This window comes from Lycorma delicatula, chromosome 1 (assembly GCF_047948215.1).
Source record: "Lycorma delicatula isolate Av1 chromosome 1, ASM4794821v1, whole genome shotgun sequence".
NCBI lineage: Eukaryota > Metazoa > Arthropoda > Insecta > Hemiptera > Fulgoridae > Lycorma > Lycorma delicatula.
Window position 1 is genome coordinate 146,345,454 of NC_134455.1, and position 251,802 is coordinate 146,597,255.

A 251,802-nucleotide genomic window follows, 5' to 3' on the forward strand; every position below is an offset into this window, starting at 1 on the left:
TTCCGCGGGATTTTGTTTTTCCATGACAGTGCCCGGCCACATACTGCAAATCAGTTGGAAAATCTTCACTTATTCACCCTTTGTTCCTAGTGATTGTCTTCTTTTTTTCACCTTAAACAGTGGCTTGCATCAGAAAGGTTTGATAATGAGGACGAATTTAAAAATGTCATTAATGGTTGATTTAAGTCGCTGGTGGTTCTTGAATAAAGAATGAAGAAGCTAGTGAAACAGTATGAAAAATGTGTTGTGGATGAAAGCAACTATGTAAAAAAGTATAAATAAATTTCGTTTTTATTCCTAAGTAATATAAGTTTTTCAGTTTTGTTTTTTTTTTCAAAACAGACCTTTTGAAACATGCCTCTTATTTGTAAAACAGAATTTTTAGATTTATTCTCATCAGCATTTACTATTACTCAATTTATATCTACAATAGCAAATTACAATTTTTAGAGAACCCTGTAAATATGAAAATGAAAAATGTATGCTATTTGCTGCCTATATTTTATAAACAGAAATGTTTATAAAATAAACATTGACGCTTCGTTATCAATGTTTGATTTGTAAACTTTTTTGGGCATGTAAGGCATTGCTTTAATTTTTTTTCTGTCTTTTGATTTAAAATTATATTGATATTTGAGTAATTAAAATATAAAATAATTTGTGGGTATTCATTGTTAGTTTCAGAATTGTTAATTTTACCACATAACTAATTTACCATATAGCCATCACTTTAGTTCTGTGCCAATAAATCTCAGTGAATGTCTAAACATCTAAATATAACACTAATAAACACAGTTTTTGGCATATGAAAAATTTATTGTGTTCCTTGTGTAACTTTTTATGATGAATTAAAAAATGTAATCAGGATTTTTTCAATCACCGACAGTTTTGTGTGGTAACATTTTTGAAATATTGCTTTTACAGAATTCTATGTATATTTTTAGGGATAACTTAAGTACATAAAATAAAATTTTATATTTTTTTTAACAGAGGAGAGAGTACAAACATAACTTTTTGAAGGCAATAGCTAGTTGTTTGTCTATGATGATTCATTTACTGTAGTTTCTGACATGACAGCACAGAGCACCCTTCTGAGCCTTACAATTGCATACCAATATTGCTTAAAAATTCACTCTGTATGCTCATACTGTGGTTTCATTCTGTTTTATGATTTACATTTAGTGTGTCAGGTATGTTGTTTTAGTGAATAAATATGCTAAGGAAGTGTACAAATCATCCAGATAACTTATGTTATGTGTATGGGGATTTGACATTATATTCTGAAGAAAATAGTTTGGTGTACTGTAACAGTATTTGCGTTGTGGAAACATTTCATCATGAACATAACTCAACAGAATGTAAACTGTTCATTGATTCTTTGAAAACTACTTTAAAGGCCTTCCTTTTGCACAATAATAGCAACAAATTTCCTTCATGAAAAAACATATGACGTATGAAAATCCCTTTAGAAAAATTTCAGTGCAGGTACTGTTGGACTATATATATATATTTTACAATTTAAAAGTTGTGTGAATGGGACATCAGGGACAATACAAATCATTATATCAGGGAGGAATGGCCAAAACATGAAGCACTTACACTACGGTAGAAAAATGTTCTACATCCCTAACTAGTTAACTCGGAAATGATTCTACTCTGCCTCAACTACATAATAAAATTAGAGCTTTATAAAGACTTTGTAAAGGCGATGGATAAAAATTTTGCTGGATTTCATTATTTGAAAGAAAACTTTCGTATGTTAGTCTCACTAAAATCAAGGAAGGAATTTCTGTGGGTCCCCAAATAACAACTTTGATTAGAGATGAAAAATTTGAAGAACTGTTAAGTAAAGTCAAAAAGTCAGTGTGGAGGTCATTTAAAAGTGTTGTAAAAAACATTTAGGAAATCATGAAGCTCCTGACTATTGTGACATTGTGGGTGAATTATTTATTAGTCATAAAAATATATATGTTATGACTTACAAATTTATTTATTGAAGTTAATGGAGCTTCTTTTTTCTTGAAAATTTGTAGCTTATATTACTAGTTTGTTTTGTAGCATGGAACAATTGCAGAATTATGTGACCATTTCTTCTTACATCAAATTGATATATATATATATATATATATAGTTCTAGGGAAGAAGTTAGTTTTATTTTATCTGGGCAACATATGTCAGTTTGATGAATAAAATGTTTGGAAAACTTAAAAACATGTTTCTTAGGTTAAATTTACTTCATTTTGAATTTTAAAAAAACTGTAAACCGAGAAAGTTAATTTCAAATTAGTATGTTTTACAAAAACTTAAAATTAGATCTGGGCTGATTATTTTATAACATATGGCAATTCTCTGCCATGTATATAAGTGAAGAAGTGAATTTTGTTACTGTTATGCTTATGTTGTAGAATCCTTCAGAATAAATATTTTACAGTGGTTTTTAACAAGTCTTGAAACAACGTAGATACATTTAGTAAACTGGGTTAGGGTGTTTATGGTCTTATTTTGTAGATGGTTAATTTACCAATTAAACTTTAAGCTTGTGCATAGCATATAGGATGGAAATATTGTAGCATATGTAAAATGTTATCCCTGACAGATTTGAACTATTAAGAAGTAAATATTTGTTAGCCAAAACTAATGAGGGAATCCTTACCTTATATTATCAATTGAGATCAGGATAAGATAATAAACTATATTATTTTCCTACTGCTTGGTGAATCCATATCATCTGGGACATCTTAGGTGGTAGTATCCTGCAAAATGAATAGTGAAAAGAAAGATACACACATATATATATATATATATATTTTATAGTATATTAATTCTGTACTGAGGAACATTAATGGGAGCCATGACACTAGTTCAATACAGTTGACATCTCAAAATGTAACTTTTCTTGTCTCCTCTGTCATTCTGTTTCTTTATTTATGTACTATATAAACATTTTCAAAAAAAAAAAATTGAAATACTGAAGGTTCATCAATATCTCCTCAGATTGCACTTAGTCTTTAGATCTTTATGGGATTTAGCCATACAGACTGGATCAATTAACTATATACCACTTTTGCCAACCTTTTCCCTTCATTTCAGTTTTCAAAGATTCTAAAATAATTCTTAGTTTTCTCAGCATCAGAACTATTAGAAGATGTTTTATCTTTTATCATACTTCCTTTCTGTTGTCTTTGGTTTCTTCTTAGTGGGTGGTTGCACTTCATTATCAAATTTTTTGTACAAGATATTTGCAGTACTCTTTTTAAGATAAATATTGAGGCAGAAATATGTAGAATCTAAATTGCTTTAGTTACTATCAAAAACAGATTTTCATCTTCAGGATCACGTAATGTACAATTTTGTAATCAATATCTTCAATACTTTTGAAGAAATTGGCTTAAAAATTTTTTTTTTTTTTTGTAATTTTGTTTGATGATGATTTTTTGAGTGGTATAATTTACATGAAAAGTATTTTTTAAAAATCATTATTTACACTAAATTGCAATGTTCTTGAAATTACAAACAACAAATTAATTTAATTTAATTACAATTACAAACAAGAACAATTATAATTAATTTAATTACAAACATTAAATTTATAAAAGAAATCTTTGTAAATTTAACATAGGTCAGAAATAAAATGCAAGTCACAATTAAAGTACTACAAAGCCGTGAAAAAAAAAACAGTTTATTGTCTGTACTGTGCATAGATAAGAACCATATTGCAAATATGCCAAGTAATATTATTTGAGCATTGAAGATGTAATATATGGTAATGATATACAAGATCTATCTAACACAGGTACTAATTGAACATTTACGAAGGAATGGACTTGTTATTGATCTTGTATGTAAATAGTTTTTAATTGAACCAGTCAAATGAAAGAACAATTTGAAGATGTAAAAATCAGAATAGTTGTTTGGTTATTAGATAATTCTAGTGAAAATATATTTTTGAAGTTTTATCAAAATATAATGAGAAAAATAAGTTTTACCACTTCTTAATAATGTATGATTATATATTGTAAAACATGAATATTGAGAAGCAAGTGTTTCTGTATAGACCTATTGTTTGTTTGAAGTATAAAATTGCACATCTTAATGGATTGTTAATTGATAACACATACTGTTTTTTATGCAAAGTTTGTAAAATAAAAAGTAATTAAGAGACTGACAAGTAAGGTATGTGAATATTTCTTCAGAACTATGTTAGAAGTGCAATGTTGCACAATGAATCGCATCACACATCAGGCAACATTGTACTAAGTAATGTTGACCATTAACTTTATTTTGTATAATGATAACCTTTTTTTGAAATGTTCAATAAATTAACAATTGAAAAGGATTTTTCTGTATTACTGTTTGTATGACAGTTGTTTTATTAGTATTATTTGTTAAACTAGTGAAATTTTTGTGATATTCCTGAGATCTTACTATTCTTACTTGTGTATCACTTGTTCACTGTAAAAAATTACATATTTCATAATGTTAATTTACATATGTTTTGTAAAATTTGAGTGACATAGTGAATTAATTATAACCATTAAATAATATTAAAACTGAAAATGTTTTATTAGAAGCAAAAAAAAAACAAATCAAGAAAACTGTTAAAAATAACTGAAAAAAATAATTGCTCTGTAAATCCGAATGTCAAAATGGCTTAGTGGTTTCAGAACATAATTTATACAACGTAAAATATAATCGTTTTTAGGATTTGCCTGTTATAAATTTATCCGAGGAAAAAATTTGCCCTTGTATCAAAATGTGAGTATTCCTTCGTTAATTAATATGAGATATAGAATGAATCAGATGTTTTAATAAAAACAATTTTAAATTAAAAAAAGGACTTTGAGAAATGATTTACATTGTTATTAAGAGATAGCGTTGGTGTTGATTAAAAGAACAAACACATTTTCCAATAGATAGCAGCTGTTGTACAAAAGCGGAAACATCCGGGATTATGGTAGGGGTAGGAGAATGAATCCACTGTAGTAGATATGGCGAGTTTACAATTGATGTAATGAATATTGTGCTAAAAAAAATATTTAAGAAATTGTGTGCTAAGTGTTTTATAATATAGTATAGTTTTTTTAATGTAATATAACTATTAATAAAATAAAAATGCAGAATAATGTTTCACAAGGATCTTCTGATAATCAAAAACTTGAAAAAGTGAATGCCCATGAAGTAGGGAAATCGTCGACTCCCCAATCTTCCAACTCGAGTCCGACGAAGTCTGAAACGGATACATTCTCTGAATTACAACCAAGATTTATGACAGATTCATCAGAAAGCGAGGATGATGTTTCTGAGGTAATTTAAAGTTTTATATCAAAGTATTTTTGTATTGTTAAGTCTGCATTCAATGAACTTCGTGGAGACATCTTGTGGCATAGGAACCTAGCAATGCCCGAGACAATGTAAGCCTACTAGCCCTAATTGTACGTCTAGAAAAGGAATGCGTTAGACCTGGGCTACTTAGTTTGAATAATATCCTTTTTTAAGAGTGTAATTTGCTTTTGTTTTTATTACGTTTCATCTTTGACCGTCACAAAACTGATTTTTAACCCACCCCAATACTTAACCTGACGTTAATTAGAGTTTGTTCGAATAATATTTCATGTGTCTAATGTAGCACGTCATTAAGGTTTACTTACGTTTGTATGAGTACAATGATTCGGATATATAAATTTGAGAAATATACGTATTACTTTAGGTTGACTTATTTGCATTTAATTGATTTTTTAATAGCCTAGTTTGAAAATCAACAATACTCATTTTTTTGTAATTTATGACCTTTTTGTTCTTTTGATGAAATATTAATATTATTTAGATGGTTATATATTTATTATTATTGTTTTTTTTTTTATTCTGTTCATTTTATTTTTACTCTACGTTTTAGCCAAATTGTAGATTCTTAGTTAATAGCCTACTGTAGTGTTAGTGTTGTATGAAATACATTGCCTGAATTCTTATTCTGATAAGATAAGTGGGCCTATTAAATTAATATTTTGATATTAGTTAAACTTTTACCTATTTTGTATAGGATTATACTTCTTATTGTTTAGTTATTTAATTAGATTTGATTAGTTATTTTTGTAGATAGTGTTCTGGAAACCATGATTACAATCATATTTTAAAAATGTTTAATTTTGGTTTTAAATCTAGCCAAGTTTCCTTTGTTATGAGTAAAAGGGTATTTATTTTAGTATATTCTTATTGATGGTTTAGTCCTGTTAAACAGTACTTTTTTATTCTGTTGGATTAACAATGCTTTTTATGGGATTGTTGCATATTTTATGCAATTTTTTTTTTAAGTTTTGGTTTGGCTGTTGGGTAATTTGAGAAACTTATCTGTTTTCTTCGTATCCAGGAATGATATGTTATTTAAAATAGTTTAAAAAGTAACATATTCTACAATTGTGATTTTCTTAAATTTAGGAAATTTTAAGTTGTGAACATTTTCTTTTAAGTTTGCTTTGTGAATGTTAAATGAAATATGCATTATGCTAGTGAACTTTATAAAAATGATACACTTCTGTTGTTTTGTTTTTGTACTGCATTTCACAATTTTGCCAAATAAATGTAGGCTTACATTAATAAATTACAAACAATTTGTGGCAAATATTGTTCTCAATCTCCATTTACTTCTGTTATACTCATCCTACTTTTCTTTGGCTTTTGTTTGCCTTTGCAGGTTGTTCAAATGATAAGTTTTGGTTAATGTCATGAAATGTAGATTGATTATGTACTTGTCATCCAGAAAGTGTCTGCAGAGATTGTTGAAATACATAATTCTTACCTAATCTGTTGAAATGTTATAATTTCATTAATTTCTTTTTTTAATTGTAAGTTAAAGTTCTGATAGTAGTTCTGTTAAAGTTTTTTTATTTCTAGTTAAATAACTTTAAAATAATTGCGTATGTTGTAAATTGTAAAAAAACAATGTTTGAGTATCATAAAAAATGTAAATATGCATTATTTGTTTTACTTAATTATGATAGTTGCTTTCACAAATTTGTTTGTTAAACATTACAAAGAACTCGGAATGACCATTCGTTTCATAGTACAGTATTTCAGTTTGTTAAATTTTTGTTTTAGTTTCTGCTGGTATTTTTCATTAAGCGATTTTTCCACCAAATATAGTTCAAAATGGCAAGAATGCTACTAATACTTTTTGCTGTGTTGTCAACTCTTCTCTACATAAAAAATGTTTTAGTCTTTTGTTTACAGTTACTAGACTTAAATGTACTGATATGAATAATTCTTGTTGGCATTAATATTTTTCATGTTAATTTTTATAAACAATTTAGCTACTGAAAATAGGCTATGCCATGTTTTCAATAATTAATTTTATTTTACATTATTTTAAAATGAAGCTGTCATCTGACAAGGTATATAATACAGTGCAGACACTTTGATCATTAAAATTGTTATATTAGACAGTTTTCAAATATTGGAAAAGAATCTTTCAAGTATCTTGGATAGAACATTATCTTGTATTTCGTCTAAATAGTTTGGATGTTTGTGTAACTGTGTTCAAAAGCAATACTTTACTTAAATAATGAAAAGCATTAAGAAATGGAAAGTGAGTAATCCTTTGAAACTCGGATACAAAAAAAAATTAATAAAGTAAATGGCATTGATTTTTCAATTGATTAACTAATTACAAAATTATTTATATTTTTCATACCTAACCAGCTACGATGTGTGGAATGTAAATAAAAACTTCCATTTACACAAGACTATTGTAATAAAGGTAGATGTTCCATGAAGTGTATTAAAATATAGATATTTATATTTTAAAATTAATCATAACAAATATTAAAGTAGAAATTGAAACATTATATGCCAAGGTAGAGGTTGGGTTTTATGCAGAATTTATACAGTATTTAGTCTGTGTAGATATTTTATTTAGTGTGTATATTGCAGTGCAATTGAGGAAATATATTTCTGAAAAATATTGGTTGAGTTTACTTTGGTGTGGGTACCGAAGTGAAAAATTAGATAAGAAACAATTTCACTTACTTGATTAATGGTATATATATATATATATATATATATATATATATATATATATAAGGGAAGTAGTTTTTTCTTGATCAAGTATTTCTGAGTTTCTGTACATAATTAATATCTGCAAGATATTTACTTGAACATACACTTCAATTATACACTTGAAAATTAATTAATCTTGTCTCACAAGCTCAGTTGTCATCAGTAAAAATTCACAGAGATAATAGGCCAATTTATTTCCTTTGTTATCCTGATTTGATACTTAAATGACAAAAACCCCACATTTATGGATTATGTATATATTTTGAAAATTATTCATTTATATTTCTCCATAAATGTGCTGCTGTGCATGGGATCAGATAATGCATGTTTGAATAAGCAAATCTGGTGGTGTGACCCAAATATAATGCACCTAACCATATCTGTATAGTATAGTTGTCACCAGTTTTGACTTAATATTTCAATATTACCACCCTATAGACAGTATAAATGTATTGTAAGTCACAGTAGTTTATAATATGCAGCTCCTTAGTGTAGTACAGTTCTATATTTAATATTTATTTCAGGCTACAAAAATGTATTTTAAACATTAGTGGTTTATAGTATGCAGCTACTTATAGTGTAGTACTGTTCTGTATTTAATGTTTATTTGTCTAATACTCTTCTAAATTGTATTAATTTCATTTTACTTTTTGAATTCAAATAATGTTTATTACTTATTTTTTTCTTTGAATTTGTTGACAAATCATGGGATCCAAAAAAAAAAGTAACTTCGGTTTAATATGGAATAAATTTCATACACAATTATTCTAAAACTATTTATTTCTCGGAGCAAAGTTTAATAACATTACACAAACTAGAATTTGGTTAACAATCAATCTGTTACTAAGAAAAAAAAAACCAGTAAGCTTCAAAAACATTTTAAAAAGATCATGGTGAAGGGTGATTTTGGAAATAGATTTTACTCTTGAACTTTTTTGTAGTATAATGTGTTTTATTACTTGTTAACCTTAATTATACTTTCTTTTAGTATAATTTGTTTTTTTTTCTTGAAGTAAAGGTAGATGGAAACTAATTTTTTGATTGTTTTTTTTTTTTTTACTATTAAAACTAAGAATTTTCTGAACAAATTGTTATAAATATCATTGTATGTTGATATTTTAGATGCCAATAATTTTTCAATAATGCACTATATGTAGACATTTTGTAGTTTCGTCTGTGGCATTTTGCATTATTTATATATAGCGCACAATACTTGTACTACTATATGATATTTTTGTTTTTTTATGTTTGCTGTATAACTGGTTAACTTCTTTTTCTAGTAAGAAATACAGCTGTTATAGTAGATAATGTTTCGAATTGAGTTATTTTTACCTTGTGGTTAGGTTTTAGTGAGTTATTACAGCGTGTTTTGGTATTGTTTTGACATAATAAAACCAAAATAAACGTTTAATTGTAGGCTGTAATCCTGAAAAGTTTTTAAAAAAAGAATTAATGTCGGAAAACTTAGAAGAGTAATTTTGGTTTCTGAACCATCTACTTCGGGAACTTCTAAAACCAGTAGCATGAAGCAAACTACTTTCGAAAAAATGAAAAAACTTTCTAACGTAGATTACATTACATTTGATTGTTAGTAGTAATGAAAATGTAATTATAAATTTAGAATTACTAAGTAATATTCTACCCAATTCATCTTTATGTAAAAAGTATAAGAAAAGTAGTCTTACTATCAAAAGTTGCGGATAGGCACTAGGCCTGGTGTCTCAGTTAAAACTTCTGTGCAATCGCTGTAAATTTACAGATAGGTTTTATACTTCAAAAAAATTCTGAACAATAATATAGAATTATTTGAAAGTATTGTAAAAATTGTGTACGGCCTACAACGCATAGGTCTACCCTTGAAAACTGAATAAATTCTTTGCAGTGTAATGAATCGTCTGCAGCCACCAACCAAATTTTCTCCATATGTAGCAGTTCTTGGAAAATCTGTAGAAGCCATTGCAGAAAAAACTATGATTATTGATGTGGAAGAAGCTGTACAAGCCAGTAATAGGTAAAATCATATCTTGTTTGAAGAGGGTAAAGAAAGTGCCACAGATATTATTAATCCTCATGATATTGTTGCACCGCTCAACAGATCATGGCTGTGGAGGGGCTTTTCTTCACTGAACAGTATAGTTTCTTGCATTAGTTTTGATACTGGGAAAGAGCTTGATGTTGAAATCTTGACAAAATATTGTAGTTGTGAAGATAAGGAAGCACACAGCCCACTTGTTACTTCAGTTACCAAGGTGCAAGTGGTGGTATGGAGGTTGCTGGTATAAAGGGGATTTTCCATGGGTCAGTGATGAAATATAATGTGAGGTATGCTGAATATTTAGAGGACGGTGACAGCAAGGGTTATTTATTTGTAGTTGAAGACAAACCGTATGGTGATGGATTGGTTATGACCAACCCATCTTTTATGAAATACTAATTCTTTCAGAGTATTGGGCATGTGTCTAGGTGTATGGGAGCACGGCTGAGGGAGCTACAGAAGAAAATGAAGGGTCAAATTCTGGAGGGTGGTAGAGCACTTGGAGGTAGTGGTAGACTTAACTGATGTTGTTATTAAAAATATGTCAAGCTTTTATGGAAAGGCTATTGGAGAACACTAATGACTTAGAAAAGATGAGATCAGCTATTTGGGCTTCATACTTTCATTGAAAATCAACAGATGAAGTTCATTTACATGGAATGTGCTTAGACATTTGGTGTCCATTTAGAAAGGCTCAGGCTTCTAGTATAATTTAAAAACATAAAAATGTGGTGCCTAAAACAGTCATGGATGATGTCAAACCAATATTCAAGGATTATTCTACCCATGACCTGCTTTCTAAATGCCTTCATGGTAAGACTCAAAATGTAAATGAGAGTTTTTCACAGTGTTGTTTGGTCCAGACTTCCCAAGAGAATTTTTGTGATGAAAGGTACATTAAATTTTGGGGTATATGATGCATTAACATCATTTATTCAAGGTTGTGTGTCTTAACTGCCAAGTACTAGACATAATACAATGCAATTAATTCAGGGTATCTTATAGTCGAGGCAATGAAACAAAGAGCGAATGCGAAGCTGTGGAAATAAAATATCAATGTATGAATCTGAGGCAAAAAGAGGGAAGAAATTAGGAAGAAAATTAGAAAAAGATTTAGATGTGGATGAAGAGAGGAAAATTGATGATGATGAAGAAGTCAGTTATGCAGCAGGAATATTCTAAAAAGGAAAGTGCATTTAGTTTTCAGGTGTTTTCTGAAAAACTAATTTTTTTGTTATATAATTTACTCTTATTATATGATAACTACTGTGGCTATTTGAATGAAACTTTGCAGACGTATTCATGTCAATAAGGTTACAATTTTAACTGAAAATTGCTTGTAGGAATTTTTATAAGTGCTAACGCTAAAAAAAAGAAAAAATGTAACATTGATAGTTTTTCTTCGTAACCAAGTAATATTTTACAAACCTGTTGTGTTAAAGTTTTGAAGTTTATGCAGAGTTTAACCGGTAGAAATTTGAGTAAAATCGGCCAAATAGTTCTTGAGCAAAGGTGCCCTATGTTAACATGGTCTGAGATAAAGTTTCTGTCTATCTTTAACCTTAATTACTGTAACTAAAAAATAATTGAGAAATTAAAGGAAACCTCAGCTTAATTTTGATTTGATGATCTTTGCAAATATGCTCATATTAAAAATGGATGATCGGTTTTCTCCTGTATACACATTTCTTGCATGTAGGTAGCAGTTTTGCACTTTGTCCATATATATATATATATATATATATATATATATATATATATATATATATATATATGGGATAAATAAGAACTTAAAAACCTTGTTTAATTACATTTATTTAAATCAAATTTAAGAACACAAAAATGCAATTTTCAGAATCTTATAACCATTACATCTTAAAAATTTTACCCTTCAAATGTCTATCTATTGCAGAATATTTATTCTTCAAGCCTCATGTTAAAGTTTTTCACAACTTTCTGCCATGTTTCAACTGCAGTGTTTACAATCTCTCATGGGTTCTCTGTTTAAATTTATTAATACTTTGAGGTTAAGTTTTGTAGACCCTCCTTAAAAAAATTCCCATAAAAAGTAGCCACCTAAATCAGGATATTGTGGTGATGGCTATGGAATGTCTCCATTTCTCAAGATGGCTTTTAATTCTCAAACAGTTTTTTTGAGAATAAACAATAAAACAATAGAGACACGGTCAGTGGTCTGCTATTGAAAAGCCTTGTTGAAACAAAGGTGACCCATCAAATTCTCTTCACTGATTAAATAAAAATATTTTGATCATATTAACATATTGAGTTGGAATAACAGGTTGTTGCTTGACTGTTTATTTTCAAAGAAATGTGTCCAATAATTTCTTGGGAGGAGACAACATAGCAAACAACCTTTTCTATATGAAGTGGTCACTTTCGAAGCGGCTTAGGATTTTGGAATGGAATGGAATGCAAAGTTGGCAGGAGTCTATTACTCCCTACTTTATCGCAGAACCTGGACAGAGTCCCTTGCTGCTGGATCATTCTAATCGGGCTTGTTTTTTTAAAAGGTTATTTTTAATCTCGGATCTAATTTTTCAATTTTTGTATATTATTATTATAGTGAATTTAAGACGGATTTAATTGCATTCCAATCCGTTGTTGAACCAGCGTTATCGAACCCATTTCATGGGCCAATCTTAGGATTTTCTAACACGGTATTGGAAATTTTGTTTATTTATAAAATAATTGAATTAAATACTTTCTTCATCTAACATTTATAATTAGAAAGAAAATTTTCTCTTTTTAATCTTAGGTAAAACTAGTTCACAAAAATTTTCATAATTTTTCAAGTCTTTAATTCTTCAACAAACTGCAATTTATTTGGATGAAAATTTAAGTTGTTTGACAACATTCTTTGTAAATGCATTATGTAAACTGATCTTGAGTGACTTGGGTTCAATGATGCTGGACAGATTAAAAATTTGAGCTGTGCAAACTAGCCATGTCTTATTAGTTTTTTTTTTTTGGTTGAGGATATCTCTTAAAAAATGTCTTAAACAAGGTATTTATCACATGAACAGATATGCCGTGATTATGTCAGCAAAGAAAGCAAAGCTCCCCAGGAGGCTTGAGTGCAGTCACTATTTTTATTTTTGATTTTACAGCAATTGGATGTGTATCACTACACAGCTTCATGTCAACTGCAGCTGTTGTGCAGTTGTGTATGTACAGTCATGCTACACAAAATGCATTCTTCGCAACATTGCAAAGAATATACCTATTTCTCCCCTGTCCTGTTTTTGTAGGTGAATATTCTCCTCAAAAACTCAAGAGAGCCTATGGGAAACATCTGCAACAAAAAGTGCTTGTCTGTACACTTAAAAATCATGCACTATACCATGGTAATCAATCCTGAAGCTCTGTACACCAGTGAAACCCTCACACTCCACAGAAAAGGTGACATATAAAACATCTTTAAAGAAGAATGCAAAATTATGAGAAAAATTCTTAGCCCGGAAAGAGCAGAAGATGTCTACAGATAGAAATCATGGAAAACAACTAAAATATTATCCAGTCTTGCAGCAGAAATGCGAAGAAGAAGAAGAAGATTATAATTTTAGGAGGACATCCACAGACCCACAACAAGGCTTACCTACAAAATTTTGACTTGCATAGAAAGACAGAAAACCATCCCCTGGATCCAACAAAAGTCAAAAAAGACCTACAAAATGCCCAGATAAATTCATCGGGAATTTTGGACAGAAAATTGTACAGACAAAAAGTTGGGAAATGGGAAGTATAGTCATAGGCTAAAGTCCTGAAGAGACCAGGAACCAGGTGATCAGAAGAAAGAAAGAGAATCCATGGAATAATGAGTGCTGCATAGAAATTCAGAAAATTGAATCATAATTGCTTTGTGTGATCTAACAGGGTCCAATTGCAAATAATGATAATATAATTGTGTAAATTAATTCGAACACAGATGTTATTTAATAAAAAGTAACTTTATTTAGGAAAAAAATCATACCTGTACAGTTTGTGAATGTTTCATAATTAATATGCCCATCTTTATTGTTAATCACTTCACATACATGATTTGTTTTCAGTTCAACAAGTGTATTACACATTTTTTGATTTCTTTATCATGAAACCATACCGATATTATTACTTTAATGAGGAGAATCTCTGTAGTACAATTCATTTTTACAAGCTCTGTTTTTTTGTCTATTGCCGAAAGATGTGTAATTTTTCAAAATTAATATTTTTATGGTGTCTTAAAACATAATTTAAATTATTCATTACTAAGGATTTAAATTTTTTTGGACTTGGTTGTGCTTTACTAATAAGCAGTTGATTGAATAATTCTAAATATCACGTTTTTCATTAACTTCTTTTTTTTAACTACTTCTAATGGAAAAAAGGAAAAAATAATTAATTTCTGTTTGAAAAACTGTTTAGTATTGTTAAAAATTTAATCTCATACATTAACTGAATAAAAATATATATCTTTTTAAAAGCCTGTTAGCATTTTTGGATCACTGTCTTTGTTAACAAAGTATATAAGTAAATGTAAATAAATTAATAATTTTTAGGGAATTAAAATGGTAAGTACTTTGCAAGGTAGTGTGCAGTCAGGTTGACAATCTTGTACTTAGCTAATTAACTGTGGGGGAAAAATTAATGCTGATTCTGTTAAGGTACTTTTAAAGTATTTTTAAAAACTAAACAAAAAAATTCTTATAAATTGTAACAAAATCTAAGTGCAGGAAAATAACATATTCCTTTATATTGAGTTTAAATGACTGTGATAAATTGTAATATTTAACATATCATTATGTGTTATATAAAAGTAGAACAAAAACCTCTCTCAGGAAAAAAGTTATTTTATAAAATAATGAAAATAATTATTGGAAAATTTGTCATAATTAGTTAACTAGGTTAAGTTTTATTATAATCTAAGCTGTATTAAATTGTAATTCAGAAGAATGATGATTATTAACAAATAATAGTTATTCAGTGTGTCAAGAAGTTAAAAAAAGTAGGTACTTCATTTCTCACCTCAATTAACAAACGTATGAAATATTATGAGAAGATTTAATTTTACCATGAGAAAATGAAAAAAAAATAAACTAATATTTATTTAAATTAACATACTAATTTTTCCAATATAATTCTTCAAACCTGAATTATGCTATACTTTCTGAACAGAAAGTTTTCTATTTTTATTTTTGTTGTTTCAACCTTGACCATGGTAGCTATTTTTATGAGGAAAATGAGTTCAATGAAATTATAAATGGGAAAAAGCAAGACCCTTTCCAGGTTTAAGTGGAATTTCAGCTGTGTTTTAGCCTCCATAGAACTAGCCATTATTTAATGAGGAAGTTTGTGTGGTGTATGATATAAAGTAAAAAAAAAAATTGATTTATTTTTTTTTGTAATACACGTGTAATTTTTTAAAGTTAAAAAACATAGTTCAGACATATTAAATGGCTGCTTTTTACAACAATAGGTTTATTGAGTTGCTGTAAAACTTTTCTTAATCAGAACTTAATGTAATAAACAATTTTTATTTTATTGAAAATGGTAAACTTGTTAATATTTTAATATATGAACTGAGATTAATGAATTAAGGGTTTATGAAGTAATTTCATTAATTAGAAACATTTCAATAGGAAATAGAATTGTTTCACAGCTCTGATCTGAACTAAAGTTATTTCAATCACAGCTACACAGTAAGAAATCAGGTTAAATTATGGTCTTTGGTATACTGCGTGAGGATACTGATTGTAATTGAGCCCAAAAGTATTGGTAGTACAAAGTTTATTGCGTGCTGTTTTTGATTTGTTTTATCCTTGTTTTTGTTATCTATATTTGTTTTCTGCAATCTTTGTTTAATTAATTTTTTACATGTCTTTTTTTACATTTCATTGGATGATGTCTTTATCATCCAGTAAATGTTTTATGTCTATTTTTTTTCCATTGCAATCCTGACTACTTTAGAATGTAAATTTGGCTTTAATTTTATTTTTCTGTCTAATTGTGAAACTGGTTGTGTTTTATATTGACACATAATTTTCTGAAATTCCTGTAAGTTTACTTTCTAGACTCCCTGTTTTCCATGTTACATTCAGTAGAGTATTTCCTTAATTGTTCTCTGAAGTGATACTACATGTCTAATATAAATAAATACCTTTCTAATTTTCAATGCTTTCCAAAAATAGTACATTCCTTTCTTGATGGAAGTTTTTACTTATGCTATTTAGTCTTTTTCCATTTTTTTTTTTTGTTTGCCTGCTGTAGTGAAACAAATCAGTAACATTTACAACATAGTTTTATTCTCTATTGTATTGTTGATTTTAAAAGTTACCCATATCAGTTAACATTTATTCTACTGAACTTATTTTTAAATAGAATTGTGTTTTTTAATTTTTTTTTCTTTTTTCCAAGAATAACTATGTTAGAAATTCTTACTCTCTAACTTACTAGGAAATTAGTTGTGCTTTTTTGTATGCATATTAAAGATCAGTTAATGTTATTGTTTTTATTCTGATATAACAAATGTTACTATTGGATTTCTCGTGTTACATGTCTTAAAAGTTGCCTAATTCTTCTTTTTTTACTGTTAAAATTAACTATTTTATATGTACAGATCTCTTTTCTAGAACCTAACCTGCCATTGGTTTTAGTGTACAGTAACTTATACTTTTCTTCTGCATTTCACAGTACAGTAAAACCTAAGTGATGCAGGAAAAATTATTATTTTAGCTGAAGTAAAAATTTAAATATCACATTTGCTTTTAACAAAAGTATGTGGTAATAACCTCTGCTAGTATTGCATAAATTGATGACCAAATGCTAGTATTCTTCTATTTGCAATAATGTGTCAAATTAGTTTGAACCCTGGAATGGTTAAAATGTGTGCTTCTAGGGGATCAAAAGTCAGAAGTAATACCTTGAATCAATGAGTTGATTCAGGGTAGGAGGATCACCACCTCCATTATAGAGTAAAAAAACAAAATATTGATTTAAGTTTTGATTCCGATAGTATTGTGAATGCACGTGCAGGAATTGGTAGTGTTAGTAATGAGATTTGTGAAATTAATATTGCTTGACATAATAATTATCATTGTATGTTATTGTCAGTTATTCCTGATAGTTGAATATTTATTTTTGTTGTAGTAAGGTAATTGCTGTTGATCTATTTATTACCTTTATTGATCTGATACCTATAAATTTTAATGTAAGGGAAATTTACATCCCTGCAGTGCATGAGCAATTTTTGCTGATTGTGATAGTTAAACAGTTCATTCTGTTTCTGATCCCTATTCTGCTATTGATCTTGAAGTTACTGATATTAGTGATAAGTGAAATTAGATATTACAATCTTATTTATGAAAACACTTTTTGGCACACTGATTATTAAGGGATCTGATCAATTTTTAACATTCTTAAGTTTTTGAATAGTATTACTGTAAAAGTAAATTTAATGAAAGTGTGTGATATAAAATTATTGTAAGAGAAATTTGATAATTTTTTATTCTGGTCATATAAGTCTTATACAGATGATTATTCTTTTTGTAATACTCATTTGAAAAAAAGTTACCTTTTTTGGTTTTAATTGAGTTAAAGTTTTATTGTTGCTGTAAAGTTTGGTTTTGAATTAAAGTGTGTATTAAAATTTCAGTAATTAACTTTTAGATCCTTTCAGTTATTAATTTCAATTTTCAGTGTTTGTTATTACAATTAAAATTAATTTTTGAGGATTGAATGGTCTGACAACTTCAAAATAGTATTTAGTTTCTAATTTTTTATAAGTTGTTAGATGAAATTTATACATTTATTATTATTATTTAGGTTTGGGTTTAACTAGGAGTATTGTATTTTTCTTGTTATTACCTTGATTATTATTCTATTATTAAAAATTAAATTATTGTGAGGTAATGTTAAATTAATTGAAATTGAATAATAGTAATTTAAATGATTGTTCATATTTTATATGAACTTGCTAGTTTTATTTTACTGTCATTAAATGTAATGAAATATTACATTTTATTTTATTTATTTTCTTATTTTTTGTTAGTCAAAATGCAGTTATTTTTATATTGTGTGTTACATTAATGATTGTCTTTGTTTGACTTATTTTGATTAAATTTTAAATTTTGATTTTTTATTAATTTTTTTGTTTGTTTAATTTTGCTCTTACTTACACATTATCTCATAAATTGTCACAAAGTAGATGTAACTAAAACAGGCTTTGGTTTTACCATTTCTACAATAAAACTATTTGGCTGTTTAAACCATATGTATCTGACAATGTAATTGAAAATATTTATCTGCAAATGACATATAGTTTTTTAAAATTTAGATTTGTTTTTGCACTTTTCATATATCTTAATGAGAAGATGAATGGATGAAATGGTAGATGGAAAAGTGCTGCTCCCATTATTGAAAATTAAACCAGAGATTAGCTGGTTTAGAAGTCTAGATAGGATTCTAAATCATTAATAAAGTTAAAGATCAGAAATCTACTATAAAGCAGCATACTAAGCACTTCAATAACTGGTTGAATGTTTTGTGATTTTTGCACGTATTATTTATTCTTCTAGAGATGGTGTGTTCTTTATGTATCTCTCATTTCTTGGTACCCACAGTATATGAGTCAGTTTTTCTAGATTCTTAAGTGTGTTGGAATGGTAGGCAGTAAACAAACCATTGAATCTCTAAAGAAGCATTGAAGACCAAATTGTTAGCTTCATATGAGTTATTGTTGGTTGTTGTTGATTACAAGTTGGCACAAATTAACAGTATACTTGAAGTATTATATGAGAAAGTAATGATATTGAGATAGTAGCAGGAGCATACCAGATTAAAGCACAAATTTTTTTATATTGTCTGGTGATGTTCCATCTCTGACTAGTGTAGTTGTGTGTCACATTTACTTTGCTTATGAATGTTAAGTAGCACTGCCAAGCAGATTCAGACTGATTTATTATGTTAGGTGATAGTGTATCTGAAATAAATTATTTAAATTTTTGAAATCTGCTAAACTGACATCTGAAATTTTTGTTACTTACGTAATTGATTTTATTATTCTCTACTGTGATGGAAGCCTGTTTATTTATTTTTTATTATTTATTTGATACAGTACTGGTTGTGAAAGTTTTGGAGGTTCATATATTTTTATTTCTTGTAATTTATTAATTCTTTTTTTTTTTAATCCAAATATTTTTTGTATAAAATTTCTTATGGGATGCCTTATCAAATAACAAGACTGATACAATAACTAACCTTTCATATGTTTTACAATTCTAGTACTTGTCACCTTCATTTTAGACACAATTTATTCTTCCTCAACAAAGCAGTCCACTGGTTGAAGTACTTTTCCCTGGTTGAATGGGTGGAGCAGATTGGTTTCACATTTCCTGTTTCTTTTTTAACACATCAATTGACTCAAAATGTGCTTCTTTAAAAATAGATTTCAGTCTAATGTAAAGAAAAAGTCACTTGATGACAAATATGGAGGATGTTCTAGTGAACATCCCCGCACCATAAAAAACCATCCGTTTCAAAAAGTGATTAACAAGAAACAAACGTTAAAAAATGTGTCTTAAAAAAAAAATGGATATATAAAAACAACTAGAACATTTGACCAGATTGAGGCTAGAAGTAATATGTGGTCACATTTTAGGCTTAAATACCCATATTTTATTTTGAAATAAACATGTAAAATATACTTCTTAAAATAAATAAAATAAAATTAAAAAAAAAACATGAGGTAAAAGTTAAGTTCACTACTTAATTCTCTAGATTTCAACTTTTAGAAGCCTGAGTGAGTTAAAGGTTAGTTAGTTACTGCTGATAAACCCACTGGGTTGGTCTAATGTTGAACTCTTCATCAGAAATCAGCTGATTTTGAAGTCAAGTGTTCTAAGGTTCAAACTCTAGTAAAGACAGTTACTTTTATACTAGATCATTGATACCAGTGTTCTTTGGTTGTTGGGTTTCAGTTAACCACACGAGATTACACTTCATTTTATATTCATTCATCTTCTGAAGTAATACATTATGGTGGTTTTGAAGGTTACACAGAAAAAGAGAGAGAGAGTGACTGCTGATAGGTGTTTGTTTTCTGTTTTGTGTTGTTTTCAAAAAAAGTTGTCTACTAAGTAAAAAGTTATGAATAATATTAAACTTAAGGTTTTTTTTAAATTTGTTTAGCTAATTTTAGCTTTAGATATTGTTGGATTATTAAAATGACAAATGACTAAAATTTTGAAATTGAAACAAAGTAAGGGAATTGGTTGATAGGATTTGATACAAAAAATATAAACTGAATCGGCAGATGGCTGAATGTGGTACACTGGCCTGATACATGTTAAAATATACTAAAGAGTTTGCCCTTGTGTGCCTGAACAGCGTTAAGCTTTCTGTCTTCAGCACTGTTGACTAATTAACACCGTAATTTTTTGAGTATTTATTTAATAAATTCAGTAATTATTGCAATTATTTATTATTTAAATAATCAAAACACTCCTGTTAATTAGACGAGCGAAGCGAACGTAGGTTAAGTTTGGTTAAATTATATTTATAAAATAAATAAATAAATAAATATAAATAACCATTTATTAAAATTAATAAAGAGACTGTTCATTTTCCACCAAAATTTGATTGACTACTTTGTTTTTAAATAAAGCTGTAGCTGCGGTGGCGTTAATATGTAAGCACCAAAAATTAGTATTTTATTTAAATAAAAAATGTAATTTTATTCTTTCCAATAGTGTTTTGTACTTGTTACATATTATTATTATTTTTATTGGCTTAAAAAATTTTTTTTCATATGCAGGAAGCAGTTCTTGCATAAAATTCATTATGCATGCTGTAGCACAAGAATAAGTTAGTTTATGTTGTACCAAGTTATGTTTAAATAGTGATTAGATTACAGAAATGAAATTATAAACAATAAATAGTCAAGTATATTGAATTGGTAAAAAAATTATTGTGTTATAAATAAAAATAAGTCAGAAAAATTTACTAGGTAATGAAAAGAATCCAAGATTTAAGATTGAACAGTTTGAGTTGTTATTGTTTTAATATTGTTATTTTTATTGTATTTTGGTTTCAATTTGTGTAATAAATTTTGATAAAACCATGTTAATCATAATGGAAATTGTGAGTCTTGTTAAATAAAAACAGAGATAAATTTTTGTGTTGTGTGGTGAACTTCAAAGAATATGTATGCTGGATTTAATATAACCTCTTTATGTTTATCTGTCTTTATTTTATTTTATACTTTTTTATTTTTAAGTTTTATGTGAAAATGTAGAGTTACTGTTTAGTTATAGCGCAGGAATTTATTGCAATAACAGTGGAAAGTAGGATTTAGCATATATGTCTATGCTACATGTTTCTTTTAGATTTGTTCATATCTGTTATGAATTAAGGGATTAATTAAACCAAAGAAAATTAATGTAACTACTACTGGAAAAATGTAACTACTACTGTGGAGGAAAGTGTTTTACTGTCTTTACACATTTATCATAGTTGTAAAAAATTGATTACTAGGATTGCATATATACCAGTGAACTGAAATCAGTCACCTATTTGTAAATTTATGTTTCAAAACATATTATCCCATTCATTGCTTGATTCTGTAACTTTCATTTCAAAATATTACACATTTATTTGAAGTTGAAGGTTCTGAGGTTCAGAGGTTCAAATCCTAGCAGAAGATTTATATGAATTTGAATACTAGACAGTAGATACTAGTGTACTTTGGGGGTTGGGGTTCAATTAACAACATGTCTCAGGAATGGTTGGCCGGAGTCTGTACAAGACTGCACCTCATTTACATGTCATACATATCATTCTTATCGCATTGGGCCATGGGAAGGGTTGCTTATTGTTCACTAGTTGAACAGATTGCAACATATACTTAAGAAAAAAAATTCTGTACTAAATTTTTAAAGATAGTAAACTTGAATTCAGATTGCTTTTATGCCCCTAATAACTCTGTGGAATTTGAGAGATTTTTTAATTAATTTGGTAGTTTGGTGAAAGAATGTTATATAAATTGCTGTAAGAAATTACAAGTTCCTTTTTTAATCAATTGGATATCAGTTTGCATTTTAATTTTTAATTTTTCTAAAACCATGTGATGTGTATATCCTTGAATATCTTTAAAAAAATAAATAAATAGTAATATTTTTATGTTTTATAAAAGTGTAAATTGATAAGTTTATTCACATAATTACATGTTTTTATGGTGGTATAACATATTCTGATGTATTAATTATGTATATCATATTCTTTTATTATGAATTTATTCAGCTGTGAATTGTACAATCAAGTGATGCAGGGAATTTCCAAATATGTTGGTCTAACAGCTGTTTTTCAGTTATGACAGGATAAGGATGGATAAAACAAAGAATGCAGGGTTGCAGTTGAGATTGGTAAAGATAACAAGTGTATGCATTAAATGCATCATTGTATTTAATGTTAGTTTTAAAACCTCAACTTCTCTTTGTTGTACAAGATTGTTAACAACTTTCTTAATTTTTGACAATTTTCTTAAAACAGGTTTTTATGAGTATAAATCAAATTTAAACTGTAATTTTGCTATTCTACGTAGCAAGCAGATCTGAGCTGGATGGCAGAATGGGGAGGTTAATGTTCAGTGTATTAGATAGGGAACCAGCTTGGATAGTTCCTTCGCTCTGTTCTGTCATCAGTACAGCCATGATTGAGCAAGAGGTTCCGTTATCTGTTGCAAACGTATAATTATAAAGTTTTTAACCAATGAAGGTGTTAAACCTGTAGAAATTTTAAGTTGTTTAAAGGTACAGTTTGGGGATACTACACTGTCCCAGAACTGATTGTATACATGGTCCTGACAATTTAGAGGTGGGCGAGAAAGAGTAGAAATGAAAGTCATGATCGACGTCCAAGGTCAAGACTCACATCTGACACCTCTGTGGTCTTTGAGAGCTTATTGAAGGTGATTGCCGGTTCACTATTGAAGAAATCCTGTCAGAAGTGTGTATCAACTATGAGAGTGCTCAATCCATTATCACTGATCATCTTGGCTTTAGAAAAAGTAGTGCTTGATGGGTTCTGAGGTTGTTGACTGAAAATCAAAAACAGGTCAGGTTGGAGATCTGTGAGAGATTTCTGAATGGATTTCGGCAAGAAGGAGACGATTTTTTGAGGCGCATTGTCACATGTGATGAGACATGGGTCCATCATTACACTCTGGAGTCAAAGATGGCAAGTAAGAGTGCGAAGGAAGGATGAGGGCTGCTCACTGAAGGCCGAAACCTGTCTGTCAGCTGGAAAAGTTCTTGCAATGATTTTTTCTGACTCAAGGGAAGTTTTTCTTGTTGATTTTCTTTGTAATCATTGAATGCTGAATGCGGCTTAGTATTACCAGCATCAACTGCTACAGTAACAAAAGCTGTCTACTGAAACAAAAGATGGTGTATGCCCATCAGAGATGTCATCCTTCTCCATGACACTACCAGGCCACATACCGTGATTTTGACAAAAGATAAATTGGGAAAAAATGCACTGGGAAATCCTCAACCAATCTCCCTACAGTCCAGATTTGCCCCCTGTGACTGTTCTGTGATGGTGCCCCTAAAAGAATTGCTTGGCGAGGATCAATTTGAAACCAGTGAAGACATCGAGAAGTGCATACACAATTGGTTGATAACTCATCCTCAAACTTTTTATGAACAAGTAATATATTCAAGCTTCCAAATCGTAGGCAAAGTGTGCAGATTGTGCAGGAGACTATATAGAGAAATTATGAAGGTATGAATTGTGTATATTATCAATCAATAAATTTATTTTTTAAAAATGATCGTTTACATTTGATTTACCCTTGCAGATTTTAGTGTTTTATCATATAGTTTATTGAAACTAATGTTTTTTGTTGTTATACTTGTGCTGGATTTTTTTATTAAAACTTAACTGCAATATTTAGTCATTTTATTTTTGCTGCTATAGATTAAAGTAGTTTCAGTGGAATTACTGCTTTTATGAGTGTAACATTTCGAATAAATGTTTAAAATTTTATTGTTTATTTCATGTTAAAATTTATTTCATTAGAATGGATTGATATGAAAATTTGTGGTAAAAAATGTAACTAACCATAAGGTACTCTGAATTTAAGTGGTCGGTTATTGAACTACAGTGTTTATGTCTGGAAGTAGTTTTAGCATACTGTTTCGGTTCATTCTGATACTTTTATCCCTCACTTGTTTCACATTTTAAGTACGGTTGTATTTAAAGTTTTTACAATTTTACTAGGTATTTCGCATGCATTTTTTTTACAACGCAAGAGCAATTTTAGATCATAGAAAATCTCCAATTGTTGAGGTTTTATTTTCTCTATATATCTCTAACAATTCTTTATAATTCTGTATAACTATTTGTAGAATTTGAATTGATCTATTGAAGTGCTGTTTTACTGATTATTTCCCAGAATTATATTGTTATTAAAGATCTTGAATTCTGCTGTATGCCATCTTAAGCCAAAGAGGTTTCAAAGATTCTTTGAAACATATCAGTTCTGAGGGTACATGATTTATCAGTTTCTAAACTGATGTGTTACTTTCTTTTCCTTTGATGTGAAACTGGCTGAGCTCTTTATTGATTAATAATTAGGTCATTTATTTATTTTATTATTGGTATTTTTTAATATGACCTTTACATCCTGCATTCATTGTTGTCTATTAAACAATTTTAATTTATGTAAAAATATGTGTGAAAGTATGAAAGCATATACTTATATTTAAAAGAGAACTTATATTTAAAAACAAGGTATGCATCAGTTGAACAGACAGGGTGCTGATATGCAACTCTTATTTTCCACTTATATTTCATTGTTACAGGATAATGGAATGGAGTTGATTTACTATCTACGGTTTTTTATTTACATATTAGAAGATAGGTATTAACAGATGCTTTCTGTTGAATCTGCAGTAAAATTATAATTTACACTATTTACTGTTCTTGAGACATTAAGCATTGAAGGCTAACATTACGGGTGTTCCAACCTATGCTTGCTACATATAATAATCCGTACAACACATAATTAATTTATCCTGTTACATTATTATATGTATTTTGTGTGACTAGTTGAGTCAAAGCAGTGAAATTCTTGAATGAAACTCTGTGAAATTTTTTTTTGTTATTATTTTACAAGAGTGATATATTTTAAGCCAATAATATGACAAGGTCACAATCATATGTTAATGATTTAACTTTTTTTTGGAATTAAAATTTAACTGCTGGTTAGACTTGGTTTAACTGGTGGTTAGATTGTTCAATGCAGATGCAGAACAGTCATTTTAAAATTATTTTAAATTATAAGCAGAAGGTAAGTGAAATAATGGTGGGCTTCAGAAAAAATGAATGGCTCAATTATTAAAAAGACTGCAATAACCAGAAAGGCGTAAATCTAGAAAAAGAAGGAAATGATAAAGGACAGGAAAGAGTATTAAATTAATTTTATTGTTTTTGTCAGAAATTATGTATATTTCATTATAATGTGTTTCCTATTTGAATTCTTAGTCACACTGGTTAGATGAGAACTGATCTGAAATGCAAGTACTATTATTCTTATAAAGACCTCTTTTCCAGTAATTAATGCTGATTGAAGTAAATTTTGTGTCGATTCCCAAGATGTTTGTAGACTGGTGATATGTTTAAAAAATAAATATAATTCTTGTGGTATGAATTGTAGTGCTGTTAAACTTTGAATAATACTGAATTATTTGTTTTGTATTTGACTTAATTTTTTTATTTTAATCTTTTATTTTTTATTTTTTTTATTTATAGTGAAATTTTAAAACACTTTAGCATTGTTTTTACATTCTGATAATTGTGTTATATGATATATGATACTACTGTGTTAAAAAAGAAAGAGACTTATAAAAGAAAGTACTGATAGAAATTAAAGTCTCTGATAACATGATAGCGTATGCTGATAAAAGTAGGAATCCTAAAAGTAGGTTTCTTGGCAATTAATTGAAAATTCAGTAGGTGCTCTCTTGTGAATTAAGCTAAAGATAAGTGTCATCTTAAAAATATATGTCCCAACTTTTGAAATGCCAGAAAGATTAATAAAAACATAAAGTTTTTAGTTAGTATAAAAAGTGAAATATTGTTTAATAGATGGATCCTATAGATGGCTAATCTTAGGTATTCTGGGTATAGTTTTTGTTTGATCCTTTCTGCACACCTTCAGCATACTTTATTTTTCTGTAGCCAGGAATTGGTTTGTGAGATTTTTGTTAGGTTTTTTTAAATATGTACCTTTGATGAAGCACCTTGTCCAATAAATGCAATCTTATTGCTAAGAAAATCTACAATTATTTAAAATTTAGTTATATTGGAACTCACTGATTTACCTCACTGACATTATGAATGGGAAGACAACCTGTTCTCAGAATAGATTAAATAAATGTGAAGCAATTTGGAAATAAGTTTAACACCTATGTGTCAGTAGTCAGCAGTCAGAAACATTTTGAGTATCAAGTGATCTTCAAATTACTGAGGAAGTAAAAAATGAGGTTGAAGAGGATACTGAACAAGTAGTTGATTCTGACATCATTTGTCCATTGTTACAGAAAGCAGTGAGAGCTGTTTTCTGTAACAATTTACAGTTTTACCACTTGAGTGATGATTATGAGTAAATACAATATAGTATCCTTACAACTTGAGAGAAGTAATTTATTTTACATAAGAGCAAGTTTGAAGGATTTATGACAGAATTCTTCCTAGAAGCATTGTAAATAACATTAAAAAAAAAAATCTCCATTTGTAAATAAATGCTATTAGTAATTTGCAAAGTAAATATCACAAATAATGTACGTTTTTCATGCTGTAAATGCCAAAAATAATATCTTCACATTGCCAAAAATTACTAAATTGCCTTAAGCTACTGTAGACTAATTTAATGATATCATATAAAATATATTGAATTTCTGATTAAATTGTTAACTAAGAATATAATTTTTTTTTCTTTCTTTATGAATATTTATTGATTTTCATCGGTAAGATATAAATTATCTGGCTACTATAAAGACCATCAAATAGAAATAGAAAACTTTCAACATTTCTTAGTCATGGTGATGAAGAAAAGTAAGAGTATATGAAAAGGGGAAATGGATTGAGGAATGAAAAGATCTTAAGGTTATTCAGAACAAATGTGGTAAACAGCTACGCCTGTCAGACAGTTTTAAAAAAGAAAATAAATTGTGTGTTTATCTAGATGTGCAAAAAAACTGCTTATTAAGTTGTATTCGTATGTAATGATATTACTATTCTTACATAGCCTAAAAACCTCCTCTTTAGACTTCACTTCTTCCTTGATGAAAAAACATTTTTTTTGCAATTAACTCTTATTCAAGTATAATAATCTCAAATCAAAATAATTCTATAAATTAGGCATATACAGTTTGCTATTAATAACCATTTTTTTCAATTTTGAGTTTTTAGCTTAGTCTCTTTGTAGGTGGGAAATCTTTATTTCCCTCTAGGGCATTGAAGAGTACCTTTATGGTGAACTTCACACATGTAATCTGATATTTCACAAGTAAATTCTTTTAATAGATCTGATTGTGTCATCCTTTTTTTTGTAACTATTATTGATTATTGTAAAGGTTTTATGAAAATAACTTGAAATTTGTGAATAATAAAATAATAATAAAAGTGCTTATCTTTTGATTTTAGAGGGTTGGTATGTACTATTTAAAAAAAATTAAATTGATGAATATTTTTCATTGTAGAAGTCTGGCCTATGAGAGACAACTCATTTAAGATTGATTTTCACTTTCCTTAGATTTTTATGTTGTTTTTTTTTAATGTTTTAAGGGCAGTTTCTGCTCTTGGAGAAATTATTAGGAAATCTTAAAACAGTACAGAAAAAGTTTCATATTTAGGAACACTGATATTGTAGGATAAAACTGAAGCATTTATCCTAGCATTTATGTTTTTTAGATTCATTAGAACATAAAATATTACAAGAGGGGCCAGCATCTTGTAAATTGCAATATGGAATAAGCAACACACATTTTATCACATGTGTCAATTCCTCCTTTTGTCATATTATAATATAATATGACTTTTGGTTTGTTCGTCTCTACATCAATGGCCTTAATGTATGGTCTCTTCATCTATGGTCTTAATGTTTTGAAGACACTAAAATGGCTGCTTTGTTTTTCTTAGGAATGTATGACACCATCATTTTGTCATCCTGAAATCACTCTGAAGTACCTATCTCCCTTGCTTTGTTTGCTTGAAATATTGAGGAATTTGTGCCTTATTCTTCAATGTGCCAATCATTGTTATTCCTTTTTTGAACATAGTATCAACAAGAGGTATGCTGGAGTAAAAGTTATTAGTTGTCAAATTTTTGTTAGATTTTTTGATTGGAACAAGTCTTTTTATGATCTCAGTTGGGGTATTGTCAACTTGATTTAGTCCTGGTGGCTGCTTTCCACAGTAGACCTCTTAATTACTACAAAAAAATGTTTGTGCCGCACAATGCAAACATTTTCAGGGCATATTTAGCTGGCTTGGCATATATTGCACAAAGCATCCCCGACCTCGAAAGGGATGCAACATTTCATTGATATTACTCAGCTCGGCAGTGTTGTAACTATCAATACAATTTCTTACAAATGGGTCCAAAATAGACCTAATTGCAGCAATTTTATCTACCTTACAATGTTCATTTCTTGTACCCAAATTATCAAATGTTGCAACAAAACAAAAACAAGAAACTTTGTAGCTTATTGTAGCTCTCGCCACCTGTACACGTGTTCCATCACTTGCCCAAATTTCTTCTACATTTGTGTGATTATCTTTTCTTAGACCAATCAAATAATCTTAGCAATGGTTGACCATTTTATCATATGAATGTTGATCGTATTTGATACGTTCATCACTTTTAGATCTCCCTCACTTTCAAGAAAGTCATAATTATCACAATATGCTGCATTGTCATCATTGCCTGAAAGCTCTTGAAGAACACTTGGGATTTTGCTTAAATTTAATATATCTCTAGCCATAGCAGTTAAATATTAACAAATAATAAAACTATAAAATATAGTAAAAAAAAAGTAATCATTAAATTTTTAAGCAAAAAATGTCACACGAATAGGCGCACATTATAAATGGTACAATAGTCACTAACACTCCTGAAAGTGGGTATCTGAGTACTGAGGAGTGGTGTTAAGGGCAGTTTGTCCGTACAGTGGTCGTGGGGGAAGAGAAGATAGAAATATGTGTTCTACTGGCTTTCTAAATTCATAGAATATGCCTGGCGACGCAATAAATCATCGCTGTTGTAAATTTTACAACAGCGCACCTGCTGGAAGGTTAACAAGGCCAAAGAAATATTTTTTAGGTTGAGATGAAATGAGCTTTATTAATGTGTTTATTTCACTTTTGTAAGTGTTGAATAAATATAATTTCATATCAGGTTATAAAAAGTAAATCAGGTTGCTTCATTTTGTGTAAAAGTGTGTTTCTTCTTAAAAAGCTAAAAAATTAATTTGGCAGCTGTAACTTTTGTTACTGGCATGACATAAAGGAAGATAATTTAGCAACTTCACTTATTGTTAAGTGTATGTTTTATTATTATTACTAAAATTGTTTACATATCTGTTTTTGTTTCAGAATGATTTAATTTTGAATGACATTCTCATTTTTGGTTTTTAGGTTGAGTCATTTGTGATAGATCAAGAAGACCTTGTTGAAGAGGCCAGAATACAAACATCAAAGTTCCTGTTGTCACCAGATGACACCGATCATTCTGTTGATCCTGAAACTCAAGCTCGATTGGAGGCATTATTGGAAGCAGCTGGTTAGGAAATTTTCATATTCTAATAGACTAGTTATCACTTATTAAACATTTTATCACTGTTCTTATTGCAATTTTTTTGTTATGTATTTGTTCTCTTGCAGTTGTGAAACAAAGTCATAGTAATTGTGAGATTCTGTGGTTGATCTTTTCTCTGTTATATTGGGTTAGAATAAACAGTTGCTCGAGTATTGCCTTCCTTATACAAACACATACACCATTTTTGGTAGTTTCTTCATTTATTTTTCATATTTGTGTAAATTTTTTTAAGCTATACTTATCTCTTCTCCCTACCCCCTCTCTATCATCAATATCTCTCTCACCATCTCTATCCCACTCTCTCTCTCTCTCTCTCTCCCCCTCTCCCCATACCTTTCTCTCTCCCCCACTCCTCCCTCGCCAACCCCCCCTCTCTCTCTCTATGTGTGTGTGTGTGTTTTTTAAAATTAGTAAAATAATTTTCTATTATTAGATAACTAAACATAGTTCTCCAATTGAGAGATGTTGTTTGGCCCTTATTTATCACTTAGTATTGATATCTAATTATAACTTACATTAAAAATATATTAAGTATTAAATAATATCTAATGCAAATAGAAAAAATTAATTTAATTATTTTTGCATTTGATTATATGCTGAAGGTTGTCAATTTTATGGTTTGAAGTCCTGAGCTCAGATGTCAAATTATTGACAAAACATTTTATACTGCTTTATTGGCTGTACATTATTCGCATATTTAATAATTTTCTTGTTCATTAAGTTTTTGTTGTTTTATTTTAAATACAATATTGAAGCTTCTTTCCTCTTTTTTTCACTGAAGTCTAAAACTGTAATTTTTTCTCTGTCTTAAAATCTGGTATTTTTCTCAGTTCTGCCACCTTAAATTACAACTGGTATGATTAATAAAAAAATCTATGATGTGTTTGCAAGGTGGGTCAGCACTGTTGTCACTAATTGAATTATCGATGTGAATATGGTGTGTACAACACAGCTCTTGTCTCACAATTGATCAAAACTGTGTACGAGAAAACATTTGATCTGGAGCTGTTTCAACATAATCAAAAGAAATTTTTGCATTGTTTCATAACATTTGATGAAACTCTGATACATCACTATCAACCTGAAACCAAGGAATAGAAAAGAATTTGAAACAAAATTTCAGAACATACATTTTTAAAATATGCTTGTTTCTTTATATTTTTATTGAGATCTAATTAAATCAAATTTATATCCGTACACTGTAAGAACAATGATCATTGTGAATTTTTATTTAACCCTTATGTTAAATTTTACAATGATCAAATTTATTTTTATTTTTTAGTAATAGAGCTAAATTACTGGATTCTATATTTAAATTAATCATACATAGTACAGAGTGTTTATAAAAGAACATGGTTCCAAACAATTATAATGAAATCAGTTAAATCAGTATTACAATAAGTTACAGTGAAATAGTTTACATGTTATGTTAAAGGTTTTCATGTTTATGTTCATTATATTATTAGGTTTTTTTATCCGCAAATAGTTGTCACGGTTGGCACCACTGTGTGACCTTCACTGCATATCCGGTCGGCAGTCTCGCGCTCAAATCATGACGATGCTGCGGCAGAAAACTCAGTGTATGATTTGATTTATTGAAACATCAGTTATCACAGTTAGTGTTATTATCGATGTGAATATGGCAGTGTCATTCCTATGAATAAAACAATACTCCAGTGGTTTAATCAGTTTAAGTAAACAGGCAATGTCTTAAAGGTGAAGACAGAAGACAGGCTGTCCATATCTGAACAGAATGTGTGTACCCTCTCAGAATAAATTCATGTAAGAATAAAGTCATGTAAGTGTAATTCTTTAAATATGATGCTGTTTAAATAATACTTGAAACTAAGGAGTTTTTTTTTTTATAAACACTGCATATTTTCATAGTGTTGGTAGCTTTTTGTGAAACATTTTATCAAGCTCTTTTATATCTGTCTGCTTAGTGTATAGTAATTATACATACATTTTTAATACACTCATGAACATGTTCTAAATCTCTTAACTCATTAGAGACTTAAATGATTGATTCAGAAATAAATATGTCTATCGTATTGTATTTTATTTCCGAAGAACTTTTGTGTAAGTAAGTTTTATCAAAGTTTTTATGTGATTTCCTTTTAATGATTGTTTAATTTTGCCGAAGATTGTTAAATTTTGTTATGTAAGAGATTATCTACTAACAGAAGTATTAAAATGGAGTATAGTTCCATTCCAGATCCAATCTGGATCTCAGTTTGCAGAAGTGGAGTTTGCTCCCTCCAAATCTACTCTTAAGATCTGATAGGGAAAACATTGAATTATATTACACTTTTTAAACATAAATAATCTCATATATCATTATATGATGGCATGAGCATGTGTTGCTATTAATATGCTTCTGACATATGCACATGGTTTAGATTTTGATAAAGAGTGCCTAGTGTATAATTTCTATGTTAATAGGAATTGGAAAATTGGCCACGGGAGATGGTAAGCACCTTGCTGATCCTGAAGTACTGCGTAGATTAACATCCAGTGTTTCATGTGCTCTAGATGAAGCTGCTGCAGCTCTAACACGAATGAGAAGTGAAAATCCTCGTCCTCAGCCTGAAACTAGGTCAGTCAGTTGTTTTAATATATATAGTCACTAATATTTTTATTTCTTATTACTTACAAAAATAAACAGGAAGACAACTTGTGAGGCCAATAAACTTGGCCTATTCATTGACCTGGGTAATACCTATTTAACAGTTCCAAAGAAAGAGTGCATTATAATTTTAAGGGAAGTTTGATTATAGTTTAGTGAAGATTTGATGACTCTTGAATTCTGTATGTGAAGTCCAAAATTATGTACTATGACTTCTCAGAAAAATTACAAATTAGTATAAAAAAGACGCTTAAAAAAGCTTACTTCAGATTTTGTGCAAAAAACCTTGAAACATATCAGTTAAATACTGAAATTAGTCATATAAAGTTTGCTGAAAATTTATTTAAAAGAAATCAGTCAAAAATAAACAAGGCAGATTAATACACTTATTATTATTATTATTTCACTTAAATCTACCACCGAAATAATTTTTTCACCAATCTGAAAAGAGGTGGGTAGTAACTGAAAGTTTTCACTTATCGGAGCCCTAATAAGCGAGATGTATGGATCCACATGATACGTTCTATTCAAGAAGCTTAGTAATAGTTATCTAAGGGCCTGGTCCCACTGGTTGTTCTGCATGGTCATTGAAAACAGTGCATTTTCATTAATGTACATATTTTTTTTGAAATGGTTGTCACTTCTTTAAAACATTTGAAAATGTTTTCATTCAAATGAGTGAAACTTTGATAACATTAATATAATTGAAATGGAAACATAGACAAAATATAATTATAAAAAGAAATACATAAATTAAAATAAAAGATGGAAAAGCTGAAATAATTATTGATTTGAGAAAGTAAATCTTGAAAGATATTGACTAAAGTTTATTAAATTTTTGTGATGATTCCAAAGTATGTTATAGTAGATAAATCAAACTAGAAATAATTAAATAAAACAAGAATATTAAAAAATACTTGCATTACAACAAGGGTGATATATGAGGTGTGGCTATTAAATAATGAGACTAATGTTGACATAAATATTTTATTTTAAATTTATACATATTTAGTTATTATCCCCTTCAGTATACACCCCTCCTCTATCCCTAAAATGCTCTATGTGAATTTTTCATTATTCCAAACAGCGCTGGAAGTCTTTTTCTGTGAGCTCTTTCATGATGTGTGCCATTTTTTCTTTCACAGCTTCAATGCCTAAAATCTTGTTCCTTTTAATGCGGATTTGACCTTGGATAACAGATAAAAGTCACATGATGTGAGGTCAGGCAATTAAGGAAGGTGGTCTAATACTGGGATGTTATATTTGGCTAGAAACATTTTGACAGACAGTGGAGTGTGAGCTGGTGCGTTGTCCTTATGAAGAACCCATGACTTAATCTTCCACAATCTCGGTCATTTTTTTCTTATTTTTTCATGAAGTTGAGCAAGGACCTCAAGTTAGTAATGGTGATTATTAGTTTGACCTTCAGGAATCTAGTGAAGGTACACAATCTTATGAATGTCGTAAAAAACAATCATCATCGCTTTGAATTTTGATTTGTTCATTTGAGCTTTTTTAGCTCTCCATAAAGTTTGAGTCTTCCAATGCATGGATTGACGCTTAGTTTCTGGATCATAAGTGAAAAACCAAGATTCATCACATGTTATTACTCCCTCCAAGAAGTTTTGATCATTTTCACTGGCATTCAAAGTGTCAGAACAAACATTTTCACAAGTTTCTTTTTGTTCGATTGTGAGAATTTTAGTACCATTTACGCGCACACGTTTTGCATGTTAAAAATATTATGTAAAATTTTTCTTACGCATTCTTTGTCAATTCCTACAGTTTCAGCAATCGCACAAATAGTTAACCGACGGTTAGATTAGATCAGATTACCAATTTTTTCAATATTTTTATTCATTTTTGATATGGAAGGGTGACCTGTGTGAACCTTATTTTCAACATCTTCTTGGCCATCTTGGAAACTCTTAAACCACTTAAAAACCTGCACATGTGAAATACTTACACAAAAATAATAATATTGCAGTACAACAATACAACAATATATAAAAAATACACATGCTAAATACTTTTTTTTTAATAAAATATAAGTTTCAGTTGCAGTTTTTCCAAGTTCCATATGAAATTTTACAACATTTCTTTGCTTTAATAAAACACTTATTTTTTCGGGAAACAAAAAAACAGATATTATCCAAATGAAGGTCACGACCAGACTAATATGACTACAGAAACTGGAGTGTCAACAATTGAAAGAGAAGGCTTCATGCTACACAGCTGTTGGTCATATGAATTTGGCGCTTGAGCAGTTTTTCTGTAGTAGCATTAGTCTCATTATTTAATAATAGCCACACATCGTTTATATGTAGGTATATAGATAAAGAGAGTGGGGGAATGAACAAATTTTTTATCAGTAAAAGAGAAACACAATATAAGAACATAAAAACATACTTTATAGCAGTCGTGTTTACCATACAAAAAACATAAATATTTAATTACTATAATCAGTATGTGGGTATCAAGATGTATTTTCTCCATTACAATATATATTGTTCTCACAAAAAAAATTAATGTAAAAATGTATTAAATGTTTTCTGAACTAGAAAATGTAGTTATAGGTGAGAATAAGGCACACAATTAAACATGTAATTTATCCTGAGGATTTAAAATATTTAAAAGTAAAATTTTAATCTTCTAAATCGTTTAGAATAATGTATGAGTAAAAGTATTTGTGGAATTATATTTATACAGTTTTTAATTAATTTTTTCTCTTGCATGCGCATGTGTGTGTATTATAGTATCATAAAGCTTCAGTATTTATTCAACAGGTCCCTAGTTGAAGCTTGTACTGATGGAGATGTGGGAACAGTGCGAAAATTGTTAACAGAAGGTCGTAGTGTACATGAAACCACTGAGGAAGGAGAAAGTCTACTTTCTTTAGCGTGTTCTGCTGGGTACTTTGAGTTAGCACAGGTATTCAAAGTTTGTTTGGTTTTGATATCATAAATGATCATTCTCAAAGTAAATATTAAAGCAATCATTAGGTATATATGGGGTTGTGAATGTGCACGCTCTTTCTTTTTGCCGATTTTAAGTTTATTTTAAGCATAGCTCTATCAAACAAAATGGGATAGTCTTTTAAGAAAATGTAATGTTTCTTTCTTTATGACTAACACTACAATTCATTATCTATATGATGTGATTCATCATCAAATATTGTCTCTGATTGAGAAATTGTGGCTTATGAAATAATATTTCATACATACACAATTCTCCTTTTAATTTTTTCATTGCTTGAATAATGAGAAATAAAAAAACCTTACAACTTGATTTTATTTCCATTTTTTCGTTATTTACTTAATTAGTTGGTGAAAGTTTAAATTCCACAGTAAAATGGTATGAAATAAAAGTAGTTTTAAAGTGTCTAAGATTCATCACGTTATTTTCATAAATTAGAGTTTAGGAATAATAAGAGACCCAGTTCTTTTCTGGATGGTTGCCCCAGCCAATCATTTGGGTTCTTTAAGCAACATCTGTGAATGGAAGACAAGCTCACTGAGAAAGGTCTCAAAGCAGGTAGTTTTTTCAGTAGTTGCTTGTTTAGCATAATCTTTGATCTGTAAAAAAAAAAAAATTATTGGGAAAGTAGTCCCAGGTCAATCACTTCAAGGCCTTTTCTCCTGCCTTTCAGAGTGGGCACCAATATTAGAATTACAATTTCCATGATATCTATTTTGCTTAGAAGGATTAGGAATGGTGCTGGTGATGGCAGAAATCAGCCTACAGACACATTAGAAAGACCTATTAGAAGATTCCTCTGGAAATTAGATATTTAATAATTCACCTCTGGATAGTTATTTCTATATGTTGAGTCATGGTTGCTCTTTGTTGTGTAAGCCAGTAATTTTTGGAGTCAGGGCTCAGATACTTCACGAGCAACGGGATTATGTGGTTCTTTTGCTGTCAACTTTTACTATGATTTCAGTAAATTAAGGTTGATGTTAGTAGAAAAAAATTGATTGTGACTTACCTGTTGAAATGTTAGATTTGTGTCTTAGGTAGAACGAAAATATATCAGTTATGTAAATATGGTAATGACCTAAGTACAAGGAAGAATTAAAGATTTTTGATTGATAAAGACAGCAAGAAATATAATTATTGGCAAAGTCGTTTTAGGGTTGATCTTTTTAACAACTTACATAGCATAAATTATAAAGTGCCATAATTTTAATACAGTCTTATACTTAAATATCCATAATCTGTTAAATATTTACATTAGTTGGTGTTTTTTATTCATACTAGAGATATTGATTTGTAGGGAATGGTTCCATATTTATCCCACAATTAAATTAAAAATTTTAATAGGTGATGTAAAAATTTCAAATCATAGTTATTGTCTTTATTGTAGTGCATTGTCTATGTGGCAATATGACCGTGTAAGTTTTGTGTGTTGGAAGTTTAGTATGATTTCAGGGATAATTAATCTATTTCTGATTAAAATAATCAACTGTGTAGGTTATTATTATTATTAAGTATCTTGAAAAGTTTGCTATTTTTGAGTTATTAAAAATAACTGTAATATTAATAGATTTATTAAAGTGCCAGGTAAGGTGTGTAGTATCCAATATTCATGGTTAATGAAAGCACAGCTCATTAAAAATAGTTGTAACCAATCAAATTGGAGTTGCAACAAGTAGCTAAGTATTAGCTACTTATCAAAGCAAATTATGTAATGCATGATGATAAAATATCTTGTGCTTGAAACTACTGATTGCATTAGTTAATAATGTATATATATATTTTTTCCCCAATATATTCCTCGTAGGTTTACATCACCCCACCAAATTTTGCCAAAATAGGTTAGGATTTGCATCTGGTTGAGCAGATGAAAAAATTTTATATGTACATCTGTATATAAAAATGAACAGGCGCAGTAGTGATTACAAAATTCTTTGGATAGCTGCTAAAAATACAGTTTTATAGGAGAATTAAAAAATCATTCAGTTAACAGTTCTTTTATTGATCCTTTATGAATTAAAATAATTTTCATTTCAAGTAAAGACAATTACATTTGGGCTTTTCTATGAGTTTGTGTAAACATGCTATTTAGGTCCTAACATAAACTTCTCTTCTCTTACTTTTTTGTTTATGCTATTCATTTTGTTTCCTGTACATTATTTTCCAATATAGAAATAAAAGAAAAGAATTATCTTGATTAAATATATTTTATTATATATGAAATTGCAAAATTGATTTAATAGCTTATTTTTGGTTTCAAAATTATATTTTAAAAGTTTAATTTCTTTTTAATAAATTAAAATTTAAACACTATAAAATTATAAGTTTTTCTTAACATTGGTTCATACATTTAATATTTAACATTTATAAAATCAAATTTATGTTAACTTAAAGAAGTCGTAATTGTACTAAAATAAAATAATAGTTTCTTTTGTTACAAACACATTAATAATTAATAATAAATTGTTATAACTAAGTTATTTTTCAAAAATTATGTTTCAATATAGTTTATAATATATAAGCTTGTTATTAAAATATTAGAGAAAAGTACAATAACAGCTAGAATAATGTCTTACTCGTCTTAGGATAGAAAGTTTTAATTAAAAAAAAAACATACAATCAGGTTTTTTCAATAAAATATCGAAACAACAGAATGAACTACTATCAACAGCAGAATCATATTCATGAAAAATTAAAAAAAAACAAATTATGTATTCAGAAAAATTTAATTCATAGATGCTCTAAAACATTTGATAACAATTTTATGCATTCTATTCTAAAGAAAAAAAATCATTAGTTTTAAAAAAAAATTACAAGCTGCTTTAATAAAGATGAAACAAAAACTGTTGATAATAAAATGCTTTAAACTTAAAAGAAAATGTACGTTAACAGATTTTTTGTGAATATAAAATAAAAGCAAATTGAAGAATTCAAAAAATTTTAATTTTAATAAAAATAATATCTGAAGTAATGTTAAGGCTTGTGAACCTACAATAAAACCATTTTTACTTTTTATTACCATTAGAAAAATCACTGTTTATCTTGATTACAACCATTGTTTTCATTATCTCACCTTCCTTCTTTTAAAACTTATAGTTTTTTGATTATTTGTATATTACCAATTGAATGATATCATTATTTATTTATTTTTTCAGTTGGTATAAGCAAGTTGTATATAAAATCAATTTGCTGCTAGTATAGTTGTACTGCTATCTCTTATCTCTTGCAACATAATTCTCTGTTCTTAATTGTATTTAAAATAAATGTGATTTTTATTGTCCTTTCAAAACTTAAAAATATTAATTTTCATCCAGTTAATATCTTCTTTTTATGGTTGGGTTTTTGAATTTTTATTAAGGAATTTATAATTTTTTTAAGTTAAGTGTCATAAATTTTGATAACCTCTTAATGGTTTCTTCTTTCACGTCATTTGGATTACTGTGAAAAATCCAAAAAGGCCAATTATAATAATGCATCGATTTCTCTTAATTGCATAGGTATTGTCAACTTTCATTTGTGATTAGGTTGATTCAGAAAGACTTGCAATCTGTAATAGGAATTTCAAGTTCTTATACACTGTTATAATAAAAGTAATCACAAGAAATAAATTGCAGTTTTTGACATCATAAGTGTCTTGTCTTCAGAACCATGTTTTTCCTGTTATTTACAGAAGGTGTAATACGCAGGAATCTGTTTCACTAGATCCTTCTTTGGCTGTCCATACTAGCAAAGCCGGTAGAATAAAAATTTAAATTGCCTAATTTAAAAATGCAAAATTTACATAGCTAATCACGTTTTATTGTAGAGAGCATTTGCATTCCTGACAGAAAGTAGCAGATAGCTTGTAAGTCAAGTCAAAGAAATGAATTGCTGAATATCTTTTGTTTACAATTTTTTTAGCTTTGTCTAAGCATCTGAAGTAACTCTATTATGCAGATGCATTTCATTTTTCTCTTTTTGATTTACCCTTTTTGCACCACTGCACCAAATATTTTCATGTAGTACAACAGTAATCACACTTACCTTTCTTTGGTGTCAGGAATGATAAATTATTTTATATAAAATAATTTTACATCTTAAAAATATACATTCTGTAGTCATTTTTCATACGGTGATTTCTTTACACCGGTTACATTATAGCTCATTAAAAAAAGTAAAATCAAAATAATAATTTGTGAGAATAATAGTTGATATTTTTTTAGTTAAATCCTCCAATTATGATTGGTATTACTGTAAAACAAATTATAATAAATGCTTGTGATGTAATGATTATATTATAAATTTGATTATTTTTAATTATTGATCTTGGTTGTATTAGTTCTATTCGAATAATTATTCTTATTGTTCCTAGTATTCTTGCTCATATTCTGAAGTATGAGGTATGAGGTATATTTATGATTTGTAGACAAAACTGACTTCTTTATTTATAATGGGATGCCTGATTTAGGTATTTTATTGTAAACTTATTTAAGATTAATATGTTTAACCATTCTCATCATAAAAAAATGTAGTCTTTGTGATCAGGCTGGTAGAGTGAGTGAATAAATGAATAAATAAATATGAATGATATTTCAGGTATTATTAGCTATGAATGCCAATGTTGAAGACCGTGGAATAAAAGGGGATTGCACGCCCTTAATGGAAGCTGCTTCTGCTGGTTTTGTGGACATTGTACGGCTTCTAATTGCTCATGGAGCTGATGTTAATGCTCAGTCGTCATCAGGTAATGCATCCACTTTATAATAATTATTAATAACAAGGTCTTTTACTTTTATCATAAACAGTAAACCCTTTAGTTGTATAAACATGTTTTATATACTAAAGTATGTTAGTTTTTTTTTTTTATACATTTATCACATGTATTTATTTGTTTGTGATCTGGAAGCACCAGTTGTCACCTTCTTAACTCTTTAATTCTTGAAATTGATCACTATAGCTGTGGATGTCTGTGACATGATAAATGAGATTTAGGTTGTTGGTTTTTTTTTTTAGAATATTAAAAGGATATTTTATTTGTAACCTTAAATGTTTATGTTTTGAATTGTACATTACATAGTAAATCAGTATCTCGATGGTCTTGTATAAGTAAAATTACATGATAAAATACTATGTAATTAATATTATGTTTTATTGTCTGGTGCTTTTTCTCATTGAAATGTATTTAAATTTTTGATATACTTCTGTTTCTGGTTGTTTGGTGCTTCTGTTTCATAACAAACACAAAAAATTATTTGTAGTTTTATAACATTATTCTCAGCTATCGGAAGATTTTAATTTGAATTTATAGGAAAAGTCAGTTACTAGTAACAATTCACTCTCATTTTAATCAGTATTTTGCAGACACTCTAACTTATGTTCATGTTCATCAAACCAATAAATAATAGTCCTTCATTAGTACTTAAACCTTTTAATCGTGTGTCACATCTAGGTTTTTGGTTATGATAGTGTAGGATTTATTTTTTTCTTATTAACTGTTTTATCTCATAATTCAGTGTTACATTTTTATTAAAAAATTTTTCCTTAGTGTAATTTTTGTAGAACTAGGCTAGTTGGTAATTAGGAAGAAAACACTGTAAGTATGATGAATATGTCAAAAATTATTTTCTGATGTCCTGCAGCTGAATAAATTAAACAGTTTTCATGTTTGATTGAATTAGTTATTTTATTTTTTGAAAACACCTGTTATTTATTATAAAAATTGTTTTGTGGTAACATCAGCTGTGGTTAGAGGATGCATTTGCCAAATATTATCATTTTCATTATTTTTTGAAGGGGGAAAATATATATATATTTTTTTAGAATTTTCTAAGAAATAATCATAGTAAAAATTTTAGAATATTTCTGTTTAATTAGTTTGTATTTTGTAGGAAATACACCATTAATGTATGCATGTGCTGGAGGGCATGAACAGGCTGTGCGTGTCTTATTGGAAGCTGGGGCTAATGTTGAGGATCATAATGAAAATGGTCACACTCCTCTTATGGAAGCAGCAAGTGCGGGGCATGTAGCTGTTGCAAAGGTTTGGGAAATATCTATTATGAAAATTCTCTTAAACACTATAATGTTAAACTTATATTTTAATATATCTAGTTTATAGCGGCTAAATTATAATTAGTATTGGTGATAACACTTTTTTTAGATTTTTCGATTTGTAATTTAATAAATTAACATTAATATAATTTCAAATATTTTTTTTTATCAAATTTTGCTTTTTGTTGTTAATATTGTAAATGTAATGACTGTCAAATATTTTACATTTATAAAAAAATTTGAATTTATAAAATGTTTATATATACATTATATGTTTTGGGGCTTACATATTGGTATGGTTGACTTCTTATGATTTTTGTGGTAGTGTAGTTAGAAAATTAATTATCATGTTACTTAGCTAATATATTTTGTTAGAAGCTATTTTAGTTCAATGTAACCCTTATTAGTAGTAATATTTGTACTAGTTACAGGGTGTTGAATCCTATTAAGTTGTATGTTGTGTTGTGTTGTGTTGTGTAACAAAATTACCTGTTTTAAGCCATTAGGATTTTGTTTTTCTTAACATGTCATTTTTGTTTAAGCACTGATAAAGGCACATTGAATTTTATCTAGTGTGTCTAATTTTAAGTAGATTTGATATTGTGGTGAAGTATGCTTTTAGTAAACTGTATTGGTTGTAATTTTAGCATTTGTTACCTTAGTATTCAGTGATGTTTTATAAGCTAATCTCATATCAGATAGAACATTATCAGTTCAAATATATTACCTTGCCAAATAATTTTAAATGCTTAATTCTGGTTTTTAATGAAATGGGAAATGAGAATATGTCCCATCATTAAGGTCAGTCCCCATTTTTGCTTGTTGAAGGTTGAATTCTTAAAACAATATTTAGCAGTGGGTTTTGAACTCAATTACTTCTGCAACATTTCAGTTTTCCAGAACATGTGATAGAGGAAATAATATAAGTCAGAAACTCTGTTTTTCAAATTAAAATGTAATCTGTTATATAAAAAAATATTGTCTCTTCAGAATAGAGGCTCTTTGTTTTTAATGTATGTATGCTATTTTCATATGCAAAATTTAATGTGAGGGAGTGATTATCATTGAAATCCTTAATTCACACCATGTTTGTCATGTAATTATTTTGGTCATGTGATTTTAGTATTTTTTTGTTGTAATTTGAATTAATAGCAATACTCTTCATTTATGTACATACTATTTCATAATAAATTTCAGGTAAAATTCATATTATCTGCTTTTTAGTATCATAAATATTACATGTATTTGCCACACATTGTTTATGGCACCATTCATTATATGTCTAAATAATTTATGTTTTTAAAACTTATTGTAGATTTAAGGTAGTAATTTTTATTTGGAATTTGATGTTGCAGATTTTGCTGGAGCATGGTGCAGGAATTAACACTCATTCAAATGAATTTAAGGAGTCAGCGTTAACATTAGCTTGTTATAAAGGTCATCTTGACATGGTTCGGTTTCTTCTTGAGGCTGGAGCAGATCAGGTATAAATTTTTTCTGTTATTTATATTATTATATTCTGTTGATTCTATTATTTATATTATTCTTCCTGATCATTGTTGGCACTAATCAACTATACAATTAAATTCACTATTACTGTTGTCAGAGTCCTATGCCATCATTTCATCATTATCGTCTTCATCTTCATACACTGCATTCAAAATAATATTTTGAAAATTCCTTTTTATTTTGTAAAATTCTTCTCTTCTATTTTATTTTTTATTAAATCTACCCGTGAATGCCATGAACCACCCATGCACACAGTAAGCATTATTATTAGAACAGTGTTCATTGTTGAAATATCCATTTATTGTTCTAAATTGGTTTGACCTAGTCCATCATGTAATACAGTTTGAGCTATCCCTTTTGGCTATACCTCCTACACCTGTACAGGAATTTCTGTGGTTAATAAAGGCCCTTAGGCATAGTTTTTCTTTAAAAGTTATTTAAAGCGTCAGTTTCTTCCAGGTGTTGTTGCAGTCACTACTTTAATCTCAAACAATGTCTTTTCAGCAGTTTTTTTTTGTCATTATAGTTTATTTTTTCTGATTTTATTATTTCTTGCTTATTGAAAGAGGATCTGATCTCATTAGTGTCTTTTTTGTCTTGCATTTAAGATTGAACATTGAAGTTTTACAATCTTTTCCATATTATCCTATGATAATTTTTGCCAGATTAGTTGTTGCAGATAAATTTTAAACTGTATGAACTTCACTACTTATGAACCACCTCATGTATATATAATGGAGTAATTATTTATTAATTCTCCCTAAAAAAAACCATATTCTAAAAACCCAAAACATATTTTAATTTGGAATATTATGTTATTGGAATTTGTGTTAATGAATTTATAAGAGCTCGTTTTCAGTTGTTTTTATAGATTGTTTCCCACACTTGGTTGCAGAGTTTATAACTCCAGAATCTACTTTTAGATTTTCTTAAATGTTTTCTTATAAAACCTATATGCAGTTTACTTATTATCTTGACATGGATGCTATTGCAGACTTACTTATTTGTTGTTATTCTTTTGACATGAACACTATTGCAGACTTACTTATTTATAATCGCCGTGTTTACAAATTTTTATACTAATAGTAAATGCTGTTATCAGTGTGCTTTACTGTATCATGCTCAAAATTCTGTTATGTGACAGTAAGTTAGTTGTGACACATTCTTATATAAAAAAAACCTCTAGTAGCAGTCAATCATATTATTGGCTATCGTGTTTACTTACATAACAATATTTTGCGTATGTGACAACAGCAGGTTCTGATTTCACAATTTACTACTTACAGAGTTATGGCAACTTCTTAGTGATTAGCCTCTCCTGTGTTTTTCATTGTTTGTGCCATATATAAAATGATCTCAGGCATCCTAGGTAGAACGTAATCTGCAGTTCATTGACAGTACTAATGAACATTGATGACTTATCAACACCTCAGAGTAGCATCCTGCAAATTTGGGTGATGATAGTAGCTGAAGCAACATTATAAATCGGTTCTTCCAAATTACTTAAGTTAACATGATTTCCATTTTCACTAAGGTACAGAATTTTTTGTTGACTAGTAACTATAGCAGTGCTGCTTATAGTAATCTATATGAAAAAAAAATTACCCAATCCACTTAATTTTAACAGCATGCATCATTAAACATACTTAAGATTTTACTTTGTTTCAGCTCATTGTTTTTACAGTGATGCATTTTTAATAGATTTGAATTATTATTTGTATGACTTGCATGTTTTTAAATGTGAAACTTACTTGAAATATATTAGTTTTAATTTTTGATGTTCTTTTAGACAGTCAAGGAACATGATTATTCCTCGACGTTGATGTTTCCTTGTGGAAACATGTTCTACTAGTGAAACTAAAGGCGAAAGTTCATGTAGGTTCAGAAATACTTCATTAGTGAATGTCAGCTTGTAAAAGATTTGTCCTGACATCTGCGCCTTTGGTAAATTAAGCCAGAACTGTAAAGTAGGCTCTAGAACTGTATTTTTAGTAGTTTTTGAGAAGAAGAAGGGTTAAAAGACACAAGATTGGGGTCAAAAACGCACTATTTTGTTAGGTGGATAATAAACACATAAAAGATTTAAACAAACCTATAGAGAGTTTGATTTTGAGTAAAGTGGTGTGAATAAAGTCCACAAAAACTAAATTCAAAACTAAGAATTTTGAAGTTCATTAAAAAAAAAACAACGTTAGTTCTAGGCCCTATTTTTTCCCCTAGGCCATTTTTCATATAAAACCATTAAATTTACTCCTTAATTTGGGTCCCAAGAATTACAGTTCTAGCTTAATTTTACTGAAGGTGTAGAAACCATGGCAAAATCTTTCACCAGCCGATGTTTGCTAATTATGCATTTGCGAACTTTATATGAACTTCTTCTTTACTTTCATAAGTAGAACATGTCTGGAAATTTTGTTACATTCTTTGTGAGTTGCTGTATGTACTCGCATATCATTTTTACTTTCGTAAAATTTTGTACGAAGTTTAATCATGAAAAAATTGGTTTTCAGGTTTCAATGGAAATATCCATTTTGACATCCCTCAATCCATTTTGATTAGTTTCAGCGTGATGTCTGTATGCACATATTTATCTTCCCTAACTCAAAAACCATTAGCTGTAGGATGGTGAAATTTTGGCTTTAGGACTTTTGTAATATCTAGTTTTGTACCTCCCCTTTTGATTGCAATTGACTTAACCAAAAGTACCCAAAAAAGCCCAAAATCCAGAAAAATTGGATTTTGGATTTTTTCTTAACTGCAGTAATTAAGCCTCATTAAGAGCTTTCCAATGATATTTCAAAAATGGTACTTATTTTCATTGGTTTCAGAGTTATAGCCAAATAAGATTTTAATTAATGATATATTTGGATCTTACAAGGGGAAGGCACATCTGTTCGAATCAGACTTCATCACCTTTTTTTTCGAACTTTTTTTTTTTAATTTAAATGTGTTGATTTATTAATAATTATTAACCTTCGATTGTAAAAAAAATTTACGATAAATAATTCAATAATAATAAAAAAAATATCAGAAGTTATTAATGAAATAAATTTGTTTGTACCTTTCATTTCAAAAAAATGTGTATATGTAATTTAATAGGCGTACAAGGAAGTCATTTGGTGTCCACATCAGATTTTTGTTTTTGTTAGAGCTTGATACTAGTTATACCTGTTTTACATTTTCTTCAGATATTTTTTTAAAAACTTGTCTCCAGAATTATTTTTTCATTTGTACTAATACTGTTACAGGAACATAAGACGGATGAAATGCACACTGCTTTAATGGAAGCATCTATGGATGGCCATGTTGAAGTGGCAAAGTTACTCTTAGATTCAGGAGCTCAGGTAAATTTCAGGTCTATTTATAAATTAATATCTGTAGAATAATAAAACTAAAATAAATTGAAAAAAGGTTTCTACAAATAAAGGGTAATTACATACTTGTATTACTTCCTGACACCCCACCCAAATTAGAACGCTTGTATCATGACACTAGCTTGTCTATTCGTATTTTCAAAGTACAGCGCAACCAAAGTACCCATCTATTCATTGACTCCAACCATGAGTCATTATTGCTTTTGAAGTGTTGATAGCAAGCCAGTTGTTTAATTTTGTGAACAGATGAAAATAAGGCTGTGTCCAATCAGGTCTTAGGGATATGGTAAAAAAAAAAACTGCCTGTAAAAACTTGTTTAGTGTACCCTTAGTTCTTACAGCAGTGTGAGGTTTTGCATTGCCATGCAAATAAACAATCCCTTCATTAGCATACCTTGTCATTTCTTCTGTTGCTCTCCTATACTTTTTCAACAATTCACAATAAATGTTTTAGTTTATTGCTACACCTAGCTACATAAATTCTGACAACAAAATACCTTTACAGTTCCAGAATGCAACAGCCATCATTTCTTGTTTGAATTTTTTGGGCTTGTTTATTGTGTGTTTGTGGATCCATTGTTCTTTTGTCTCATCATTAATGAACTGAATCCATGTTTGTTCTCAGAATAAGACTGTTATGAAATTCACTTCCTTTATTCTAGTATTGTTGAAGAAAATTCAATGCCACTTGCATACATTTCATTTTAGGGGTATGTTTAAGTTGTATTGGTACTCATTGTGCACAGTACCTTTGAAATCCATCTATCTATAACAATCATGTAAAATGGATCTTGACATTTGAGATAATTTCAGTAATTGTAAAGTTGCATTTATTATGCATGGTTGTTAATTTTTTCCACAAGTTTATCACTAAAAATGGAATGTCCTCTTTCCTCATTGTGTCTAGTAGAAATGAATGATGCAAGAAATTCCGTTGTGTGTAGTAAAAATGAATGATGCAAGAAATTCCGTTGTGTGTAGTAAAAATGAAGAAATTCCCGGAATTTCTTGCATCATTCTCATACAGAATCACCATTAAATTATTCTGCATTATTACCATAAATTATGCACCACTGACAGTAGGACTTGGCTGCAGATGTTCCATATGCTTGCAAAAAATAAATGATGCTACATACCATACAACTGGTGAGAGCCGCAACAATTGGCTTCATATTCATATTTCACCGTCTACTATCGAAGCTGTATAAAAAACAGCTGACTGTATGTCTGACAGTATGTAATCGTAGCTAATGTCTACTGTTGAAGCGCTAAGTTGCTATGGAAACTGATTTGTTTATAATGATTGACGGTTTTTTTTTTGTAAACTGTTATTTATTTTTTGCAAAATAACGAAAGATTTTCATTGTTCTTTAATACCTTAACTTTTGGGACTTACTTTCAGTTTCTTCCTGCAATTAAAAGTAGTATTTTTATTTAAATCTCAGATATTGCCTGTAAATCTCAAATGTCTGTAATTAATCATTTTATTGTTTTATTTGTATTTTATACATTTTCACTCATAAATTCTTCAGAGTTTATTATTTCTTTTATGGAAATTTACTGCAAGTTTTTAAAATTATAATATGAATAGCAAGTTGAGTTAGCAAGGTAAGGTATAAAGTCAGACGGTAGATTATTAATCCTGTTAGTGGAAAACAGAAACATAAAAAGTGTACTTATAGTCTGTCATAGAGAGTTAATTCATTCTCCAAATTTGTGCTTCAACTTGTTCAATACAGAGTATTTGTACGTATTTCTATGTAGAATCTATTACAGTTTTGTCTTCCACAGTTTGATAAACATCATTCTTTTCTTATTTCTAAGTATCAAATATTTTAATATTTAAAGATTTTAAGTATCAAACTATTTTAATGTTTGTGGATACCTGATTTTTTCACAATACATTACATAATACCATTTCAGTTGTTTGGTAATACCTGGAAAAACCATCTACAGTGAACTTGTTAATGTATCAGAGTAGATCGAGTGTTATCTTTTTAGCTGGTGGATTTAATAGTGCAGAGTTGCATGTAATTTAAATTGAGACAGTTAATCCTCCATATACCTATAATGAGCAGCTGTTTTTTTAAGATAATTGATTGTTTTAACCAGTTCCTCTCTAAACTTATAATTTACAATGTGTAATCTAAAATTATATAACATATTCTGTAATGATGTATGATGACTATGTATATCCGTGTTAACCTATTATTTCATCATGTGCAAGTTTCTCTCATACATACATAAACATTTCGAGGTATACAAACATTCAGTTCTAATAACTCTATTATAATGCCTAATTTTTATTTTTCTGGAAATTGGTTTTTTATTTCGTAAATGCTTTGTTAAGTGACATACAAGATCCATTTTACTAGCTCTAACTTTATTCACTTCTTTATCTGTTGCGATGGGTTTATTTATTTCAGCTAGATATTCGCTTTATTAATTTTTCCATATTTGGTAAAGAGCATTTTTAATATTTGTCATAAGTTCATTTTTTTTGAAAAGAAATTTGTAAATCTGTTTTTTCAGCTACTTTTTTTAAAAGATTATTTGGATTTCTGCAGTTTTAATATCCGGGGACAAAATTGCCAGATCATCTGCAAAGGTCAAACAATTGGTTTTGAGATTCTTGCCCTTACTTCCTAATTTCACACTTTCTAATTTTAAAATTTTCCTCTGTTTGTTCCATTCCCTAATTACATATTCCAAAACCATATTTACAGTAAGGGTGGTAGACCGTCTTCTTGCCTTACATCTGTTTTGATTTCAAAAGATTCAGAACTTAATACTTGAAATGTTAATTTTGAGAACGTATTTGTAAGGGTTTATTTTACTAAATTCAATGTTTTATTGTCTACTCCAAAGTCCTCTAATATGTTGAACAAATCCTTTCTTTATATATTGAACCATTTGCTTTTTTAAAATCTACAAAAGCTATTACAATTTTTGCAGTAATTTTGAATAATTGTTTTTAAACTAAAATTTGCTCTAAAGAAGAACATCCCTTTCTAAAACCTTCCTGGAATTCTCCAGGTGAGATTCTAATTGTTCTTTCATAATATTAAGTTTTTTGAAAAATTTGTTAAAGGTAACAATGAGATGCTTCTATAAATTATGTACATTTTTTTATCATCTCTTTTGTTTGGAGGGTGTATGAAAGCTCTTTTGCAATCATTAGGAATTTTTTCCTAATGACTCCTAACAACTCATATTTTTAAGCTTTCAATGGTTGTTTAATCTGCGTATTTCTATATTTCAGTAACAATTGAGCCTTCATCAGATGCTTTATTATTTTTTAAGATTTTAATTATCTTTTAATTCTTTTAAGTCTGTTGGATTTGAATAAGATTTTTTAATGTGCATAATTTCTGTAAATTTCTTTTAATTCTTCACAGTAAAGTAGATTTTTAAAATCATTGGCCAAGGTTTCACATTTTTCAGTGTTGTTCACTGTTAGAGATCCATTTGTTCTTTTGAAACTTAAACTTGGAGGCTGACAATTCTTTAGGTTAAAAAGTTCTATAAAAACTTCTTATAGATGTTTCTTTTCTTTAATTCTTAAAGGTATTAATTATAATTAATTTGTTTTTTTTTAAGAATTTAATTATAATTAATTTAATTTTGTAGTATTTAATTCCATTTTTGTAGAATACCACTTTTTCCATGCAATTAATTTTCTGTATAATGATTCATCACATTTCCCATTCCACCACCTATGTTTAGTATTTCTTTTTAGGCATGCTACTTCAGCAATATTTTAAATGTTTTATCTGAAAGCCTACCAATTTTCTAACTTTAAACTGAATAGTTTATTTTAAAACATTATTCTATTTAATTTTAATTTTTCCATAAATTTTAAGAATTTTGCTTCTAAACACCTTTTTATTTTGAGGAAGAAGTTTTACTTCAGTTTTGGATAGATAGTGATCCATTTCTATGAGGGCTATTTGGAAAATAACTCCTCATTCGTTATTAAAAAAACACTAATTGATAGAAAAACAAATTATTATGTACCTCTTATAGCTACTTTTCTTGTTTGGATTTGCTTGGCAAATCCAAGCAAATCTTAATTTGTTTGGATTGCCATCCAAACAAATTAGGCACCTGTCTTAACTGCAAACTATTATTTGAATATCCTTTTCTTAAAACTCTGCTGCCTGTGAATTAAGTCAGGTAGTAACACAGTTTTTCAACTCCTTGTCATTTCCAAAATGCTGCATTGCTAACCATTTCTTCATTTTTGGAAAAAGGTGATAATCACTGGGAGCCAAATGAGGGTTGTATGGACGATGGTTAAACCACTCCCATTTGAAACTTGATTTGGATTGAGTGCATACTGCAGTAGGTGGACAAGCGTTGTCATGCAGAAAAATGATGCCCGAACTCAGCATGCACAGTCATTTATTTTGTTTTATTTCATGCAGCACTATTTGCAGTGTGCAAGGAAAAAATTAGCATAATTCTGTTATTGTAAATCAATGATTTTCTCAAATTTTCACATCAATACTTGCAACAAGTTCATCTGTAACATTGAGGGTCGACCATTTCTTTCACTGTCATGAATATTTGTTCTCAACCTTGGCGAAACATATGGCACCATTATCTTACTGCACTGTCTTGATATTTCCTCTATATACTATACAAAGTTCATGATGAATTTCAGCAGCTGACTTTTTTTGGTTGAAGGAGACTGACGACTATGACTGCAGCATTTCGAACGCGAGTTTTACAGGAACAAACAAACAAGCGAGCAATTTCCAATAATACTATTAGAACCATACTGAACTGGGCTATTCGACTGTACAAAGATAGAATTGCTACTCCCGCTCCATCACGCAATACTGTGGACCAGAAGTTGATTTCCGAATAGCCGTCATATATTAGAACTTTTTCTAACCTTTATGTTTAAGATTTCTTTCACATTTGCTCCTAAAATTTCTATATATGTTCTATTTGATATTAAGAGTTTATTAAAAGGGAATACCACATCTTGTTTCCTGGAAAAGTTTTTTAAAGTTAGTAGACATTAGTTTTAAATGGAAAGCATTAAAATTAATTAATTGGTTTTTCCCATTTTATTTGTGTTATTATGAGCAGGATAATCTCCAGTTACCTTTTTAAAATTCTTTTCTTTACCTACTTGAGCATTAAATTCCCACAATAAGATTTTAACAATTTTGGATAGGATTTTTAATCCAATTGTTCCCAAAATTTTATACCTTTTCTGAGTATCATTTTTAATTTTAGCATGGCAGTTAATTAAGGTAATTTATTTACACATTTTAAAGTTAAAAAGGACAACTTTTCAAATTATGAGTGAAAATCAATTATTATGTTTAAAATATTCTTACTTAACGACAAATGCTGTTCCCAAAATATGGAAATTTTTTATAACTATGTTACCAACTTTTCCTTTAAAAATTAAATAGTTTTTGATTGGAAAATGTCTTCATTTGTAAATCTAGTTCTTGTAATGCTAAAATTTATTTATTCTCTTGATTTAAGGTAACTGCTAGTTGTTTTTATTTACAAACTTTCAAAAGTGTGTTTAGGTTATGGTTCCAAGGTAATTTACTTTTTTTGTTCTGATCTTAGAAGGGTTTACAAGAGACGCCAACTTCTCTCTGTTGGATGTGGGTTTAGGCTTGCTAGAATCCTTAGGCCCAATTGCACCACTTCTTGTAGTGAAGGATTCCTCTGCAGAGTTACTCTGTGGAGTAGTTCTATCCAAAGAAGTTTTCATCATGCTCAAGATATTAAATTAAAGTAATGGAAAAGAAATAAGTTCTTTTTAGAGATAAAACTAAGTTTGTTAGCCTTAGAGTATTAAAATATAGCAGCTCCTAACATGGGAGACAGACTCTGATCAACCGCTGCCTTGATCCGGATACAAACACTCTACAGGTTTTTAGGTTCTGTTTTGTTCCACAGGTGGTATTTTATTTCCCATCTACCCTGCATATATATGCAAAGCCTTCCCCTATCTGCCACCTGGATTGTACTGGTAAAGTTCAGTAAAATCCTCCCAGGATTAACCCAGTTTTATTAATTAAAATGTAAAAATTTTATTTGAGCATATTTATTAATTTGTCTGAAAATTTTGATTTTAACCAGATGTGGATGTGCTGAGTATTTGAAAATCTGAAGAGTATTTGCAAACCCAAATTGCGTGATATCTCATTTAGTATAATCAGAAATTTTCCTTATTTGCCATCATTGTTCAACTTTTTTTTTTTTAGTTTTCTTTATCCCTTTCAAATTTAAAAAAAATCTAGATTGGCTTTTAGATATTCACATGAAAATTATACACACCAAATATTAGTTGATACCTTCATTTCTTACTCAGAAGTTAAAAAAAATAGTAAATTTCATTGTTACTCCATTTAACCCTCGATTCAGAATTTCAAAAAAATCCTTTCTTAGTATGTTTACACAGATTTTCATCAATTTGTCTTGCAGTAATTTTTGCTGGGCATTGAGTATTGGCCAGTTTTATTTTTATCTAAATTAACTTATTTAAATTTCAGGTTAACATGCCAACAGATAGTTTTGAATCTCCTTTAACATTGGCAGCTTGTGGAGGCCATGTTGAATTGGCACTTTTGCTTATAGAGCGTGGAGCAAATATTGAAGAGGTTAATGATGAAGGTTACACTCCACTTATGGAAGCAGCGAGAGAAGGCCATGAGGAAATGGTATCTGTTCTTCTCAGTCGTGGTAAGTTTTAATAAGTCGTGTATTTGGTTAAGCTATTATTTTTTTATTTTATTTGAAATAAAATAAAAATCTTGACTTTTTTTTTTTTTAATTTTTTATTAACTTTGTAAAATTATGTAGTAAGTGGTAATAACATTAGGGTAACATTAATTTGAATCTTCTGTATATAAATTGCTGAGATGCAAAGATTACAGAAAGATAGAATTTATTAGATGAAAAAAATTTTAATTTATTTGTTTAAAATTTAAATTAGAGTAAGCTTATAAATCCATATTTTCTGCATTTAAGAAAAGATTGTGTTCAAATAGGAGTGCGTAAATTGTGTGAGAAATAAAAAAATTGTTAACATTACACCTTTGAACTTTATTTATACCCCCTATATTCAGGTGATTCAAAGAAACGGGAAATTTAAAAAATTAAATAACATTAATGAATAATTGTTTTTAGAAAATGAATTTTATTTCATGTAATTGTACAAATGTTGCCATTTTAGGATACATACATTTTAGTTATTTTGTAAAGATGACATCTTGCAGGTGACCTCCTCTTCTATGTAAACACCCACGAAGTCTCTTCGTTAAATTTTTCATGGTTTAACATAAAATCTCAACTAGAATTTCCGCAATTGCTTCTCGGATCTTTGCCTTCAGTTCTTCCGTTGTAGCAGGTCTACTGTGGAACACTTTGCTTTTAAGGTGACCCGACAAAAAATAATCGCAAGCTGAGAGATCAGGAGGCCATCTAATGTCACCATTTCGTGAAATGACACGTCCAAACAATCGGCGTACAGCTGCCATCGATATTCGTGCAGTATGTGACGTTGCTCCGTCTCGTTGAAACCAGGCTGTGTTAAGGAAATCTCTTTTGTTGTTCCACAACAAAGGTTTCAAGCATGGCTACGTAACGAGCCGATGTCACTGTAATCGCAAGATCGTTGTCATCCTCAAAAAAAATAAGGGCCTATAACACCGTAAGATGACATAGCACACCACACGGTCACTTTCTGACTGCGCAACGGACGCTGGTGTAGCTGCGTAGGATTTTCTTGTGCCCAGTATCTGAAATTTTGCTTGTTAACAAATCCACTGAGGTGTAAATGCGCTTCGTCTGACATCCACAGTTCGTGAACAAACTCTTCGTTATCATTTGTCTTCTGAAGCATTACATTACAGAATTGTGCTCGCACAACTGCATCGTTCGGTTTCAGTTCCTGGACGATCTGCAACTTGTGTGGATGGTATTGCAAGTCCTTCACTAACATTCTTCGAATACTTGAACTATGCAATTGTAAAGATGCTGAGAGACGACGGATTGACCGATGTGGACTTCGTGTGACAGCATCTTGTAAAGCTTGAACATTCTGTGGTGTACGGATGGTTTGCTCATGGCCTGGAGGTTTCTTTTTCATTGCCAAACCAGTTTCCTCAAAATTAGATATCCATGTTTTAATTGCATGTTCTGATGGAACACGGTCGTGCCGTCCCATATTAAAATGACGGTGAAATTCTCTATGAGCTCCCTCCACACTGTCATTGTTTTTGTAAAACGCTTTGATAGCAAATGCACGTTGCGCACCACTCCAAGGATCCATGACAACTAAATGGCAGGTTAAGTTAGAGAGACTGGCGTCACTTATCAAGTGGTACCAATCGCCCACGGCTACCAACACAACTTTCAAAATTTCCCGTTTCTTTGAATCACTCTGTATTAAAATTTATAAATAACACTCTAAAATTGTTATATTTAATGAAGGAATTAAGTATAATTGTGATGTTTGGTAGCCTGAAATGAAAGAGAAAACAAAAAAAACAACATTAACATTAATGTGTATCATAATTGTGCATTATTACGTTTGTTATGCTATTTCTGGATGAATGTTCATAACTAATTCAAAAATTGAGGATGATTTCTTACCTTAAAAATCACTGTGTTTGTTACTGGTATCAGCCTTGTCCTCAGGCTTTGTTGTTATCCTTGTCATCTGCGAGTTGGTCAGCAAAGCAGGTGTTATCCTCAGTACCAATGACGTGCATTTGATATCGCTGATTTCTTGAAACGTTTTTCAATTATGTCAGATGAAATTGACCTCCAGGGATTCAGGATCCAGTCGCACATCAGATTTAATATTGGCTGCTTAATTTTCCCACCTGGTGTGTACTCATGTTTGTTTTCAGACATCCATCTTAAATACAGTGTCACATGTGTCCCTTGAAAGGTTTGTTGACAGACATATTCATGAGCTGCAACATTGATATTAATCCATCAGGAATCATGGCCATGTCTGCCTTTGCTTCTTTAAAGATGAGGCTTTACTATCTAATTGAGATGGCGGAGGAAACTGTTCAACATTATTCAACATGAGAAGAGACTTTAGGCAAAGCAGTGCTTCTGGTTGTTGTTTTCAAACATTTTTGACCCAGTCTATCATCAGTTCGTTGGTCATTCACTCTACCTCCTTTGCCAGTATGCATACTAGCAGAAACTTTAATTCTTTAGGCATGATTTTCCTCTGGAAAATGACACATGGTGGCAATTTCCTTTCATCAGCAGTGATTGCTAGCATAATAGTGAAGTGCTGTTTTCCGAACCAGATGTTTTCATCAGCACAGTTAATGCTCACTTTTCTTTTATTGTGGTATTGGTTGGCTTGCCCAAGTACATCGGTGTCTGATCTGCATTGCCAATTTGTAACAACTGATATTTGTTCTTTTGACATTACTCTAATAACATGCTGATGGAAGGCAACCAACTTTATCCATGTAGTCTCAAGGCAGTTTTGGGATAAAGTTGTATGTCTTCTCAGAGACAAGTTCTTTCTTCTCATGAAGTGTCAAACCCACACTCTGCTGAGTTTGAACTCATTGTCTGAAATCTCTAATATTGCATAATATTGCAACATTTCGTGGTTGTGGCGGCATTGTCATTATTACATAATTCTTGCACATAACAGTTTGTTCTCTAGTTCTGAATATTTTCCTTCTTTTGGGCCCTGAAATGCACAGCAAGAATCTTTTGCTTTTGTTAATGACTTCTTATTTTCAACGAGATTCTGAAACGCCAAATTCCCTTTCAGTAGCTAGGTTTCTGTTCTTGATGAAATCAATCACATGAAGTTAGAAAGCTGTGGTGCAGCTGTTATGTTTCACTTTCAACATTGCTACTAAAACAAATATTCACGAACTCAAGGCTTGATTGCATGTACTGCTAACTATAAGTGAGAAAGGAAGGGATAGGATTTACATGACATGCTTGTAAAGCAGTGGTGAGGGTGAGTCTGGAAACAAGTTGACCTTGATGGCAAACAACTCCTTTTGTTGACGAGTTCAATGGACTGCAAAGAATTGGCTGCTTGACTGATTGTGTGTTAGCTAATGGTTTTTTTTAGAAATATTACTGTTACACAAAAATACCCTGCCAAAATATGAGATGGTTAAAAAAATAAAGGAAATGGCCTTGTAAAATGAATGGTCTGACTTTAAGTGAATTTGAAAGAGGTTTTATGGGAATGAGAATAAATTGAATACAAAGAGGAGGATTAATTATCAATAGTAGACTTAAAGTAGCTAGTCCAATAGACACAGTATTGTTATTAAATTACTAAAACAGTATAAAATAAAAATATTTGAGACCGAAGAAAGGCTTTCATGTGTTTTTTTTTACATATTCATATGATATAATTGACAGTTGGCCTTTTTATGCTCCAGTAAATTTCACACTTTTCAGAATATCTTGAATATTTTTTCTTATTAAAAAGTGGTTCAAAAGTCAAAAAGATTGAAATTTACCACAGTTTTTAATTTGTTTTTCACCCCTTTAAGATAATTTAAAAATTTTTAATTTTAAACAAAATAAATGCATAAAAAAATACTTTATTCTACTACTGTTTTACACAAAAATTGAATAAAAACAAGTGTTGTTGGTGTAAGATACAAGATTTGAGTGACACATGTAAACAAAAGTAACAAATGAGCTGGATTCGTAAACTGTTGATCGATAACTATACTGATCTATAGGTGATATAGTGGTATATAGTTGTATTTATGATGCAGAAGTAAAAAAGAATCCTCAAATTTAAGTTAATCTTTTAACTATGAAAGTAGGTATTAGAGCTATTAAAGTACTCCAATTTCAAGTACAAATCAGTAGCCATCTAATATAGATAGTATATCTAATACAGGAAATAGTCATTGAATTTTGTGTGTTCCAGTTTAGTGTATTAAAATATTTATTATTTGTTTATACTATAAAATAATGTTCCTAAATTTATGAAATATATATTATTTGTGACCGAAAATGATGCTATAATAAATAAAGAATGTACCGGTCAACTACCGGTAGAGGATTACATAAAATGTCACATCAGTTGATTACTGTAGAGTAATCACCCAAGTAGTTGGATCCATTTGCACATATAAAACCCTATTAAATATCAAAAAGTTGCGGAAATTTAACGTGCAGCTTTATATTCAGTTTGTAGAAGTGAGTATTTGATGACCTTATTTTATGGATTTTGCCACTACTTATTGTATATTAGGTATATCTCAACATTTTCATAGGATACCCTTTGTCATCAGAGATAATAGAAAAAGTAAAATTGAAATAGTAATTATAAAACATTACAGTTCTCAGTGCTGTTGAATACAATGTCAATTTGTCATTTTTGAATGATTCAGTTGTCATTTTTTGTTTTATTTTAATTTGATGATGAAAGGTATTCTTAGAAAAATAAGGGTGAATGTAAGATAATATAAAGTTAAATAGTAATTAGCAACAATAAAATACATGATTATAGTGAGCAAGTATTTATTTATATTTATTCTATGAACCCAGTAAAACATATTCCTGTTGAACCACTGTTATATGTCATGCTATAGATTTTTCCTTATGCACATTCTTTATTGTAACATCATTTAAGCAAGAATAGTTAACCATCGCCATTTCAGCAGCATGAAAATTGTTCACTTAGAAAGTCATAACATTCAAAGAGTAAATTGAGGTGAAACCCATCTTGGTGTATCTGTAGATTTTCCATGATAGTCTTCACTTGAAGTTGAAGCATTTAGCATTTTTCAACATTCAAATCACATACTTTTCAAAAAATATGGTCCCCATTTGTGCTTCCAAGCACATCATAAACTATTCATCTTCACTGTAACTGTACCTGCTCACATCAGCCATGGTTTTTGCTACTGATACAGGAGAGCAAGTGTTCTTAAGAGTGGTTATACAAACTTCAGTAAAGGTACTGTTTTGGGATTGAATAGATGTACTTTTAATGCCAAGATACTTAACTTACTTATTTAAAATACTAAGATGGCTGCTTATTAGAACTGAAAATGACAATTATTTTGTGTAAAGATATTCTTAAGTGTGTACAATTAATTTATTTTATTTTATGTCATCACATTTGAAAATGTACAAGGGTGGTTCAGAAAGTAACCTCAGTTTGGTTACAAATTAAAACACTGAATAAATAAAAACATTTTATTATGTATAACTTAAAAATACAGCTTTTAACTATTTTTAAACATAGTTCCCATTTAAATTCAAGCATTTGTCATAGTATTTCACTAATTTACAAATACCTTCTTCATACAATTCAGCTGCCTGGGTACCTAGCCAACTTTTCATGACATTTCAAAGTTCTTCTTCATCATCAAAGTGCTGCAGTGTAAGCCATTTGATGCAAGTCTATTGTGAAACTTTGAAGAAACTTAGGCAAGCCATCCAGAACAAATGACGCGATTGCTGTGATCCGATGTTGCATAATATCGTTCATGCTCACAGTGCTTGAAAAACTAAGAACTTCTAAATCAATTCCAATGGGACATTTTTGATCATCCTTCTTACAGCCTGGACTTGTCGCCGAGTGATTTTCATCTCTTTACCTCACATGAAAAAATGGCTTGTGTCGCAGCACTTTGATGATGAAGACGAACTTTAAAATGCCACGAGAGGTTGGGTAGGAATCCAGGCGGCTGAAATTTATGAAGAAGGTAGTTGTAAATAGAGAAATGCTATGAAAAATGCTTGAATTTAATTGGCGATTATGTTTAAAAACAGTTAAAAGCTGTAGTTTTAAGTTATATATAATGAAATATTTTTATCTATGCAGGTTTTTTATTTAAAGTCAAACAGAGTTTACTTTCCGAATGGCCCTTTTATTACCAGAAAAACAGGGAACCTTTTGTATGTGATTGTCTTTAATTTTTATTAATTTTCTTCCAAAACTTTGCAGTTAAACAATCTTTTGGTCAAAAAAATTCCTATTTATGCATAACTAAAAAGAAAAGTGTGAGGTGTGCTATAATTATAAAGTAGTTGTATATGAGAGCGTACCCCACATTTTTCTTTTTCATAATGCGTAAATAGAAAATTAAAAAAATAATAATTTCTTCAAAACAAAATTATTTTTAACATTTTAGTATGAATGTTTTTTTGTTTGTTTTTATTATTTAATTTTTTTTTTAAGAAAAGCATGCTTTAAAAAATTTTTTTCTATATTCAAACTAAAGATTTCTTTCATGATTCATATACAATGTTGGTTAGATAGTAATATAATTCACCTTTAATACCTTGATTTGGTTTGGTTATCATTTTTTGATTGCTTTCAAAATTTTCCAGTAGATTAAAAAAAAAATTGTTTCAATCTCTTGCGTCACATTTTGAATGCTTTTTTTTAAAATTAAAGATCTTATCAACAGGATAGTCAGATGTTCTCAGAATAATCAGCCGACTGACTAGCTTTATCCAGTTTTATAAATTTTTTTAAATGTTTAATTTTTTATGATTTTTTTTCTAGCAAATCTCCCTTTACTGTAGTCATGTGAATTTGTTCTTGAAAACTTACTTTTGTTAGTTTTAGACAAATTTAAAACATTGTGTTTTCAAATGTTTCTGGATGGAAATAATGTGAAAGATGTTAACTTTTCATTGCTGTTCTTTCTCCCTAAAAAATTTTACTAATTCCTGTTACAGCTTCTTTTCAAGAACATGAAAATAAGTTAATATAACTTATTTTATTACTTATTTTTTGGTTAGCTATTTTTCACGCTTTCTGTTAAATTTAATTCGTGATTAGATTAACCCTAATTAACAAGAAATATAAAAAAGTCTTTTATATGTTTAAAATAAACAAAATATTAATAATGATGAACATAGTAATTTAGTATAAATATTTAGAATGCTGAGCGTATATCACCTGTTACCAAACAGTGACATTTACTGATTTAAGTAAACAGTTTAAGTCTCAGTAGGTTCAGTATTATAAAAGTAGTGAGAAAATACTCTTGTGTCTTTCAGCCAATAAATAGTGGAGTTTAGTCTGTTTTAATACTCTATGATAAATGATTAGTAATAATTGTCTAAGTAGATTTTATTTTGCTGATGGGTAATGTAATATAAAAAAATACCATCGTTGATATAAATTGCCATTTTCTTCAAAAGGGAATACAGATATGGTATACTACATATTTTTTTTGGAGTTGGATAAGAAATAAAAAGGTTGGGTTACAATTACTAAGCTTAATAAGCTAGATTGAAGTTAACTTATGGTGTTGTAGTATTTTGATTGTATTTAAAAATATTTGTTTTACTGTAGGTGCCAATATTAATGCTCAGACAGAAGAAACTCAGGAAACAGCATTAACATTAGCTTGTTGTGGAGGTTTTATGGATGTAGCAGATTATCTTATAAAAAATGGAGCAGAGTTGGAGTTAGGAGCCTCAACACCTTTAATGGAAGCTGCACAAGAGGGCCATCTAGATCTTGTCAGGTTTGTGTTGGTCCTATAATAATAAATACTTAATTTTAAAGTAGCAGGTTGAAATTCATTTAGTGTGCATTCCTATTCTAGCTTTCTTATAAGGTTATTCAGTGATATAGATTTAGTAGCCATAATATTTTTGTTTAATTTTTAATATTTATTTACTATATAAATATTGTGTCTGGGCACTGATAAAGACACATTGTTGTGCGCCCAGGAAAAAAAAAATGTTTGAACTTGTAAGGAGGTGGTTCACCCACTAATTTTTAACTGGGAGGAGGAAGCAGTAGTTTGCATACTTACGAAATAAATTGAGGATCCCCTTGCTGGACCGAAAAAGTCATCTTATTCCAGACTTGGTGGACCTATGATAAATTGTTTGCTGAATGGCCTTTGATTATACAAAGCGAGTCAAAATTATGGTAACTCCTCAACAACTTTAATACCGTTCCAGATAGAATACTGTAACTTTAGGATAAGGTATATTGCTCAACTACTATACCTTTTGATGAGAAATAAAATTTCAACCCTTTCTTGTGGTTGGGGGGTCACGGTTGTTGCTCAAATATTTTAAATGGTAATATCCTTTGTGTGATACATTAATTTAAAGGTTTCTTTAAGACAAGAAAAACTTTATAAATTAAAAGTTGTATAATGTCTGTACCCAAAATGGCATTGGGATTAAATTTGGACTTTGAAAATAGCATTGATAATTTAAGGAACTGTTATCGCATATAAATAAATTTCAAAAACTTGATTAAATGTATATTATTGAACAAATTTATTAAAAAAAAAATTATTAAGCATAATGTTTGCTTATTTACTTCTTTTCTTTTTGGTAAATGTTTGAAATTCTTATTATGATAAACTTCTAAGTAGCCCTGTACAAAGTAATCCACAAGTTGAATGATCTTGTCGGCCATTCTATTTGACCCATTTGACCAATCGATCTTCCAGGAAAAAATGCATTTAAAACTTTATATACCTGAAGATTAAAAGGAGGGGCATCGTCTTGTTGAAACCAAATGTTTTGCAAGTTAGGGCCAATAACCTATTGAATGTTTGAAATGATATGGTCGAGAAGCAAAGCATATTTCACTGCATTTAAATTGCCATCATTAAATATAGGCCCTGTCAGTTGTCCATCAACAATACCTGCTCATACATTAATTTATTACTTTTCATTGACTGGATACTGTGTATGTGCCTCATGATACCGAGTACATTAATATCAGTCCAGTATCCACAATTAGGGCGATTTACATGTTCTTTAATAAATTAGAATCTGCACAAATATTGTTAATCATGGTTTCACAGAACTCAAGTCTTTGATCATAGTCATCTTCATTAAGTTCTTACACTGGACAAATTCTGAAGGGTTTGGAATTTTAATGTTCAAATCATTTAACACTGTTAAGTACTCATGCTGCTGTTTGAGTTAAGGAATGATAATTCTTAATAAATTCTTGGATAATTTCTTAACGATTTGTTATTATTTGTTGCAAATTTAGGTCTCCCTGATATTCCCCTATAATAATGGGGGAATGTTTCCTGTTTCTTCAAATTGTTTAGTGGTTTTTGACACTGCCTTTTCAAGTAAAGTTACCATTATTAAATGTTGTGTTTTGAAATAAGGTTACCATTATTAAATGTTGTATTGAACATTTCATAAATTTCATTATATGACCTAACTCTTTATCACCAAAGCCCCACATTATTAAAAGTGTGACCTCTCCTGTTCACTAAATGACACATTGATAGCAGTGTTAGCAGGTAGCACAGAAAAAACAATTTTAAAGAAGGTAAAAAAAAATGCCTTTCGGCATGCCGGAAGGCCGGAGGTAAATTTCACCGGTGCTAAGTAGGGGATAAAAACTATTTCCACTTTAAAATTAAGAAAAACTTTAAATTTATTCAATTCAACCATGGTTGCATGTGAAAAAAGTTTCACATGTTTAGCATATGACAAGCCATTTTACAATTCCAGCAACAGTTTGGTGTCATCCCTTGCCGTAAGGGTTGTTCATATCATAATTTATTTCAGACCAAAGTTTTTGCTAATGTTTAGAGGACTAACAACCACTTTAAACTGATTTTATACTGTGCCTATTAAGGGAGGTATGGTTTTTTTTTGTTTTCGAAACCTCATTTTTTTCCACCCTCTGGGCTAATGGTTTGTGATATCAAAAAACTTTACTTAGATAAGTTTTAGGCCTTTATCCAAAGAATAGTAGGAACTTTAAACAAATTTGATATTTTGCTAATAAGAAAGTTATAGCGGCGATACTTTTTTTTTAAAAGCCCCCCATTTCCACCCCCATGGTCCGATTTTGCTCATTAATGATCTTGACTGAGATTTTGGGTCATTATATTTTATGTATCAATTTGAAAGTGATTGGCACAAAATTACGGCAGTTATCATGTCCACAAGAAAGTGAAATATATATTATAGTGTGTGTGTGTGTGTGTATGTATATATATATATATATATATATATATATATATATATACTCACACAAGGTGTAAACTCACTCCCAGTAAAAGCATTCTTGATCGCAAAGACCAAAAAAAGCTTGACAAGTACGGTCAAATGTGAAGATTATGCGAATGTTCTTTGATTTTAACAGTATAGTGCATCATGATTTCTTGCCACAAGGTCAAACAATCAATAAGAATTATTACCTACAAGTTCAATGCTGTTTGGATAAAGCAATCTAAAAAAAAAATGCCCGGATATGTGATGGAACAATTCATGGATTTTGCACCACAATACACTTCACACTTCATCGCTTGTTTGTCAATTTTTAACCAAAAACAATACTGTAATGATACACCCCAGACACCATATTCACCAGATATGGCCCCATGTGACTTTTTTCTATTCCCAAAAATAAAGAGAACCTTAAAGTGCCGTCCGTCATTTTACAAGCATAGATGAGATTACAAGTGAATCGCTAAAAGAGCTAAACACTATTCCAAAGATCGAGTTCCAGAAGTGTTTCAAGGATTGGAAAAAGTGCTGGCATAACTGTATAATATCTAATTGGGACTATTTAGAAGGTGACAATTAAATTCTTTCTAAAAACAAAAATTCTCGTTACTTTTTAAACATATATGTGTATATATATATAAAAGCTTCATTTTTGGAACAGTAGTAAGCAATTATAAATGATCAGCATGATTAGGTGACAATATTTTTATTTATTTACTCATTAAATTGGAACAAAAACAATCTTTTGTAGTAAAAAATAAACTTTTATTAACCTTTTAAAATTAAAATTTAACTTAAAATAATTTTTTATTTAATTCAGTTTAATCTTTGTATTATTTGAACTTACTAAATTTAGTAGTTTTCAAAATCCAAACTTTATTCCCCTGCCATTTTGGGTATAGACATCTTGACAAATTTTTATTTATACCATTTTTTTATCTTAAAGAGACCTTTAAAATGATCTGTTACACAAATGGTGTTACTATTTAAAATATTTGAGTTACCCCAGGGCCACTCAAGAATGGGTTGAAATTCTATTTCTCGTCAAAAAGTAAATTGGTTGACTGATACCTTATCCTGAAAGTTCCAGTATTCTATCTGGAACAGTTATAAAGTTGTTGAAGAGTTTCTCTACTTTTGACACGCTCTGTTAATTGACTTTTGGTTATATATCTAATTGAATTTTGTATGTATGTTATTAATCATTTACAATGAGATACCAAAGAGGAGAAATTAAAGGCAGATAGGAGAGGATAATTAAATGTGGAACATGTCACCAAAACATTATAGCAGATAAATCAATTTTTTTTTTAATTTATCACTGCCGGGTAGTGTGTAATACTTCGTTCTCCCCAAGCTCTTACACTTTTTTTCTCCCCAAGCTCTTCATTTTACAAAGCGATAATGGTACAAAATTTGTTAACAGTATTATTAAGGAATTTTACAGTGTACGGCATGAGTTGAAAATTATTTATCATGACAAACCTATATGAGTCAAGACTGTAAAATGGGTAAACCCAGATATTGAAAATGTTGTCAACTTTGTGCTAGAGATTTAAAATGACTGATAAGCAATAAAAAGAGTTTAAATATATAATTCATGAAAAACATAAGCCATTGCGCTGGTATAAATTGCAGTTCTTATGAGGCCATTTTTGATTCAAAATTAAAGGTTGCAATCTTTATTCAGATCTCTGTATCCTTATCTGCGAAACATTGATCAGCATATTAAATAGCAAGAATTGGGGCTGCTCTTTAAAAATAATGACATTTATGGAAATCAGTGCAATTTTGAAGGTGATAGAACTTAACATTACTCTATTTAAAACTGCAACAGATTCTCTGATAATGCCAGACTCAAATAATGTTGCAACTGATAATCAATAAGTCATTGATTTTTAATTTTTGGTCCGATTTTGTCATTTGGGAATGATTTGGCTATGAACTTATTACAACTATCAGAGTAGTTAGTGAATGATGAAGATAAAATGTGTCTGAAATTAGAGAAATTGCTTTCTTGAGTTTTGTAAAGAAGATAGAAAAATGATTATTACCTCAAATTAAAAATACCAACCACCAGGTAATATAGATAAAATAAGGTGTAGACTGCCAGATGTAGACTGTGCATATAGTATTGGAAATAATATTTTAACTATTGATCTGGGTACTTAAATTTTAACAGTTTATAACTAAACTTGAAGTATAAAATCAGTAATTCAAGAAACTCTTTTTGTAATGAACATTTAATTGTTCTTGAAGAGGTAAAAATTAAGAAATTTTGCTAAGAGAATGTTATTAATTTCTGGTGATTGGGGTTGCAATGGATCGGGCTGTAATTTTGATGATCAACATTTTTAAAAGAAAAAACAGTAATTCCATGTCACTAATAGCCTCAATTATTTACTTAAATAATTTTGATTGTAAAAGAAACTGAAGTGTGTACATATATTTATATAAAACAAGGTGATTTTCAATTGTGTTATTTTGTGATATTTCTTGTTAAAAAGTGGGATTTGAAAGTAAAAAGTGTTTAAAAGTGTTTTTAGTTTTCATTATTTTAAAATATTATAGGAATTAGATGTTCTAGTTTGCTTATCATTTTTACTTTCAATTTCATTGATTTTTTTCTGAGAGAAAAACAGTATTATGTTAACACGAAGAAAGATGGGTGTATCTACTTGAATATTGTTTACAAAAATGCTGTAATTAATAGTAAGTCTATCATGTTAAGTTTTTTTTTGTAACCTGTTGGTAGGTATTAAACTTAATATAATGTAGGTATTGAATTAATTTCATTTTAATCCATTTTACATGACTGCTTTGGTCATTGTGCATAATGATTGAAACACAAAGTGCACTTAATCCAAACAACACACACCATATAAACTCTAAATATGTGTTTATATGGTGTGTGTTAACATTAACTTTTTACTGAATTAATTTACTTAACTCTATTTATTTATTTTCCTAATGTGTATGTGGCAATCTATTTAACTAGTGAATAATAAGCAACCCTTTCTCACTGCCCAATAAGATGGAGGATGATATTTATGAAATGTAAATGAGATGTCTTGTACAGCTAAGGCTAGTCATTCCTGAGACATATGGTTAATTTAACCCCAACCACCAAAGTACACTGGTATCCGCTGTTTAGTATTCAAATCCATATGAAAGCAACTAACTTTTACAGGGATTTGAACTTCAGAACCTTTGACTTAAAAAATCAAATGATAAACACCTGTTTGGTTGGTTAACCAACCTATAGACCAGCCCAGTAGGCTCTGTCGCTACTTTATAGAGTTTATTTTAATCATGTTAAATTAGTTATTGAAATGTTCTGTTTTTATATATTTGTGTTAGATTTAAAAATAAATAAGGAAATATTTTCATCCAAGCTATGGACATCCTTTTTGGGTCTTTGAGACAAGATACCTCAAACATCCAAGAACTGTATATTTTTACAACCATTTCAAGATGTATAAAGAATATTTTGATGTGTACCAAAGTATCTGTTCATTAATAAGTAAGCCAGCAAATCTGCATTTTTATATTTACTATTATTACTAAAAGGATATATTAATCCTTATTTAATACCTAATTACATTTACAAATGCACTAAAAATGTTTCATATTTTTTGAATAAAAATTACAAGATCTCCATCAAACTCATGAAATTTATTGAATGGCTTCTGAAAACTTGCAGCATAGTAAATAGAACACGTAGGAACACGTTAGAACATAACATAACATTTGATTTTTCATATTAAGTTTTATTTAAGAAATTTTGTTAGTTCCTTTTTTATTAATAGGGGGTCTCTTTGTTTCTGAAAATCTATTTTTGTTTTATTGTGTTAATGAATCTGTTTTATATATGTAAATAATATTTCGGTCTGACTCTGCACTTTTTACTTACTATAAAAATTCATCTTTCAAATAATAGTAATCTAATAGGTTAACACTTACAGTTATGTAACTGAAACAAATAATTGTTTTATGTAAATGTATTTAAAAAAGTATTTTCTTAGCTTCTTGATAATAAACAGTGTTTGAATTAATTTTTCATTTATTACAACAGGTACTTACTGGAGGCAAATGCTGATGTCCATGCTCAAACTCAAACTGGAGACACTGCATTGACGTATGCTTGTGAAAACGGCCATACTGATGTTGCTGATCTTCTTTTACAATACGGAGCTAACTTGGTAAAGTGTAGAATTTAGTTTAAACCTTTAAGCCTCTAGGTAATGGTATATCGTATCCTATAGTTTCACTAATTGTACACTGTAGTTTATTGGAACACTCATTTGTAATGAAAGATACTGTTACTTTTTAACTGTAGAGTGCTCTGATACACACTTACAATAAAGATAAAACTGTATATATTAAAGAATGCACGCTACAGTATGTATTTACACATACTTATATTAGATTTTAAGTCACTTTTTAATATTTATGTGTATGATTTTTTTAAATTTTTCTTATAAAAGTAGCCACTTCATTTAAAAGGGTTTATTTTACGCAGTTTTGGTTTCATTGTAAAGTAAATATGTGTAGAAAAATTTCATGCACTAGAATTAATGGACTGCAAATCTGTTTTGATTATATTGTAAGCAGAAGAATTGAATAATATAATAAATTAATTTTTTTTTTGTATTGTACAACAATTTCAGTCGCGTAGCAATTCGTTGGTTGTGTAAACTGTGTACATTAAGTAATGCCAGTTAACGAATTATTAACACTGATAGAAAAAAAAAATTTTTTTAATGTTTCTCTAAGCGTGATACCATTTCTTGAATTTTTTTTTTGCGAACATTACAGATCAGTAAATACAATTTTTCTAAACATGAATTTTTATTATTGTTTTAGTTTCTGTTTATTTTTATAATTATTCTGATTTTTTATCACCCTTAGTTTTAAATAAATTATGCTTAAAAAAAATTAAGGGAAAATATAAAATCTGTAAAATTTATAATTTTGCGGACCATACCTGTGTTAAAATGATTTTGCTGATGCTTCTCTTTTATAAGTAGCCTCAGGCACATCCCGAATTAATGTCCAGCAGTAATCAACTAGCATGTTAGTGTTCCATTTTCCTTTATAGCAGCTTTCCATTACCGAAATGTCTTGGTGGCCCTTTTTTAAAGAGATCACAGAAAATCAGCAATAGCAGATATAGAGCTACAATTTGGTAAAATGGCATTTAAGACCACAGCGAATGTCCACACAAAATTGATGAAGTTTGGAGATGGTCGACTGGGCAGCCCTGGTCCACTTGACATGAAATGACCGTACTATTGAAAATACAATGTATTAAGGATTAAGGTCGTGTTTATGAAGTATGATAAAAGTTATCTCGATATCACAGTAATCTATAAAAAAAGGAAGTAATTAAAAATTTGTTATAAAATCTAAATTAACATACAGTAAAAATTACTGCATTAATAAAATAGTAAACATCAAATAAAGCCTAACTGTGATGTAAAGCAGGCATTCCCTGCTTTTTTATTGGGTATATTTTTGTTTAACTAACTAATCAAAAGTCTTCTATTGTAAATTATAAATACTCACTTAAGATAATTGTTTGTACAGCATAGGTAAGAATTAATTATATACATTATTTTACTGAGATTAGTCTTATTAAGATTTGTATTATTCCTCAGTACTGTTTAATGATACTTTAAATTCTGTTAATATAAACCACCTACTACAGAATATTGAGGTAAAATACATCTTACCGTAAGTTTACCATGAAATTACTAGTGGGATCCTGCATCCTCAGTCATGATAGATAAGTGGTACAGTAATAAAATTAAAAAAAAAATATATACATATTTATATTATATGAAATATAAACCACCAAAATACAATAATTAGACAAGTTAAACTTACCATATTAATTTCAAAGAATCGATTTTCATAGCATCCTGCATTTTCAGTTGGTATTGAGTTCTATTAAAAATTTGCAATTTTATTTTAAATTTCAGTACTGGACAGAAAAATTTGCATATATTTTCATGATACATCAACATTTTTAAAACTGAGAACAATATAAAATAAAATAAAAAATTTTTAAAAGAATTGTATGCAACAAAATTATAGAATTTAATACCAACTAAAGCTGTGGGATGCTGCAAAAATCTATTTTTAAAATTAACATGGTAAGTTTAATTTATCTAATTACCATGTTTGGTTTATCACCAAAAATTCATTTGGGTAGCAGAGTTGCGTGTTCATGTAACAAGGGTTCAGGATTATAAACTGTGATAATTTAGGCATTTATAAATTTTAATTTTTTACAAATAATTGATTTTTTGCAATTGTAGAATTGAATACCAGTTGATGATGCAGGATCCTGCGAAAATTGATTATTGGTATTGAATTTGGTAAAGTTTACTTACCTGTTTAGTGTGTTTTGGTTGTTAAGTTACAGTTAATATTGAATTATATATATATTTTTTTCAAAAGTAACATTTTTAGGTGTGTTAAAACTTATAACTTTCTTTTTTTTTGTAGGAACATGAATCAGAAGGGGGAAGAACACCACTAATGAAAGCTTGTCGAGCAGGTCACCTCTGCACTGTCCAGTTCCTAATTTCAAAAAATGCAGATGTAAACCGGCAAACGACAAACAATGATCACACTCCATTATCTTTAGCCAGTGCTGGAGGGCATTTATCTGTTGTTGAACTTCTACTTGCCCACAATGCTGACCCTTTCCATAAATTAAAGGTTAGTAAATTTTAAGTTATATGTTTTTTTTTTTTATTTTTACTCTATTTTTTTGTAATGAATGTGTATATTGTTATATATAGTTTTATTTTTATTTCATATGTTTTAAACCTAATGATGTATAAAAAATTAAACTTTCTTTCAGTATTATTGGTTTTAATAATATCCTGTTTGTAACAATTTTTTTATTGCCTTTCCTTCACAAAGCCCATAAGAACAATGTTAAAATTCCACTCCTGTTAGGGTAGTTCTCACATATAATATTATTAGAGGTTAGTAAGAAATCACAACACTAAAAGTTAGTTTAATATCTAGAAATTAGCAGCAGCAGTGATTCCTAGAATAATTATATGTGGTGTATTCAAAGTACATGATTCAAACATAGTAATCTCAGTGGTTTTGCTGTTTGTGTTTTATATTTATTGTCATTCAGTATTAATTAATCAGTTAGTCGAATGTTGGTAGAAATGCTTGACTTACAGTGTAATGATCTATGATCATAAGATTATAATCTTTAAACTTTTAAAAGTAACATATAATTATGATTATAATGAGTGGAGGCATTAAAACATGAGAATATATTTGTCAGATATAATACTGAATAGCTCTTCTTGAATTGAAACAGTTGAAAATGTAAAACTAACAACAATAATAATGTACAAAGCATAGAATTAAGTCCAAGAATTAGTCTTGGATATTAGAGTATTAAGAGCAACTTAAATTCAGATGAATAGGATGACAATACTGAGAACAATGTGGAATTTATCAGTTCAGTGCAATGCTGTTCGAAGCATAAAAGTGGTTCAGTTGGTAAATTCATCACATTCATAGACCGTTGTCAGAATAGTTTATCACTTAGTTTATTTTGAATTTGTTGCTTAGTTAAAAAACAAGTAATGACTGTCATTTGCAGAACACTGGTTTTACAAGAAATCATATTACACTAATATTGCACTTGAAATTATTTTTAAATTATTAATTTTTTATAATTTTTTTTTTTTTTAATGACTTCGAAGAAACTAAAGTAAAGTTCTTGATTTTGAAGAACAAGTTAGCAACAAAATTTTACTGTATATGTATAAAACTTTTTTTTTTGTGTTTAGCAATTAAAATATTCTGTGACACATGCATTTCAAATGACTGTTACTAAATTAAGTGATAGTTGTTACTAAATTAAGTGACAGTTAAGTGATAGTTGGTACTAAACCATACACGTAGCTGGCTTTATCTGAATGTTGTTTGTTGTTTCATGAATACCTGATAGTTCTTATGAAATGTTTTATAAGACCCAAATCCTTCCAAAGAAAATATCATATAAATGCTTTTATGTATGATATGATGAATTGTTTGTGAAATCCTAAGAAATTTTTATTCATTGCTTCCTACATATGTGATAAGTTTTTGTCTGGCTATTGAATTTTGTCTTGCAGAAGTTATTGAGTTATATGAAGATGTATTTGGAGAGTAAGTTTTGCTGGTCTTAGAAACAGCTACGTTGCATTATCAAGAAATATCAGTGAGTTAAATTTGTATGTGAATAAGGAAGAAATGCCAAGTATTGTCAACAGTAACAAAGTGATTATCATTTCATGCATGTGCACTGACTTTTCTTGGTCAGCATATTATTACCATATTTATTACAGACTAATAAATTGTCTTAAAAATTCTATTCTATGTTTTAAGTCAATAAGGAACCCTTCTTTGTGAGAGAAATGTTATCTTTTTTTGACAAGAAACTTGAAACTGAGAAATTAATTACCTTATAGAATGATGGAATAGTGAGGGAAAAGGTTGCACAGTTGTGAAGTGTGAAAATTTGTTTGATGCCATGTGTGATGGTTGCACTGTTCATGTGTCTGTTCGTGTGTGAAGTGGACTCAAAATTTTACGAGAATAGCAAGTTCACAGTTTTGTTCTTTTGCTTGCCTTTTCCTACAATGTGTTTTAATTGAAAAATGTGTTTGACCTTTAAATAATTTGGGCATTATAATTTTGAACCATTTCTAAATGTTTTGCTCATGCTAATTGCAGTAAATACTCTCTAAAGAGTACAAAACAAAAGGCTGGCAGTAGTATCACTACAGATTCCTTCCGCTTTGATGGAGTACAGGATGGGAAATGTGATAGTTTTTAAAGCTGTAGTGTCTTTGGTGACAAAACTTTGGTGTAAAAATTGAAAAGTTTTATCAAAACTTTTATAAGACTGGAATCAAAAGAACAGTCAATAGAATAATGAAACACTACATTGCAAAATAGGCACACAATCAAAATGAATGTTTTAAACTGCAAGGTCAACTGCACAATGTGTGAGAGGCAAATAATTATGCCTGATAAATTATTGTGTTGGGACTAATGATAACTGCTCTTGCTGCCTTCTTGAATTTGTAACTACCTCGTGAGACTTAATGAGGTTGATTCAGAGTTGTGAAATAGTATACTTTGTCATTGTATTTGTTTGATGGCAAATACTTGACTGTGGACTGCTACTTGATTCCATTAACTTATTTCATCCGTTTGGCTGAGAATGTTCTCCATTTAGCTAATATGTAGGCTCAAGTGATTTTGATGGGTTTTGTACTAGGAGGGTTGTTCCATCCAACATATTGATTGCAGTGATGACATCAAGAGAGCATGTAAAATTAATTATTCCTTTCATTGGTGACTTAATTTTATGATTAAAGTAAAAAAAAAAAAAATGCTATCCTATTAGAGAACTCTTTATGTATTGGGGAAGCTACATAGAACGAGGTGCATGGCTTATTGAGATAAAATAATTTTACCTTTTTATACCTAATGATGCTTATGGTCTAAATATGTCTACAGCATATAGTACAAGATGTGATTGGGGTGTTTTAAGACAGGTGCCGTCATTGCTCAATAGGAGGGGGTAGGTTTACCTTCAGGTGTGGAAGGGGAAGCTGTTTTGTCCTTGAAACACCCTGAAATCCTGTCTACCCCCAAGGTAGTAGATGGTAAACAAGGAATACTATGAAAGTGTCCTTCAGTGTTTTTGTGAAAATGTGGAAGAAAAGACCTGCCATCTGGCAAAACAAGAAGTGGGTCCTCCATCTCATCAACACACTGTCTTAATGTGTGATTTCGATATGAGATTTTTGGCCAAACTCCTGTGCTTCTATAACCCCCCCCCCCACCATTAACCTGATTTAGCCTCTGCCAACTTCTGTCTGTTTCGTAGATTGAAATTTTCACAGAAAGGAAACCAATTTGACTCAATTGAAGACATTCAGGCAGGAGAGGGTTCTTCGCACCCTTAAGAAAGAGAATTTCCAGGAATGCTAGCAAAAGTGGAAACATTGTTGGGAGTCAATGTGTTCAGACAGAAGTTGTCTAATTTGAAGGAGATCCATCACTATAGCCTGTAAGTACTGCCATTTTGAAATTACAAGCCCAGTCATAAAACTTTCAAATCACACCTCATATCTAGTGATGATTAGTATTGTTTATTTTGCTTACTATTGTAAGTATTTTTTGACAGTTTGATAAATGGTGATTTGTATAATGTCAATTTATATTATTTTCTAGGATAATTCTACAATGCTCATAGAAGCAGCTAAGGGTGGACATACAAATGTTGTTCAGCTGCTTCTTGATTATCCTCACTCCATAATGATGTCATCACCCCACGGTGGTGGAGTACAAGTTCCTCAGGCACCCCCCTCTGGATTACATGAAGTTCCTGAGGCAGTCAGAGTTTTACCACAGGAGGAGCTTCAGTTTAATGCCAAGGCTGCTTCTTTAGCAGGTTAGTAAAAGTTGCCTTTTTCTTGTTATTATTTGTTCTTTCCAAAAATAATAATTATGTAACCTACTTTAACAAGCAGTGTTGTTTCTGTATGAACTGGCTGATTGGTTGGTTTCATTTTTGATGGTAAGCATCTGTTGTGATTATGATAAGCAATTACAAATGGTGTTTGTTTATATTACTTACATGATGTTCAGTTGAACAACTTCTCATCAATATTGCAGATTATCACCATCAGTTCGTCAAATGATAATTATTTCAATAATTAAACATTGTTTTTTTCTTATAAGGAGTTGAATCATTGAACATTGAATCAGTTTTAACTTCAGTAATCAATGTTTTTCTGAAATCTAGATTGTCATCTACCAAAGATCTCTTTGACTCATCTATGACTTTTAATTGTCGAGGTATGTTTGCTCTTGCTTTAAATTTATAAAAAAAATCATGGTCTGAAATTTAAATGATTTGTCACTAATCTAGTCTGTTAGTCATTGCCTTTCATGTTCAGGGAGTTTAACCAAGAAGGCCTTACCCTGCCTGGAAGTTTCCTGTTATGCAAAATGGGACTGCAGGTCTGACCTGTGGAGAAACAAGACAGAGGTGACCTTTAGCTAATCAATGTGACACAAGACAGACCTGAATGCAGTTGAGCTTGCCCTGTATTTGAAGTGCAACCCACCTGTCTGTCCCTGTCTTTTGTAATAAAAGGCCACCACTATCCAATTTTAATCAGCTGGTATAGTGATTGTTGATATCATCCACTATTAACACTAATTTTATCCTACTAATGCTAAAAGTTGCACATGGTAGCTAACTAATTCAATATGTTAGGAGATCAAGCACCTGAGAAACACTTCTCTCAAAACATCCATTGATCTTCTGGGTGTGTGGCCCAATCCTGCTGAAACTACACATTCACATTTTCTAGTTGAATGAATGAGTTAAGTTTCTAAAAACATTACTTACACTTATGTATAATGAATAACATTTCTACTGTAATCGTTTGATGTTCATCTGAAACATAAAGTTCTTTAAGGGTCATAAATACCGTAATTTGTGTAGCTCACCAAGCTGTAATGTTTGGGTTACTTGGAGTCCTCGCATAAAGAGAGGTCAGTAATGGATATTCTGGTTGTTAAGCAACCTATTAGAGTGAAAGTGCTTTCACTAGTTTGATGAAACTTCATCACTTTGAGCATTATCAGAGATACTCTTGCATCAAAAATCTTTCTTTTTTTTTAATGAAGCATCTGACTACTTTTAAGCTGTGGTTTTTAAAATTAATTTAGATTAAAATTCATGAAGATACTCAATTTATTTAAAAGCAAAAAAATTGCAAGTATGTTTGAAAAATTCCCTAGGCTCTCCTAATTAACTAATTTGAATTTTTCAAAATTGATTAGAAAGTTTGAGTGTTCTTTTATGTGTGATTAAATTTTCAATTATTACTTTATTTCAGGCTCTACACAATTTGGAAATATAGCATTTGAATTTTTAAAATCTGAATTCCAAAATTATTGTTCAAAAACTGTCTAACCAATTTTGTTGAAATTTGGCATGTTGCTTTATCATACCAAAAACTTCTTTGAGGCAAAATCTGAAGGTCCTTTGTATAGGTACTAAAAAAAAAAATTCCCCAAAATTTTGTTTTTTCTTTTTTTTTGACAGTTATATTGCTGTTTTTGCATCATCTGTAATGTATTTTTCGATTTGCAACCAATGATACTGTGTGTAAAATTTAATAACAGAACTTTTTTTTCTGTTGATCTTTTCTCTAAAATGAACAGTTATAAAGTTATCCATGTAAATGGAGAAAAAGAGGATTTTTTGGGATTTTTTTTTTACATTTTGTTTATTAAAAATTTAAACACACCATTTTCAGCTGGTGCATAATGAAATAATCATCTCTGATGATATTATGTAGGAATTAATATAGAATTAAATTAGCAATCAATATAGCAATTAGCAATCATATAGAAAAAGTCCAACCCAAAACAGATACCACCTGGATTATAATGACTGTGAACATGTACTAAATATTGGGAGGGGGGGGGTGTAATAAAATTATGCTCGCTGTTCATAGGAAATTAAAATTTATTAAATGGTCTCTGTTTTGATAAATATGCGAAGAAATGATTTATGTCAGACAAAATAAATCATGCGATAGGGAATATATGAAATTTTTATTTTTGGGCTATTTATGCTAGATTTTCCTTTTTTTTGTGAAGTAGTTAGCCTGCTGTCTTCTGATTACATTTTTTTTACCCCACAAACATTTCATTTTTATATAAAAATACATTTGCAGGGAATAAAAATACAGGAGATAAGAAGGGTCAAAGAAGATCAACTCCCCTGTCATGTAATCATTAGTGACTTTTGCTTCGATTGAATTAGTATATGTGCTTCATTATGATTTAACTGGTTAATTATTTATTTATTTTTTATGTACAATATTTGAAAAGTTCACTCTATTTAAAATGTTTATTATTTGTTATTGCAGTATTAAAAACTGATGAGATAGGAAGTTTTTAACAGGTATATGTCTTTTAAAATATGTTAGACAGACATGTGTCATAGACACATATGTGTAGACTGAAGTTCCATCATCATGTTGACAACCTGGAGTAAGGAAGTTTAATGTATTTATTTCTCTTCTTGATTTGATTGTTTATTGGTATTCAGTAACATTTAATTTTATTTTCCAATTGATGTATTTTCCTTTTATTTTGAATTTGTTGGTAAATGATTTCAGTTAGTTTGATTACTAATAAGATTTGTATTTACTGTAGCAGGTCGACTAGCAGAACAGCTTGGTCCAAGTCCAGGTGGCATTGTAAAACATGGCAGTAATCCGGTGCAGAAATCTCTCTTACGTAAGAACAGGGTATCTGCTGCTCTTAATGATAATCTCACCTCTCCTGAAGTCCAACAGGTACAATAAATAAAATTATTATTTTTCTTGTATTTTGTAACACTGTATTATTGGTTTAGCTGAAATGCAATGGTTAAAAAATTATTTAAAAGAAATTCCTTGCATATTTTGTGTATCTTTAATTATTTATTTGGAAAGCCAAAAAGGGTTTTTGTTTTTAAATTAGTCTGGTTTTTTGAGAGATACTTTTTATTCCTGTAATTATTAGCCTTTCAAAATCAAACTAGGTATAAATGATTTAGTTATTTTTTTCAATTGGTGGTACTAGATGGAATATCTTGAAAAGTAGCATATTTGAAAGTGTCAACCAAGTAAAACGTGAATGACGTATAGCCATATTGAATTCTGTTTGTGTAATATGTGAAGTTAAATACATTGGCTGCAGTTCACTGTATGGTATACTTTTTTTTTTGTGGTTAATGGTTATAATAGTCAATGCTAAAAATTTTACTTTTGCTTTGTTGTCTGATCATTAAAAAAATCCTGATGCCGTTGAAAACAATTTTTGTCATTTACTGCTTCTGAAAATTAATCAATACAGACACCAATTTTAATCCTACTTATCGTGATGGTGCTAGTAAAAACAACATTTTACGTAGCATCTTACTGTTGAGAAATAATTATTTAATAATCATTAAGTAGTATTGATTTTGTATAGACGTCAGTTCCCTGGGAAAGTCTTAATAACAGCACTGACTTATATTTTTATTAAATGCTTTATACTTGCTCTTTTAACTGTTATATTAATCTTATAAAAATATCTATTTCTCTTAAGTTCATTATTAAATGATTATTATTTTTTCATTTTGTTATTAGTTTTATAACTTCATTATTTTCTTTTAGGTTCATTCTTATGTTTAAACGCTTTGGAAATTTCTTCTGCTTAAGAATGTTTTGGAAAAAGCTTTATTCTAAAACAGAATAAGTTTATATATGAAAAGAGTGTTGATAATTTTTATATTTTCACTTCCTTGTACAAAATAAGGAAGTATTGTGATCGCGAAAAATTTCGGTTCCAGATTTCAACAGAAATATCCATTTTGACCATCACTGAATCCATTTTGACTAGTTTTGGTGTGATGTCTACATACGTACGTACATACATGTATATATATATATATATACACATGTATCTCGTGCAACTCAAAAACAATTAGTCATAGGATATCAAAATTTTTATTTAGGACTGTTGTAACATCCTAGTTGTGAAGCTCCCATTTTGATTGCAATCAACTGAATCAAAAGTGTCCAAAAAAGCCCAAAATCCAAAAAGTTAGCATTTTGGACTTTTTCTTAACTGCAGTAATAAGCACTCATTGAGAGCTTTTCAATGATATATCATAATTCATACTTATTTTCATTGGTTCCAGAGTTACAGCCAAATAAAATTTTAATTAATGAAATATTTTTATCTTAGGGTAAGGGGCACATCTGTTGGAAACAGACTTCATATCCTTTTTTTTTTCTTTTTTTTTAAATTTAAATATATTGATCTATTGAAAACTGATTAACCTTTTGCTGTAAAAAAAAACTTTATGATGAATAATAATAATTCAATAAATAAAAAGAAAAAATATCAGAAGTTTTTAAAGAAATCAAATTTTATATACCTTTCATTTTAAAAAAAATGTGTAAATGTAATTTAATAGGCGTATGAGGAAGTCATCTATTGTCCATATCAGATATTTTTCCTAAATAAATGTTGCCTTTAAATCTAGAAAATACAGTCTGAAAAGAAATTTATAATTAAGTGAATAAATAATAATTATGAACTTACTGTACTGAATATACCACTAATTATTACTGATTACATTGTTAATATGTCAGCATAATGCTAGCATAACGGAGGTTGTACCCCAGTAAAATTCAAATGGAGGACGACAGTAATATTACACCAAATATTTACTTGCTATAAAATTTATTGTAAACAAAGAATGACTTAAATAATTATTTAAAATTTTTTTATGAAAGAGAGACTTCTTTGCAAGTAAGATTCCAATAACACAAAATATGTTTTTGGGCAGTAGTATCCAAATAACCCTGGATATTCCCCTATAAAAAACAGAATTTAACTAAATATCCTACTGCAGTAATCAAAAACTTGTATTTTAAACAAGGAATTTTATTTCTGTCTGGTTGGTATTTGTAGGTTAGGTCCATGTATTGTTGGTAGAAAATGGAAAGCGATTAAAATAACCAAATTAAATTTAAATAGTTAGACAATGTAATTTAGAATTACTTTATTATTTTTTTGTTTTTTGTAATAAATTTTTATGAATTTACTTAAAATTAAAACCATTTACTGCTGTCTCTTCAGCATTTTGAACAGTTAGGTTTTGATTTGACCAGTGATTAAGAAATTATTTGGTAAAAATTTTATTTATTTATAAGATAAATAAGTAATTTAACACATATGTAATGTTTAATCTGTCATTGGAGTTCCAAAGTTAATTGGAGCAATGCTCTTTATACAATGAGTTTGCTAATTTGTTTACAGAAGTGTCTATTCTTTAGCATAAATACAAAATTCTGTAATGTAAATTTTTAATACAAAACTGTTTTAATAACATCAGAAAATTATGGAAAGTTCATTTCTTGAAATGAAATGTAAGCCTTCTTAATGTACTCATTAGTAAATGTCTTTATTAAATGAGTTACTACTAATTGTGTTGAAATAAGTTTGTAAGGCAGCGCTCCATAAAATGAATCAAGAACACAGGAAATCAAGAATTTCAGAAAATGTCTATGAATCAAACATTTCCCTGAAAAGTGCTGTGGAAAAGAATTTCCAACTGATATTAACAATTATGTTTCATATACATTGATGCTGTTTGTTAGTTGATTAGTTAGTAAGTCAGGATTATTTTGTTTTAAGGACTAAATAGTAACAATTTTATACAGGGTACATCAGCAGTGCATGTTTATTTGTGATTTTGTCATTTCTGATCTGTTATCCAAGATATAGCTGTCACTGAACGCGGAATTGTGTCTTCAGAAAAAGCTGTAATCTAAGATATAGATTATTTATTTTAGATTAGAAATATATAATTATGTTTATAATCTCTGTATTTATTAATATAACATTTATATAATTTAGTAATATTACATTTAATATTTTTAATATTAAATAAAAATAAATAAACAAAAAAATATTTATTTATTGGGAGATTTATTTTTAACCAGATCATTAGACAAAGATTAAAAACTGCATTAAAAAATTCTAACTTGTAGTAGACCAAATTCTGACAAATGCTTGACATCAGAGTTTAATGCTTGCTTCCTGTTACTTAGCTAATTATAAGGGCTATTTGGAAGGTAACTTCCCCGATTCGTTGTTAAAAAACCCAATTGATAAAATAATCATTTATTATATCCTTCTTAATTTTAAAATTTTCTATATAATTGCTGTCCAAATTAAGGCACTAGTCATATCTGTTTTTGAATTCCCTCATCATAAAACTCTGCCACCTGTGAATTAAACCAGGTAATAATACAGTTTTTCAACTCCTTGTCATTTTCAAAATGTTGCACTGCTAATCATTTCTTCATTTTAGGGAAAAGGTGATTTTCACTGGGAGCCAAATCAGGGCTGTATGGAGGATAGTTAAACAACTCCCATTTTAAACTGTTGATTTGGCTTGAGTGCGTTAGGGCAGTTTGCAGATGAGCATTATCATGAAGAAGAAAGAAGCTGAGGCACCTATGAACACAAAATTTATGGAAACCTAATCATTAACTTAAGAGTATTTATACATTAATACTATCATTGAAAACATTACTAAAACTTACAAAAAAAAAAAAACAAAAAAATAAAAATTAAACTAGCCTAATAATCACGTAATAAAATATATTTAAAAAAATCAAAAAACAAAAATAATGTTAAAAACAATTTGTGTAGAGTTTATAAAATTAAATGAAATGATTATGATGATATTTATATAGGAAAAACAAATAAATCCTTTAAAGCTAGTTTTCTTAACATTATAGAAATTACAAAAATAATTAATTAGGTTTATCAAATAAGACAGATCATCTAATAAACAGTAAAAATTCTGTTTCTGATATTAGAAATTTATAAATAATAGAAATTAATAAAGATGATAAAAAATTAAATACATTAGAAAAATATTACATATATAAATATAAACAAAAGTTCAGCTTGATAAACCATCAGACAGTGTTTCGGGGAGGGAGACAGTCTTTAATAATTGCAACAGATAGCAGCTCTCTTTATAATAAATTAGTATGCAGTTTTCATTATTCTAGTATTTGTATTTTTAAACTTTTATTGTACAATAATGGAATTATTTCAATCATGATTGAGGATGCGGGATCCTGCGACAGTACTTTCATGGAAAATTAAGGTAAGATATGACTTAGCTCAATATTGTACCAGGTGATTTATTTAATAAAATATGTATATGATTATTAAGAATGCTTTTTTACTTTTTTAAAAAAAGAATAACAATAATTTGCTATTCGTCATGTATTTTTATTATAGTCTCCATTTTATTACTTTGTATTGATATGGATTTATCATCTATGCAGGTCCGAAACCCACCTGGAAATGAAAGTGACCCTAATATTTTAGATAAAGGAAGCACAGGAGGTAAACGGCAGCAAGCAATTGAGCAGCAGTTTTTACAGAAGCAGCTCATTGTTGAAGAATTACAGGTGAACATTATTTCATGAAAAAATGCATAACATCATTTAGTTTAATCTCATCTCTGTTTTATTTTAATCACATACCTTTACTTCATTTGTTAAGGCAGATGTAATTTTGTTTTCTGCAGTAAAATATTTATAAAATTCAGCTTTTTCATATTTTTGAAAATTTTGTCATCTACTTTTCAAATAGGTGTGTGAATAGTGGATTGCATTTCAAAGCCTATTATGTTTACTTGTTCTGTACATGTCCTTACTGTGGAGGGTTAACATATCTATAACAACAGTTGATTCCAGATATTGTGGATTCAATTTTCATATAAAATTGTTTCGCAAAATTTATTTTGTATTTTAGTACAGCCCATATTTATTCATGATTCTGTTCTAAGCTTGCACACTATTAAAATGTAAGTCAACAGCAATTTGTAACTGATATGAAGTTAATTTTGTTACTTATATAACTTTCAATAGTTCTAACAGCTCACTGTTATTGCTGTAAATTGTTGAAGGCATACCTCTGACTTCAGTCTTGTTATTAGTGTCAGAATACAGCTTGGCGTTGGTCATGTTCATGGATGGTTGCTCTTGTTACTGAAAATATTAAAAAAATGTTATATTCAGGAATATTTTTAACTATAAAAAACCTATTCAACATTTATTTGTTTGAAGCAAAGAGATTTGAGACATTTGCTTTGAGATCTTTTGTAATAAATGGAAGTTAGTCTACAAGCTATTCCATAATCTCAGTGGAACGCTATTATGCAAAGTTTTTCATAATTGAGATTAACAGATGGGTACATATATGTGTGAAAATGTTAGTACCTCAATTGCTGTGTATGAAAGCACTTAAAGGCACTCTACAAACTTCTGTGTGTTCCATTAAGGTTCATCTCACTGAATTAAGGTATTTTGGATACTAATAAAAGATTTAATAAGTTACAGAAGACATTGAAATTAATACTGGAACAGGATTTCATTGCATTTTTATTCTTTCAAAAATTAAAATGCAATGAAATGCTTTTTTACTTAAAATTGTGTACTCCTTTATTTTGAATGTTGAAAACAAAGGTTTTGGGCAAAGGTAGACCTTTGCCCAAAAATAAAATTAATCATAGGAGTCAAGTGATGAGAAAACCTTATTTATCAATAAGGTAGTACTTCTGTTATTTGTGTAACATTAAAAGTCATTCGAAAACATCAAAATTTATTTTTGTGAAAAACATTCATTTGGCTGTGTTCACTTAAAAAGTTATATAGAAATTTCAGTGTTAGAGTTTTTATACTTACCTGAAAGAAGTTAATAAGTTCCTAGAAGAAATTAGTTTCATGAATAAACAAGAATAAATAGTTATGTTGGCAGCTTGCTATACTTTATTTGCCGTCATTCCCTCAGATTCCTAGTTTAGTAGATTGCTGATTTCCTTCTATTTGATGTAGTTATAATTTTGAGTCTAGGATTGGTTGTATTTTGTACAAATACTAAATAGCTGATAAACTCGTAGTAAAATTTTAAAGCTCTGTATTATGTGAATTGCCATTAGGGTATTAAACTTGACTGTTGGAGTTAGTCAATAGATAAGTTAGACTCTGAACCTACCAGTTTAACATACGTACCTTTCATAATGTACATGGGTCCAGTGTAGTGTACTGAATTGAAATGTGTTCATTGGTGATGATGACCTTGATAGCCATTTACAGCATTTGCTGTGGCTGATGCAGTTGAAGACATTTAAGACAGTTATTTGCAAGCAGGTAATAGATTTGACCCCTTTTCATAAAATTTAGCCCTGTAATGATTAAAATTAACTATGGATTTATTATTAATAATCATAATTAAGAATTAACTTTTTTATCATAATAATTTTAATATTTCTTGTAGAGATAAACAAATAAGTAAATCTACCAAAGTTGATCAAAAGTTTTTAATTAGTTGATATTAATATATAATGTTTAATGTTTATATTCTGTAGAGAGTGGAACAAGAATTAAAGGATAAAGCACCACAGTTAGTCGAGGCTGTGTTACCTGTTCCTGTATCTTCATCTCCTTCTGTAACACCTACTAGTAACTTTATTCCGTTGTCACTAGCCAGAGACTTGGACCAAAATGTTACATCTCATGGTAGGTTATAAGCTTTTTGTTATACACTTTCAAATAGTTAATGTATTCACATTTCAAGTAGTTAATGTTACATCATGTGTTCTCACAGATGAATACACAACGTGTTCATACCTCAGTATATGTTTATATGCATGTACATTGCAGTTACACTGTGCCTTTTAAGGAGAAATTTCTCTTAATGTTTAATGGTTGCTATGGAAAAAAAATTAAATTCAATCGATACCAGAGTTCTGTTGACCTTTTTATTTAGCTCAGATAGTTGTCTGCCCAGAATAAGAGAACTTTGAAGCTAGTAAAGCTGTATATTCCCTAAATCACCTATATTAAAAGTACTAAACATTCAGTACAACAATAAGGTATTATAGATAGTTAGTGTAGTTTCTAGGTTAATTTGGAGAATCGATCATTGTAGCTAAAATTTACGAAAGCAGGTTAATTTAGATAGTAATTTTAACAGTCTTAAGGTTGCCACTGTTTATTAGGGTTTCAAATTATACTTTGAAAAAAGTAAAAGTTTACCAAGTATTTTATTATCATACTTAAAATTCAATTATGAGAATTATGAAAATAAATTAAGAAATGTAATAAAAATGCAAAGGAGATATTTTTTCATAGTTGATGACTGTCATAAATGAGTTGTTTGGAAGTGTAAATCTGCCTAACTTACATGATTCCATTAAATAAGTTTCAATATCACATACTGAAATTCCTTGGTTCGTCAAAATAGCCCAGTAAATCTCCATATTTGGGTATGTTCTATCAGATTAACAGGAGGCACATTTTCAAATGACTGTATTTAGTTTGTATAAAGTATTATTTCTTCCTGTAAATATGGTATTGCAAGTATGAATGGAAGTGAAATATTAGACTTCTTATTCATTTCTATTGGTTCATAGTCACATTGTAACAATTTAATAGTAGTATGTATTTATAACCCTACTTTTGACCACCGCAGAATTTTACTTTTGGTTTTGAGAAGTAATTAACTAATTATTAAAAAATGGTGCCAATTAACACAAAAAAAAAAACGTATAATTCCATTTATTCAAGTTGTTATGAATCGGATCTCAGTTACATACCAGGTTTGAAATTATTTGACCATTCTAAGTATTCAGTTTTTATTGATCTTTGTTGTCATCATTGTAATTTGCACGTTATAAATCTTATGTTCAAGATATTTTTTTATGTTTTGTACTTCCAGGTATTGTCAACACCACTCAAGGTTTATTCAGTAGTGGTGTTAGCAGTGGACCACTGTCATTGCATAACTCATTTAAGTCAGATTCTGTTGTTCCAACATCAGGGTCTGGCCTTACTCCACAACCTGTGGCACTTATTAGTGCCAGTGCAGATGTAGTGCAGGTAAGATTAATTTTATCAAATGACAAATATTATTGATTTATTACTTTTTTGTGAAACATTGTGACTTGAAATATTGTCTTTTTGTGAAATGTTATGACCATCCATTATAAAGAGAGATGGTGTATTTTTAAAAATTAGAGTAAATGTTATTTTTACTATTCTTGTTTTTAGTAATGCTTCAGAGCAATATTTTGGGAATGACATTTTACCAAAATGTATTTTATTTATATTTATCTGCATATGCACTTTGCACTATATTGTATTTCATATAATCAAAATCATTATCTTTCTTAAAAACAGTCATTTATAGTGTAAGTTTTATTTCCAATATTTCATGTGCATGTACATGTGTGTATTTGTGTATGTATGAAGAGAGAGCAGCATACAGGAAAAAGTAAATTCTTGTTCTGAACAGCATTATAAGCAAAACTTGTATAGTTAAATTTTTGAAATAGTAAAATCTTTCTCCAATAATTTTTTTCTGTTATAACGATAAGGGTCATGCTATATGAATGAATAATTAATAACTATATTTCACTGTAAAATTTTAACCAATTACATAATGATCACATACATTAATAAAAATTAAGAAATCATTTTTTATTTTGAATAAAATCATGTACTGTGTAGTCAGAGTTTTTACTCAGTCTTTTGTGGTTGTGTCTAGTATTGTGATAAGTTAAAATTTATTTTTTACTAGATAAGAAAAGGAAAAATATTCCGTAGGGCTTTTAAAGGGGAGCAACTTGGAAGGAGGAAGTTTAAAGTTTCGGTGACTGACTTAAAATAAAATAAATAAATGAAAACATTTAAAAAGTCATTCATATATCTAAAGGAACAAAGTTGGAAAATTTTCACTAATACATAAGAAAATGCCGTTGAATACATTAATCAATGTTATGATGGTAGATGATATGTATTATATAATACTTTAGAATAACCACGTAACAAAAGAAGCATTCCATTTACAGGACTTGATTGAACAGTAATTGAGTTCTGATCTTAAGGGTCTCCTCCCATAACTAACAGATATTTCATCTATGAAATAATCTGTTAATGAGGAGGAAAGTTTTATCAAAAACTCTGATTAAAAAAGATGTTATTATTAATCTTCATCCAGTTAGCTTGTACCAGCTAAGAAATTAATTACTCTTTCAGAACTGTGCAAATGGTATACTTTGATGTACCTAAGAGAATTATGATAAAGAAAAAAATCCATTGTTTAGTCACAACAACAACAACAACAGAAATGAGAACTTATGATGTTTGTAAACAATGTACTTTTTATTGAAGTAATAATACGTGTTTGCCTGTTCAAAAATCAAACTTATTCAAAATTAACACCATACATTAGTTTTTATATAAAAATTTTAATGTTTTGGTGCTAAATTGAAGTACTTAGATAATTGCCTATTATTTCTTTTTTACTCTGTGATTTGTGGCTTTAAGATGAAATTGAGTGTTAAGAAAAAATGGTTTTTGTTTCTCAAATGAGTTTGTGGTCCTATTTGTATCTCAAATGGTTCTTAGAGCTTATCTCTGAATTTAACTTTCGACTTTTATGAGGGTCAGTTTTATTATGTTTATACATTTGGTATATAGTCTCAGGTTTCTTAGTATCTTTAGTAGGGATTCTCTATGGATGCATTCATAAGCTTTCTTGAAATATACAAATGCTATTACATTACCATGTCTGTTTCTTTTCCTGTTGTAATTCATTATTAGCTTGAGACTTATGATCTGATCCGGACCGCTCCTCCAGGATTTGAAACCTCTCTGGTATTCTCCTAGTTCTTTCTTGACTTGTGAACTGATCCTGTTGAGAATGATTCTTGAAAGAATTTTGTATGTTGTGTCTATGAGTGAGATTCCCCTGTAATTGTTGGGTCTGTTTTGTTCCCTTTATGGTGTAGTGATGGATGAGGGCTGTCTTCCAGTGTTCTGATAGTTCTTTGATCCAGATGTTGACTACCTGTAATTGAAGAGAAATTTTTGCTGATCTTCCTGCATGTTTCCAGATATCTACAAAAGTCTGATCTCCTGCTGCTTTGTAATTCTTCATCTCATGTACTGCTTAGTAGACTTCTTTTGTTGTAGGAGGGTTGATGTTTTCTGGAGATCTTGGTGTTGCAGTTTAGTAGTTCTGTTGGTTCTTCCCAATTTAGGAGTTTGTTGAAATATTTAGCTAGGATTTCCATGTTGTCTTTGTTGTTATGGGCCAGATTTTGGTTTTCATTCTTTATTAGTAGGGTTGGGGGTTCATATTTTTGGAGCTGATTTTTGAAGGTTTTTTGTAATAAGTCGCTCAACTATGTTATATTGAATTTTTTTTTATTGGCTTCAGTGTGTCTTTATGGTGTTGTTTTTTTATTCTCCTTAGGGTTCAGATGGTTTCTTTTCTTTTGTTTTACTAGATTTTGGAAGGATATTTCTGTTTTTTGGGATTGGTGAAATAGCCATACTTGATGCCTTTTCTCCACTGTTTTGTCACATTCACTGTTCCACCATTGATATTTTTTACAGGATTTTATTGGGGTTAATTCCTCTTTACTTTGTTTAAGGCTATTGACTAGATCTTCAAGTTTATCTGTGATTGTTATTTTTTTGGTTGCTTTTTGGTAATTATTCTTGATTATTTGGGTCAGATCCATTTTTCTTTTAGTTTTAGGGGCTTGATTTTTTTGCTTTCTTTGGAGAGTAAATTTAATTTTGACTTCATAGTGATCTGAGCCTGTGTCTACGCCTAGGAGGACTTTACGTTGTAGATCTTGTGATTGTGTTTGTTCATGAAGACGATCTAGTTGCCATTCTTCTTTAGTGAAGTCAGGGTTTTTTCAGGGTTTGAGTTTTTGAAGTTTCCTCTTGAAATATGTGGATTTTAAGATTAGGTTGTGGTTTCTGCTGAGATGGATGAGTCTCAGCAGAGACTCGTTTTTGTTATATGTTTGTAGATTCTATATTCTTGAGATTCCATGGCATCCTGGTCGGTGTTTCTTATTACTGCAGACCCATGATGAGAATTTTGTGTTGGTCCAATAGGCCAGTTATTATTTTTAGTTTACCAGTCTGCATGAATGAGTTTACATTGTATGTGGAAATGTAGGTGATTTGGTTTGGTTTTGAATTTGTATTTTTTTTTTGTTCATGTGTGTAGCGTTGGGACATTTCAGTGCTTCTGATGACATGTTATCTTATAAGTGGCAGTCCACCATATCTGCATACTGTTTTCTCTGAACTCTGGTGTTGCTTGGTTCAGTGGATGGAGTATTCCATAAAAGACCTTTCATGATTGTCAAGGGGTTACCTGTGGTCGGACTTGGTCCTGAGTTACAATTCTGGATGTGATCTATTGAGGTGTGATTTGATAATAAATGAAGCTGTGAAGTTTCTTTAGATTTAGTTCACCGGACAAATTTCTCCTATTTGTTCCGGATATATTCAGGTGCACCTCGTGGAGGCTCAATCTGACGTTTGTTAAAGTTGTTATTTTGGTGAAAAGTTACAAAGTCTGATACTAAACATTTCACCGAATTTTATATTATTACATTAAAAAAAAAATATTCTTTAATGATTTGTCATTTTTTTCTGAAATTATGTTTTCTATTGTGAAATTTTGAAAGATTGTTCAAGTACTGGAATTCCAGTACTGGACAGCAAAATTTTATAATAGTAAACATAATTTCAGAAAAAAAATGACAAAACATTAAAGAATATATTTTAATGTAATAAATTTAGAATTTAATACCAACTGAAGATGCAAGATACCTTGTAAACCGGTTATTGGAAATCAATATAGTAAGTTTAATTCATCTAATTTCTGTGTTTTGGTGATTTATATTTAATATATTAGATTTTATTCACACCGTGGTCAAAATGTTAATGAATTAATTATTTGATTATTAAAAATATATATATTGCTTGTTTTTTTATAAAAAAACTTTTTTATATAGATATGTATGTATTTTTTCAGACAACTGCAATTAGTGACCGTCCAAAAGCCAAACCATTCTCCAAAAAGGAAGGTAAAAATTTACGAAAGCAACAGGCAGCATATCAGGCTGTGGTAGCTCTGCAACAACAGAGACAGAACAAGGTACAGCTGACACATCTTGCACAAATTAATGAACAGTTACAGCAGCAGGTAAGGCACATTGTCAGAGTAGGATTTATATTATTGCTTATTATTTTCCAGTTTGTTCTGTTATTAGGTAGGATGATAATTTTTCCAATTACAGTAATTTATTTTCAGATTGGTGCTTTTGTTTTGTTTGTGGGATGGTGTCATTAATTTATATGAAGCATTATTTGTATTACAAGGGGGAGCTAGTGGAAATGTAATAAATTTTATGATGATAATAATTACTAGATTTAGAATTAAATGTACTACAATCTGTTCATGGATTTATCTCAAATTCCACATACACCTTTATCAATTTGAATTTTTTTCTGTTGGTCAAAAGCAAATATCATAAGGGGGACTTGGGGGAGTGCAAGAAATAATAGATAGGAAAATGTGCAAATTCTGGCAATTTGAAAACTTTTCTTCATGAACTGAATTCAGTCAGATCAGCATTGTTTCATATATATATTCAAATTTACGGTTAGATTATCAGTTTTTAAACTGGACATTGTATCAGGACTGCCTCACACTGTAATCAAATATTATATGCAATTTGATAATATTTCTCTGTGGAAATAAAAATACATCACTAAGTAGACATAGTACCAGATAGCCTTTTTTTTTCAAAATTCTAATTTTTCTTGTGAGTTCCTTTTTTTGACTGTGAGAGTTTTGATAGAACTAAAATTCTTTTATTAGTAGCACTAGCCTCCGCATTTATAGCAACAACTTGTAAGAACAGTGTTTAGTTTATAATTGTAACAAGAACCGAAGCCTGAGAACTTGTGATATCTTTGTATTTAGCCAAGGAAGCATCGCTGAAATAAGGCCGCTGAACATACTACTATGTAATCAATCAGAAAACTTCATTATTTGTCATTCAGAAGGGCAAAATAACAATTTTTCAGGTTTCATGCTATTATTAATTTGATTGGAATGTTATGTGAAAAATAAAATTAATTAAATTAATTTAAAATGGTAAACATTTTACTAGTACATTGAAAAATAGGAAATATTTCTTTCTTTTAAATTGAATTGCAAATGAAGGCATTGATGTCGATATTTTGCCTACATTTCTGTTTTGAATGTATTTTTATCATTTGATGTATAAAACTACTGAATCAATGTTGTGCTAGGTGGTTCAACAACAACAACAACAACAACAACAACAGCAACAGCAGCAGCAACAACATCAAATGCAGCAGCAACAACAACCCCAGGCACAACCACAACAGCAACAACAGCAGCAGCAACAACAACAACAACAACAACAACAACAACAACATCAACTACAGCAGCAACATATACAGCAACAACATCTACAGCAACAACAGCAACACCTTCAAATACTTCAACACCAACATCACCAGCACCAGTTGTTGCTACAGCAGCAGCAGCAGCAGCAACACCAACAGCAGTTGCAACAACAGCAGCAGCAACAACAACAGCAACAACAACAACAGCAATTGCAACAACAACAACAGCAACAGCAGGAACAACAGCAACAGCTTGTTGGAACAGTGTCTCCAGCACCTGTTACTAGTTCTGCCGAACTTGAAAGGTATAAAACCATGGCATATAATGCTGGAAAAAGAGATATGAAAGCCCACTTTCAGAAACTGGACCCAAGTATTAGCCTAGCAACACCACAGCGAATTCGTAATCAAGTGCTCAAGGCTATTCACCAAGAAAAGCAAAAACGAACCTTACAGCAGGTATGAATGATCTTTATTATTTAATACATAACTGTTATTTACGTTTGGCCTTGTATCTTAAGTAAATAAAATTAATAAAAAAGGGTATTTTATCTAGGATGGCGTTAAAATAGACATTTTTTTAAAAAGATTATTGAAATCTTGGCTCAACAATACCTTAAAGCAGCCAGATCAGAAATATGTTTGATAAAATCTTTCATGTTAGCATATTTTATCATACAATATTGTTTAAATTTAACAATCATAAAAACGTTTTCAGTGTAGAAAGAAAAAGAAAGATCTAGTACCCTCAGTAGAAAATGGATGAGGGAGCAGTGTGGCGTATATGGTCAAAGCCTATTTTTCAAACAACCATTCCTTTGTGGCACTGGAGCAAGCGTTCCATACTCACTTTATGAACATCTTCATTTTCATCCTACAAGATGTTTGTTGTGCAAGAATTATCACCATATGATTTTCAGAACTGAATAACAGTGTGCAAAACTTTATCAGAAAATTTACCCCTTGACACATATGTTTTCTTTAGTATGAGGTACAATTGTTTAACCTTCTGGAGGTGTCAGGCAGAATATGTGCTATTGGAATGGTAACAACCCTAGAGAGCTCTGTGGGAAGCCACTTCACAGTGATGTAAATTGCAATGTCTGTATGGCATGTGTTGTCAAGAATTGAGTTATTGGCCCTTTCAGAGGAAGACAATCACACAGACAGTCAATTCACAGCGATATGTGGACATGATTCAAACATTTTTGAATCAGCTTTAAAGAAATACATCTTAGAAATATCTGATTAACAGGGATGGTGTCAAGGCCCACACAGCTCGAATTTTGAGGGCAATGTTCCCTAGATGGCTCATCTCAATTTGAGGTGACATCTCATAGGTGGTGAATTCGCCCAATCTAATGACCTGTGAACTTTTTTTATGGGGTACCTCAATACAGGATTTCTAAACATCACCTCACAAGAAGAATGTTATTTGGTAGGAAATTATCCAAATTCTGGTGGACATGTTGGAATGTGTAGAGGGAAACTTCAGAAATTGGTTGCATCAGTGTCTGAAGAACAATAGCACCATCTTCAAGATATTTTGTTTAAAACTACATGATTTATATTTTCAAATTATGTTCTTTCATTAGGAAAAAATAAATTTTGTCTATCAACAATACTATTTTCTTTTATTCATCTTCAAAAAATAGAGTTTCTGCGTCTTGCCCTTTACAATAACAATTCTTAGATTCCTAAGTAATGCTTGGTTTTCTTCTGAACATTGTAACCATGTAACTGCTGCTCCACCTGCACCACATATTTTTTCTTTTCTTGAAGCACATAATGCAGTGATTCTGAAATTTTTCCGAGTTATGGCACCCATTTTCAATTAAAATTTGTCCATGATGCCCTACCCTAAGTAAAAGGGTATGAAATATGACTATTCATAAGTAAGAGATAAAAGTAAATAAAACTTATGTATCTTCATTATTTTTTTATGTTGTTAACATTAAATCAATTATAAATGTCTTGGTTCAATTAATTATGAAGCTTTTACAATAATTTGCTGCATCCCTATGAATAGACTGCGGTGCACAGTTTGGAATCACTGACATAATGAATTAGATTGCAAAATAAATAATCAGTTGCCTTTGGACGATCTTAAAAAATTACTAATAACATTGTGTGGTTTATAAATGTGCATTCAATTTTTGTTGAAAAATGAATTTGCAGCCCTTGTAGTGTTCTTGCCTTTTTATAATCCTATTGATGATCATTAATAATTTTAAATTTTAAATTAATCATTAAGTTTGTATTTATTGGCTGGGAGTCATTTCAAGGATTTTTGAAAAAAGAAGGCAAAGTAGCAGTTCATCTTCAACTAATGAAATCATACTTTATAAGCTAGTAGAATCAATATTTTTATTAATTTTATTCAGTCAAAAAATATATATATACGAGGACATTCATCATTAATTATGTGATTTTGCAGTGTAGTATTTGAAACTTCAACTGGTCCTACAGAGTGATGGAGATCAGTCACACTTGTTCTGCTCGAATTAAACTGTTCTATCCACTTATACACGTTACTGCGGTTTAAACACTTTTCACCATACTGTTTCATCATTCTTGAATAAATTTCCGCTGGTTTCACACCTTCTGATAGCAAAATCTTATCACTAAATGTGCTCTTCTGGTGCACATGTTTCAAGCAGAGCTGACATTCTGAAATCGACAAACAAGGTTATGTTTAGATCGAACAGCTGATTAAATGTGTTCTCGTTTGCCAACCTGACCCTCAAAAAGTTTCATTGTCATTGAATGAACTGTTTTTTTCTCCACATCAGTTTGTCTCATTAATTATTGAACATCTCTTGTACAAATATGTATTTTACTGAACTGTAAATTTTCTTGAACCGTATTAACAAATGACAAATATATTTGTATTACAAAAATATAGATAAAGTATTCTATTATTTTAATTTTAACTGAATATATAGTGTCCCATGAAGAGGTATATGCTTTTTTTGATTTAGTATTACTTGCCCTCATCCCCACTGATTCTGTTGAAAAGTTTTTTATTTAATTCTGTTGAACTTTTTAATGAAGGTTCTAAAAATGTTATGTGAAAATTTCAACCTTCTAGGATTTATAGAAACAAAATGGCAGCTTTCAAATAAACACATCAATTTCAGATAAACCACATTTTTTATTTATTAAAAAATAGTTTGTAAAAATAATTAAAAACAGATGATGTAGTTAAACAGCTGTTAAAATTGAATAAAACAAGTTAATAATTATTCGTAAACATTAATTATCTAACTGTTTTTAATTATTCTAATTGTAAACAGTTTTTAACCGTGGAGAACTTGTGTTTATTTCTATAATGTTAGAACTTGCATACGAGTCTTCCTCTCATTGTTATTTCATTTTTCTACTAAATATTTGTTTTGTTTATATTTGCATTTTCAACTGTTTTAGTGTACAGAATGAATGTTTATTATAAAAATACGAAGTTTAATTTCCAAGTAAATGAATAAGTACATTTATTTATTATTATCAAAGACTACTTTTACAACTATAAATAATGACCTGTACACTTGCCCTAAAAAAATTATACAAAAAAAAATAAATAAAAGCATATTATTTTTAAAATAAGAAAGAAAATTAAATTAAAATAGCTTAAAAATAAATTGAAATTATATTCAAGAAAAGTCATTATTGATCACAAATTGTCAGATTGATTGGCGCACAAGTTACAAGAATACACTGTATGATCAGGACAGGTAGGCTTATTACACTTCCACAATCTTTTTTAGTCTTTTTTAGTTTTCTCTTTGTGGCAGCAGTAGCAAAACCCAGGCTTGCTTTCACCCGAGCTAGATGCCTCATCTTCTTGTATCTCAGCCTCATTCTTTTTTTCTCATCTATTTGCAATGTTTTGATATGAGATCTGACATATAAATGAGCTTTTATCAGATCCAAAGTCAGTTGCTTCAAGAATAATCTTTATTCTTCTATAGTTCCTGTATACAGTTTTAATATAATTCGACAATTTATTCCACTGATATTTAAAAGAGAAGAATACAATCAATGGCCATATACAGCTTATTCAAGAAACAGAATAGGCGGGTTTCATTTCATCTGCAGTATCCACACCCCCTTTGTAAAATTAGATTGTAAAGCGTTCTTATCTCTGGCTTGGCAGCATTTCCAGTGGCTTCATCAAATTTATTGTCCTTATGGAGAGTTGAAAAAGCAAAAATAACTTTATTATTTTTTGTTGATTTATATGAAACTAAGGCACCTTTCTTTAAAAAAAAAAAAAAAACAAATAAAATGCTGCAGGGCTTGCAGTTTTTAACATTTAAAAAACTTTGAGGCAGTTGTTTTTTATTTTTATGGATAATTCCTACAATAGTTGTTTTGAGCTCCAAAGCTAATGTAATGGATATAAAATAGTTGTCCATTATATTTCTACCAGAATTTTAGAGTAGGTTCGACCAAATGCTTCATCACGGCACGTGCACTGTTTTTCACTTTATATTCCCCCTCAGGTTTACTTTGAATGGTACATCATTCTTGTACCACTCAAAGCATAAATTTTTATTCCATACTTTGCAGGTTTGTTCGCAATGTATTGCTGGAATTTACACCTGCCTCTGAAAGCTTTCAACATTTCATAGATTGTTACATATTCTCCTACTTTTAACAGTTTTTACAGTGGCTTGTAGATTCTTCAACAACCTAATGAATAGGGACTAAATTTTCAATTTTCTTTCTCTCATCACAATTTTCAGTATAATTGAAATGAAATGCTCGTAGTAGAAGAAAAATCTCTCTAGACATAGTAGCTTTAAAACATTCTGCAGCAGTGCCATCGGTTGCTCATATCTCTTTCACATTGAGATGCTGCGCTTTCTTCATACCTGACATATACATTAGTCCAATTGGTGCTAAAATTTTTTCTGTATCTGTTTCTCAGCAGTCAGCCTGGCTGTAATTAGGTCACAGTTTATCTAAATATTTGTTCATGTACTTTACTATGTGTTATATACCAGGTATGTAAATATGAAACTGGAATTTGCCCATAGATGGCCCTAGCTGTTAATGTAGTTACCGTCAAACTGCATCATTGGCACCATCTTCTTTCTTTGACAGCTGGCAAAGATTTTCAACTCACAACTATACAAGTTTCATACAACAGCACAGTTTTAATTAGTAGTGAACTTGTCGAGTTTTGTATCTACAAACTACAATTAAATGTAATATTAAAACCATCAAACTTAAAACTATCAATTAAATGTAATACAAGAAGCTTTGAAACATATTCCATATGTTTGAAAGCCATGGGGAAGACCCAGAAGATGAGAAACTGGGTTCCACATGAACTGAATAAAATACAGCAAGAAAACTGAAAAACCATTTGATAATGCTGCTCGCCAGGTGCAAAAGAAAGTCATTTCTTCATTGAATTGTGATAGGTGATGAAAAGTGGAAATATTTCAAGAATCCTAAGCATAAAAGATCATGGGTAACTCTAGGCAAAACATCAACATCGATTTCAAGGCCAAATTGATACAGAAAGAAGACAATGCTCTGTGTTTGGTGGGATCAGAATGGTGTGATCTATTATGAGCTGCTAAAACTTGGCAATACTGTTAATACTGAACACTACTGATAACAAATGATCGATTTGAATCAAGCATTGCGTGAAAAATGACCCAAATATCAAAAAAGGCAACACAGAGTGATTTTTCTTCATGATATAATGCACAGTCACACACAGTAAAATCAGTCAAGGAAATGATTTAGGCGTTGGGAAATACTTTCATGTGCGGCTTATTCACCAGACTTGGGTCCATCTGACTTCTATTTATTTGCATCGATGGGACACATACTTGCTGAGCAGCGCTTCACTTATGAAAATGTATGAAAGTGGCTTGATGAATGGTTTGCCTCAAAAGAGCAACAGTTTTTTTGGTGTGGCATTCCAATAGAATATTTTTTATCATTTTCGTACAATAAACGAATATTTTCTGTACAAAAATTCCAGTTTCATATTTACACACCTGGGGTAAGCAAGTCTGGAAACAAATTTTCCAATCTATTCAAGTTTTGGTACTTTTTACCACTGTTTTCACTCCTGGCAGGGGAGTTATGATATTTTCCTTTCTGCTCGAATATTTATTTGTGAAAGATAAAGATGGCAACATGTCTTGTCTTTTCCAAAGGTGAAATCCAGAGGTGAGAGACCACCACCTTTATCCAGACTGCTCAGAATATGTTGGATGATCACTGTGTTCTGACTCATCATCACTTTCAGGGTTATCGAATCGATCCGTGTTATCACCAAAATCTTCAAATGACATCATTGTTATCAAGATGGAATTTTGCTTTGTTATTCCATATATTTCTGCTGACCCAATTTGGCTAACTTTTTATTTCTAGACATCATCCTAAAATGAAATAATTCTTTCTAAACTACAAAATTCATACTAAAAAATAATCATTTATAATTATTAGATATAATTATTGCATTGTCAGAACGTACCTGATAAATATTGAAGATAAGAACTACTAAAATTACTGTCAAACAGGAACCAGAATGTAAGAGCTTGCGCAATGAGAGTATCTCTCACACTAGGCGACAAAATGTAACAAACATACTGTGCAGAAGCCCGGAGCTGACTGTTGCAAGTGCTACTGTTTTCAACTATTAGTCAAGGTCATAAAACTCTGCTAGAGAGTGCCTCAGTCGTCATTCATTTCTATAAACTACTATAGTTGGTGATTTATTTGAAACATGAGAAAAACTCTCATAGCGGGAGTCCTGGTGGGCTAATCATTTTTACCAGCTATTTTGTAATGATTAAAAATGCAGTTTATCTGAAATTGATGTTTTTATTTGAAAGCTGCCAGTTTGTTTCTATAAATCCCTAGTAGATTGAAATTTTCACAAACATTTTTAGAACGTTTGTTAAAAGTTCTGTAAAGTTTCAATAGAATCGGTGGGGGAATGGGCGAGTGATATTAAATGAAAAACATGTACCTCTTCTTGGAACAGATTGTATTAAATGCAAAAGGTTCTAAATGGCTGTTTTCACACATAGCATAAATTGGCAAGATATTATTGAATGATAAGGGTCGTTCAATAATAGAGCAAATTACTATAGAAAAATTGTTATTTACTCAATGACAATGAAACAAAAGCTATTTTTCAAAATAATACTTGGCTACATTTGACACTTGTACCATCTTTCTATGGGCTTTCCTATTTTGGTAGTAAAAAATTGTTCATCTTGGTGTCTAAGTCATTCTTGAACCACATTTTTGACCTGCTTATTGTTGCTGAACTTGGCGTCATCAGAAACTCTTTGAGCAGATAAAAAAAAACACCAAAATGGTGGTTCATGATTGGGATTATAAAGTGGGCTTGGCAGCACCTTCTAACTCAACTTTTGAATAGCTTCCACTGTCTTTTGAGTGGTATAGGGATGGGGATTGTTCAGAAGAATTACACCTTTTGAGAGAGAAACAAAGTGTTTCCTCCTTATTGTGGTTTACCTGTGCTAGTGCCAGTAGACAGCTGATACCCGTGTACTGTGATAGATGGAATTCAAACAGGAATAAAAAAATGTAATAATAAAATAAATTAAAAGAAAAATGAAGTTTTAAATTTAAAACACTAGATTCCTCTCTTTATTTTATCCTTAAGGCAGATAAAAAAATATCCATTAAATTTATGCAGTGATTAAATAAATGCTTTCAACCATTATCCAGATATTTTGGTTAGACAATGTTGTAGTTTAGGTAAGCAATATGAAAGTTATCCAGTAACAAATTAAGTTTGTTGGTCAGTTTTATTCTTAACTACATCACATTTTAAATTTATAAAATTATTTTTGTTTTATAAAAGGTATGTGATTTTTTTGAACAGTTAGTGTTAATAAACCAGTACTTCCAAACTCTTTCATTACTTATTGTGTATTTATCACAATCATTGACAGTTTATTTTAAAAACGTATGTCTTGTACCAACTTAGTGTTAATCTAGTCTGTGAGAAGGAGAAACAGAAAGTGATAATTTAGACACTGTAAGGAGAATTTGTGTACTTAAAAGAAACTAAAAACTGAGTCATTCCATTTAAATATATTGTTAAATTTATATTAATACTGTGAAATTTAGTATGTTCGTAGAATAGTGTCTTATATTATTGGTAGCACAGCACAATTTTATAATTGGTGTTGTAATTTTGAACCTAAATTTGAATATGTTGTGTTTTATAAGAAATAATTATTAAATTTGTCAATCTGTTTTTTGGATTTTTGAGTAAATCAAGAGAACTTTGAGTAAATTGAATTGTAGGACAAAATTGTCGTTGAGAACAACTTTTGTATTTTTGGTGTTTAAAAGACTTATTCAAGTAATGGTCTGAGTACATAGTCTAATTGAAGTTAGATATGGGAAGAGTTTTTGTGTAAAATCTTCAGTGTTAGAGGTAGATGCAGGAGTTGTCACGATTCTGTAAATTTGTTAATTTGATAGTTTAGTAAATTATGATAGTTGGTCATGGTTGGAAGAAGCGTATGAAGATGATAGTAAGTTGTGTAAATACACTGATGGAAGTGGCTGCTGAGACATTTGCATTGGTGGCATCCTAACAGAGACCAAACTGATGACTCCGATGTGTTATCAGGATTAGAAGGTCCAAAAGACAACCTCCGGTAAAGCCTATCAGGGCTAGGAATGGAGGGAGTGGTGTGGTGACCCGAATGGTCATATATTAATGGTCTCACAGTTTTCTTTTTACTTGAAAGAATTACCAGTAGTTTACTACTTCAGATTATTCATTTCTTTTTTGTCAAAAACATACAGAATCACCAAATTTAGATCTCAAGAATGTCAGTATGGTATCATGTTGCCCTTGAAATTGAAACACCAACAAAGCATTTCACTAGTTGAAAACAACTTGAAAACAAAGAATTTCTGGATATATAAATTTCTTCTGGTTTTTTTCTTTTATTAATGTTCCAATCAGTTATCCTTTTATTAATGTATCCTTTTTAACAGATAATACATTCAGGAATCTTAAATGTTTAAAACAAGCTTTTACAAGAGTCCTCTTACTTTCATGAGATTATAGAAGTGTTTTGCTATAAATATTTTTCCTGTGAATTAACTGATTGCCCACTGTGGAGTTGCGATTATGCATGCGATAAATATACTTTATCTGTATTCTATCACTAACTGGAATTAATTTTTTTAAATGTTGGAAGTAACTGGTTCACATATTATTAAATAATTTATCAATTTCACTGTTGAAACAGCTTTAATAATCTTTGAATATATAATTCATATGATTTGTAACTGAAGATTATTTTGTTGTTGAATAAAAACCATTACATTCACAGCAATATTAAATGTGCATGCATGCCATTGTGTAGAAAGAATTTTCAGTTCAAAGGTGGGAATCTTTATAACTATTCATACAAGAAAATGATTGTAATTTGTTGAAATTATTACAATTAATGGTGCTATTAATGTGATGACATTCCAGTATATGATAATATGAAGATTGTATAATTGAAGTTACAATGCCATTGACATTGCTTTAAGTATAAATCTGTAATATACTGAAAGTCACAATGAAAGACAAGTATGGAGTTTTTGATATTTAATAAATACATTCAATTTTAAAAACTAATAACATTTTTTAGTGAAGCTAAATTGATTTTTCTTTTCAATGTTAAAAATAATTATTTACATGTAAGTAATTTTAATATTTTCACCATTCTTTTTGTGCAATAATTTAAATGTTTCTAAATGCACAAACATTTATTTGCACCTTTATTTGTTAAAGTTTATTTACATAAATATGCACAGACATCTTAAAACTGTATTTTTAACTTGTTTAACAAGTTTGTGAACTTAAATTTTTACAATCTCATTATTGAATATTTATAGGGTTTACAGGTTAATGGCCTATGCTTTATTTGAATGTAGTATATTATTGTATTTTATACTATCATAGTATTAGTATACTAAGTATTACTAGTATTAGTAAATACTAGTATTTTATACTAATACATCATATACTGATGTCAACATCATTATTGTATTATAACAAAAAATAAATTTTCTTCAAGAATTTTATCGCAGAATTTCCTTTTAACAGTATTAGATATTTCACCACACGGCTTAATTTATAGCATACAAAAAATCAAACGAAGAAAAAAATCTATCTGAATAAAATGAAATCTTATTAAAAATTGCCTTCTCTATGCTGCATCAATAAATCATACTACAAATATCGAAACAGAAAATAAATCTAATATATCAGAGATTTAAGAACGATAGACAGCTTTCAGGCATTCTTTTGAAGTAATAAATAATTACGTGTAATACGATAAAATTGTTATGAGTCCGTATATCATTTAAATAAATATGCTTTGTGAAAAGAAAGCAGAAACGTCATAAGGCGTAGAGAATATATTCCCATAAAAAAAAAACGAATCATAAAATACTAGTATACTAGTATTATATGATGTTGACATCATTGTTCAGTTTATCAGTTTAATTTTTCATTGTTGCTGAAGTAAACAAAAAATAATATATATTACAAAGGGGGCTTTAGTATCCATAGTAGAACATATTTGTCCATGGATATCCGGAGAGGATCATTAATTTCTTCTGTGTTAACAAGATGTTGAACTCCAGCAATTGTCAGTAGGAAATGAAATATTGTTTTTAATATGTACATTTATGGAACTTAATAAAATAATGCATATACATATTTTTTTTAACTTTTATTTATTATAAGGAACATAATTTGTTTAACAGGATGCAGTTTGCTGCCCTTCATGTGATGTGTTATCATCTCCTCAACAGCGTTGTCAGTTATTGGCAACTGCTGCTGAAGATCTTTTAGATGTTGCTAAGGTCAAATCTGATGAAACACAATTAGTGGAAACTTTAGAAACATTCAGTTTAGAAGATGTAGCTAATGGTGAGTTTCTTTCACAGTTATCAGTTTTATAATATCAAGTAAATGTTTTAAAACTTTTTAAATTAACAGTTGTAACTTACAGCAACTGTTATTTATCAATCTCTTAAGTATGTTCAAATTGTTCTACTGATCATGTTACCTAATGAGATATAGTTTATCATATTATATTTACCTTTTTTCAAATCTTTTTTTATATTCAGTTCTTTCATTATGCTTTTCTTCATATAGATTAATAGTTAAGGAAATATAAAAATATGGTACTGGAGGATTGTGGAATTGAAATAATCTGTTTGTAGAAAAACTTGTTTAGTGTAATTAATGTTTACATCACCTTCAATGGCAGTTTTTGTTTGTAATTAGGAGGATTGATAAACATGGAGGTAACATTGTTTAAATATTTGATTGCACTGTGGCTTGTAATTTTTGTCTATTAGATAACATTTTACCTCTGAAAAGTATATAATATATGTTGCTGGAAGGAAGGTCTAGTCCTCTAATATTTATAGGATTTTTGTATTAGTATCATGACAATTTTATTGAAAAAAGGTTTATTCTATTAAATGAAAAAAAATCTTGCACACTATGACTTAAATAACAGCAAGTTCTTTTATTTCTTGATGAATTGAAGAAAACAAATTTTCACCTGGCATCAGAGGTCTTTAGTAATGGTGAAAAAGTACTTTCAGAAAACAATAAAAATAAAGATTTGAAAAAATAAGCATTTCTCCATTTCTGTTCCACTATACATTAAAAATAGTTTAAAATTTTGCAAAAGAAATATAAAAATAAACAAGCTAAATTTTAATCTAATTTTCATTAAAATTTATGTATTAGTATTTTTTTAAAATCTGATGGTGACATCACATGACTTCCTTGTACACCTATTAATAAATTACCTATATACAATTTTTAAAATGAAAATTACATAAAATTTTATTTTGTTAATAACTAATATTTTTTCATATTTTTTTTTATTGTTACTATTGAATTATTATTTATCTTACAATCGGAGGTTAATAATTATTAAACAATATATCTAAATTAAAAAAATAAAGTTAAAATAGTAGATGAAGTCTGATTTAATAAACTGATGTGCCTTCCCCTTGTAAGATCCAAATATTTCATTAATTAAAATTTTATTTGGGTATACCCTGGAACCAATGAAAATGAGTACCACTTACAATATATCATTGAAAACCTCTCAATGAGAGAGCTTATTACTGCAGTTAAGAAAAAATCCAAATTTGGCCTGTTTGGTCACTTTTGATCCAGTCGATAGTAATCAAAGGGGACTGCACAACTAGATGTTATAACAGTCTTAAATCCAAAAATTTCAATATCTTATGGCTAATTGTTTTTGAGTTACACGAGATACACACATACATATGTACGTATGTACAGATGTCAAGCCGAAATTAGTAAAAATGGATTCAGGGAAGGTGAAAACAGTATTTCCACCAAAGTTTTTTTGCAATTACAATACTTCCTTTACTTCATGCAAGAAAGTAAAAAAGCTTTAAATTCAACTTTTTTATATTCTTTCTGAACAGACAGTAGATGTGTGACCTGAAATATAAATGTGTATTGTGAAATGCTCGAAGAATATGCAGTTGATGAAGTTGTGATGTTTAACTACTTCCCATAATATTTAGTATAAAGTTATAACATAAAATTTTAAATGAGTAACAAACATTTCAGTTAGTATGTGAATATATAACCTACCGGGTTGGTCTAGTGGTTAACACGTCTTCCCAAATCAGCTGATTTGGAAGTCGAGAGTTACAGCGTTCAAGTCCTAGTAAAGCCAGTTATTTTTACACGGATTTGAATACTAGATCGTGGATATCGGTGTTCTTTGGTGGTTGGGTTTCAATTAACCACACATCTCAGGAATGGTCGAACTGAGAATGTACAAGACTAGACTTCATTTACACTCATACATATCATCCTCATTCATCCTCTGAAGAATTATCTAAATGGTAGTTACCGGAGGCTAAACAGGAAAAAAAGAGAGAGAGAGTATGTGAATATATGAAAAATAAGTGTAATGATTCCAGGATTATTGGACTAATAAAAATGATTAGTTTGCATGGTAAATTCATGTTTTGCCATTATTGGAAGTTCTTACAACATTCTAAATTTTAGAAAGTCGTAATACTGAATAAAGGAAGCTAGAATACTTATATACTATTGAACATGCTCTACATAATTGATTCATTGATTGAACAAAAAGAGGAAAGCTTAGAAGCTTGTAGTCATTTCTGTGGACAGCTAAGTTTTTGATATTGTGATGATTAATGTATTACCTAATTGTTGGACCTGAATCAATTCCTTTAATTAAAGCAACATAAATAGTTTTCATCTGGTTATTTGAACTTAATAGGTTTCTGAATTCCAATGAAAATCATTTATTTCTACACGTTTCATTGTAAATTGTAGAAATATAAGTGCCAACTGTTAGTTTATTCTTCAACTTAGAAAGTTAATATGATATTTTATTGACTTAAGGAATGTAGTGGTTATTATATAGCTTTTTCATAACAGTAGCATCTAAACATTGAGATGACGAAATTGTTGGTTATTGTGTTAAACCCATTTATTGATTAGATTTTTTATTTTATTAATTTTTTAAAAAAACTATTTTTATTTTATTTTAGAAAATTAACTGCTTACCATATTAATGAAGTACTTAACCATACCAAAGACAGTTACAGTTACTTAAATACACGTTCTTATTATGAACTAAACTATAAAAAAGTATACGCAGATAATTGCTGAAATATAACTAAGAAAAAAAGGAATATTAGAAAAACTGTTACACTGTAGGCCCACTGATCTATATTTAATTTAAATGATAAGTTACAAAAATATGATAGAACATGAAGTGGGATCTTGCACTTTTTGCATTGCCATTCTTTTGTAACAACTGTTGAAATCATTGTTAAAGAATGTCAGAAAGGAGTTAGAACGCAGATAAAATGTAATAAAGAATATTTTTATAACTTCTAAGAGTATATCTTATAATAATCAGAAAACTTGGAAGGACTTTCCTTTTAACAAAAAGTGATTGATTTCATTTTGGCAGTCTGCAATGCCCAAGGCATTTTGTTGGTCTGTACATTGGGTTTCACTACTTTTACTCATATATATGTGTATAAATGGCTAGTACTGAAAAAAATAATTAGTTGCCTCACTCTTCTGGTTTTTCTGCTGTCATTTATGAGTTATTTCATGCATGATGATGTCAAAACAACTTTGTTGCTTTGCTAATTAAGACAGGATACAGCTGGAACTTTGATATATAGGGTGCGGCAGAAACAATTAAGCGATTAGGAGGTGGGGGTCATTGCTCAGGTGATGGGAGGGGGTAGGCAGATGCAGATGAGTTTCCCTCTGTTCCATCGGTGACCCTGTTTCAGTAGCCAAATGGTTTGGATTGGAGCACATCATGGTTTTGCCATGCATGTATTTAGAAAACAGCCAATCTGTGATCACTTTGCAAAAAGCTTTTCAGTGATGGTTCCACATTCAGTGCTTCACTGAAAACAGAAATGTGAACACAATTTGGTCCTGAATTATGATTAGAGGAAACTGTTAGCACAGTTTCTGTATTTTTGAGGAGGATTCTGTTTTTCAGTTTGAATTTTCAACACTTCAAAATAATGATGTCTCAAGAATTGACCTTAGAAGACTACGCCAACATCCAAAATCTGCATTAGCAAATGCTTGCACAGATCACTTCTGAGACAGTTTTCTTCAATAGTAGTGAGACACATTTTCACCTCAGTGGAGCTGTGAATAAGAAACATTTCTACTATTGGGCTGAAAATAACCCCAAAATTATTCATGAAAGACCTGCTGATTTCCCCTAAACTAACTGTATGGTGTGCCACATCACAATATGACGTGATAGGCCCATATTTCTTTGAGGAGGACGATTCACCATATATTCCCCGAACGTTATGCCTCAAATATCGTAAAATCTTCTGCATCCCAGAATAGAAGAAATTGTTGAAGAAGAGGGATTGATGAGGAAGTTGTGGTTTGAACAGGATGGGGCTACAGCTCACACAACCAGAAATTCACTCAATGTTTTGAGAGAAATCTTTCCCAGACATCTGGTCTCTCTGAGAACTGAGAAGTGATATGGGGGGGGTGGCTTGTGCGGTCACCTGATTTGATCATTTGTGAATTTTTTTTATATGGGGATACTTAAGGAATAGGTGTTTAAATGTTGCTCTCAGACCCTACCAGAACTAAAGGAATGGGTTATTGAAGAAGTTGATTCCATACCCTTCAATATGTGTGAATCAGCTGTACAAAGCTTCAGAGATCGTCTCCAGCAGTGCGTTGTTGCTAATTGCCATCATCTTGAGGACTTTATTTTCAAAACTTGATAATTATTAAATGGTATGTACTAATTTAGAAAATAAAAATGTTTTTTCTCTGTATACCCATCCCCATTACTTTTTTATAACTCTTGAAATCTGCTTCATTGGTTCTATTACTCCTTGTACTTATATTCCTTAAGAAAATCTTTTCTGAACAGTTTTACCTTTGTTTTTTCTTTGCCTAAGAACAAATATACCATAATGACTTTATTATATGGGAGAATATACCAATTGTCTACATATGTCTACACTGCACACATTTGGTGTGCAGTGTAGACATAATTACTGGTTCAAAAGTTGCTTGCTCAGATTAATGACAGTAGTTGTTTTTTCACTAGTCAACGTGTTACTTTAATTTGCAATTAATAAATTCAATGCTTCCATTATTATCCTGATTTTGATTCCAAACTCAGACTTTTGAAAGGATTGAATTGAATTCAAGTAATCTTTACAGTTCATTGAAAGCAGTATATTTTTTAGGGATGAACACATGTTCTCCTAATCACATGAAATTTTATATTCATTCATCTTCATTCATTTGAAAAATTGAGATAATTACATAACAGTAAAACATTTCTGTAAGGTATTGCCTTAGAAAAAATTTGAGTCTGAATTTCCTTTTTGTCCAGTACATTTTCAGATTTCTTTGTTTTCTTTTTAGTTTGATAAGAGTTTTTAATATTAATTTTTTAGTTAATTAGAAATTATTTTTGACAATTTTGAATCTAACAGTACTGTACTTGACTTGAATATTATTAAAAAAAAATATTTTAATTTCTTTAAAACCTAAAATGTAATTTACTGAAAAAATCATCAGTTTTACACAATTCTTACTACGTTTTTATAAAACATCATTTATTCCGGAGGGAAGTATTTCAAATAAGCATTATTTATATCTTTTTTTTATCTCCACTCATAAGCCTAATTTTCTGATCTTTTATTTTCATCTCTTATTCACACTATTATTTTCTGAACCATCATTTGTCTTATAATTTGTATGGAGTTCAAAATTGTTTTGTTTGTTACTGTCACCTGTAAAAAAATCTTAAAATTTGTTGAAGCTGTTTCACAAAATTATTGTACCTGCAATCTACTTTACAGAATAGAAGATACCCATGAAAACAGAAATTTTAAACTAACCAAAATCATATGATATGAACACATTTGTTTGATTTTAACTGTTTATTTTCAGGATGTTAGTAAATTATTCAAAGATATAATTTGTTGTCTAATGTTGATAAATTGAGGCTAAAAAGTGAATACTAAGCATTTTGTTTTGGAGAATAATGTTCTACATGTGAAAATTTTTTAATTTTACTGCGCTTTGTTAGTTGAGTTGTAATATGTTTGCTTACTCTTGATGCAAATTATTGGTAGAGAAAACTATTAGTTATTAATTTTCCTCTTGTTTGAGGTTTATTGAATTAATGATTATTTGATAATTTGTATATGATTCAGTCGCTGCAGCAGAGCAAGAGAGGTTGCGACTGCAGTTAGCAGCAGCGAACTATGCGGCTGGAGTGGAGGATGCTATGTCAATGTTGGCAGTGACTCAACCGCCTCTACAGGTAGTCTCAACAGATCAGGGTCAAGTCCAGTACTTCACAGTCCCATCACCAACTGGTCCAGTGCAAGTACAACAAGGACCAAACAGCTTCCAGTTACAGTACCAGGTCACTCGGCAGGAGCTGCAGCAGCTCAGTGAGATGAAAGTACACTCGACCAACTCCCCATTCCAGTCGCAACTTCTCTTACAGACTCCTCCCCAGTTAGGTAAATTTCACTTGCTTGTCATTCACATATCCACTTGCTTGTGTTATTTTTTTTCTCAGTTACTGTTTTGTTTCTTGCTTAAAGCTTTTATATTTGTTTATTTTTGGCTCATTAATTACCGTAGCTTTTTTTCTTTTTTAATAGGTGTTTTATATAAAACCATGTAATCCTAGTAATTTTGTAAACTAATTATGGCATGTTTACTTTTAATGGATTGACTTAAAACATTTGGGAGTTTTGGGAAATGTGGTATTGTGTGTAATAAATCATATACAAATTATCGGCTTATTTTTTGTTAAAAAATAATTGAGTTTTTTTTAAAGATAGAGAATAGTAGTAATAGCTCTACATTTGTGATCTTTAGATTTTGCATTGCAATTTTACTTTATATTTACAGTATTCAATAATATGAATACTCGTTTAGATTTTTCAATATTAATGTTTGTTGTGACAAGAGTTATTAAATACTAACATTAAAATTCTTATTTTGTTAAAATTTAACAAAACAATTTAGCTTCTGGTTGAGGATCATTTTGTGACTTGATTTGATGTGCTATATTGGTTAACAGTCAGCAGAGTTTCAATTGGAAAGCTGATTTGTGTGATTGTAAACAGATAGTCATGAATACTTTATACTCTGAAGCAGGTAGTGATGTTGAATCATCTGGATTTGTTAAAACAAAGATTAGTAAAAATCAGAATAATTTTTGATTAGCCTCGGATATAGAACAGTAGTTTATATAAATAGAAATTGATCTTTTCAAGATATGTTTAAAATCACTTAAGATTTACACTGATAAACTTAACTTCATTGGGAGATAAAAAAAGAATTCATTAATTGTTTAGTTCATTTGCTGTAAATTTTTATGTAATTTTTGATGTTGTAGACAAAAAAAATATGTAATAATATTATGTTTTCGGATTTATGTAGAAGTGGTTATAATGTACTGGAAGAAAACTGAAAGGTTTATGTAAGAATACCTTGAAATGAGTTAGCAGTGAAATTTGATGTTATATATCGTGGTTGATCATCAAAAGAACTAAGTTTCCTTTGCTTTTCTATTAGACTTGCTATGATTTTAAATCACAGCAATGATTTTCAATCCATTGCTTTTTTTTATGAAAGTGTATAAAAACGCTTCTGAGCCCGTGTATATTTATCCTAATTGTGATACTGTTAGTGTAGAGATGTGAAGTAGTTATATTTGAGAGGGCAGTAATCATAATTTCAATAATTGTAACATCAAGGTTGGGGAGGATGCAAGACTCGATAGTTCCATTAAAACTGATTTTTTTTTAACTAAACTGAAATTCACTGTCTGATTTGTGGATTTTTACGTGAAATTTCTCTTGTTATTTTGAACAGAGAAGTATAAAGTGTCGAAAAATTAATTGTGGGTGTTTCAAACAGTTATAGTTTGGAACTAAGCATGACAGAGGCATAAAGTATACGTTAAATTGAAGAAAAACTGTCCCAAGTTTTAGTTAAGTAATAAACAAGTTCTAGTACTGACTGGTGCATTCATACTGTTATGAGTCAACAGCCATATTAAGCTCATTAGTCCCTATGATTATGGTGCAGAGAAAGGTTCAGTCTGTTGGTAAGTTTGAGTACACTACACTTATTACACGTGAATATCATCGTGTGTTTAAAGAACCCCGACATGAAAGTAACATTTGTTAATGGGATAGAACTACTCAGAGAAATGGCAGCTTACTGAAACAGTCATGTCCAGGATGACCATCAGTGTCTGATTAGATAGATGCTTTGTGGGCAAGTTATTTGCATAGAAAAAAAATTCAGTGTGGAAATGTTGAATTTGTTGCAATCAGTTAGTTGTTTCAAAAACAAATGTTCACAATGTTTTTAAAAAATGACTTTGCTTTAGTAATTATGAAATTCAGGTGTAAACATAAAATTTATCCACAGGGGAAAATTGAATGATTTGAATTTTTTTTTTGACATTCTGGATAGGTTAGATCATGATGGGCAGTTTTTAAACAAGTTTATTCTTTTTAATGGAGCTATATTTTGGATAGGAATAATGTTCTAATACAGTGTATGTAGTACTGTAGTGCTGTTTTCTTGACTTTTTAAGGTGATTACAGAGTACGATTAGAAAATGTAATACAACTTTTAATACAGTATGTACTGTGAGTTTTTAAATCAAACAGTTCAGAATGTGCTTACGAGTAAATTAGGAAATATTCTGTAGTTTAGTAAATATTTTTTTGTGTAGTGTACCTATGTACTGTACTAAACCGTGCTTATAGTTAATCTTGCTGTCTGTATTTTATCAATAACATCGCCATAAGTAAGTATGTATAATTTTTTTTTCATTTTCCATATAACCTAACCATTTTTCCTTAAATGAGTATTAGTTCCGTTATATATACTTGGTTTTCTGTACTCGTGGCATTTTTTTTAAGAGGTGGAGGAACTCCACCTAGGCATTCTTACAGGTGCCTAGGCAGTATTGGGCTCGCTAACGGGTTCTCCAAGATGTTATTAAATGCGTATGTGTTCTTGAGCACTACCGACTAAACTTCCACCCCTGGCTACCCACCCTTCTTGGTACAGCTGGTATGAATTATTTCAGGAAGGGGGAATACATCCTCATACACATATTCAGACACCATTTTTATGGTCTCTAACCCCCATGAATAAGAAGATTTTACTGTATACTACTGTGGTATACTGAATAATACTAGCAAGAAGATAAGCACTATCAGTATGACACAACATTGTTTTGTCACTCATCTCCTTCCTCCTTGCTGAGGCATATTTACCAAGCCCTGTCAGAACTGAACAGGTAAGATTCTTGGAGAGTTTTTCTTCATTTACATCTATACTTCATGTTTCTATCATTCCAAAGTTATGATAGTTTGAAACATCACCATTATTTTACATAGACACTGTAATTGGGGGTGTAAAGGTGTACTTATTTTTTATATTTTTTATTTGTAGCAACACCAAAACAATTTATTTAAGTTTTATTTTGCCCATCAGACTGTTTATTAAGTGATTTAATTTTATTATCAAAAAATTCATATCCTCTTAATTAATTTGTATGCTTCAGAATGTTTTTTTTTTGTTTAATTTATAATTCTGTTTTTAGTGAAGGGCATTAATACTATAATAATTTACCATATAGGATAGAAAAAACACTAAATCTTATATTATACTTCAGTAAATTTAAACCATCATTTTATTGTCTGAGTAAATTGTAAAAAGTCATAATTGCTTTTTGTACTCTTATGTGTTGCTATTTGAGTAGTTAGTATTAAATGCTTATTTTGCATCTTACAGTCTAAGATTAGCTTACATTATTATATATGCTTTTTTCATCCTTTTTTTTTGGGGTGGGCATAAAAAAATAAACTACCAAACATAAAGTATTGAAAGATTTGTACTAAGAAACTTTATCTTTAGAGATGAAACAATATAATTACAATTAAAGAGTAGAGAATTTTGCAAATACTAAATTTTATGAGTTATAAGACGTTCAAGTATTTCAAGTAAGGTCCATTTTGAAATAAAAACAAAACTGAAAGGTATGAACATTCTTTATTTCTTTTGCATAAAAAATACATTTATTTACTATTTTTCTACATAGCTGCATTCAACTTAAAACATTTTTCTTAGCATTTTATTAGCGTCTTCAAGAAATTCTGCTGCCAGTGATTAAACTGTGTTGTAACACTATCTCTCAATTCATTGTCAAACCATTTTTATCCAAGCTACTATTTAAGATGAAAAAAAAATTGCTAGGAGCTTAGTCAAGGTTATAGGAAGATCGAAGATTTTCCATCAGTTTTTTCTATCTGCCTCGCTGTTTGATTTGTAGTGTGTGGTTGGGAATTGTCATATAATAAGATCCTGCAGAATAGCATCTTACATCATTAGCTTTTTTTTTAATAGCATTTCTAGAGTTTTTTTTTTACTTTTTCTAAGTTTTTTTAGTTGCTTTTTTAAGTGTTTTTATTTTGCAATACATATTGGCATTACAGTTATTCAGCAATTGCTAAATTTTGCAAGCAAGACGCCCCTTTTGTCCCAGAAAACCCAGGCTACAGCTTCTTTTTAGAAGATGATTAAATACATACTGCCATTAATTTGCTGCAGCAAAACAGTTTTCCTTGTTTGTGTCGGTTAACATCTTTAGCACCTCCCACACAACTTTTTATAGCCCAATTTTTCAGTCAGAACTTCATAAATCAAAGATTGTGAAATTCAGGAAACATTCATGTCACAAGATTGTGAAATTCAGGAAACATTCATGTCACAAGATACTTGTGACATAGTGAAGTGTCAGTTTTCTCTCAACTTTCTCAATCAAATCATTTGTTATCATCAATGTCTGGTTACTACGTTCTTAATCATGATTGTCTATTTGTCCTTGAAATGAACAGCACCGCAATCTTTCTTTAGTGCCACTCATAATATGGGTATTTAACTTAAAAGAGGCCCCATTACTCGGTAGTTTAAAATGTATATTTTTGTTAAAATGCATATATTTGTGTAAAATGGATAAAATAATGTGAAAGATGTTGGTACAATTTGAGCTGGAGTGGAGAGGACCGTTTTGTATTGCCTATACATCTGAGTATTGACAACCTGGGTTGAGCATTGATTGGCTTATGAACAAGGTAATGGTGTAATTGTTTGTTAAAATGCGGGTAACTGTTGAAGAACATATATTCATAATGAAAACTTGAAAGACAAAATCTCATGTTGTGTGTTGGTGAAAGTTCAGGGAGAAATTTGAAAAGGAAGCACCAGTGAAAAGGGCTATTCAGAGATTAGTCAAAAAGTTTGTGAAACAGGTTCGGTGTTAGACTAGAAACATGCCTGACACAGGTCAGTTTTAATGATGCTGGGTAGTTACATGATCTCTTAAATCTTTATGGAGACTAAGCCAGAAAAATAACATGTCACTAGGTACATCGTGGGCTGAAATTATCGGTGAGGAGAATGCTGAAATGTTATCTGTATTGAATGCAAGTTTTCGGTCAGCTAAATAATTCTGGTTATGCTAAATTTCACTACTGCCAATGGTTCTAGAACATCATTAGAGGAAACAGTGTAATTTCAGATGTAGTGTGGTTTCACCATGCTTCATCTAAGCGTTAATAAGGTATGTTAATAGTCAACTCCCAGATCTGGGAAAGTGAAAAGCTATACATTTTCTTTAAATCTCTCTTACACTCACAAAGAATAGTCATATGGTTTGTGGTTTCAAGGCAGTGAATAATAAGACCATTGTTTTTTGAAAAAAATTGGATGCTGTCGTCTACCAAGAAATTATCCATCTTATTGCAAGAGGATGAGCATGACTGCTGGTTGCAACAGGACAGCACCACTTGCTGTACAGCTCACTCTACTAATATGGAGGAAGTGCTACAGGATTTTTCATTGGAAGAATCATCTCTAAAGGATTGTGGCCACCAAGATCCCCAATCTGACTTCTTTCTATGGGGGTTACTTAATAAAATTGTTTATAGGAGCATTCCAAAAACCTTTCAGGAATTGAAAACAAACATTACCAATGAAATCCAGGAAATAGACAGGGTACAGTTCACAAGAATAGCCAGAACATGGTCAAACATCTTGACAAAAACACAGAAGTGGATGGACAATTTTCAAAACATTCTGTAAATTATTATGCAAGTGTTTGCCAATAAACTATTATTTATTGATTAAAATAAGTGATGGGGCCTCTAAGTTGAACACTATTATTTGGCCTATAAACATCACAAATTTGCCTGTGGCCGCAGAATTGTTTTTTTGCTCTCAAAAGTGTCATTACTCCTAAATACTTCACACTTGGTGGGATCACGAGTTGTAGCACTCATTATAAATAAATGAATATAAATAATCATAATGACTAAAGTACTGTTGCTAACAACTAACATGACTGAAGTAACGCAGCTACGCAATTGTCATTCGTTTACATTACATATGCAGGTGGCAAATTCAAAATGTACTTACTTTAAACACATGCCGTATATGTATTTTTTTATTTTATAACTTGTGAGTGTTAACTATGGTACTCAACAACCCAGAGTTTACAAAAAATTTTTACTGTGAATCGCATCGATATTTACAAATAAAAATTCGATTATATTTTACTTTTATCCATAGAGCAAAGTTTAAATTAGAATAGAATAATAGAATTTACTTAAGTGTTAACATACAAAAATAATAATATTGGTTATTTTAATTATGTATTATGTTATGCTGTGGTTTATCCATTGTACTCCAAATTATTTACCAAACATTATGAACACCAAGGAAAATTCTTGTGAAAGAAGTAAATTTATCGAACTTTCACTGATGCATGTAGTACTAATTACATCCTAATATATATTTTTTTAGTTCAAAAACAACTTTAGTTTAGCAAAATGACTACAATTGTTCTTTGAAAAATTGGATAACAGTTGTCATTTAGTGCTGTTTATTGTACTGTACTATCAAGCTTAAGCGTTAGTACTATTTTATTCATTCTACAGTATCTTAAATTTAAACCAGTAAAGTTGTGTAAAACGATATTTTACATAACTTCAATAAAATTTTATTTGGTTTGGTTAAACTTTCATGGTGTGTGGTAAATCAGATCTCCTTGGTTATTCATTTGTCTGAACCTTGCCAATCCTAGTTGCAGTTTTATATATTTATTGATGTTGTAAAAGAAACTTACTCAAACAATTTTTATAGTTCCCTAATTTGCTTTGTAACAGATAGTGTTTATAGTTTTCATATATTACCCTTACAATAGCTTTTATCTTTATGGAATGTCGTTTCATATTATACTAATCATATTATAATCGCTAAATTATTTTCAATCAAGCTCTTCTTTCCTAACAAAGCATTAAATTATTTTTGTTTTTCTTCTTTGGCTTGCAGATCTTTATGTTTCTCTTTCTCAATTGAAAAAAAAAACTAAAACACCTATAAAATTGCAAAAAAAGAAAGCAATGAAATAGAATATCAAAGTACACTAAAATCTTGTTAAAATGTGTATTTGGGTATATTTAGTTGTTTTTATTAATTATTTAAGATTAAATTTTATAAATATGAAGAATTTTGTCACTTTATCTATTTTATTCATTTAGTGATTGATAAAATACTCTTAGGTTATCCATTTTTAAACATTTACATTTTCCCTCCATAATTAAATTCTTCTTTAAAAATGTGGTTTTGAGCCATAGTATTCAAGCAATATTTACGTAAAATGCTTGAATATGCATTAGTGTATTGTTTGTTCATTATATAATATATATATGATATTGAAGTTCCATTAAAAGATTGTAATTATAATATAAATTGTCTGTTTTTACGTGTGCTTGTGTCTGTATGTCTGTCTGTCCCCCCCCCCTCTCTCTCTCTCTCTCTCTCTGTGTGTGTGTGTGTGTGTATATATATATATATATATATATATATATATACACATACAGACAATATACATACACAAAAACTTAGATCTATTTTTCCACATATTTAAAGTTACATATTTTTCCTATTGGTGAACCAGTTTTCTCACTCCATTAATAAAGAATGCTGCAGTCTTCTTTGATCCAAGACCTCACGGCATCCTTCAGTTCATCATCTTCTGCGAAATGAATTCCCTTATTATCCCTCATTAATTTAATTGTGAAAAAAGGAAAATTGCAAGGTGCCAAATATGGTGAATGTGTGAAAAGTGTTGTATAGGTTATAATTGCAACATCACAAGAACCTCAGTGGTAGCGTGCAATGTGTATAGCTTAGAATTACTTTGTTGAAGAATTGTTATTTCTGTAGGTTGTCTGAACATGACACACTTATCTACTAAGGTGTTTTAATGTCTATGAATTAAGTAAAATTTTCAGTCTACAAAGCTTTAATTTGTTCATTCTCCATATTTAGTTTACCAGCTTCTGATGTACAAAATTCTATTGCTAATATGCTTACATCTCTTTGATCAACAGTTTCATCATCATAAAATGTTACTACACTACAATGAATATGACTAATGTTACCTTTTTCTGCAGTTAAAAGTTCGATCACTGCATACTGTTTTAAATGAATTGACATAACAGGTGTACTTGACTCCATAAAAATCCCTGACAGAAAATAAGAGGGCATGGGTCAATGAGTTTTGGAATGTTTGTTGTCGAGGAATGAAACTACAAGATGGCAGCACCTTGTACTTTTGTCACTTTCTGCAGCATTTTGTTCTCCCATCATATTCTAGTGTGCATTTCATTTTCAGATATCCCTCATATATAATTAGGATTTTTCCTTGAAGATAATTATTTTTTAGTAATTAAGTTTATATTTATCTTGTCACACACTTCAAAAGTTTTGTTACATTATTAAAAATAATTTTTTTTTTACTTTCAGTTGCTTCATCAATATAGTATATTGAATTATTTACAATATTAGAAATAGGCAATTAGGACTGTTAATTTTGTTTTTAATTTAGCTTTTGAAATATATATATACATTGCAAACATTTTGATATAATACCTTGCACTGTAAGTTTGCACCCCATTTTGTCAGTTTGGTTTGCTGTTTATTTTCAAAGTTATGTTTTCATGATATTTTTCTCACAGAAACTGGTACATTAATTGCTTTACGCTCTATCCAGTTTTTCTGAAGGATGTGATGTATCTAAAACATTTGAGATAATGTGAGGTACTGATCAGAGTTGCTTTTCCTACAAAATTATATTAATCTCTATAATGGACACAGTTGAACACACTTGCATTTTGATGGGCTTAGCAATACTAAGTTTTGGCAATACTACATTTAACTCTGTGAAGAAGGAATTGATAAACTGCTTTACTGTTCCTTTCACTAGTAATCCTGTCATGTTATGCTTGTTATTCTTGAGAATGGCTGTTCAGTCGTGACCTGTATGCATATTATGTCCCCTGCTGCTGTTCAGTTACATCTTGTAACGCCCATGTTATTTTTAGATTGTCTTACATTTAAGAATCTAATTTAATGAACTTAAATATTTAAATGATTGCTGAATCTAGCTTAAGAGTTTACATTGAAACTAAACCTTCTTAATTTTCAGCTGATAAAAATCTCAAGTCAGCTTGATTACAGAGAGAGATTGCATTAGTTTTTCCCATTCCCAGAGTAAATGAATTTCAAATAATTATTTTGTTAGACTAATCATCTGATACTATAATCTACAGTTTATTTTTTCTCGTTTACCATATTACTTCCAGTCTTGATGTTTTGTTGGTGTATTTTTGCTGTTATATTATGTATTAATTTAATTATATTTTTAATTTTATAATTTAAACCACTTAAGTGCAGAATATTGAGATAATACATATCTTACCTTAATTTTATCGTGAGACGCCCCTTTTGTCCCAGAAAACCCAGGCTACAGCTTCTTTTGTCTAGAAGATGATTAAATACATACTGCCATTAATTTGCTGCAGCAAAACAGTTTTCCTTGTTTGTGTCGGTTAACATCTTTAGCACCTCCCACACAACTTTTTATAGCCCAATTTTTCAGTCAGAACTTCATAAATCAAAGATTGTGAAATTCAGGAAACATTCATGTCACAAGATTGTGAAATTCAGGAAACATTCATGTCACAAGATACTTGTGACATAGTGAAGTGTCAGTTTTCTCTCAACTTTCTCAATCAAATCATTTGTTATCATCAATGTCTGGTTACTACGTTCTTAATCATGATTGTCTATTTGTCCTTGAAATGAACAGCACCGCAATCTTTCTTTAGTGCCACTCATAATATGGGTATTTAACTTAAAAGAGGCCCCATTACTCGGTAGTTTAAAATGCATATATTTGTGTAAAATGGATAAAATAATGTGAAAGATGTTGGTACAATTTGAGCTGGAGTGGAGAGGACCGTTTTGTATTGCCTATACATCTGAGTATTGACAACCTGGGTTGAGCATTGATTGGCTTATGAACAAGGTAATGGTGTAATTGTTTGTTAAAATGCGGGTAACTGTTGAAGAACATATATTCATAATGAAAACTTGAAAGACAAAATCTCATGTTGTGTGTTGGTGAAAGTTCAGGGAGAAATTTGAAAAGGAAGCACCAGTGAAAAGGGCTATTCAGAGATTAGTCAAAAAGTTTGTGAAACAGGTTCGGTGTTAGACTAGAAACATGCCTGACACAGGTCAGTTTTAATGATGCTGGGTAGTTACATGATCTCTTAAATCTTTATGGAGACTAAGCCAGAAAAGTAACATGTCACTAGGTACATCGTGGGCTGAAATTATCGGTGAGGAGAATGCTGAAATGTTATCTGTATTGAATGCAAGTTTTCGGTCAGCTAAATAATTCTGGTTATGCTAAATTTCACTACTGCCAATGGTTCTAGAACATCATTAGAGGAAACAGTGTAATTTCAGATGTAGTGTGGTTTCACCATGCTTCATCTAAGCGTTAATAAGGTATGTTAATAGTCAACTCCCAGATCTGGGAAAGTGAAAAGCTATACATTTTCTTTAAATCTCTCTTACACTCACAAAGAATAGTCAGTCATATGGTTTGTGGTTTCAAGGCAGTGAATAATAAGACCATTGTTTTTTGAAAAAAATTGGATGCTGTCGTCTACCAAGAAATTATCCATCTTATTGCAAGAGGATGAGCATGACTGCTGGTTGCAACAGGACAGCACCACTTGCTGTACAGCTCACTCTACTAATATGGAGGAAGTGCTACAGGATTTTTCATTGGAAGAATCATCTCTAAAGGATTGTGGCCACCAAGATCCCCAATCTGACTTCTTTCTATGGGGGTTACTTAATAAAATTGTTTATAGGAGCATTCCAAAAACCTTTCAGGAATTGAAAACAAACATTACCAATGAAATCCAGGAAATAGACAGGGTACAGTTCACAAGAATAGCCAGAACATGGTCAAACATCTTGACAAATACACAGAAGTGGATGGACAATTTTCAAAACATTCTGTAAATTATTATGCAAGTGTTTGCCAATAAACTATTATTTATTGATTAAAATAAGTGATGGGGCCTCTAAGTTGAACACTATTATTTGGCCTATAAACATCACAAATTTGCCTGTGGCCGCAGAATTGTTTTTTTGCTCTCAAAAGTGTCATTACTCCTAAATACTTCACACTTGGTGGGATCACGAGTTGTAGCACTGATTATAAATAAATGAATATAAATAATCATAATGACTAAAGTACTGTTGCTAACAACTAACATGACTGAAGTAACGCAGCTACGCAATTGTCATTTGTTTACATTACATATGCAGGTGGCAAATTCAAAATGTACTTACTTTAAACACATGCCGTATATGTATTTTTTTATTTTATAACTTGTGAGTGTTAACTATGGTACTCAACACCCCAGAGTTTACAAAAAATTTTTACTGTGAATCGCATCGATATTTACAAATAAAAATTCGATTATATTTTACTTTTATCCATAGAGCAAAGTTTAAATTAGAATAGAATAATAGAATTTACTTAAGTGTTAACATACAAAAATAATAATATTGGTTATTTTAATTATGTATTATGTTATGCTGTGGTTTATCCATTGTACTCCAAATTATTTACCAAACATTATGAACACCAAGGAAAATTCTTGTGAAAGAAGTAAATTTATCGAACTTTCACTGATGCATGTAGTACTAATTACATCCTAATATATATTTTTTTAGTTCAAAAACAACTTTAGTTTAGCAAAATGACTACAATTGTTCTTTGAAAAATTGGATAACAGTTGTCATTTAGTGCTGTTTATTGTACTGTACTATCAAGCTTAAGCGTTAGTACTATTTTATTCATTCTACAGTATCTTAAATTTAAACCAGTAAAGTTGTGTAAAACGATATTTTACATAACTTTACTAAAACTTATTTTTATAGCTTTATAGTCATAAAAGACTGACTTTTCGAAAACCGTTTGGTATCTTGAGTTATTTTACTGTTGTGGCATTTCTTTTTTCTAAGTAATTTTTTAAAAACAGTAATTCCATAGTATTATATATATGAAACACATATCTGACTATCTGTTTTATAAATTCTGATATCTCATCTTATCTTTTACAGTTTTTACCCTCGTGTCAACAAGTTGTTTCAAAGGAATAATTGGCCCACCAATCTGATTTACCTCATTCCAAGATTCTCCTATAAATCTCTCCTGCAGTTAATTATCTTAAGAGCTCTTCATTTTATATTGTTTTCTTTAAAAAAATCCCCATTTTTTTACACTACACACTGAAAAGTTTTACTATAATACTTTTTTTTTCAGTAATGCAAAAGCTGACAAATTCAGTTGAGAGCTGCAATGTATGTAATATGAATTTTTGCTTTATTGTTTGGGGGAAAAATATTCAGAATCATTGCTTGAATTGTTTATTGAATCAATTTTTGTTGATTGCTCAGTTATAATCACTATTTGATGTTAAGTTTTAAATCTGCTAAACTCATAGTTTTGTTAATTATAACATTTTTTTATGATTATAGTTAAAAACATTTGTTCCTTCTGTTTGTTCTCATTAAAATTGATTATAGAAAATGGTATAAACATCTAGTAAAGTTTATAAAGTAGTAATTTTATTGATTCTATTTTATTTATTTTTGTAATGGTAATGCATTGCAATATTTAATTCAAATAAATGGATGTAATGTACAAAATTATTCAAATGTACCTTCATAAAATTAGGAATTTTTTTAGGGGGGGGGGACTAATATTTCCTTAACTTGACTTTTGGTGCAAGTGTACTTTTTATGTGTATTCTAAAAAAGGTCATTTTATTTATATTAGTAACCTAGCAAAAAAAGAAAAGATTTGTTTCAATTTTAGCCAGTATATCTCTAGTAAATTTTATTTGGTTTGGTTAAACTTTCATGGTGTGTGGTAAATCAGATCTCCTTGGTTATTCATTTGTCTGAACCTTGCCAATCCTAGTTGCAGTTTTATATATTTATTGATGTTGTAAAAGAAACTTACTCAAACAATTTTTATAGTTCCCTAATTTGCTTTGTAACAGATAGTGTTTATAGTTTTCATATATTACCCTTACAATAGCTTTTATCTTTATGGAATGTCGTTTCATATTATACTAATCATATTATAATCGCTAAATTATTTTCAATCAAGCTCTTCTTTCCTAACAAAGCATTAAATTATTTTTGTTTTTCTTCTTTGGCTTGCAGATCTTTATGTTTCTCTTTCTCAATTGAAAAAAAAAACTAAAACACCTATAAAATTGCAAAAAAAGAAAGCAATGAAATAGAATATCAAAGTACACTAAAATCTTGTTAAAATGTGTATTTGGGTATATTTAGTTGTTTTTATTAATTATTTAAGATTAAATTTTATAAATATGAAGAATTTTGTCACTTTATCTATTTTATTCATTTAGTGATTGATAAAATACTCTTAGGTTATCCATTTTTAAACATTTACATTTTCCCTCCATAATTAAATTCTTCTTTAAAAATGTGGTTTTGAGCCATAGTATTCAAGCAATATTTACGTAAAATGCTTGAATATGCATTAGTGTATTGTTTGTTCATTATATAATATATATATGATATTGAAGTTCCATTAAAAGATTGTAATTATAATATAAATTGTCTGTTTTTACGTGTGCTTGTGTCTGTATGTCTGTCTGTCCCCCCCCCCTCTCTCTCTCTCTGTGTGTGTGTGTGTGTGTGTGTGTGTGTATATATATATATATATATATATATATATACACATACAGACAATATACATACACAAAAACTTAGATCTATTTTTCCACATATTTAAAGTTACATATTTTTCCTATTGGTGAACCAGTTTTCTCACTCCATTAATAAAGAATGCTGCAGTCTTCTTTGATCCAAGACCTCACGGCATCCTTCAGTTCATCATCTTCTGCGAAATGAATTCCCTTATTATCCCTCATTAATTTAATTGTGAAAAAAGGAAAATTGCAAGGTGCCAAATATGGTGAATGTGTGAAAAGTGTTGTATAGGTTATAATTGCAACATCACAAGAACCTCAGTGGTAGCGTGCAATGTGTATAGCTTAGAATTACTTTGTTGAAGAATTGTTATTTCTGTAGGTTGTCTGAACATGACACACTTATCTACTAAGGTGTTTTAATGTCTATGAATTAAGTAAAATTTTCAGTCTACAAAGCTTTAATTTGTTCATTCTCCATATTTAGTTTACCAGCTTCTGATGTACAAAATTCTATTGCTAATATGCTTACATCTCTTTGATCAACAGTTTCATCATCATAAAATGTTACTACACTACAATGAATATGACTAATGTTACCTTTTTCTGCAGTTAAAAGTTCGATCACTGCATACTGTTTTAAATGAATTGACATAACAGGTGTACTTGACTCCATAAAAATCCCTGACAGAAAATAAGAGGGCATGGGTCAATGAGTTTTGGAATGTTTGTTGTCGAGGAATGAAACTACAAGATGGCAGCACCTTGTACTTTTGTCACTTTCTGCAGCATTTTGTTCTCACATCATATTCTAGTGTGCATTTCATTTTCAGATATCCCTCATATATAATTAGGATTTTTCCTTGAAGATAATTATTTTTTAGTAATTAAGTTTATATTTATCTTGTCACACACTTCAAAAGTTTTGTTACATTATTAAAAATAATTTTTTTTTTACTTTCAGTTGCTTCATCAATATAGTATATTGAATTATTTACAATATTAGAAATAGGCAATTAGGACTGTTAATTTTGTTTTTAATTTAGCTTTTGAAATATATATATACATTGCAAACATTTTGATATAATACCTTGCACTGTAAGTTTGCACCCCATTTTGTCAGTTTGGTTTGCTGTTTATTTTCAAAGTTATGTTTTCATGATATTTTTCTCACAGAAACTGGTACATTAATTGCTTTACGCTCTATCCAGTTTTTCTGAAGGATGTGATGTATCTAAAACATTTGAGATAATGTGAGGTACTGATCAGAGTTGCTTTTCCTACAAAATTATATTAATCTCTATAATGGACACAGTTGAACACACTTGCATTTTGATGGGCTTAGCAATACTAAGTTTTGGCAATACTACATTTAACTCTGTGAAGAAGGAATTGATAAACTGCTTTACTGTTCCTTTCACTAGTAATCCTGTCATGTTATGCTTGTTATTCTTGAGAATGGCTGTTCAGTCGTGACCTGTATGCATATTATGTCCCCTGCTGCTGTTCAGTTACATCTTGTAACGCCCATGTTATTTTTAGATTGTCTTACATTTAAGAATCTAATTTAATGAACTTAAATATTTAAATGATTGCTGAATCTAGCTTAAGAGTTTACATTGAAACTAAACCTTCTTAATTTTCAGCTGATAAAAATCTCAAGTCAGCTTGATTACAGAGAGAGATTGCATTAGTTTTTCCCATTCCCAGAGTAAATGAATTTCAAATAATTATTTTGTTAGACTAATCATCTGATACTATAATCTACAGTTTATTTTTTCTCGTTTACCATATTACTTCCAGTCTTGATGTTTTGTTGGTGTATTTTTGCTGTTATATTATGTATTAATTTAATTATATTTTTAATTTTATAATTTAAACCACTTAAGTGCAGAATATTGAGATAATACATATCTTACCTTAATTTTATCGTGAGACGCCCCTTTTGTCCCAGAAAACCCAGGCTACAGCTTCTTTTGTCTAGAAGATGATTAAATACATACTGCCATTAATTTGCTGCAGCAAAACAGTTTTCCTTGTTTGTGTCGGTTAACATCTTTAGCACCTCCCACACAACTTTTTATAGCCCAATTTTTCAGTCAGAACTTCATAAATCAAAGATTGTGAAATTCAGGAAACATTCATGTCACAAGATTGTGAAATTCAGGAAACATTCATGTCACAAGATACTTGTGACATAGTGAAGTGTCAGTTTTCTCTCAACTTTCTCAATCAAATCATTTGTTATCATCAATGTCTGGTTACTACGTTCTTAATCATGATTGTCTATTTGTCCTTGAAATGAACAGCACCGCAATCTTTCTTTAGTGCCACTCATAATATGGGTATTTAACTTAAAAGAGGCCCCATTACTCGGTAGTTTAAAATGCATATATTTGTGTAAAATGGATAAAATAATGTGAAAGATGTTGGTACAATTTGAGCTGGAGTGGAGAGGACCGTTTTGTATTGCCTATACATCTGAGTATTGACAACCTGGGTTGAGCATTGATTGGCTTATGAACAAGGTAATGGTGTAATTGTTTGTTAAAATGCGGGTAACTGTTGAAGAACATATATTCATAATGAAAACTTGAAAGACAAAATCTCATGTTGTGTGTTGGTGAAAGTTCAGGGAGAAATTTGAAAAGGAAGCACCAGTGAAAAGGGCTATTCAGAGATTAGTCAAAAAGTTTGTGAAACAGGTTCGGTGTTAGACTAGAAACATGCCTGACACAGGTCAGTTTTAATGATGCTGGGTAGTTACATGATCTCTTAAATCTTTATGGAGACTAAGCCAGAAAAGTAACATGTCACTAGGTACATCGTGGGCTGAAATTATCGGTGAGGAGAATGCTGAAATGTTATCTGTATTGAATGCAAGTTTTCGGTCAGCTAAATAATTCTGGTTATGCTAAATTTCACTACTGCCAATGGTTCTAGAACATCATTAGAGGAAACAGTGTAATTTCAGATGTAGTGTGGTTTCACCATGCTTCATCTAAGCGTTAATAAGGTATGTTAATAGTCAACTCCCAGATCTGGGAAAGTGAAAAGCTATACATTTTCTTTAAATCTCTCTTACACTCACAAAGAATAGTCAGTCATATGGTTTGTGGTTTCAAGGCAGTGAATAATAAGACCATTGTTTTTTGAAAAAAATTGGATGCTGTCGTCTACCAAGAAATTATCCATCTTATTGCAAGAGGATGAGCATGACTGCTGGTTGCAACAGGACAGCACCACTTGCTGTACAGCTCACTCTACTAATATGGAGGAAGTGCTACAGGATTTTTCATTGGAAGAATCATCTCTAAAGGATTGTGGCCACCAAGATCCCCAATCTGACTTCTTTCTATGGGGGTTACTTAATAAAATTGTTTATAGGAGCATTCCAAAAACCTTTCAGGAATTGAAAACAAACATTACCAATGAAATCCAGGAAATAGACAGGGTACAGTTCACAAGAATAGCCAGAACATGGTCAAACATCTTGACAAATACACAGAAGTGGATGGACAATTTTCAAAACATTCTGTAAATTATTATGCAAGTGTTTGCCAATAAACTATTATTTATTGATTAAAATAAGTGATGGGGCCTCTAAGTTGAACACTATTATTTGGCCTATAAACATCACAAATTTGCCTGTGGCCGCAGAATTGTTTTTTTGCTCTCAAAAGTGTCATTACTCCTAAATACTTCACACTTGGTGGGATCACGAGTTGTAGCACTCATTATAAATAAATGAATATAAATAATCATAATGACTAAAGTACTGTTGCTAACAACTAACATGACTGAAGTAACGCAGCTACGCAATTGTCATTTGTTTACATTACATATGCAGGTGGCAAATTCAAAATGTACTTACTTTAAACACATGCCGTATATGTATTTTTTTATTTTATAACTTGTGAGTGTTAACTATGGTACTCAACACCCCAGAGTTTACAAAAAATTTTTACTGTGAATCGCATCGATATTTACAAATAAAAATTCGATTATATTTTACTTTTATCCATAGAGCAAAGTTTAAATTAGAATAGAATAATAGAATTTACTTAAGTGTTAACATACAAAAATAATAATATTGGTTATTTTAATTATGTATTATGTTATGCTGTGGTTTATCCATTGTACTCCAAATTATTTACCAAACATTATGAACACCAAGGAAAATTCTTGTGAAAGAAGTAAATTTATCGAACTTTCACTGATGCATGTAGTACTAATTACATCCTAATATATATTTTTTTAGTTCAAAAACAACTTTAGTTTAGCAAAATGACTACAATTGTTCTTTGAAAAATTGGATAACAGTTGTCATTTAGTGCTGTTTATTGTACTGTACTATCAAGCTTAAGCGTTAGTACTATTTTATTCATTCTACAGTATCTTAAATTTAAACCAGTAAAGTTGTGTAAAACGATATTTTACATAACTTTACTAAAACTTATTTTTATAGCTTTATAGTCATAAAAGACTGACTTTTCGAAAACCGTTTGGTATCTTGAGTTATTTTACTGTTGTGGCATTTCTTTTTTCTAAGTAATTTTTTAAAAACAGTAATTCCATAGTATTATATATATGAAACACATATCTGACTATCTGTTTTATAAATTCTGATATCTCATCTTATCTTTTACAGTTTTTACCCTCGTGTCAACAAGTTGTTTCAAAGGAATAATTGGCCCACCAATCTGATTTACCTCATTCCAAGATTCTCCTATAAATCTCTCCTGCAGTTAATTATCTTAAGAGCTCTTCATTTTATATTGTTTTCTTTAAAAAAATCCCCATTTTTTTACACTACACACTGAAAAGTTTTACTATAATACTTTTTTTTTCAGTAATGCAAAAGCTGACAAATTCAGTTGAGAGCTGCAATGTATGTAATATGAATTTTTGCTTTATTGTTTGGGGGAAAAATATTCAGAATCATTGCTTGAATTGTTTATTGAATCAATTTTTGTTGATTGCTCAGTTATAATCACTATTTGATGTTAAGTTTTAAATCTGCTAAACTCATAGTTTTGTTAATTATAACATTTTTTTATGATTATAGTTAAAAACATTTGTTCCTTCTGTTTGTTCTCATTAAAATTGATTATAGAAAATGGTATAAACATCTAGTAAAGTTTATAAAGTAGTAATTTTATTGATTCTATTTTATTTATTTTTGTAATGGTAATGCATTGCAATATTTAATTCAAATAAATGGATGTAATGTACAAAATTATTCAAATGTACCTTCATAAAATTAGGAATTTTTTTAGGGGGGGGGGGACTAATATTTCCTTAACTTGACTTTTGGTGCAAGTGTACTTTTTATGTGTATTCTAAAAAAGGTCATTTTATTTATATTAGTAACCTAGCAAAAAAAGAAAAGATTTGTTTCAATTTTAGCCAGTATATCTCTAGTAAATTTTATTTGGTTTGGTTAAACTTTCATGGTGTGTGGTAAATCAGATCTCCTTGGTTATTCATTTGTCTGAACCTTGCCAATCCTAGTTGCAGTTTTATATATTTATTGATGTTGTAAAAGAAACTTACTCAAACAATTTTTATAGTTCCCTAATTTGCTTTGTAACAGATAGTGTTTATAGTTTTCATATATTACCCTTACAATAGCTTTTATCTTTATGGAATGTCGTTTCATATTATACTAATCATATTATAATCGCTAAATTATTTTCAATCAAGCTCTTCTTTCCTAACAAAGCATTAAATTATTTTTGTTTTTCTTCTTTGGCTTGCAGATCTTTATGTTTCTCTTTCTCAATTGAAAAAAAAAACTAAAACACCTATAAAATTGCAAAAAAAGAAAGCAATGAAATAGAATATCAAAGTACACTAAAATCTTGTTAAAATGTGTATTTGGGTATATTTAGTTGTTTTTATTAATTATTTAAGATTAAATTTTATAAATATGAAGAATTTTGTCACTTTATCTATTTTATTCATTTAGTGATTGATAAAATACTCTTAGGTTATCCATTTTTAAACATTTACATTTTCCCTCCATAATTAAATTCTTCTTTAAAAATGTGGTTTTGAGCCATAGTATTCAAGCAATATTTACGTAAAATGCTTGAATATGCATTAGTGTATTGTTTGTTCATTATATAATATATATATGATATTGAAGTTCCATTAAAAGATTGTAATTATAATATAAATTGTCTGTTTTTACGTGTGCTTGTGTCTGTATGTCTGTCTGTCCCCCCCCCTCTCTCTCTCTCTCTCTGTGTGTGTGTGTGTGTGTGTGTGTATATATATATATATATATATATACACATACAGACAATATACATACACAAAAACTTAGATCTATTTTTCCACATATTTAAAGTTACATATTTTTCCTATTGGTGAACCAGTTTTCTCACTCCATTAATAAAGAATGCTGCAGTCTTCTTTGATCCAAGACCTCACGGCATCCTTCAGTTCATCATCTTCTGCGAAATGAATTCCCTTATTATCCCTCATTAATTTAATTGTGAAAAAAGGAAAATTGCAAGGTGCCAAATATGGTGAATGTGTGAAAAGTGTTGTATAGGTTATAATTGCAACATCACAAGAACCTCAGTGGTAGCGTGCAATGTGTATAGCTTAGAATTACTTTGTTGAAGAATTGTTATTTCTGTAGGTTGTCTGAACATGACACACTTATCTACTAAGGTGTTTTAATGTCTATGAATTAAGTAAAATTTTCAGTCTACAAAGCTTTAATTTGTTCATTCTCCATATTTAGTTTACCAGCTTCTGATGTACAAAATTCTATTGCTAATATGCTTACATCTCTTTGATCAACAGTTTCATCATCATAAAATGTTACTACACTACAATGAATATGACTAATGTTACCTTTTTCTGCAGTTAAAAGTTCGATCACTGCATACTGTTTTAAATGAATTGACATAACAGGTGTACTTGACTCCATAAAAATCCCTGACAGAAAATAAGAGGGCATGGGTCAATGAGTTTTGGAATGTTTGTTGTCGAGGAATGAAACTACAAGATGGCAGCACCTTGTACTTTTGTCACTTTCTGCAGCATTTTGTTCTCCCATCATATTCTAGTGTGCATTTCATTTTCAGATATCCCTCATATATAATTAGGATTTTTCCTTGAAGATAATTATTTTTTAGTAATTAAGTTTATATTTATCTTGTCACACACTTCAAAAGTTTTGTTACATTATTAAAAATAATTTTTTTTTTACTTTCAGTTGCTTCATCAATATAGTATATTGAATTATTTACAATATTAGAAATAGGCAATTAGGACTGTTAATTTTGTTTTTAATTTAGCTTTTGAAATATATATATACATTGCAAACATTTTGATATAATACCTTGCACTGTAAGTTTGCACCCCATTTTGTCAGTTTGGTTTGCTGTTTATTTTCAAAGTTATGTTTTCATGATATTTTTCTCACAGAAACTGGTACATTAATTGCTTTACGCTCTATCCAGTTTTTCTGAAGGATGTGATGTATCTAAAACATTTGAGATAATGTGAGGTACTGATCAGAGTTGCTTTTCCTACAAAATTATATTAATCTCTATAATGGACACAGTTGAACACACTTGCATTTTGATGGGCTTAGCAATACTAAGTTTTGGCAATACTACATTTAACTCTGTGAAGAAGGAATTGATAAACTGCTTTACTGTTCCTTTCACTAGTAATCCTGTCATGTTATGCTTGTTATTCTTGAGAATGGCTGTTCAGTCGTGACCTGTATGCATATTATGTCCCCTGCTGCTGTTCAGTTACATCTTGTAACGCCCATGTTATTTTTAGATTGTCTTACATTTAAGAATCTAATTTAATGAACTTAAATATTTAAATGATTGCTGAATCTAGCTTAAGAGTTTACATTGAAACTAAACCTTCTTAATTTTCAGCTGATAAAAATCTCAAGTCAGCTTGATTACAGAGAGAGATTGCATTAGTTTTTCCCATTCCCAGAGTAAATGAATTTCAAATAATTATTTTGTTAGACTAATCATCTGATACTATAATCTACAGTTTATTTTTTCTCGTTTACCATATTACTTCCAGTCTTGATGTTTTGTTGGTGTATTTTTGCTGTTATATTATGTATTAATTTAATTATATTTTTAATTTTATAATTTAAACCACTTAAGTGCAGAATATTGAGATAATACATATCTTACCTTAATTTTATCGTGAGTATGCGGGATCAGCAAAAGTACTTTCTTGATAAAATTAAGGCAAAATACATCTTATTTCAATTTTGTGTACAGTGTGATTTATATTTTAGAATTTAAAATATAATTTAACAATACAGAGGAATAATATAAATCTTAATTAATTTCAGTAATTGTTATTATTTGTATTTCATTCTCTAATGTTTTGTTATCATTCTGGCTATCACTACTTTTTAATTGCAGCTCTAATTAAATAATGGTTGATCATGGAACCATCCCCCCAAATTCCAAAGTCATGACATCCTTCTCTTCCCAATGCTTCTTTTACTTTTCAAACTGCCCAGAATTATTAAGTAAAGTAAAAAGTGTTTTTTCTGCTCTTAAAATATATTCCAAATAAGCCAAATTAAACTATGAAATGACTTGTAGTGATGTGATCACATGACGCTGGTGGTTAAGTTAACAATAGTGAAAAGTTATATGTGGAATGTCAAAGTAAACTGGTATAGTTTATTTATTTTTGGTTGTTTTTTTTTAAAAGTATTTTCATTTTCTGAACTTATTTTCATGATTGTGGTATGACTTGACTGTAACAGAACTCAGCAAGAGGATTATGTAGATAACTATTTCTTGTTTTCTCTTAAGTCCATCAATTATTGTTAATTATGATTGTGCCAGCCTCCGTGATAGTAGTGGTAGTGCCTTTCATCTGGAGGTCCTGAGTTCAAATCCCAGTCAGGCATGGCATTTTCACACACACTACAAATTATTAATTTTATCTCTGAAGCAATACCTAACAATGGACCCAGTGGTTAAAAAAAAAAATTATGATCATCTGGACTAAGGCCATTGATTATAATGAATATACAGGTGTTCGGAAAGTTGCTGTGCACTGAAATTATGAAAGTGTAATGATGAAACTTTCTTAATTATTACTTTATACATTTAATTCATTAGTTTGTAGAAACCAATATTACAATAACTTATAAAAGATGTTGAAAATGACCTTCTCCAACATTGCCACAGTCAATTTGTTTTCAAACACTTTAACCTCATTGATCAGCTGTTTAACCTAGTTTAACTAGCTGTTGTACTGGAATTTCTCATACATGTACCATTATTATGGTTTTTTTAGTTTGTCAATCATGCATGGTCTATTGCGATACATTGCTTGTTTCACTGCCTCCCATAGAAACTAATTTGGGGGAGACAGATAGAGTGATCATGCAGGCCATAAACTCTTCAAAATGATTTATTCACCGAAGATATTTCACAAAAAAGTCATTGACCTGTTAGCTGTTGTGTGCGCTGTGGCATCATCATGTTGGAACCAACTGTGATTGATTTCCACTTCGGTTAATGACTAACGAAGTTTGTTAAAATGTCTCAGTAACGATCAGTATTAACTCTATTTTCAAAAAAAGAGCCCTCATCGCTTGTTCTACTCACACCGACCCAGATTCCGCTTCATGCAAAGATTGTTCATGTAATTCATGAGGGTTAGTTGTTGATCACAGTTGTGTATTTTGTGAATTAATTTAACCTTTCAGATGAAACCACACAATCATCTGTAAAAAATGTACTGTCAAGGATTCCTACAGAATTTTGGTCAATAAAACATTAAAACCATTGACAATAATTTCATCTTTTGGCATGATATGTAGGTTTCAGTCTTTGAACACACATTACTTTGTAGGAAAAAAGTTTCAGTTCTTTTCTAACAGCTTTATGTGCTGTAGCAAGTCTTACGCATTGTTTTTGACGGACTTTCAGCCATAGCATCTGAAATATCAAGCAGCTTCTGTTTGTTTAGTTGAGGTGGTCTTCCTCTTCGATCAGCATTTTCAATAGGACCTGTTGCTCAAAATTTTTCGATAAGAATTTGAACTGCATTGCAGTGAGAAACAAGAGTATTTAGAAACTCTTCAGAAAACTTGTGCTTCACTAAATCAGTATGCTTTTCACCTTTATGAAACGCATGTCAACAGGATAAAAACATTCCTTTATCAAAAGAACCATTACGTTTCTATTGATTTTGATAAACGACACAACTCAAAACAAGATGAAGCATGTTCAATCACAACTCGACAACTGATGTCTTGATTTATTATTGAGCAATGCCCAAGGACCCCACAAGGCAACCAACATAACACCGAAAGAAAGAATGCACCACATAATTGTAAAGCATACTGCACAGCGACTTTCCAAACGCACTCTATAATCTAGTTGAAACATAAAATACTAACCATCTTTTGTCATGGTAATAAAATTGTCAGTGATTTAAGATTATTTTTCAAAACAAACTAAACAAACTACAATTATTATTCTTTTTTATTATAAGGTATGCTGTAATATTATATTGTAAACTTATAGTTTTTATTTATTTCTGTTGGTCTTAAATTGACTATTTTGTTTAATAAAATTCTTTTTTCATAAAAATTCAAAATAGAATAGTAAGCCAATTCACAGAGCTTGTTAACTTACCAGGTTTTACTTATAAGAATTATGTTGTGATTTTCAAGATTTTCCAACCTCTATATACAGTAAAATCGTGCTAGTCCGGACTTGACGGCACTGCACCTAGTCCAGATTACCTGGAGGATATTAGACGCATTGATGGGAGTTTTGTTTATTGTTCCATTATTTGAATAATTGATAAATTCTCAGTTTATTATACATAACAGTAAATAGTGTGGAATTGGTAATTGTAGCTATTAAAATTACTGTAGTTAATTAAAATTTTTTCTTATGTAATTAGTATACATATAAAGTTTGAGGTGTATGGATCTTCAGTTGAATAACACAGATTGCAAAGAACATTAAACTTAGAAAACATAAAACAAAAAATTTGTAAAAATCTTCATATAATACATCTTATATTTCAGTTAAATATCATGAATATTTTTATATTTTAAATTTGAAAAGCGCTTTCGGGCTGCGGGATCGTGTAAACACTTTAACTTTAAAGGTTTGGAAGATGACATTTCTTCTTGCCTCTCGAAGTAGGTAATTAATCTCTCCAATATTTTCACAGATTCAGAATGATTTGGGCAAGTTTTACGTCTTCTACAATTCCATCGTCTGAGGTATCATTTTAGCTAATTTGTGAGGATGACGCCAAACAAGTTTTCACAATCTCATCTTCATTCAAGATCTCATCCCCAATGTTATTATCGCATATTACCCTTATGGTGATGTCATCATTTACTGTTGAACAGCCTTCCAAATCTCTGAAACAACTGAACAAAGTTTTCATCAGTGTTGCTGTCTTCATCACTTAAATTAGACGCAGTGAGTGGTTCCTCCATTGGGACGTCTGGCCAAATGTTTTCTCAGCTTTTCATTAGAGTCTGTTTGGTAATTTCCCCCAAGCTGCGGCACAAAAATAAATTTCTGTTTTTACATTAATTGTTTTAAAAATTTCTGTAAGATAAAAGTTTCTTGTTCAAACACTGAAGTTATCAATTTCTTTTTATATCCACCTCTTCGAAGCATCTATTACTGCTTGGTCGAGGAGATGTATGAGAGCACTTACATTTGGTGGTAGAAATTTGATGTAGATATTACCAGATCTCAGCTGTTCTGCTGGATGACATGTAGCATTGTCAATGAACAAAACAGCCCTTTCTTCTAATGCCTTTTCTCTCAAATATTTGATGACTGAGAGAACAAATGTGTAGTGAAACCAATTTTTAGAAATATCTGAACTCATCCACGCTGATTTTTGGGACGTGTACTTCATGTTAATATTTTTAGTGCACACGGTTTTTCTTTTTCCTGTTCAGCCTCTGGGAATTACTGTTCAGGTATTCCTTCAGAGTATGATATGTATGAGTATAAATGAAGTGTGTGTACAGTCTTGTACAGTAGTGTCTTGTACAGTCCCAGTTCAACCATTCCTGAGATGAGATGTGGGGTTAATTGAAACTCATCCACCAAAGAACACTGGTATCCACTCTAGTATTCAAATCTGTACAAAAGTAACTGCCTTTACTAGGCAGTTAATAACGCTGGAACTTTTGACTTCCAAATCAGCTGATTTGGGAAGACGCATTCACCACTAGACCAACCCGGTAGATGGTACACGTGGTCTAGCAGATTTCCCTATAACCAACAAAACCAATTTTAGTCATCCTGATCCGTTATTGCATAACAGAAGTGTCTTTCTTTGCTAGATTTATGGCCTTCTGCTAAAGATTGAAGTTTTGAGACCATTGTTTTTTTTTCGGTAGCATGCTACACTGTCAGTAGAAAGACCACCACAGAGTTTTAATATACGTATACCTACCACTTCGTTCTTTCTACCTTGCTATCCAGCCATCACTAGTAGTAAATGACAGTTGACCTCTTAATTTTTTGTTGAGAATTAAAGCTTTTGATTGCAGTAACGTCCCTAAGATTGGAACCCCCCTTGTTCACATTCCTGATAAAACCACACATACAAAGCTTTGTCCAAATGCTCATGTTTAGATTTTTTTATTGTAACCCTATTTCCTAAAGAGTCTTTAGCAACCATTTTCACACAAACGTTTTCAGTAGCCTCTCTATTTTTTTCCCAATCGGAATGTTTGCTTTGCAACTCCTAATTCGAGGGCTATGTTTTTAAACTTTCCTTTGTCAACACTGTTAAGTGCATGCATTTTTCTTGCATATAAACTGTTACACTTTTTCTTTTTGTCGCCATTTTTAGTTTCAAAAATGCAAAACACGCTGTACGTAAGAATACTGATACAAATGAACAAATAAACAAAAGTGTGATACCAATTTAACTGTACTGTAACTATGACTATGACTATGAATGATCAAATTCAACTGAGATCTAAAATTGTTGAAAACCAGTACACGAGTAAATATAAATGTGAATTATTTATTTTGGCTAATGACTCACATCCGCCAATACAGAGTAGTATAGCATACTATAGTAATGTCACGTGGGCCTAATTGTAAACAAAAGTAGTTAGTCATCTTATTGGTGCTTCAAAAAGTCTACTTTCTTTTTCCTTCAAATGTGTGTTTTCAGAAACTTCTTTATGACTCATAAAGATCGGATCGGGAGGATCGGTCCAGATTAGTGCAATTTTACTGTATTGTAATCATTGCAATTACATTTTTGTTATCCATATTTCTGCATTTTGTTTGCATTTGTGTGTAAAGTTTAATGTTTCTGAGAATGCTTTTGTAGATATCTAATATCTTAGCACTGTTGTGAATTTACTAGTAATGTTTGTTGTTAGTGTTTCATTTTAGGTAGCCGAGTTAATTATAGTTATTATAAAATAATCCTGTGTTAATATACTTATTTTGTTATTTTTCAATTAGGCACCCTAGGAATTCATGTTATTCTCATGCTGTTACTTTAAATTTTTGTAATATTAACATCTACTAATGATAAATAAATAAAAAAAAAAACTTAAAAGTATTACCCACTTTATTATAGTAAAACTGTATAATGAAAACAAATAATTTTGTTAAAACGTTTTTAATGTTTATTTGATATCAGATTTTTTTTAATTTTGTGAATATGATTTTTGCGTCTACAGTTTTGTCTGTAAAGAATCAAATAAAATATGAATATAAGCAAGGAGCATTAGACATCAAACATGTGATTTTTCGGAAAAATTCATACCACTCTGTAACTTGCCATGATGTAACCGATGAAAACTAATGTTTCTAACGAAAATGGAATACGAATCAGGTTTTGTAAGGGGGTAAATATTGCATTTAGCTTATCTGAAAATCACTTGAAAAAAATGTCAGGAAAAGGTTTTGTAATTGCTGAACTTACAGATTGAGATGTTTTAGGTAACTGCCGCATAATTAGATCACATACAATAAGCAAAAAACATGGAAAAATAAACCTGACTTTTGAAACTTTGTAGCTTTTTTATTTTTTCTCAAAACTTCAAATTTTGGAGGAAAGTAGCTTATAACATCCAGCTTGAGAGTACTTTTTGGACAACATTAGAGCTAGTTTTCTCCAAAATTGAAGTGTTTTTAGAAAAAAATAAAAAGTTACCGTTTTAAATGTATGTCTCTTTTTTGCATATTGTATGTGACCTAATTAATATGCAATAGTTATCTAAAATGTCTCAATTTATAGGTTAAGTGATTACCTAACACGTTTTCGTATGACTTTTTTTGTAAAGTAATCTCTGGCTGAGTCATATGTGACATTTTTGCCAGTCTCATGGCATTTTTTCAATTTTACCCTTTCTCCCTTTCTGAAACCTGATTCTTGTTACTTTTTTGTTAGAAACATTAGTTTTTCATCAGTTACATCAACATGCCAATTACAGAATGGTACAATTTTTTTCAAAATCTGTTTAATGCTTCTGTTGAAACATAGATATAGATTTCATTGAAAATTTTAATTAATTTTAATCAGGAATTATCTCAATAGATAGAAAAATATTAAGTCTGAATTTATGTTTACTAATTTCAAGTAATTGCTGTTTAGGAAGTCTTTTTTGCATATAAATGACATTAAAAGATATTAAAGAACTCTAATACATAAAAAAATATTTAATTGATCTCGTATTAAATAAAGCACAATTTCATTTTTTAGTAGTCTCAGTTTGATACACTGACAGTTAAATTATGTGGAATTATTAGTTTGAAAAAATGTATAAATTTGTATTTACATTTTTGTAGAAGATATTTGAAATAAAAATGCATTGCTTTTGTGCATTCTTGTTTGCCTAACATAATGACAGTACACAAAGTTGATCAAAACACCTGAAGGGTGTTTTTTATTTTTAGTTTTTTTATTTTTATTTTTTTACTAATAATTAGTATGTATATATGGTGTGCGACTAACTTAATAAATAATGTAAAGATAAGGATGGAAGAGGGGAGGGTACTGAGAGAGGGCGCCAACTTACAGTTCTCCCACCTGGAGTCCCGCCAGAGAGTTCCCATCAGTCAACGCAGACTCTTCCTGACAAGAAGCCATCGCCTTTGCAGCCTGTTGCGCCTAGTCCAGCCCCTGCTGCTCCTACCCTAGCGCCAGCCCCTGCTCCCTCATCAACATCTGTATCTACCCCAGCACCTGGACCTGGTCCTGGCCCTGGTGTAGCAACTGGCACTAGTACTGGGAAAGGAAAGAAGGCTAGATACCACCAGCTTCAGCAACGCGGAGGAGCAGGGGCTTCAGCACCGCCAAATGCTACACCACCTTTCAGCTCTAACTTCCAGATAGATACTAACCACACAAGTATGTAATCATAATTATAACAAATTACTAATTTGTGTATATTATTATTAAATAGCTTAATATCCTCTTTATGTAGCTTACTGGTAAATAATGAATTCCAAGTTGTAAACAAATTTGTAACTTTACTATTATAAGTCGAAAAAATGATTCTAAATGCTAAATCAGGTAAAGTATGATTAATAGTAATGAGATAATTTAATGTTTGTAATGGATTATTGATTTAAAAATACCAGAGATTAAATCATTAAGTTATCTTAATGAACAGTTAAGTAAAAATATTTAAAAACATATCGCAATTTCTTTTGCAGGTAACACCATTTGCGCCTTAAACACTACTTATGTAGTAGTGTTTTTGGTGTATGTTGTAATATAACCATGGGCTTTTTTTAAATAGAAGTTGTGGTTTTTTTAAAATTACAGGTGACCATATTTCAGCTAAAAAAAATAAAAATGGTGACCTTTTTGTTAATTAAAATGATTCTGGTCAGAAGAGTGAAGCAGTGTATTACACTGGATCATTCTACATAGGTAGTAGAGCTGCTAATGCATAACATGATATATTTCTGTTTTCCTTTGGATGTTTCACAAGAAATCATCCACTATGGTTGCATTACCATATAATCTGATTGAGCAGCCTAATTTTATGCCACATGAGAAGCTTTATCTAATTATAATTAAATGGCTATTGGTCCCATTTTGTTATTTAAATACACATTTTATGTTACAATTCTCGACATGGAAGTGTAAGAATTTTTAATTTTTGGTATTTCGTGACAGATTTGCTACAGGTGCAGCAGATTGATTGTAATTCTTTCTTTTAAGTTAATTGTATAACGTATATAATTTATTGGTAAAAAAATATTTTTGGTTATAAAATTGTTTAGTTAATCCTTTGAGAACTTGTACATTTTTTTATTTGAATCATAAAATTATATAAAATTCTGTTTTTTGGAAAGTCAAAAGTTTTTGATATGTTTGTTTAAACACTAATTTTGATGGGTTCAGTAAAAATTACATTCTTTCATTTTTAATTAATAATTTTTTGATTATTATTATTATATATATATATATTTTTTTAATAATCTGTTTGGTAAATTCATAAATTATCTAATACTTTTATATAGTTTTTAATTCTTTCTCTTCCTTTATGAACAGCTCTATTATATACTTTATGTATGAAGAGTTCTTTAATTCTACAGTCACTTAATCTTTTCAAATCATTTTTACTTAGACATCTAAAACTAATAATAATCGTATGTTCTAATTCCCAGTGGAAATTGTATCTATTGAGTTTGTATATATATATATATATATATATATATATATATATATACACATATGTATATATATATACATATGTATTAGTAATTGTAACTATAACTAGTAATTTAATAATACAAACTAAATAACGAGTTATTTTTAAAGCAAGTCTAAATATCTGATGAAATTGTGACTGAAAACAATTAAAATGATTTACTTAATGATAACTTAAATTTTGTTGAAATCTTATTAACTGTAATAACATGGTATTTTGTATCAGAGGACTAAAATAAGATCTTTTTAAGTATTTTCTGTTTCTCATGATACTTGTACACAACTACAGTTGTGTACTTTCATGTCATGCAGTGCACCAGCCAGATCTAAATTTGTGTAAAAACAATCTGTAAAGACATGAAGACCATCTATTTCCATGTGCTTGTTTTAATTTGTTTATCAGGTGTAGTACTAATCTGCCTATGTGTTGCCATTCCATTTGATCTGTAGTAATTTTTCCAAAATAAGGCTTTAAGGGAAAAATTTATCCTGTACTTGATTCAGGTAGCACAAAAACTTTTATTTCCCATTTAATGGACTTGTCCTTATTCTACACTATGAACAGTATTTTCCGCTTATACCCTCACTGTACTCTCATCCACACTTTGTTTTTAGGTACATAATAATCTACAATTTTTCTATCTAGATATACAGTGGCGAAAAATTAATCCAAACACAGTAATTTTAACAGAAAATGTTATTTTTAAAAAAGAAAAAAAAATGTTTAATAGTTTATGTCCTCCTTTGTTTTTGATTATCTCATTAATCCTCTAGTATTAATTCCACTAACATAGAACAATGATTGTTGATATCTACATCTTGAAACTAAACCTGTATCACTGAACTGATAAGGTCACTTGTTGTGCTGCAGTGTGAAATTCTTTTTCTGGTGGTATTCTTTTCACACTAGCAGTGTGAAAAGAATACCACGATCAACAACAAACAGTACAGCAAAGTTGAAGCTGGTAAGATTAAATTTTAACTCAGCCTGGATACATAAGGAATAGCAAAAATGCAGGGAAAACCAAAGTTGCACTTAGTTTAAGAGTCAGACAATAGGTTTTAGTATTATCCAGATGAAACGAACAATGATGTTTGTGGCCTTTATTATTTTTCTTTAAAAAATTTATCAAATATGTGAAAAATGTAAAAGTTATAATCAGGATTTTTTAAATATGTTGTTAATTTTAACATTTAACAGTCTTTAACAATTTGTTGATCAAGAAACTACATACTAAACTACTACAGTTGATTTAGGTTTTGTCAATTTTTTTCCAGAATATACTGAAAATATGATTACTTGTAGGTTAATGTAACTGGTACCTTGTGTATCAGTTTATTATACTGATTAATTATATACTTGGAGAATACTTTTGTTATTTTTTTACATTACATGAGGTGTGTTTTTAAAATAAGGTCTGTTTTGAAACGAAAGCAAAACTAAAGAATATGATCAAACTTTATTACTTACATAAAAATTGCATTTATTTATTACTTTTCTTCTTAACTACCTTCAACATATTTTTCATAGTATTTCACCAGCTTCTTCATTCCCTTTTCAACAAATTCCACCGTAAGTGACATAACCCAAGCAGTAACGTTTGTGATGCAAGCCAATGTTTAAGAGGAAGAAAAAAAATAGTCTTGGAGCTAAGTCAGGGCTATAGGGTTGATGATTGAAGATTTTCCAACAAAATTTTTCCAATCACCTCACTGTGATTTGCTGTTTACGTCCCATGTATAGGGAGAAAATTCAAACACTCCTTACTTCATAAACACGTCTTGTACATTCACTTACCAGTCAAAATGCTAATTTATATGTAGAATTAGCTACTTGATCAATATCATCTTAATTTTTTTATGAATTAGATTATTTTGTTTGTGTGTGAGTGTGTCACACAAGTTGTGGCATGCTTTTATACATACACTGGTTTAAATGTTTCTATGATTATGTAAGTACTAATAATCAACTGATTTGAACAAGTAGGGAATTAATACTGTTTCCTTCTAAAATCTTATTGTGGGTAAGCACAATTAATTGATTGGTAGTGTTAGATCAAGATAAATAGAACTAAAATTAAATGATTATGTTCTAGTTAAAAAAAAAATTACTGGCTAAAAGTACTTTATTTTTATTCTAAATATAATTAAAAATTTAGAATTTATCGATTGTAATTTTCTTATTGATTGTTTTCAGTGGGATTTGGAGCTGATGGTAGTGGAGCTGGTTATACCAGTGGTGGCCCAGCTCCAGCATTCTCATCTTGCATGGAAATAGATTCTGAGACGGATAGCAACCATGACACTGCTCTAACATTGGCTTGTGCAGGTGGTCATGAAGAACTCGTTGAATTACTTTTATCTCGGGGAGCTGACATTGGTATGTTAATTTATATGCTGTTAATTAATTTATTTTTTTTTTATTTAACTAAGCAAAGATTTTTTTTTAATTATGGTTATTGATGAAGTTAATGTGTAATATGAGTCATAACACCAACATTTTGATGGGGTAGGCAGATGTCACTTTTTCCATCAGTAGTGAGTAATATTAGCGGTAAGAATTGGCAGCAGTAGAGCTCGATTAAAAGGGACTACCCAACCACCCCACAATTATATATAGTTTAACACTGTATCTGCAGGCTAACTGAAAAATTAAGAGATAAGTGGCACGTTTTTGAAAGATTTTTAAGGTTTTTGATGCTCGAAAGGACTACAGAGGTTGTTTAGTGTAGAATAGTAGCCTGGGTGGCTTCGGACTTGTTTAGGTGCTTTTCCACAAGAGTAGGTGCATTTGGCAATCGTGCCCGGTTGTTGTTTGGTATGTTGGGTTGATTTGTAATTTTGGTTTCTTTAGTAGGGAAGGTCAAAACTGTGATGTTGCAAACAGTTTTTGATGGTATGAGTTTATGAGATTAATGTTTTTTTATAGCTCAATTTGTAAATTTTTATTGGTTATCACTTTTTGATTCTGTTTAGGTGAGTTTGAAAAATATCATTTGTTAGTTGATGGGTTTTAACACTGATGGAAATATCTTTCAAGGTATTTGCATCGGTGCCATCCTGATAGAGGCTATACTAATGACTGAAATATGTAATCAGTTATTATGGTCTAGAAGATGACCTCCAGTAAAGCCCATCAAGACTAGGAACAGAGGGAGTGGTATGACGACCGAGATTGTCACAATGTGGGTGTCACATCCCCAATGGGGTCAGGATGTCAAATGAAATCAATTTTTTTTTGTTGTGCAATAAACCATAGGGTGAGCAGCATAAAACCAAATCCATAATGAAACCGCCAACCAACACTATTTATGAAAGACTCTCACACAATTAACATGGCTAGTGGATGTATTTATTGATTACTGCTGCCGTTTGTCAGGTGGTTTCATCTCAGTGGTGTATAAGTTTTGTTGCAGTGCATTATTGTGATTGCAGCTGTGTTTGTGTAAAATGCCTTATTCAATCTAGGAAAGGATAGCTACAGTTGAGTCCTATATACTTTATGGATCGTATGAAGAACCACGTCAAGTATTCGTGGAAAAATCTCTGAATGCCTGTATCCCAGCGAAGAGTAGCATACACAATTTAGTTAAAAAATTGCATATAACATGTTTGATTTCAAATGCAAAATCAAATAGACAACTTTCTGTTAGGACTCCACAGACCATTGCTGATATTGAAAGGAGAATTACTGCAGGCCAAAAAAATTCACTACGCAAGTTATTCCAACAGTCTGGTGTTAAATACACATCTTGTCATAAAATTTTTAAGAATTAAAACGACAATACCTCGTTACAAGTGTGCAACAAGTGAAGGAGACAGACAATGAGCTGTCAGCAGAGGATGGTGGCCTCCACATTTCCCAGAGTTGGTTACTTATGATTTTTTCCATTGCAGCTACTTAAAGGAGAGAATTTATGCATCTAACCCCCACAATATTGATGAACTGAAAGTGAACATTCAACAAGAAATCAAAGCAGTTGGCAACAATGTTTTGCATCAGACAACTTAAGTATGATCAGTCGAGCACAAAAGTAATCGATGTTCAAGGTTGTCATTTTGAACATCTTTTTTAACAATAAGGTAAATAAATATAACATTTAAATTATGTTTTATGTTTTTCTTACTTAATTTACCCATATCATTCGTAAAATTTCATTCCATTATAACCTACCGATTCTGCAGCGGTTACATGTTATGGTTTTGGTTTTATGTTGCTCACCCTGTAAAAGTGTAGTAAGCTGATTTCTTTACACTTTCTTTTTGCTCATTTATAAACAGAAAATAAAAAATTGTAGTACAGTATTTTAGTACTGGAACATCATTCGTCATATTGAAAAGTGGTTATCAAGAACCTATAAAGACATGAGAATATAGGCTGTAACACATGACAAAGGCAATGCCTTTGTGATGTGTTATTTTTCAAGGTTTGTTTTTCATTTATATGAAAAACCTTGCATAAACATTCATGTGTTCACATACACACAAATACGCACAATCTGTAAAGTAGAATTTGAATGATTTAATTAGTGTATGATGTACACCATTTTCAGTTCAGTCACAGACACATAATATATTATATCAACCATCTTCTTAAATCCTTTTTTAATTTATCAGTATGTTGGATGTTCAAAATCTCTTAAATTAAAAGATTTTAATAGCAAGACTAACCAATTTCATATTTTGCATTTTGTGTGAAATACAATTCATAATTAAATTTAATGTGCGAGTAGTGATATTTCCAGGAATGGAAGTATCTAAATTCAAGCACCTAAAAATTTTGTTAAAAAATCTTCATTTCTTTTGTTAATTACACCAAAACTGTTAATGATTTTCAAAAATTTTGTCTATTATTTATTTTAAACAATGTATTAGATGAAGGATTCACCATCTAACATGTACATTTTACATCTCACCCACTATATCCTATTTTCTAACTAGAGTCAGTGAGCCAAATTTCTTACTTTCATCTGAAAGTGTGTATTTTGAGTGAATATCAATCTCATTTTTCTTATCTCTATGTATGATGGTAGTTGTGTGCTATATTTCGTAAGACGGGGATGTTTGTATTATAATACAAATATAGATCAATGTACTAGCAGTACCCTAAGAAGGTATTTAACAATGTTAATTTATCCGTATAATTCAGTATATGAGGAGGACCTATGTCTTACTCGGAGAGCAAAAATAATTTCATACAAAATAAGATCATATTTTGAAATCATAAAATCTCATTTGAATGTTGTACAATACTAAAGCTAAGTTGGTAAAGTAGTGATAATGTTTTTTTTCATTGGAGGAAAATTTTATTTATTTTGTCCATAGAGATTTTTCTTTAATGTGGTAGAAGAGCATTCCAGTTAGAAAATAAAGTGAATTACATTGACAAATTTGCAACTCTTAGTGAATAGAATAGCTTTTGAAAATATGTGAAAGTAAAAGTTAAGTGCCAGTTGTCAGGCTTGTTTAACACAGTATTAGAATAATTTTTCTTTTGGAATCATATCATTTTAATTGAGTACATTGGTTATCAGTTTATTGTAAAAATAATTTTTTATCAGTTGGTTAATGTTATTACTTTTCCAAAGATTGATCAGATATTTATAAATGTATAAAATTATTCTGTTAATTGGAATCCCTGTCAGCTTCTGATATTTTGCCCCCAGTATAAAATGAAAAAGTATAAAATTATAGAAAAATGCTTGGAAGAAAATATGCAGCCTCTGGACATGACAAAAGATGAAGGCTGAATGCTGATAGATGAATGTGTAAATGTCTATGAATGTGTGAATGCCTCAACAATGGAGGCTTCAAGGAAAAATGGGTGAATATTATGGTGATATTTGTGAAAAAAATCATACCAGTAATAACAAAGTAGTGTGCTTTACTAAATCTTTTACTGTACATCTAACAGAAAGCTGAAGACTTTCGTGAACATTGTAAGAGGTTTATTAGTGAGCTAGTATAAAACAGCAGGCAGTCTCAGTTGTGGATGAATTTAAAAGAAAAAAAAAGTTTATTTAGTTGCAGTATAATTACCTGTGTAAACAATTACATATCAAACATTTTAATAAGTTAAAAATATGTTTTAAATATAAACTTAACATGTCCAATAAAAATTTATTTTAATATTTTTTATTTAATTCACACTTATTTATGTAATATTAACACTTATTCACATAAGTGTTAATATTACAATGGGAATAAAATACTTATTGTATTTGGTGAGTTAATCTGTATGAGTAAATACAGTTTTGGTTAGCTAACTTATCTTTATGATACATATTTATATAATACCACTATTACTTATTACATTTTTAGAATTTTTTTAGATGTAATCTTAAAACTGAATTTGTGATGCAAACTTAAAAGAAATATTATTTTATAATATTATATTATGCAGTCTTTTGGTTATTGTCATCATAAATCTAGTGTCCCATTTTGATCACAATAAACAATGAGTCTACCACTATTTATGCGGATTGAAAATATTAATAAAAATGACTTTTAAAAGAGATGCCATATTAAAATTGTGTTAATGAATTTTTAGGATTTTTAAAATCTTAAAAATATGTTATGTTATGTTTATGTATCCTAAAATTATCATATGTTTAAAATATTAAACGTATGATAATATTTTAAGTTTTGTCCAAATATTTAATTTTTATGTGGTATACAAGTTATTCACTTGTGTAGTAAAAATATAAATAGTTAATGATGTTTTATTTCAATAATATGAGTTTATAATTGATAGGAATGTCATTTTAGCAAGACCAGAGCTTAATATAATGATCAGCTTTGCTGATTGATGATATTGATAAACTCACTACCTACTGACCGACCAATCTTTTCAGTTAACTCGGTCTACAAGCTGCCTGGTGCTGGCTTTGCTTTTATTGAGCTTGAAACTTTATTTACAAGAACTCATTGTGGGGTTCATCAAGGACCTCATCATGGGTGATTTCTACTGTCAAAGAACTGCTTCAACTTTTTGAGACTGATAATAGTGGAACACAACTTGAATCGTGGACTGATATCAGAATTATGCAACTTAAGGACAATATTTTTTAGGATTCGTTAGAATAAGTGTAATTTTATTATGAGTGTGTTAAAATGATAATTTTTTCCTTATTTTTTAGAGCATAGAGATAAAAAAGGATTTACACCACTTATTCTCGCAGCTACTGCAGGTCATGAGAAAGTTGTGGAAATTCTAATGAACCATTCAGCTGACATGGAAGCACAATCAGAACGAACTAAGGACACTCCTCTTTCTCTAGCTTGTTCAGGAGGTCGTTATGAGGTAAAACTATAAGTAGATATTGTATCATAGTGTTTCTTACTTGAAAATGGTTTAGATTGTTTGAAAATAACAAGAATCCTAACACAAAGTTTGGCTTGCTAATAAAGCCCAAAACATCATCGCAGTTATTTTATTCCAACAATGTACTTTAAACATTTTAATGTGTAGGACAACCAAAGTTAGATGTTAACTTTCAACTGCCATAACCTAAATAACCTAAAGAGTGGATGGATTGGCCTTCACTAGATGCTGATGAACCAATAATGAAGAAGAAGAGGAAGAAAACTGCATGGTCCAAAATGCTCTTGGAAATAAGATATGATGGATTCAATAATTGGCTTCAAAAGATGACCATAAAACAAGTCCTGATATGTCTTAGTCAAAAATGCGCAAATGCATCATCTGCAAAAAGTGTTCTGAACCTGTTATCCCAGATCACATGGAGGACATTCATATGATAAATTAAAATATATATAAAACAATTATGCTGTAATTGTAAATTTGTACTAATTTGTATGCTTTTTCATAAACTCTGTTATTTATTGCATTTTTAGTTATAGTTATTTATTTGTTTTAAAATATTGTGAAATTTTTAACTAATAATTCTTTTTTCAAATTTAATTTTTTTTTTCTTTATCTTTTATTTACTGTAATATTGATAATCCTGTTTTATAAAAAAAAAACAAAATTACATTACATGTTTATGATCTTTTATTGCGTGAACATCCTTAAAACACATGATGGCATTAGCTGATTGATGCCTCACCTAAATCCTAAAAGTATCATTGAATGACTTCAGATTTAAAAAAAAAAATTTTCCTGTTTCTACTTTTTTTCTGGCATATAGAAAAAAATTAAGTCAAATAAAAGTAATGGTGGAGTTAAGATCAAGGAACAAATCTAGCAGTTTTAAGTTGCTTTCCTGTAGTTTGGAATTGGATTTTTTATAATTTTTTTTATTAATAGTCACTAGTACTGTCATAATATCGAGAATTAAACTTTTGAATATTATTGCAATTTGGAAATCACTTTTTCTAATTTCAAGAACATTTCTCAATTTTCTTTTTTATAAGTCCTGGTTTTGTTTTATATTAAATAGATAAATGGTTGGGTTTTCAAAAATGATTTTAGATGGTTAGGTTGTCTACATAGGCTGTTTTTATTTTTTGGGGGGGCCAAAAATTCTAATTCAATTATGTGAGTATTCAGATGAAAATGTATACTGATGTGTTTCCAAATCTTAACTATTTGAAGAAGCAATTAGCAGTGTATCAATTGCATTGAAGTGCGTTGATAAAGACAATTGTTTTTATCACCACTGCAAAGCCAACCACTGCAGCTACCACTGCAAAGACAGTGTCTTTGCAGTGGTAGCTGCTATTATCCAACTAAATAACTTAATTGAAATGCAGTGCTATTTAATTTTGCTCATAAAAAGTTGACTCAGTTTTATAGTAGAAGTAATATTAGTATTGGATAAGGCTTTGGACATTTAGTTGGTGTGTTTGTGTTTGCGCACATGTGTGCATGCGTGTGTGTGAGTGAGTATGTGCGCATGCATGCATGTATGCACCCATGCTTATGTGATAAGTGTTAAACTTCTTTATCAGTGATATTTATTTTAATCATTTCACAGGTGGTAGAGTTATTACTTAATCGAGGAGCAAATAAAGAACATCGCAATGTGTCTGATTACACTCCACTTAGCCTTGCTGCTTCTGGTGGTTATGTTAATATTATTAAGTTACTATTAACTCATGGAGCAGAGATCAATTCCCGAACTGGCTCAAAATTAGGAATTTCACCCCTTATGCTAGCTGCCATGAATGGACACACAGGTAAAATAAATAGAAAAAACTAATTAATGCTTTTATATATTTTACTAATTTGTCTTTTTTCCTTTATCAAGGCACCACTTTGTCTTAAGATCAGGATTTCTTTTATGTATCAGAAAAAAGAGTGATTTTATAATGCCATGAATTGTGGATGTATTTAAAATCTTATGAAAATAACACTGATAAATATAATTTTTGTTTTCCAATGCGATAGATGATCTTAAACTGTTTTTTTATGCTGAAAACGAATATGAACTCAGAATCTTTCTATCGCCCACTATTTTTGAAAAATTGTTTAATTTTTATTAAAGGATTTTTTCATTTTTCAATGTGTAATTAGCATTTCAAGCTCCTATATTGTATCTTGTTAGCTCATTTTTTAATATTTAATTTTGTTAATATAATTTGTAAGCTATAAATAAACAATACCAGACAAAGAATTAAATCATATCATAGACACATATTATGACATCATATCTAATACTGAAGAGTGAGCCGTCATGAACAAGAGTAATCATGTCTGTGCAGGTCAAAACATGTACCTGAAAACACAGCTGTGTTGTGTGTATTAAGCACTGGATTTAGGAATGAATTAATTTTGTTCAGTCTTATTGCTGTCTTAAGTTTCTTAACAGTGCAGTGTCATAATGCCTTAAAATTGTGTAATATTATGGATGCCTTTTGTTATGTATGTGGTAAGTTTACACAAAAATCAAATAGAAAAATATACTTTTAATAAAAAAAGCATATCATTTGTACTTTCAGTGTAAAATTGTTGATCAGGATAAGGGCTCCTCATATAGTATGCACTAATTGTTCTGTATATTTAAGAGAATGGCTGAAAGGTACATGGAAGGCTTTGCCATTTGGTTTACCTATGGCTTGACATGAACCAAAGGATCATGTAACCAATTGTTACTTTTGTTTAACAAGTGTGTCTGGAATTTCTAAAAAATCTAAACATACTGTAAAATATCCTTCATTGCAATCTGCAATCAGGCCTGTACCTCACAGTGAAATTATTCCAGTTCCTAAGCCTCCTGTAAATGTATGTTTCGAAAGCAGTGATGAAGAATAAGGCAGTACTGAAGAAGATGAACAATGATTTTGATTTTAAATTAGCTTCCAATAAGCCATATCTTATATCACAAGGTAAATTAATGATTTTTTTAGGGATTCAAATTTATCAAAAAAATCATGTTCAACTGTTAGGATCAAGACTGCAAGGTTGAATTTACTTTAAAAAATTTACAAAAATTTATTGTAATGAATGCAAAAATTGTAATGTATGCAAAAAAGCAATTCCAAGAAATTGTATCACACTTAGAGAAACATTAAAAAATTCCGTTTGTATTATCAGTGTAATCTAAGCATGGTATTTTCTTGAAATTTTTAAATAGTGTAAGGTGCTAACATTGAAACCTTAATTATTTGAATGTGTAAATTGAAAGTATTGTTTATTCAAAAAATTATTTGTCCTTGTTTATTTTTCTTACTGTATCATGTGTTAAATTGAATTTTCTCATTTAATTAAAATTAATAAAAATGTATTTTTTCTGCAAACTTCTGCTTATCGAAGTATTGATACTTAATTAAATTTTTATAAGCTTCACACGTGATTTTATATCCTAAATTCTAGTTTGTATTAAAAATAATGTACAAACATAATGAAATTCAAAGTGCCTTGAACAAGCAATTAAAGGTAAATTCAGTATATCATTGTAATTGGATATCAACAGTATTATTTTGCTAGCACAGAGTTAGAATGTTAAATGCATCCAAACTCTCTCTCTGTTTTAAGAATGCCAGTTTCAGTAAATGTGAAGAAAATGGAAATATGCGCAACATTTTTTAAATAGAAATCAATAATTTTACTAAAATTTGGAATGAATTTGCTACTGTATTATTTTATTTTTTTATTGCTGTCATTAAAAACACAAGCAAAGAAAATATTCTTGATTTTGATCAGTACAAAGAAGAAAATGATGTAAGAGAAGAGGATGTTTACAAAGGAGATAGTACGTATCCTGTGTGACAGGGAAAGCGTTGAAAATTGTGGATTGTTCAAACATTTTCATTGTTATAGAATCATAAAAGAGGATTTCTTGAATGCATTGGATGCTTAGAAACTTGCAAAACATTGAGCATCAGTATAAAGAGTAGCTGAATATTACTGTTCTCATGGCTAGTCTCATTGCTAATAAATAGCAATGGAAGCCAAGATATCAAGGACAGCAAATATATATATGAGATAAATATTAAAAAACAGGACTGCCGATAAAAAATTTGCTGACAAACATTGCTCTTTTTGTTCTGGTTTGTTTTGATTTGGTTCCTTCATGATTTTGTGTAATACCCCGTTTGAATTTTGAAAATGGAAGATTAGTTGCTAAGATATAACAACATTTAGTGTATATGATGCTTGCAAAAGTTAGCCTTTTACCTATGAACAATTATCCTGTTTGAATTTTAGAAATTGGACAATTGTTTGCAGAGTTATAAGAGCACCCCATTGCACCTCCCAAAACAGCCCTCCAAGGCCACCGTGTTTTTTACCAATTAATGGTGATGATTGGTCTAGCCTCACATGAGGTGCTCGCATCACCTCACAATTTAATCTCCATGCAGTCCCCCACAAGAAGCACATATTATTAAACAAAAGTTTTTTTTTAAATTTAATATTCTTTTATTAATTATTATTTTATTTATTATATTAATTCTATTATTTTTGTAACATTATTCATTTACTTCATTCAAATCATTCGGTTGAAACCCAGCTCATGCAGCGATAGAAGCTCACAGTTCATTAAATTCAATTCATTAAAGTATGTGCTTCAACTGGCAAATCTCCACTACTACTTATATGTACAGCCGATGACACTCTCGGTAATATAAGGATTCCGATTCCAACGCAGTCATTCATCTAAATCTGTTCAACCATTGAACTGTTATATTTACGTACAAACATACACCCTAAATACATTACACTCCTTTTTGGGCAGTCGTGTAAAAATTGGTTATAATATTTGAGTAGACTATTTATCTGAATAGGTGGAAAAATATTTTCTGAAAATTTAGGCATGTACAATTTAAATCCATAATTCAGAATTTTGTTATTCAATTTTTTTACTTGTTGGGTTTTTAAGAATGAGGTTTTTTGATCAAATTAAAAATTATCATTTTTGAATGAAATTAATTATTATTTTTCAATTTATAAAGGAGAAGACAATGTACAAAACCTGATAATCTCCATTTAATGAAAAGTGTATTTAATTGATATCAGTAAAACTTGAATAACCTTATGTTTAAAAACCCAATTATTATTTTCCATTAAAAGTTCCTAGAGTTGAACCTCATTGGTTTCTCTATTTACCTACTAAAATAATATTTAGAATAAAACATTTAATTTATTATTTTTGCTGTAGATTAATTTGGGTATAAACACAATGGAGGAATATTTATTGAGTAGATTATCAAAAACAAAGTTTATTTCTCTGATAAATGATACATCATGATATTTGAGGACGGCACTGGTTTTTAATAATTAAATTTTATTACTTGTATTTTTAATTATTTTTTTAATATTTTATTTGTTACTTTTATCCTTCAAATTATTTAGAGATTTTACAGGATTGGTTTGGATTATTCAAAAGTGTGGGTTAACAGATTTTTACTTAATTATCATTTACATTCACGTTTCTAGCATCTGATAATTCTGAATATGTTTTGGTTATCTAGCCCATAAAAATTGGGGTTTATTAGTTGCTGTTCTGCATATCCTTGGTCACCTAACAGGTGAACTGATTTCATTTCCCAGGAAATTAAATTGCTTAACCAGGAATGATAGTTAAGAAAAATAAAAAAGAAGGCTTTTGGAACCCGATGTGATAATCTATCATATTCTTTACCTGATAATTTAATTTGTTGATATGTAATTTAAATTTGTTAATACATAATTTGTTGTTATACGTAAAATTTAAATGAAAGATAATAACCTACTTGTAATCATATTTTCTAAATAAAAGAAAACGATTAGTAGCCATAAAAAAGTGATTTCTGCCAGTAATTTTGCAGTAGAAAACTTTTAAATTTTACATTGCTAAATAAAGGGAATAAATTTAATATTTTTTGTTATAATGAACATTGTGAAATTTTTATAAAAAATGTTTTAAAGATTTTTGAGAAATTTCATTTTGAAATTAATTGTTTTGTGAAATGACATTTGTGATTAAATTGTATCATTCCATTCAGTTATGTAAGAAACTATCCAGTTGGTCTGAATAATTTTTTTGTTTAATTGATAAAATGTTGCAAAGGTTGAATTGTAAAGACCCTAGATGTAATATTTTGCAAATAAGAGAAAAAATGTGTTAAGAGAAGAAAAAATAATTTTTTTAAAAATTGCTTGCAGATGTTGAAAGTATAAAAAGAAATTTAAATACTTGTGTCCACCAATCTCTTTGATAGTGTGGTAGCATCCTCTCGAAAGGTGTTCTGGATTCGAATACCAGTCGGACGTGAAATTTTTCATACGCTACATCTCATTTCCATATTTCATAAATCTCATTTCCATATTATCATGCACAAGCTTTAAGTTTACGTGATGAATGTACAAAATAAATCTCATATTAAAAGTGAAAAATTTTATCAAAAGTAAATTAATAGACCCATATATATATATATATATATTTTTTTTTTTTTTTTTTTTTTTTTAGAAAGAAAAAGTACATAAATCTCTTGTTATGCTTATTAACTTGCTTATGGCTTTAATTCATGAAACCCACTTTATCTAAAGATGTAACTGCTGTAGTTGATTCTTTTGAAATTAATTGAATTGATTTTGGTGAAATTTATTATCATTTCAGTTATTACTTTTGTAGGTATATTTAATGGTAAATTTTATTTTGTATGGCAAGAGATTTAATACACACACACACACATATACACTTTAATTGTTTTGGTTGTTTTTAGCTGCTGTGAAACTTCTGCTGGATATGGGAAGTGATATCAATGCTCAAATTGAAACAAATAGGAATACAGCATTAACATTAGCTTGTTTCCAGGGTCGGCATGAAGTAGTCAGTTTGTTATTAGATCGCAAGGCTAATGTGGAGCATAGAGCAAAGGTAACTATAAAGTACAAACAGATCTTTGCTATTACACAGATCTATGTTTAAAAAAGTAACCCAAATATAATATTGTTTGTGTTTGTTTGAGTCCTGTTCTGTATTACTTATAATATTTTTACTTTCTCTACCCTTTTTGCGAGCAGGACTAGGTGAATAAGTTTGATATTTTTAAAACCAATTGCTACTATGGATGCTATGATACTAGATAGAGAATAGTATAGAAATTTGCACATGTAAAAATGCTGTGCCTGATTGGAATCATATCCAAGTCAGGATGAAAAACGAAGACCCAGCCAATCTCATAATGGATTTCTGTTTTGTATTTTTCTTATTATATTTCCGTATTTATACATTTATTAATAAGTAACTAAATAAAAATGTAAGTGTAAGAAAATTCACAGATCGAAAGGCTCCTTTCTATTCTTTGCCCAGCTTGATTCTTTATTACAAAATAAAATATATTAAGTATTCATCTGCAATATGTACGTAGAAATTAATCGGTTAAAAATGTCTTTCTATATGTTTTTATATCTGTTTCAATGTCAAGATTTTAATGGAAGAAAAATGTGCAGTATTATGTTCTATAAGATTAACCCATTTTGCAGTAATTTAAATTAAATAAAATTATTCAGAGAATAGTTTTTTTAATACAGAAATTGTCTATTGTAAAAAAAAAAATTGTATCTGATTTCTTTTTCATCAGACTATAGTCAGATTTTTTTCTCTTGGGATTGAGACTGTAAAATACCTGTGTTGTTCACATGAGTAAAATTTTCTTGATGTTATACTTGTTTAAATGAATTTTTTCTTTAAATTTGCAACAATCATTTTGTTTAAATTTTGATACACAGTTTTTTTCTAATAATTTTAATATGAATTAATTTTATTATCGTTGTTATTAACAGCTTTTCCAGTATTTCTAAATTAATCTTGTACTTGTTAAATGGTAAGATAATATATTTTATTACATAATTTTAAATTTCCACATAGTATTTTACGAGAAATGTATTGTGAATGAGTAGTTTGGTGAACAAAATTTGAGATTTTAATTTTTTAGGTTAAAATGTCTGGATGATAAACTTCTGTGATGTTGGTATTCCTGCACATGATATTAGTTTAGATATAATCATATTGAAATAATGTCATGCACTTTAGATGTGACAGGCGAGTGAGGAAGTAGTTTATTGTTATGATTAGTGTGTTTGCAGTGCCTAATAATGTAACTACAATGAATTTGCATAAAATTTTTGTAAAGAATTACTTTAAATACTCCAACAGTGAGATATTAATAAAAGGCGTTTGGCTGGTTTACTATTCAGGAATGAGCAGTTACAGGTAGAAGGGGGGATTATGAGGCCTGGCTTTATCTGATAATTACTTTAGTCCTTAGGCTTGTACAACCATGAGCAGGGAAATTTGCACCATTTTTTAACAGTACAATGTTTCCAAAGTGATATCTTACTGGTTGAAGGGTATAGTAGAATTGAAGACTGAGTGTATCGGTGAGCAGTGTAAAAGTGGAAGAAGCTGAAAATTAGTTATGATTAATCACTGAATCTCTGTAAGTAAAGTCTTTTTGTTGAGAGATGAGCAATAAAAAAAAATCTGATGTCACAAAGTTGTTCAATTTTAATAGAAGATTAAGTCATCAAGAAATTGCTGAAGGAATGATAAATTAAGTTTCTAATGGTCTAGCATACTCCAATGAATTATGTAATTAGTGATGAATAAAAATTATTATTTTTATTACTGCTACTACATGAAAACAGGCCTAGTTACCTCAATGGAAGCTGTCCAACCAAGCTAAAACTGATTAAAAAAACGTGAATTTAATAAAATATTAGTAATTTATTTTTATTGCATTTTGGGGCTATTCTATTATTATTTTACATGAAAGTTTTGTACAGGGTACTTTTATCTTCTTTGCAGATACGATTCTACTAGGCATTCTATGTTGTTTAGATAATGCCATATGTAAAGATTATGTCTTCAAGATTTAGTTTTTTAATGTTCAGCATTATTGTCACTGTTGTGGGCCACCAACATGTCAGAATATCATGGCCTTAACACTTGACTGCTAGGGCATAAAAAGGAGTACGTTTATAGAATGCTGGCCGTTTTTGGTCAATATTTGAAATTTTGCCAAATTAAATCTAAAAAAGATATATAATTGATAGTTACATGACTGGAATCCTTACAACCTCTAGTTTTTAGATGGTATATATAGTATGCAGTTGTAATACCATGGAAAAAAAAGATAATGTATTTTCCGAAACATGTTTTTATTTTGAAAAAATAATTTTTAGGCATGCTTTCTTTACACTTTCACTGTCAAGAGATACTAATGTTTACTTCTTTGTTTTAAAACTATATTATCACTAAAATATACAAACGTAGTTTGGAAAACAAAAATAAAATTATAGATCATTTTATATTCACAGCAATGATATGATGTGTCTTTTCTGGTTGCCTTCCCACATAATTTTGTTCCCTTTTTAGATCAGACTTTGCACATTCTTTGACATCTTTTTTTCCTGGAGGTACAGGAATTTTTTTTTAAAAGTGTTTTCCTGTAGCAAGTCTACTCAGCTGAGTTTCAGATATGCTTGGCTGACTTGGTTCTTTTTCAGACACACCAAGTTCCAAGCCCAAATTCTTTATGAACGGGCTTGTACTAAGTTTTTTCTTAGTTGCATGGTTATACAAAATACAAGAATTGACTACAGACATTACAATCATATGGAAGGCCAGTTTCTGCCACCACATGATGGATCTATGCTCATAAGCCTAATATGACATCCTTTGGTCTGATAAATCGACACCAAACTTGATTTTATTATAACCAATTACACAAGCAGGTTTGGTTACCTTTCTTCCAAACCTGTTTTTGTATGTAAGCATATCAGCCTTATGTCTCGTAGAAATCAGGAACACATCAGGCACTCTTATCTTTCCAGCGTAATGAAAGAATATTGTCTTTCCTATGATACACTTATTGTCTACACTACAGCCTAGTGTTTTGTTTCACAGTAAGTGGTATGCCTTTTCGGTTTTTTATTCCTCTGCTGTGCTGAGATCTGAATTTAAGAGAGCATTAAAAGATTTGAATGGCAGAAAGGCTCCTGAAGTAGATGGAATACCTGTAGAATTACTTTGCAGTGCAGGCGAGGAAGCAATTGATAGATTATACAAACTTGTGTGTAATATTTATGAAAAAGGGGAAGTTCTGTCAAAAAGAGTGTTATAGTCATGATACCAAAGAAAGCAGGAGCAGATAAATGTGAAGAATACAGAACAATTAGCTTAACTAGCCATGCATCAAAAATCTTAACTAGAATTCTGTATAGAAGAATTGAGAGGAGAGTGGAAGAAGTGTTAGGAGAAGACCAATTTAGTTTCAGGAAAAGTGTAGGGACAAGGGAAGCAATTTTAGCGCTCAGATTAATAGTAGAAGGAGGGTTAAAGAAAAACAAACCAACATACTCTGCATTTGTAGACCTAGAAAAGGCATTCGATAATGTAGATTGGAATAAAATGTTCAGCATTTTAAAAAAATTAGGGTTCAATTACAGAGATAGAAGAACAATTGTGAACATTTACAGGAACCACAACAACAACAGTAATAATTGAAGAACATAAGAAAGAAGCTGTAATAAGAAAGGGAGTCTGACAAGGATATTCCCTATCCCTGTTACTTTTTAATCTTTATATAGAACTAGCAGTTAATGATGTTAAAGAACAATTTAGATTCGGAGTAACAGTACAAGGTGAAAAGATAAAAGATGATATGATTTGCTGATGATATAGTATTTCTAGCTGAGAGTAAAAAGGATTTAGAAGGAACAATGAACGGCATGGATTGAGTCCTATGTGGATAGAATTCTACAGATGGATGCAACTACGGCATGAAAATAAACAAGAACAGAACGAAAGTAATGAAATGAAGTAGAAATAATGAAGAAGGACCACTGAATATAAAAATAGGAAGAGAAAAGATTATAGAGGTAGAAGAATTTTGTTATTTGGGAAGTAGAATTACTAAAAATGGACGAAGCAGGAGTGATATAAAATACTGAATAGCACAGGCAGAACAAGCCTTCAGTCAGAAATATAATTTGTTTACATCAAAAATGAATTTAAACTTCAGGAAAACATTTTTGAAAGTATATGTTTGGAGCATAGCTGTATATGGAAATGGAACTTGGACGATCGGAGCATCTGAGAAGAAAAGATTAGAAGCTTTTGAAATGTGGTGCTATAGGAGAATGTTAAAAATCAGATGGGTGGATAAAGTGACAAATGAAGAGGTGTTGCAGCAAATTGGTGAAGAAAGAAGTATTTGGAAAAATATAGTTAAAAGAAGAGACAGTCTTATAGGCCACATATTAAGGCATACTGAAATAGTCGCTTTAATATTGGAGGGACAGGTTGAAGGAAAAAATTGTGCAGGCAGGCAATGTTTGGAGTATGTAAAACAAATTGTTAGGGATATTGATTGTAGGGGGTACACTGAAATGAAACGACTAGCACTAGATAGGGAATCTTGGAGAGCTGCATCAAACCAGTCAAATGACTGTGCACACTAAACCAGTTTTTAGCTTTTCTAGCTCTGAAGTTAATTCTGGGCTAGTGTAAAATCTATCTGTGTATAAAGTGCGTCCATTATTTGCCAAAGAGCAAAGTACATATTTATTCAAATAAACTATGGTATTATTTTGTCCACTGTACACATTAAAATTCCAAATATAACCTCTAGTAGACTGATAACATAAACAGTTTGATGCCATATGTGCTGGGCTTTTTGGGCATGCACTGGTTGAAGTACAGCCTACCACGCAATTTTACATCTCTTCATCTATGGTTATATTTTCTCCAGGAAGGTAAACTTTAGGAAATTTTTTCTTTAAGACATCAAGTAGTGAATGCAGTTTGTGTAAAGGATCATGGCCTGGCTCACCTTTAGGTACAAAAGTACTGTTAATGTGAAGATTAGCCATAATCAATAAAAATTTGTCCTTACTCAAAATATTAGGGCAATAATTGCACGATACCACAGGGTTTTTGGACCAGTGTTCAGATATCTGTGACTTTCTATCGATGGACATTTGTAATATTATAGATAGAAATTTATTTATTTCAGCTATAGTGTCTTCCATCTACAGCCAGGTGATCATTTTTCTGTTGCTTTTAACTGTCTTAGTTTCTGCTGCGCATAGAGGTTTGTTAGTTACTTCAAAATATGAAGCAAATCATTTTCAGTATAATAACGAAACAATTCCAAAACAGAACTCTCACTGTCCAACTCAGGAACATCTGTCATTTCATAATCACCACAAAAAATATCAATATTGGGTATCTCATCTACAGTTGTCCAACCATCATCACTTCCAACAACTTGTTCCTGTTCTGATTAACTTCTCTTTCTTCAGAATCTGAAAAAATAAGCATAATGCAATAATACTTTATGAGTGAGGGCTATAGTATTTTTATGGCAGTAATATGTAAAAATAAGACAATAAATTTTTTTGAATGAAAACAAAACAATTCAAATGGATAAAAACACAACTTGAAAAAATATACGTAAAATAGAAGTAGGCAAGTGCAAATAAATGCGGGCTATTGATTTATAAATATAGGTTATTTACTACTGTATACTCAGTTTGGCATGTTACTAAACAAAAATTACAAAACCAAAACAGATGTAGGTTATTCTTTTATATATGTAGTTTTGTTTTTTTTTTGTATTTACAAAAAATGGAAATAAAATAATTCAAATTAAAAGGAAATAATATGTAAAAGAAAAATTTACTAACAACCACCTGAAAAACAAAATTAATTTAGGTTATTTACAAAAATCTTTCTTACCTGTATTATTACAAATGTCTTCATTTACAAAATCCACATCATCATCAAAAGGAATATCTTCATCACCACTTTGAAGATCACAAAAAATATCAATTGTATTATCATAAGCACTATTAGCCATTGTAACATATCAAACGTAAACAAAACAGTAACTCACTAATTCACAAAACATAATAAACAGGATAACGTCAATCTTGGTTACGACTCAAAATGAAACTATAAAAAGAAAATTGATATTACAAAAATACAAACTAATGACGAATTGAACGAATTCAGTCTTGACGTGATATTACATTTAATAACATGATAATACAAAGTCCGTCAAATGATGTGATCCGCAATTCTCAGTAGTTGACCCATCCTGTCAAATGACGGGAACAGTGCTCGTAATTGTTAAAAGTTGTTCATTATGTATCTTACTACAGTAATTTTTAAAATTGTAAGATTAATTTCAGTCATGAATGTTGATATTCCCGAGTACATAAAAAAAATGAAATAAATTTGTATGCATTAATTACATATCATGATATATGTGTGTATATATATATATATATATATATATATATATATATAGATATAGATATAGATATAGAGAGAGAGGGAGTTAAAAAGTCTTTGTTATCTATTTATAAGCAAATAAATGTATAATAATTATTATTATATGCCATTACTCTTATTGAAATCTGCTCTTTATTTAGCTTAAAAGTCCCAAAAGTTCTCAGATGATTGTTAATATAATTGTCTTTAAATTATGTTCTTTAATTTTGTTTGTTTAAAGACTTTTGATTTATTTTTTTCATTTTGGTTTGCAGACAGGATTAACACCACTCATGGAAGCAGCAAGTGGTGGTTATGTGGAAGTAGGACGTGTTCTGCTGGATAAGGGAGCTGATGTCAATGCTCCTCCAGTTCCTTCATCTCGAGATACTGCCCTTACAATTGCTGCTGATAAAGGACATTGTCGCTTTGTAGAGCTTTTACTTACCAGGTATGTAAAACAGCTTTTATTATCAGGCTAGTAATGGACATGTAACTGAAGTTGTTTTTGTCATTAAGTATATGTCAAGTCATGTAATACTACAGACATAAGTTTGTAATTGATGTCATCAATTTTTATAAACTTTTTCTAAGGTGCTTAATTAGCAGCAGTGTTAATATCACTTTCAATATTCTTGTTGATTCAGAATTAATCATGTATAGAATTTGAATTTTCTGTTAACAATCCTATTCCTGTAAAACGTATTTGTTAATGCAGTTAATGAGAGGGTTACATGTAGCCTGTGAACATGAATATAAAGATATTTGATTGAAAGTTCTTCACATGTATACCACTACTCAAGTATAATTTTCATTTCAGAGTGTATGCACTGCAAAATTGTCATGATATGACAGATCCTCTTCTTTTCTTTTTCCTGTTTAGCCTCTGGGAATTACTGTTCAGGTATTACTTCAGAGGATGATATGTGAGTGTAAATGAAGTGTAGTCTTGTACAGTCTCAGTTCAACCATTCCTGAGATGTGTGGTTAATTGAAACCCAACCACCAAAGAACACTGGTATCCACAATCTAGTATTCAAATCCCTATAAAAGTAACTGCCTTTAATAGGACTTCAATGCTGGAACTCTCTACTTCCAAAAATCAGAGACGCGTTCACCACTAGGCAACCTGGTGGGTTATGACAGATCCTCTAGTAAAATCTAGAGAACTGATCCTTCCCTTTTTGTTGCTTACAGAAAAGGATATTTGTTAATGGTTGCAATTAATTAGTGTAAGACACGTTTGTCTAGTTGATTATTTTTAAAACTCCTTCTGCAGTTTAAACAAATTATACAATAAAGCTCTGTAAGCAATAGGATCTTGTCATTATTTACACTTAATTTTATGTAGGTGGCAGAGTATCAAAATTGCATTTATTTGGATCATATTATTTTCACTAAACAGTAGTTTAACTGCTAAAATTCAATATGTACCAAGTAATTAATTTATTCATGTAGTTAATTTTATGATACTTTTATAATTTATTGTACTAATTTATTGAAGTACAATATTATAGAAAGTACAGTTTTTCAGTGGACCATCAATTTTATACCTATCATTTTGATTCAAGACTGAGGTTATATTATATTTTATTCACTATTGGCAAAGGTTAGGGCTGCTCAAGCGAATGGCAGGAGCCTTCACTGCACAATCATTTAAATTGCTCTCAGTAGTACATGCAAGTCTTATAAAGAAAGATTACTTAATTTTATAGGACTAGTCAGCATCTCTTAATCCAAAAATGTTCATTTACTTAGAAAATTAGTCTACAAGTGATAAAGTTTACTTTTATAAGCTTGATGCAATCATCTGGCTCTCTTTAATTTAATACAAAGCAACCAGGTAAAAAGAAATTGTTAATTGTTTTCTGTGAACTTGTAAGATCATTAATGATAGTAAGAGTTATGTTTTTAACTGGGATTATGTTAAATAACTGGATAATTACTTTATCATGGAATTAATCGTTTAACTTAGCGTTTCGTATTATAATTGAAAAACTAAATTAATTAAAAAAATTTAATCGCCCAACTAGAATAATTTGATATAATTTCTTACAGATTGAATTAATATGTTGACAGTAATTAGTAGTTATTATTTATTAACATTGTAAAACCATTTGGCAGACTGAAGGAAAGAAATGATAGTACTTATAATTAATGACCCAAACTAAATTATAAATAATCTAGATGTGATGTTCTTCCAAACAGAACTATCTTTAAACCTAGAAACTATCATGACCTTTGGTGGGGAATTATTGAACCAATAAACATTTTTTGAGTGTTGCCAAATTTGTTTTGAATTTATAACTATTCTTAATATTGTAATGCCTAAATCAAGTTACTATTTTTATTTGTCAGAGTGCCAGCATATAAAAAATTTACTTTTAGCAAATTTTTTAGGATACTATGTGATTTCTCAGACAAAAAAATGTATTTGTATGGATGACTTAATTTTAAGCTTTGCATATGTTGATAATTTTACATTAATAATTTTGTTCCCATTGAACGCAGAAGGTCTGTCTGGAAAGTAATGTCACAAAGTCTACAAGTAGAAAAAAAAACCATTTACATAATAATAAAAAATTCTTCAAAATATTGTCCTCCTGCGTCGATACATCTTTTACTAGCAGGATTTCCAGTCTGTGAAGGCATCCCTGATGGCCTGTTCATGAATTGCATTTAAAGCCATTTCACAAGCTGCCTTCACGTCATCAATTATTCTGTAATGATGTCCTTTCAGTAGGAATTTCAAATGGGGAAACAAAAAGAAATCTGCAGGAGCCAAGTCGGGTCTGTGAGTGGCTGGGCTTGTGTTGGCACATTAGATTTGGCCAGGTAGCTGGACACGGCGAAGGCAATGTAGGCTGGCGCGTTGTCATGGTTTCACCATGACAACGTGCCAGCCTATTTGCCGATCGATTTCCAACCGATTGACCGATTTCCAATCGCCACTGATGTCGGGTCTGACATGCTGGATCCTTGCACTCAATCTCTTGAGGACTTCTATATAAAATTTAGAGTTAACGGTTGTCCCAGGAGGTATAAACTCACGGTGGACTATTCCCCTGATGTCAAAAACATAATGAGCACGGTCTTGATCTTTGATTTGCTCATTCGAGCCTTCTTGGGACAAGGGGACGCAGAGGTGTGTTACTTGGCACTTTGGGAGTCATACTGGAATATCCGTGTCAGTTGGAAAAGTTTTTGCTGCAGACTTGCCAAGTTTCACACAAAACTTGATCGCGTATCTTTGTTCCAGTGAGTGCTGTATCATGACTTGTACAAGAGACAAAACAGAGGTTTACAAAATCGCCTGTTCTTCAACTGAGAGCTCTGTCTCTGAGAGCTCAGAGAAAACTGAGCAAGCACTCGCTTGGAGTTGACTTGCACCACCATTGATTCTGGCAGATGATAGAACACGCTGCAACGCACAATAAAAGTATGGCATTACTTTCCAGACAGACTTTGTAGCTGTTCTCCATTATATGATATTCAGTGTTCCCCATTATATTTAATTTTTTAAGTGTATGCACTCATTCTAATCATAGTTGCAAGGTAGGATTAGAAGTTCATGAATCATGAAATAATATTGCAACAAAAATGTTTATTTTTTTTTGTATATATGTCCTATACCTTACAAAGGTTGCCAACATTATTCATGTGTGTGATTCTGCAATATAAAAAATAAGCTTTAAATTCTTTATCTCAGTTCTCTTTGCAGATGACAATTACTGATATTTATTAGACTGACTAGTTATTAATGTTAAATAACAAGAAATATAAATGCGAAAACCATTGCAGTTACTGTGTGCAGCATTCATATTTGCTGAACCCATAAATTATAAGTAAAGCATACTGCTGCTCTGCTACCAGTTGTCAGACATTCATCATACTGTCATGAAAGTGTATTTGTGACTCTACACTTTAGTTTTCAAGTTTCTTTCATAGTAAAAAAATTTGACAAATGGTCATAAAAATATGTTAAAAAAACTTTTACAGCTTGTAAAATGATGTTATATGCTAGAAATAATATTACTGACATGAAATTTTAACATTAATTTTTTGAGCTTTGAAGAGGGCAAAAAATGTTACTGCAAGGAGAAGTCATTAAAATTGGTAACATTGAAAAGAAAATTTTACTGTAATGTATTCTCAGACCTGTTAGTTAATAGAATTGCATTAATGGTAATGATACCATGCTGAGAATGTTGATCAGTTGGTATGACCATGGAAAGTTATTGGTTATTAAGCATTACAAAAGACTAAAGTAGTCATTGATTTTAATTTAATTTTTCTCTGCAGTGTGTTTCTGTTAGTCTTTCATCGTTAAATCTTTCATTATTAAGCCCTTCCTACAAACTACTACAATCTTATTTCATGTCCTAATTTGGGTTTTCATTTACAATTATTTTTTTTATATTTGAGCAAATTGCTGTAATTACTTTTTCCTATCTTATGCTTTCCAAAAATAAAAACTTAATCTCACCTACTTATTATTTAAATCTTGCTTTTGAGAGAAGTAATCCAAATTTGCTAAAAGTATTTGATAATTGTGCTAGTGATAACAAGTTTTACAGCAGTCTGAAGCTTTTTAATAAGTTCAGTGCTAGTGGGTTATCAAAAAACTGATCAAAGTGACTAAATTTTTTTCCTAAATTCATATGCTTAAGACTTTTATCAATGTCAATATTTGTTTGGCCAGAATGTAGTGCTTCTTTGGCCAGAAACTGACAAAATATTTAAGATGCTGCAGTGACCTCAACAACCACAGAATACAGACCTAACGCGTCTGATGAGTAAATATAATCTGTTCTTCTGCTGTCAGCTATTATTTGTTAATACTGAAATATTTATCTTATGAAATAATTTATATTCTTTATCAAAATATAGACTTGTTTAGATATAAATTTTCATGTTATGGATTATTATGTAGAACATGACAAGTAGCAAACAAAATAATTATTGTATTATCGTTTTTCATAGTTTTTTCATACTGTACAGTCTACAGTAATAGAAGCGTATTAGATTCTATGAACTTTACATAGAGTAAATTGATATACTGAGTGAGATGTAAAATAAAAACACAGTTATCAGAATTGATAAATATTAATTATATTATAGTCAAACAAAATTGATTGTTTTCTTCTCCTTCTTTGCCATCAGAAGAAGCTTCGAATTCATCTTCAGAATCTTCAATATCTGAATTCAAAAGGAAATTAAACACTTCTTCTTATGACTAGATTCTTTCTTCTGCAGTAATGGACAGGTTTCTTTTATTTATTCCTGAAGGGCCTGGCAGCTCAATTGTATTTCATGTTTCTAAAAAAAAAAAAGGTTGAAATAATCAATAATGTTGCCATGAAAATAATCTTATAGATTCCTTATAGTATTGTAATCTTGAAAAATTTCAGTTTTCATATTTTAATGGAAATATACATTTTGACTATCCCTGAATCCATTTTGACTAGTTTCGGCATGACATCTGTACATATGTATCTTGCATAACACAGAAACAGTTAGCTGTAGAATGTTGAAATTTTGGATTTAGGACTGTTGTTACATTTAGTTGTCCACCTCCCCGTTAGATTCCAATCAAATGGACCAAAAGTGTCCAGAATAGCTCAAAATCCAAAAAATTGGATTTTTGGACAGGCCCTCATTGAGAGCTTTTCAATGATATATCATAAGTGGTACTTATTTTTATTGGTTCCAGAGTTATAGTCAAATAAAATTTTAATTAATGAAATATCTGGATCTTACAAGGGAAAGACACATGGTTCAAATCAGACTTCATTTCTTTTTTTTTACTTTTTTTTTTTTAATTTAAATAAAATTTTTTATACTTCAAAAATTATGTATATGTAAATAGGTGTACAAGGAAGTCATGTAATGGTGTCCACATCAGAGTTTTATTGGAAATAATTATAAATGATTTTATAAAAAAGTGAAATGCATTTTATGAATTCAAAGAATAATATGTAAAATTGTGTACAAAAAAAAATGTTATGTATTAAAATTGTTTTGTATTAAAGCCAGTTATCAAGCAAAATTTTGCTATTAATATTAAAATAATCATTGGAAAAATGCAATCAAAAGATGAACTTATCCTTTTTGATGTCATTTCTGGCTGAGTTTTCAATGAAGAACTTAAATTCAATATTCGTACGTTCGACTTATATTGAATTCCAGTTGAAAAAACTAAAATAAAATAAAAACTCTAGAAATTTGAATAATATAGAAAAAACTTAAAAATTCAAGAAAAAATTATTCAAATAAGGAATGGTAAACTAAATCGTGAATACGTAATTCAGTCTTTCCTAGAGGCATTAGTGAATGACCCATTGCTGCTTGATTTCCTACCACGTAAGAGAAGCATAAACAAGGGAGACTTCATAATGATGTCAGCCCCATGACCAAAGCCATTACAACGTCAATGACGTCGTCCATGTTGAGCGTGTGGTAACTGTGTTAAACCTTTTATGCTGATAAAATCTTACTGCCTATTGTTTATGTTTACTGACAGACTTAAATTTAATTTTACCTGTAAAATGATTTCTCAAGAAAAACTTTTGTTGTTCGTTTAAAATCCCCAAAATAACAGAATGATTTGTTTAAAATTATTTTGGATGAATGATAGGATTAGCCAAATGATTAGGTTTGAGTTCAGGAAATTTATGAGACTGTAAAAAGTAATGGTAGTTTTCATGTGGTGCTAAGAGTTTTAATATAAAATCTTAACATATAGAAATCAAAAGTTAAAATAATTCACATAATCTTTCTCCAAATAGATAACAACATGAAAATTTATTTTTTATTTGTGTTTGTTCAATTCAATAAGTGAGCCTTGTTTTCATTTATAGTGATGATAATATTGATGATAAATAAATAGCTGAGTATATTATTATACTCAGTAAAAACACTGATTATATTTATTACACAACTAGAGTATTAAGTAATGTAATTTCTTTTTGAAGGCCCTAATTTATCCAAAAAATATGATTTTTTAAAATCAGAAATTAAGAATGGTAAAGTGTATATTTCTCAGAGGATTATAAAATTTTATGACATTATTAATATTTGTTTCTGTTTTCTTTGTGTAGTTTCAATATTTTCTTCACAATACTACATTCCCATTATTACCATCCTCTTCTTAATTTGAAAAAAAAAAAAACATTGAACGAATGATTCTAAGTTTACAACGGAAGTGAAGTTTTAGGGTTAAAATTTAGAATTTTGTTTTTTACAGATGTGCTCAAGTTGAGGTTAAGAACAAGAAAGGCAACTCACCATTATGGTTAGCTGCTAATGGTGGACATCTAGCTGTAGTAGAGCTACTTTATAATGTTGGTGCAGATATTGACTCACAAGACAATAGAAAGGTGAGCACATCCAAGTATACAGTTTTAAGTATATTTGTTTCTAAACTAATGAATAATTTAATTCTCTTTGATTGTTTAATTTTTAATTGATATTAATTAAAAGCTTGCACTTTTTAAGTAGATTATTATATTTTTATGTTAATTTTCGTGATCTTCAGTTATTCAGGGCATTTTATTTACCAGACCAGTGTAACTGAACAATTTTTTTTTAAAAACATTCTACAGTTTGTTTCATAGCAGTTAGTGTTAAACATTTGAAATCTTTCAGCCTCCTTGAGGAATTAAATTATCCCCAATCAGATCTTAACCTGAAAACTTAATTTTCTTAAATGGTTGGAAAAAACCAATGCCAAGGTGTATCACAAAGTTCTCCTGGGACTTTCATAACCTATTATACTTGAGAAAATAATAGAAAAAGTTCATATAAACATATGTCCTAAAATGCTTCATTTGCAAGTTATGGCTTGTGAAAGATTTGCTCTGATTTCAGCTACCCTGGTGATATTAATTAAGGGGCAGAGTTAATGATTTCTTATATAGTTTTTTACCTGAAAAATCGAATCAAAGAGGTCCCAGAACCATATCTGCTGTTTTTTTAAAAATCTGGGGTGAGAAATTTGTGTATAAATGTGTTTTTTCCTTGTACAAAGTAAAGGAAGTATATTGTGATCGTGGAAAATTTCGGTTTTCAGATTTCAACAGAAATATTCATTTTGACCATCCCTGAATCCATTTTGATTAGTTTTGATGTGATGTCTCTACGTATGTATCTTGTATAACTCAAAAACAAATAGCCGTGGGATGTTAAAATTTTGGATTAGGACTGTTGTAACATCTAAGTAACTTCTTTTGATTGCAATCGACTGGACCAAAAGTGTCCAAACAAATCAAATTTGTATTTTGGACTTTTTCTTAACTGCAGTAATAAGCCTTCATTGATAGCTTTTCAACAGTGTATCATAAGTGGTACTTATATTCATTGGTTCCAGATTATAGCCAAATAAAATTTTAATTAATGAAATATTTGGAACTTACATACATGGTGTGTGTGTGTGCGTTATTTTTAATTTTGTCACTTTATTAATCTCTAATATCTTTAAATTTGTATTAACATCAGAAATAGAATTTTTATTTTTTATTAGATGGTTGCTGCCATATTAGATAAACCTAATTTATTATTTTTGTAATTTCTATAACGTTAAGAAATCTAGTCTTAAAGGATCTATTTTTTTTTTCTATATACAAACTATCACAATCATTATATTTAATTTTATAAATTCCACACAGTTTGTTTACATTATTTTTTTATTAAATATTTTATTATGTGATTATTAGGTTTGTATTCTAGTTTAATTTAATTATTTTTTTTTCTTTTTTTGTAAGTTTTTGTTATGTCTTCAATGATGTTAGTATATAAATACTTTCACTCTTTTGTGTCTTATTATGTATTGGTTGTAAGATATTTATTTTGTTATTGTTCTGATAGTTGTTTTTTTATAAATATTATTAATTGAAGTAGTATCAAATCAATCTTAAACTGTTATATGTTTTAAGGATTTTATTTCATTATTTAACTTTTCTTTGTTATATGTATATTTGATTTCTCTATTAATCGTATTTGTATAACTGTCAATTTTATAACCAGGGGTGATTTAAATTTTTATGGATTGTTATATTGCTAGATGTAGGTTTTCTGTATACTGATTTTTCAATTTGGTTGTACTTGTTTATTGCAACATTGATATCTAAATAATTGAACATTCTGTTATCTATTTCAAAAATTAAATTAAATTTTCATTATAAGAATTTAATTAGTTTAATATTATTAGATGATTATTGTTTATTACTGGGCTATATAAAATGAGAACATCAACATACCATGCCCAAATTTAAACTTAAAGAAAAATTAAATACAAACAATTTTTTAATAGTAAAATGAGATAAAACAAATACACTGGTTATCATGACAGTTGAAAAATATAATAACTTAACGAAACAGTATATTGCTTATAATAAATTTCAGGAAAATAATGACCCGATTACCAAATTTCTAAAAGTAACAAAAAATTTAATAAAGGATTTCAGACCAATATTTAATTATATAGTACTTTAAAATACCATCCTAGATTATATCCTTTTTGAACCAATTGCCCCAAGTTAACTGGACTACCAAAAATTCATAAATTAAAAAATCCCAATGCGACAAGGACAACCAAATTCAGATATCAGTATATAGAAAACCTATATTTAATATTATAACTATTAATAGAGCAATCAAATACACACATAATAACAAAGAAAAATTAAATAATGAAATAAACTTCATAAAACATATAGCAATTGAAAACAGTTAATGATACTACTTTAATTAATAATATTTATAAAAATTATCAAAACATAAAAAAATATCTAATAACCAATAATAAGACGCAAAACCGTGAAAACATATACTTACAGTACCATTTGTTTCAAAATGAATATAGGGGGTTTAAAGCTAAGTAATATTTCTCAAGTTTCATGTACATTGATTAATTATACTTTTATCAACTGCAACAAGAATCACAGAACTTTATTTGGCAACAAGATTGGGGTGCTTCCTCACTGGCATAACACTGAATGTGAGTGGTGGAATGAAATTCTCCCGGACTGCTGAATTCTCCCGGCCAGGGACCAGGTGACAGGGCTTGTTTGCTGTGGCCTCCACGTTCATATGATCTGACCCCATGCAATTTTTTTTCTTTGGGATTTATAAAGGATCAAGTGTATGTGCCACTGTTACCAGCCGACCTACCTGACTTGAAACAGGATTGAAGCAGCTGAAAAATGTATAGGATGAATGATGCTTGCATTGAACACTTACAGAAAAACTAATTGAGTTGCTCTTTCATTTCATTTATAATTTTATCATTTTAAGTAAAACTTAATAATTATTATAAAACTTTAAAACCCCGATATTTATTTTGAAACACATGGTGTTAATTTACTAATAATATCATTGAAAACATTACTAAAACTTACAATAAAGAGTTGTTTAAACCAGCATACAAACCTAATATCCACATAATATAATATTTTAAAAACAAAAATAATAAAATAAACGATTTTTGTAGAATTTATAAAATTAAATATAATAATTGTGATGTTATTTATATGGGATAAACAAATAGGTCCTTTAAAACTGAATTTCTTGAACACTTATAGAAGTTACAAAAAAAAATAAATTAGGTTTATCTAACATGGCAGACCATCTATTAAATAATAAAAATTCTATTTCTGATATTAACACAAATTTAGAAATATTACAAATGAATAAAGATGACATGAAATTGAATATATTACAAACATATTAACATATATAAATACAAATAAAATTTCAGTTTGATAAACCATCACACAGTGTTTGAGGGAGACAGTCTTATAAGAACTGCAACAGATAGCAGCACTCATTCAATAAATTAATATGCAATTTCCATTATTTTAGTAGTTTTAATTTTAATATTTAGTATGCAGGTAAGATATGTCTTATCTCAGTATCTGTACTAGATGGTTTATAATAGAGTTTAAAGTACAATTTAACAGTTAGAGGAACAATGTGAATCTTAAAAATTAAGACTGAAGTTTAGTTTCAGTTAAATAATGTATATAATATGAAATATAAACCGTTAAAACAGTAACTAGATAAGTTAAACTTATTTTAATATCCAATAATCAATTTTTGTTTGTTATCTTTCACATCTTCAGTTGGTATTAAATTCTATTAGATTAAAACATATTCATTTTACAATTTGTCAAACATTTATGTTTTAAAAATTTTTGAAATTTATTGTGAACATATATGCAAATTCTGCTGTCCACTACTAGAACATACTTTAATGTAAGGTGAAGAGGGGCGAGGCACTATTGTACATATTAGAGATATCGAAGGAGACATCACTGAAGAAGAAATCTTAGCGGCTATAACGGCAAGAGTTGGTGATATGGAAGATGTCAGGATCTCTTCAATAAGACCCGGATTCGCGGAGACCAGGAATGTTACGGTGATCACATCCTATAGGGCAGCCTGTAGGATGGTGGAGCAGCGTTTACGTATCGGCTGGGTGAACTGCCGAGCATTCATACGAGAAGATGGTGAAAAATGTTACAGATGCTGGGGTACGGGTCACAGTCGTCAGGATTGTAAAGGTCCTGACAGATCTGAATTGTGTTATAATTGTGGGGGCAGAGGCCACGTTATTGCGAATTGTCAGGAGCCCAAGAAATGTCTGATGTGTAACAGGCATGAGCATAGGACTGGTGCATGGCAATGCGATATTAATAAAAATGATTAGAGTATTACAAGCAAATGTAAACAGGAGCACGCTATCACACAGCATGGTATCTAGATTGGTTGTACAGAAGAAAGTTGACATATTGGTTATTACCCAGCCAAATATTTATGAGGCAGCTAGGTCTGGTTGGTATGCAGACACTGAGGGTGACGTAGTGATTAAAGATGTCAGTAATAGAGTGGCAAGTAGATTAAATTTTAGAAGCAAAGGCACAGTGGCGCTAGAAACGTCCAAAACATTGATAATTGGCGTATATATATCTCCCAATGTGGCACTTAGTGAATTCACTAGCACCCTTGATACGATACAAGAGCTAATTAGTAACACGGATAAGAAGATCATCATGGTAGGAGATTTCAACAGTGGGCTGGTGGCGGCTGGCGGTCGATGTACGAATAAGAGAGGTAAATTATTAACAGACTTGATGGAGACCGTTGGCTGCCATTGCGTTAATGATGAGACGCCTACATTCGAGGCCAGGGGACATACCTCTATCCTGGACCTCACCATACTTGACAATAGATGGAGGAGTCAGCAGTGGTATTGGGAGGTGATACCACATCATATAGCTAGCGACCATTATGCCACGATGATATCATTGAACGATATCAGTTTTAAGGCAAATGAACAACCCTCGTTGATTAGATTTTCGGCGTACCAAATAGAAGTAATTACCAATAGAGTAGCTACAAGACTAGAGGCGGCTGAACATCTTACACCAGATACTTTGACCAATATTGTTATGCAAGAGATGGATAGAGAATCGCGCAATGGCCTCAGGAAACACACGGCCTATTGGTGGACAGGTGAAATAGCGCTCCTTGGACAGATGCTACAAACCAGGAGACGTGTAATGCAAAGGCTCAGACCCGCGGGTGACTCGAGATATCAGGAGGCAGTTAGCAACTATAAAGAGGCTAGAAGAGCTCTCAATAAAGCTATAAAGAAAGAGAAGAGAATACACTGGTCGAGGTTGTGTGCTGAATTAGACAGTGACCCATGGGGCATGGCTTTTAAAATAGTTACAAAGAGGTTTGGCAGAAGGCCTCCGATACTCTCCAAGGATTGGGCTGAAACACAAGTATCTAGTCTTTTCCCGCATATAACTGTTAAGGAGCGCGACCCCACTGAATGCGATAGCAGAAGATTTGCCTTATGCGAGTTGCAATGTGCTGGCAGCATGCTTGCGACTAAGAATAACCCCGGACCAGACCAAATACCAGCTGCATTAATTAAGAATCTCATCAAGAAAGCACCTTGGGAGATACTCGAGGTAGCCAGCTATGGCCTGATTCACAAGACTTTCCCGGAGTGTTGGAAGGAGGCAAAAGTTGTGTTGCCTAAAGGCACAAATGATACAGGACAATTGACATATAGACCGTTGAGCCTCCTCAACACGATGGGAAAAGTGGTTGAAAAAATGTTGGCTGGCCGCATAGTGCAGGAGGTGGAAGATGGTGCGAAAATAAGTGCTAATCAGTTTGGTTTTTGGAAAGGCAGGTCAACAGTTCAGGCAATTAGTAAGGTGATTAGTTGGGCTAACGAAACTAGAAGAGGTACTTGGCGGACAAGAAACATTCCTTTGCTTGTCTCTTTAGACGTGAAGAATGCTTTCGGGTCGATTCCATGGAAACATATTAATGCAGCCATGGTTGAAAAGGGAATTAGCCCGTACTTGAGAAGGCAAGTAGAGGAATACCTCAAAAGTCACAGCTGTAAAGTCAAGGCGCAAGAGCAAGAGATATCCTTTAGTGTGAGCGCCGGAGTACCGCAGGGCTCAGTCCTTGGACCACTTTTATGGGTCATTGCCTTTGATGGTGTGCTTCGGCTAACATTTCCTGAGGATGTACAAATTATAGCATACGCAGATGATCTGGCAATCCTTGTGCAGGCCAGAACGATCGATGAAGTTAAAAACAAGGCAAACGCTGCATTAGAGACAGTTGGTAGATGGCTCATTGATAGGGGATTGCAGCTTTCGATTGAAAAATGTAAATACATTAAATTCACTGGAAAACGTGTATTGCAGCCAGTAGATATACGGATTGGAGACTATAATATTGAGGAAGTAACAGTATTAAAATATCTTGGAGTCATCTTACAGAAAAACTGCAGATTTACTGAGCAGGTACTAAGTGTCTGTCAGAGTGCGGAGAAACTGACTAAATGCCTAAATATAATTTTGTCAAAGCAGAGCGCTCCTCGGGCATCAAAAAGAAGAGTTTTAGCGACAACCGTAGTGTCAACAATGATGTATGCTGTGCCGGCATGGAGTTGTGCTCTCACTATTAGCAGAAATAGAGACAGGTTGAAGAGAGCACACAGGGGGATACTAGTAGGAGTATTATCTGCCTATAGAATTGTTTCTTACGAGGCCCTCTGTGTGCTCTCGGGAATGTTACCTTATCGTCAGATATAGAACTGACAGGTTTTTAGGGAGAGCAGAAAATGAAGTCAGGGAAAACATACATAGAATCTGGCAGGAGAGATGGGCGGAGGCTGGAGTGGCTGGATGGACAAGAACCTTAATTCCAGAATTAACAGGATGGATAAACAGGTGGCATGGAGAAACTGACTATTGGATCACCCAGTTCCTGACGGGACATGGGTGTTTCAATGGTTATCTCTATAAGGTGGGAAGAAGGAATGAACCCACGTGCATGTACTGCGAACAGGACGATGATTCTGAGCATACGTTTTTAGTATGTAATAAATGGATAAGACTAAGACACGACGCGGGTATTCATGGAAAAACACCGAAGGAAACCATGGATTTCATGCTCAGCAGTAAGGAGAACTGGAGGAAGGTCGCTGATTATATAAAGACAGTACTAAAACAGCAGAATGAAGATGAAAGAAGTATGGATTTCTAGTATGTTAGGTTGAGTGGATAGCCTCAGCGGTGAGAGCCAGCATGCTTAGGTGTGCTGGTTTCAATGATCCGCTGAGGACTCCTTGGGGTGTGCTGTAGGGACAAGAGAGTATTATGAAAGATCTGGGGGTCACATCACGACTTGTAGGTATGATGTGGTTCCATAGAGGACATAATAGAGAATAAAAAATCTCAAAAGAGCCACCGGTAGGCCTGACCTGCCATTTCGGTATATAGCCCGTAGGCGGGGAGGGCCTATTAGAGTAACGGACACTCCCCTGGGTGGCGTAATACCATCAAGTGGGTCCGGCCCAGGGGAGTAGAGAAAAAAAAAAAGGTGAAGATGCAGGATCCCATGAAAATCAATTATTGGATATTATTATGGTAAGTTACCTTACCTAATTACTGTGTTTTCGTGGTTTATATTTAATATATTAAGTTTTATTTAATTGTGATGACAAATAAAATCAGCAAGAAATTTTTTTTTCAAATAATTGTTAATTTTCTTTCAATCATCTTAGTTTTGTCTTGTGTAAAATGAGAGTTCTGTTATTTTATTTGTAGTTCTATTATTGATATTTTATTTTATTACTCTGTGGGAGTAATGTTTATAAAATGTGGTGTTACACATAGTTAAAGTTAGGTTTTTTCTTTTTTAAAGATGAATCCCACTTAAAATGAGTCTTATAATTTTTTTTTTATTATTATTACACATAAACACAGTTTGAATAAAATGTAAACAATTATGAATGTATATTGTGTTCCTAATGTAATTTTTTATCCTGAATTCAAAAATGCAATCAGAATTTTTCCATCACTGAAAGTTTTAGTGCAATAACATTTTATAAGTATTGCTTTTTCTGAATTCTGTGTATTTTTTTAGGAATAATTTATATACATAAAATAATATTTTAAATGATTTCTAGCAGAGGCAGGAAGGTACAGCCATAACATTATAAAGGTAATAGGTGTGTATGCATGATGTTTTAGGTTCTGACTTAACACAGAGCAGTCTTTTGAGTCGTACATTTAACACACCGGTATTATTTACGAGGGTTGTCTGAAAAGTTTTGAGCCTCAACATGAAGATGGCAGCACTCCTCAATGAAAGTTAGTGAATGTATTCACGCATGCATTAAAAGATACTCACTAAAATTTCATCCGTTTTGGACGCTCAGATGTTTGATAATCATTTGAATAAGTCATTGTGAGTGTTTTTGTGAAAATTGAAAAAAATTTAATATCGTGCCATGATAAAATACTTGCATTTGAAAGGCCGTATGCCTTTGCAAATTAAAATCAAGTTGGACACTGTTTACAGGAACTGTCCCATCATTTGCCATCATGAAACTATGGGCAGCTGAATTTAAACATGGTCGTACCAGCTTGGTTGATGATGAGCGTTTGGGACAGCCAAAAACTGCAACCACTACTGATATCATCGAAAAATTTCACCAAATGGTGCTGGATGACCGACCGATGAATTAAGGTTAGAGAGATAGCAGAGGCTATGGGCATCTCGAAGGAATGAGTTTGTCATATATTAATTGAATAATTGGATATGCGTAAGCTATCCGTGCGCTGGGTGCCACATTTACAAACTTTGGACCAAAAGTGCATTCAAATGAACATTTCCACGGCCCTGCTGGGGCAATTTAAGCAAAACAAAGTCAGATTTTTTGCGTCGATTCATAACTGTAGATGAAATTTGGATCCATCACTACACTTCTGAGACAAAACAACAGTCAACACAGTGGACCGCAAAGGGTGAACCTGCTTCAAAAAAGGCGAAGATGGTTCCATCTGCTGGGAAGGTGATTGCGACTGTTTTTTGGGGTAGTAACGGAATTTTGTTTTTCAGTTATCTTCAGAAAGGTAAAATAATAACAGGACAGTATTATTATGCATCATTACTTGACAGGCTGAAGGTAGAAATTGCAAAAAAAGACCACATTTGAAGAAGAAGAAAGTGCTTTTCCATCAGGACATGCACCTGCTCACACTTTGACAATTGCCATGACTAAAATTCATTAATTGCACATTGAATTGGTTGACCATTCACCAGATCTGGCCCCAAGTGACTTTTTCTTGTTTCCTAACCTTAAAGTTTTACTTGGAAGAAAGAGATTTTCATCGGATGAGGAGGCTCTAGCAGACATAAATAACAATTTTACAGAGAAAGATGCCAGCTACTATTTGGAAGAGTTAAAGAGGTTAGAGCATCGCTGGAAAAAGTGTATCAATGAAAGGAGACTGTTGAAAAATAAAACTATAAAACTTTTCCTTTAACAGGAAAAAATATGTCTTTCTTTGTTAAGCTCAAAACTTTTCAGACAATCCTCATATACACTTCCTGTATATGCACATACTATGATTTTATTCTAGTATGTGGTTTATAGTTACTGTGTTTATAGTTACTTGGAAGAAAGAGATTTTCATCGGATGAGGAGGCTCTAGCAGACATAAATAACAATTTTACAGAGAAAGATGCCAGCTACTATTTGGAAGAGTTAAAGAGGTTAGAGCATCGCTGGAAAAAGTGTATCAATGAAAGGAGACTGTTGAAAAATAAAACTATAAAACTTTTCCTTTAACAGGAAAAAATATGTCTTTCTTTGTTAAGCTCAAAACTTTTCAGACAATCCTCATATACACTTCCTGTATATGCACATACTATGATTTTATTCTAGTATGTGGTTTATAGTTACTGTGTAGTAATTATAAATCACACACATCACATGTGTGATATAACTATAAATCACATATGTGTGTGTGTGTGTGTGTTATGTGTTGTGTTAGTGAACAAATGTGTGTAGGAAGTGCTTAAATGGTCCTGAAAATGTCTGTTACATGTATGGATATTTGACATATAAAGAACAACTAGGAAAGTTTAATGAACACTAGTTAAAAAAATTGTGTATTATCTTTTGATTATAAAGTTGGGAATCTAGATAAGAATTGGGCCTTTCACATCTACTGTTTAATCTGTGTGAAACACCTGACAGACTGGGTTAGGAGTAAGTGGCACATGAATTTGACATACCAATGTTGTGGCATGAACCACAAGATCTTACTGAAACTTCTGCAAACACATTTGACTTTAGAAAGATGAACTGGAATGTAAGATAAGCCACGAAAATTCAATGTGAAGAGCAACTTTTAAAGCAGAAACATCTCTTCCTGTTAGTCTCATCAGATAACTCAAGGTAAACTAAATGACCTTGTTCAGGATTTGAACTTTGGGGAAAAAAAAGCAGAGTTTTTGGGATCTTGTCTGAATACTGACAATAAAATGTGATACTTTTATAATCGTCAAGAAGAGTCAAGGATTATATTCTGAAGGAAATAGTTTAGTGTATTATAACAACATTTGTTCTGTCATTGATGAATTTCATCATGAATATAACTCTTATAGAAGGGAGAATATTTGCTTATTTGTTGCACAATGGCAGCAAATTTCCTTTTGTGCAATTAGCTCATGCAACATAAAGAAACATATGACAATATAAAAATTCTGTTAGATAAAATTCAATGCAATTACAGTTGGACTATATATATATTGCAGTTTAAAAGTTAATGTGTTATTGGATTTGCAGTTCAGTTACACTAAATTTTGTAGCTTATTATGTCAATGGATGGAGGGACATGACCGATCATTATATCAGTAAGATTGGCCATAGCATGAAGCACTTAACACCATGAGAGAAAAATGTTTTACATCCCCCACAAGTTAATTAAGAAATGATTCTTCTGTTTCCACTCCATGTAAAATTTGGGCTTTTAAAAAACTTTGTGAAGGCAATGGATAAAAATGATACCGGATTTCATTGTTTAAAAAAATCTCCTTGTGTGTTAATGATGCTAAAATCAAGAAAAGAATTTTTGTGGTTCCCAATTTAGAAGTTTGGATTAGAAATAAACAGTTCAAAGAAAGAACTGTAAAGCCAATTTGAAAAGTTAGCTTGGATCTCATTTAAAAGTGTGGTGCAAAACCTTTTAGGAAATCATAAATCCCCCAACTACCATGACATTGTGGATGAATTTTTATTACAGTCATACAAACATATGAAGTATAATACGTTCCTGAAGATTCATTTCTTTGATTCATACCTGATTTCTTTCTGGATTACCCTGGTGCCATTAGTAACTAGAACAAGGATTGCTTCCAAATTTCAAATAAAAAAAAGGAAAACAACTTCCACATTTTAGGTAATTTGGATACATACATGTAAATTCTTACATTTCTTTCAGAGTTTACCTATATATCACAACAATTTGGTAGGTGATAGAGAAAATCTCTTTACATATGAATTCAGCATGAAAGTTTCTATTAGGATCACATATTTTCTTACTTATGCCAAAAAAGTTAAATTTTGTTCGTCAGTGTTATTTCTATAAATTTCATTTATAAATACATTTGTATTTTATTTAGATTTAGTTACATTTGGTGAGTGATGGAATGCAATTTTTTAAACTTATATTTCAATAAAAAGAAGTTTATTATTATTTTTTCCATTGATATTGATACATAGAAATTATTGCCTTTCAATCGGTGTACTAGATATAATTTATTAAATAATTTTATACACTTCATGAATGAAATGAAATGAGTTTGTTTGTATTTTACTAAAATCTATTTGCTGCTTACTGAATTTTTGCATATTTATATATTATTGCATAAAGTTGATTAACAAATAAATAAAAATTTATGAAAAACATTAATGAAGGACGTTATTTTAAAGCTTAAACTCAGAATTTTAAAACATTTATACATAAAGATATTTTTTGATTTTATAGTTAAAAATGATTAATAAATTTTGTGTAATTCATGTTACTCAAATTTCTTATGTTTACGTTAATTAAATTTAAGAGTAAAATGTGTTAATTGTGTAAAACTTTATGATGTTGAGTATTTATTTAGTAACAGGTCTTGGCACACATCCAGCTCCCAAGCTGATCATTCCTCTGCTGTTGTTTTAAAATATAGAGAAATGTTTAGACTAAATTTTATCTATTATGAACAAAGCAGAAATTATTTAAACTTAAAAAAGAACAAATTATAATGTATTTTGAGAAAAGTCCACCAGTAGATGTGTGATCAGTTTCTGTAGATTACTTAAATCATTTTATATAATTTACTTCATTGTTATTCATTTTTCATTGGTACTTTTTCGTGTAGAAAAAAATTATTAAGACACGTATCTATGTTAATTCGGTAATATAAATACTCTAAAATAGAGTTATTAATTTGTTATTAGGTGGTATCAGTAAATATTAATACATTTTACAGAGTTTATTACGTGCTTTGTAAATATGCAAGTTTGCATTTCATTCTTAAGCACTGTAGCTTAGTTCTTGATGCAAGCATCTTTAGAAAAATTTTCTTTTCTTTTAAGTGCTGGAATCAGCATTTCCCCAAATATTTAAACAAGTAGGTCTAAAAATATATTAATTTCTTGTGTTTAAAAAATAGCACGTTGTCCATGAAGGATTACTAAAATAATTAATTCTATTGTTTTTCTTAGCATTTTTCAAAAAATCACGAAGTTTAATTTTCTAAAGTAAAACTCAATTTTACCCCAGTGAAAAAGAAAGGATTTAAAATGAAAGAACTAACAATTTTATATTAATAATTGTGCCGTACTTAAAAAATGATTTACTTATTCTCTAATAATTAATAGTATTTTTTTCTTTTCTTATCATAATGTTTTTTTTTTATCTTTATACTTTCTAGACATATTTAGTGATACAAACAATAATCTGTTGTTTTATTATTATAAATTAGATATTCATAAGAGTGATGGACCAAATGGTATACATCTGGTTCAGGTGATGGTTGGGGTAACTGTCTTCTCCTTTACTCTTAAGTTTTATTGATAAATCATTATCTAAAGGTTGTTTTCCTGTGACTTGGAATTCTGCCTTTGTTACACCTATATATAAATCTGGTGATAAAGGCAACATTTCTAATTATAGATCTATATCAATTCTTAGTGGTATTCCTAAAATATTTGAATTTAATGGTAACTAATAAACTTAAAATTAAATTTTTCCTTTTTTGTCTGATGGCAGTTTGGTTTTATTGAGCCAAAACTACTACTTACTTTCTTACTTTTATAAAGTACTAGCTGATGCAGTAATGCTTTGCTACTGCTAGATTTTAGTATATATATATATATATATAGATTAAATTAAAACAATTGGAAGTTTCATAAAACATTAAAAAACTGAACATTATCTTTTTTCCTATTTCTTTCCTCATTTCCCCCTTTTCCATGTCCCCCTTTACCCTTTTCCCCTCCACCATTTTAGCAGCATCACCTAGCAGACCCATTTTTTGCAGAGGTATTATTTTCCACGGAAGTAACATTCAGAATATGAGCCAAATTGGAATATAAATACAATTTTTCAAAATCTCTCTACCCTAGTGCCACCTAGCAGGTCCATTATTTTGCAAAAATATTTCTTTTTACATAACTAATATATATTCTGAGTATGAGCCAAATCAGACCATATATATAATTTTTTTAAATATCTCAACCCTCAGGGCCACCTAGCGGGTTCAAAACTAATTCAGAAACCTTTGCAGGCGTGCCTACAACTCACCAAAGTTTCATTGCAATTGAATGAATAGTATAGGAATGTAAACGGAACAAACAAACATTAATTTATATATATATATATTGGGATTATGTATATATTAAGATTGGCACTAATTTGGCATGTTAATTGAATCTTGGATTCAGTGGTCTTCAGGTTGATAGCATTTACACTGATTTCAGTTGGACATTTGATTCTGTTAATCATGTTATTTTCACTTCATCGACTTAAATCTTTTGGATTTACACCATTATTACAGTAGTTTGAAAATTACCGAAGTGACAGAATTCAAAATGTCAAATATAAACAATATGTATTAATGAAATATTAGTTTTGTCAGATGTCCCTCAAGGTTCCCACCTCGGTCCACTTCTTTTTACATTTTCAGTAATAATTTTAGTTAGATTATTGATGTGAATTTTTTTACTATTTGCTGACAATTTAAAAATTTTCAAAAGTATATAATCAACTTTTGATAATTTTCAAATCTTTTTGAATGAAATTTATAACTGGTGTTTGAGAAATTATCTATCTCAATAATCAAAAATGTAAAACTACAACTTTCTCTAGGTCCTAACAAATAAATATTTGCACTTAGTCTGAATGGTGTTATTCTTGGGATTGTTGATTCTATAAGAGATCTAGGTGTAATTTTTTGCTCTAAAATAGGTTAATGATCATATTAATTATATTGTAAATAAATCAAACCAACAACTTGCTCTGCTCTTTATACTCTGCTCTACTTTACTCTTACCTTAAAAATTCTTTACGTACTTTTGATAGGAACTATACTCTTGTTCAGATTGGTAACTTGGTAACAATTCACTCAAACCCATATTAAGTCTCAAAACTGTTCAACAAATTTTTTTTAAAATGGACACACGAATGAAATTGTGGGCCCTTTTTGTTGGCCAAAACTATCAAAACATTTCCTCTATTCGTGGTATATTTCATCTTTTGAATCAATGTGGAATTCCAATCAAAAATTTATATTTAAATTATAAAATATTGTTATTGATTGTAATTATTTATTAAGTAAGGTTCCAGCTAGAATATGTAAACGAAGTAGAATGTTTGTTATTATATTAATTTTTATAGATTATACAATGAATAATCCAGTGACAAGAATGTGTAGTGTTGATTTATTTAACTCAAAAATGAGTGATATATTCAGTTATCTAAAACTATTTTTAAGTATGAAAAATGTTGATATTATATAAGATGTTTCTATATTTTTTATCCTAAATAATTATGTAATTCAGTTCTTATGTATTTCTCTCATGTTTAAATGTATATATAATTTTTTTTCAGTTAGATGTCTTTGTATTTGATGTTAATGTGTATAAAAATTGTTTAAAATTTTTTCCATTTTTTTTTTTTAATATTGGAATAGTAAACAATTTGTAATTATTATACTAAATAAAAATTTATATTAATGGAAAAAAACCATGCTGTTTGATCATGTTCTGCTTAAATTATGTCTTGTTAAATTATTTTTTTAGGTATCATGTCTAATGGCTGCTTTTCGTAAGGGCCATATGAAAGTAGTTAAATGGATGGTTAATCATGTAACTCAATTTCCTAGTGATCAAGAGATGACTCGATATATATCTACAATTAGTGATAAGGTAATTTTTTAAATGCATTTTACTCTTAATATTACCAATGAGTATATCTATGTTTAAATTTCTATCACTTGATGCAAATTTCTAAACCATACCAGTGGAGTATTAACACTAAGTAAATGTCAATAACTATCACTGTTATTGAACATTATTACCTTTGTTTTAAAGTTGTATGCACAGATATGATACTCTCATTAAAGTTACTTAAGAATTTTAATATTTGCATGAGAGTAGCTGAAATGAACTTTAATTTGTTATTCAATTCAAGTTGATGCCAAGCTCCTAGATGTCAAGTTAAATATTTCATGTTTTTAAACCACTTTCATGTCATGAACTATGAAACCTACTAAACAATTACACAGTAACATTTTATTTTATTTTCAAAAGGGTTATATTTTTTTTAAATACCAGGTGTGGCAGAAAAGAGTCCCACATTTTGTTAGGTCACTGAGTGTACAGCATGATAGGAGGTTGGTGAGGTCCCTTTTGCTCGGGCAGAGGATGAAGTTTGTCAGTAGATGCCATGTCTTGGTAAGATAAACAGTGGGGCTATGTTAAAGCTTCCTTTAAAAATGCACAATCTATGATTGTGATGCAAAGAGCATTTTGTTCACATTTCTATTCAACAGCAAGTGTGGCCATTGCAGATCAGAAGACTTAACTAAAATGAATCGCAGATGTAAGGGCACCTGGTTCTGCATTACTGAAATGACCAGCTGGGCATCCTAGGATCATTAGAACACCTGAATAGTCACTGCTGTAAAAGTGTCTATAGAGCAGTCTCCAAGTCATTCTGCTCGAAAACATGCTTCTGCACTAGGGATTTCTAATTGATCTGTGAGGCAAGTTTTGCATGCTGATTTGAATTTGCACCCGTACAAAATGATGCTTACACAGGAATTGAGTAAGACTGGTGAATGTGGAATACCTTTTGTCAGTGAATCCTTTCCAGTGTGCCTCCTTCCCTCCAAGTCTGTTGTGTGGAGCAGCGATGAAGCTCATTTCCATCTTTCAAGCACCATAAATAAGCAAAATTTTCAGTACTGGCCATCAAAAAACCCCCAACTGCTTCACTAAAGACTTCTTCACAACTCAAAAGTGACTATGGTGTGCTTTGTCCATTTTGGGCCCCACTTTTTTGAATAAAATAGTGTCATCACCATTACTTGTCTTCCGACCAGTGCTATGAAATGTTAGAAAATTTCCTGCAGCACCAATTGTCAGAATTCTATGAAGATGAATCAGAGGACTTCTGGTTTCAATAGTATGTGGCTACAGCTTGCATTATTCATTGCTCTTGTGCTATTTTGCAAGAAATGTTTCTAGAATATCTGATATTGTTTCGGTCGATATTGAATGGTCACCTTGCTCTCCTGATCTAAGCCCTTGTGATTTTTTTTGTGGGGCTATCTGAAAGATGGGGTCTACAAACATTGGCGTCAAACCCTTAAACAACTTAAGGATGTGATATGAGAAATTACCAGCATTATTCTTGGATAAATTGATGCAAAATTTCCAGGAACTGTTTTAAATGTGTATCACTAATAATGGCCACCATTTGGACAACATAATTTTTAAAACTTAAGTAAACAAGACTTCATTGTATGTGCTTTTCATAAATAATAGGTTTTTCATAACTGTACAATTTTTCATTTATTAACTTGCGAAATGTGGGACTCCATTCTACCACACTCTGTACTTCATAAAACTGGCTAAATGTTTTTATTATATCATGTTATTTAGTCAGTATCTCATGTGAGTTAGTTCTCTGTGTATATTTAATATGTTTTTTTTTTTTTTAATTTATCCACAAAGACTAATTTTATATGAATGTAGTACTGAAAATTATCTATGTAAGTTGATTTAAAATTAAGGATAAAGCTATTGAAAAAGTATTAATATTTTTGCCAAAAATGTTTTCATTGTTCTTAAGGCCTAAATTATGTTTTATTAAAGAAAGAATAGTCTTTTAATGAAATTATTTTCATTGTAAAAGCAAATGCATTAAACCACTGATAGATTGTCTCATATATATATATATATTGTGTGTGTGTGTGTGTATATGCATGCGCGCGAGCAAGTGTCATTTTATGTATTTATTTAGAGTAATATACTGTACTGTATTACATATTTACTATGTTAAGTTTTCGGTTAGTGTATATTATAGATGCAGTTTAGTTTTTTATTATGATATTAAGTAATTTATCAATAAGAGCAGACAAAAAAATTAAAAAAGATTTTTTTTACTTTAAGAATGTTTAATAAATTTCATTAAAGTTAAATTAAAACAAAAAAAAATTACTAAAAACCTACAGAGATCCTTTGTAGGTGTTTCTGAAAACAGAGTACTTAGTCATTTTTTATTACATTTTATAAAAATTAAGCTCATGCTCAAACAAACTCCTGAAAATTTATGAATGAAGTTTTTTCACCACTACATATCTTCCTAATAAGATGTTTCAATATGTAGGGACACTATCATAACTGGACTTGAGAATTCTTTTAAATTTTATATTGTTATTAATGTCACCATTTTATTTTATGTAATCAACTATAAGTTCATATTTCTGTTGCAAAATTTTTTAATAACTGCATTTCTCATGGTGTTTTGGGTTATTTGCATTGCTTTTTATTACAGAGATGAAGTTCTGAAAATCTGGATTATCATAATGTGAATGTTAAAATTTAAAGAAAAGATTTTTAAATGTATATTCATTATTTTTTTATTTTACACTTTCTAGGAGTTATTAGAAAAATGCCAGGACTGTGTTAAGATAATTAGAGCAGCTAAAGATATGCAGGCTGCAAAAGCAAATAAGAATGCTACAATCCTATTAGAAGAGTTAGATATGGAAAAGACAAGAGAAGAAAGTAAGAGAGCAGCAGCTGCAAGACGAAGAGAAAGAAAAAAGAAAAAGAAGTTAGAGAAAAAAGAAGAAAAAAGAAAGCTTCAAGAAGAAAATCAAAAGAATGAAATGATCTGTAATAGCAATAATAACAGCACTAATAATAGTAATAATCAAGAAGATGAAGAAGAGGACGAAGAAGAAGAAGAGAAAGAGGATATAGAACAAGGTAAGAAATGATTGTTACCTTTCTCTTAAGATTTTGTTGTGTTTATTAAATTTTGATGTTACTTTGCATATTAAAATATCAATTCATTTTATGCCTAGACACATGTGTAATGCACTTTAAAATGTGTTTGTAAAAATAATTGTCTGGAAAAAATATATGTAGATATCATTTTCTTTTACTTTTTTCTCTAATATAATGTTTTTCCAGAAAATCTGCAATCAATCAATTGGTCAATTCTTGGTGCAAATAGAAATAAAAAGTAGATACTATTTTCATTGAATCTTCCAACTAATCTAATTATCTAGAAAAATATGTGCAATGAAGACTGAGATTGTCATGGTAAATAGTAGTAAAAATAAAATTTGTCTTTTTTAAATCATAATTGGTCACACAGTCTGTTTTCATTCATTTTCTATATCAGACAATTTCTCAAAAACTTCAAAAAAAAGTTTTTTCAATAAAAACTTGACTTGTAACTGCTTTCTTATGAAAAAATTTGAATATTAAACTGATATTTATTTTACCATGGCTATCCGATTATTAACTTCTGGTTCTTGGTATTGCGCGAAGGAGTGGGGATTTTATCTTTACACAGTTGAATAGCTTCGTTCAATGAGGTTCTAGTAGTGATTTTGGAAATATCACTCACTTGTTTGTTCCTGTGTGCTGTCATCCATTTCCTTCATTCAAAATACTTGTCAGCTGCTGAAATTCATAGTAAACCTTGTGCAGTATATATACGGAATATCATGAGTGTCAGTGCAGTAAGACAAATGTTGCCATATGTTTCGGGAAGGTTGAACAAACATTCATGACAATGAAAGAAGTGGATGACCCCATTTGTCACAGATGAATGCACTCGACAGTTTCAAGTGCGTGTTGTGTAACCATCCTCCATATAGCCCTGATTTGGTTTTCAGGCTCTGTGATAACACCTTTTCCTGAAAATAAAGAACTGGTTAGTGACACAGTGTTTTGAAGATGATGAGGAGTTGAAAAATGGTGTTACTATCTGTCTTAATTCACAGGCAACAGACTTTTATGACAATAGAATTCAAAAACTTGTTTATATGATAAGTGCCTTAATTTATACTTTAATTATGAAAAGTAGCTAAAAGATGTATGTAATAAATTGTTATTTTAATGATTAATCTGAAGTTACTTTCTGATCAGCCCTTGTATGTGCTAATTAGTTATTTGTTACACTGTATTAAGTTTTAAAATTCTAACAAACTGTGAAGGATGTCGCATATTAAAAACAAAAACATAGTCTAAGAAATGCTTGTTAAATTTAATGACAGAAAATGAGTAAACTAGACATAGAACTTCTTTATGCCAGCGTAATTAAAGAAGGTGGGGTCCTTGTGTGTGTATAAATCGCATAGGTAACAGCAGTTAAAGGCAAGAAAAACAGCTAGAGTGAATTGAATTTTTTAGTACTTGCATTAATGCAACTATGCATTAATTTAATATTTTATCTATAATTTTCCTACCCGAATGATAATTGGATGGAATTAAATGTATGGCTCCAAAGATTTGAATCAGCTTTTTACTATTTTACTAATAATAGAATTATTTTCTCCTGAGGAAGAAAATTAGAAAAAAAATGAATAATCAAGGTTATTGGAATTTGTCTTATTTTGATTTACTAAAAATTATGTGTTAAATTTCTAAATTCTAAATAAAGGGTGTTGTTACTGATTTCCCAGATGTAGCTTTTTTGCGAAATAGCTACAGATAAAATATCAACGATTAGTCTAAATTACAATATTAAAAATTACATTTTTCTATATACTATTTATTCTGGTTTCCTTTTATAATGACAATTATTGTAGCTATGTAAATTTAGGCTAATAGTTAATTATTGTTTATATAAAACTTTGAATTTCACAATATAAAAGTATTTCGTAATACTTTTGAATTTTCAAAAATTTATCAACATACTGTCCACTTATCAAATAAGAACAAAATAACCACCAGACACAGCAACAGAACCTAAAAAACTAATACCAAAAGTTGACTTTCATGGGATCCCGCATCATCAGTCAGTATAAAATTCCAAAATTATAGCAAAGAAAAAAATATAAACTTAAACTTAATACATAAAATTAGATTTAATAAGACATGTTTAGAATGTAAGATAATACCTACACAATTATTAATTAAAAACCCCTAATAATTATTTACGTATTAAAAAGACAAAAGAATTATGTAAAAAATTAGAATAAAACAAGAAATTAAACAGGCTTCTAAGGCCAAGGTTTTTATTAACATTATATTCATTATATTTACAAATACTTAGAGTTGGGATTTTCAGTTTTCCTAAAAAAATTTAATTGATTTTGAAAAAGAGAAGTAAAACTAAAAAAAAAAATATGTTAAGGAATTATTGTGTCAAAATGCAAAAAAAAAGGTTTATATTGTGAAAATTATAATGAACATAGTTTTCAAAGCAGTAATTTTAATGTATTTCAAAAACAAGATACAGGATTAGAAAATAATTTTACGAACTTTACAAATATATCTTTTGATAGTAAAGAAAAGTTTATAATTTCAAACACTCAAATTTAATTTAAATGATTTTAACATATATAATATAATTATAAAATTATAACAACTGATACAGAATGTAATATTGAAAGACTGGATTTTTTTTTTTTTGTACAAGAATCAAATAAGAATTAGCCATAATATAAAAAGTAATCCAAAAAAAACATAGTTAATAAACAAATAATAACAAAATGTGAGGTTATAAATTAAAAAATAAGCTAAATTATAATGATCTAATATTATTAAAATTGAAAAAAACTAATGCACCAATAGTTATGTATAAAAATAAATACAAAGAACTTAAGGATAATTACATTGAAGAAAATGATTTTAAAGTGATAAAAGAACAAATATTTCAAAATTGTTCTTATTTTTTAAATTATAATTTCTAAATATAAACCAATATTTAATTATGATAAATTATCACTCAAGATTATATCCATATGTACCATCACCCCCAAAACTTACTGGATTACTGAAGTTATATAAAATAAATATTATTATAAGATCATTAGTAAATGTCAAGACAGCACTTGCATATTTCATAGTTAAAGTAGCAGCTAAAATTATTAGAATAAAAATGAATCTTGAATTCATGATTACGAAGTCATAAATAAGTTAAATTGTATTGAAATTAAATCTAACACTAAAATGGTAAGTTATAATATCACCAACTTGTATCCTAGTTTACCAGTTATATAATAATAGAAATTAAAAAAAAATTTGAAGGTAATTGGTTAAATTGTTCAACTGAAATTGGAAATTGTTTAAATTTGTAATTGGAGGAATATTTGTCTCCAAAATTATTTCCAATATGAAACAATGTTATTCACAAATGAAAATTTTACTTATGGGTTCACCTATTTCAGCAATTATGTATGAAATGTTTGTACAATATTTCAAAAGTATTATAATAGTTCATGGTATATTAGGTGTGCACAAAAGTGCTATTATAGATAAGATATGTAGATGATATTTTGGTTATAAATAATTAACATTTGATTATTTTGAATAAACTTAATAATTATAATAATAACAATAATTTAAGATTTACATGTTAAATGGAAAAGAACAAAAAAATATATTTTTTAGATATTGAGGTTGAAATAAATTAAAGAAATATTATAGAAACATCATTTTATGGAAAGCCCACAATGAATGGCATTACAATACATGTAAATTCTAACCACCCACAGTCACAAACAATTGGTACAACCTGATTTTTAAGAGGTTTACATTACACAAGGAACAGGGATAACAGACTTAAGAAGGAAATGTAATGAAACAAATAGCAGTATTTAATGGTTCTGATGTTGGAATTACAGAAAAGATATACAAAAAGCAGAGAATTAATTACCATGTTAGTTTTATACAATTGTAACAAGAAAATAACAGAGAGATTATCAATAGTTTTTTCGTAGAACACAGTTGTGCAAATAAAATAATAGAAAAAATTACTAATTTTTATGATAAAAATAAATGTAACAAGCTTACAAACCAAATAACCATATAAATATTTAAGAAATCATAATAAAAGTAAGGAGAGGATTTAAGAGGAATACATAAAATTAAATGTAATGAATTTAATAAAATTTATACTGGTAAAACTAGCAGATCTTTTAAAAAAACATTACAATGCTTACAGAAACTGAAAAAGAGGTGTGTCTAATATGGCTGACTATTTGTTGCTGTGTAGGCATACTATTACCGATTATAAAAATAATTTAGAAAATTTTGAAGTTTGTAACTACAGTAAAAGAATGGGTTTACTTGAAAAATATTACTTCATAAATTTAAACAAAAGTATGAAATGATTAATCAACAGTCGTTTTTGAAGTTTATGATTTAATTAAAGACATAGTTTGTTTAGTAATTGGCAACAGTGTTTACAAATTTAGCTGTGTGACATTTTAAATTTATTATCATTCCAGTTGGCATTGAGTATGTTGTTCTTATTAGGGTTTATGTTTTCTAAATTTTTATTTTTGTTTTTGTTTGATGTAATTTTGGAATTTTGTATTGACTGAAGATGCAGGATCCCGCAAAAGTCGACTTTTGGTATTACTTTTTTAGGTTTTATTATTGTGTTTAGTGGTTATATATATATATATATATATTAAAGAAATCAATAGATAATTTATTTTATCTGGAACTATAAAAAAATTGTTATTTTTTCCTTAATGTCTAATTTTTTATAACTTGTTTCAAGTTTTACAATACGTTTTTTTTATTGTGTGATGACAGAGAGGATGAGACAAAAAAGTTCTGAAGCAGTAGCTGGCAGTGACTCTCCTGCTAGAGGTAGTGCTGTTGGTGTTGAAGGTGAGGAAGGTGATAGTGGCATTGATGCTAATAGTCAAGGTAGCTGTAGTAGTAATGAAGTAAAGTCGGCTTCCAAGGATCGCCGTAAAGATAAAAAGAAAAAAAAATCTGGAGGAGGCTGTAGTTTGATGAGTGGAGGGGGAATAAGTAATACGCCTCTAGTAGAAAGTAGGCTTCCATCTACAACACCTCCTAGTAAAACAATAATTGAGGTAATTCAATATTATTAACTTTTTATTTCGTAATGAAAATTGTGTGTAAATGGAAGTATTTTATCATGAATACATTTTTAATGGATTTAAAAGTATTTTTTTAAATTAATGGATGAAAAGTTAGTTGCTTCTGGAATTTTCAAGGTTACATGTACTTTCACATCATATTGAAACTGTGGTCTAGAACTAAAATGTTTAATCTAAGCAATTATGCCAAAAAAAGTATGGTTTTCTTTTAAAACAAGCTTCGACATTTTGGTTAAAAATTATTTAATTTTGTAACTGTAGTAGTTATATTTCTACTAGTTTAGAGCACAGTTCTAAGAATTTCCCCAGGTATATTGCTAGTGTCGGAATTTTATTTCACAGAGATAGTTTCAATATTGTCTGAATAGTATTTGTTTTTCTTTAAATTTACAACTTTTCCTTTTCATTGAAAAGATATAATGTAATAGACAATTGTTTTAAAGAATTGGGGGATTTAAGAATTTTTTTTGTGTAAAAATGTTTTATTAACGTTAAATTATTTAGTCAGTTATTTCTCTAGCCCTTCCAGTTATTTATTTTAAACTTAATTTACAAGAAATACCAGAAAATTGAAATAATAAAGGGTAATTCATATTGTGTTACCAGTGCTTTCTGAGTTCATTCTACTAGTGAAAGTAATAAAAAAAAAATTTGTAATAAACATGGGTTCAGAAACGCTACGTTAGTGAGATACTGCTAGCAGAAGATTTCACACTGACTCCTGGGCAAAGAGTGAAATAAAACCATATTGAAATTCTTGGAACCCAAATTAAACCATTAAACTTAATGGTTTCTTATCGTTTTTGACATGATAAATTGACAGGTTCCAGGACCATTTCTCCATATCTGAAGTAAAGCAGAAAAATATGTTTTTAAAAAACATAATTTTTTACATTTGTAATATAAAATCGTTGTTAAATGAATAATAAATGCTTAAAATTTATTATCAAAAATTGTAGAGAATTTAATTCTGAGAAAATTGATGTAAAATAGCCCAATAAAAATCTAACGTCAGTTGAAGAAATCTGAGTTTATTACTAACACTTACCGTATGGAAACAAAGGGATTACACATACAAAGCATGTTTGCTTTCCTACAAAGTATAGGATGGAAGACATTTCGTAACAAGTTGTATCCTTGCCATAATCAATGAGTAAAAAATCTTCAACCAAGAGATCTTCCTCTTAGTTTGCAACATTGCAACTGGTTGAATATTAACCACCTACTGCACAGGTTCATTTATTTACTGACAAGGTTTGTTTTACTTGGGATGGCATTAATAACCTTTGTAATGAACACACTTCAGTAGAATGTAATTTCTAACACCGATTTAGCATCAATGTGTGATGTGATGTAATATATGATCAGCTAATTAGACCATTCATTCTCCCAGGACATCTAAATTCCGACACTTATTTGGAAATCCTTATGTAACAATTACCACTATATTAATAGAGGATGTTCCACTAGCATCAAGATATCATGTGTACTTTAAGCATGTTGGTGCGCCTCTCTTCTTCTCACGTGCCATATCTGCATACTTAAATGAGCAATTTCCAGAGTGATAGATGGGCCGCAGCGGGCCACACTCCTGGGCAACAAGACCATCTGATCGAACACCATTAAATTTTTATATGTGGGCTGGATGAAAAATATTGTGTCAAAAAAAAAAAGGTCAATACGCTTGAAGAGTTTGGTTGCTTATATTACACATGCTGCCTCACAAATTAAGGAAAGTTATGCAGAATTGAGGAGAGCAACATTAGCAGTTCAAAAGCGTGCAGTCAAATATATATTGAAGGACAGATTTTTGAAAATTTAGTAAACTGTATTAAACAGCATCAATTACATTTTAATTTTTTTAACACTGTACCAGTATTATATGTTAACTTCGTTTTCTGTATTTTATAACATTTAAAAGTTTTTATTTGGTGTTAGTAATAAACTCAAATTTCTTGAACCTCTATTTGTTTTTATTGGGATATTTTACATCAGTTTTCTCAGAATTAAATTCTCTACAAGTTTTGATAATAAATTACATGCATTTATTAGTTATTTAACAAAGTTTTTATATTACAACACAAACAACAATTTTTTCTACTTTATATCCGGTATTACAAAAATTACTGGAAATATGGCTCTGAAACCTGTTTTATTCAATTTGTCAGGCCAAAAACCATACAAAATTGTCACCCTTAAGTTTAGAATTTTAGTATGGTTTTATTTCTCTTTTTGCCCAGAATCTTTCGCTAGTTGTAACCCACTAATGAAGCATTTCTGGACCCATGTTTTTGTAAACATTTTCATCATTGTCACCAGTAGAAATGAGCTTAGAAAGCGCCAGCAACACTACTAAATCACTTATTAAGTTATAAATATGAAATCTGTGTTAAGTAGATAGTGGTATATTATATCTTTTAATAACCACTGATCTATATAATTATCATTTCTTGCCAAAACATTGGGTTTGAATTTTTGTTTTTATATTCTGATATCACAAAATCACTTGGGTACAAAGTTTTTTTCTTGCTTTTAGTTTTCATAATATTTATTTTGAAATTTACAAGAAAAGTAAAAAAAAAAAAAAAACAATTAATTGTTAAAAGCAAGATCTATAGCCAGTCATCAGGGTAGTTTACTCTGAAACGGTTTATAGTGGAACTCTCGTGTTATTAAATAACTAGACACCACATGGCTTCTATTTTGAATTTGTGTTTGATTTTTGGTTTGTTAACTAATTTTTTATACAGAGCCAAGTGTAAATATAAAATTAATTTTTTTTCTAATATTAATCATTCTGTTCAGATGAATGTAACGTTAATGTAATAACTTTGTTTATCTTGATCTCTGTATTTAGTTAAAAGTATTTGTGTATATATTTTGTGTGTGTAAAATATATATTATTTGTGAAAATTTAGAACCCCTATTTCTTTTATAATTTTGATCTGATTTATTAATTTCATATCAATAAAGAATTCTGAAATAAACATGATAAAATGAGTGTAATTTATAATTTTTTTCATATCAGAAAAGTTACATATTTTGTATTTACTCATTAGAAGATTAGTATATAGATAGTAAATATGTCAGGTTTGGGTGTATTGACAAATCTAAGCTGTTCTAGCCACAATAGCACATTGAACTCTCCTGTCTCTTTAATTATTTATGTTTGATGCCCCTAGTTAGTGTATCTAATTTTTTTTTATAATTACATATTTAGTTATTATTGATATTTACCTATAAGAGGTGGATGTTTTATTTATTACTTTTTCTAATTATTAACTTAATTTCCTATTTGTACTTCGTTACTTCTTTGCAATATTGAAAATCATAATCCTTCTTTGAGTTGTCTGTGTTTCTTATCTCTGGGAGTGAAACAGCTCTGACAAAACATTGTGGCTCCAGTCACCAACTGTCAGAATGCATTCATTAGTTGTGTACTGTTTGTTGTATTAGGCTATACGAACTACTGCATCCAATTTATAATGTTAGATTTTATGTGCTTGGAATTACTTTCATGTAGATCATACTCCCCACATTTCTAATACCACAATAGTCAGTTGTCAATTTTTCCTTATGTGGGAGACCGATACCGCACTGCGGCTGATGGCAAAACTAATAGTCTTTTTGTAACTAAATTACATTTTTATGATTAGTCATGGTTTATTTTCAGAACGTTTTTTACTTTTTAATTTTGTTATTATTCTAGTGTTCCGTTTCCATAAACTGCTGCAAAAAACTTGCAGGGAGACATTGAGTACAACTATGAACTAGAGATAATTGAGATATATTTTAAATTAAAAAAAAATAATAATAAATACCCCTACAATCATTTTTTTTATTTTAGCAATAAAGATGCTAATTTGTCATCTAATGTGGAAGGGTTATTCAGTTCGGAAGTGATTTTTGCATCATTATATATATATATATTCATTGTTATATTAAGTTGTAATTAATGGGAATATAGTTTTTAAAGATAATAGAAGTATTATAAGTTGTTTTCATTTTTCAGGAAAGAAGAAGTTCAGCATCGCAACCACACAATAGTAATCAACCTATGTCTCTTAAAACAACTGAGGGATATATACCAAAAGTTGTGCCTACATCCAAGTCAAGCTACCACAGTAGTTCAAACGAGACTGTAACTAAGACTAGACCTTCACCAAAGCCAAAACATCTTATATTTGAAGCATCACGGCATCCTGCTGATAGAGAAGATTTTGAGGCAACTGGCAACGAGACCTACATCCCAGCTAACAAGGGAAAGAAAAACTCTTACATGTAATATAAAATTTTATTAATTAAATTAATTTTTTCCTCTTTTTTTATTCATTGATTAGTAAAACTATATACATTTTAAATACTGAAATTTTCTGTTTGGAAAAACTGAATGAAAACAATTGTTAAGTATAATTATTTTTATGCAGAACAGATTAAGTGATCTTTTTCATTGTTAGTTTGATTGGTACTGGCATAGAAAGGGAAAGTTAATTTTTAGGATTTTTTATATTTAAATTACAGGAAGAATTCTTACAAAACATGCAAAGTTTCATTGTAGCAAGTGTTTCATTGGAATAGTAATGACCTTTAAATCTTTAGCACATCCTGAATTTGGTTATGATATTTAAAGAGATATACTTTAATGCTGGAAGTTTATAATGGAGTAATGAACACCAATTTAAAGATTATATTTTGAAAAAGTAATTCGGTCACTACTACCAAAATACAGTGCATTTGGAAAGTCGTTGTGCAGTACGCTTTAGAATTATGTGGCATATTCTGTACTTTAGACATTATTAGGTTGGTTGCCGTGTGGGTTTGTTTGGCATTATTCAGTAATAAACCAAGACATCAGTTGTTCAGTTGCGATTGAACGTGCTTCATTTTGTTTATTAGAATCAGTATCATAATGTTTCTTTTAGTAGACGAACTCCTTTTTCTTGTAACACTTCTTTCATAAAGGCGACAAGTATACTGATTTAGTGAAGCACAAATTTTCTGAAAAGTTTTCAAATACTCCTGTTCCTACCGCAGTGCAGTTTGGAACTTTTATTGAAAAATTTTGGGCAACAGGCTCTGTTGAAGATGCTGATCGAAGTTTAGGTGGAAAACCACCTAAACTAATGTCTAGCAGCTTCTGAACAGAAGATGCTTGTTATATTTTGAATGTTGTGACTGGAAGTCCATCACAGTCAATGCCCAAGTTAGCACAGTAGCAAGATATTGGACTTGCTACTGTACATAAAGTTGTAAGAAAAGAACTGAAACTTTTCACCTATAAAGTAATGTGTATTCAACACATTGTGAACACAGTAACATGTGTTCACCTACAGATCTTGCCAGAAGAATAAATGATTGTCAATGGTTTAAACATTTTATTGACCAAAATTCCATAGGTATACTCGACATTATGTTTTTGACAGATGAAGCATGGTTTCATCTGAGAAAGCATATTAATTCACAACATACAAGACTGTGGTCGACTACTAACTCCCATGAGTTACACGAATCAAAAATTTCTGCGAATCTCATTCGCAGCAAAGAAAAATAATTTTATAAGAAAAAAGTAAAATAGTTTATTTGTAACTGTATTACTTTCAGTTTAATAAATTGTAATGTAAATTGTTCATATGTCTTCTTATATTCTTCAAAAAATGATATTTTTTGCCAAAGGTGCATAAACAAACATTTTATGATAACCTTTTATTCCTGTATTCCTGAGTATAATTGATTTTTTATTGATATGAAAATATTTCTAACTTTATTTACTTAATAATGAGTAAAATAAAGGGTTTATTTAGAAAAAAATTACATATGTTTATGTTCGGCATTAATGGTTTAACTCTTGTTCCAGACATCCTTATTAATTCATGTTCAGTAATTATCTTCTTTTTTCTCAGCATCTCTTTCATATTTGCCTCTTCTTATTTAAGATGTGTAGTTATCACCTGCTTATTACTTATGTCACATAAGAGAATTTATAAGCATTTTTTTTGTTGATCTACCCATATTTTTAACTAAAATAATACGAAAAAAGTTTAAACCCTTCGCAGGCGGTGATATTTTATGCTCTGTGTGCAAGAAATTTTCAAAATAAAGAGTTTCATGCAAAAACTATTTAAAGTAACTTAAAACATGCATTCATGCCTAAAACCAACATATAACTTGTGATTTTGTTTAATTCTGCCACTAATCTGGTTAAGGAACAATGATTAATTATGTTACAAGACAAAGCTTAACATGAAAACGGCACAAGTCTCACTGAGTGCACTAGAAGTGGCAAACTATAGGTGGTGATTTTAGTTATATTTTATATAGAGTTCTTTTCACATAAAAGACACTGAATAGTAATAATAATAGTAACATTGATGGTAATATAATAACAATAGCAATTTTGAAGAAGTAGTACACCTATGCAGGAAATAATAAAATACGGTTGTATTACAATAATAATATAAATGGTTTTTATTCATTTCCTTCTGAATTTTTGTTTGGAAAATTTGCACCTCAAAATGACTGGTCACATTCAGAGACTCGTACATGTGTTTCCACCCTCCAGCATAAGTACAGGCATCCCATATATGGATTTCCACCCACGAAGGGTTAATAAATCAAAAAATAATAAAAGCCACTAAAAAAAGTGTAATAAAGAGAATTTCTTTTTCAGTTCTACTTTTAATTTCAACTGTTTGAAGTCTGTTCCAAATTAAGCAGGTTGTTTGTTATTGATTATTTTGATGTTTGGTATTGACTTTTTAAAAAAGTAAATATTAAAGATGTATCTGAAGGTTTATAAATTGTTTTTATAGTGTAGTTTCTATATTATAATTACATAAATAAAATATAATATTACGTAAAATTAGTGAATATCTGTTCCAAACTGACTCCACAGCTCATGTTTGGTTGTAACTACATGTTCCTCTAGGCAGTTTCTGGAGTGCAGATTAACTAAACACCTTTGTCAACTTAGCTTGACATGTTTAAGTGATGTGTGTACTTGTGTTCAATTTTAAATTGGTTTCGGTTTTTACAGTTGTATTTTTAATAATATAAAGTAATACATTTATTTAGATACTTTTTTCATTTCTTTCCCCAAAAAAACAGTGGTCCTATGATTATATTTTTCATTTTGTGCTTTGCATTATTTTTGTATACAATCTGTGGAATATCAAGAATTTTCTTATTCATCCCCTGTAAAAGGGGTGTTTTTAATGTAATTTGTTTTGAATTTGTCGCACATACATGATATAAACAGAAGTCAGTTGTGCAGTCCAGCTATTTCAGTCAGTAACGAACTGTTAGCAACAATAATTCACTTATTTTGTTGTTATTTATGTTCATGCATTTATTAAGAATGCTAAAATTCATGATCCTGCCATGGGTGGTGGTACAAAAGATAGGCTGATATTCACAGGCAAATTTGTGATGTTTATGGGTCATGTATTATGAATGACACTAAATTAAGACGGTGCCATTCATTTTGAGAAGGGTAAACAAATGCTCAAAGCAGCATAGTGAACATAGCGGCTGGTCATCGGTGATAATATGATTTGATCAAAAGATTTTGAGAAAGCTGGTGCTTCACTGTGTTTCAGTCATCTTTGATGTTTCTTTATATTTCACAATCTTTGATTTGTGAAATCTTGACTAAAAAATTGGGCTTTAAAAAATTGTTGCCAGTGAGATGTTAATCGACTCATGCAGGGAAAACATCTTAATGAAATTCATGAATTTTGTGTTGTTACAAAAATGAAGGTAATGAAGAATTGCTTGATCACATTGTTATCAAAGATGAACCCTGGATTTCTTATTTGTACATTGAGAAAAGCCACAGCCTGTGCAATGGTAGTATTTATCACATCTTCTAGATCAAAAAATTCAAACAAGACCATTCTTTAAAAAAGCTTAAGCCATTAAACTTTTTGGGATAGTCATATTTAGTAATCACGGAATTACTGTGAATGCCGATATGTATTATGAAACATTAAGAGATCTTTAAAAAGTTATGTAAAATAAATGACCTGGAATGCTACCCTAAGGAGATTTTGTTTTTGCACAACAATGACCAGCCACACATGGTAAATCAGTGAGGCGATTGGAAACATTTTGTCAGAAAATCTTCAATCATCCACCTTGTAGCCAGCCCCACCTTAACTTTCAGTTATTATATTCTTTTTCTTCAACATACGCAGTGGTTTGTGTCTCAAAAGATTGACAGTGATGAAAAATTGAAAAATCTCTGTACAGCATTGCTTAAGTCACTGGAAGCACAATTTCTTGAAGAAGGATTGAAAAAACAATAGAAATGATATGAGAAATGTTTTGTAAAGTTGAATGCAGCTATGTAGAAAATTATTAAATAAATGTAGTTTTATGCACAAGTAATTATGTTTGTTAAAATTTTTTCAGTTCATTTTTATTTCTAAATGGATGTTACTGAGAAAAAACTCGCTTCATACAACTGATCTTGTTTTTCAGTTTTCTAATTAAGATGAAGTATAATTTTCTTCCATTTTTGTCGTACAACTTTGTTTTCTGTCGTTCACTTGACATTCACAGATGTGTGGAGTACATTTGTATTTTTAACATAATTTTGAAAGCAAATAGTGTAATATTTTTATGTATTCTTATGATGTAAATCATTTCATAACTTGTTTTCAACTTTTACTTATGAGTTAGTTATTCCTGGTACTTTATTTTCTAGAAATCTCTATTCTGAGGGAGATCTTGTTCCAAGTAGTTCAGGTAAAACTGGAAATTCAACCAGTCCAAAACAAGCAAATAAAAGAGAAGAGGGATGGAAAGAAGTTGTCAGAAAGTAAGTCTGTTTTTATGTTGTTTTTTTTTTCTGCAGCCATGTGTGAATGTAGGAATACTGTTGTTACATACTAAATTTGTACATGTATGTTAATAGGTAAATAATGCTAGCACACAGTACATTACTGTACTGTAGTATATTATAGCATATACATATAGTAGCTGCCAATTTTTGGAGTAATACATCCTTTTTTAATATATGTTTTTCAGAATATGAAGGAGGCTAATCACTCATTGTAATTAATGTAGAGTTAACACTTCTCTATTGCTTAGTAAACTTTGTAGAATGATAGTATTGAATGGTTGTTTAGATCCACAGACAATTGGACAATCATTTCTGATTGAAAAATTGGGTATTTCTGCTCTGAATAGATGGTAAAAGGACACTGGCCACTATTCAGTAATGCATGGCTAAGAGAATAACTCTTTAATATTACCTACTCTGCAGCTGCTGATGATAACACTGGAAAGCTGTGTGAAGAAATAGATAGGCAATGAATCCAGTTTAGTAAAAATTTGTTTACCTTTTCCTTTCATTTATGTTTCTGAATAGGTTGTTGCCATTATTTGTATTCCTGAAAAAAAAAATTAATTCATTCATTCATTCATTTGAATTGAGAAATTTCATGCATTTAAGGAATTTGGATGTACAAGAAGAAAACTTATTGATGTGGATGGATGTTGCACATGACTTTTTAGTTTGTGTAGTGGTATCCTAAAAGATTACTATCTAGCATAAATGAAAGTGTTCCAGGTTCACCCATTACTGATTGCTGATACTTTGTGTTTATGTATTTATTTCTGAGTGGCTTACTCAGAAAATGATTTTTCCACAATATGTTACTTAAATATTTATAATGTTACACATTTATACCTAGTTGTGAGAAAAACCATCATTTTGTAAATAGATGATTAATGTATAAAAATTGTACTGTTAACCTAATAGTACTATCTTACTTTTTCTGTTTAGCCTCTAGAACATCTGTAAGTACCTAACTAAACAAAAAAAAAACCCAACCACCCCTTAAACCCAACCACCAAAGAACACTGGTATCCACGATATGGTACCCAAATCTGTATAAAAGTAACTGCCTATACTAGGATTTGAACCTCAGAACTATCGACTTTGAAATGAGCTCAAATTGTCTGATAACTCACCAAAGATAATAGGAAGGTCATTCAATAATTAAAGACATAAATAGCTGTGGAAACAAAACTATAAGAGTAAAACAGTGTGGTACTTTCAGAACAGTAAGTTGGCAACCCTGTGATGATTTGTAATCGGTTTAAGTAAAAGTATTTTTATAACCTCAAAATCTCATTTTACAATGGCTAGTCCTCTTGAAGTTTACGAATTAGTTGTACAGTGTGCAGTGATCTGTTTTTTGCAGATGAAAAACTGGTTACCACTTTCAGTTGTATGACCAAACAAACATATGAACAAAGTTGTATGAACTAGGTACAAAGTGCAAGATGGGTACCAAGAGAGTTTGACAGATCACCGTAAGCACACAAGACTTAGCGTGTGTACAGAGCTGAAATAATTATATCAGCAGGAAGGTAATTGATTTTTTATAGTGTTCTAACCTGTGATGAGAAATGGATTCACCATTATGAACTGGAATAAAGATAAAAAGCATGGAGTGGATGCATATGTGTCACCTGTTAAGAAAATTCTGAACCCATCCATCAGCAGGAAGAATCATGATGACAAATCTTTTGTTATTCAAAAGGCCCAGTTTTTGCCAATTTTGTAAATGATCAGTGAAAAATAAACAGTGCATACTATTGTAACGTGCTTGTAAACAAAGTTTAGCCAGCAGTGTTGCAAAAAACACCCTGGTTCTTATTTCAAAGACTCACTTTCCTTTAAGAATGCCTAGCCCAACACAGCTCGGGTAACTTGAAAACTCAATGACAAATGACATATGGAAGTACTAACTCACCTGTACAGTCCTGACTTGTTGGTCCCATCGGATTTCCATTTAACATTGGACCCATTTGGTCCATTTAAAGAAGCACCATATTGTAAGAAGTGTTTACAATACAATGATGAAATCAAAGAAAATGTGCTAAATTGGCTCCGACATAAAGACAAAGATTTCTTTGTAGTAATCATAAATAAGCTAATTCATAGATGGAACAAGTATATAAATGCTGCTTTAGGTTATGTTAAAAAGTGAAAAACAGTGTCACATTGATTAAATAAACTGTTTTAGCTTCTGAGCAGTTTGTGTCTAATTATTGAATGACTTTTAATTAATTAATAAAGGTTATTCTTCATTTCAAGGCATAATAATATGTCAACCTATGTATATGTCATAACAAGACGGACGTATCATCTTTCAACATTTTTTCACTTTAGCAATGCTTTTTACTTGTTATAACATTGTTTCTGAATTCTTGTAATCTTTTTTCTGTTTCTAAAGTATAGGATATATCTTTAATTTAAGAGTTTATGAACAAGACTCCTTGTAGACGATGCATAATGAAATGACACGTAGTGGTGTATAATTTTTTTTATTTGTACATATTTTTTTATGTGTTTGATAAAAATAAATAGTCGTACTAATGGTCAGCTCATGCTACTACATTTATTTAACTTCTGACTTATAAAGATATATTTGTGCGGGATTAGGATATTATTTCACTGAAAAATGCTCTAGCTGTTAATCAGAATTTTCTAGTTTTATTATTCTGTGTCTTTAAAATGTATTAGAGCATATGCAACCAATTTTATATGGTTATTTACTGCCAGATATCCCTTTCTCTCTATCAGTTTTAAGGTTAGATTTTTTATTGATGTGCATATTATAAAATCAACTAGGTATTGTATTTTTAAAAAATATTTTCAGGTACCTTAACTCGCCATATAGATCAAAAAAGGTATCAGTTCCATTAAATGCCATTAGCCGAGTGATTGGTCGTGGAGGCAGTAACATAAATGCCATAAGAGGGGCTACTGGTGCTCATATTGAAGTTGAAAAACAGAGCAAGGGCCAAGGCGAGAGAATCATCACAATCAAGTAAGCTTCATATCTTAGAAATTCAAAAATAAATTCTAAATTGCTAAATGTTTATTCCCTTACTTCTCCTTCTCCTATTTCTTACTTCTTCTTTAAGTGAGTCATGTAAACGCAGTTGGTGGTATTAACCAAAGTTTAAAAAAGTTATTCATAATTATTGACTTAGTAATGTGATTATTTAAATCACAATATGAATATGTATTGTAATACTTGATCAGGTGAGTTAGATGCCTCATAGTGTACAGCCTTTATATATTTTATATTAAATCACTCACTATATTTACTTATTTAAATGTAATTTAAAAATAGAAATTATTTACAGAGCTAGAGAGGAAATCTATTTATATTAACTTTTTTTTCTGGAAACATTTGTGAACTACCTCCTGGGAAATTGAATGAATATAAACATTATTATTTTTTTGTAGTCTGTAACAAACACATATTAGATGCGACTGTTAAATAACGATACTAATGCTGTAAAATATTTTATTTTAAATTATACATATTTAGTTATTATCCTCTTCAATATATACACCCCTCCTCTATTCCTACAATGCTTCATGTGAAATTTTCATTGTTCAAAACATCAAAACAGTTCTGGAAGTCTTCTGTGAGCTATTTCATGACGTGTGCCACTTTTTCTTTTCAGCTTCAATGGTCTGTAATCTTGTTATTTTTAATGAAGATTTGACCTTGGGGAACAGATAAAAATCACATGGTGACTTTCTAGCAAATGTCTTGTCAGTGTGAGCCAGTGCAGTGTCCTGATGAAGAACCCATGACTTGTTCTTCCACAATTCGGGTTGTTTTTTTCTTAATTTTTCATGGAGTTGACCAAGGACCTCAAGGTAGTAATGTTGATTAATAATTTGACCTTCAGGAACCCAGTGAAGATTCACAATCCCATAAATAATAAAAAAAAAAAACAAAAAAACAGTCTGCATCAAATTTTGATTTGCTCATTTGAGCTTTTCTTGGCCATCTTGTAAACACTTAAACCACTCAAAAACCCACGCACATGTTAAACCACTCAAAAACCCACGCACATGTTAAAACATTCATTGCCATATATGTTTTTTTTAAATTAAAGATAAGTCTCAGTACTGGTTTTTCCAAGGTTCGTATGAAATTTCATGACAATTCATAGCTCTAATAAAACACATATCATTTTTTTGGCAAAACAGAAAAAGAGATGTTATCCAAATGAAGGCCACGGCCGGACAAATATGTCTATAGAAACTGGAGTGGCAACAATAAAAAAAGAAGGCTTAACGCTGTACAGCTGTCGGTCGTATGAATTTGGTGCATATGCAGTTCTTCTGTAGCAGTACTAGCCTCATTATTTAATAGCCACACTTCTTATATTTAACCTTTTAATCCCTAGGTATTTCCAGAGTTAACTTTGCCTGCAGCCTGAGTTTTTTTTAAATTTTTCCTCTTAAAAATACTTAACATGTTATCTGTACTCACAGCAACTGATTTCTACTATTTTTTTAACTTAGGGCAAATAACACAAGGGGGATGGATTCTTACTTATAAATAATTGTTGCACTGATAACATTTTTTTTATATTTATGTTATATGAGCATAAAATAAAATAAAATTATAAATAAGCCTACTAAACATACATACAAACTAGAAAATGTAGCCAAAATAACACCTTCCTCCCCAGGGCAAAATATCACATTCTAATAACAAAACAGCATCTGTATAAAATTCAAGAATAATTTCCAATAAAAATAAAATCAACTTATCTTATTCTAAAGACACAATATTCTATTTATGTAGTAAACTGTTCACTGTTTACAAATCAGTTTACGATGATTTCTAAAAGTGCAGTAGGGTGTGATAATTCCCTACACAGATGACACAGGCCTACGTCACACTCTATACATTATTTGAATTTCGTTCTTTTTCTATGCACTTTTTTTTAAGTATGTTTGCACACATTACATTGGCGTTGACTCCTGGAACCTTTACTTGCTATTTGAGTGACAGGTTCAGGAAAATGCCATTGCATAAGGCAAAGAGAATTCTCTTGTGGAGAATGGGCAGTTCCTCTTTTAGGCTACTACTTTGGGCAGACTACTTTTAGACTCAGTGAATTTTTTAAATAATTGTTGGAGTACTGCCAGCCTGAATTCTAACATTTGAGGATTGCTTGTCTTTACCTGGTAGAGATCAATATCAGTTCAGCATTACCATATCAAGGAGATACATAAATAATTTCATGTACCATTTTGTACACTTTCTAGCACAGTCTAATGAATTATCTGCATGTCTTTTTTTGTCAACAAATTTTATTACTAGTAAATAAAGTGTCCATATTTCTTAACTTATGTTCACCGTTTGACATTTCTTTTGTAAAGTTTTTTTGGAAATCCTCTTCTATTGGATCTAACTTTACCACAAGCCAGACAATTCAGTTTTATTGTCATGTAAAAACTGAAAACGTTTAGGGCTTCTGTACCAGTTATCACAAAATAAATTTTGCCTTATTTAAATATAGGGCCAGCAAACTTTGATGTTACAGACTCAGAAATGTAAAGTTTGACATTTACAATTTCTGTTTCTGCTCCAGTGTATATGATATAAAATCTAGCACTTACCCAGTTTTCACATAGCAAAGCATAAATATTTTAACCTCAGAACAGTGTCTTTTCTAGGGGTATACTGTTTGAAAATTAATCTCCTCTTCCATAACCTCAAGAACTCATCAATATTTAAATCCCTGAAAGGGGAGAACAAAAATTAAACATTTTATTGCAAGTGCTATGACAAATCTTATTTTATTATAGTCTCTCATTTGGAGCATTAATTGAATCGCTGAAATGTAGTATTCTCAAAAGCATGATACACCAGTTTTTGTTCATAACTTTACCAAATAAAGGGGGTTTCTAGCATTTTATTAGTTGACTTGCAGTCTGTTTTTTTATGTGCGGCATCAGATAGTAAAGGCCTAAAAAAGTTATTTACATTTCATTTACTGCCGCATTTTTCCATTTTTTTTTTGTTTTTCACTTTCTTCGAAGTAATAACATTATTGTGTAGAAGATATTTATAATATTTATTATAAACTCCATCATAGTCTAAAAAAATCTATCATAGTCAAAAATCTAGTTCAGGAGCATCTTCTGAAATTTGAACGTTAGGATTTATACCAGAATCACAGTCACTAAAAGTTTGTAATCTGGACTGAAATTTTTATCATTTCACCAGATATATTCATTATCTGTTTCTTTTTTGCGATGTTTTGTAGACCTACTCACAGTTTTTCTAGGTACAAGTTGTGGTGCAGCATTGGGTTCCAACTGTGTAGGTACTTTGTTTTCATCAGTATTGAAACTGTCGTTATCACTTGCGCCTAATATTGTACTATCATTACCATTAATTTCCTGCGAATCCTCAGTGTCTGTTTCAGGATTAGTGAGATACAGAATTATTTCATCATCACAAATAAAAGATATACAGCCATTACAACTCAAAGCACTAACTACATGTGGAATAACATAAACATAACCAAAATGCTTCTGTTAGAAAGCAAGGTAAATACAATTCGGGAAAATAACAGAAAAACACTGCCTTCTGAATGTATTATCGTTCCATAAATAGAAAAAAGTGTGTTACTAATATTAGCAAAACAAATTTCCATGTATGAGTATAGTAAATAAGATCACAATATTCAGACATTTGGGTGCCGATGTACTGGAATTTTCATAGGGATTAAAAGGTTAAAAAACTATGTTCTTCATAGAGACCATCTAGCACATTTTCACAAGATTGCTTTAATTTTTTTTTTGCACTACCCTGGCATATATCTGAATTTAAAGAAACTAAGATAAGGTAAAGGTGAGTTATTTTAAGTTATTACTACGACAGCACTAAATACATGATTGACTGGTTGTTACTCATATGTAGTGAAAATAATTAATGATGTAAAATGACTAATTTATTTAGAACAATCTAATTTGTTGAAAATAAGAAACATCAGCATTATGCAGAAATACAAACATTAAAAAATTGCTTATATTACAATACTGCAATAATTGTTAATTTTATGTTTCGGTGTTGAATAAAATTGTGTAATACTGTTGTATCATAGATGTAAGTATGATGCCAAGTGAATTGAGCTTTGTTTCATGAGTTTTGGCAACATCAGTTATTTCTTGATAGTTAAGACAATAGTAAAAAAAAGTTACACAATTTTGCAAGATGTGGTTAAAAAGTAAGCAAACTCCAAAATTTGCAAAATGAAACAAAAAAGGTATGAAGTTACATTTTATGGGTTATAAAAACTTATTTTACTTTTTAATATATTCACCGTTCACAGCTGCACATCTCTCCTCCCAACGATGGACAATCTTCTTGCCCCATCGATAAAAAATTCATCAAATGAAAATATTTTTATTGATATGGCTTTGTACAGAGAAGGAAATGTATATTTAAGAAGATGACTTAATTTTGTTTTACTACATTATTATTGTTGGTTTTGTATTCATTATTGTGTTTCAGTCAAAGTGACTTATAAAATTATATATGTTTTTTTTAAGTACCTTCACTTATAATGATCAGGTTAGATTAACAAGTTCAAGAATCATGAGTTAATATCTTACTGACTAATTAGTGTTAAATAAACTAAAACAGTAAAAATGTTATGATTACTCTGGCTATAATATCTTTGTTTAACCACATGTAGTATACTAATCATTACTGTTGCTAATTGCTATATTTTAAATTACTTGCACTCTTGTGGAAATTTAATTTCTTATGCTGTGTTCAGTTCTCACTTTTCTTTCCTAAAAACACAATATTCACCTTAGTCATTGAAAATGTTAAAAGTAGGTTGTTACAACTTTTCATATTCTGTTAAAAATGATGATACTTCCAAGAAATTATGTTCAACTCTGTTTTAGAACATATTGTTATAATGATAAGAATTTCAAGATCTTTTTCAGTAAAAGTATTTAGATTAAATTTATCTCACCTCTGTTTTAGAATATATTATTATAATAAAAATTTCAAGATCTTTTTCATTAAAAGTATTTAGATTAAATTATATCTGTAAATCTATTGTATAGAGAAACCACTGAAAATATTTTTTGGTGTTTAACAGAGGCTCTGCAGAAGCAACGAGACAAGCACACAGCTTGATTGCAGCGTTAATTAAAGATCCTGAAGTTGATATAATGCAAATGCTGCCAAAATCTGCTAAGCAGGCTGCTGCTGCATGGGAAAAATCTCAGGTTAGTTTTATTGTGTTACTTTTTTTATATTAAAGAAACCATACAAGAACTTATATAATGATTGAGGTCAGCTGCTCTCAAATTATATTTCTCTTATAAATCAGGCCTCATTTGATTAGTAAAACCTGATGTTTATTTGTAATCAAACCACTATATCAGCTTTTTTAGTTGAAAAAGCTTATGCTTATTGAAATACACATCAGCACAAGTTAATCTGGGATTTTATGTCAGCAATTTAAATAGTTGCAACAATGGTTTTGTCATTATAAAAATGAAACTTTTAGTCAGAGAAAAAGTTTCAAGCTATTGCCTGGTTACACATTCCTTTTATTTCAGCTACTCTCTTTCACCCTATCTATGTTTTGGTGCAAAAATGCAGGTTTGTGTTCAGTACTTGCTAGCAGTTTCTCCTTGATAATCTATCTTATGTCTTTCTCTTCCTTTTGATACACTTATATTCTTCTTTAATAGCATTGATAAATTTGATCACTCCTTACCAATCCATTTTCCTATACTTTTGTCATAGTTCTTTCCCCTATGATGCTTCTTAGTACTCCCGCTTTCTTTACCTTATCCAACCAAATCAGTGTTTCCATTAGTTTTATTCTCTGTCTTTTGCTTTGTTTTGGTCTTAATCTCACAACCATGTAACAGTACACTCCAGAACTAAGATTTTGCCATTCTTTTCCTAAGCCTTTTAACTCATAGCAATTACTGTCCCTGTTATGCACCCTATTCGTTATCACTCCCTGGTTTTAACTTCTCTGACATCCTTAATCTTTTATTTTTTCTGTTTCAAAATATTTAATTCTTAGTTATCAAAACTGGTTTTTATATTTACTATATTTGTTTTTAGGATATTCATCACTGAAACTGTTGCTTATTTTTCTTAATTCTCTTTTTATTTTCTAATTATTTTCTTTTCACTGTTATTAAAAATCTTAACTTAAAATCTCACAAAAGTTATTTTCTAATATAAAATGTAAAATTAGTGTCATAATTTTACAAAAAAAGTTAAATCAGCATAAAAGAAAGACTACTACCATTCCTTATATTGCATAGACACAGCTTAACTATACAGGCTTGTAGTTTTAATTCTTCCATTTAAAACACATTTGCTGAGTGCGATGGGTCATCAGCTAATTTCAACTACATGCCCTTTATTTTTATCTTAATATTCTAAAAATTAATGTGTATGTACTTAATATCTGGTAAAAATGGATACAGATTTGAGTCATGTTATATTGTGAAAAGAATGATTATAATTAGAAGAAATTTGTGGAATATCTGTGCATTTGGATTAAAATTGTGGCTGCTGACCTTTTGGTACAGTTAACTGCACATTAAAAACTAAATTGTACATTGCATAACTGTTTAATCTTTTTACTACTTTAAGGCAAAAAGTTAAAATTTGTTTCTTTCTGGTTAGTTCTGCTTTTTATTCACTCAAGTTTTTGCTTAAGTCTCAGGCATTTTTACCTTATCTATTGAATAAAATAGTATAATTTAAATATAAAAGAGTATGCTTAAACACCATAAAAATAAAAATAAAGGACAAGAAAAATGTGTAGTGAAGTGTAAAACAGTTGTCGTAGCTGGTAATAATCAGCAATGAAGTCTCCATTTCTGTTCAAAGTTGCAATACAAATCCTAATTATTAATAACATCAAATGCCTATTTACTCCACAGTGACTCTAATTAATATTTTATTGCCAGGTTTTTTTTTTAATTAACTATCCATAAAGGGTTCAATATCTGTGTAGTTATTTCCTAAAGGTTATTAATAAAAGCATAAACAAGATTTTACTCATACTTAAGCAAATTAACCTTATTTTACTTTCATACACTTGGCCATGTATGAAAACAAATATTTTTACCACCCATTCATATATATATTTGTATTATTAACCTATATAAAATAAAATTGTTTAGTATGTAGTGTATTTTTTTTTATTTATATACTAAAACCTTTGTGAAAGCCTCTTCTGTCTTGCAAGGGGTAATTTCTTACACCAGCCAGTTTTTTTTATGTTGGTAAAGAAATGAAATTGATTCTAAAAAAACTATGAACAAGGCAGGTATTGAACTCCTACCTTTAGTAAGGTAATTGATCACTTTGTCAATTGAAATACAAGGTGACAATAATGTATTGATGTTAGTCATTAATGTAATGTAACTCGGTGTGTTTCCATTCTATGCTCTATGTTGTTTTCATTTCACTCAAATTTTATTTAATGATAATTGTTATTTATTAATGATTTTGGTTTAATTTTCAGAGTGCAAAAGCAAAAAATGTTACTGCATTAAGAAGTTCTGGGCCAACTCCTGTTGTTACTTCTCTAGTTAGTGGAGCAGTTGGATCCAGTGTTACAAGCAAAGTTTCTTTTCCCAATCTTAATTCTGGTAATTTGATATATTTTTAAACTTACAAATAAACCATTTATTTAGTAAATTGATGAATTATTATGTCTATCTAACAAAATAAACAAAATTACATTTCAGCAGTTAGCATTTCAAAAGTTAAATTGATTGTTTCCCTTTACTCAGTTTCTCTGGTGAAGTAGGCATTCAAATCCAGATTAAAAAAAAAAATAGTTCCCCTTATATCTCAGAGCATAATAACCACATGATACTGATCTACAGAGTAAGCATTATTCATATTAAGATCAGAAACTGATGAAATTGCGTCAGATTATTTTATCAATTTTAAAATATTTATAATAGTTAATTCATTTATTTATTTTTTCTCTTTAAAATACACTCCATCAATTTTTAATTGAAAGAAGGTTATCAGTTTGAGGAAATCACTAAGGAAATTCAGATGGCAGTAAATAAAGCTTTTAAAAAAGTAATGGAATAATGAATGAAAATTGGCTAGATATTTGACTGTGATTTTTACCCTTTCAGGAATCAATCAGTCCATAGCATGATTAATAATGCTTCTTGTGGTTTTAAAGAAGGGTATTTTTTAAGTAAGAATTTTGTTTAAAAAATATTTTAAGTAAAAACATATTAAAACAAAAATTAACTGAATTACTTTTTTTGACCCTCTTTGGAAAACCTAATACTAATTCCCCAATTTTGAGATTTATATGAAAACAAAGCTTGGAATATAAAAATTAATATACAGTTGATATCTTACGTTAGCTTTAATCTGGTTCCTTTACAAATACTGAATAATGTACACCAGTGTCCAAATTATACTCAAAAATGCAGAAAAGTAACTAGTTTTTAATTACAAAAGTTTCATTGATAATCTAAGACAAGTTATTTGCAACTAAATAATTCCATTATTTTATTGATAATAATATTTGCGCTTACCTTTCGATAAAAATTGATTGTTTTTTTTCTTTCAAAAATTGAAATATCTCACCACATTAATTTTTCATATAATATAGATGAATGTTACTAGTAAATTGTTTTTCTTTATTTTTACATTTAAATATTGTAATTAACATGCAGGAAAGTATAAATAAACATTTTCTTCAATGTCCATTTCATTCCAGAATAGGAGAAGTAGTAGAACTGTTCTCAGACACAAATTCCAGTTTAGAAATGATTAAGAGGTACAACTTTTTTTTAGAATTTTTAATAAAAAAAATACAATTGGAAAAAATTTTTGTTATTTTTAAATTTTCTAAACTTTGAGTCATTATTTTATCTTTGCTAGCCTTGAACTATTCCTATTTGTTCTTAAAAATCAAGTCATTTTTATATTAAAAATTTGAAGTAGATGAAAAATATCAGTCTGTAACTTCTTTCCTGTTCATGTTAGAACAATCAGAAAAATAAAAAATTGATGAAAAATTTAACAAGTTTATGTAATTCTTTTTCATTGATTATAAAATATTTGTATATTTAAGAAAAATTGCAGTTTCTCAATCACTGCACTGTGATTGTTTCTCAATCACTGAACTGTGCTTGAAACCAACCCCATTGTTCAACCAAATCATTTATACTGCTCTTTGCTGGATTATTGCCATTCAGAAATTTTTCCACCAATAAGTTTTTCCATTTCTTGAAACAATTTAGAATGTGTGTAAGTTTCCATTATAGCAACACTTTCATTGATCAAATTAGGCATTTTAGAATTAACACAACTGCAAAGAACGAAAATATACTGCACTGAAGCATGAACAGTGTACAACTAACAAGAATAATAACTTACAACCAGTAGTGGTGCTAGTAGTAGCAGTGTTGAAGGTGACATTCAAATAATTGCAGTTCAAACCACCTTGGTTCGATTTTAAGTTACTCACCAGGTATAAAATACAATGACTACCCCAAATTAGTTAAAATTTGAAAAGAAAACAATAAATCGTAACTTAGGTATAGTAGGGGGCATAAAATCTGAAACTTGTAGTCTAACAGCTAATATTCTATATATTAACGATTCTACAAACATTTCTCATATTGGTGTTTACAAAACTGAAAACTAAATCTGATCATAATTTGATTCACTCTCGGTCATTTTACAATTTATACTAATAGTAAATCTTATTTAACAAAGAAATTGTCACTCCATATCAGTGTTAAGTATAATTTAATACTTTATAGCGATAATTTTAGCAATTAAAAATTACAAATGATGTATATGTTGACAAAATTGATAAATGTAAAGTCAGCACTTTTAAATGAAACAATTTTGTACTAGGGAGTTATTGTAATAAATGAATCATTCTAATTAGCTGACTAACAGTAAAGATATACATCGATAGTATCACTTACAAAATAAAAACAAGTATATTTATTCTATTTATAGAATACATTGAAGTAGAAAGCTTTGCGTAGTAATAATGTTCAGTTTTTGTTTTCATCTGTTAATTGTGTGTTTCACCAGTGCTGTTTTACTTTTCTTGATTTATAGTAGTGTGTATAAGTATAGATTAAATTTTTATTTGATCTGTAGTTGGAAGCAGGATGAATGAACTTAAATCCACTGTGACTCACAAAAAATTAAATTGGCAAGCTGTACAAATTTATGAATGAAGCGTCAAATAAATTCAGAAATGGAAGAAATGATAACAAGCACAGTATGCACATTTTGACATGTGCCTAGTGAGAGGACCGTAAATGAATTTCATCTCAAACAGTAGCCCACCATTCCAAAATTGCTATTGCATCTTAAAGATTTAGTAGGATTCTTAGGAAGTAGATGATGAAACCTAAGAGCATTACAACAATTGTATTTCAAATGGGAAAAAACTCAAAATATAGGAAATTTATTATTGAAAATCATGACATTAGGATTAAACAAATACAGTACATTATCAAAAAATTCAGAAACGAAAACAGGATAATTGTGTATATCTTGATGAATATATATTTTGTCAAGTCATACCTTATTTCTTGAGGAAAGGCTTCAATGAGATGGCTTTTAACTCCTATTTCTAAAATCAGTGTATTGATTATTATACATTCTGGGGGTGAAATGGGATTTATTCCAGACACATGAACCTAAAAAGCAAGTGCAACAGCTGGCAACTACTACAACTGTATGAATGCAAATAATTATTTAAAATGGGCTGAAGAAAATTAATGAAAAATCTTCATGAAAATTTTATAATAATCTTAGACAATGCGTCTTATCACATAAGAAATTTCAAGAAAAATTACCCACATCCAATACAAAAAAGAACAAGAAATGTAAAACTGGTTATGTGATTATTGCATTCTATTCTCATTACTCTGCTGAAACCTCATCTGTGCAAGATAATTAAAAGGAACAAAGAAAAATACAAGTGTTTATATTTGATGAACTTGCCAAGAAAAATGGACATTAAGTGTTACGACTACCCCGTATCACCCAGATTTAAACCTTACTGAAATGGGAATGGTTTAAAGTAAAACGATACATTGGAAGCCACAATGTCACTTTTGGCTTTGATGATGATCAACTGATTGCTGAAGATAAATTTTCTAAAATGGACACATCGTATTGGAAACCTTATTGCGAGCAAGTACAAAAAAATTAAGATGAATACATTGGACAGTAGCATATAATTTGACAGCTCTACAGGATCTTTTCAGATTTCTTGGGAAGATGGTGATGGTAGTGAAAGTGACGATATTCAGAATTTAGCAACTTTGATCATGACATTCAACCTCTTTATTTTCTAAAGTTTTCTGTATATTTTTGTAAAGTTTAAATATTATTTAAATTTGTGTAAAACATGCAACTGAAAAACAAAAGGATTTTTTTAATAAAGTATATAACTACATTATTAGTTAAAAATGAATTAATTTTATTTAATATTAAATAATAATATTTAATATTAATTTTTGACATGATTAGTATTAATATGAATGAAGTAATAATTATGGTAATAATCAATATTAGTAGTGCTATCTTTTGCAGTGTATAAATATATAGACGCTAACTGTATGTTATGCTTAATGGGTATTAGAATGTCAGCTGAAGCAGGTTCAGTTGACAGAGTGCTAAGCTTCAAAATTCATGCCCTTTACTATATGAGCAATTGACAGCTATATAAAAAAAAAAGAGACAAGACTATGACAGTAAATACTTTCGCACTATTATGTACTACAGGGGTGTTCAGTGTAAGAAATTTTTGCTGCTGTTTAAACTGATTTGGTTTGTACAGTCAAGTTCAAAAGAAGGGAGGTGGGCCACACAGCACATGCTGTGCAAAAGCGAAATGCACTTCAGCTCATTCTCTTTGTAACTTCTTCAGAAAGTACTGTTTGCATTACATTTTTCTTATAAATCTATAGGTATTAAATTTCCTACAAACAAAGTAAATTAAAATGTAAAGGAATTGATATTTAAGTGGAATTTAAAATAAAATTTCTAATTGGATTTTACAGTGCAACCAAGTAAAGAGGAGAAGATTTGCAATGCTGAAAGTTTTTCTTTTTTATAATAGAATGTATAATTCTGTTATATTGTTATTTATACAATTCTAGTATCAAAAAAACTCTTTTAGTATTGCAAATTTTCTTCTTACTTGGTTGCACTGTAAAATCCAATTAGAAATTTTATTTTAAATTCCACTTAAAATTTGTGTATCATGAACTGGTGAAAAAAATGCTGCATCCAACTTAAAATACCAGCTGTAGCCAATAATCTCAGCTTTTTGAACAGCTTTATTATTAATATGTTCCTGTATTTAAAATATCTTGAATTAAGATTTCCCTAGTTTAATTAAAATAAGTCCTTATTGAATTTCTTTCAGCAATAGTATAATATTATATGCGCGCGTGTGTGTGTGTGTATTTGTATTTCTTGAAATTCAAATAATACATCAACTTATTATTACATATTATCAATATATTGTTTTGAACACACACACTTACATTCATATAAAATGTTTGTTATGCTGGATGCTTGATATATTTATATATATATATGTGAAAATTTCTCTAATGGAAAAACATACCTGTATTAATTTAATATGCTTGTTTTTCATTTAGTTGCTGCAGGTGTAACAACAGCTCCATTAATAGTATCATTTCGCCCAGCTACCATGCCTCCTTCAAGAGTCACAGCCCCCAGGCTTGTTGCTGCTGGTAAGTTGTTACACAGACCTGACATTATTAATTCTTTGCTAGTTCCTTTGAACCTTTGAATTGAAAAAAAAAATCAGGTTTAATTTCTTCTGTTTCTTATAAATAATTTTATAAACTTTAATCAAAATTTATATAATTGCTGATAATTATTTAACTTAAACAGGTTTTTTTATGTTTATCACCAAAATATAATAAAATGAAGTTGTTCACTCACTGTGCCCAATCTTTTTGAATTTGATGTCTCTTGGGAAATCTTTATGTATTATTCACTTGAACAATTTAAATGAACCATACTGATACTAAATTATAGTCTGCATAATATAAATAATGCACCATATTTGTCTTTGTTAATAAAACATACACTCATTTTTTCTCAACATATAAAATTATGGAGATACAAGATTTATGTCACTGTTGACTGACACGATAGATTATCAGTTACATAATTTATTCGTAATATTTCTTTCATATTATCTGTTGTTAAGTATATAAAATATATACCATGAGATCATTTGAAACGTTACCACATTTATTATTCAACACCTATCAGTCGTATCATATTTCTGTTTGCAGGCATCTATACCATTCTCGAAGAACTTTATTAAAGTTATTTTCAAAGGGGTGGAACCCACACTCTCCGCTACACTTACCCCAACTCAAAAATCTTAAATGGCAATGGTAACATTTGATTATATTACTTGACCTGAAAAAATAATGAATTTTAGTTAAAGAAAATTAAAATCTGTCCACCCCATTGCTTGGTAGGTGCGAAAAACCATTTGGGGTATACTTATTTTAAATTTCAGTCCAACAAAAATAACTATAAAATTACACGATTAAAATTTTTAACCATTTGTTATGATCATAATCTGTGGATTAAAACTGTGAATATTATTTTTAAAATTACTAATAAAATTTCACCCTTAGATGTTTTTCTAAATTTTCAAGGGTTGAAAACTTATCTTTTTTAAATGATACTATATAGCTTGTGACACCTCATTGGAAGGCCCTTTAAATGACAAGTAATTTGGTACAAATAAAGTAAAAATTGATTTGCTGATACTGAAGTTATAATTAAAAAGGTGTTTTTTTAGATTGTTAGGATTTTTTTTAGGTTAGTTGGGATACAGTGTTACTGAGCCGAAGCATTAGGTCTGAAATTGTTTGTTCTTCTTAAAATATATGAGTTTTATGTTCTCCATCATTGAAATAATGTACCAATAAACACAGCATTATAACATCAGTTAAACATATAAAAACAATAATAAGGTAAGGTACCTACTTCTTTGCTGGTAACATGTTGAAAAATTGATTACCATGTAAACTTAATAATTAAATAAAAACTAGTTCATAAACGAATAATTTTGAATCAAAAAATAATATGCTTAAACTCCAATGACTATTTATACTATTTTTAATGAAGTAAAACTTCCATTATTACAAAGCAAACAATTAAATTTAATTTAATTAACAATTGGATATTTTAAGTTCAAAAGTTGGCAACTGCACTCAACAGTTTTAAAAAACTAAAGATCCCATTGTTGATACTTGCTTGTTATAACAGGTTATAATTTTCAGCCAATTATTGAAATTCTAGTTTCTGTGGTAAATTTTTGCAAATTTTTTTCTTTCATATTATATGTAATTATTGTCAAAAAGTATTTATTGTATTTAATTCGTCATATTTTATTTAAATTGTTTTATTTAGTTAAAACTGGCATTTGGTTAGTTTTATTGTTCTACTGTTTGGCCTTTCATTTTTTGTCTTTTGTAAATTTGTCTTGCTAAAATGACTTACAATCTAGAAGAAAGGACTGAACTAATTTTTACATGTGGAGAACAAAATAAATGTGCTAGAAGAATTGCTCAAATGTTTAATGAACAACATCTAAATAAAAATGTTTCACACTTACATTGTAAAACTTGTAAAAAATTTCAAAAAAATGGGATCTGTTATGAATAAGAAATGTGCAGGGTGAAAGGTTTTAGATGAATTTACTACGGTTGGAATTTTGGGAAATGTAGAAGCAAGTCCTGAGAGCTCAATTCGTTAAATATCCTGCAAAACTGGGGTTTCTTATGATTCTGTTTTCACTAAATTAAAATACCATAACATTCCAACATAGCCTAAAAAGAATATTAATATATTCTAAAAAAAAATACATTTTTAATCATAACTTCAATACCAGCAAACCAATTTTTATTTTATTTGTACCAAATTACTTCTCACTCAAAGAGCCTTCCAATTAGGTCACAAGCTATATAAACTCAATTTAAAAAAAAAAAAAAATTTTAACCCTTAAAATTAAGAAAAACTTTAAGGGCAAAATTTTGTGTTTGTAATATTAAAAATAATATTCACGGTTTTTATCTACAGATTATGATTATTTAAAGACATCCATTTGATTTAAATATTCAGTTCACCTGTTACTAGACTAAATTAGTAGTTATTTATAGATAAAACAAATGATTGCCTTAGTATTACAAGAAATGCTAGTAAGTAGTAATCAGTTTTAGCTAGATGTGAATGAAAGAGCTTTATTATTACTGTTTACGTATTTTAATCATATAAATCTTAATAATAAAGAATTTAAAAAATTACATATTGTTACTGATAAAGAAGAGTGCATACTGCAGAATCTCTTCAGCAAAAAGTAAGCACATATGTAGATATATTTTAATTTTAATAAAGCTGTGTTACTTTGCCAAATGTTTCTATGTCATTCAGTGTTAAGTATTTTTAATCCATTTTCTTTATCCAAATTGGGTGTTTAATGAAAACACCCTGGTTTTCTTTCTGCCCTGCTATGCTACTGTTTAATTGAATAATTTTATGAGTCAAAATTTGATATAGTAATTTAGAATTTAAAAATGAAAAATGATTTACAATTTCAAAATGGCAACTAGTAAAATTTTTTAATGTTAAACAGTTTGAGTATTTATGTATTGGAATTTCTTAAGATAAAATTCACACTTTCATAAATTAAACATTTTACTTTCATGCTGAATCAAACAGTACTTTGCTTATTTGCACAAACTGGTTGAATTCAGAATTTTTTCCAAATTTAACATTTACACCTTTTTTGTCCTAATGAGGCATAAATATGATTAATACTAATAAATAAATAATGATTGACAAGCATTATTTATTTTGTGATCACGTGACTAAATGCTGAAATGTATAGTTTATGGATTTTAATGTATAGTTTATGATAAATTTTTTAAAACTTTTTATCTGGCATTTTTCTGTTTGTGAGTTTTACCTTCTTGAATTCTTGGAGGTAACAATATAGTCTAATGTTAAAAAATTAAAGGATTTACTTTAAAATCAGAAGAATGATGAATTAAGAGATTGTTTTATCTTTTTATTTTAGCTGAGAAGCGAGCAGCACAACTGGCTGCTGCTTCAAACACAAAAACAACCATGTCTTATACTTCAGCAATTATGACATCGAGTAGAGCAGCAAAGGTTGTGGTGACATCTGCTCCAACATCGCTTGCAGTGACTAGTCAGACTTTTGCTGCTAAACTGACTGAAACATCGTCTTCAGTATTGTCACAGCCTGTTCCTCTAAGCAGCACAACTCCACAACTTTCACCAGCTCCTCCTGCTACCATCTCGAAATCTCAGCCAGCTCCAGTAACAACTTTACAAACCTCCATCCCACCTCCTCAGCTACAACAGCAACAATCATCTATTGCTGTTTCAACTACCCCTCCTCCACCAGCATCTACACCTGTTAATACTGCATTAGAGTATTCACTATTTAATGATACATTTACAAAGGTTTGTTCAGTAAATTAATCAGTTTTTCAAAGTTTAAGGAATAAGGATTTTTTACACTAGTTTAGTTTTTCATTTTTCTCTTAAAGGAGAGATGAAATGTATTTATTTCTTTGCAAAATTGGACTCATATGAGGAAGAATAAGTAGTAATAACCTAAACAGTCAGACAAGATTCATAATATTTATTCACAGCTTGATTATATCAAATTGGAAAAAATTATCTTAGAATAGATGGTTGATAAAAACCCATTGTTGGTAATTAAACATATACAGATGTTTAGGATATTAGTTACTTTCACATTAGTTGGTGTTAATCTAATAATGAATGAAAGAGATACTTTCTTTTTAACAAGTCCAACAGCGTTTTTTGTCCCCATTGAGATTGTTTCTCTGGCACCAGTGTAGCTGCTTTATTATGAGCTGAGAGATTAAGAAAATCTTATGGCTAACACCAGAATAGTATTAAAATGTTAAGATCATTGCTCTAAAGTTTGCATATCCGGATATAGAGAAATACATTTTCTCTGAAGCTTTTCATTACACTGAGACATTAACATATCCTGAAATTTAAAAAGAATTTCCATTAAAGCTGTTTCATATATACCAAAATTTACCACTGGTAAGACCCAGTGAAATGTTAATCGCTGTTACGTTTTTCCAAGCCTAGAGACCAGTAGCTTTGGACTAAAGTTACCTTAATTGTTGAATAAGCAATATCAATGATATATCCATTCGTGATCCTGGGATCTTGTATCAATGTTTTCTAAACATGAAGCACAACAAATCAGTTGATTTGCTGTGATGACATATCATAATGACACCGTAATGCAAATTGTCTTTGCATCATCATCATTTTCTTTGAATGCTTTTCTGTTACATTTTTCACAACCTGAACTTCTTCAACTGAAAAATGGACTTTGCTGAGGTTCTGTTTGTTGATTAACCTCTATAAAATCAGTTTATAACTTTCTTTCCAGAATTTCTTTATTGACCCTCTTCCCACTGTTGAATAATCCAGTAAATTAACATGTTTGTTGGTAGTTTTCCATTTTGGAATTAATTCTTTTGATTATCATCCTCAATTAGAGATCGGAAAAGCTTTTTCTTGTATATGCACACCCTCATCCACGGTTGAAGTAACAACTGTATCATTAATAAGAAAAATGAACAGTCTATATGTTGCTTGAAATTAGGTTATTAAATAATCTGGAATGTGATAGGGCATTGTTAATAACTAACAGTGCTTCAGCAAGTAGATAGTTTTCAGTGTAATATTTTATTTTAGTACAAATTTTTTTTACTCTTTTAAAATTATTGTGAATTTGTATAACCTTTTTTTTGAACTCATTAACTGGTTTAGTTAATTTTCAAATAGCAATTAAATTTGTTATTTGTCATTAAATTGCTACACTTAGTGCTGTTCACTTAACTTCTGCTAAATTATAACAATTTTGTTAAGTTCCCAAAAGTTTGGAATCTACCCAAAGAAAGGAACTGTCAGTGTAGTAAAATATTTTTTTTTGACATTTTTTATATTGCTTACTTTTACTTTAAAAAAGTAATTTAGACAGGGATTCCACTACTTGGTAATTTAGCACAGGCAAAGTGTGAAGACATATTTTGAGCTAGATTCAGTATAGATTGGTTTTTGTTGTGCTGTAGTACATGTTAATAGAATAATTTGGAAAAAACTATATAATAATTTTCAAAAACTTCATAATTTTAATTTTTAAATGCAAAATCTACATGTTGTGATTAACATCTTTTTATTCTGTCCTGTTTGTAGAAAGTTCATTCTGATGTCATGTAATATATGCTTGTTTATATATCCATAGTGTAATGTGCCTCTTAAGTTTCCCATACAAAGTGTTAGTTCAATCATTGCAGACTAGTTTGTATACTTGTAATTTTCAGTGTTAATCTGTTCATACTTGCAGATGATTTTATTTTTATATAATTTTGTATTGTCTTGCAGATATGGATGTAACAAACTCTATTTAATTTTGGATTGCATAGTATAATAAATAAAACACCTGATTTTCTAGATTTCACTGTACCTAAACTACAAACGTTCTTTCAAAATATTTGTAAAATTTATTGCATATATCCTGTTAATCCACAACAAATCTTGTCAGCTGACTACTATCTTAAAGAAGTTAATGTGATAACAAATCACATGTTCATGGTTATGAATTTTACAATTAACAAAGAAAGAATGTGTTATATGTAATACAGAACAAAAAAAAATTCACGTAGTGAAAAAGTTCAATCACTAACACAAATTCATGTCATTGCCAATACTTTAAAAAAGAAGGTTGTTTCATATTCAAAAAAGAAGATTTTTTCGTAATTTAAGAACTACAAATAAAATACACATCACATAACATAAAACAATGTACACAGATTGCAATAAACATTGTTTATACTACAGTTCATAATTTGAACTGGATGTTAACTTTTTAATGTATTTTGATAACTGTTGATGCAGAGTTTGCATTTGTGGCCAGCGTTACCTTAAAAAAAGAGTCTATTACATCATTTATTTATTATGAATATTCTATGAATAAATATTAATGATTAATGTAGAAATTAATTAGTTTCAACATATTTTATATTTATTTATTTTGTAAGTGATTCATAGAAATTAATAAATTGAATTAAACTCCACCTGTTCAGGCAAGAACTACATAAAGCATTGGAATCAATCAGTCAATCAACCTATGTAGATCACCTCATAGAATCAGACTATGTACACCAAGATTGTAAATATAGCATGGAAACTTTTCATTTGGCGTATAAAAGTCAATGAAAATCATATAGTGAGATGATAAAAAAATTATAAACAGTTTTTAATAAAAATATGATATTAAATAGGTTTTGTAAAAATTTAAAGACAGGTATCATTCATCAATACCACAGAGGAAAAGGCTCATAGGTCAAAAAGATTTTTTGAAAGTACATTTCCAGATATTTGGAAAGATGTCATGATTTTTATTATCATATTAAATAAAAAGCAAAGCATTTTGTAAAATAGATCTGTAAACATAATAAAATATATAATAGTGTGATAATTCTTATCATATTTCTACACAGTTGTAGTTTAAAATTTGAATTATTGAGTAATGATGCAGGAAGTACTTGGAAACTTCACAAGCTAAATCAGCTGGTCTAAGGTTCAGTTCCTAGCAAGTATCTGGAATTTTTTTAAAGTTTTTCATCAGAACTTATTTATCATTATAATAATGGCAATTTTTTAATCAAAAACTTCCAAACACAGTAAATTATAAGTTTCTGAAACAGTTACACAATTAACAGAAATTTGTGTAGGTCACATTTATTCTGGTATCATTTGTAACCATTTCCCAAAAAGACTGACATCATCATATGACTATAACCTCTCCCCAGATTTAATTATAGTTACTGTTAATATTAAAACTTTGAAAATGAAATCAGGCTTTTAGAATTAGAAGAGTCATTGAAGGAAATAGAAATTGATATTCTTGGTTTGGAAAAAGTAAGAAGGAACTCAGAAAAAATTATACATACAACAAGCAGTCTCATATTGCATCATAACATCACTACTAAAGGACAAACAGGTACTGGTTCTATTGTTAAAGAAGATCTTTAATGAAGAATATTGGAATTCAAGAGTATTAGAGCTATGAAGTACTAAACTTAAAGAATTGGAAAAAATTAAACATTAATTATTTTTCAAGTTCATTCCCATACTGCAGAAGTCAAAAAACTGAAATGCTTTATGACACTTCATGGCATTGAACAAACCGGAAAACATCAAACTTTGATTATAGGTGATTTTAATAGTCAAGAACCAGTTGAAAATAACACAGTAGAACAGTATTGTTGTGCCAAAAGGAATGAGGTGGGTCAGCTGTTGTTAGACTTTTGTTTAGGAGCATAGAATGAAGGTAATGAATATGTTTTTAAAAATAAGACAAAAAGTGGATTTGGATTTTGCCTAACCAGTTAGTCAAAAGCTGAAATTGATTATGTGTAGCCAAAAAGATAGGTATGATTAAACAGCTGGATGTGTCAGGAAACAAAAATCATCATAGGATGGTAAAAATTGAATTGCCAAGAGAATGGTTTATCAGGAGGCCTCAAATTACATGCAGTATGGTTGTGTTAAATCATGAATATTAAAAGACAGCAGCTTGCCAGAATTAGAAACTAAATTAAAATCTTTTCAAGAATGAAGTTTACAAGAAAGTTTACTTACTGGAGAAAACTATACTGGAGGTTTATGTATAGTTGAAAGAAAAACCAAATGAATAAAATTTTAGATAAGACAAAAGAACTTATACTTCAGAGAGAGAGAAAGAAAAAAGGAAAAAGATTTAAGAAAAATGAGTGTAATACTACGTGTAAGATAATTTGGTAGCATATTAAGACATGATATTGAAAAATTTAAGATTAAACTGATAGAAGAGGCACTAGAAACTGATGAATCAGTAAAGAAAGTGAAGAAAAACTTACTGGAAGAAGTAAAATGAAATACTGGAATAAGAGATAAGATTGGTGTGGAGGTGAGAAGTAAACAGGGTATAATTAGTAAGGCTACTAACTTATGAAGTGCTATTTAGTAATCCATACAATGCAATAGACAATGAGGTTGAAGCCATATGTGTCGATAAAACTATTTAAAAAAATGTGAAGTGGTTGAAGTTTTGAAAACACTAAATAATAAAATGGCAAGGAATGATATCACAAATGAGAATGATAAAAACAATTGCTTCAAATATGATGAAAGCAATATTGGAGTTTTTTAATAGGATATTAAGAAAATAATTAATAGTATCTTTTCAGTGAAAATCAACTGATATAACACTGTTTAAAAAAGTGATTACTTTAATATAAAAAAACTATCAGCCCATAAGTATTGCATCATGTTTTGGTAAATTGTTCATGAAATTAATTCAGTACTGCCTCCAGCCTACCAAGCTGTCATCAATGATTGAACTAACTTTCAAAGCAGATTTTTAATTTAAAAGAAGTTGGTTAGTTATTAATCATCTTATTGAAAAATGAGAAAAATTTCTCTGTATCATTTATTAGTTGTAAAAGAGCTTGTTTGTATTGTACTCACTCCTTTGTATTTATAAATCTCTTTGAAGCCAGCTGGACGCCCCAAAAATTTATTTCAGTATATTTAGTTATTTATAAAATAGTATTCCAAGGCTGATATTAGAAAACCAGGAAAATATTTCAAACTTAAAAAGATAACAAAAAGGTGACCCACTTATCTTTAATGTGGCATTACAAGAGGGGCTTTTAATCTGTTGCAATTAGAAAAAATTGTATTTTTATTTTGGGCAAATATTAAACCACCTATAATTTTTTTAATTATATACTTTTTGTTAAATCAGTACAAGAACTAAATATATGCTCTCTAGTCTAGCAGAAGCGTGCCAGTGTGCTGACCTTACCATAAGTGTTAAAAACACATCTTTTGACCAGTTAGGAAAAAGAAGATATAAAGATTAAGGTCGTTAACTAAAGTAGACTCAAGATGTCATCTAAGGTCAACCTTTTTTACTTCCTTCAAGGTCATGTCCTTGAAGGAAGTAAAAAAGAAGGTGCATGATTGCAGTAGAGGTATTGGTCTTAAAGTTTATCCTTAAATATTAGTTTGGCAAAGAAGATGAAAGTATTAAGTTCTTGTGTATTCCCAAGATTGATTTATGACTTGCAGATGGTCATTCAATTAAAATAATATTAAAAAAAAAAAAAAAATAGTAACCACTCAAAATGGCAATTAAAGAAGTGTCTTAAATATTTATAAATTATAAATACAGCAGCTGTAATACCAATAACAAAATTAATCCAATTACAACATTAAAGATATTGAAGTAAAAGATTATTGAAGGCCAGTCATTTTACGAACAACTGAACAGCAGATTGATTAAGAAAACAACTGAATGGTAACCAAGCTGGAGGTTAAGGAAAGTTGGAAGGTAAAAGAGCAGATGGAAAGACCATATTATAAAACAGCTGGTCTGAAGTGGATTAAAAAGCGTAAGACCATAACAAGTGAAAACCTATGCCCATCAAAAAGGAGTCTAGTTTCCAAAGTTCAAGTGATTTGTATTTAATGTTTATATCAATTAACTATTTATCAATGAAAAGTCTAGTAAGACTTTCTGAAATGTACATTATTATTATTATTACTGTTCTCTCGATTATTAAATAATTTTGAACTAAGTATTCATCTCTTAACTTCTACTTACCTCAGATTATTATGTATTACTTGTTTGTATAATATGTTTAGAATTATTGTGATTTAATGCAATTACTATTTATAGATTTTATATATATATATATATATATATATATATATATATATAATTATTTGAGTTATGTCAATAATGTCATTAAGGTTATATAAATCTTTAAGGAATTTGTTTTCAAGTCCCCTTAGATAATGTGACCATTATTTAGTGACCGATCAAATGAATATACATATTGAAAATACATATATGAATACATAAATATGTATAATATATGTATATTATGCATATGAATATAAATACATATATGTATATAAATATATGAATATACATATTATGTTAAAAAATGACTAATTTTTATAATTTTAAATTAATTTTTTTTTTTAATGTACAGATGTGCAATATGGTTTTAATAAGTCTCTGTTGGGTTCCTGCATATGCTAAGTTTATATAATTTATTTATCATTTGTTTTGGCGGTTTTATAGCATTTTTTTCCAATTATTAGAAAGTTTTTTTTCTGGTTTTGGAGGGGGGGGTCTTGCATTTGATTTACGGAATTGAAATTTATATATTTTATGCATTTTTGTAAACCTTAACAATAGTGCATTTAAATCAGCTTGATAGCTTACACCGTTATTGTATAATGATTATTACAAAATTTTAATTTTGGCAGCCATTTTGAGGTTAACCAGATGGCCAATCGCTGCCATTCATGTACTTTTGTAATCCTCTAATGATGGTTACACATTTATTGCTTGCTTTTCATTGGTGTATTAACCCTTCATGCTGAATTATTTTTTTTGTTTTTAGCTCACTTAAGTATACTAGTTATCAACATTTATTTATTTCAGCCTTGAAATACAAAAAGTTTGAAAAATCAAAAAATACGACCACACACTGACATGAAAAACCCAAAAAACATAACTACACACTAGTATGTGGTGTGCACAGGAAACAATAAAAACACTGGATTCATATAATTTGTGCTGAACATTCACTCACACATGGTTGAATGTAATCAAATTTCTTATTGTTCTTGCTGGCAATTTATGTTGACTAATACAGTCTTTTAATTAAATGAAAATAATCTATTTCTTCATTTTATGATAAAAGAAACACCTAAGTTTGTGGATTTTATTTATAAAAAGCAGGTGTTAAATTTATGTATAATAAATTCTCAATCTATTATGTGTATTAGTAATTGATTTAGAATTTTTTATTTTACTTTTGAATCTGTTAACTTACAGTTTATTTTCATCATCTATCATCCTCCTTGTTTACGGCATGAAAATTTACTTTTATGTAAATTCCTCTGAATGTTTTTAAATTACATCTAACAAGTAACTATACTATTTATGTTTTAAAAACATAATGAAAAAATACATTGTTTATTTTTTAATGTTTTTATTTAAAAGAATAATAAAATTAAAAATACTTATGTAATGCCCATTTTATTATAAATGATATTTAAAGTGAAAATAATAGTATCGATATATAATTATAAAATAAAAGTAAAACATATCATTGTCTAATCAGTACTAACCGAAGTACAAATAATTTATAAAATAAGTCTATTTATTATAAACTCTCCTCTTTCAAAAGTGATGTAAGTTCACGTAAATTTAAAAATCCACAAAAAAAATCTGGTTCAATGTTCAACTATGGTTGAACATGTTCAAAAAATGGTCAACAAACGAACTTTACAGTAACAAAATATAAATATTTCTGATGCACTAACTTATGATACTGATTCAACAATAAGAGGTAGAAAAGCATCTGTGCTACCATATATATGTGCATGGTTAGCACTGAATGTGTTAATCTGAAATCAAATCATAATAGTTGAAAATGTTTACAAATTGTAGTTCAATTAATTATCAACTAGATAATGAAGATTTGAATATTTTATGATATTTTTCTATTGTTTCATTTTCATTCATTTATTGTATTCTGCCAGTGGGGCAGGTCTTGCCATGGCTGCTCTCCACTTGTTCCTGTCCTGTGCAAGTGTTTTTGTTTCTGTATATTTTCCTCTTTCAACAACCCCTTCAATCAACTGAAATCTTCTTTTTCCCCTTCCTCTCTTTCATTTACCAATCCTTCAACTGCATCTGTTAGTAAGCACTTTCTTCTCATACAGTGTCCTAACCAGTTCCTTTTCCTGCTTAAAATGCTATTTAACATTTCCTTTCCTCTTCTACTCTCCTTAACACCTCCTCATTTGTTACTCTATCCTGCCAACAGATGTTTACCATTTTACGCCACACCCACATCCCAAACACCTCAATTCATCATTTGTCTTCCTTTCTTAAAGTCCATGTTTTTGCACCATAAAGCATAACACTCCAGATAAAACATCTTTCCACTCTCTTCCTCAAATCTAAATTTAATTTCCCACATAGCAAACTTCTTTTCCTACTAAATGCCTCCTTACCCATTGCTATTGTTTTTTTGAGGAGAATTATTTAATGTATATTGAATAATGCATATTCTATACTTCTATTGAATAAGTATTGTTTTATTTAACACTTTTTGATGTTGTTTTTCATTGTGTTTAGAAATTTGTATTGTGAATTATGGAAACAATAAAGGCTTTATTTATTATTATTATCTGTAATTTACAGGTAGCACAGCAGTCAATGTGGGGCAGAGAAAACGAATCTTCACAGAAAGGAATGAACTTTGCTAGTGTCGCAGCTACTGGAGCACCAGGATGTCCTGTTGGACCAACAACTAACAAGTTCCTAGAAAATGTTCCACCTCAGGTAAACTAATCTATGTGTATGAGCTTTCATCCATAAAGAAATTAGTGGTTAAAAGTAGATGAAAATAAAATCCAAACAAGAATTATGTCTTATGAATATAGTTACTAGAGAGTAAAATCAACTAAAATTTTAAGAATAAGCAGTACTACTTTATCAGGTAATAGAAGTGATGTTTTTGAAAGATGTAGCTCAATACAAGAAATCTTACAAATATCTGTAAATTAGTCAATATATTTTTCTAAAATGGCTATGTACAGAATGTTAACTTGAATTAGTTACAGTGTCTAACTTCTTGATTAAACATTTCAGTTAGTTTATTTAATTATTAAGAAAATAGAAAAGAATTAATGTGTTTTGTAGTGCAGCACAGACTTGAGGATATTTTCAATTTTTAATGCATAATAATCTATTAGTTCATAAAACCTTTTGACTTACATGCGAATGCACAGGCTTGCATAATATTAGTCTTCGTGGAGGCATGCATAGGTGTATATCATGTTCTTTGGTGTTCATATTAAAAATAATGAATAATATTTTAGTAGAGTAGGCCAAAACAGTTTTCCATCAATTAAATATCTAGAAAAATGATTATCCCTTATCTAATAAATTAAGTAAAAGCTTAAAATAAACTAAAATGTTAAGAAAAAGCTGTTGAGAGAACATTTAGTGTCATTAATTTGCCAAGTGAATTTGCTTTTAAGCAGACTTATGCAAAAGACTAATAAAACCTTTTTTCATGTTCGGAAATCTTCCATAAAGAACTGTGGAAAGGGTTAAGAAACAGGTTATAGCTAATTACCCTCAAAATCGTAACTGTAAGCATCATAGTAGCTAGTTTTTTCAGTATTGTAAGAATGATTATATTGAAATATCCTATGTTATTTATAAACAATTTGTAAAGATTTTTGGAAAAAATATTTTTATAGTATAGTAGGGCACAGTTTAAAACAAAATAAAAGAACTTTTATGTAGTTTTTTTTAGTTACAAATAATAACATATATGTATATATCATATGCTGCTATATTCTGTGATGTTCTGCAGTAGGATTCTCTAATTACTTTTTAAAGAAAGTTATATACACTTTATTGTCTTGAAGTATCTATGCAATATTCTAGGGTTATCTCTGAAAGCTGACATGATGAATGTAAACCAGGGATTGCCTATAATACATAATTTATTTATACTAAATTACTGTTCTTATTTTATGTTTTTAATTTAAATTTTAGGTAGAATAAGAAGCTGCTTAGTTGCATAATATGTGTTTAAGAAACTCCCCACAGTCCCGTAGACAAATTCACCACCCGAAAGACCCGAATGAGGCAACAGCTGCTCTAACTTCTAGAAGTAGCCTTTCTGCTAAGATTAAGGTAGAGTTTGGCTTTTACGGTTCCATATTTCTTACCCAAGGAAAAAGAAAATGAATGGGGAAAGATACAATTGAAAATCCACAAAAGGATGGCCTTTGATTTAGTACTTTACCATCTTGGCCAGAACCACATGTTTATAATAATTTGATTCCAACACTATGAATTAAATGTAGATTATTTTTGTTATGTGTATGGTACAGAATTTTTTAAAGAAATTATTGCAGAAATGGGATGTCTTCTAAACTCTTAATTTTTGTAAAATTTTTATTCATGTTATTTTTATTTTTTAATGTAATTAACTAGCCGTTAATTTTAGTTCTAAGGCATTTTTCATATGTTCAGTAAATCAAATCAGTTTGTTAATGTTATGAATGGAATATTAGAATGAAAGTAATAATATGATTAAACTGAATGACATTCATGATGGCAGAGAGCTTGCAAGTTGGAAGGATAGAAATGTGTTAAAATATGACTAAATCTTATTTGAGATATGTATTATCAAAATAATGTTTAATTGCTGAAGTATTGATGTATGAAATCACTCAGAACTGCTTTTATTGGGAGTGTGGAACAGAACACTGAAACAACGTTCAGATTATTTAATACAAGTGTTATATTGATTTTTGTTATGCTTTTCTGTTTCTTGTTTTAAGGTGGATGCATCAAAAGCACCAGGGTACAGAGGCACAACTGTGTGTTCTCCTGTTTCAAAGCCGCCAAGCAGTAGTAGTAGTAATTCACCGCCCTCCTTACCAATACCTCCACCTGGCCCAACGTTTTCAGGATACTCACAAGAACCTCCATCTGCACCTCTTCCACCAGTTGGAAGGCCTACATCAATAGCAGAGCCTTATACATTACCCCCTATTTTCTCTCAGGATCATTCAACTCCACTTTTGAAAATGGTGCCACATGATCCTCCCTATCATCAAATAAGTTATTCACAGCCTCAAGCGACAACAACTGTCACGATGTCTAGATTAAACCCTCGAGCACCAGATTTTTCAAGTTCTATTAAACCTCCCTCTCAGTCGCAACAGTCACAGCAGCAACCATCTCAGCAACCTCAACAGCCACAGCAACAGCAGCATCAGCATCAGCATCAGCATCAGCATCAGCATCAACATCAGCATCAGCAGCAGCAACAACAGACACCTCATTATAGCCCAGCACCTCCCACTGCTACATACATGCCACCTTTACCTCCACCAACTTTGTTGGCTAATAACAACGTTATCTCTTATCCTGTAGGAAAGTACCCGCAGCATCGACCTAATGGACAGACACGGTGGCCTTTTTTGCCGACGCCTCATCCTTATCAAACAGAAATAATGCCTAATTACTCTCATTTAGCCACATTAACTGCTCTGAGTCACCAGACCGGGGACCTTCTAGCTGGTTTGGAAAATGGAGGATCACCAAATGTTTCTCCTTCTTCTCCCCAAGGCCCTAATGGTTCTCTAGAAGACAGAAAAGTTCCACCACGCCCTATTGGTACAGAAAGGGCGTGGAAGAACTACGGTGGACTAGGAGCAGGAGGAACAGAACTCGATGTAAACACTGCCTCGTGGATGTTAGATCCAAAAATGTCATGGGGTACTGCTCCTGGAATGGATAGACATCAGCTTTTCAGAGGAAATCCACCTCCTTTTTCTCGACTGCCTTTAACAGATGATTTAGCACCTATGATGGAGACTGGAGCTTACCAGGTATTCACCTAATATATCTCATCTTAATAGTTTGTTAGAGTTAGTTATTTGCAGATTTTTTTTGATTTATTTAAAGTTAATTTTCAAAAATTTTAAATGAATAAACCACTAAGGTTGTTAGCTATTAATAAAAATCTAAATGAATGCAGTAAAATCGCATCACATGCTTTTTAAACAGGACAATGTATTTAAAGCTTTAATAAATTTAAATAAAAATAAATTTCTACTTATATATGAGCTGTACTGTACGTATTTATATCTTAAAGCATCCGCAAATCATAGAATTTGCAACTTTCAAGATAAATCAAATGATAAATTTTTTTTATTATTACTTAAATATAATTAGGAATCAAGATGAAGGAGCAAATTCTATCTGCTTATTTAAAAAATATATATATTAATTTTATTAACTGATAAATTATCAAAATACAGCACTTATCAATTGAGAAGTTCCTTTTGATCTGTAGATCATATTCAGTTTTTACCACCATTGTTTAAAAAAAAAATTGATCTTGTTTTATGTGCTTAATATTTTAAAATTGTTGAAGGTTAATTACATTATCACTGAAAAGTTGTTGAAGTCTTTTAATTATACTCCCTACAGACTTTCTGTGAAAGGTATCCAGTTAAACTCTGAGGGTTTTAGTACCAAATTTATGGTTCCCCAGGGGTCCAGCCTGGTCCCTTTTTATTATGATCTTTGTAAAGATATTAAATCAGAAGTGCTGGTAACTTGAAGATTAATTGTTATACTGATTATGCTGTACTACTTACTACAAGTATGTATCGTTTTGATATTTTCATGTGTTCACTGTGCCCAGTGTGAAAAATGTATTTTTGCCCTTATTGTATTTTATTCTAAACTGCTTTTATTGACTTAATTTCTAGAGTAATCTCTGAAGCTTGAAGGAATATAGGTTGTTTTTTGTGAGTTGATCATCTTTTGCACATAAATAAATACTACCTTGCACCAATGTAATCTGTGGTTAGGCCCATTCTGAATATTATACTACAATTCGCAATCGTGATAAGGGCTATACTAATCAGTCCAGAAGAGACTACTGAATATCTTGTATTTCTTTTTATCAACACTGTAAGAGCCATAAAAATTAGTGCATTTTTAACTTTTAAAACCACCTGCTTATTTATAAATTTTTTTTTACTATTTATCCATTGAAAATGTATTGCTTTTTTAAACTATATAAATTTTTAAGAATAAAGTGGTTTCTTTAAAGTGTTTCTTTACAGGTTGTAAACTCAATTAAACTTTTAACGTTTGGTTTTGTCAAGTCTTTGTTTCTACACTGATCATTCTTGAAACATACCATTAATTGACCTCTATGGCAAAGATTTAGCTGTGACCCTAAGCATTTACTTGCAGTTTAATTCTCTTCTTTGCCTCCTGTTTTTTGTTTTGTTTTTTTATATATATATATATATATATATATATATATATATATTTATAAAAGAACTAGATTTTTTAAATTAATATTTTGGCTACCATATTTATAATATTTGGACACAACTCAGTTTTCCCCCTAATGAGTCACTTTTTGCAAAGTGCGTGCAGAACAGTGCCATAAAAAATAGTGAACGAGTTACTACAAACTGTTGTGGATGTCTTATAAGAAATATATATGTAATAAATGTTTTTTCAGTTTATGTAGCATTAGTATAAAAAAATATCTCATAGTAGTAGTGATTGAAACTTTTCTTTATTGTGCTCATCTCTATTTACATTTATGTGATACTATTGTAGTCAAAATTCATGTTTTATCATGATTAAATCTTTTAGTATTAAATTAGGTTGTGTCCACATATGGTACAAATGGGTCCTGAAGATGGAATATTTGTTATATAACATCTGTGTACCAGATTTGAACCCATACAAAAATGTTTAAAAATATATAAATATTTATAAAATTTTAAAACAACATATAAACATAGAAAAACTAAATAATATTTATCTGGTCTAGGAGGTAACTTTCTGTTCAAGAGGAGTAATAGGGTAGAAAATGTTGGGTGAGAGGTCTGATAGCCAGTGTTAATGTATTTTTGATCATGATAAACTTAATTAAATTGAACAATTGTGTCTTACTGTAATCAGGAGATACTATCTATTAAAAACTAGTCTATTGGGATTGAATAGCTTTGATTGAATAACAGATAGCCATTCCAACCACCAAGGGTGGGTGATGTGGGTGGGTGATGAAATTAAATGATCTGATCATTTAATTTCTAAAACTGAATTTGTACAGATCAAATTAGGTTTTTTGACATATGTTTTTAATTCCAAGTTTGAATATTCCGTTAATTTAAAAACTTGTAATGTCAAAAATCTAACTTGATCTAATCCAGTTTTTTTAAATAAAATGATAAATTTTATATATATTATATTATTGTAAGATAATAATATAAGATAAGAAAGTTAGAGGCTTCCACATCACCCTCCCCTTGGTGGTTAGAATGGCAATTTGTTAAGCTATTCAAACGAAAATGATACAAGATGCTCATGGATAGGAAAAGAAAAAAGAGAGCAGAGAAAGATGGTACAGATGAAAGGAAATTTAGAATTTATAAGTAATTTGTAGTTTACAAAAGTTTTGTCATTATATAAGAAAATTACTGGTTGATTTCAAATAATTGTAATGAATGATTTCTGAATTAAAATGTTTTCACTGCTTTAAGTGAAGATTGTATGTTTTGTAAGCTCGATGAAAGTGTTGTAAAGATTACAGGAAAATTTTCATGTTACATTTTGAACAATTAGAAAAAAAATGTTTTGTAAGATTAGTAGCATGATTTTTTAAGCTGAAAATAATTATTTATTTTTAATGTCTAATATAATTTAAAAACTATATGCCATTCAACTGTTTTTAAATATTTGAAGAATAATTTGTGAAGGTTTATGATGTTCAGGAAGGGAATCAGCAGTACAACGGAGGCCCGGGTCCAGCTGCTGCTGCAGCTGCCGCTGCTGCCTTGAATGTGATGCATTCGCTGCCACTTCATTCACTGCCATCCTTCGGTGGGGTAGAAATGGGACCACCAGACACACTCAAGGTTGATCAAACCCCCGCTTGGGATCCTTCACGTATACCCATGCCTGAACTTCCAGATAAGCAACAAGTAAGTATAATTTTATTCTAAGGAGGGAGGCTTTTAATGTTAAATGTGTAGGATTTTCTTTTATACTTCCATCCTATACTGTTTTTTAAACAGACTCGAGTCTGTAAACTCGATTAAACTTTTTAACGTTTGGTTTTGTGAAGTCTTTCTCTCTGCACTGATCATTCCTGAAACAGTACCATTAATTGAACTCTGTGGCAAAGATTTAGCTGTGATCTTAAGCATTCACTTGCAGTTTAAATAAGTGGATTTGAAACAAGTCTTGAAATAACTCAGAATAAACTGAGTTGCCACTGACTACTGAGAAGTATTCTCAGAGAATTCAGAGATCTAACTGGAGATAGTGATGGTGGTTTCACTCATCCAGCTGTTGCTGATTTTACAAATTTTTCATGGTATTGTGAACATTTTATGATAAATTGTTCCTCTTTTTTGCCTTCAAGGGCAATTATTTTCATTCGTTTTTAAGGGTTCGTTTTTAGTTCTAGTAAAACTCAAATGCTGAGAAATTAAGTATTTAGCAAAAATTTATATTTAAACATTCGTGCATCATACCTAATATATTTATCCAACCACAGAACCATCAGGGTGGGCTATGTTTTTCCTTTGACTGCTTATGTTTGGCACACTATTATGGATTCTTCTGTTATTGTTTTAAGTAATTAAATAGCAAAAATAAACTATTTTTCCTTTTTTATTTTGATTAAATGAATTTTTTAACTTTAATCTCAATATGATGTTTTTTATTATAATATGTGATTTTTATTTATAAATTCAGAGTATTTATTTATTATTAATTTTTATATTTTTTAATGTTTATATCCTTTACATTTAATTTTTATTAGGATTATATGCCTCCATTGATTGCTTATTTTGTAAGAGTGATATTTTGTTTTCTTATTGTTTGCTACAATTATGAAAGGAAAACTTTAAATCATATTTTTTAACAAATTAAAATAATATAAATGCGTGTGAATGTTAAAATAGAATTATTTTCCTTTTTTTTTTTTTTTTTTTTAATCGTACAAGCATAATCACGCATGACCCATCAGGGCATCTGTCATATTGACTAGAAATAAAAATTTGATGTGGACCCCACATGACTTGCTTGTATACCTATTAAATTATATATACACATTTAAAAAAAATGAAAAGTACATAAAATTTTATTTCATTAATAACTTCTGATATTTTTTTACAATCAGAGGTTAATAATTATTAATAAATCAATATATTTAAATTAAAAAAAAAAGTAGATGAATTCTGATTCAAACCAATGTGGTCTTCCCCTTATAAGATCCAAATAGTTATTAATTAAAATTTTATCTGTCTATAACTCTGAACCAATGAAAATAAGTGCCACTTATGGTGTATTATTGAAAATTTCTCGATGATGGCTTATTACTGCAGTTAAGAAAAAGTCCAATATTCATATTTTTTTAATTTTGGTTTTTTTTGGGCACTGGTCCAGTCGATTGCAATCAAAGGGGAGGTGCACAACTAGGTGTAACATCTTGCCGCTAATTGTTTTTGAGTTATGCGAGATTACATATACACAGATGTCATGCTGAATCAAAATGGATAATTCCGTTGAAATCTGAAAACCAAAATTTTTCGCGATCACAATACTTCCTTTACTTCATACAAGGAAGTAAAAAACAAACTTAATTCTATATTTAAATAAAAAACTTAATTATACAGATAAATATTGTAATAAACATTTTGATTGTAATATTACAACCCAGGTTATATTTGTTATATTTATTTGTCTATACCATGGTATAAGTTTTCTTTTTATGAATAATATAATTTTTTTTTATTTATCTTACATAAATATAATACTGAAAATAGATCAATTTTTAAGTCCACGTAAAGAAAATAGTTTATGTAGTATAATTTATTAACTTCTTTTTTTGTAGTATGATAATATGTAAAAACTCTTAAAATTATTATTAAAAATTATAAACAGCTCTCTTTTGAAGTGCAAGGAAACTGCTCTTCAGAAGACCTTTTAGATCTGTAAGCTCCTTCTGCAATGGAGTTCCTATTTACTACAGTTTCAATGATTAGACTGTTATTAATGGCACCTGTATTAAAAGTTAGGAAACCCCTCTACAATTTAATTAAATTTTATGTGTGATGTTTTGAAATATATAATTTATTCTGTCTGTAAATATCATACTGTTCAAATGTGTTATAATGGTGTAGAAAAAAGAATATCAGGGTTTTAAAATTTAACTTTGACTTACAGTGGAATCACAAATCAAATGAAAGAATAATTTTTATAGCTTTTTCCTACAAGTCAGCACCTTCCATCACACAGTATGCATCCAACCAATAGGAGAATTCTTCCCATACTTCAACTGGCATGTCTGGAGAAATGGAAACTGGTTCTATCCTGTGCCTCAAATCTGGTAGATCAGTAGGTAGCAGAAGCACATACACAAGATCGTTCATAAAACCCCAAAGAAAAAATCATAATGGAGTCAAGATCGGATGATCTTGAAAGCCACTTCAAACAAGCTCTGTGATTGGGTCCTTGCTGACCATTTCAGTGATCGGGGAAAACATCATTTAACGATTTTGTCAGTGAGAAGATGCAGCATCCCGTAGCAAATAAAATTCTATTAATCCGTGCTGCATTTTTTCTTGATGTGGACATTATATGTGTTAAACTTTTTCACTAAGATGAAATGTTGACTCATCACTAAACACGATATGATTGTGAAATGGGCACACCCAGAATAGTCTGTATGTTTCAAAGCCTCTAACAGCTGTAAACGATATAGATTAATATGTAAGTGTTGTCTTAAAATATTCCACACTGACATTGCTAGTTTGTGGTTGGCCTTCTTAACAGATTTTTTAGGACTCTGCAGGAATAACTCTCTGACATGTTCAATGTTTTCTTCACACTCCATTATTCATCCCTTTACACAGAGATATCTGGTAGTTTCAAACTGATTATGCCATCAATGAATGATGTTATTGTCTCTTGAAGAAACACTAACTTTCTATGGAACATATGAACTGTAACTACAAATTCACATTTAGCAAACTGCAAAACACAGAAGGCTTTCTGTTCATGATCACAATCTTTGATAGTGTTGCTGTCAAATGAAAAGATAAGGAATCAATTTATGCCTATGGATGTTAGTTATACCAGTATAATTAAAATAATTGATAGAATCTATTTTCCTGCAACTAAATTTGTAAAATTTTATCTAGTTTTACCTAAACAATTTTTTCCAGTTGTCAGGCAAGTATTAGCTTTAAACTAAACTAACCAGACTATTATTGTGATATAGGTCTTTAACTCTACAAACTCAATGTTAAAATTCTAAAAGTTAAATTATTCTTACTTTTTGTATGATAAAAGTTTTGTCAGAAATGTTCAGTGTGTAGCTTGATCAATATTTATTAACATGATATTTCTTAATTTAAAGTAGTTCTTAAATATATTTAATGGCCCTAATGGGTGTTTTTTTATACATGTGAATTTTTTATATTTATATATAGTAGGCATATCCAGAAAGTAATTAAACATGTTATTATTAAAAAATACACATAACTTACAACAGAATAATTTTATTATTACATGAACAGCATATCCAAAATAACTTTTCCACATAATTTCCACCATTATTAAGATAAATTTTATATCTTGTAATCAGTTTTTCATCCCTTCCTCAAAGAACGTCACTACCAGTGAAGATAACCCATTATTGTGTAGCATTTTTCAAGTTGGCATCATCATCATCATTGTGCTAACCAGCAAGGGTTTGCTTGAGATAGAGAAACAGGTGGTAGTAACTTGGTGCAAAGTCAGGACTGTTAGGTGGATGCTTCATTTGTTCCCAGTTTTAAAGCTCAGATGACTGAGAATTTGTCTCATTTTTTTTTGTTGATTGCACAGGTTTTTTAATTTTTACATTAAAATAAAGCATTTATAGTCTCACTCTCAGTAAGAAGTCAACCACTGAAACCTTTTCATATCTCAGAAGACAGTGCACAGATTTTTCATTTTGAATTGGTGGTTATGAATGATTATCTACATTTTTCATCATTATTATGAAGGTATTATGAATCATTACCTTCAATGATTACCTTCATTTCATTTCAGTTCTATTAACTTCTGTCAACATTTTTTGCACCCAACCAGGCAGTTTGAGAACTTAACCCTCTTTCTAACCATTCCATCACTCATACTTTTTCACCATAAATTTCACTAATTAGCTGATTAATATCTATCTGGTGGTTTAACATTTCTTATGTTAAAAAATTGGATCTTTCTTAATTTCACAATTGTGGGAATCCTCTTTTAAACATTGTAAACTATGTTTAATCAACTTTATATAAATGTTGCTGTACTTGTACTGGTAATGGCATCTCCTGAAGCCAGTGAATGAGAGCATGTGATGCATATACAGAACTGTGATTGCAGCGCTGTGACAGTGATAGAAAGAAACTGTACTTACTTTCTGGATACATCTTATGTATGTGTGTGTGTGTATATATATATATATACATAGTATATAATTAATGGCATACTTTCCTGTATCTGAGATTTATCTCTGCATAATTATATGCATACTTTAATCATATCATTTTTTTTCAGGGATGGACTACTAAATGGAGTCATTGAAAAGAACAACAAGATTGAAAAAAATATTCTCGGCTAAGACAAGGAATAACTATGAAAATGTTTTACATTCAGTACTAATGACAAAAATAGTTGACAAGGCATGGCCTTTTTGTTTTGTTGGCTTTGTATACAGCCCAGTGTATCAATGTTTCCAATCTTATTTTTCTCACCATTGTATTCTGAAGAGTGAGAAATATTACGTATAATTTAAAGAATTTATATTATAATAATTATTGTATTTCTCTTTGGATTCGGTGTAAATATCCACATGTTTGGTAATGGGGTGGATTATTTTCCCCTTATCAAAATTTTACAAGACATTAATTTAAACATTGCTTGCTAGAAACTTGTTATTATTTAAAGAATTATTTAATTAAAGTTGCATCCTTTTTTATCTTATTTTTTCTCTGGTAGTTGTGTGTACGCTTCTATGTTAATATTTTTTTTTTAAGTACGGGATCATAAGGTCTTGAGTTTTCTATAAGACATTACATGCAGAAAAATTTTGCATTAAATAAATGATAAAATAAATAACTACTTGATGAACTAGCTTATTTCGAACATACTACAATGATACATTCATAATATTATACCGTAGTAGTTTTGGCTGCGTTTAGGTTAGCCAGGGTAATGGCGGGTAATGATCCAGTTTAGTCTGGTAGTGGAATCAATGTACACCATGTTTTGTGATCAGGAAGTATTGTAGAGTAAACAGTTATGCCGGCACAATGACTGTTTCTCTTCAACCCAACCAGACAATGGGATTTATTATGTAATATTGCTTGTACATGAAGACTTAAATAATATATCTTTATGCACTGTCTGTTAGTTGTTTTATTGCGCGTGTATGCTTACCTTAACCTTTTATTTTGGATTATCATTTTTCAAGGTGTTAAATGGTAATTAAAAACGTAAAACACCTCATAACCCAAGAATCTTAATCCTTATATTTTTAACTCTCCAAGATAAATTGTGTAACAGATTTAATATGCAAGATAAGTACAGATGCCCTCTGCCAAGTGCTTTGAATACTGCTTAAGCATAAGAAGATCATGTAAATTTGATGCAGAATATTATGCATATGAAATGCATAAACCATATTTAGTTATCCTTTTTTAAAATTCAAATAATTACCTCTGTTGTCTGATTTGGATTCATCTATCTCGGATATCAATTTAAAACTATGCTTTTTTCAACCAGTTTGCATTGCAGTTTAAGTTATATCATTTCATAAACAATCTTATTTTATAATGCAGTTGACAAGTGTATCAAGTGATACCCAATGGGCTGCTTGCTGTCCCATCCATGGAGAAATGCTGTAAATTTTCTCTTGGTGATTTATTAATACTCAGCTGTATAGCAATAGAAAATATATTTATTTTTACAGTGATCTAGAATCAGAGTAAATTTTTAAAAAGCCACCTCATCACACCAAATTTTAAACAGATTTTATCTATTTTATTATGTTCGTCTAATGTTTTACTAATAATTGCATAAGGATTCCTTATGTAATTTGAAAATCTTGGGTTTTTCTTTGAAATATATTGCAGTTTGGTGTGCCTCCATCTGTTGTTATAGTCATTATTATAGTACAGAGAAATTTTCATTATGAATTAGTTCTTATATATAATAATCTTTTTCTTCAATAATCACATTTTTTTTTATTTATCCAAGTGCTTTTTGGTAGATTCAGTTGAAGGATTAATAAAAGTAAATAGCATCTTTCTGACCATTAATATAAAATTACTGTTTAAGTTGTACTTTTTTTTAGAATTGCTGGAGATTAAAGAAAATGACAATTCTGACTTGGTAAAACTTCATAAATGGGTGCAACCTATATGTGGTGAAACAGTATAAAATACAACTTTGAAAGTTGCAGCAGTCTAAAAGTATTGCCTTTCCCTGTGTTAATTATTTAGATAATTATTTATTATTTATAGTTAATTATTTATTTAAAAGATATTTAGGTTTCATTTTTAACATAAAGTTTCTGTTTTTACTTAGTTGAATTGTTTCTACTACTAACGCAGGGTTTGAATAAATCCATAATAGACAGAAATTTAAAAAGTGAATTGCCAATGCAGAAAACATTAATTCTGTTTTAAGTGTTAATTTGAATGATTAATCGGAAAGTTATGTGGTTATATTTGTTTCAGTAAAGTTACAATGATATAAAAACTCACTTTTCTCACATAACTAAAACTAATATTCTGAAATACTTCATTTAACTGGTAGTTATAAATGACCTAAAATTCAAACTTTTGACAATGAATATCATAATATATAATTTACAGTGAGCAAACTAAAATATCCTGGCAAAAATACATCAAATTTATGGAACAGTACTCTGTTTTTACCGAATGTTATTGGTCATTAAAAACAAAAGATTAAATGAGTGATAGGATATGAAATCAGCTCTACAAAGGTGTTATTAATAAAAGTAAAAAATTCTTTATTTGTACACTAATATTTTTTTTATTTGTATACTGATGCATTTTTATCTAATATTTTGTTCAACAAAAGATAAAGTACTGCAGTATATGTATTCATTCTGCTGCAATCAAGAGTTTATTATCTTAAATTCCTCCTTTTTTTAAAATTGCTCGCTATTAGAAAAGATTTCCCTTCTGTTGTGTTCAAGTAAGCAGAAAAAAATCAACTTTGAAGAGAAGTTGAACATTATTTTTATTTAGACACATAGTTTTGCCAGTAAACAAACCTGTAATGGAATGGAAGAAAGTATCCAAATTAACATATTGAAGAGTAATTGAAATAAAAATAAACTGCAAAAAGTATACATTATTTAACATCAGTGAGTCAATAAATGCTCTATTAGGCTGGTGTAAACTGAAAGTTTAAATAAAAAGGTTTTCATAAGTGGAGAAATTTTAGTAAAGTATAAATATTCCAGGAATGCAAAATGATAAAGCTGCATCCACAATCTGATGATAAGACTTTCTAAACAGCTTGTATAAAAAAATATCGCATATTAAAAAAAATAAATAAAACCTGTTTAAAAAATTATTTAATTTAATGATATAAGATTTAAAAAATTCATTAGTTTAATGTATTTAATTTCTTTTTGTGAATATATAGTAATTAGTTTTTATATGAATTAATCAAAGGCAAGGTATGTAAAATTTGAATCATTCATCCACTTCTATTGATCCTTCCAGATAAATAGACATAAGAAATTAATTTTTTAGGTGAGTGCAACTTCATTTCCATGTGGTACAAAAATGGCTGAGGCAGTAGGCTGGTTGTATGAGGCTTGGCTGATAAATTTTGCACATATATGTGTAGCATGGGAATGAAAAAGTTATTGGAATTAAATAAAAAAATGAAAGTACAATACCTTAGCTACAAAATGTAGTATTTATTTTTTAATACAGGATGATTCAAAGAAACGGGAAATTTTGAAAGTTGTGTTGGTAGCCGTAGGTGATTGGTACCACTTGATAAGTGGCGCCAGCCTCTTTAACCTAACCTGCCATTTAGTTGTCATGGATCCTTGGAGTGGTGCGCAACGTGCATTTACTATCAAAGCGTTTTACAAAAACAATGACAGTGTGGAGGAAGCGTGTAGAGAATTTTGCCGTGATTTTAATCTGGGACGGCACGACCGTGTTCCATCAGCACATGCAATTAAAACATGGATATCTAATTTTGAGGAAACTGGTTCGGCAATGAAAAAGAAACCTCCAGGCCGTGAGCAAACCGTCCGTACACCACAGAATGTTCAAGCTTTACAAGATGGTGTCACACGAAGTCCACATCGTTCAATCCGTCGTCTCTCAGCATCTTTATAATTGCATAGTTCAAGTGTTCGAAGTATGTTAGTGAAGGACTTGCAATACCATCCATACAAGTTGCAGATCGTCCAGGAACTGAAACCAAACGATGCAGTTGTGCGAGCACAATTCTGTAATGCTTCAGAAGATAAATGATAACGAAGAGTTTGTTTACGAACTGTGGATGTCAGACAAAGCACATTTCCACCTCAGTGGATTTGTTAACAAGCAAAATTTCAGATACTGGGCACAAAAAAATCCTACGCAGCTACACCAGCGTCCGTTGCACAGCCAGAAAGTGACCGTGTGATGTGCTATGTCATCTTACGGTGTTATAGGCCTTTATTTTTTTCTGGATGACAACGGTCTTGCGATTACAGTGACATCGGCTCGTTACATAGCCATGCTTGAAACCTTTGTTGTGGAACAACAAAAGAGATTTCCACCAATTCTTAGCACAGCCTGGTTTCAACAAGACGTTGCAACGTCACATACTGCATGAATATCGATGGCAGCTGTACGCCGATTGTTTGGACGTGTCATTTCACGAAATTGTGACATTAGATGGCCTCCCAGATCGCCTGATCTCTCAGCTTGCGATTACTTTTTGTGGGGTCACCTTAAAAGCAAAGTGTTCCACTGTAGACCTGCTACAACTGAAGAACTGAAAGCAAAGATCCGAGAAGCAATTGCGGAAATTCCAGTTGAGATGTTACGTTAAACCATGGGCAATGTAACAAAGAGACTTCGTGAGTGTTTACGTAGAAGAGGGAGGTCACCTGCAAGATGTCATCTTTAAAAAATAAACTAAACTGTATGTATCCTAAAATGGCAACATTTGTACAATTACATGAAATGAAATTCATTTTCTAAAAAAATTTTTTATTAACGTTATTTAATTTTTTTTAATTTCCCGTTTCTTTGAATCACCCTGTATAATCCTTGTTTACACTGATACACTTTTCCCAACCCGTGTGAAAAATTTTTTTACTCAGTCACTGAAAAATTCTGGTGGTCTTTCTCGGATCCAAATGGCCACAGCTTCCTTCACCACATCGTCAATGGTGTAATGATACCTTTGAGATCCCTCTTGAGATGAGGGAAGAAGTAGAAGTAGCATGGAGCCAAATCCACGAGTGTGGCAGATGCAAAATAGACTCAAACTTCAGTTTGTGGAGAGCCTCCGCTGCACGATACCCATACTGCTCAATAATAGGGCCTACTTGTTCTTTAAATATGCCTAACTGAATAGCGATGCATTGCTGGGTGATAAGCTGATCACTTTGAAACAAATCATCTATCTCCTTTCGATGTTTCTCATCAGTCACAGAAACTGGTCATCCGCTGCGAGGTGCGTCCTCAATTGTCGCTTTACCACCTTCACAGGAGTAAAAGGTGTTGTGACACTGTTTGAGCCGCATAAATTGTCTATCTAGATCCTTGCAAAGTCAGCTATTGATAATATCTAATATAGGAATTTGTTTGGTGCTAAATGTATCTGTCAAATTTCAAGGAATGATGAAAAAAAAACTAAGAAGATGTAGCTTGATTAGCAGAGTTAAACTATGCCTTTCTTAATTGTTTATTGCTCCTGATCTTTAGCTCAAAGTCAATCTTAGAATTTTACATCAGGACAAACCTCAATATTTTTGTTTGGAAACATATGGAAATTTGGTGTGATAGGAATGATGAGCATGATTGGGATTTAAATGAGGATCCTTCTAGATAAAATGTTTTACATTTATTATTGCATTATTATTATAATGATTGCCACTGTAAACCACAATCACTTCATTCATCACAGCATAATTACATAAAAAGAGAACACTTAAGTAATATATAAAAAATATTAGCAATTCCAATATGTAAAATATAGAGTTATATTCTCAAACAGTTAGTGAAATTTGAGAAAACAAAAACATTAAAATATGATCTACAGTGCAAAACTTTCATGTAAATGATTTTAGAGCATTTCCTTGTTTTACAATGTAAAATGAATAATAATTATATAAATATGATAACCTTCATTCATTCCGTCAATGAAACTTCAACTGAATAGTTTAGTATGAAATTTTGCTCAAATTATCCTGATTACTTTTAGGACCTGGAAAAGGGTGAAACCATGAATAACATCAATTTTTGTTTGGATACTTGGGCATTTGAAATGTTTTGATATTCCTGAAGAAATAATGTTAATTATTGATTAAATTATTCTGTTTTTGGAACTTATAAAAAAAAGGAGTAGACCTGAATTTTGGTATAGTTTGTTTTCTATCTGATTGGTTCTGGTTTTTTATCTGATTGGTGTGACTTTACATGGTTGTAAATAAATATTTAATGTTGATCCAAATAAATTTTGACAGTTTACCTTACATGGCCCTAATAGAATTCAACTACAAAATAAAATATTCTTTATTTATCCGTAAAAAAGAAAGCTTTCAGTATTACTGAGTAGATACTTCTTACAATAACAATATTATAAGCATTAATTAAAAATTATATTTGCGTACAACTCCTAATTGGAAAACATGGGATTGTTCTGTAAATTGACTGCTTTAAAATTATATATTGTTCCTCCTCAGATGAATGATCCTTAAAGAGCTTTAGGCTTAATTTTATTTTTGTTATTAAATGGGGGCTCAATTGTTTAATTTTTGTTGCTTTTCTTTTTTTAATTCTGCAAAATAAAGAAATGGAACAATATCTAAGAAATTCCAATTTTATTTAAACTATTCATTCTTCCTACCATTGAAGCAGAAAACGACTAAAAATAGAATAAGTATAGGGTAATAGAATGATGAAGGAAGGAGTCTCACAGAGAAATGATTGTTGGTGGTACTCTGTTAGGCCACTGATAAGTAAGGTCAAGTTAGTCCCACACTTAACGTCTCTTGCCTCCACTGCAACATTACCACTCATTTGCTGTCTTAACAGTAAGTCTACTTTTGTCATGCTGTCTGATCATTCTGCTGTTATGATTTCCCATTTTAATTGCTTTGCTAATTCTATACTAATAGATTTTTGTTATCTTGCATAGGCCTGCATTTTATTACTATACTATTTTATTGTAAGATCAGCTAGTAATTAAGTTCTCTTCTGCAGTTCACAGTATTTAATTTTGTGAATTTGCAAGCTTTTATTTTATAACTTTTAAAAAATAATTTTGAGTTATGATTTTTTCTCAAATTAAAGCAATCTGCCCGTTGGTTCTCGCATGATGTGAGAACAAAGCAATTACAAAAAAACAGTTTCCAGTTTTTGAATTCTATACTCGTCCAGCTATTTTTTTAAAAGAACCTCATCCAGCTATTTTTTTTAAAAGAACCTAACAAATAGCTAGATTCAGATGCTATTCAATACTTCAAAAAAATATCGCCAAATGAATAATGAATCGCCTACCACAAACCAATATACTGGTATTACCTAAGAAATCTGATATAACTGCATTAATCTAATAACTATGTACGTATAATCAAAGATAATTCGTATATCAAAGAAAGGAATTAAAATATTCAATAACAGTTATCGGCAGTGGTAAATAGACTCTTTTTTCCTGTTTAGTCTCCGGTAACTACCGTTTAGATAATACTTCAGAGGATGATATGTATGAGTGTAAATGAAATGTAGTCTTGTACAGTCTCAGTTCAACCATACCTGAGTTGTGTGGTTAATTGAAACCCAACCACCAAAGAACACCGGTATCCACTACCTAGTACAAATCTGTATAAAAGTAACTGCCTTTACTAGGACTTGAACTCTGGAACTTTCGACTAAGTTAACAAGAACTGAAATTAATAGTGTTCATGCTGTGTATGTTAAAAATGTATTCTCCCTTAGAAAAAGAATTACACAAATAAAAAAGAGATTCAGATCTGATGACTCCCAAGGTGCTCATAACCTTTAGCCTCCACAATTAACAAAGATTGAAATATTGCCATATCAAATTTTTTTCATAGTTTTAACTTAGAAAACAGCTAAGCAATGGTATATAAATGGTTTTGACTCCCCATGCTGTCCAGAGGCCTCTAGCTTCCTTGAACTCCACAAATAAAAATTGTAATGTTGCTGTATTAGATGTGTTTCAAAATATGTCTGTTTTACCTTTAAAAAATTTAAAAAAAAGTGTAGTTTAAATAACTTGATAAAGCTTTCACAGTTTTAGGATTTTAACTTCCAAAACTCTTCTAGCAAAAGTGGTTCCTGCTTTTGCGCTCCCAAAACATTCATTTTCCCTCCAGCACCTAAATTAACAGAAACTGATTTATTGTGATTAAAACATTTTAAATAAATTCTACCTTCAGAAAAATATTAATTCATTTAGGACCAGAAAAAGAGGATCATGACTTGACTAAACACCCATAACCTTCCTCAGTTAACTAATATTTAAAACTACAAAATTGGAACTATTCTTTTTAAAGATGTATTTTTCTTTCTGAAAAAATTAACTGCCTAGCAAAGACCACTAGCCCTTTTTAATCAAAAATTGAAATCTTCAATCCCTTCTTTGCAAATTTTCATGTTTTATGGAGCCTAGAATAAACATTATGATATAAGTTTGATCTGTTTGTTTGTCTGAATATTCATAAACCCTAACCCCTTCATTTAATAAATAAACAAATTTTTATGATGACATTCAAAGTTTAACGTATCATTCAGCAGATATAAAAACTTAGAGCTTAAGCCTAATATGTTTTCATTTAATTAAAATTTAACTTCAACTTATGAAAATAAAACATATTTGGATGTTCTAAACATTTTCTTTCAAAACTGTTTAACGAATGAAGAAAAAAAATTAATTTTGTTTATGTACAGGCGTCAGCTATTATAAAAATCTAATGGACCATACAATTGGCATAATTTTTTTGTTTAAGAAAATGAATAATTATTGAAATGTTATATGAAATTAAATAAACCCTTAAGTATATATTCTTATCAATATGGTGTTTTCATGTTATATTTTTAAAAATGCATTTTCCAATGCATCAATGAATTCTTATTGTTTCTGTGAAAAATATTAGGCCAGCTATTCTGGGTTTTGCAATCCTCACCTTAATCTTCTGGTCACGCAGAGGAATTTCATGTACAGCATGTGGGTTTTTGGCAGACCATAATTATTGGTCTGCCAATGTGAGGTCCATGTCGCATTGGTATAGAAAACATAATCCAAAATATCATCAGAATTTGCTGCTAGAAACTTTTGAAACCATTATGATAAGTTGTGGAAGTGATTGTATTCACGTTCCATAATCTGTGCCAGTAACTTTTGAACTTTTTTCATTCTATATAGGATTGAGACTTAACTTTTTACAAACTGCCTTATTTGCAACTGCAACACCAATGTTTTTCTTGTGGGCCAATTTTTGCATGTACTTGTTGCATAACACTGATATGTCTTGTGAGTTATTCATGAGTATTGATGGTTTACTACTTAGCTCATCCGTACGCCTTTACCAGTACCATCTTACTAAAATTTTCGATTAGTGCTCTTAACAGAATATTGGTTTCTCATTGTCTGTGTGTACTCCCCATGTTCATAGACGATATATGTTCAGTGAAAAATATTTGCTGTTGTAAAGTTATCACCATTTACTGAGATGCAGTCTCAATTGTTCAAAGGCTTTGAACAACAAAAAACCAAACACCATCTCAATTCAAGGTCTTCAGCCTGACTGGCTCTGGAGGCAAACTGCACACAACATTATCAACCTTTACAGAAAAAATTACTCGCAGGGCATGGAATACAATCACTCAACATATGACTGTATTTATAGTAAATATTTACTTTTCAAATGCGCTGTTTAGTATTGGATTACAAAATAAAGCCGCATAAAATGATTATTTTGATATTCAAAGTATTTTCATACAAAACTTTAAGAAAATTAATTTCAAAACCAATGATAATGATTCTTTTAATTTGATGTTTTTAAGTCCACCAAATTAAGGCAGCAGTAATTGTTTTTAGTTTTGTGCTGATTTCGTATTGAAATTTAAAGAAATGAATTTTTTTTACCTTTTGGTGCAGTTTGTAAAGTGCGTTTTATTATTTGTTTTTAATGATTAATTAAAGTTATTCAATTCATTGTACAGATTCTTAGTTTAATTATTTTTTGGAAAATCCTTTCGTACTTAATACTGAAAACCTTTTTACAGATTAATATTCAGTGGTCTTTCAATGATTTAAACCTTGTAAGTTATTTTACTTTCTAAGTAAGTAAATTAAAAAATTCTTCATTAGCTGTAATTATATATGCATGTATAACAAGCATGGATCCAGAAAAAGTTTCAAGGGGGGCCATAAGAAATTTTCAAGAAGTTGGTGTGTTTAGTGGATGAGTGGGTGCTCAAAGGAACTGTAATTTATGCCTAATTTTATATATTTTGCATGTTTTTTTTATTTTGTGTACACTGCAACAACAATATAAAATATCAGCTTAATTTTTAATACAAGTAGCTTTAAAAAAAGAAAACAAAGTTAGAATTTAATTAGCAATTTATAAAGAAATACATATCACATTCAACTCAATAACTTAATTACATTCTACTTTTACAAATACTTATTAAAATTAAAATAAAATAAAGTAATTAGCTCATGAAAAAAATATGTATGCATTATTTAGTTAGTTTTTATGCTAAACTCTGTGCAAGACGCTTCTTTTTATCAGAAAATCTCAATATTTTTATCACAGTGAATGTGCAACAACACCACACTAGTCAACCTCTCTTGTATCTAAGCCACAATTTGAGCCATTTTAATGCAGAAAATGTTATCTCTGAACAGGCATTAGATATTGCTAGTGTACTATCAATTCATAAGAACAGTTAAAATCCGTTATACGCCCACAATGCTCCCTTTGTTAGTTCTTACATGGTTTCACTGAAATGCTATATTGATATAAGAAATTAAATATAATTTAACCAAACTTAACCTTTGCCTGCTAGTAAAGGTTAGCAAGCAAAACTAGTGTAGCTTAAGTTTTGTTAGATTAGATTTATAATTTTATTTATTTTCTTATTTCAATATAGTCTTAGTGATGGCATCTAAGAACTAACAGAAGGGGTTGTGGGCATATAGCGCATTTTGACCATAAGAAGTAATGTATATCTTGATAAATCGGACTCATTTAATAAATATATGGTAGTGAAAGAAAAACTTTAGTGAACCCCATTGCCACGGGACCTAGCCCAGGGCTGCAGAGCTCCCTTTGCTCGCCATTCCCATGTTGCCAAGGGGACCATCACCATTGATACTGCAGAACTCTGATCATTCCCATTCCTGTTTATCCAGAGGGCTCCACCCCCTTGCTGTTTGTTATGCTTATGGTTGTCGGAATATTGCTGATAAATATTGAAGCATTGAGGCTTCATAGAAACTGTAAAAAGAATATAAATTAAAAAAAAACGATTATAACTAAAGAACACGCATTCCTTTGACGACGAAAAATTCATAACGTATTTATATGTTATGGTTGCCAGATATAAGACAAAATTGTTTGCCTTAATGAATATTTTTAATTCACACTTATTGGGGGTTAAGAAATTATGGATACCTTTAATATCTTAACCTTCAAGGGAGCTAGGGCGTAGATCTATGGCTTAAAACCTTCCCTGGGATAACCTAAATATATTCTACAAACTTGAAAGCAATCTGCCCGTTGGTTCTCGCATGATGTGAGAACAAAGCAATTACAAAAAAACAGTTTCCAGTTTTTGAATTCTATACTCGTCCAGCTATTTTTTTAAAAGAACCTCATCCAGCTATTTTTTTTAAAAGAACCTAACAAATAGCTAGATTCAGATGCTATTCAATACTTCAAAAAAATATCGCCAAATGAATAATGAATCGCCTACCACAAACCAATATACTGGTATTACCTAAGAAATCTGATATAACTGCATTAATCTAATAACTATGTACGTATAATCAAAGATAATTCGTATATCAAAGAAAGGAATTAAAATATTCAATAACAGTTATCGGCAGTGGTAAATAGACTCTTTTTTCCTGTTTAGTCTCCGGTAACTACCGTTTAGATAATACTTCAGAGGATGATATGTATGAGTGTAAATGAAATGTAGTCTTGTACAGTCTCAGTTCAACCATACCTGAGTTGTGTGGTTAATTGAAACCCAACCACCAAAGAACACCGGTATCCACTACCTAGTACAAATCTGTATAAAAGTAACTGCCTTTACTAGGACTTGAACTCTGGAACTCTCGGCTTCCAAATCAGCTGATTTGGGAAGACGCGTTCACCACTAGACCAACCCGGTGGGTTAGTGGTAAATAAACAACTATGGAAAATTCTTGCGCTTTGCGCAACATGTCCGCGCTCTACCGGAAAGTCAAATACTATACACGGATTAAAGCATCTTTTTAACGTTGCTTTTTTATTGTTGTTAATGTCCTTCATTATACAAAGTAAAGGTAGTATTGTGATCGCGAAAAATTTCGGATTTCAAATTTTTTCGATAAATATTAATTCAACAATAACAATAAAAAAATATCACAAGTTATTAATAAAATAAAATTTAAGTACTTTTCATTTAAAAAAAAAATGTGTATATGTTATTTAAGAGGCGTACAAGGAAGTTATGTAGTGTCCACATCAAATTTTTTTCGAAATGAAATATTAAAAACCTTCTCATCTATGCCAAGAAACGTAGGTAAAAATTTGGTTCCGATTGATGAGTAGTTTTTTTGTTTATCCCAAACAAACAAAGATCCTCTTTGTTTTTATATAATAGTAAGTTATGCATTATATTAATATAAACCACGTAGTACAGAATTTTGAAATAAGACATATCTTACCTTAATTTTATCGTGAAAGTACTTTATGGGATTCGCGATATATTACTCTGTAATGTAACAAACATTACACCGTGTACATGGTTTATTTTAGTATTTTTAATTTGCAGTTTAATTAAATACTTTAATCATGTCTCAGGATGCAGGATCCGCGAAAGTACTTTCATGATAAAATTAAGGTAACATATGTCGTATCTCAATATTCTGTACTGGGTGGTTTATATTGAAAGAATTTAAAACACTATCTACATTTTTTCCGCTTTTATTTCTTTGACGACTTTCCAATATAGTAACATCTTTTTTGAAATTATTACTTGTGCAAATCCCATATTAGTGCCAAATATTTTCTGAATATTTATTTCTTTTCAGCTTGAATATCACCGGGTTTTTGATAAAGCAATTAGTGGATGTTATTAATAATAACATATTACATTAATAATGTAGTGGATGTTACGCAATTGTAATAGTATCCATAAATGCGATTGTGATACTACAATACCACTTGCATAAAATAGTTCTTAGAGCCCAAAAAGAATCTGTTAGTTCCTTAAACCATAAGTAAGTGTCTTACAACATATTTTATCGTATTTAATTCAGCAGTATGTCATCATTGATAATTGAAGTTGTTTAGTTAAAAAAAGTGTAGATTAAAACAGCTTGATGAACCATTTATATTCAACAATTGAATGAAATTATTTTCATTGTTAATAATTTACACATTAGGATTTTTATTTCATGTACTTTACTAAAGATCACAGGCATGCAAACTCACAACTGCTATGGGTTGGTTTATCAAATTCTTTAACTAAATTTATGTTTTATGTGAACTAGTTATTAAGCATATTTACAATAGGGAATTCAAGAGCTTTATAAAAAATTAAGAGTGATATCTTTATTTGGAATTTCATTTAAGACCATTGCACTGGTAGTATGAGTTTGTTTTGGTATGATTCTTGAAACTCAATTTATTTAATATCCCATGTTGAATTTTGATTCTTAGAAATTTCAGAAGGGTGTTTAGATCCCGATATTTTAGGTTAAATATTTTGATGAACTAATACAAATCAATTTGGTTATTGAGATAATTTTTTTATGATTTGTAAAATGTAAAAGTGGATATTGGTAGAACATATTAATATATCAGAGTTCATTTAAATGTCTCCGATTATTTTCTTTCTTTCAAAGTGTTCTTTAGACAATTTGAAAATGTTTCATTGTAAACATGACAAAATATTAATGAACTAAATGAAATTAATGCTTTGTTAATTAGAAATTGGTTCTCAAAATTTTCATTCAATGATACGAATTTCACTTCAAAAATATTTTTAAAAAACTGGTTTCCTATGATCAGAAAATTCA

The 251,802-nt window shown here is 29.9% G+C and overlaps 1 protein-coding gene across 5 annotated transcripts; it reads left to right on the forward strand.

The window, feature by feature from the left end:
* The first annotated feature begins 4,961 nt into the window (after window positions 1-4,961).
* On the forward strand, window positions 4,962-238,669 carry mask (multiple ankyrin repeats single KH domain). Of its 5 annotated transcripts, none has more exons than XM_075363965.1 (42): window positions 4,962-5,304; window positions 29,777-29,921; window positions 32,400-32,553; window positions 35,370-35,514; window positions 40,135-40,282; window positions 41,427-41,578; window positions 42,945-43,073; window positions 46,347-46,442; window positions 53,003-53,192; window positions 60,793-60,967; window positions 67,525-67,651; window positions 69,963-70,178; window positions 73,722-73,941; window positions 76,731-76,873; window positions 81,422-81,547; window positions 83,509-83,659; window positions 84,861-85,021; window positions 88,992-89,162; window positions 90,278-90,856; window positions 101,186-101,351; window positions 107,201-107,515; window positions 136,232-136,609; window positions 140,121-140,303; window positions 145,063-145,226; window positions 146,863-147,064; window positions 152,033-152,187; window positions 158,868-159,043; window positions 165,839-165,971; window positions 181,274-181,399; window positions 184,138-184,471; window positions 189,266-189,555; window positions 193,595-193,863; window positions 198,287-198,400; window positions 201,255-201,425; window positions 206,539-206,668; window positions 208,945-209,071; window positions 214,103-214,198; window positions 217,573-217,985; window positions 226,855-226,995; window positions 229,017-230,072; window positions 232,977-233,201; window positions 237,820-238,669. In XM_075363965.1, the coding sequence occupies exons 1-42, from the start codon at window positions 5,113-5,115 to the stop codon at window positions 237,844-237,846; spliced, it is 8,811 nt and encodes a 2,936-aa protein (XP_075220080.1). In that variant the 5' UTR covers window positions 4,962-5,112; the 3' UTR covers window positions 237,847-238,669. The 5 variants fall into 5 exon arrangements, with proteins under 5 accessions (XP_075220080.1, XP_075220097.1, XP_075220088.1 ...); XM_075363982.1 differs by having other exon boundaries at window positions 232,992-233,201; XM_075363973.1 differs by having other exon boundaries at window positions 76,734-76,873.
* Window positions 238,670-251,802: the final 13,133 nt, after the last annotated feature.

What these genes read in the sequence shown, in the direction of transcription:
- mask (XM_075363965.1), top strand. Translation starts at nt 5,113, where the DNA reads ATGCAGAATAATGTTTCACAAGGATCTTCTGATAATCAAAAACTTGAA. An exon ending in TCATTGTTGAAGAATTACAG is followed by an intron (nt 81,548 to 83,508) that starts GTGAACATTATT and finishes TATATTCTGTAG; the next exon opens with AGAGTGGAACAAGAATTAAA. An exon ending in AAAAACGAACCTTACAGCAG is followed by an intron (nt 90,857 to 101,185) that starts GTATGAATGATC and finishes TTTGTTTAACAG; the next exon opens with GATGCAGTTTGCTGCCCTTC.